This window comes from Motacilla alba, chromosome 1 (assembly GCF_015832195.1).
Source record: "Motacilla alba alba isolate MOTALB_02 chromosome 1, Motacilla_alba_V1.0_pri, whole genome shotgun sequence".
In the NCBI taxonomy this organism is placed as follows: domain Eukaryota; kingdom Metazoa; phylum Chordata; class Aves; order Passeriformes; family Motacillidae; genus Motacilla; species Motacilla alba.
The window spans coordinates 89,797,040-90,085,397 of NC_052016.1; the positions used below are offsets into that span (position 1 = coordinate 89,797,040).

The window sequence follows — 288,358 nt, forward strand, 5'->3', positions numbered from 1 at the left end:
GTCTCAACGTAAATAAACAGACTGACAAAGCTATGGAACAGGGAAGAAGAGCAGATACAGAATTTAAGAGCAATTTATAAAAATCAGAACATTCTAGCAAGTTATTGACCAGTCATGATAGAAGTTCACTGACATTAATGGTGCAGGATTCAGCTGAAAATGTTGCCATGCAAATGCAAGGGCATAATTCAAACAAAAATGGCAAAGTATTTGCTACATGATTTTCTGCCAATTTCCCATTCTAGTTTCTACTTTTGTTTTGATGTCACACTTAACATTTTTGAAAAGTTTTGGACAAGCTATCCCAATTCCTACACAAGGGGAAGGATGACAATTATCCTGTTTAAAACACTGTATGAGCAAAGGACAGAATGCTGGATGCATATTTTCAAGACTATTGGCTCTTATACTACTTGCTTGTTATGTGCAGTAAGTTAGAAATGTCAATACTTTTGCCAAATAAATTCCTGCTGTTGACAAAATTGGAAAAATGTAAACAATATTATAAAGAATATTATCTGAATTAACAGAAATTAGCAGAGATTGTCCAGAAGTATACGGAAGGAAAGAGTCCAAACTGTTTCTTATTAGATTCTACACCTTAGTTAAGAGAAATGATTAACTTAATTTAATCAATTTAACTGTAATCGAATCTTGCTAGTTTTATCTTTCATGAAGGCAAACAGGACACATTTGTAACTGACAATTTCAGTAAAGCTTAGCCTATCTCCTAAATTTATCTTTGATACAAAAATATGATCCCTTAATGATTTCTGAGATATTAAGCTGGAAGGTGGTTGGTATTTTGTGTTTGAATGTCATGTCTGGTTCCAGATTTTGCAGCAAAATATTCTGTGGATACTTGAACAGTCTGCAAGTCTATTCCATTTTCAGACTTTTTAAAACCTGTATTCTATTGTACCAAAACCACCTTTCAGCACACTGTGCTAAAATAAAAAATATGCAATGCCCATGAGACATGAGAACTTGCACCTTCGTTTCTGTGTTGAAATCAGTTGGCCTCAATATTTGGCAGGCTTTACTTTTACACATTACTCTAGATTTCTTTCACTAACGTAAAAAGAAATCTTCTTTTAGTATTACAGTCTGCTGCAATGTAGGAAGGGTGTCCTCCCCCAGCACTGAAGCTTTCTCCCTCACTTCCATATTCTGCTCTGCACAATTCCTCAGAGGAATGTTTTTCGACAAGAAGCATCTTTTAAGCTTTTAATTTTTCCCATGGGCACCCTTCACTGACATTACAAAGGGGTCACAGATCAGACCTGACCTTTCCATCTTGGCACAGACAACATGGAGCAGGATTGTTCTGGTCATACTGGGCAAAGAACACTGCTTCTGGTGCCTTGGAGCTTCCACAGCTTGTTTTAAATGCAGAAGGCACAAAACCCCAAAGCATCAGGAGCACATCTAATTTTGCCCTTGTCTGCCTTCAGGATGGCTTTAATGACTACAGCATGGGTAGGCAGTTTTCAAGCTCTTGTCTCTGAATCTGTTCCCCTTTCTGACAATACATATCTGTGCTTTGATATGCTCCATTTTTGGTCATATAGGGCTACTCATAGCCTCTACCATACTTATCCTGAGACCCTTACCTCTAATGGAGGGAATTTTATTATTATCCCTCTTTTATGTCTTCAGGCTCCTTGATTTCTTTAGCATTTTCTGTGGAGCCCAGGGCAGAGTAGGAAACTGAACCCAATTCTGATGCATTCCAGCTCTGGCCACTGAACTACACTGCAAGATAAGGTGTTACACAAAGAGGTGAGTGTAGATCTGATTTAAACTTTAAGTGTGGGAATGTAGGTTATGGCAGTCTTACCCCACTTGCCTAGATTCCAGAGAGAAGTAAGCAGGAGAAGGGCCAAGATGGTGCAGAACTGAAGCATTTTGGTGCCTCACAGTGAGCCTCTGATAAAGTCCTGTAGGCAGAGAGCACAGCTGGTAAGATTCATCTGGCTAGGAATGGCAGAGCCAACACTCCCATTTTCCCAGTGTAAACCAAAGCGCTCTTTCCAAATCTGAAATTTTTCTACCAAGAGCTTGTTTTTAGGAGATGAATATTTTTCCTTGGAAATTTTTCCAGCAGAAAATTCTCAACTATCCACTATATGCCCTCTTAATTCCCCTCCTGCTTTCCAGTGACCATGTCCTTGAAGGGGTGAGAATGTTTGCTTTTCCATGATTCAGTATTTCTCTAAAGTACAGCACAGTTAAAAGACAGACAGGCAACTTAACTGCCAGGATTTCCATAAAGTTCAATTAAAAGTGCCAAGCTATTGTGACTAGCTTTGTCAAAATCTGGGTGATAAGTTCTGCTGTGCAGCAAATCGTGCTTCTTTCACAAAACTCTGGTGAGGAATGGCAGGTTGTTACTTCTTAGGAGGCTGCAGGCACACGAACCTTGTGGATGGATCTCCTCAGCTTGCATCTGACCCATGCACCCGAAGCTGAGCTGCCCCTTTGAAAAGGAGAGTCTGAGAAGACAGCCAGGGCACATGCTCTGGGCTTAGAAGGGAGACAGTGTGATCTTGATAGGAAAATAACATTTACACAGCCAAAATCCTCATCTGTTACTGATCATGTTGCATTGCTATCTTTCTTTTCTTCACCCGATAATCAGGCATGATGCTTTGAAGTGAGCATAAATCCACTTTTCTTTGCCTATATTTTTGAAAAGTGCTCAGTGCTTGTACAGTGTATCCCAATATGGTTTCTTTTTGAATATCTGTTTCAGAAAACACACCCCTACTGCAGCACAGTGCAGCCTATAGCAATGAAGAGGAAAAATAATAAAATCCCTAAGGACAAATCTGGCATTCTGAGTGCTATACTTGGGTGAAACTTGAATCTGAAAGGCTTCTTTGGACCATCCAAAAATATTTTCTCCCAGTATCACAATAGGTTATTGGAATGTTGGAAATTTCTGCTAGTGTGAATAAGTAGAATTAGCTGAACTCATGATACTTCTTAAACCAAGTTTTTATTTGCTCTGAATAAATTCAGTCTCCTATTTAGTAGCAGTCTCCTCCTCTTCCTTCTAAACTTCATTAAAGCCTCATCTTGTCAGTGGCTGGGCATCTGCTAAGTAAACATAGGTGCTTTGAGAGGCTCCTGAGATGCCGTGATAAACAAAGCTTCCCAGCTGAGTTACATCTTTCACTCAGGACTGATCTGTTCATAACCTGGTAATCCTGTACATTTGTTTAAACAAGTGGTTCTGTCATGACCAGCCCTGACCTACTTTTCCCAATGCCTTATTTGCTGCACACACATTTCGGCTTTCCAGTGAGTATACTCTAAACACAGGCTGCCTTTTGCTATCCCTTAGAAAAATTGCTCAAAGCAAAGTGGGCCCTGATGAGGGGCCACCAACCCCACTCTGCTACACAGAGAAGAAAGTACAACATATTGCCAGCACCCATCAAGCCAGAGGTATTAACCTCCTCAAGCAAGCTTAGGATTCATTTCTCTTAGCTGGCCAGTTTGACTTAAGGCACGGAAACAGAGGAGCAAGTTGAACATAAACATGCAACTCGTGCAAAAAGAAAAATCTATAGAAGAAAATACAAATTCCATTAAAGGAAAACAGCATTTAACAGTGACCACGTCTAACCTCTCTTTACTACTATCAAGAGACAGATAGAAGACAAAACCAGTTCACTCCCTGCAGAATACATTGTTCCTCATCTTTCAAACAGACCCCGGATGGAGCCTTTTGTTAGGCATATTGATCTCTTTCACACTGCACATGGGCTATCTTTTCTTTTCAGGACATTTTTTTGCTCTTTAAATGACAGCTTGATTGCTGGAGCCAATCTCCATTACAGCAAAACTGTGTATCTAGTGGTTGGGTGAATGGAGCTATTAGTCCCAAAGTACAGCTCTGTAGTCACTGGCTAGAGAAAATGATTTGAAGTTGAAAGGATTCTGTTTTGATGTTCAATATCCAAATCTTTAACTCATTAGGGATTCTCTAAAGGGGCATGCAAAAGCAGGCGAAAGCTTCTCCACCAGCTCTTCTTCCATTGAACTCAATATGATGTCAGGCAATTCCAAGATGTTTTCTAAATAGTTCACCTTGGGCTCGGATTTCAGTAGATATTTTTCATTCCAAATGTATGCTATAAAAGGACAGATTTTATTTAAGTGCTTATTTAAATCTATAACCAATGATATTTTTAAAATGTTCATGTAGAATTGTGCAGGATGAGCTAAGGGGAAGGGAAGGGAAGGGAAGGGAAGGGAAGGGAAGGGAAGGGAAGGGAAGGGAAGGGAAGGGAAGGGAAGGGAAGGGAAGGGAAGGGAAGGGAAGGGAAGGGAAGGGAAGGGAAGGGAAGGGAAGGGAAGGGAAGGGAAGGGAAGGGAAGGGAAGGGAAGGGAAGGGAAGGGAAGGGAAGGGTCTAATTAATTTGTATATTTCTCTCTCCCTGCACTAACTAAAAAAAAAAAAAGACTAGATTAGCATATTTAAAGAGTCAAACAACAACAACAAAATTACAGACTCCTCCACCATTGTACTAGGTAGGGAGGAGAAGGCATTAAAATTTTACCAGATTTCTCTTTTAAAATCTGATGGAAACCTAGCTGAGCCATATTAACTATCTGTTAGGATGAACATGTGCCTAACATAAGCTCTCTTCTGCCTTCTAATCCAAAAGACATGTATCAGAAGTGTTTGTAGACAATTAGGTCAGAGATAACTCCTTTAAACCTCCTTTTTCTTAACTTGCTTGCTGAGTTTATTCCAGGTTTTCAAATTCCTCTTGATAAAATTGAAGAACAAAAGTGCATCTGGGGTTTGTGCAAGTGGCAATTTTAGGAGTACCTTCATTCTCTAAACACCTTGACTCCTCTTGTCAGGGAAGTGTATCTGTCAAATCACATGTTCCTCTCCCTAAGCCCCAGTAACAGTTGGCTGATATCTGAAAAAGGATGATAGTCAAGAACGTGCAGTATTTCAGTTACATTCACAACAACACAGCAATGCAATCACATCCACTTTCTACTCCTCCTGGACAGAAGAATTAAGTAAATCACCCAAACCTGGTTAGCGAAGCAGTGCCACAGGTAGGAATACAACTGAGCTTTCCCAAGTCTCAACCCCACTGCAAACCCTCAGGGACATATAACATGCTGTCATGGTATCTTAGAAACCCCAAGTCACTCTAGCAGACAATGATATCAAGAATAAATCCAGCTGGCATCAAACACAGCCTCAGCTAGGTACAGGATGAAATGCAGCCTGGGGAATACAGTGAATATGGTCCCTATGGCCAGGCCGTGCCAGTTCCTGCATCATCACACAAACCATCTTCCCTCTTTTTCTTGGATGAGGTGTCAGGTTTGGATCAGGAGCAGCACAAGGACAGGCGCAGCAGTGTGTGAGGCAATAGCACAAAGACTACCCCAAATGTAATTGCCTGTGCCATAAGCCAGATGCCCTGAGAGAGGCCCAGAAGGCCTCTAAGTTAAATCCAAAGGCAAACAGATCTGTCCATCCTCTGCTGTTATCTCCCATGAAAACATAGGAGGGATTATATCTGTAGCTTCAAGAGAGTCCGGGAAAGTAGACCTACCTGATTTTCTGCCCCAGTTTGAAGCTTTGATTTGATAAAGATTCAATTCTTACAGCCTTGAGTAATTTTAGTTACTTTTTCTTGCCTTTCTTTTCCCAAACACTCTAACCTGGTAAGTGGAACTCCAGTACCCCAGGAGGGTATTACTGATGTGATGCAGCCTGACAATGTGTAACTCCTGTCTCCATCCTGCATTTCTACTCTTAAGGTAGTAATTCTATAAAGAACCCTTTTTTTCAAAGCTGCATTGTGCCTAAAACTCAGTTAATCTGTTCTTTTCTGTAGCCAATAGGAGCTTTTTTTACTCCCCTTAAATTTTATACCTCTACTTGCTGTGAATTTCTCCAAAATGTAAACTTTTACACCCCCTTACATTAAACTGCATCTTCTGAATATTGCATATGGATTATGAACTGCTACGGTTTTTCTCATTACTTTGGTTCATCCAAATAGCTGCCCAAAGGGAGCTCCATTAATTAACGTATCTGATAATTCAGATCTTGTTTTCTGGCTCACTCTTTTGAAAGGGAGATAGGTGCTGTTTGTTTGATTGCTCTTCATGCTGTGTGTTCATGTCCAGGCTTTCATGTTGTGTCCATCATCGTGAAGTGTGAGATGGTTGATAATTCTCTTCTGATTCACAGAACAGATACTGTCTCGGCAACAGTGCATTTTGGCCCAAAAAGCGGTACTTGAAGCCTGACATGTAATCTATGGATTTGTCCAATCTAATTACTGCCACTTCCATCAGTGTTTTTATGATATAGACATGCATCCATTCAGAAAAATCACTAAAGCTACAGAGGTAGCTGCCAGGCAGTCATTCCATCACTTTTGGCTTGGAAATGATTTGAAAGATGCTATAGAGTTGGAGGGCTCTGATAAGCACCATCAGTCTCTTAAAAAATGTGTTTTCTGTTGTTTCTGCTCACATTCAAGTATTATTTTAGTAGATTAGACTCATTTTTTCACTAATTAACTGTACTTTCTTGTAATTAGGTAAAATGCTGGTTTTGTTGAAGTCAGTGAGTAATAAAACTTCTACTACTATGGAATATATCAATTTTTAAGATAATAGACTGAGAGATGGGGTAAATTAACATGCATTGAGCACTGTGCAGCAATCCCAGACAAACTGCTGCACTCGAGCTTGTTTGTTCACAATTGCCTTTACTGTTTCTACATGTGTGATCCTCTTCAATGCAGACACATTCCAGGAAAAGTTGGCCATGTGCACTCACTGGGCATTTTAAACATGTTTCTGACACTCATTCTCCAAGGAATTGTTCTGTAAATTTGAAAATCATTCTCATAAACCAGAAAATGTCTTCTTATATTTTCCTTGGATTTAAAACTCCCACGAAGCCATTAGAAACTGGGCATGCAATGAGAGATCATATTTAGAAATGATCAGTCTGTGTTTGACTATCTGCACCAGAATTGCCTCTAGCTAACACCACTGTAAATCACAAGCCTTTCACTGACACCCCTGAAATTATATGCAAAAGCAACTGCCCTAAAAAAATAAAGGTATTGGGCTGGTTAGATGTTTTCATTGATAAAGGAATTCAAAAATGTGATTTATTTCAACCTCAACTCATCAGTGTCCTGCCCAGTCTGCTGCTGTCTTTACTGCAAGGGGGAAACACATTGGTTTTGCATTGCTGCCAATTTTGGGGTTATGGTGAGAGAATATTAACAGTTGCAACTTCTCTGAGCAGCAATCTCTGTCTGTACAAGCTTTATCCACCAGCACACACCACTGGTTGTTTCCTTGTCAAACACAGCAGCTGATTCCCAGGAATCTGATGGCTTCGGATTCACTCCCAAGCCAGGGACGCACCATGAATCCTCAGGATTTGCTCCCATTAGTGGAATCCAGGATGACATAGACTGTCCAAGCCTGGGGAATTTAAAACTAACCCTGTCTTTCCAATAGATTTTAGCAGTCCTGAATAAACATCCTGGCAGGAGGACTGGAGAGACGATAGGGAGCAAGGATAACTTCATTTTGGCTAGGATTGCCGGTGAAATTAACAAGAAACAGCCCGGTCTCCTTGCGCCATCTACGTCGCACAAGCATCCCTTACATTAGCATGGGATCTAATTTGGCCATTTAAAGCTGCCTGCATTATGTTGTGACTCTGGGTCTTTTTACCCATCTTTTCTGCATGTTCTTCCTTGCAAATGTATATTTGATGCATCACATTTTCAAAGGGAATCAAGAAAGAGAAAACTAAAAGCTACATGTATTAGTATTCCTGTTTAATTTAATATCAGCTTACTAGGGGGAAATTAAAATGATTTTTCTGTCACTGTTATCTCTCTTCACTTGGCAAAGATTGATTTCTTTCTTCCCTGCTGCTTACTAATAAGACATCTGAAAACTAAGATGGTTTTTATGTTTACTTCCTTGTTTAAATCAGCTTTCTTAACTAAGGACAGCTTTGGCAATATATCTGTTGCCTAACTTGTGATTTCTGTGTTGGCTCAGGCTCCACCAGTGACAGAACATCAAACTCAGAGAGACTATATATTTTTAATTACTCAGGAATGCCCTCATGCATAAGTACATGCAAATTAAACAAACGGATTTCAAAACCGGTTCAGAACAGATTGCACATTACACAATCACATTTTGGTTTCAGAAATGATGGTGCATTATTTTGCTTCTCCTGCTGACAAGTACGGAGGTTATCAGCCATGCCTTGCCATTCCTACTGCTGTGTCTGGCACTGCCAGGTTTGGTACCGCTTTATTGAGAGCTGCCAAGCCAAGGAAGGCTGATGGCAATGCACAAACCGTTGAGTGTGAGCTGAACAACTATTCTATGTGGAATGACACCTTCCTACAAAGGAAATACTAATGTCCAGCAAGTGGATTAGAAAACATTTGTCTCAAAGAACAGGACACGAGCACCCAGTCATCTGCCTCCAGAACCTAGCACTCCTTTGAATTAGAAACAATAAACTAATGAGCACAGTTGCTGTTTGAAGTCCAAGTTGTGTTGTATGAACTTGGTACTTGCATCCTAGTGGCAAGACAGCTCTAAACAAGATGCAATCATTTCAAAAGACAGAAAAGGCTCAGTGAAAATTTTGCAGGGCAAGGTGGTCCTACCAAAGGAAGTAGGTGGGAAAAATGGCCATCTGCATACTGCTGATGAGGAACTAAAGCATTAGAGACAGAGGTGGTGTCGTGGGTATCCCTAAAGAGCTAACCATCCCTTCTGCACAAGAAAGCTGAGGTTTTTTGGAAAGCTGTGTAATGTGTCCTGCAACACATTCTCTTGAGATATTATCTCATACCCTTTAGATATTTCACTGCATTGGAGGACTTCTTATTTAAGGGCCTAATATTTCTCTTTCCTAATATTTTTCTAATATTCTTCTTTCCATTCCATCTTAAATCCCCATGCTTGGCATTAATAACAAGAGTATATTCCCTCTAGAGTATTTGTGCCTGGAATACATATATAGCAGTATCTTACCTTCTTCTCCTCAAATTTGATTATCCTCCATTTATCCACTTTTTGTATCTTGAAGTTTAAGTCTTTCTTTCTCCCTGTTGATAAAGTTGCTCTTGTCCTTCTTGGGGGATGATGTCTCAAGGTTTCTTTCAGCCCTTTCTTACACGGTTCAACGATGTTCTTCTGTGTTTCTGTATTTTTGATACAACTGCACTCAGAACTGAAATCCAGCAAGAACCTTCTGTGAAGATGCACCGGGTCAGTCCTCACTAGAGTTCAAAGGTGGCAACATTGTACCAGAAGCAGCTCACACCACATGAGCATCCTGTGTCCCACCGAGGGTGCCCTCAGCAGCCACCTGCTTGGGTGACCTGAGGGAAGGGTGCCTGCATCTCTGGCTGCCTCACAGTGCAGGGCTGGTTCTTGGGGCACCTGGCTCCTCGCCTGGAAGCCTGGTCCTGATCAGCTGTGCCGGGCAGGCAGGCAGGTGTCTGGACACACTTCAGGTGCTGAGTGCCAAGGTTGGTGTGCACGTGATGTGCCGCTACACGGGCACTTCTGGCGCTGCAGAATTCGGGGCTGAGTTGAAAGCTAAACCAGACCTGCTGCTGGGGGTGAATATGCAAGAGATGCTCTTTCATACAATTTCCATCTTCCTGTCCTATTTTCGTGCTATCTGTCCTGGTACACCTTTGGTGCATATGCCAAAGGCTACAGAACCGCTGTGGGAAGCTTGTGTGACCCATCCTGACCTGCCTGAATTAAAAAAAAAAAACAAAACAAACAAAAAAAAAAACCTTTATTTTTTTCGGAGGTGGGGAGGAGTGACCTTTCTGCTTAGAAAACGGAGACAAGCCTCAGCCGTCCTCCCCGCCGCCGGCCCCCTGCTCCAGGTCGGTCTCTGATGGGGAATGTGGGGGATGAAGATGCCAAGTGCAGGCGGAGGGGATGGACAGGGAGAGGAAATCCCGTTCCCTCGCACCCCGCTACAGTTAGACCCCCAGCACAGACCCGGCCGGCGGGGCTCCCCCGCGACGCGGCGGTAGCGGGAGGCGGGGGGACCGCAGGAGGCGGCGGAGGAGGAGAAGGAGGAGGAGGAGGGAGGAGGGGGCGAGCGGCTGGGAGGGGAGGGAACACCTCGGCTGGGCGGAACACGCCGGCCGGCGCGGTCCCAGGCTGCCGCGGCCGGGCTGCCCGCGCTGCCCGCGGCTGCCACTGCCCTCGCACGCTCCCTCTGGGGCCGGGGGCGGCGGCGCCCGCCGCGTCCCGCCCGCAACTTTCCCTCCTCCGTGGATGGCTTTCGTCGGAGACCTGCAGGGCAACCGGGCGCTTGACACCTGTCCCCCATGGGCCGTCCCCGCGCCTAAGTTTGCCGGCGCCCGGCCGCACTCCGCCGCCGCCGCAGGGCGGGCTTGAAGCCGCGGCGGGGCCGCGGTGCCCATGGCCGGGCGCCCCGCCGCGCCGAGGCGTCCGTGCGCGCCGCCCCGTCCCGCCCGCCCGGGAGCCGCCGCGCCCGCCCGAGCGCCGCAGCGGGGGCGCTGAGCGAGGCAGCCCCCGGCACTCCGCCACCGGCTCGGCGCCAGCCGCCGGTGCCCGCCGGGTCGCTGGCGGCGGCGGCGGCGGGGGCGGCGGCGGGGCCGCGGGATCCGTCCGCGCTCGCTGCCCCCGTGTAGTTCTCGAGTCGTCTGTCCTCGGCGGCGGTCCGCGGGTGACATGCAGTCCCTCATCTCTCCGGTGACCAAGGCTATCCTGGTGGCTTTGTTCATCTTCGCCATCCTGCTGATCCTCTACGTGATTCTGTGGTACATCTGCCGCGATGTGGATTGCGACCATGGGATCTGAGCGGCGCCGCGGGGCCAGGGCTTAGGAGCCGGGATTCACCCCGCGGCGCCGGGAGAGGCAGCGGGAGCCCCTCCGGGCGGCAGCCGCCGCCACCGCGGCCGAGCAGGGGAAGAGAAGGGGAAGGAAAGAAAAGAAGAAAAAAAGAGAAAAAAGAAAAAAAAAAAAAAAAAAAAAGGCGAGCGAAAGACCCAGCCGAAAGAGCCCGGAGGACAACTGCGATCAAGAAACCAACCTGAGCTTGACCTTCAGAGACCAGGGTGACCCAGTAAGTCTCCGCTCTCCGCGGCGCGGGGGATGCGCGGGTGCGGCGGGGCTGCCTCCCTCCCTCTCTCCCGCTCCGCTCCCCTCCCCTCGCACACACACACAAACACACACACTCGCACACGCTCGCACATGGATGTGGCACAGGCGCCCCATGCACAAGCCGCGTACACACACACCCGTGGATGTGCGTGCCGGAGCGCCTGCTGCACGCAGGCAAGCGTGTCCCTTGGGGACAAGCAGGACCCGTCCTGCTGGCCGGGATAAATTGTGCCTGCCTCCGTCCCCGTGTCCCCCCGCTTTAAATTTTTCGAGGCGGCAAGGCGCAAAAGGCAGCGCGCCCACGGGAGCGGCCGGGCGCGGGTGCGGGTGCCGGAGGGCGGCCGCCGCGCTGCCTTTGCGGCCCCACATTGGTATGCAGGCGGTGGCTGCGCCGCCAGGCAGACCTAAAAGGTGAGCCCAGGGGATGGGGGAAAGTCAATGCTTCATCAGTCCAGGGGCAAATCGGGAAGTTACAGAAAATGAAGGGAAGATGTCAGGTATCCGGCTAGCGCCAGCAGGCAGACTTAGGGGAGGGGATGTGAAGCAGGATGAGTTTCTCCTTTCTAGGGCCAGGTTGATGGAAGGTAGTGGGGGAGATGACAGAAAAATGTGCATGGGAAGTTCTGGATGCTAGTGCTCCGTGTCTGGTCTCACTGACACTGCATTTCCTACATGGTACTCTCCGTAAAAGGGTTAACACTCAACGGTTTACCACATGCTCAAGCTGGGCAATTTCAGAAAATGTTGATCAAAAGTACACAATTGACGAACACGTACAAGCTGACTTGTTGGGACACAAGAGGGGATGTATCCTGCCCAGCCGTTTTCCCACCTGAGAGAATTTGTTGTTGGCAATTTCTGCTCTTACTGTTCGGTTGCATTGAATACCCTGTGCTGAAGCAGAGAGACAGCAACACATTGTGTTTGAAGTGGAAAAGACCCGCTGAAAGAAAAATGGTCCCAAACACTCTGGCTGTAACTGTTTCTGTCCTTGACAGGCAAGCTGTCAGGAATAGGAGCAAACTCCAGCTGCGTGCGTTATCCCTGGCGGGATGTATTTGGGCGCCGCAGGGTGTGGGTGCGTGTACACAGTGGGGAAGAGGAGAAACATCAAATTCACGTCTCAAGCGGGGGAACAGGGACCCAGCCAACTGTAAAGGGTAATCGTGTGGTTCGGGGTGATTTGACATTGAGTATTGGTGACCAAAAGCTCACCTTTGCAACAGGGGTCTGTACGCAGAGGAAACTGTTCGGAAGACGATTCTCTTGCCATTTTGGTTTGTGCTTCTGTTCAGACTGTATTTTGAAGGGCTTTTGACCTGACTAGTTGATCAAACATGACATTACTGTTAACACGCACTACTAATGTGATTATAACAGCAGTGACATCAGTGTTTCCTTGCCCTGCAACTACAGTAGCAATGCATTTGTTTACTTCCCCCCATGCACGCTCTGAAATGTCTGTTACTCAACAGCTCTGAACAGCAAGGGAAGAGGGAGGAGGAGGGGGAAACTTACAGACATTTAAAAATGGCTATAGCTCTGTTTCCCTTATAATGTGGAAATAAAACAACCTCCAAGTCCTCTTCATCTTTTTTTTTTTTTTCCCTCCAGTCAGTACGCTTTTTTTTACCAAAGTGGCAAAAATCTCTTCACACTTTGACATGTCAGGTTGTGTCACATGTTCCCTTCTGAATTAACAGCAGTGCACACCTTCTGCCCCTCTCCCAGCTGGCAGGAGCTAGCAGGTGAGACAGTTACAGAGGCTTTGCCATTTAGTGTTAATTATTTCACAGTAAACCAAACTGTTATTTATAGATTTGGATGAAGTGTGGCAAATTAATGTCGTTTCAGAAATCTTCCAATATCAAGAGATATGTGTGTGGGTGATTAAATATCTGAAGTGTTGGTATGACCAAACATATTTTGTACTACACATCATAACTGACATTAATCAACTTAATAATTGTAGAAACCATGAAACAGTCCCTTCAGTTATTGTCTGATTGTTAGTGTTCCCAGCTGGCTCATTATTCTTTTAAGCACATTGTCTTTAGGAGATAAGATGTAGAATATTTTTAATGCCTGGTTTTATTTTAAATAAGGTGCATATATATGTGTTTATATATAAATATTCATATAAGATTTGTATACAGTCAAATGGGTATTTTCCAGCCTGACAGAACTGAAAAATAAGTAGAGCAATGATTAACAGTATTGAATTTGATTTGTAGTTGTAGTCACAGATGTGTTGGCTTTAGTTCAATATTCTGTGTGTTCATTATCTTGTATTAGCAAATACAAAACCCTAAAGATATGAAACACACCTTTTCCTATTGCTGCAGTGCCTCATAGAAGGGAATGATATCCTGGCCCTGCTCAGCTGTGTGTGGAATTTTGCAGTTGGTTTTGACAGAGTCATAAATATATTGGCAGATTAGCATGTGAATTTGTGACAGCATGATGTTACTAAAGTTGAGAGAGATATTGAAACAATAGAAAGGGTAGAATTTATTACCATGGAATACCTAGAGACCTTATTTTTGTAATTATTTACTTGTTTGCTCAGAAGTTAGGTGATGATTTTATTTCTATTTGGTATTTGTGCTTGTGCCCCAACTCAGCAATTTTCACCATCTTGCTCTGTCTTAATGTATGGGATTGTTTTAAAGGTGAACTCTGAAATATCACTTGTGACTGAGATGCAGTGCATCAGGTAGATATAGATCACCTGTAAGTTTTTAAGTTTTTTTTTGCAATAAGACGGGTGGTAACATTATGAGAAGTGCTTTTGTTTAAGGCAAAGACAACTTGTTACTGTGTTTCTTCTTAAGCCAAGAGAAATTTTTTACCCTATTGTGAAAAACAGTAATTTCATGGTTTGAAAGTATGTTTTTAGTCCAAAAGCTATTTAATAGGCTGTTCAAAAACTGTGTTAAATGGTATTTCAAATCTTTGCCTTTTTTTTTGTGTGTGTGGAAAAAGACTGTGAAGTTACTACTGCTTCATCAGCAGAAGTGTAATGAATTTTATGGATTAATTCCTACTGCAAGGTAGCATGCTATATCATGGTCTGAGGAATCTTGTCACATCAGACTTAGACATGCAGTATGTTTCTGGATGTCATTCTTTACTCAATTCCTCAGGCAAATTCCCTGCAGATTTATTAAATTTTTTCTGTATGTGGCATGTAAGAAGAGTAACTGAGCAATACAAATCACAAATTTGCTTATTTTCTATTTTCTTCCTTATAAAATGGATTAATGAGAACAATTGCCTTCATGGTATGCCCTCTGTGCATCTTGTACCATTTCCCTAAAACAGGCTTAAAATGAGCATTGAAGATGATTCCAGCATAGGAGGGTCTCTGCAGAGATGAAAGGTTAGCCGAGCTCCAGGGATGGACAGTGCTGCATCCTCGAGATGTCCTTGTGTCATACGAGTGCTCAGCTGTACTTTTTCCTCTCCAGGTGAGTGGAAAGCAGAGAGCCTTCAAGCTGCTGTAAGGCAGCACATGTAGATGTGCCCTGTGCAGCTCCAGCCCATTTGTTGGAGGGCCCAGTCTAGGACTGATTTTCTGCTGTCTGTTCTATGCAAGGTGATTTTGTAGTTGTTCCTCGCAGTCTTAAAATCTGTGAGCCTTAGATTATTGGTAATGTGACAAGCACTTGGCCCAGTTTTTGTGTTTATAAACAGCTTGGAGGTGGGATGGTTGGGATTAATTATACAATTGATGCCGCGATTCTAACACTTGAAACTGGCAGGGCCCTTTAAATGACAAATTTGGAGGCAGTATTAGGGAATACAGTGTCACTGTAACAAGTGTATTAAACCTGCAGCATGAGCAGGCCACATCTTGCTTCTTGCTTGGCTAGAATACCAGTCTTGCATTGGTGATGTTCATACAAACTCTGTGTGTAAGGAGTTACTGAAAAGGTGGTGTAAGGGAGTCATGAAAAACAGGCATATTTGCTGCTCACCTAAAGATCCATCTCTGCTCCGGGTACGATGAGCCTGGCTGCTCCCTCCCTGCTGCATGGCACGTCAGGGCTGCAGATGGGCATTCAAACATACAGGAAAGTTCCACTGCTGTTTCTCAATGGATGACTTTTCCCCCAGTTTTTCTTTGATGCATGAGTGTTTTCTCCTTTCCCGTCTAAGCATTAATCCTCTGAACTGTGACTTTGTGCGTAATGCGGTTTGTAGACAAACTGCACGGATTGATTTTCCTCAAGTGGGCTGACCAAATGATGAGTGTTTTGGGTAGCAGCACACACTTACTTATTTGTTGTTCTATATTAAGCTAGTTTTTTTTTTTAATGAAATATCCTAATATCTATTAAAATAGCTTTTAAAAAATTACTGGTTACTTTATTATGCATTGCTGGTATGGTACATGTAGTTGCATAGCAGCATCTGCTCTTCTTAGAGTCATTCTGATAACTTTTAAAATTTTACCCAAGTGAGAAAAATGTGAGCTCTAGCTTGGAGAGGCTCATAACACTGTCTACTGTTGAGAATTGCATTTTTATTTTGAATGTTTTGATATATTACTTTGGAATACTAAAGATATTTACTGGTGTTTTCACAAGTCATTAAATCATACGTAAAGGATACCAATAAGGTGACATTCAGACATTCTATATTTCATTGTAGAGCATAGTTTGAATGTGGATTACAGTGGCAAAAAAGATGTGGAAAAAATTGCTTGTGACTAATGAAGAAAGACAAAGGTTTGGGAAAAGAAAGAAGAGTGTTATATCAAGACAGTAGAAGAGAGACTCCAGTGTGTTCAAATTTTAAGAAGTGACGCTAATGTGAAGGAAAATAAAAAGCCTAGAGCACAAAAATTTCCACTTTCCTGTACAGAAACTTTCCTGTACAGAAATAAATATACATGCACACATATGCCTGTGTATATGTATATACATTTGCACAATCTGTGTGATCAAATTAGAAATTTGCGACTCTAGAGCAAGCTGAGAATCTTTACATGAATGGTTTTTTTTTCCTTTTTCCTTGAAACTTGACTCTGTTAATGCCCAGTTGGAATCTACTTGAAAACCAGATAGTGTTGCAGATGCTTGCTTGAGGACTCAATGATCAAAGACGAGTGATGTTGAATATTTGGGTTATAAATGAATCATTTTATAAAGAAAATGCTACTGCTCTGTTCACTTTGGAAAAAAAAAATCTGGTGATGTGGGCTGGAAGAAATACATTAATAACAAATAGATTTTATGTCTTGTGTTTTCCATTGAACTCAAAGAGACAAAGTCGCTACTTAACAGGGAAAAATCCTATTAGGTAATTAACCTATTATGACCAAGAAATATATGTAAGAAAAGAACATCTCAGAGAAAAGATAGCAGAACTGTAATATTTTGGCTCAAACCAGTAATAGCCAACATCTTCTTACAAAAGTACAAATGTACAACTTTTTGGTGTAATAAATCTTCTGTATTTATGTTTTTAAGTGCAAACGATGAAAGAATCCTCTTGAAGTTAGGAGTGTTAAAACTTATTCACAATGAAACCTTCTGCAGGATTATGATGCTTTTTGGGTATTATGATACTTTATGTAACACCTGAGTAAGAAAATATTTTGGTTTGCATGAAATACAGCAATGTATTATCAAGGGCTAGGGAAAAGAAGTGCTTTTTGTATGAATAGCCTCTTCTGTATTTATTGCATATTGGGGTAAAGCTGAACTCAGGGAGCAAATTTTGTTTGCTATTCAGTATCCATTGCAGTGGTGTGTTGTGACTGCTGTGAACCCTATTAAATCATCGTGATACCTACAGCAAAAATTAAACAAAGTCTTCATTAAGTTGTGTTCTTCACGGGCACTATATGTGACATAGTTAGGTAACCTGCACTGCAGGTTTCTTATATAGCTCTTATGATTAATGCACTCCTGAACATACTATCATCACCTCCCTTGTGAGATATGTGTATATAAATGGGCTTAAAATGAGTTTGCCGCTAATCTCCATTCTAATGACTTGTTTTTTATTTTCTACTGCAATGCCATTCTGCAATGCTTAAGAGGTATGATAACTGAGTGGGAGTTTAATGAAGTTTTGGTATTGGTGAAGATAAAAGGGAGACACTGAGCACACAGAAGGATATCTGTGTGTGCTTCTAGTGACTGATACAGCACAATTCAGCTTGGCTGCAGTGACCATGAAAGAGTAAAGTTTAAGATCCTTAGGTCAGTGAAGAGGGAACACGGCAAGCTCTCTACCTTGCTTATCAGGAGAGCTGACCTTGGCCTCCTTAGGGACCTTCTAGGTAAAGTCCTGTGGGATAAAGCCCTGGGGGGAAGAAGGACCCAATAAAACTGGTTGAAACTCAAGGACTGACTCTTCCAAGACCAAGAACAATGTATCTCAAAAAAGAAATCAGGCAAAAATGCCATGTGGCCTATGTGGATGAACAAGGAGCCCCTGGACAAACTCAGACACAAAAAGGAAGACTACAGAGGATAGAAGCAAGGATAGATATCTTGAGAGGAATACAGTGAGATTACCCAAGCAGCTGGGGATAGGGTTAGGTAAGGTAAAGCTCTGATAGAATTAAATCTGGACGGGGACATCAAGGGCAACAAAAACCCCCTTCTGTAGGTACATACCTACATACCTGGGTAATAAAAGGAAGACTAAGGAAAATGTGGCTCCTCTCCAGAAGATGGTTTCTCAGCACATGGGAAAACCGAGGAACACTGTAACTTTTTTTTTAGGTAGAGTTGGCAATGTGCTCATGTCCTTGCTTCCTCTGAGGGCTTCCTTTTTGTGTTTGAATGTGTTCAGAAGCTGCTTCCACTAGATCAGATTATACAAAACCCCATCCAGTCTCGCCTTGAATACTTCAAGGAATGGGGTGTCCACAGTTTCTCTGGACAAGCAGTTGCAGTCTTTTCACCATCTTCACAATAAATAATTTATTCCTAAAATCGAATCTAAACCTTTCTAAATCTAAACATCTTTAAGTTTAAAGTTGTTTCCTATCACTGCACGCCCTTGTAAAAAGTCCCTTTCCAGCTTTCTTGTAGCCCTCTTTAGGTACTGGAAAACTGCTATAAACTCTCCCCAGAACCTTCTCTTCTTCAGGCTGAAAAGCCCATCTCTCAGTCTGTAACAGCAGAGGCGATATGCTCCCTGTTCCCCTGGTCATTCCTGTGTCCCCTTCTCTGGCCTGCTCTGCCAGGCCCGTGTCTTTTCCGCAATGAAGTCTCCAGAGTTGCAGTTGAGCAGTCTTCGTCCTTGGGGGTTTTTAAGACCTCTTGAGCGACATGGTCTGACCTCAATGCTGGCCCTACTTTCTGAGACTTTCTGAGGCACCTTCCAACTTGAACTATCCTAGGATTGTATGACCCTATCAAGCATGTATTCTTGAGAGTCTTCTATGGGAATGAGCACTGGCTGGCTTGTTGTTATGCACTCTTTCCTTAACTCCTGATATGTGCTAGATAGGTAAACCAAAAGGATAGGGGCTCAGAACTGGGACTGGAACTGAGTAGGAATCTGTTCCCACTAATCCTAATCATCCTTACATTTTACATCTACAATTCCTATCCTATACAATACTCCTGGGTATGGTGAGGTATGGAGCTGAAGTGGAGCCACTAGAGCAGAATGATCACTGTGCTCATATATGGAGGATGAAGCCTTCACAGATCACAGTGGCCTGAAGGTTGAAGGCAAAAAATTCAACATACTTATAGCCTGCTTAATTCTTACACCTCTGTGGGGACTCCAGCACATTTCTAGGAACTAGAAATTAATTCAGTTACATCACTCTGACTATAGTATAATCATGCTGGTCGTACCCTTGTGTAGTGTAACTTTTTTCTGTAATCTGGTCCAGTTTTTATCTTTATGCTTATCTTCAGCTGTACAAAGCCTGTCACATTAACTGTCATGGCCATACAGGTAGTTGGTACTGTAGGATTTTCAGGTGCTGCCTGGCTTAAATGTGAACTGTGGCTTTGAAGAAAAAAGCAATCTTATGAGAATGGCGTGCTACAACACCAAACCTGTCATCTCATACCTAGGCTACTCACAGCTTATATTTAGGTGGAAAGCAGATTACTAACTAGAGAAAAAGGCACTTAATGCAAAAGCCCATTGTACCTTTTCTTCCCAGGTAGAAAAGCCTTTTCCTCAGTGCTTGGAGCTGTGCTGCAGTATTTACCTGCCTGACTGGATGGTGGGCAGACTCAGGGAAGCTGCAGAAGGTGATAGTGGGTCCCCTTTATTCTGACATTTCATCATACACCTAGGTGTACTCCAAATTTAGAAGATGGAGCTATCAAGAGTAATTATTTTCAGTGCAAATCCAAGATAAATGAGAGCTGCAGTGCATCTGTTGTCAGGGGTTTAAACAGTGATTCTCTCATGTTAGCATACAAGCTCACTGCCACCCCCCACCTTATTAAACACATGAAAAGCCACATTTCTATGCCTCCGTTGTTATTTTTTTGCTTGGAGATGTATCAAAAAATGATGAAAACATTATGGGCCTAGGAAAAAACTTACGTATTTGAATGCATAAACTGCTATTTTTGAGAATTCTGAAGTGACGTTAATTTTCCTCTCATGTGGGCTTACAAGCCTGGAGAGATTTTAAATTGAAAGTGGAAGAAAAAACTTGCTTTTTACTTGAGTTCATGAAAGCTCTCTTAGTTCTAAAACGAAAATATGTATGAAGCAGTAAGGTTCTGTATTGTCTATTAAATTCACATGACAATTCCCTTTTTAAAATTTTACACAGTATTCAGGTGAATAGATAGTATATGCAATCTGTTTATTCCAGACTTCTATGAACCTGCTGCTGACTTTAGGAATTAAATGGTTTGACTGTTCCTGTCCCAGGAACAAGGCATTGACACCAAATTCTTTTAGTTTGAGTCTGCATGTTGGAAGTACTGTGAATTCCTAGGATAAACATGTAATGGTATTATGAAATAGTATTATCTTTATTATCAGCCAAGGGTTCCTTCTCTTACTTTTGGCCACGCAAACAAGGTCAGCTGGAAGGAGGGTAGAGCACAACAGACGAAGGCGGGACTGGCTTGGAAGACACTGCAGCCACTATTGTGAGTCATCCTCTTTTAATCATGCAGGCAAAATCCTATGGGCATGTGGGATGATACATAAAGGAAAGCAGAATTTTGCTTGCTGTGGAGGAGCTGTTCATTTGTTGCAAACATTCAGCTGACTTCAGTGGAGCGGTGCCAATTTTTGTTAGCACAGGCGTTGGTTCTGAGGATACATATAGGCGTTAATAAACAGTTGGAGTCCTTCTTTGGGCTTCAGAAAGTAGCAACCAAGTAAGTGATGCATCTAGGATGACATCCAGCCACCTTTGTCACTCTTCAGCCTGCAGCCAGGTACCTTTTTTAAGCTGATTTGGCAATGATTGATATAATACACAGAACTTAAAACTTGTAGCATCTATTATTGTGTAATGTGTGTTCTATACAAAATGCTGCTAAATTAAAAGGCAAACTGTTATCTCATGAAATAGAAATGTTCATGATATATGGTGGAAAAAATATAGTAATTGTGTGTATGTAATGTGTGCCTTTGGTTCAGCAGATTTCATGAAAGAAAGTGAAAGAATCAGCACTCCTGAGAACCTCTGTGTGAACCAAAATGGAATCTCTCTTGGATAAGCTCATGGATATTCTGCTACTATTTTATGAATGTCAGCTTGGCAATCTAGACTTCTTATACACACTGAGGTCTTCTGGATGACTAGAAAAATGAAATGGCTCTGGTGATAACTGTAAAAATAACTTAAAGCCTTTTGAAATTCAGCAAGGAGGGGGTTCACTGAAAGGCAGCATCCTGGATGGGATGTACCAGTGGTAGCTGTGCCATGTGGGGTGGGAAAATCTTTGCAGAGTACCTTGCTAGCAGCTGGAAGAAAAGATTAATATACAGTACAGCATGGATGGATGGATGGATGGATGGATGGATGGATGGATGGATGGATGGATGGGTGGATGTCAGGCAAATCCTCTGGGGAATGGCATTTCCCAGGTGCATTTCTTATGTGGAGAGGCACTTTGAAGACAGAAGAGTCTACCCTGACAGAGGGTCTCCAGCATCTGGCGAGGATGTGGAACTGCAGAGCTGTGATGTCAGGACATGCTGTATTGTAGCAGTCACTCCTTGGTGCAGTCTGGAAAACAAGCTCAGATGCATAATACAACATTAGAGTGATGTGCCTTATCAAACATGATGTGACCCAGCATGGGCATGTAGCTGTCTGTTTATTGGATATTTAATTAAATAACATTTTGTTCTGTGTAGTAAAATGCATTTCTTAATTTGCCATTTTTAAGATAGCTGTTGTTTGAATTAAGCTTGTGAGTAACCTTTCTTTTATAGTCCTGTGATTTCTGCACTAGAACTGTAACTTCACTTCTTTTTAACCTACATTTGTATGAGTAGAGCAGTTGCTTAAACTGTGAAATACATTTATTTTTCTCTTACCATTTCAGTTAGTAGGTAGTTGCAGAGCTCTTTTGTTGTAAGAGTATAATGTTGCTTTCATAACTGGCTGGATGGTGTCTACTGCTTGATTTCAGTTCCAACACAATCCCCTCATGCTTTTTTATCCTAACATGCAGCCCTCTAGCCACCTATCAGCCTCATCCTCCTCCCACCAGAGCTGTTCTGCTAGAAACCTGTGCTGGATTTCCTTTCTCCTGTGTAGACAGCAGGTTTTGTGCCCTGATAGGGGACAGACTGAAAAATGCAAAATTACCATCACCTCTGAGCGTCACAACAGAGGAGAATAAGCACTTTCAAAGCAGAAAGTGACTACATTTTTCTTTCCCTTGCTGTAATAGTAGCAGATGGTACTTGTGGACCAGAATAATTTGTCCTTTGAACAATGGTCCTTGCTAAGGAAAGCTTAATTTTGTTTTTTCCTATGCGTAGAAAGTCAATTTTTTAAAAATTTAAACCCACATGTAAATCCTTGTACTTACCTGCATTTTGATGGTTTCTTTTTTACCAATTATAATGGTTCTGGTTTTCACAGCATTCTGTTACATTAAGGTTTCCACCAAGAGGATTTATTATCAGGAATTCAAAGAGATGTTATACAAACCCACATCTGTGCACACATTTATTACCAGTGATGCTTGAATTGCAAGTGGTCACTTCATTTGCCTATTGCCACCAAACTAGTTTTGATTTCCTTGTTTTGCTAAACTTCAGGTCACAGTTTATTACGGTTTGTTATGCAGTTTATGAGCCGGTCACTGCCCCAGAAATGAAGGGTGAAACCACTTGGTTAGCAAAAGCAGCTCCTGGGCCCCTGACAGCGTGAAGTTTCTCTGGCCTTTCATTACACTTATGCCAACAGGAGAGAGAATGGAAATAAACCCTTTTGCAAATTGAAGGCACTCCTGAAATAACTTTCTGGATGGGCTTTATCTCTGGTCAAGATGGTGATCCACCCAGGTCTGTCTCCTTTTCTACTCAGCACCTTGGGTAAAGGATTCTGTCTTTCAAGGGAATACTCAGCTTTCATATGTGGAATGCCCTTATTTTGGTGCTGAAGCACTATAGAAACTCTGTGGTGTTAGAACCAGCACTGAGATTTGGAAAATCACTTGATTTTCACTTGACTTGAACTTGCTCAGCTCTTAGTTTTTTGTATGTGTGTATATCTACCTACTATCTATCTATCTATCTATCTATCTATCTATCTATCTATCTATCTATGTTATAATTTGATATAAAATGCAAATGATAAAATCTTAATCTTTGGTTTTTATATTAAAAAGCAATCTAAAGACATATGTGTACAGAAACCTATATCAGGAAATCAGGAGTAATAAGAAGAGGAGAAAGGAAGAGTTAGTTTTAAATTGCTTGTTAGGTACGTCTCTGAAATACAATGTTGCTTTATTACGTAGTTAAGGACAAAATGAATAAACAAAAATAAAGAATAAACAATATTTCTTCCTTTAAGAAAGATTTTTTTGCTCAGGGAGTTAACCAAAGCATAAAAGTATTTCTGTAAACATCTCACAAAAAAAAAAAAAAAATCACTTTTGCGCAGTTAGCACTATTGCAAGTTTTTTTCTGTTTAAATTTGAGGGTGGTTTATGCCTTTTAACTGTGTGAGACCTACTGGAAAAAGCCTAGTCAGTCATAGAGAAAATTATTGATTTTTCTGTACGTTTAAGTGCACTGGTGTGGGAGTGATGGTCTTACACTTCTAAAATATTTTTCAAATGTAAACAGCAGTCGACTTTGACCAGCCTGCATTTGAGTTTGCTCAAGACCCAGCACCCTGGAGGCAGAAAACTGTAGCAGTAGGAATAATACAATATCCCTGCAAAAATAGAACAAAAACTGTAATAACAGAAATAATATCCGGCCTCTATACTGTAAATGCTAAAACTACGTACACCGTGATGTCCAAACACTTTACAGAAAAGATGGGTGTTAGTCCCCGTGCCATAAAGGAGAGGAGACTGAGGCTGAGGAGGCTGGGGGCACTTACTTGAATTTTCTACTTGAACCGTGGAAGAACTAGGCTTATATGGTGACTCTCTGTAATCTCAGTCCAGTGAGTTGCCCTTTAAACTGCTCTGAAAAAAGATAATGATGTTGGTGATTACTGTGTTTTGATCTGAGAATGTAGTGGTAATGGATTGCATATCGTACACTATCATTTTATGTAATTTTCCAAACATTTATAAATAATTCAAACTTCAGGTTGGATGTGGCACATCAGAGTTTATCTTGCCATATCCCCTTGTCTTTTTGCATCAAAGGAACATTGGAGACAGTGCTGACATGTTATAGCCATTAAATAAAAAGTGAGATTTTGTAATGAATGACATTTGAGTACCAGAGTTTGGCTTATAATGGTAAAGTAAGAGCTTTGCTAACAAATCTGGTTAGAGCACTGCCATCCCAAGTAGTAGATTGGCTCTGTAAACCTTTGTCATTTTAAAGGAAGACTAAAGGCTGTTTTTTGACAAGATGAAAGAGGGTTGTTAGGTAGAGAGGGCAGGGCTCTTTACTGTTACCATTCCTCTTAAATATTATGTCATTATTTTTAACAACATAGTATATGTGTTAACTCACACTGAAGTGGGAACTGCTGCTTTCAGCAAAAGGGAGGATCATCCTAGACTCCAACTGAAAAACCAAAGCAACCCCCAAACTGCAGATTTGGTTATATGACAGTGTAAAAATATGTTTGAAGATACCTTTGACCTTCAAGCTCTTTTGTTAAATATGGGAACAACAAATGATGTTGCTAAATGTTTAAAGTTGCATGAACGATCACATTTTGAAGTGGATTGCTAAATGTTTAAAGTTGCATGAGCGAACACATTTTGAAATGGATGTGAAACAGACAAAGTCTAGAAACACTTAGGAAGGATTCAGAAGGTAGAACTGCCTAATAAATTAAGAAAGAACCCAGCATGAGCAATGACTGTCCATGGTACATTGGCTAAAACCAACATGGTGTCTTGTTAGTGACACAGAAATGGAAACAAAACCCATTCCATGAGATGACACTTAAACTACTGTTGTCTGTTTTAAACTTGGAGAGATGTGTTACAGGCAGGAATGCAAACTTCCCTGGAAAGCATGTGGAAGAGATAATGCAAAAGAAACCAACAGGGAGAATCCTGTTAGTGGGTGAAAATGCAATACCTCCTGTGACTGGAGATTTGGAAGTAATGAAATTTCAGTCAATCGATTATAAGGCTCACTGGGAGAGAAATGCCATTTTCAGTGAAAGCAAAAGAGATGTTCTGTTTAAACTGTCTGGATGTTATTAATACAACATGATTGCTTTTTTAGGTATTGTAATAATTTTTGCAGCAAAGAAATGTAGAGAAAAGACGTGCAGGGATCATTAGTTTAATCTGTTGAAATGCACAGTGCTCCACTGCCCTCTTTTGCCATGTACCTGGAAGAGCAGCAGCTGCAGTAACAGGTGCCACCACAGCAATGGGTACCTTTTTCTTCCAGGGCATGTGCCTTTTGAAAGGGCTCACAGACCAGTGACAGCACAGAAGTGATCCTTTGGGAATCTTCTCTTTCATGTTACAAAAGGAAAAATACTTTGAATGTGACCTCTTCATTTACATGCCTAAGGGCCAAATATTCCTTCTTCAGTCCTGTAGATTTTCCAGTGAAGATTTGATCCCAAGCAAATTTGTTCAGAAACTGTTGCTATGCAAAACATCTAACAGGGATGCTGAAGAAATGGAGTTATAAACTGCATCAGGTCTTACCCTCCACATGCATTCTGCTGGGAACCAAATCAATCTGCTTAATTTCTCTTTTGTAAAAGTATTTTGCAAAGGAGGAAACCACCATAATCATTTACTATCTATCTGTCTTGCTTAGCACATTTTAAAAATTCTGTGCTAGCCCTTCAAAATCTTCCTGTTAGTTCAGAGGTGCACTTGAATAATTATGTTTATAGTTGTCTTTCTATTTTTCACAGTTGACAGTACCCTCTAGCAGCTTGAGAATTATTTTGGTTTTCTTGCCATTTTCACTCTGAAATCTGTGTAGAAAAGAAATAGCCTTGGGCTATTGGTGCCTTACTGTCATGCCAGGATATATATTCTTTTTTGATTTTGCACAAGCATCACTGACAGTGAAAATACAGATCTTGGACCAGTTTTTATCAGTCAGGCTTTCTGCAAAGCTTGTAAAGAATAGTAATGAACAAATTAATCCATCCTAAACTAGAGTTATCTCCTGGCTAAACTTGTTTGTCTGCATTTTTACAGCAAGCACTTTCATTTTTGTATTCTGTGGGGAAATGAGCCTCTTATGCATTCATTATTTGCACAAAAATATAGGTGGAAGAATACAGAAGCATATGACATAGAAAATCTTTATGCTTGTACATTGCATGTACATTCTCTTACACCAGTTTCACCAGTTTTTTGGAAATTATTAGACTCTCAATCTAAAATCTGGTTCATAGCATGTAACCAAAGTTTCCTTTTAATGTGAAGAGGTAATAAATATTCTGAGGATTTTTAACTTTTATTTCTGTACTTGTCTATGACAACTCATTTGTTGCTGTTGAAAATAACCACTCAAACATTTTTAATTGATATTTCCACCAGTGAAAAAGTGGTGCAGTAGGGTACCCACTGCAGTATTGAAATCTGGGAGCAGGGGAGATGCATGGAAGAAATGAAGAAGACTGTTGGGAGGGAAAAGAACATTGCACAGAGAGAGCTGTTTCAAGGAGGTAGCAAATCTAGAGATTCAGAGTGCACCTTTAAGAGCATGCAGGAGTGCTAGGACATAAGGAAATGGACACTACTGAGACCCTTTCTCTTCCTGGTCAGATCTACATTTGGCCCCAGTGAATTTTGAGATTATATGGCTTTAGCAACATACCTACCTTCCTCCAGCAGTCTCTAAGGAGACTGAAGAAGGAGCTCTGGCTGCAGCCCAGCTGAGTCCTGGACATGAGCAGGCAGGGCTTGTTACACAGCTGCCTGACAGATCTGTGAAAGTTATCTTGCACATGGCAGCTTTGTGATACCAAACGTGTTGAGATACCAAACATCACAGAATTCATGACAATCTATGATATGCTTTCTCTGCCTTTGCCTTGCCTTGCTTTGCCTTCCATTTTTAGCTTGGCTTAGCTTGGCTTGGCTGGGTTTGGCTTCCTTTCTCTTGCCTTCCCCATCTCTGTTTATTTCCAGGTGGCAATTCCTTACTGACACAGTCTTTCTCAAGGTCTTTGAAATGCTTGAGTTCCATTGCAAAGGCTCCTGCTTTGCTTATTTTAGGAAAAACCTTCTTTTAAACCAAAAGCCCAGAAAGCTGAATTGCACTTTCAGGGTACTCATCTGACCCACTGTCAAGCAATAGTTTTTCTAAGTCTGAATTTTATTTTATTTACTGAAGATAAAATGTGTCAAGAACAAGCACCACGGCACAGCAACAGAAGTGCAAACCTGTAATAGAAGGACTAAACTACCAATGCATGGGATTAATGGAAAGCATCTATATTAGTGTTTTGGTTTGGATCGAGAGCATGTATTTAAAATGAGACTGCTGGTTTTTGCCATTTTGCAGACCTTGGATCACATCACACACAGATCTCCCAGTGAGTGTGAAAGTCCTTCTCTTTGAGCAGCACAGAGTGCAGTCTAGAAGATCTCCTGAAGTGCTCCAGCTGTTGTTTGCTAGTGATACTGATCACACACAGCTGCCAGAAAAATATGAGTGTCTTTTGGAAGCTACAGAACTTTCCAGAAGCTCCAACTTTAAGTGCTTCAGCCTCTATCTACCTCTGAGCTTACTACACAATGTTGGTTAGGATTGAATCCACAAAAGTGATTTTTCCCATGTTTTGTAGGATTTTCAGCTGTATGAAGCAATCATTGGTGGAGTCCAGAAACTGCATCTGTAAACTCAGTCTCATGACATTTGGGCATCTTGTGTACCAGCAACTGAAGCTCTCCATCGTGGGTATTTTGTATTTGATGACTCTTCTTTATCTAGCAACATCATGTACTTGATAATATTTTTTAGTTCTAGAAGTGCATAGCAATAGCTGGAAAATCTAGTTTAATTATGGCTAGCATCAGGAAAATACTAAACTGTTCAAATGTGGTTTTTTAATTTGAGAATTTCTGTCGTTTTGGGTATAGATAATTCTACAGTTCTGTTCTTTATGAGTCCATAGTTCTGATCTATTAAGCAGTTATATTCTTGGCCCTCTGGGTTGCTGTTATTCTGCCAGGTGATTATTTTTATATTGTAAATGCACAGTATTTTGTGAGTGCAACTATGAAAAGATGCCAAAGACAGTAGGTGTTTATATCCTGTTCAACGGAATATACTTCAACTTCAAAGGAAGCTGATTCAAAAAATGTCAGGATTTTTTAGGCATTCCAATAAAATGGATAGTAAAAGGATAGCAATATACACCAAATCATTGAGAATTCAAGTGGGATGCTTACAGAGGCTGTCAAAAAGAATTGGGATAATCGTATACCAGCAGAATTGCATACAAATTCTATCAATTATTAGAAATATATGTAAAAAGACCAGCACATGATCCTTAGGTCAGAATAATGGTCTGATCCTCTATAAAGAATTTTGGACATTTGTAAGCAGTTGAGAAAGAGCTGAAAAAAACACCTGTGTAGCTAGCTAAAGAGACAATAAATCTGTAAATAGACAATAAATGTGTGGGGGAGAAAGGATTCAATTCTTTAATATTTTGAAGCAAGGAATCCCACCATTGCCATTCAGTAAGTTACCTGTTTAGCTATGGTTAATTACTGATACAAAGGGTAGAAAAGGATGTCTTTGAATTTCTGAAGTATGAGTGAATGAGGAGCAGCACATATTAATTTAAAAGTATAAAATCAAAGCGGATAATGCCACATCTTTTTGAGGGGAAAAAATAAAATTACTAGATATTGGAAAATGTCTAGAGGGTAATAAAACATTCTACATTGTGTCTCTCACAGCAGTGTGTTGAAAAAGAGAAGACTGATTTTGGTACAGTAAACACTTGTACTAACATTGACAAACAGCTTACTGGAGGACGGCGTTAAAGGTGGCAGGTGTTAGGAGTTAGGACCATTTGCAGTGAGATAGATGAAAAAAAATTGCAAGGCATAGTTTATTTCACATCTCATGAGCGGTCTGCCTTCACTACAGATTCCTTTGGCCACAAGCATCCTTGGTCTTGTGTTCCCTGATAGTAGACTTCCCTCGGGTTGCAGGGTGGTAATAATAACTGATTAAAAAATCAAGGATGTGTTCTGCAAATTTCACTTTCCCCATTTGCAAGACATATTTTGCTGTGCAGGATTTACTTCAAGTTAATTTCCTATAATGTACAGGGGTCTATTTCACTGGACCTATTTTGTGGGATTCATAAATAATTATTTTTAGGATGGCCACTCTTCCTTGGATCTTCTGTCTTGAGTGGCAGTAAGAGAGGTCTCCATCATCTAATTTAATTACCTTGGATCCCCCTCTCTACAAAGGTCTGTCATTCTCCATCAGATGAACACCATTAATTAAAACTTATTTTTTTTTACTCCTCCTTCTCCCTAGAGGAACACCAATGAATGCCAACTTTTCTTCTTAGATCCATAAAGATCCACTGCCTCTAGTGAGGTCTTAATATCTACCCTTTGATGAGAGAATTTGATCCTAAGATGTGTCCAATTACAGAAGTATCCAAATAAAGATTCACTTCATAAAGGAGCTTTTCTGGGAGTTACTGGTGAGCCGCTGTGATTTTTTTCATCCAGTCACTATTTCATTACTTCTGAAGCCCAGTGGTTTTGCTGAATGTGTGACATTCATTAGAAAGCAATGTACTAATCAGAGTACTCCTGTTTTATGTTAGATGTTCCTTTTTTATTACAGTGCTACCTGACATTTTGCTTGACATTTTAGAAGCTGGATAGAAATTTTTCACTTTCAGTCTTTATCATGCTGAATGCATGTGAGTGTTCTGTCTTTTCCATAAAAAAAAAAAAAAAAAAAAAAAAATCAGGCAGCATATTGCTGTCCCTGTGATGAGGGAGATCCTGGGGCTCTGTGGAGGCTTACTGGAGTCACCAGATTTCTGTGAAAACTCTGGTTCCATCTTTTCAGTTTTCTTAGGATCATCATCGAGTTTTTGAAGGTTGTGATAATCCAAATGTAGCTTCAGAGCAGTATGAGAAACCTCAGTATGTATGAATCCCATCAAAGATCCAATAAACAAGAAATCCAAACAAATAAAAAATGAGACAGTGATATAAAAATATAATTAAAATGGCTTGAATGACTAACCTCTGTGTTGGTGAAAACACATGGATAATTTAACAGAAAAAATGTTGTAAATACTGTGACCGTGATGACAACTGTCATGTTTGTGTTGGATTAGATTCTGTTCTTAGAATCATCAACTTTGACTTTCTAATTTCATCTGATTCTGTTAGCCTCCCCATACATTTAGGAAAAGTTTGTATCTAATGATCAGGATTGGAGAAAAAAGTAGCATTTTACCATCCTGAAAGATTCACAGACTCAGTTACAGGTTAGAAAAACAACTCCTGAAATGCTGATTTTACAGAATGCTCTTTTATTCTGGAGATACTGTTTTGAGCCAGACATTCGTTAAAATGCACCAAGAGAAGTCAGGTTCACCCAAGCCTCACATCCAGGTGGTGGTTTGGGGTGGACTCTCCTGCCCAGCTGGGGCTGGTGATGGGAAGCAGGATCTGGGGAGAGCCTCCAGAGGGAGATGCTGCCCAGCGAACCTGCCACCAGGGCGGAAAGAGGAGCCTGCTCCATGGCTCTGCCTTGGCTTCCCTGGGCTCCTGGGGCTTGGGTGCAAGCCAAGCACTGCTTCAACTCACAGCCCTGAGCGCTTGGCTCTGGAAGTCCTGGTTTACCTGCATAGGTCGCCAGAGAATTTTAGCTCCCGTGCTTGTTCTTGCTACTCTGAGTGCTGCTTGCAAGGAAGTTGACAATTTAATGAGACACTTGGCTTTAAAAAGGTCTCTGTGCTGTATCCAAGTGCTTACTTTTATGAAAACCCATGTTTAGTTGGCACTTTGAAGTCGGTGAGTGTCTGGATCAAACTGTAAGGGTCATGCTAGGGCTTCCCAGAGGAAGGGCACCTCTGGAGCACCTGAGCAGAGCAGGAGCAGGAGATGCCCCAGCACCAGGGGAGGCCCACTGAGGAGCACAACTGAGGGGTTGCATGGTTTGGAACTTTTGCAATTTGTCTGATACTTGTTACTTTTCAGTGCTTGCTCAGGCACAAGCTGTGTGCTGAACTTTGTCTGGAAGTCAGCAATATCACTGAACTGCTCAGCAGTTTGGCAGCATACTGAAAATCCCACCATTAGCTTTTCAGTGTGAGCATGTCCCTGCTCACTACATGGGCTCAGATAAGCTTGTTAAGTAAAGGAAGCTGACATTCGCTCCTGGACAGAGAAGCCTTTATTTGGAAAAGTTATCAGATATTAGGATGATTCATCTGCTACTTGAGGCTCACTGTTTAACTTTCCTTCAAGTCAAATTAAACAGTTGCTGTTGGCATGAAAAACAGGGAAGGCAGGCAGAGTAAGAGAAAGGACAACTTATAATTAAAATCAGGCTTGATCTTATACCATACTTCATTATACCACTGAAGAAAATGGCTGGTTTTACTTCCAAATATTTAGACACTCCAAGCAATATTCATCCATAGCAACGCAGCTTTAGACTAAGCAAGAACTAGTATTACAGTAGGAAGATTAGCTAAGTAGTTTTAAATGCTCTTAAATGGCAACATAATCTTTGAAAAAAATATAGTGTGGGCCTTAAAATTTTGACATTGTCCTAGTCGTGAAGTGGCAGCTGACCTGCGAATGTGGTGTTGCTTAGCAATACTTCACCATCAGGCAAATTGGGAAAGTGGGCTAGAACGATTTACACCAGGGAAGAGATAAATGCTAATTTTCTCTAGAAGATTCAGGTTACTGTGGTTATTAGGAAGGATATTAGATCATAAACACCTCTCCGCCTCTTCTTCCTTTTTTTTTTTTTTTTAAGGTGTTGTAAAGTACTTCTCCTATGAAGACAGGATGATAATGTTGGAGTTGTTCAGCCAGGAGAAGAGAAATCTCTGGGGTGGGGAAGCCTTATAACACCTTCCAATACCTAAAGAAGGCCTACAAAAGAGCTGGGAAGGGACTTTCTGCAAGAGCTTGTAGTGATAGGACAAGGAGGGATGGCTTTAGACTGAAAGAGGACAGGTTTAGATTAGATACCCGGAAAAAATTCTTTGCTATAAGGGTAGTAAGGCACTGCAACAGGTTGCCCAGTGAAGTTGTGAATGCCTCATCCCTGGAAGTGTCCAAGGCTACATAGGACAGTGGCCCTGAACAACCTGGTATAGTGGAAAGTTTTCCTGGCCATGGCAGGAGGGTTGGAACTAAATGATCTTTAAGGTCCTTCCAACTCAAACTATTCTAAGATTCTGTGATTCTATGATTTAAACAAAGATCATCAGTTTAAAAAAACAGTCTGTGAGAATGCAAGTGCATTTGCTTCCAGAACAGTAATTTGAGAAATGGTTGATACAAACAATACAGTTGGAGGGAAAGAATAATTAGTAACACAAATAAAACTTTATTTTAATGCTTCTCTAAACATTTTCATAGCCTTTTAGATTTCTGGATCAATTGCCAGAGTCCTGACCCTGCCAGAGTCCCTGCAGGTGGGATGCTGAACCTGCCTGAACTTCAGCTGCTGCCAGGGGCTGTGCCAGCGCAGCTGAGCTCACTGCAGGACCCAGATATGAGTTAGCTGGTGGTCTGGGTTGGGGCAGATGAGGCAGAAAGTATTTTGAATGTGGAAACTTGGTGGCAAAGTTTGAGATTTTAATAAAGATAAGAAGCTTTTTTCTCTCTCGTCATGTTTTCATGTGCAATCCATTTTCTATGCATCCATAGCAGTAGGTAAGGAAAAGGCAAGCATTTTGCTTCACCTTGATTGCCTAGTCCAGACTGATCTCTTACTTGGTGTGAGAGTAAAGTGAAAGCTTTGTCTGTCAGACTTTCTTGTTATACTGTAGGAGACACAGGATGCAGCGATGCCTTCTACTGTACTGTGTGGCTGACAGGACAGCTTTGCACAATATGTGACAGAGGTGCTGTTCTTTCTCGTGTATTACCTAGAAATTTTTCCTGTGTCTTAAAAACTACAAGAAAGCCAGCTGAGCTTCCATCTACACCTCATGCTCCACCCCCCCACCCCTTAAAACTGTTGGTTTTACTTCTGGTGGTAGACAGGCAGTTTAATTGCAGTTCTAGACCATAGGAGCTATAGGTGTGCCAAATCTTTTTGTATAAAACACATAGATTCTCTTTATACCCTCCCACTATGATCTGCACAAAGCCTGAATCTAGACTGAGCTCCCACTTCCAAAGGTTTCTGTATGAAATTAATGTTGCACTCTAATTGAGCTTGTAGCACCCCAGAAATACATCCACCCAACTGAGAGGTGCAGCATGTTTGCACCATGTGGCCTGTGAGCTGCTCAGTACAAAGATCTCAAAAACTGAAGCATAGTATAGGCTGGAGTAGATGGTATATTCTGAACTTTAATACACATATTGTGTGATGGATTTCCATGCAAAGTATTACCACATTATTATGTGGTAGCTGCCCATAGAAAATAAACACAATAGCTTTTCATTTGCTGGCTCCTTTGGTACATGGTCAAAGGGAGAAAAGGATTTCATACTGCTGTTGCTTAAGCTGGAACTCAGACGTTTCTATAGCAGATGAAAAATTATTTTCTAGGTACATTTCTGAGTTAATCTGAACTGAAAGGTAGCTGTTATCTTTCTGTAATATCAGAATGTTTGTTTGAGAAATAGTTATTCCTCTCCTTAAAGTGACATAAAGTATGTGAGAGCAGGATGCAGAGGGTCAAATACAGACTCTTTTGTGCAATAAATAACTCCCAAGTGATAACTCATCTCTTTATATAAGTATCCAGAAAGTTTTCAGCACATTTTTGTCTTGACCTTTTAGCACAAACAATAGTACTTCTGCTTGCTAGGCAACTGATTTTTGCCCATCACTTGAGAGGTTCAAATGAAATAGCAGTGATTTTTTACCACTGTTTCAGAGTGGTAGACAGAGAAGGTATTTATTCGAAGGCATAGCTTCAGGGAATTATTAACTGCTACTATGAAAATAACAGAAAATATTTCAGAACCTCCAACCATGACAAATGTTTTTTTGCCAGTGTAATATTTTAATTATAATTTCAAGGGGAGACAATCAGAACTGCAATCCAGAGAGCGGTTTCAGGCAAGAAGCAGTGGGAGAGTTTCACAGTTCCTTTCAGATAAGAAATGTAAGCAACATACATATGTGGAAAATGAATTAAAATTCACCATTAAAACTCCTCTCCTAAGTAAGGTAGTGAAAAAAATCCTCCCCAAAATGTATCTAAAACTTACTGTGGATGTATATTTTCCTACTGTCATCACTGCAGCTTTCTTTGACTATGACAATACAAACCAGAACCAGACACTATTAATGTTTTAGTAACACTGAGTGATGTGATTGTGCATGTTTTATAAATATTTACATTTTGTCTTTATTAATACAGATTTTGCTAAGCTGACAAATTACTGATTTCAGTAGGGAACACAGGCTTCTGTTTGTCCCCCAAGTAACAGAGAGAAAATTAATGTCCTTACACATAAGTAATAATAAAACACTTCAATCCAAAGTTAATACAAACTCTAGGGATATTCCCGTCTTCATACAGACTTTGCTTTTGCAGGGTACTGTGCAACTTCACTTTCTTGGATGAACTGTGCAAACCTACATCAGTGTATCTGCCTAACAAATGCTCCCTCAAGAACATGAAGATCCTGAACGTGTTTTCAAGGGTGCCCCGTTAGCTTGCACACATCATCCGTGCCCTCAGTGCCCAATTCACAGCCATACCCTCCTGCTCCCTCCTGCTCTCAGCTCGAGCACTGGGCAGGCTGGGTGAGGCTGCAGGAGCGGGCGTCTGGCTCTGGAGGTCTGTGCCACAGTGTCCCTTCATCAAGACACAGGCCATCACACACGAGCTATAACTGCTTGCTCTTCTCCAGCCTGGAAGAGGCACCTGTGGAGCAAGATGTTCCCTTGAACTGAAGTGAGAAGATGGACAACGAAGTGTAATGTTCCTGAGTTTGCCAAAAATACTTTACTTACCAAACAACACAGCTTTCATGGGCTGAGAGACCTTTAGCAGAGAGGAACTGTGCAGCAGGAAATCTGGGCTCATTTTGCTGTGCATGCCAGGCTGTGGCCAAAACCAAAGTAGCTCTGCTAACATGTGAAAAGTCATCTGATGAAAGGCCACTGCCAAACAGGCCCAACTCGGAGGAGGAATAGCCTTAATACATTTTTTTTCTTGGTTTTGGTTCCAGAAGATGTCTGTGTCTCATGACTGTAATAATACTCAATCATCATGCTATAATGAAGGGCTTTTCATGTAATCATCTGTAGAACTGATTACTTTGGTCTATACCCTTATCATGCTGAGCTTCCTGGCAAAATTCCCACTGACATCAGTAAGAGAAGGATTGGAACTTTCCTCAGCAGTTTACCGTTTTTGTTTGACAATACCATGCTTTTCAGACACTTCACAGTGGAGATGAAGCATTTAGACTCTTAATTCCTGAAATATTAAAAAGGCACTGTAGAGATAACACTCTTATTGTCAGGAGTCTAAGTTTGTTTTTCTAAGAGTATAGCACCAAAGCAAGGCAGGAACAGGTATGAAAAAGCTTCTATCCAAGATGCTGAAAATGGTAGACTCTCAAGGTGTCATGTCAAAAATAGGAAGGAAGATAGGTGATTTTATATTGTGGATGGTATAGAAACATTTGCTTGCTTTTTCTTACCATAAAAAAACCTGATTAATCAATCCAAATCACTAAAAGTTCAAAAGATAATACACTCACAGATTTATTTTAAAAAATATATACTTATCCTTTTCAGCCAAGTTTTGCCATTAACTCTGAAAGCACCAGGATGCCCAGGAGATTAGTAGGATCTGAAAAAGGATTGGACATTTCTAGGGATAGCCAGGACACACATGATATGAACTCTATAAGCTTGTTTGTAGAGGTTAAGAGCTTGTTTTTCAAAATATTGAATGTATGTAATTCATTTTGACTTGAGTGGGAGTTCAGGGCATGCAGCAGTGCCAGAGAAGAGACCTTAATTTCCTGTCACAAGGGCCAAGTGTCTCTATATTTGGATATTCTTGCTTTTCATAATTTGCACTGCAGTAGCAATTAAGGGATAACATTACAGGCAACGATCCCATTGTACTAGAAATAACAGTTGTTCATTACTCCAGAGGCCTTCAGCGCTAAAGCCAAGGCAATTATCGGAGACAGTTTATTGAAAAGAAAAGTGAAGAGCAAATCCCTGCAGTGCCCGTTTTTAGGCACCACGTGCAGGTGCCCGAGTGTAGAGGCTGCTCTGTGCAAATCCTTTTCTTGTCCAACACACAGGAAGGCCACTTGAAGCAGTGGCAGAGGTGCCCCAGAGTTGCACAAGGAGGCACTGTGGCATTCCCTCTGGGGACCATATAGGTCAGGGCTGGGGAGCCCAGCCTGTGCAGGGCAGGGACAGGATGAACTAGGCTGTGGAGCTGCGGCTCTTGCTGTGGGGTGAGACACGCGTCATCGCCAAGCATTATTTCCCCTACTTCCAGCAAAGCTTTTGATGCAGTTGCCTGTCAGAGGTAGTACAGCAGGTTATTGTGTGCTGCAGCTTGGGTTTTCAATGAACTAGGCATTTGTGAGTGTGGTCAGGAGAGCTGGTCCTCTCCCAGTGCAGCTGACACATCTCCTGTGAGGGTATCGCAGGAGACATCCTGCCTGATTACTCAGTTTTCAGACATAGAGAAGCAGGCTAAGGTGCTACAGAGACAGGTCAGGGAATGCAGGAGAACTTCTCTACCTTCCAATAAGCATCACCTTCATGGGTAGGTAACACAGGTGCACCTGTGCTGTGGTTTGCCATAAGACCTGTATGTTTCCATAACATCTTTACCACGTTTCTTAAGGTTTCTTATTCACAAATACTTTCAAAAGGTCCAATCTCAACTAAGGAGTTGCAGGAATATTCTAAATTTGGTGGATGGTATGTGGAATTTTATGGCTACGTCTGCACTAGCTCAGCAGAAACAGACTGGAGGAAAAGGGATCTGGTGCTCCAGGGGTTTTTACTTTGGACCAAGTCCATGGCATGGCCTGAACACCTGCACACCCAGGAGTGTCTCATGAAGGGCCCCTTCTTCTGTAGCCTAGATGCCTCCAGGCTGCAAGGCAGGCAAGCTGCTGGGACAGGCAGGCGCTGCCTCAAGAAGAGTGTGCCTTGATCTGAACTAACAGACTCCTGCAGGTGTACCACCCACTACCTGCACTCCCACAGGCGTCAATTTTGTGGTCAGAAATAGACATAAAAGTTGAGGTTATGCATAGCACTTTAGCTGGCCAATCTCTTCTGTGAACTGATGCACTGAGCTGTTTTTCCAGAAGCCTGACATTCTGAAGCCCAGTCTAAAACCCAGGGCTACGCTGCTTCTAACTCCAGCTCTCTTCTGAAATGCACTTCTCTCTTTGTCCATCATTTTATCTTACTTGTCTTGCCTGGGTTTTATGAGGATTCGGTTTGGCACATTAGTCTTAAGATGTGAAGGCTTCCATATAGGCATTGAAAGAAAAATAAATTGGAAAAAAATTCACATACACTAGTAAAATTGCTTTATCATTATACTAACATAATGAAAAAAAAAAAGAAAAGGAAGTAAAGAAACAAGAAGGAAAGACAGAGTTCAAGATCAGGATATTGTCAGAGAGAAGTGGAGCTGTATTAGCTAGTACGCAGACTTTTCCACAGTGCTTAGAATCTCCTCCACAACATTCTTATTCAACATCAAAATACTCTGTTTTGTGAGTTGAAAGAGTTAAATTTTCCTATTGCTTTCATGTTGACTTTGTAATTGTATTGGAACGATGAATTAAATGCTATGTTTCTACTAAATGCTGCAGATATTAATATATGTAGGGCAGTGTTTTAACAGTATCTATATGGAATACCTAAAAATAATAATTTAGAAGAATTTGAGTTTTTAAGATTCTGATTCAGCATGAAAACAACTGTTGAAATATTAATGTTTCCCCAAGCGTGGAAATTCTTACTGGTTGTAATTATAATTATCCTAAATACTTTTGTTTCTTAAGCCAAATAGAGCAATAGCAGCTAGAATATGCTGGCCTAGATGTTGTAATCTATTGAAATCCATGTCTTATGCTTTTTATTTGAGCAATTTTCCTTAATTTTTATTTCCTTACTGTGTATGCAACTTATGCAAGACACATATATTCTAAAATAGCTGTTAGTCATTTAAATCTTTTGCTCTATTGTTTCTAACATCAGACATTTCAGCAATGGGATCTTAGCAAAGCATAAAATGTCTGACTTTTTATGACAACATTTCTTTGACCTGTTCCCTTATTGCTTAGCTTATGACATTAGAGAAAAAATAGGCTATTGATAACCAAAGAAAAATATGTATGGAAAGCTTAAGATTTTTCCAGTAAACCACTCAAGTATGAGCTCAATTTTTTTTTTTTTTTTTTTTTTTTTTTTTTGTATGCGAGACTTCTTTTCTTAGGTATTGCCTCTTCTTTTATGACTATGTCTAGAGATACTCCTATCCCCAGGTGAGACCTGAGAGGATTTAAGGGGAAGAACACACCATCTGGAAGATTTTTTCACTTTATACATTTACAACATGATTTAGCTGTACCCATCAGCTCTGCAGCTTGGCTTGGGCTGTGCAAGTTGACTGGTGTTTTTCTAGCTGCTGTCCCATAAGATTTATGGTTCTGCAGTCCAAATCCACCTTCCAGATCCCTGCAATCCCACTGACAATTCCTGACGTTGTACGAGGTTAGTTAGGTTAGTTGAGGATATTGTTTGCAGTTTTGTGGAATCATGTGATGCCTTTATTTCCCTTTTTTTTTTTTTTTTTAACCTAGGGTCACTTTCTGGAACAAAATCATGGCTTAAGAACAGGGGCCTTATGGTCAGTAAATAAATAAAGGCAGTGTTGCAGTGGCTAGTGATAAAGCAGAAGAGTCACAGTTTGGATAACAGATTTTCTACAGCATTTACATTTCAGTTATCAGTGTTTTTTTTCCAGTCTTGGGAAACCAATCCCAAAAGCATATCAGCCACTCTTAAGGCTGAAAAAGCCCCCAAGGATTAAGAAGATGAAGGACTGGCTCTTAGTTTGCTCAAAGAGACTACTGGAGGCCTACTACAAGGCCTTTTTGTTAGGCTTGATGGAGTGAAACATTTTGTGTTGGAAGGTCATTCTGGCTGCTGCTTTATTTTCTGTTTGTCATCTGTTTTTACAGACCTGAAAAAGTGCTGGGTATTTCCAGCCAGCCCTCCCTCCCTATGCGCCTTTCTACAGTATTCTTGACTATTCTGTGCAGCTCTGCCCTTTCATTTTGCAGCTGGGTGTCATGTCCAAAGAGAATCAAAGCCTACTGAGATGCAATCCATGGACTTGCTGGACTTTGATTCTTGCCCTTCATGCATTATCAGAGAAAATTCTCAGCCTAAGGAATTTATATAATTGTTGAAAAGATACTAACAGCTGCAAATTGGCTTTTCCTGGCCATAGAAACATAGAACCACATTGCACATTTCCAAGGATCACGACTAGCATTAGGCTTGGAGATAGTTGGCAATATGGACCATGAGACCATGCAGCCTCTCTCTCCTTCCTTGAGCTGGACTGTATCCACTGGGATTTTGTCATTCTGTGACAGAGAAAGTGACAGGTGAAGTTGAAACTTTATTTTAAACCTTTAACTTCTCATGTCACTTGACTATACCCTTGAAGGAAAGTGATTTATGATACTGCCTTTGCCTTCCTTGCTCTACTAGGAGATGAAGTGATGCCTGACAGGGATATCCATCTTCATTGCTGATATTTTGATTGGAATTGGTGGGTGCTAAAGATGCAAGAGACAGTGACTGTGCCTTTCAAAATATTAGGAGGTGAAGAAATATGCTTCAGGAGCTGGCAGATTATCAGAAGGGGAAAAAATTCCAAAAAAAGAAATCTCTGTTAGAAAACCAGTGTTTGTTTGCTGACTCTACTAATTAGTCCATAGGGGTTTTTTCATGTAATTGTTACTGATCTTAACAGATATATTTCTTTCTAGGCACACAACAAGTCCTATTTCTTCGTTTGAATATTTTCAATTGGTTTATTCCATAGGCAAATAAAAAAGGACACTGAAAAATAGGCAAAGCCTAAGATTTTGCAAATCCACTAAGTATCACAAAATACAGGAGGATTTCTTCTGCTTCCAAGACTGCTGGAGCTGGGTGGCTATTGGGAGTGCTTGGTATTCTGGTAGTGACCCTCTTCCCTTAACAGCCAGCTCCTCAGAAGAGTCACAACATTGAGACATGAGAGCGTGGGTTTGGGTTTCTCTGTAGAAAGGTCAGAGGCAGCAGCCTCAAGCTGCAAGTGCAGGTACAAGGCAACAAAGAAAAATAAACAGAAGCTTTGCAGAGAATGGACTGAAGCAAGAGAACAATATAATAAATAAATGTAACACACTTTTTTCTCATTTCCAAACTCTGTCTAGGAGGGCTGGTAAATAAAACTAGTCAATCTGTGGAGGGACTCCTAGACAAGAAAATGAGTAAATGTGCATCAGAGTGTAGAGCTGGCATGCAGCACCTCTACCTGCTCATTTGTTCTCCCCAGACACAAATATTTCCTATCATCACCAGTGATAATTTCTGGAGACACTGGACAGAGGTGATAAAATCACACTTCAAATGCATGTGGCTTTTAGTGACCAATAATTTATGTTAGTTTTTTACTGGTGGCTAAAAGTTATCAAGAAATGTATTTTCTGGGTAGTGAAACCTGCTCTCCTCTCATAAATGCAGAACAAACCTGAGAGAGAACAAACCTGAGTAGTGTGCCACTGATGCATAATAAATGCAATTGAAGGTAATATGATTTCTATTTGCAGGCAAAATGCTAATACTGAAAGAAGAGTAAAGTTCCCCTTTGTGCAGAGGGCCTAAAGGCGCCAAAAATCACCTCCTGAGCACTCAAAATTATGTACTACTTGTCCCTCTCTAAAGGTGTGAATGAATTTCAGTCAAAAGACACAAACCAACCAGATTAAACCACATTCAGTCGTTTTTATTTTCTACTGGAATCATTACAGTTTGTATAAATGTAAACTGGTTGGTCTGGGAGCAAAAAAACCCCAACCAACAACCAAGCTTAAGTATGTGTACTAAGTGGGCCCATCATCCAGTGCAATGATCAGAAAAATGGCTTGAAGTTATTAAGGGAAAATCTTTTAAACTATCACTCTAGTGCATAGTAAAAAGCCCAAAGATAATAGATTGCAGTAGATTAGTCTGTGTAAGCAAGAAAATAACAGGGAACACATCAGATTCTTGATATGGTTTTTTTTCTTGGAAAAATCCTGAAGCATCTATACATACACTCAACAGGTGTGTTTATTTTCACCTATGATATAGTTAGCAGCTTGTGTATCAATGTGTACCTCGAGTGTTTGCTTTTAGAAAATTATATTGACTGGGGTTTTTTGTCTTTTTAGAAAACCCATTGCAATACATACTGTGAGCATAGGGAATGACACAGCAAAAACAAGACAGAAGCAATCAGCATGGTTCCCCCCCCCAGCAGGAATAAATCATTATAACTATAAATCACACAAGTTATTACAGGGCTCAAACAACCCAGAAAATTCCAAGTAGCAGAAGCAGATAATTAAAGAGGAAAAGTTGAGACCAAGCCTTCTATTTAAACTGTTTCGAGAACTCATTGCAAATCCCTTTCTTTTCTTTATTTTCTCACTCTCACTTTTTCTTTTAAGTGGCAAACAAACGTACTTGGAAAAACAAAGTGCACCAAAAATATTACTTACAAATTGTCCTTAGCAGCATAATGGCCTAATTGGTGAAGGGGTGATGCAGTCCCAGAGTGTGGAGAATGGCACAGATGGAGAGCAGTTGTGTGTGCTGATGAGAGGGCAGATGCTCTCAAAGGCATTTTGCAGCATTAGATATCCTGGCTCCTCTCCATCGGCAGTACCGATCTCATCACTCCCAGCATATGAAGAGATTTCACTCTCTAATGCCAGGGCTGCATGGCTGTAATGAGGTGCACCAGTGCTGGAGACAGCATGAGAGCCCAGGAGCAGAATTTTAGGAAAACATCCAGAGCAGTTGTCATTTGTATTTTTATATGACCTTGCAGTTCAGAACAGGGTAGACAGCAGCCTGGCATGACTAGCTGATTCTGTGCAGGCCTTAGCAAGAACATCCCTTGTCGCTGGTTCACTTATTACTCATCTCGTAGTCTCTGCCTAGTTTACACTTGCAGTTTTGTTCTATAAATATATAAAATACTCTTTATATCAACACCTCTTTCCCTGTTGAAGTCTCAGTTACAGTATACACTCCATTTTACAGTTTGAACAGGGAATGCCTAAATAAAAGTTGACAGATTGTGTAGAATTGTGAATTCCCTCTGAAGAGACATAGAAGACCTTTTACAGTAAACAGGAAATGAGTAAGACAAAAAAGCAATTTATGAAATAAATTGTTTAAAGATAGACTGAGAATTTTTCTTTCCTGCCTTGTACAACAGTAAAGGGCTATGCAATGAAATCAGAAGGTGATAAATTATAAAATATTAAAATATTTTGTGACATGATACATATAATCATATAAATAAAATGCAGCAGACCTAGAAGAGACAATAAAATTTAAAAATAATTTTGAGTATCACCTACACATCAAATACATATAAAGAGACAATTAATGGCATCAGGGAAAAAAAAAGGATATAAAATCTTCAGAATCTTAGTATAACAACCATTACTAAATAGCGGTATAATAGGTAGAAAAAGAAAGTAGAGATTCCCATGTAGGAGGTTGTTTGCTGAGAAGATTCTAAACTTCCTCTGAAATACCTGATCTTGGCTGCTGTAACAGATATATACAAATCTGTGATGATTTTCCATCTCATCCAGTGTGGCTCTTCAGTGCCTGATCCTGTCCCTGAACTACAGATCATGCATTCTTCCATATGCATTTCTGAAGCTGAGTAATTTTTTTTTCATAATATCATGATTTAAACTAACTTTTTTGATTAGCAGCAGGAACAGTTAATAATTAAATAGGGAAAAAAATCAACCTGCAGGTAAAAAAGAGGCCATTTCTTTGTGTCTGATTACGGGCAAATTTGTGCACCTTTCTGTAAACAAACTGTATTTTGATGAAGCAGAAAAGTTCTCTTTCACTTCAGACTCTCCATATTAATTCAACAACAAGAAGAACAGAACCAGATCCTTGATTGGTATTAATGACATATTGTAAACAGTTGGTTGCAAGACAATGCAAAACAAGGGCATAATTGATATCGTGACAAACAAAAACCAAGGGAAGCCAGATATGAAATCTTGGCTTCTCCTTGAGAAAAAGACAAAAACAACCCAACAAACCAACTAAAACACAGTGAACTGGCTGTTAATAGTCTCATAATTAAGAAGCAAAACCTCAATAAAAGGCAGGCTGTCCAGAAGTGAAATGGGTGCAAGACCCAACATGCAAGTTGCAGGAAACCCCCTTGTTTTGCAATTAGAAACCCAGCTAGTGAAACTATGAGCATAGAGCCACTCATCCTGTACATAACGTATGGTTTTTGTTGCTTATTCTGCTTTAATCTGAAACAGTAGTAAAGGCTTCTGGAGTTATACTTTTGATGGATAAAAACTTGTTTGTTAGGGCTTGCAACTTGACTCTATGGTAATCAGGAGAATTTGGACTCCATCACTAGTTTTTTTTGTAGCTAGTCAGTGTTATAACCAATATAACTCCTTTATTCAAAGTAGTATCAATGCTGTAATCTGATTTATATTAAAAAATCCCTACTCTTTTGAGTAAAGAAGTTACAGCATAAACCAATACCTTTAAACACTTCTCTATTCACTTCTGGGTGCAGAAAATGCCATTCGCCTTCCACAGGCTTAATACAATTTGAAAATGTTATTTTACTATCTGTACACATAAATGTGCATATACATTTACAATGTATATGTATATACTTTCTTTTTTTATTACTAAAGTAGTCTAAACTCACTTTAGTAATCTAGACTTTAGATAAATCCACTTTGAAGTGAAGTCAGGGGGTAGGAAAACATCTTCTGGCTGGGATTATGGAATAAAATGTTATGTATTGCTAAAGCAGCTTATCCTATACTTATCAATTAACAGTTAGAGTGACAGTTCTGACTGGGTGATGGTATTTTTGCAAGTTTCTAGAAAACAAATAGCCTAGTTTTGAGAAGTAGGTTTAAAGATTGCAAGTCATCTCTTTAATTGTTGGTTGGTTTGGATTAAGGCCTTTTACTTGATGAAAAAATACTTGTTATAAAACTGTTTTAAAAGCTTCTTATGCATGTAAAATACCTATGTCATTTTATAATATAATGCTGGTACTTAAACACGTGCTCTTAGACATACAAACACACACAAAAAATCCCCAATCTCAGACACCAAGAATTTAACATATATACAAGTAGCAATAGCTGAGTCTTTTAGATTAGGCTTGTTGTCATTAAATACTGAATGTAAATGGCTGATGTTACTGAAACAGCAGCAGCAGATTAGAAAGTAATATGAAGCCAAGACTAATCCAGAATCTGAAACGCATCATTTCTAACCACTGCACCTCATGGGAATCTGAATTTCATCTATCAGGCTCGAGCAATTTCAGCTCTCGGGGAAGCCAGAGGACTAAGAATTACCCACTTTGTTACATATTTGAGAATATCTAGCAAGAGATTTTAAAAAATGGCCAGTGTTTCATTCTGTACTGTCTCAGCAGACTGGGATGTGATGATGATGTTGGATTAAACTGCTGTCTTAATAGACTTTAAAATTAAATTATCATAAGTAATGGATTACATATAATCAAAATAGTTTATGACCTCTAAAAAATATGAAGACTAATATCATATATAAAATTGGAATCAGACATAGAATCATAGAATATTTCAAGTTGGAAGGGCTGAAAGTATTATTGATTGCAGGTCCCTGTTCCTTGCAGGACTGCCCAAAAATAAACCATGTGACTAAGAACATTGTCCAGATGCTCCCTGAACTCTGGCAGGCTTGGTGCCATGACTACTTCCCTGGGGAGCATGTTCCAGTGATCAATCAAAACTGAAAGTGTGTTCTTAACAGCTGTCAGGATGAGCCTTTGGCTTTTTCCATCCTTTAAATTATTTTTATAAGCAGAATGAATTTTCTTTGGTAATTTCTAGGGCATACATTCTAGGGGGTCAAACTACAATTCTGGAACATTTTGCACTTCCTCACAGACAAATATTGGAAAAAATGCAAGGTGTGAACCCTGCTGAATCTTCTCTGCAGTCATTCTTAAGGCAATTTGGCATTGATCACACTATGATTTGCTTTTACACTGAGAAAAATGAGGTGAAGAATGAAAAAGAAAGCTCAGTGTTTACCAAGACTTGGATCATCCCAAGGACAAGGAATGAGAAATGTCTCCTCAGTCATCAGATGTCTCCTCTTACCTTGTCAATGCCATATTTGAATTTGTCCTCAAGAACAGCAGGACTTACTTATTCTTTTGTTTAACTTTTCTCTCTAAATTTAAAATGTTGAGTCTGTTAATTTCTTGGCCATGTGAGCTTTTCACGCAGTTCCTTTGTGTTTGGTAAATTAATGAAATGCTATAGAATAGCTGAAGTCCAAACCAGCAGTGCACAAGCCAAACATAAACAAGTTATATAACACTGCAATCATTCATTTATTAAAGTAAGTGGAAAATTCAAGGCATACGTAATCTTTTTGGACAACTGACAGGCAGGTGTGATCAAGAGAACAGAGACTCCAGTGATTGTAGGCAGATAGAGAGACAGGTTTGTCTGGGTGATTAGAAAGTAAAGTGAGATGGAATTGGGAAAAATGGGAGAGAGTATTGGCTGTCCCAGGACAATGAGAAGTAACAGTGCAGAGATTGCTGAAGGGTTAGAGGAACAAGCTGCAGCAGTAATAAGTGTCTAAGGAGATTAAGGAGACAGGACCCATTGACAAAGAGTAGTGTGAAGCATCTGTGCCAGAGGGAAGGGATAAAAAGAAGGGTAAAGTGGGCTTAAAGAACTGCCAGACCATTTCCTACTCTCAATAATCCCCCAGTGTATTTGATATAGAAGGGAGAAAGATAACATTGGGCCCTGCAAATGTCCTAGCTCAGGTCATCCATCACCGTTGCATCCCTCCTGTTTGTGATTCACCTCTTGGCACATCTCTGCCTTGGGTCAGGGAGGGGCAGCAGGCCCTCACCCCAACCCTGCCACAAGATAGATAATTTTACTGCACCAGGCTTTTCAGTTCCACTTGCTTTCAAACATCCTCACTCTACAGACCAGAAAGTTGCCCATCTTCATCCTTCCCACTGCATGGCATGATCTAGGTTAGCAGTGAGCTGGAACATTTTTTAGCAAAGTTAAACCAAAGTGAATCAACCTCTAGGCTTTCTTACAGTTCCTATCTTCTGTCACCTGCATGTCTTCCTTTGCATCATGTTTTGGCCTGATCTTCCCTCTAGCTTGTTTTACACATCTCTTTACCCATCACTGCATTTGCTCTCTCATATGCCACAGTCTTAGAGACAGGCAGCTGGAAACACCCCAGTCAGTCTTTAGAAACATCAACAGAAATAAGAGATGCTTTTCCCATGCTTGGGGGAGCACTGAGGTCAGAACCTGCCCCCAAGGAGCCAAGTGCAAAAGCAGTGTGGGTCCTAAAGACAACATGTAAGAATCCAATCTAAGAAGTCAATTGTTGAAACAGGAATACATGCGGAAAAGTATCTTCATACTGATGTGAGGCACACACAAACTGGGGAACAAAGCCAGGTCACTTCAAGCTGTATGAAAAGCTCACAACAGGTAAGAATTGCCCTCTTCTGGCAGCAGCAGGTGCCTCCACTGACTGTCTAAAATATCATTCACAGTCTCAACCTCACATGCATGTGCATGGGACACAGTGCTTGCCACTTTGGTCAATTCTGTCCAGCTCTGAAGATCTTGGCATTCAAACTCCATCTCTCAGCTTCCTTGGCCTGGTCACCCATCTACCATCAGTGTGAGGACACCCTGCTTGTGGCATGGAGTCACCTGCTTACCTACAGCTGATATGACCAAAAGCAATACTCTCATGTCCTCAAAAGATTCAATCCCACTGCTTCCTGAAGCTGACTGGCTGGCTGCAACAGCAGTGAGTGTAGCCTTCAGAGAAGTGCCCACAAACAGCAGAGATGAGACCAATGCACTCTGCTTTCAAACCTTCAATACCAACAGTAGCAGTGCTGTCATGGTCCCGTTTGGGTAGGGGGATGGGCAGGATTACATGTACCTGAAAGCTGGTCTGCTACGTTTCCCCACAAACCTTGCCTTGAGCAATATTATTTTATGTGGCACTCAAGTATTCCTGCAAGCAGATGCAACAAAAATACAGGTGCAGATCAACTCACAATGCCCAGTTTTTGAGGGGTGATTCTGCTTTATTATTTCCTTCATATTAGAATGGTGCTAGCCACACTTCTGATGAAAGACGTGGTTGTCTTACAGTATTGCTAAGGAAGAGATCAAAGACACATGGTAGACCTGAGTGTCATGGAAAACTCTTGCTTTGGACCATAATAATCTTTCTGTCCATTTGCTGAACCCTAACAAAATACTCTTAGCTATGGGTTGGGCAGTGTTGCAGAGGGAATGCCACAGGTGCTTGCAGACATCCCTATACAACCACTGAAATAATCACATGGCAGTTATTGACACTAGATATTTTTTAACACAAATGAACTTACTGTCAACAAAGGCATTTCTATAGTGGGCATAATTAATCTTTTTTTATTTAATAGCGTTATTTTCTTGGTGTTGGAATATTGCCAGTACACCCTGCTTGTTTAATGTCTGAAATTCCTCTGCTCCTCTCCTGTCCTGACTAACAGAAACACCATGCCATTATAATGCAACAGTTTTCCCTTATCCCATCTGAGGCATTAAGGAATGCATTAGCCAGAGTTGGATGTTCAATGGAACCTTGACACCCTGTTCTTTTGCTGTGATTTTCTGATGAAAATCAACTCCTTTGTTTCACTCTCTGTGGGGTTTTGTTTCTATTCTTCTGTTTCACATATATGCTGGTTCTTATCCCTTGAGTGCTTATCATCTCTTATGCACAGGATTTTGTCAAAGTGCTTTTGAAACTTCATATATGTTAATCAATCAGTTAATCTACTTACAGACATTTTCCAATAAATCCAGGAATTACATAAGAACTGATTTCCACTGCTGAAATAATGCTGGTTACATCTAGAATTTCTATATGACTTGTTCTTCTTTCGGCCAACTCAAGCTGCCATGTACATTGTGAAGACTGTTAATACCCCCACTCAATTCTAAATATATGTAGCATTTTAAAGTGTTTTATTATAGAAGTTTTTAACAAAAGCTTGTGTATTTTTGTTAGCAGCTCACCTGCCTTATGTCTCCATGCAAGTTTTGTGGATAAACACATCTGGAGATTTCTAAAAAAAAATTTTTATTCTTGTAATTGCTTTTTTTCTGCATACCTTCTTCTAACTCTTTGGCCTCTGAGTCTGGACTGAGAGGCAGGGAGGATGCTCAGAACTTTCCTGATATGGAGAAGGCATATGAGGGAAGGGGAATGCAAACCAGATCAAACTACTCATGCTTCAGGCTTTTCAGACCAGATAGATCCTGAAAGTGTGACATACACTGAATACTTAGATATACAAATACAACAGTTGCTGCAGATATGATTGATTAAAAAAAAATTACTCAGCAGGAACAATAGGCACACTATGCTTCTTGCATAATAGCTGAGTAGTTTGAGCATTTCTTGGAAGAGGGGAGTTGTCCCTATTCCAAGACTTATTAGTCCATATTTCATCCTGTTCTTCTCTAGTCTAAAAAGTGTAGATTCTTCAGGGAATGTGGATTTGAACACTGTTGCCTCTTTCCATGAATTTAAACGCTAGGCTAAAAAACTCTCAGATTTCTTTTCTTTACTGTGTTCCTGGGTGTCACCTCCTTATAGCCACACTAGCAAAGGTAATTCTTTTCCCAATGAAACCATTTTCTTGAAAAGTGAAATACCTGAAAAAGGCTGAGAGGGGACCAAAAGCCATTCCCCTTCATGGGAAAATGCTGTAGCACGGTTCTGTTACACAGAAGGTTGATCTTAGAACAATCTACTGTCTATCTTCCCCAGTATGTCCCTTCAGATGATTGATTGCCCACAGCAGAGGAGCCTGCTCAGTCCCCAGAACTTTCTACTGTGTAGCTTGCAGACATCTCTCCCTTTGGCAAAGTTTCTTTCTAGGTAACTGACCCCTCCCCAAGCTACTACGAAGGCTGCCTAAGAGCTTTGTAGCCTGCTCCATACAGGTCTGCTATGCTCAAGTGCCCAGTATTATGCAAGATGACGTCTAGTTTGAGGGAACCTAAAATTACTCCTCTTGCATAGAGGAAGAAAAACAAAAAAGTCATATATAAAAAAAAAAACAAACAAACCCACAAAACAAAACAAAACAAAAAAAAAACAAGGCAGCTTGTCAAAATTGTCTGCAGGTGAAAAAACCCCTACCATGAATTCCAGATGTAATCCCAACTGACTGTTTCCCAGCACTGCCTATTGCTGTGAGCAACTCCCTACTGAACCTGAAAGCTCCTCAGGCATTTAACTATATTCACCCACACATGTCAAGGAGATCCTGTTCTGAGAAGATAGGCACTTATCTCTTGCCTCAAGTCCCAATACAATCCAGCTTAGGAAGACAGGCATTTAAATCCCTTTTAGAAGCCTGAAAAATTAGCAGCAGTTAGAATTATGTCTGGCTTTTTCCGACATGGGCCATCAGCTTCCACATAGGTGCATAAGGCTGAGAGCACGACTTGAGCTAAGCACAGAAGTGTGCATTTTACCATTAGAGAGGGACTGATGTGTCACTGACATCTTACAAGACTATCCCAACTATTACACCATGCTTGGGCAGAAATCATCAACCTCTGCTACTGTGTGTGGATACAAGGAGCTGTTGGCTCCAGTTCTCATATCAAGAGAAGAAAAAACAAGGGGAGCAAACTTACATGTGGAAAAGATGTGTCATAGAGCAGACAAGAAAAGCAAAGCATAACCTTGTAACTCTCCACCCTGTGCCAGAGAGCATCAGGGCTGCTAGGCCAACCTTGGGTTTGCTTTTGTCTTCTCTGCTGTGGCCCTGTGCCTCATGTGTTCCAAGCTGCACAGGCGCTCAGCTGCAACACCTACCATCCACACCACCCGATGGTTGCTGGTTATGCCATTCTGCTGGGAAGTTGGAACTCAGGGCTTAATTAGAGTCTAAAAACATCACCCACTTCCTTTCTTACAAGTTTTTGCGTCTTTATGCAAAATGTGGGTGGAAGCACTGTGATCTCAGTAATGTCAGTTCTGCAGTAGGGATAGAGAGGCTGGATCCTGTGTTGATAGAGCGTTAGGAGTGTTTCAGATGAATCTCCAAGAGGACATCAGTGCTCTAGCTGCAGGCTGGCTTAGCCCACTGGCACTGTGAGTTCAGTTGCAGCCAGTGGAAAGGAGGAGGCACTCTAAGTGCCTCAGAGAAGGCTGTCATTCTCTGCAGGTCTTCAGAAGTGCCTCTCTTTGTGTCCTCTGCCCATGCAGCAGAGCTGAGGAACTAGATTGCTCCTTTTGTCCCTTCCAGGGCTAAGACACCTAAAATTTCATTGAGGTAATAATGTCTCAGTGAGGTATCTAAAGTAGATGGATGCGATTCCAGCCTGAATAATTGGGGCTTTGGAGTAAAAGATTGCAAGAAAAACCAAAGTGTCAATAGTAAGATACAAGCTGCTGAAAACCAAAGAAAAGAAAGTATTGATTAAAATAACGATGTATTAGAAGACTATTTGAAAAGAATCAAAGACTACAGCCTTTTGTAGTTATTTTTGTTCCTCCTCCATGCCCCATTAGCCTTTAGAAAAAAATAATTTAATATATTGTTGGAAAAAAAACTTCTCATCTTTTCTGTGACACTGTACTCGGGAGCCATGGAGGGCTAAAAATCATTTGTAACACGGTGAGAAAAAGTAGTGGGTCCAATAAGACTGCAATGGTAACCCATCAGTTTTCCATCACTTAATCTAATTCCTTGGATAGCATTGTCTGAAAAAAGACAGAAGAGTATTTATTGCAGTAGCTTGAATATGCATCAATTGATTTTATTATACTAGAAAACCTGAGAAAGTATGGTTTATTTATATACAGATTGTGTAAATACACTGTAGGCAAGTTTCACAGTTTAATGTTGAAAGGGCTTTCATTAATGGTGTAGTTGTGAGAAAAGGATGTAAAGCAGCATAAAAGAGTCAGGATTTGATTTTTACTGAGATAAGTTGAAAGAATAATTCACCTTTAGTGAATGTGTTTCTTCTTTCATGTTGTTTTATGTGTTGATTTTTCTAGTACTCCATGCATGGTTGCAAAAAGTATACATTAAGAATGAATCCCTCATTGATGTGACTTAATGATGTCTATAATTTATGTTTGCCTAATTCTCTGTGTTAATAAAAAAAATCACCAGAGATCCATAAAATTAAATGGTTGGTTTTGACCTGGAGCAACTACACACTATGTTTTTACTTTAGGTGTATTTTTGTAGAAGACATGAAGTCAGTTCTGCTAAGCAATGTAATCTGATACTGAAAAAGTATCTTGTTAAATGTAATATTTTTTAGAAAGTATGGAGTGGGGTTTTTTTAAAGGCTAGGAGATTGCATGTCAAATACAGCTCCAGAACTTTGTATGGCTTCCCATCCTTCTCAGAGACAAAAAGTTACCTAAAGATTTGAAACTGAATTTATGGCCCAACGTCTCCTATTGTTCAATGACTGATTTTGGTTTGTATCGATACTGAGGCTCATCGGAATGTTTGAAAACCCACCGGTTTTGTGAATGGAAACCACGGCATCAGGACCAGGCGCTCTATTTCCTGTAGCCGAAACCAGCCACCCACAAGAACTGGTAGATAGCACTCGCTTCCCTGTCCCGAGTACTCAGACTAAGGCTGAGCATTGAGAACTGACAACATGATATGGCATGCGATATACCAGTTATCATTGTAAAGAAGGTATTCGTCAGACAGGTGTAAAATTTCGGCTCCTGAGGTAGGAAAGCTCCGTACACTGAGCTACATTTGGAGAAATCGGTACCTGCAACTGACACCTCGAGAGGAGTGAGCCCGAGGGATACCCGAGGTGAGAGGGGCCGTGCCCAGACCCAGCGACGCCGTGGCAGTCCGCAGCAGCCCCTCATTTCTGCCAGAGTGAAGGGAAACGGTGAGACAACCCGATGAGCGCTTTCAGCCACGGGATCCTGAAGCAACGCCGTGTGCCTCACTCCGCCTAGGCACTGACTGGCTCGTAGCTGTCACAGATGTGGCAGCAAGAGTCCCTGCGCCCCAGCCCCGGCGGCCTCGCCGGGCGGGCTGTCACGCCGCTACCGCCTCCTCCCTCGCTGCAGCGTCGCGCACGCCGCCCCTCTCCGTCTCCCCCTGCCCAGCTGCTCGGGCGGCCCGGCGGGGGCTGAGCCGCCGCCTTGTCGCTGCTGCTGCTGCTGCTGCTGCCGCCGCCGCCGAGGCCGGTCCGCCCGCCGCCGCCCCTTCCCTTCCCTTCCCCCGCCACCGCACATGCCCAGAAGGGCGGGAGCCGCGGCGAGCCCGGGCGCTGCTGTGACAGCGGCGGCGCTTTCCCTTCCGTGGTGGGTGGGGGCCGCGCCGCGCCCCCCGGCCCGGCCCGGCCCGGCGGAAACACTGCGCCGGCCGCCTGCTCGCCCAGTGCCTTCGCCGCCGCGCCCCGAGCCCGCTGCCGCCGCGGGGCGGGAGGCGGCCATGTCGCTATTGTCTGCGCTGGTGCCCTTGCTCCGGGTGTACTGCATCGGCCTCCGCGTCATCCTGCACCAGCTGCGCCGCCGCTTCCAGCCGCGGTGCGCCCCGGCCTCAGGTGAGCACCGCAGCCGGCGCCGCGGGGCGGGGCGGCTCCGGGCCGGGGGGCGGCAGCCCCCGCCGCGACAGGGGAAAGTTTGCCGCGCCTCCCCCCACCCACCACGGGCAGGCGGCAGTTCGGGGCCCTGGGGCCGAGACCGCGCGGCCCAGCCGGGAGCGGCCGGACAGGGAAGGGAAGGAGAGAATAGGGCAGGGCAGCCGCGACCTTGGCTGTAGCGTGGGGCGCTCGGGCCGTGCCGCATCCCCCGAAGCGGGGCAGGGGCTGAGGCACCGCGGCGGCCCCTGCACGGGCGCCGCCGCCGGACTCCTCCCCTGCTCCCCTTCGCCGGCCGAGCAGGACCCGCCGAGCTGCCCCAGAGCAGCGGCCCCGGGGGGGCTGCGACTGGCAGGGCGCCCTCCCCGCCCCCGCCGCACCCCGCCCTCGCTGCCGGCGCCAGGCCCCGGCCCCACAGCCCCGTCCGGCCCCCGGGCCGCGGCCGCCCCGGACGCGGGGCGGGGCGGGGGGCCGGGCCCGGGACGGGCGCCTGGCTCCGCGCCGGCCTGACTTGTGGCCTCGGGAGGCGGTGTGGGGGTTCCGTGGTCCTGGGGTCCCCGCTTCTCTTCTTCCTCTCCTTGGCTCTCTGACAGTGTCTCCTGAGACCTCGGCTCAGAGCCGCGCGGGCGCTCCCTCCCTCAGCCCAGGTAGGTGCTTGGAAGGCGGGTAGCGGCGGGCAGCGTCCCCCGGGCGCTCCCGCCGCCGCTGCCCGCTGTGCCCCCACCCCACCGGGGCGGCCGGGACCGCCGCTTTCGGCTTCCCTGTCCCGGCTGCTCCACGAGGGGAACGTACCCGTGCTCCAAAAGCTTAGTATATGATACCGGCTGCCACTCGCTGACAGTCTTTAAACTGACAAGTGAGTGACACTTGTAGTTTTATTCTAAGGGACTTTAGATTAGTCGTTAAAGACGTTAGGCTTTTGCACTTTTCTGATTTGGATCATCAGTGTGTTAAATGCTGACTTAGTGGAAACTTTGCGTTTATCAAAAAAAAAAAAAACATTTCTGAGTTTATAAACTTAGAGCAAACTATGAGTTCAGGCAGATGTGTAGGTTGTCATCAGAGCTGACCATACATCTGCATTGAAGTCCATGCCTTTAACTTTCTCTTATCAGCGAGTGAGCCTTTGTGGCTCTGTTGATAGTTTTAAACGGAGGAACAGTAAAAAAAAGTAATATTGAGAGGGCTTAGTGTTTCAGTAAGGAATTCAGGCAGATGAGAATATTGGTATAGACAATATCTGAAGTACTGGGAAGGAGATGGAGCAAGTACACTGCACAATAGGAGCTTATTTGTTCATCCTTTCACACGTCGCATCCTTGGGTAGTGTTTTGTGTGCTTTTTATTCATTCCTGATTCTTCTGCTGGGATTCCCTTCCTCATTCTCAAAAGGCAGCAATGAAACCCTTGAACAAATGAGAGGACCCTGGTGACAAAAAGGGCAGATGCGCATATGGTTTGAAGTCATCTGAGCATTTTTCTAGCATTAGCGTTTCTTGGCAGAGGAAATTTGGGTATTTTGCCTAGGGTGTGTAACACTTTCCAAATCTTTTTTTGAACCACAGAGAAACAGCATGACGAAAATGTGACCCAGTGTTTTGTTGCACTCTGCTCTTTGCTGCTAGTGAAAAAAAAAAAAAAAAGTTGAATTTGGAGATGCCAGAGGAAGGCAATGAAGATCCAACTCAGGAAATGTCACTTACCTAAGTGGGACCAAGGCAGATTTGACAGATGTGAAAAGTTTTCTTTGAGCCCTAACTTGTGATGTTTTTTTTCCAAGGACAAGTGGTTTCCTCCTCAGCTAGCTGTTTGCGTGCAGTTCCCTCTTGGCAGTTACCTGCTGCCTTGCTTTCGCTTGCTGTGTCCAGCCATTGCTTAAAGAAGTGATTCACCTTAACAACGGGAACCTTTTTACCCAGATGAACCCTTGTTTCCATAATAACTTCAAAATAGTGATGTCAGTGTAACAAAAAGCAAAAGTGTTGTTAGAACAAGCTTGGATCAGTAAACTACAGTTCCTGTAAGAAAACCCTGAGTACCTTTTTCAGACAGTAATCTAGAAAGGTGTGTATGTTTAAAATCTTCTTCATCTTTTCTAAGGGGTGTCCGTAACTCTCACAAGTACAGGCATTTTATTGTCAGGGTGCTTTCCTTGGGAGGGCTTGGAGTGGCAAAGGGGAGCTGGGAAGGACAGGACCGGGTCGCAGAGATAGCCATTCCTCTGATCCTGTCTTCCTTGGCCCCAGTTTCCATATCCCAGTTCCCACTCTCTGTGCAACTGCACTGCAGATCTTGCTTGGAAGTTTTGAAAGAGAAAGATGTCTGCTGGCTTGTCCTTTAGCTCTGTGGATGAGTGAAAGGTTCTGGTCTCAATGCAGCCCTTCTGCCTCTGAATTTTCCAAGAAAAGCTTGCTTTCTTATCCTTGTTGTGAAGAAGGGCTCAGGATTTTAATCCAAGTAAACAAAAGTAGTTTCTCTTATTTTTCCTTACCCTAACTTAAGAGTTGCGTGCTCTTGGCACATGTGCTTTTAAAAGTGACCCATGTGTTCTTTCACATCTTACTGGAGTTCATCTGATTTTTATAGATGGAATTCAAGACATTTTTTTTGGGGAAAGAGTTTGAGCTCTGAAATCTAGGTTAAGTGCAAAAACCTGGTAAATGTTTTGAATTGCAAAATGAAAAAATAATAACGTTCTCTATTCAAGTGAATGTCCCCCACCTCAACACAGAGTAGGGAAGTCAACCTGAAATTCTGATATTGAAGCTCAGGGAAGGAAAATACAGGGCTGAGACTACAAACAGGGTGTGCAGTCAGCAATTGCTTTGCTAACTAAAATCAACATAGAGGAAAGTGCAGAAATTAAGGGGAACTTAAGTTAAAAATACTTTTCCAAGTACTAATTGCATTAACAGTATAACTGCTAATACGTAATTTTAGTTTTCAATGGTTTAAACTATTAATAGTTTTCTTAAAAATTACTGTTTGGACTTCTTTACAGTGCTTAATCTTAGTTAATTGGAGGGAGGAAAAAAGCCCTGCATGACTAAAGTTCCTGATTAAAACAGCTTTTTAAAAACAAAAATCTAATCAGTGTACTGATAAAAGATAAACCAATATTAATTGTGACACCAGGATATACCAGTGGAAATGTGATCACCAAAAGTTATCCTATTGATAAGAAAAATGGTTCATATAATTAAAAGCTTCTCAAAGAATTTATTTGGCATCTTTCTCCCGCATTCTTTTTCTTCTACTGTACATATTTCATTGAAATTTAGTAGGGGAAACCTAAATCCTGAGTGTTATGTAGTAGTTTTGAAGTCTTTGTAGTTAAGTATGGAACCTGTAATGTGTAGAAAACTGTATCTGAAGAAGGTGGTTATGTGAATTAAGTTAAGGAGATCTTAAAGGTGACTCCTGTTCCTCTTAAAAGTGGTTGAAATTTCATACTTTTTTTTTATTTCCTCCATTTTTAGTTAGTCAGTATCCACATTTGTACCAAGTTTCTTTACAGTTAATTGTGAAATGTTGATTTAGGATCATGTATCTCTTAATTTTGATTCATATTTTGAGATGATTTTTCTCTTACTTTATATGACTAAAGCATAGTGGGAGCCTGAGCACTTCTGCTCAAAGCTGTGTGAGCTCCAGATAGTAAATCATCCAGAGGTGGGTAAGGAAATGACCAGGTATAAAGGATTGATGGCAGGCAAGAATGCAGTTACACCAAGCAGCTAAACCCTCTCCCCACGCATGCCCCTTAAAGAGTCATTAAGTTAGTTTCAGAATGAGGAATCACTTGCTTTATGGTTGCCCCTCTGGTGACTGAGGCAAAGGTTGTGGGACAGGGATACCCACAGGGTGCCATTGCTGTGCATGCACAGGGAGGCAGAACTAAGGTTGCAGGGTGTCTGCACACCCCACGTTTCCTGACATCCCTGTGCTTGGTTTCACAATCCAAGTGACTGTCATGCGGGTTTTGAACCAATTTTCTTTGCCAGTGGGGAGACTCAGCCCTGCCTGCAAAGGTAGCACAGCTGCCTTCCACGACACAAGCCACTACTAGCATTGATATTTTGGCCCAAGGCCTGCCCTGGAGAGGGAAGTCTTGTGTTTGTGTTAGGAGGAGTGTGAGAGGTGTGAGGAGACAGTACAGCCTGCCCCAAACAGTAGGGATGAGGTGCTAGGGCCAGAAAGTCTGGACTCTTCCTCTTCCTCTTCCTGTAGCAGCAGAGTTCGCTGCAAAGCCAGCAGAGGATCCTCTCTGTAGGCTCTTAGAAACCTCTGTCCTGGTACTGGCTGGTGGTGTTGGCCAGCTGTATGAAGGAGGCAAGGGAAAGAAACAGCAGGTTCTCCAAAGGTGCTCTCCTGTGAGTGGGAATTCACGGTTACTGGTTTTTTTTACCAGGACTACAATATGAACACTGTTTTTCTGAAAGTGAAATTTACCTCTTCCTGGAGTAAAACATGAGGTGTGGGGTTTGGGTTTGTGTTCATAATGCTATCTATGCTGTGTAACACTCGATGAGAGGCAGGCATGATGAGCAGTTTATATTTGAGCTCTTACTAAAGGCTGTATTATACTGACATACCCTTAGCTGTGGCAATGCTACTCTGGGCCACTGTTGCCAGGTGCCTGATACATCACAAAATCAAGGCAAAACTGTAACATACATAAGAATGAAGAGTGGAGTGAGTCTGTAACACTCCCATACTTTGAAATAACTTCTACTTTGTCAGTTGATGATGAACTTTTTATGATCCAAGGTGTGTCATACTAATTTTGAACATTAAAAATGCATCAACTGTTTTATTTCAGTGCCTTCCTCCTTACTTTCAGGAATTGCTAGGTAAACTGCAGGGGAAACTGTAAGATTTAATGAAGTGCCATGAACCTCTGTGCTTCCTCAAGACACCATGTCATAGATGGAAAAGGAGGAATCTAAAAGCTATGATACTATCTATCAATATATGTCAGTGCACTATCTGATGGCATGGCAGGGTTACCTCATTACACATTACACCACTTGGTCTTTCAAAATCATCCGTTTTTGTGGGATTGCATACCTTGGTGCTGTTGATATGCACATGTTTGGAATTAGGCAGCATTACCATGTTGAATCAATAGTTTATCCTGGCAACTTAAAGGCACTGAATGAATCACAGTAGAAGGCATGCTAGTAGGCAGAACTTTGCCCCTCCCTCAGGAAAAAATGCAAAGTGTCTACACCCAGAAGTAAATCTTCAGAACAAATCCAATAAAATGTTTGCCCTGCATCTCTCATTCTGCTTCTAAACAAGCAGCTGTGTTTAGATAAGTATGTTTAGTATCGGTTAACCTGTCTTTGGTTTTCCATTCAAGGCATTCAGAAAATGTTGCAAAATATCAGCTGTAGTTCAGAGAGAAAACTATCTCTTCTTGTGAATGTTCTCCAACAGCAGCAGAAAGCACCCCAGAGAAGCTTGTACACATGCTTTTTTTTTTTTTTTTTTTTTTTAATATTCCCTTGTAGCAATATGAAAAAGACTGATTGTTTCTTCCTGCCCTAACCAGCCAGTCTTACCACCTGAGGATTTCTGGGCTTGGGCACAGGTGCAGCTCCCAAACAGCAGAGAAGTAGCAGTGCTGTTGTTTTCAGTCTGATGCTCGTTATGTTCTTCTCCTGTTCTCTTTCTCTGGATTTTTGTGAAGGAAGCTGCATCCGTGTCTAACTAATATCTTCCTTCTCCTTCCCAATGCTGGCCAAGGCACTGGAAAAGGGATTGTTGCTGTCACAGTGGAGTGGAAGAAATAGAGAAGTGTCAGTCCAATCACGCTGTGCTGTGACTTGGCTTTTTGGTGTAGTGAGATCAGCTCTGGTGAGTGCCAGCTGCCAGCACTGTTCACAGAGGCACTGTAGGCCTCAAGTAGCACTTGCATGTGACTGCACAAGAAGTGTTTTCCTGTGCAGATATCAAGGTACAGATTGCCAAGTCTTGCCTTATCATCGCACTGATCTCTAGTGTCATCCCCTCCCAACTTCTGTAGCCTTTTGAAGAAAATGCTGCAAAATTATTTTCCAGCTGATGTGGTTAATAACATTTATTAGTGCTTCCCTGTCTGCTTTTCCTGTAATTATAATGCACTGTTATTCCAGGAACCACAAATGTGAGCTGGTACTTCAGGAGATGACTTTGATTTCAGAAAGAGAAGGACAGGAAAGGTGTCAGACATGTATTGTTGATCTGCATGTAGGTTCAAGCTTCTTTTCCTTTTATTTCAATCAGAAAGCATCTTTACATTTGAGACAAACAGATTATTGCCATAGTTTGCATCACAAATTTTTTATTATGATTTTTTTAAAGCGAAAGCTGGAACAGTTAGATCAAGCTTACAAAACTTCTTTCAAAATAAACAAACAAGAAAACCTTTGTTTCATCAGTATCAGGTTTCAGTTGAAATAAATGTTAACAGCAAAGTTCAGTAATCCTTTGACGAGAGGATGTTGGTCTAATTCTAACTTAAGAGGGAGGAAAATGCTATAGCAGATGACCAATTCTTGTGACATTAATTTATCAAGTCTGTGGTGGTACTTGTGCTTTCTCTACCCAGAATTATGAAATTCCAGAAAAAAAATATTTACTTGGGTCTTTAGCTCAGTTTCACAGCAGAATGGGGTATATTAAAACCGCTTTTAATTTTTGACAATCCAGTGGGCTTCTTATAGGTCTCACTTGCTGCAAATTTCATCTTTAAATTTGCAGATGTAATTAGTGAATAGGTTTCTTGATACATGCACAGAAACGCTGATTTCACGTAGTTGAGTGTGGTCAAACTTGTGCTTTCTCATTGTATCTTTATCTTACTGCCTTTATCAGGTACTCATTAATGAGTGAAGGATCAAAAGGTGGGACGGTGGCCAAGAAGCAATGGAGAATAAAAGTTTAGAAGGTTCCCCATCAGACCTAAAGTTAGTGGCTCACCCGAGAGCAAAGAGTAAAGTGTGGAAGTACTTTGGGTTTGATACCAATGCAGAAGGATGCATATTACAGTGGAAGAAGATCTACTGCCGTATTTGCATGGCACAGATTGCCTATTCAGGAAACACGTCCAACCTTTCCTACCACCTTGAGAAAAATCACCCTGATGAATTCTGTGAGTTTGTGAAAAGCAACACTGAGCAAATGAGGGAAGCCTTTGCCACAGCATTTTCAAAAATCAAGCCAGAGTCATCACAGCAGGTTGTTCAAGATAGCCTCATCATGAAGACCTACCAGAACTATGAAAACAAAAAACATCAGGAACTGACATCTGCAGTCATCAGCTTAATTTGCGAGGGCATGTATCCAGCCTCCATCGTCGATGAACCTACCTTCAAGGCCCTCTTGAGAACAGCGGACCCCAGGTATGAACTTCCGAGCCGGAAGTACTTCTGTACAAAAGCAATTCCTGAAAAGTACAGTGCTATTAGAGAAATTGTGCTAAAAGAGCTCACTGAGGTTCTCTGGTGTGGCATATCCACGGACATGTGGAGGAGTGAAAACCAGAACAGGTCATATGTAACTGTGGCAGTTCACTTTCTCAGCAGCAGTCCTGCCAACTGCCTGGCTGTGAACTCGCGGTGTTTGAAAACGTTCGAAGTACCGGAGGATAACACTGCAGAGACCATTACACGAGTCCTTTATGAAACATTCATTGAGTGGGGGATCAATACAAAAGTCTTTGGTGCTACGACAGATTACAGTAAAGACATTGTAAAAGCTTGCTCTCTCTTAGATATTCCCGTACAGATGCCTTGTTTGGGGCACACTTTTAACGCAGGAATACAACAAGCTTTTCAGCTCCCCAAACTCTGCAACCTTCTTGCCAGGTGCCGAAAGCTGGTGGAATATTTTCAGCAGTCCACTGTCGCGATGTATATGCTGAGCGAAAAGCAGAAGCAGCAGAATATTCTCCACTGCATGCTGGTAAGCGACCGTGTTTCCTGGTGGGGAAGCACGCTCGCAATGCTGCAGCGCCTCAAGGAGCAGCAGTTTGTCATTGCGGCTGTTCTCGTGGAGGACAGCAACAACCACCACCTCATGCTGGAATCCAGTGAGTGGAATACAATCGAAGGGCTGGTGGAGCTGCTCCAGCCTTTCAAGCAGGTTGCAGAGATGATGTCTGCTTCAAAGTACCCGACGATAAGTATGGTAAAGCCACTTCTCCACATGCTTCTGAATACCACTCTGAACATCAAAGAGAATGATTTGAAAGAAATCAGCATGGCAAAGGAGGTGATTGCTAAAGAGTTGTCAACCACCTACCAGCACACACCTGAGATAGACATGTTTCTCAATGTTGCAACTTTCTTGGATCCCCGCTACAAGAAACTGCCTTTTCTTTCAGCCTTTGAGAGGCAGCAGGTGGAAAACAGAGTGGTGGAAGAAGCAAAAAGCCTGCTGGAGAAAGTAAAAGAAAATAGTTTTAGAACTGAGGAGAAATTCTTCACTGTTTCAGAAGAGCCCCCTATGAAAAAAATCATCATCTCCTCTACTCCTCCTCCTACCAGTGTCATCAACAACATGCTCGCAGAGATCTTTTGCCAGACAGGAGGCGTGGAAGACCAGGAGGAATGGCACGCTCAAATTGTTGAGGAGTTGAGCAACTTCAAGTCACAAAAGGTCCTCGGTTTGAATGAAGACCCGTTGAAGTGGTGGTCTGACAGACTAGCACTGTTTCCAGTTTTACCAAAGGTTCTTCAAAAATACTGGTGTATTCTTGCCACAAGGGTCTTCCCTGAACGCCTTTTTGGTTCTTCTGCTAATGTTGTGAGTGCAAAGAGAAACCGGTTAGCCCCAGCTCACGTGGATGAGCAGATCTTTTTGTACGAAAACAGTCGCAATGGGTCTGAGGCAGAACCAGAGGACGAAGATGAAGGAGAGTGGGGTTTGGAACAGGAACAGATTTTTAATTTAAATGACTCGGTAAACATAAACAACAGTTTCTTTAATATTCGAGACAGTGGGTTTGTTTAACAGGACTGCTGCGGTACATTTAATGACAAAGAAAAGAGGTATTTGTCTTAAGTTACCAAAAATTCTTCTGTTGTATGCTATGAATGCTGTAAATATTGAACAGTTGTAACAAACTTGATTTAGCTTCCATTGTCTGTGTTTTTCCCACTGTCTTAAAACATGAATGACTTGTGATCAAACAGCACTGAAATGAATGAGGAAATAAATTCTAGAAAGACCGTGATTTCTGACTGTGGCCCAGATTTCAGAAAGCACTTATCCATGTGCTTCCTTTCCACTTGTTTCAGTGGGAGACAACCACATGCTTATGTGCTTTCTATCATAAAATTATTTTCCTGAGTTAGGACCTTGAGGATATTTTTTTTAAAATTTATGCCTCCATTTGTAAATCCTGTGTGACTCAGGATGCTAGCTTTAAATTTTGGATTTTAAAATGTTTTTAAAATCCATAGATCTGAGCAGTGAATATTTTTAGAATATATTGTTGCTATGGAATGAAAAAAGATCTTGAGCCTGATTTCACTACCTCATGTCTTAGGTCTGGTCTGTGCTAGTAAAGTTCGGGTGGTATAATTATGTTGGTTAGGGGACTGATGTGTTATTATTTTAACTGATACTGTGCTGGTATAGGCTGTAGTGTGGATGCATTTATACCAGGATAATTTATTTTCCTTTCCAGTGCAGTGTAAATGGTATGAACACTTAAACTGGTATTGCTGTGTCCGCGTTAGTCCAGTTTTACCATTTAACTGCAGCTAAATGGCAAAATTGTTTTTTTGTTTGTTTTGTTTTGTGTCTAAGCAAGACCTGTACTTTTGCAAAGTAGGAACCAAGTGTGGGGTCGAGGCAGTGTTGTGTTACCTTCGCCTTGTGCCGATGCCATGGCTGATGCCACATGGTGTGTAGCAGGCAAGGCATCAGCTCTTTGGTAAGGGAGGGAGGGGTAGAGGGCAGGGAGACGTCTGCAGCCTACTGGTCTAATGGTTTGTCTGTGTTATAAAATCCATAACCTCTTCATTTAATGGGGGACTTTGCCCAGGGTAGCTTGAAAATTTTGTTGGCAAGAAAAGCAAAATATAAAGCTTTAATATTATGTAAATATATTTAAAAGAAGGGGACCCCTGAATTTCTTCACATGTATTTAGTGAATCTTTATAATTATTTTTTGTTATGCTAGCACTTGAAAACTTTTTTCACCTGTCTCTTTTTAATTCAGTTTGTAGAGTGGACTTCAGTCCTGTCCAGTCTAATGTTTGAGTACTGTTTCTGATTAGTTGTGTATCGTAACTACTCCCTTTGTGTTACCGAGCATAAGTCTTTTAAGCCCCTTTGAGAACTTGACAAGAAAAAAGAAACCAACCTGAGACCCCCCCCCCCCATCTCTTATGAAATACTGCAGGTCATAAAGAGGATCAGAGTTCACGCTAGACACAAAATAGGATGCACCAGCTTCTTTTCTGAGCTGCAGTGGAGAACTCTTGGCATTTTCCAGTTACAATCAAGGTTTGCTTGGGGTTTTATTTCTGTTACTGGTGTCTCACCCCGCCCTCCACCTCGGTGTTAGTCTACAACTATGTTAAGCAATATCTGTGTGTTACTGTTCTGGAGGAAGAAAGTTGGGTTTTTTTTAATCACAATGACATCTGTGGACATTGGATTGTAAAAAGCACAGGTAGCAGGAACATACAAAAGTGGGAATGGTGATGGAATTGAATCTATTGCCAAATGGTTTGTTTATGGTTTGGCTTAATAATTTTTGGAAGTTTGAGGCCTCTGTTCTTTGTAGGTGGTGGGTAGGGATAGGTGAGTGAGGAGAAAGGGCAAAGAGGTTAGGCTGAAAGAACAATGAAGTAAGTACTTGCAGCTACACAACAAAAATGTTTAAGCCTGGGAAAAATGCAGTTAGCAAGTGGTGCAGCCTGTGTTTGGCTGTTAAAAAGCCTGGGGTTTTACTTTCCAGCACCCTGAAAACTGATTTGCACTTGTACAAAGTACATGCACTGTGCATCCTGTTGAATGTTGCTACTCTCCATGTCCACTGTAGAGGTGTATATGTTTGCCCAAGGCGCAAAACACAGGCTTGGCCTAAAATTCCACAAGTAATTCTGCTATCTGTGAGGGCAACAAAATCAAATTACGGAAGGGAGTGAGATACCTGAGCTCTTGTGGCACCCCGGCAGTCTGCCAGGAAGAGCTCTTGGTTTTTGTGGTCATCACTTGCAGGAGCTGTTACCACCGCTGCAAGCCCTCCCTCCAGGACCTCCACAAATGCTGGTGTGAAGGGTGTGGATCTTGTCTTACATGAGCATAATTTAAAGCTGTGCCCTCACAATCTGGGCAAAGCCCAGAGCACCCTTGGTCTGCACTTGGCCTTCCCCTGTTGGCAGCATTGTATCCATCTTCATCCTCCTAGGGCTGAACATAACAGTGACGCTTACAAGGAGTTTTACTGAGATCAGTGCAATGCACTACTCTCTTCCTTCCAGCTTCTTTTTATTTTTTGGTATCCAAAATAAAATTGTAGTTGGTTCAATTGATGTGTCTCAGCATTCTTTGAAAAAAAGGAGAAGAAAAAGAAAAAAATAGAGCGAAACCATTGTTAGTCTTACCCATTGTCTGTGAGTTTTTTTATTTAATGTTCTAAACCTGAAATATTGTTAAATAAACCAGAAAAATAAGTCAGTTACTAGATTATTTGTCTGATGTGTGGTCATATCTACAGCACTTTATGACTTTGAACTCCTCCACAATAAGGGGAGGTTGTATTCTGAGGATTTAAAGCTATGCATTTATTTTCCTTTTGATCCTGTAAGTTATTTTTTAAAAATGCTGTACAAATCTTTTGGATTAAAAAAAATGAGGATGAAAAATGTTGGAAGTTTAGATGGTTTCTCTCACTGAAATACGTGTGGTGTTTTTCATTTATTGACAAGATTTTCTGTTGTTTAGTTGGGTGGAGAAGGAAAACTGGACAGCTGTTTTAAATATTGCTGCAACTTGAGTTAACCCTCATGTTGCTGCTAAGGGTGGGCCCTGAACAATTTCCTAATAACTGTATTAAGTCAACTTTATGTTTGTGTTTCTTGACAGTTTCTTTGAATCCACAGCCTAACGTTTCCTTTTCTCTTCAGTACAGCTGAGACATCTTTTTGGAGGGACAATAGAGGAGCAAACTTCAGCTTTTGAGTACTTTAATGCTGAAAAAGTGAATTTTTGAACAGGGTCTCAAAGTATGTACTCTGTGTCAGAAGAAGAATTGCCCTTATCACCATCTAGGTATTGCCAATTCAGGATTAAAATTCAATGGGCTAGGTGAGGTTTCTTGGGGTAGCAATATAAAAAAGGGAGTTTTGGGTTTCTGACCAACTATTGCACGAATTTCACCTCCCTCTGCCATCAGGGATTATGAGAAGACAAAGAAAAAATCCTGAACCATACTGAAGTTGAAAAGGTGAATTTCTCCAGCAAGCAATGTTTGAAGTGCTTTGGTTTAAAGGAGGGCAATAAAGTTCTGTATTACTTACGGAAAGGGTGTATGGTTTTAAGTTTCTATTGCAGCAGTCTGTTAGATTAATTTCAAGCATTTTCTTTAACCAATGTCATGGTGTCCTGTTAGTTTTACAGGAGCATTGGTAAGCAGGCAGGAATATTAAAAGCAAAAGAAGCACAAATTGGTTATTTGTAATATTTTAAAGGACTTCTGAAAACTTAAAAGTGACATGTAGTTCTTGCTTTTTGTCCAGCTTAAAAAGAAGGGGCTGCCTGAGGACATAGTTTCTGAAGGAGGGGAAATGCATGTATATGAACACAGAAGTAGTGTATTTTACATACTCCATGACAACTGGGTAAAGGAAACTTCATGCTGGAAAAATTACATTTTAGTGTCTGCACACCATCCTCCTTTTGATAGTCTCCATTTCTGAGTGCCCTCCTGAAGACCTGGTGATCCTGGTTCTGGTGGTGTTATCTAGTCTAGACTGTCTTTTTAGCTCTGCTGAAAGGACTCTTGTGGTCTCTTAAGTTTTGTGGCTTTTTTTTTTTCCCTTTAGACCAGACTATGTGGTCTTTCTTGCCTTATCTCCTCCAAATTAATGTTCTGCTAAATTCAAAACATTTTTAGGGAACGTAGGGAAATTACAGAAATTGGCTTTACTTTTTTAGTAACATTTGGTGCTATAGAGAGAATTTGAAGATACAGCTTCATTTTATGTCTGCTTTAAGAGCACATCAGTAAACCATGTCTTAATACTATTTAAACTGTAATTTCAAAACAACTCTGCAGTTGCAGTTTATAATGCTGTTTTTAAGTACAAAAGAATTTCCTTTAGATTGAACAATAAAAATCAATTAAATATATATTTACTGTTGTTGCAGTGCCCCTTCAGTGGCCCTGCAGTTGGGTTAAAATGCCACAAAGGAGCTGAGTTTAGCATTTAAAAGATGGAAAAAATGAAAAACTAACCACTGCCTTTGACCTTATCATGTGTTTTAAAAACACAATTGGATTTACATGTTTTTAAAAATTCAAAGGCTGTTGCAGCAAATATTTTCAAATAAGAGTCCCTCGGAGCTTGGAATTGTTAAAATATTAAGATTTTTGAGCATTTCTGCTGACATTTCCACATTGAGTGGTATTGATTTCTCTTGCTGCCAGAAGATCACAGAAGTGATGCTGCCATCTGCAGTGCTTTGAAATGATGATCAGATGTAGCTTTTTTTCAGAGGTTTTGGGAAGACTATTACCTGCTGCACATGTGTGCTGGTTTCCTTGCATCACAATTGCTATTTCCAGTGACTTGAGTTTGCCAGATCCTCTGTCCTGTCTTCCCTCCCTGGCCCTGCCTGGGCAGAATGCTGGGTGGAAGCAGTAGGGAGGCAAACTCCAGCTTTTCCTCTTACAGAGAGACTTCTTTGAGAGCAGATAAAATTTAGTTTAAAAAGAGTTTAAACTAGGTTTTTATTCCAGTCCATGGGGGCTACAGCACCTGCGCCATGGTGTGAAAAGGCAAAGCTGGTGCTTCCTCTCCCCCCAGTTTTGTACCCTGGGACACACGGCTCAATTGGGCCAAAATTGCCTGTGTAATGGCAATGTGCTGGGGAATTGAGCTCAGCACAACTAGGAAACTGCGCTCAGAGCCAAAGGCATAATAAGCATATCAGGGTAGAAATAGTATCTGTGCTGCTTTCCTTAGATAAGGCTTTAAGGTAAATACTCTAATAAGATACTGGTTTGTGCTCTGGGCTGAAGCTGTGCCTGGGAAATTTTGTGATAATTCAAATAGGTATGTGTTTAATACTGACATAGAAAAGAGTGTTCTGTGACATTTAAATAAATATTTTATATAGACAGTAAAGCTTCCATTTCTATTTGATAGATAATTTGGGGGTACCATTTACAGTGATTTTCCTGGAATAAATACCATGGTCAGAAATACACCAAGATTCAGCTATCAGAAGCAGTAGGGCAGTCCTGTTTGTAAGTATAAGAGAGAGGAGAGGATACTTTCATTTTAAATAAGTGGGAAATGTTGTCTTTTTTTAACACTCTTAGGTAGGCAATAATTAAAATGCACTATAAAAGTTTGTGATAGCCTCATAATTTAGATATATCTGTAGAGAATGAATCCCTTTGTTTTGCTTAGTTCACTGATAATGTGGCTGTATTTGTCCATAACTGCATGCACATGATGTCATGTTCAACAGTGCTTCCCCAAACAATGCAGAATAAGGTTATTTTTAAAAAGGCAGTTTCTTTGATTACATACAATATTCTGTCTGTTCACTGTCCCCAAATACTTGCAGTTAGGAATGAAAAACTCACTCATTTTTTATTTCTCCAGTGGATATTGCTTTGCTTTTAAATTTGAGACATTTTGTGTATCACTGTGTCTGCAGACACTGCATTTGAAAGGGTTTCATTCTCCGTTTCTTTCTTTTTGCTTTTTTTTATTTGCTTTTTTTCTCATGAGTCATTAGTTAGGTTTACAGTGATAGGAATTTGCAGTCATAACAAGGAACATGTCAAGTCAGCATCAGGAGAGCCCATGCCAGAAACATCCCATCCCATATTGTGAACGCAGTGCTTCAAGGGAAACCTTAATCTTCTCAAAAACGACCTTCTGATGTGTGTGTGTGAGAGAAAAATGAAGTGCTTTTGCAAGCCTTGCACAGTTCTGTGTTATGGGTGTTAGTGCAGTTTGGTGTGAGTTTGTGCTCTGGGATGCACTCAGAGGTTTGGCACCAAGAAAAAGTTTCTTGAGCACACAGCAGAACTTATATAAACAGAAAGAATTTAATAACAAATGTGGAAAATTTACTTAGGGGAACAGAAAATTTACTTAGTGGGTCCATCTAGGGAAAACACTGAAATTTTATCAGGAGTCTCCAATTCCTGTACAAAAATCCTGATAGCATTTAAAAATGCTAAATGGCTAACCTTCCTGTGGTCTGACATTTAAGAACACTGTGAAACAATTGTTTACACACTTTTTGGTGTTCACGTGCTGTTGGCAATGAGCTCGGTTAACTTCAAAAAACTCCTGCACTCCCAAATGGCCTGGGAGGAGTTCTCATTAATGAGGTATTGGAGAAGAAGGGAGATTCAAGCTCTTACTGTGACCTGGCCTCCAGTCTGTGGGAGTGTGGGCTTAAGGGACTGTTTTTGGATGATATTTTGACACATTGATCCACATACATAAACATTCACATGCAGTCCGAGAACTTGCTACTGATCATACATCTGTCTGGTCCCAAGGGAGCGAGCACTGTGGTGAGAAAGCCAGTCTTGTGGATGAGTGGAGCGTGTATCCCTTTTGTCCCTCATTCTAAGCCCCACTTTATTTCCTGCGCAGGCAGCAAGTATGTTGGTGCTGCTCTTTGCCTAGTTATTTGCTGAGTGCCTCTTGTATTCCAAGTGTAAGAATAGGAGAATGTGACTGTCATGTTCAAGCCTTGGTGAAGGCATGCAGAAGTTCACCTGCACTGGTCATGATTTGCTGCCTGGTTTGAATGAGCAGTGGGTTGAGGATAATACAGCATTTACCCTGTGGTCTTGAGAACACGAGGCTGGCGTTGCTGCTCAGAGATTCCTGTGTACCTGCTCAGAGAAGTGAAGTGAGAAAAGCACAAACTTGTGTGTGTTGTATCTGAAGGTGTGACTCAATGCCCAAGTGGGCTTAAAGTGCTCACATGAACAAGTTCTGCTGTAGTCCTGTATACAAACCACCTTGCGCATGCTCTGCCCACACCACCCCACCTCCCCTTCATCAATGTTCACGAAGATGTCACAGTTCTTTTTAGAGAGATTAATTCAGAGATAATATATGAAACTCTTTGTCAGTTGTTAAGACCATTGCAATATGCTTTTTGTGCCTTTTTTGGCCATGCATGCTAGAGCTGATGGAAGATAACATTCTTTTTTTATCCCAGAGACAGCTCTTCCCTGCAGTGAGGGGACCAGCTCAGCCCGCAAAGTTGATCTATTGGCTGCACTTCTGCCTTTTCTCTAGGCTGTTTAGGAAAGTTGCTGTGCTCTGCAGAAGGAAAAACAGATTCCTCCAGAGTGTTTTCCTTGTGTTTTTGTGTTGCTGGGACTGCTTTCTGGTCTGCACATGCCTAAAGGGAGGGGATGGCCACGGCTTCTGCCGTGATTCTGCTTCCAATGAGCTGATTGGCGGTGGCCTAGAAGAAGATTGTGCAGAAGGTGACACTGCTGGGTGATAAATTTGCAAACATCAGGGCTACAAAAGGATTTTTTCATTTTATATTTAGGCTAAGATTAAAATGATACAAAACGTGGCCCTAAAAGCAGCCTGCAGAGTCTATGCACTACCTCCTTGACTTAGGTAGGATTTAGGGACCTTGTCTCCAAATGCAATCCATTTCACATGCTCTGCCTTCAGACCCTCTAAAAATGCCGGCATCACAAGTGTGTCTCTTTTAATAGCTTTCAAATGATATTTTGGGGTGGACTGTGTATGAAATGCAAACCACAGTAATTTTTTTTAATTTTACATGTGTCTTCCATTTTGCTTCCAAGGTTAGTATCCATGGAATTATTCTGTCTAAAAATGCTATCAGAACACTTCAGGTCCCAAATGTAGGTGAGCTTCAGAAGTAAGAGAAATATTCTCCCCCACAATTCATAAGCTGGAAGGCTTAATTATTCTGTTGTTGAAGGAGGCAATTGTAACCACATTTTGTCCAAATATGGGAGAATGTGGAATGTAAATATTTACATTTTTAGGTAGAATTCTGAGTAAAAGGCTTAAATGTAAGCACCTCATTTTCTGCCCTTACCTGCATCATAGATATATAGAACCAGACCCATGATATTACAGTGAGGGTACAAGTGAAAGAACAACACTCATTTACTTAGTCTTTATTCTGCTTGTGAGATGTTTCAGTTTCAATGATTTTGTCATTACAAGCATAAAATCAACACTTCCAGCAGATGTGAATGAGCATTTCTATTGCGTGGGTCTTCCTTCCTCAGTAAACAGGAACTTAGGCTCCTTTGTTAGTGTAGAACAAAGGAAAGGAGGCAAATGGGGGTACACTATTATAGGTGGAAGGTTAGGTGTTTGCTTTTTGCTCATGCAGCTGAAGCAGTGATGGATTTCAGAGCCAAGTGATGGATTCCATCTGTGCATTTGAGTCTAACGGTGGGCAGATGGTATCTTTGCAAAGGATATATGGTCTTTGTCTTCAAGTCAGCACTCTGCCAAGCAATGTCTGGTTGTGCAAATTGAAGCTTCTGCAGTCTTTTAATCTCTGCAGTTTTGGGGGCTATTTGGCCTAAGATCTTCTTGTTTAGGTGATAGAGCAAACTCTGTTAGCTTTAGCATCACTGGTGCTAATGATGAGATGCTGCAACTCAAGGAAATGGGCTAGAAAATGTAATTGTTCCTTTACATCATAAAAAAAGTTGTTTAATCAAATTCCACTCAGCCATGCTTCAACTGAAGGCACTGGAGCTTGTAGAAACTCAGCTTAGGAGTGTAAGAGCTTTACCAAAAGGGTGGTTGGGTGGATTAAGGTCTTGAGTTATGCAGGACCTTGTGTGGACTCCACCGTGAGTCTGCCTGCGTAGGACAAGTTGCACAACCTTGTGCAACAGCCTTGTCTTGTTTGGTTTAGATGTGAATGCTGAAGCAGCCTCCTAACATTTTGCATGGCTGGAAGGCAGGTAGAAGTAGTGGACCCCATGATGTTATTTTTAGAGATATTTTTGTAGTAGTTAGGTAATAAGTCAGTTTTCTTAGACCATGTAGGTACTGTCCCACCACAAATGCTTTACTTTGAGCTCCCTTGCACAGTGCTGGAATAGTGTTGAAGTTCCATGGGCACTCATGTGTGATTCTTGATTCAACTCAGTCGTGGTAAAACTTTTAATGCATTGAACAAATGCATTCTTAGGAAATACTTTGATACCCATGTCACTAAGATTTTGTATGCCTTGCCTTACAGACCGGGCAAGGATCAAGATTTGTGAAGTTAAGAGTAAAGAATGTTATATATCCACACACACACACGCAGGCCTCTCTTGATATTTGCAGAAATTGTCGCCCACCAGTTTCAAGCTTTCTATCATCAAAGTCTCTGAATTACAGATGTCATTACAGACAGTGATTTTGGGTTTGGGGCTTTGTCATACTGTATGAATTACTGCATTAAAGCTGCAGATGTGTTCATTCAAATGGGCATTTTGCCAGCAAGGAAAGAATATATTTGAGAACTGTGGTTCCCAAAGCAGATAACCAAAAAAGCAAGGAAGTTTTGCTTTACATCAGGATTGCTTTTAAGAAAAAAAGAAAGTGGCATAATTTTGTAATAAAATAATGAAATTTGTTTTAATTTCATCATATTTGTGCTCTGCTAGGAGAGCTTTGATACTTCACAGAACATTAACTGGGCACAAAAACTACATCCCCCATCCTACCCAAAACTTCCTCTGAGTTGTGTAAAGCTGAGTTAGAGTGCTTGGCTCTGATACACTTCTGCTTTTTGTTGTGTGCCTGTTTTCTGCCAGAGTATGCTTTTTGCATACTCTGCTTTTTGGGTCATGGACATTTTGCTATCTGAGGCAATGCCTAAGCATAATTGCTAACATTGCTCAATATTTTAAATTATCCTGGAGAGGTAAAGAAGAAAAAAGGAAAGTTGGACCAAAAAAAAATGCACTGAACTTGTTTCTGAAGGAGGGGTTTGAGGGAATAGTTAAATAGTTTTTTTTTTTCTGCTTGTTGACACACTGGTAACACTGGTAACATGGTTGATATAACTAAACACCTGGTAAGCTCTGCACCGAGTTACCCTCTGTCATGAACTTCTCTGGAATGAGGAAACAAAGTCACACCAAATGAAAGCAAAGCTCTGCCACCTCCTGACCTTGCATCTCATGCTGGTGTTTCTCTTGTGTGCAAACCAGGGACTGAAGTTAACAAACCTTATGAGTGTTCAATGAATTTGGGATTAAGCTTTAAATCTGCTATGCTGTGGGCAAAGGTTTGATTGCCAGCTCTGGCTGCCCAGGTGCCGTGTGCTGCAGCAGGAGGCAGGTGATGTGCCATGTTAGCCATTTGTACCAAAACTGCTGATTAGGGCCCCAAAGCCTTGTTATTTACAAAGCCAACCCACAAGGTGTGCTCTGTTCTACGAAGGGTATTTTAAAAACATAAATAGATAGTTCTGTATAACAGTATTTTTAACAAGCATGTCAACCAGTCCCAACTAAGGAAATTACCGAGGAGTTGGAGTCAGACCTCATTCTTTAAAAAAAGTTCAGTGGTACCACTGCAAATGGCTTATAAAATCTGCAACAGCCTAAGAATTACACAGACTGAAAGGACTTTGTAAACAAAACATTACTGGCACTATACTTTTTGCAGACCAGGACTGATTCAGTGATAAAGCTTATAATTTTTTTACTGAATGTATTCCGGTGAACAGAGTGCTTGCAGAGCAGTAACTGTTGTCTTTCTAGCAACTGGATATAACCTAGCACTAACTAGATATCTAACTGGTAACTCAAAATGGGACATTTGTGCTATGAAACACCTCTTATAGCTGAGGTACGAGAACTTTTCTTGGACATATTTTTTCCAAAATAGCATCTTGTTAATGAATAAAGTTATCCAGGTGAATGCAGATATCACCTAGTCTGCCGGCTGGAGTGTTTTCATGCTAATTAATTCCACTACCTATCTATGCCAGTCTTACTTGTGCATTCCTAGCTGGAATCACTGCATTTCACAGTGTATAATTTTAACATTAAATAGTCCGCTGAAAATTAGTAGGGAAAAGGTCAAGAAATGCAGAATCCATGTTCTCTTGATGATGCTGTACTTCCTAATTATATGATACAGGTATTTGAAGAGCAGCTAATTTGAGTCGGAAGCAAGTGTCAAGAGCTGCAAACGCTGCCATTAGTAGTGCTTAGTAGGTGCTAGCAGAGTTCTTTGCACTTCGTTGTAGGCATGTATTCTTCCTGTGGTCCTCATGGGTTCCTTTTTGGAGTCAATCTATTAAAGACATTATGTGTCTTTAATAATCCAGTACTCCAAGGAGGAAAGGGATATTTGAAGATACAAGAAAGGATGTAAAACAGCAAAATAGGGCGGCAATGTTGAAGCCAGGACTTCAGCTTAAGCATGACCCTGTTAGGGTTGTACTATAGTGTCATATGGATTTACTAGTTTATGCTCTAATATAATGACTCTTTATTGGGATTTTTGCTATTAACTGTATCTTCTATCCATCTCTTCCACATCAATTTTCAAAGTGATTTATTTTTTTCTCAATATTTACTCATTAATACTAGTCATAAAGTATTATGGTGAGGCACAAGTAAAAACCATGATTTTTCCCCAGTCTCTTCTAATCCAATAATCAAAGTATTTGTTTTCTTCTCTAAAAAAGAAAAAACATATACATACCCACATATGTATACAGAAAATTATTGCAATTTAGCAATGAAGTCCAGTTTTTTCAGTCCAGATTCTTCCAAGCTGCCAGCCTTGGCTGTAAAGAACAAAGTCATCTTTGCAAGTTTGTTCTGGCTGACAGCTAGCACGTGGTTTTACTGGGGGCTATGGGGACAGGGACCAAGGCTGAGTGGCTCGCTGAGCAGCATGTGTCTGGCTGTTCTGCCAGCAGCCTCTCAGCAGGCATGATCTATTCCTTGCAAAGGCATCAGAGTCTGTGTCAAAGGGGCTTCTCAGTGTGCTCCTCTGGCTTGGCACATGGCAGCTTGGAGGGGGAGATGCTGACACCTCTTCTTCCTGCCCAGTCTCTGACACTTGCAACTACAAAAAGGGCTGAGTAAATAAAGGGCTGCCAAAGTGCCTGTGCTCCCTAGAGAAATGTCACTGCTGTTGCAGGAGTGTAGGTGATGGTCACTGTCCTGGTCACTTGTTCTGGATGTCCCTCTTTGTTCCGACAGTGCTCCTATGTCCCTCACGTTTGACTGCAGCTAGTGGTTTTCAACTTGAACGCTTCTCTCCTCCAGGATAAGCCTGCGTGGGGCTGGCTGTGCTGGTGTACTCCATGCTGGGCAAAGCATTGCCCTGTAAAGTCACCACGAAGATTAGCAGGACAGCACTTGCAGAACAGCTTATTCAGTGAGATAATGTTTTCTGTTTCTCCAGGCAAAAACAGGGAATGCTGGTAACTGCCTGAAGCAGAGTTTGGGCTTTGCTGGGACAGCAGCACTGGTCACAGACCGCATGAGAACACAGACATGTTGGCCAGACGTCTTAGCGTGCCTTGGGAGGGAGGTGGTACTGTGGCCAAAATGAAAGTGTGTGACCCTCATTACTGCTGGATTTTCTGTGTGGATGGTTGCAAAGCTTCAAGTGCAATAACAAAATAAATGCTGATGTAAGGGCTACAGAAGCTGCTGGTGCAGCTTGCGGAGTTGGCAGAGGCTCACTTTTCTCTTCTTGCAAGGAACTATTCACCTTTTACCTTCTGTATCACCAGGATTTTTTTCTGGGAGGGGTGCTAACTGATGGCAAAGCCCCACCAGAGAAGTGAGTGTGAGTGGGCTGGCTGTTTACACCATGTGTTATGGGGGGCTGATGGAGATGTAAGGCTGGAGTCTGGATAGGAATTGCATTATAGGGTCATATCCTTCAAATCATCTAGAAGTCAGTGCACAGTGTAACACATGCATTTCAAATGCCTTGTACATTTATGGAAAAAGGCCTAGAGAGAAAAGTATTGGAAACAGCAGAAAGCTGCTAAACAAGCCAGTGCAAGCTCTTGGGCTTTTATTCCTCAAGTTCTTTTTTTTTTTTTTTTTTTTTTTTTTTTTTTTTTTTTTGTTTTGTTTTTTTTTTGTTGTTGTTGTTGTTGTTGTTTTTTTTGTTTTTGCCTCCCCTTGATATGTTTACATTGCTAAGTTCCTTTATGCTTCTTGAAAAGAAAGCTTCATTCAAATTTTTAAATTTTTTTAACACCCAACAGAAATTAAACACAGCTATAACTTTCTGCTATTGAGTGTGAGGTGAAATGAAAGTGCTGTCTGTTTGCTTAATAGGATCGTTCAAGTTGGAAGAGACCTACAAGATCATGAAGTCCAAACAGAAACCCAGCACCATCATGTTCACCAACAAACCATGTCTCTAAGTGCTGCATCCTAATGTTTTTTGAGCAATTCTCTGGGCATCCTGTTCCGATGCCTTCACCATTCTAGTGAAAAACAACTCCTCCTAATATGTAATCTAAGCCTCCCCTGGCAAAATGTCAGGCCATTTTATTTGGTCCTGTCACTGTAACATGGCTAGACCTACCTTTGAAAGGTAGCTCCAGGTATCAGCTTTACTAGAAACTGATGATCAGCTTGGCATGATGAAAATAGGACTATAAGATCTTTTATAGTAAAGAAAGTGTTTTGGGTTTTTTATTCTCAGAAAACAGAAAGGAATCGTGCCTTGAAAAATATTGCACACCAAATTGGCTGTTGCAGAGCCATAACATTTGAACTAAATCCTCTGGTCAGGTGGAAATAAAAAAGCAGGTGTGAAGCTTGTTTATGCTACCAGGGATGCCTGAAAAGTGCTGGCAGTTCTGGCTGTTGTCCTGAGAAGGACTGACAGGGTGCACTATGATGTATCAGCCTGTTTGAACACCTGGCTGAAGAGTGAAGTTGTGAATTGGCTCTGCAGGAGGGCCAGTAGAATTCCTGTAATTGTCACCTCCCTTCTTAGAAGCAGAATGGTTGGAAGGTGTTCGTCAACACAAATGCATATTTCTATATGAAGGGAGCAATCCCTTAAATTTTTGGCAAGATATTTATAGAAGGTAATTAAATGTAGGAACAAAAATAGGATGTTTGTGTCATACTCCTGGAGCATTATCAATAATGGGACTTGTTTTGTGAGTAGTTGCACATTTCTTCAAAGGAGCATGTGATGCTCTCTAATTGAAATATTAATAGCAGATAATGACACTGTGGAATGATGGCCTCTTAAATGGAGACATACTGTAACAGCTTTTAATCTGTGTGGTAACTGCGTATTAAAAATCTTAGACAATTTTGATGAAGACCAATTATAGAGCATGCACAGTAGCTGTTCTTCTGAGTTAACTACTTCCCTAAGTCTCGTGAATCTGCTCTAGATTAATGGGCTATAAAATTTCATTCAAAATTAAGTTTTTCATTGAAGAATAAAAGCATCTAATTAAAAAAATTCAAAACAATTAGCTGTGTTTATTGCAAAGTAGTTGTTTTCCTGTGAAAACTTCAGTGTATATTTTATGAAGAACAAGAAAGATGAAAATTGAAAGAAAATCCATGAGTGTGAGATCACTCCAGCATGTGTTGAGACAGAGGATTTTGAAAACAAATCAGTTTTTTCCTAGTAAAGGACTGTTAGGAGACAATTAGGAAATTTCATATGTAGTATAGTCTGGACCTTTCTGTACTGGCACGTTCATATTCCATTTGAAACCCCTGACCTGCTTGTGTTATCAAAGACGAGAAAAATGAATGAAATTCCATATTTGGAACACAATTGTTATAGCTGTCTTGAAGACAAAATATGTGCATGCTTTTTGTACTTTCTCATTCCAAGTTAGAACTGATTTTTAAGTAGTTTTGAGTACGAAATTGAGCTCCATCCAGAGGATCAGGGGCTTCAGTAAAACTATCTTTAAAAAAAATAAACTAAGAAAACCCACCAAGTTCTGTTCCATCAGGGATTTTTCCTGCTGCAGGTTGGGTGGTGGCCCTGGGAAGGTGGCAGCAGAGGTTGGGCAGCCTGCTGCATCTGGGGCATCAAACTTGGGCACTGCCCTGCAAAGGCAGCACCTCAGGGGCTGTGCAGCTGTGAGTGTCCCCCTCGCTGGCCTGCTCTGCTTCCACGCAGGCCACTTGAGCCCTGTTTTCCTTGGGGCCACTGCTTTGGGCTGCACACCGAGAGGCACCTCTAGGAGTGACCATCCACAGGCAGCTTCTGCGCCTGCCCCGACTCTTCACCATGTGTTGGCCAGACAAAGACATAAATGTACTGGCCAGGGGTGGGTTTGAAGGATGTGGAAGCAGGGTAGAGAGGGAGAGGAAGGGATGTTGAGACTATTTTCCATGGTTTTATTAAGTCAGTACCATCTGAGATTAATCTCACATTAATGTCAATGCTGCTTCTGATTCGCTTAAAAAAATTTAATAATATGGAAATGTGCTTTTTAGCATTTTTTATTTTAATAAATTGCAGGTATCTCAGGGAAATTTTTAGTACTGATTGGTTTATGTGCTATGTTTCCTGTTAACTAGATTTTTCCCAATATTCTCTAATCACCTTGTACCTCTCTTCCTGATTCTAATTACTAGAGCTTTGTGTATGATAACAAGCACTTCAGTTCACAAGTGATTGCAGTGTTTTGAAGTGAACTACTCCAGAAACTTTCAATTACCTTTTAAATTCTGTATACCAACTCGTGACTTCTTGCTTACTTATTCGATGGAGATACTGTCACCCTGAAGCTGTGGGAAGCAGAGGAGACTGTTTGAGTGGCAGCGGAGCATTTTTGTCAGCTGGAAGAGGCAGATCAGAATGTGACCTTCAGCTGGATGCTCTTAAGCTTGATTGGGATATGGAAATCACATTCTCTGTCTCTGGGAAGAGAGGAGATGCAGTTTAAACTACTCTTAATGATCTTTCCAATGTTTTTTTTTTTTTTTTTCTTCACATACACACACCCCCCTCACATTCCAAGAATAGAATATAATATAATATAGTAAGGGAATATTTAAAGAATCGACTTTCCCAATGAATTAGTTGCCCAACTGTATCTCTCCATCTGTGCTGTGAGCAAGATGGAATGATTAATTGAATCTTTTAATAGCATATGGTCAGAATAAGAGATGTTGGAATTCACAAGCAGTAAAAGTAGAAGCTGTAAAGATGATATTGGGATTTGTGATACAATATATCCTGTACTATCTAGGAATATGATGGTACAGTCAATACTGTCTTGAAAATAAAAATTAAAATATTTTGTCTTTTGAAAGGTATAGATCATAGTGCAAAGTGTAAACTTTTTTCTGTTATCTTTTTAATTCTTCTGATGAGATGCTAAAATGCAGGTGGAAATATTTTGCTTTTGGTTTGGATTTCTAGTTTGGCTATAAGTAGATCAGTCTTTCCAGTTTGACCAGAAGCAATGAGATCACTCTTTGCTTCAGTTTCTGCGTATGAAAGTGCTGATGAATCATAGAATCCTCGAATCATTTAGGTTGGAAAATTCCAACAGTTAACCCATGCTGCCAAGTCCATGACCAAACCATGTTCCTAAGTGCCATATCTACATGTCGTTTAAATACCTCCAGGGGTGGTGATGCAGCCACCTCCCTAGACAGCCTGTCCAAATGTTTGATAACCCTTTCAGGGAAGAAATTTTTTTCCTAGTATCCTGTCTAAACCTCCTCTGGAACAGCTTAAGGCCATTTCCTCTTGTCTTGTTCACTTATTACATGGGAGAAAAGATCTACCCTCTCCTTGCTAAAATGCCTTTCAGTAGTTATAGAAAGCAATAAGGTCACCCCTGAGCCTCCTTTTCTCCAGGCTAAGCACCCCCAGCCCCCTCAGCTGCTCTGCATCCGACTTGTGCTCCAGACTCTTCACCAGCTCCATTGCCCTTATCTGGACATGCTCCAGCCCCTCAATATCTTTCTTGCCATGAGGGGCTCACAACTGAGCACAGGATTCCAGGTGTGGCCTCACCAGCACCGAGCACAGGGATACATTGGTCCTGCTGGCCACACTATTGCTGACACAGGCCAGGATGCTCATTGGCCTTCTTGGCCAGCTGGGCACACACTGGCTCACGTTCAGATGCTGTCAACCAGGACCCCCAGGTCTGCTGGGCAGCTTTCCAGACACTCTGACCCCAGTCTGTAGCAGTGCATGGGATTGTTGTGACCCAAACTCAGGACCTAGAAGCTGGTCTTTTTGAATCTCATAGCCTTCGCCTTGGTCCATCAATCCAGCTGGTCAAGCTCTCCCTATCTAGAGCCTTTCTGCCCTCCATCAGTTTGACACTCCTTGGTGTTTGACACCCCTTGGCCCAACTTGGTGTCATCTGAAAACTGGTTGAAGGTGCATTCAATGTGCACCTGTTTAACAGGACTGATGCCAGTCCTGAGCCTTGGGGAACTTTACTTGTTACTGGCTACCAGCTGGATGTAGCTCCATTCACCGCCACACTCTCTCCATGGCCATCCAGCCAGGATTTTACATAGCAAGCAGGATGTCTGTCCAAGCCATGAGCAGCCAGTTTCTCCAGGAGAGTGCTGAGTTTCAGCATTCTGAGTTTCAGCAGAAGCTGAATATCTGACTTTCCACATTTTCTGAGCTTTGGGTACCTAAAATGTTCTCCAGACTTGAGGGTATATGATGGAACCTTTCTTCCATGCAAGGTGTGGGAACTTGCCTGCTAAAGTTTATTTCTACAGTATTTGGGATTAAATCAAGAATATCAGCTGTTCTTTTCTCCTTCTCCTTCTCCTTCTCCTTCTCCTTCTCCTTCTCCTTCTCCTTCTCCTTCTCCTTCTCCTTCTCCTCTCCTCTTCTCTCCTTCTCCTTTTCTTTTTTTTCCTTTTTCCTTTCCTTAAGTCTCTTTGTTGTGAAACAACCATCATTTACGGTTTTCTGAAATTAGGTTTCTGCTCTGCAGTCAGTTGTGACATTTACTCAGTCTGTAATGGAGTGGCAGCAGCATCATGCTCTACTGATTCATATTTTCTCTAGCATTTCAAACTCACTGCCATTGCCCTGGTTTTTGGTCAAAACTGTTACCCAAATGCTAATTTTTCATAGTTAGACATGAAATTTTAAAATCTTAACAATTCTGTGCCAGATTTCATGCAGATAACTGTCAAGTTTTTTTTAGATATATGGGATGTGGTCTTTCCAAGGCAAGACCTTTTCTGAGATTATTCACATTTCATTTTGGTTGCTATTTATGGCTTCTTCACTGGATTTATGAACATGATTTGGAGAACTCTACATTTATTTGGGACTTTAGTGAGCAGGAAAAGTGTTTTTAAATGTCAAATGTTTAGTTAAAATGAAACTTTCACTGTAGGGAAATAGCACTCGGAAATAGGGAATTGCACTTGAGAAGGCTTTTGTATGCTTGGGGGTATGTCTGAAAGCAAGGACTTGAAACGGTTTCTTACATCCTGAGGGACGTAAAGTATTGTCAGATGCAGCTGCATCTAGTCGTCAGCTGTTTGGGAAATCTTGGAGCCTAGACAATCTTTGGTTCCTGGTAGAGAATGAAAAAATAATTCTAATGTCTCAAACTTTTGCAGGATGGGAAAATGCATTCTGCAGCTACTAGACTATGCAGAGCTATTTCCATTGCCCCTATTTAAATATCCTGGGATAAGCTTCTCTTTTTCATCTCTCATTTCACAACAGGAAAAAAGTATAATTACATGGTGACATGACTTGAAGAGCATTGGAAAGTTTTACATAAAATGACATTGCCCAAGGTATTGCAGAATTACATTTGCCCAGAGGGAGGGAGTATGGGAATAAGCATCAGTAAATCTGTTCAAAAGATAATCAGATGCTTTTTCTTGATTTAAAGATACACCTGTATATAACTTCCCTATCTTTAATGTGACTGGAGTGAAAGAGAAGAAAGCCAAAGAGTAAGACTTAATAGGTAAATATATAAAAGGAATGAAAGATAAGCAGAGAAGAGAATACAAATGGAAAAATCTCCTTCTCTATTCTTGTGATAGTATTTTCCCATGTAAAAAAATGCTATGAGTAAATGGAGCCTTTAAATATATGCATATGTAGGGAAGATTAGTGTTTTCTTGGAGCTAGCATCGTGTTTCTTCTCACGATATTTTTAACAAATCCAGTAATCTTTTATATGCAAGTTGTGCCTGTTCAGTATAGTGTAAGGAATTAGTGGGATTTCTTCATATTATTGCAACAACCGTTTCTGCACTTATTTCACAAAACCCAACATTGTATTTTTGTGAATTTTAGGACTGAGGCTGGGACTGCTCACATATGGATCACTGTCACTGAGCTGAGTTAGTGCTGTGCCTTGTCAGTGACAGTGCTGTCCCCCACACCTCTCCAGTCCAGCCTCATGGCAGCAGAGCCCTCCTTTCCGAGCAAAGGCAATGCTTCATGGCCTCATCCAAGTCCCCAGCTGGCATCTGTCCCAAAACAAAATGATTGCACAGTGAAGCAAAACATGCCATTTGTGGTGTAATGCCAGTGGGTAGTCAGGTGCCAGATATTTTTGCACAAGTTTGTCAAATGTACTATCAGCCATTATCTGAAATAATCCTTAAGACTAGTGTTTCTCCAGAAAAAACAAGCAAACAAACAAACAAACACTGGCTTAAGCCAGGAATAGTAATAATATGTAAGACAGGGACTAGTGTTTGATGGCAGAAGTTGCTTGATGTCTGTTGGGAACTTGCAGCGCCATAATTTCACTAATATAATTTGTACTTGTTGATGTAAGGCAACTTTTCTGTCTCTTGATTCTTTCTCTATCACCCCATGCCCTTCCCAGGGATAAAGTGCTCTGCTTTTCAACACATTTGGTTGGGAATTTTCCTCCCAAGAGCAGATAGTAGGCAAACTTGGATTCCTGATTAAATTTTAGCAGATTTTATTGCTGCACTGTGGTATTTTCCATCTGACTGATTTGTATAATGGTGTTCAATCTATCTATTTGGCACTCGTAAAAAAAAATTAAATTCAAATAGCTTATCTTCAGATGAATTTTGGCACAAGGAACAAAGTACTCAGGAACTCTGGCAAATGTAGCCAGAAGTGAGATTCAGGACTTGGGAACTGTACCCTCTCATCTACTTTTGCTTTCTTTTACCTTAGGGCAGCTTCATATTTGTTAGGATCAAATTTCCTAATATCTCTGTCAAAATCAGCCTGAACTTGTATTGTAACAAGCTCATATATATGCTTCACCAAACCGTTTTTCAATGGACCTTATTTCCCATTGTCTGAGAGAGGCAATTCTGAAATGTCAAGACAAATTCTCAAATTGAATGTCCTCTTTAGTTTTCTCCATTCTCATCCTCCTCTTTCTTGGGGGAGAGGTGGCAATATCCAGCTTTTTTTCTGTGTATGATCAATGATCCTGATGCAGAAGGTCTTCATAGGGTTTCCTGGAGGAAGAGGTTCTTCATGGATAGAGTGAAGACAGTTTGGAAAATTTCCGTCTGTATAATATTTGAAAACTCCAACTAGTATTTTCTCCATGCAGCCCTTCTGCCAAGTCTAACAGCATCACAGGGTCCAAGACTAACATTACTGAGCATCCCATTTGACAAATAAAGCAAAAGCACTCAGGCTCCAGTCGAAAGATGTATGAAAATGCGTCTTCCCTTGGCTCTTGTAACCAGGCAGGACTTCTTCACTTGCAAACACACTAGTCATATGCTCTGAAAAACAGGGCACTGAAAAGACATGTGCAAGTGGAGAGGAAATATTTTTCTGATTAATTTGGCAGTAGCTGTAGCTTACTTTTCTAGCAGTCTGTGGATCAGTGCCTTGACTTACCCCACCAAACCATGATTTATTTGCATCTCTAAGTAGCAGTGCCAGTGTCCATGCTGGGGTCCTTTTTTGGCTTTGAGGACAATATCACCATGCAGAGATTTATGATTCAGGTGTATTAAATTGCTTAGAGCTGTATCTCTTTCACCTGAATACCTAGAGGTGGGGGGAGGGTGAAGAGAGGGGAAAAGGGAAAAAAAGCACTTGAAAATGACCTCATCTTGACCAAAAAACTTTTTCCTGTGTCTTATTTGAAAGTAATCTTTCTGCTTCCCCTTCCACACCTTGCTTTCCACACACGTTTCTCCCTTTATCTGCATTTATGCTGTCTTTCCAAGAATCGCTTGAAGAAATGCAGATAGGTGTGTCATGCAAATGAAATTTTTAGCGTAGCTTTCCAGTCCCCTTCCCACTGTTAGAGAGATGCCTTTCCATAGGCCTTGTATTTTTGAGTGCCAAAAACTCTTGCTCTGAACAGTTGCCTTATTTAGGCTATTTTTATTTTTCTTAAGTAAAAAAATATTTCTTTCAGGACTGTAATGCTAGCATAATAACTTTCATCTTACTATTGCATCAGTTTATCTTACATATTTTTTAATATGTGGAGCTTTTTAAGCTGTAGTTAGGTCTTGCTGTGTATACCCATGCTCCAAACTTGTGATATTGGACTCTAATGATACCTATTGCTCTCTAATTCCCCCCCAAGGCTCCACAGTGTGTTCATGAGTTGGAAAAACAAGAGGCAAATGATCTGTTCTGCTCATTTGTAGTATGACTTCTATATGTGTTAAATGAGTTATATAGGAACAAGTCCTGTAATAGATTTTGGGAGCTTGTATCTCAGCCTTCTGTGAAGGGCTTGTCATCTTGCCTGCAAATGTTATCACTTCATCCCTGTAAGCAAGCTGGCATGCTTATCAAAAAGCTAAACGAATGTTATAAATTTAGAGCAGCCTTAAGTTTTGTTGGGTTTTTTTTAAGTTGTTTTCATTGGCAATTAAAAAAAAAAATCATTAGTCTGGCTCAGCAGATGTTTGCTGCTAACTCTGAAGAAATGTCACTTGTTCCTGTGTTGACAATGTCAGGAAGGGATAAGTAAACACGTTATCTCCTTAGCTGGCTGAGCACTCTGCTTTTCTAGTTGGTGTATCTGCTCCTCTCCTTTTGTGTCATTTGCTGCCTTGCTGCACTTTGGCCGTTTGTCCAAGCATCCTGGATATGTGGTGCCTTGGCTGGAGTTACAGCACTGGTTGGCAGCCCAGGCAGCCCAGACAAATTGCTGCTGCTGTGTGGGAGCTCTGCTGTGTTGTGGAAATGTCCACTTCATGGGGCACAGGCTGAGTGTGCATTCCCCTGAAATACAGGGATAGAACTTCCGTGAGTTTCCAGAATTGGTAAATATGAGTTGTTGTTTGTTGTTTCACTGGCATGCAGCATTTCAGGCTCTGTGTATGTCTTGTGCATTGGTTAAACAAGAAACTTATGTGTGCCAGGGGTTTTGCTGTGGTTTTGTGAGCAGTTGTTACCAGTCCTATTCCCTGTCAGTGGCTGCGTGGGAGCCTTATTAAATTAGGTCTTCCCCTGGCTGCTGAAATTCTTAGAGCCATCTGACTGCTGCTGTTCCATTAATAGCACCTTGAGATACCTATGAGTTTGTAGGGCAAGGGACACATTTCCATGGTTTGGTTCCTCCTGCTGTTCTGGTTCTTCAACACCTTTCTCTTCCCATGAGTGACTCCAGGGCCAGCCTCTCCGATACCTCCATTTCCTCATGATTCTTAACAAAAGCTGGGAGGCTTGTCGCCGGTCTGATGCAGAACTCCAGCTGTGTTTGGATACAGATGCTGTCCCTGGACAGCTAAGTGTCCCTTACACAATGCATCCAGCCATCTGAGGTGTGTTGGACCTGTTGGCCGTGTGCCTGTGGCCCTGCATGTGTGCATGGCAGTCGTTCATCAGCAGAAGGCCCGATGGCCTCAACTGCTGAAACCAGCAGGATGCCTTTTCACAGAAGGACTCGTCGGGCTGGTTGCCACCTACCTGGTTTCCAGCCTTAAAGGCCTTCAATCTTGATTGCATATTGATATTCATTAGGAAAGTGATTGGAAGCAGAAAAGATTTTGGAGTGCAAATTGGAGAAGACAATTTGCATTTGAAAAATCATCTGCACGGGTTGAGGACAGGCTTGAGGCACACACAGTTTGTCTGGCTTATCTGTCAGGATTTGAGTACCTAAATTGTCTTCGGTTAGGATAGTCCTGGAATGACATTTGAATCCAGACCCTGCTTGCCTGGTTTCTGCCAAACCAGAATTTTACGGAGATGTTTCTGTAAGGCACACAAAAAAGGCTGTTGCTGAAAGCTGCATGGGCTCCCCAGCAGTTTACTGATTGTCTCTCAGAGTGGAAGATGAATTATTTTTCTACATCTGCTTAATGGCTATAATCTCAACATCGCCACAGTATAAATCAGAGAAAAAGAGTCAGAATATTTTGCAATAGGAAAAAACACTCAATAATTCTGTGGTACACTGAGCTGTATGATTTCTTTAATCCATCTAGAAGAACTTGATTGTGCCTTGTCCTGTGGTGTTAGATGAGGACTGGAAATTACAGTTTGTCTTCTTTTCTCACTCAGTGTTGCTATACAGGAATTGCTCAAAACTTGGATCTTGTTATTCAGTCATGAAACTAAATATTCATTGTTAGTTCTTATCTTTTTATTTTTTTCCCATCTGTACTTCTGCCAGTTACCTTCAGGCCTAATATTTGCATGTAAATTATTCAGTTATAAGAGGAATGAAAAAAACCAAAAAACTGTTGAGATTTGTCTGTAAGGATCTCTCCAGCACAAATACCACCAAAGTTCCTGCACTGTGTGGCCAGTTCAGGAGGTGTGGGCAGGTTCCAGCATGGCACCTCACAGGTGGACACTGACCAACTTTTTGGATGCCTTCAGCTGGGCCCAGGTCTTGCCTGATAAGTACAGGTGACTGATTCAGACAATCTAAATTCTACCTTTGGCCTTCAGTGTCTTAAAAGGAAGGTTAATGAGGAAATTAATATAAAGAAATTCTATTTCAGTGTCCACATGACCCATAGTGTGCCACAAGGCAGATGCTGGATTAGTAAGGTAGGAGATGGAACTTTGTAAAAATTTGATGCAATTTGCTTTAAATAAACTTCTAGTACTTTTTTCTTCTTTTTTTCCCTTGGCCTCAAGCACTGTGTGCTATAAAAGTTTCAGAATACCAAAGCAAGCTACTCTCAAGGGAAGCTCTTCTTCTGAGGCTTGCATTGTCCATGTTCACATGGTGTGTTTCTGCAAAAAAAGAGAAAGGTCGCTGCTTTTGTTTTGATTTGGCTACTTTAATGACCCTCATCCCTGCACCAGAGCTGAGATTTTGCTGGCAGGAACTGGTCATTGATATGGAATTGGTCATTGATATGGGTCTGCAGACTGTCTTATTTCCGTGTGGTTTTGGCAGTTGCAGGGGCACCCTGAGAGATTTTTAGAGTCCCTTGAAAATTAGTATTTTTTAAATTACAGAATTGCCTTATGTTCTTTGTAGTATTGAATTTGTGCGAGGATGTCTATGTACATGGAATTTATTTCCAATTAAGGACAAGTATATTTAAAAGGAAAATAATTATTTTTAAGTAACCTCATATCAGGACATAATAAATCTGCCTTATTTTTCTGTTTTAGGATAATCGACTTGCAAAGTAAACAGGCTTATGTGGTCTAAATACGTTGCAATGCAGGCAGAACCTGCAGCTTGGGACAAGCTTCTCTCAGCCACTGATAAAGGAGCACCTAAGGACTGTGGGCTGGTTTCTTTGAACACCAAGGGAAATTAACAGCTACTGCTTGGTCAGGGGATTTCATTAGCACAGGGCTGTACCATTCTTATGTCCCACAGAGATATCACTGGCATTATTTCTCTGAACCTGAGATCAGTATCTACCTCCTTACCAGGAGCAGAGGGAGAGAGAGAACTGGGGTGGTTTAAATGAGTTTCAAGAAGTGCCAGAGGGAACCTCTCTGGGCATTGCAAAGCTGGTGGGTCTCCACTGCCTCCTGCCTGGGGGGGGCTGTGAGGCTCCAGCTGCACTCAGCTCAACCTCTCACACAAAATAAACCAGTATCTGCTGAAAACCAGGCTGAGCCCAGGTCTGCTTTGAAAATTTCATGCTGAGTTTCATCACGGAAGTGGTGTTTTAACACTGAAAGTTGAGTGTACTGCAAATTCCACATGAGGTTGGAGTTCTAGAGGGAACAGGGCACTAATAAACTGCCTTTCACTGGATTTGCCTCTGGCTCACACACAGAGCCTGTATTTGGTCTTGGCCACTTTTGTTGAAATGAATACTATTCATTAATATCATTTAAATGGAGATTCATTTTACATTAAGATATCTGACTTCATGGAAACTGTACATATTTTTTTTAATTAATAACAATTAAGAATTAATTGAGGAGTTTATTTTCTTCCTGTCCCATTCCCCTTCCCGTTGTATTTCAGTTTTTCTCTTTGCATTTCCCATTTTGACTGAAGTGAGTGGATAGACTGAGTTGTGACATGCAGTGTTGTGTCTATACAAAACCATGTTATGTGGAAGCTGTACCTCTTGGAAATAAAACAGATAATGACCACTTATCTGTGTGTCTGCAACTCTCATTTCTCCATCCCTTTCTGCTTTCTTAAGTCCTTGGAGCTAGCTGCTACAAGCAGACCTGGTTTAAACCTCTCTGTAATATAGGATCACACAGAATGCATTTTTTCAATAGAGTCCTTAAGTGGCCATTAAGACCAAAAAATTGTCCTTTTCTTTGCAGTCACCATGGACAGGGTAGGCCTGGACATCTTCTTTCATCTGCTAAATCGGGTCCTCTGCTAAGAACCACTTTATCACAGTGAAACCTGTTATTGCTTTACTCTTCTGATTTTCCATTTTCACTTCATGTCATTGCCCTTTCCCCAGTCCTGACTTCTTTTTCTCCTTTTCTTTCCTTAATTTTCTTCTAAGCAAATTTTGCATTAAAATGTCACTTCTTATTCAATAGGTGGTGCAGTAATGGAAATGAGTGACAGCACCTGTATGTAGCATGTGAAAAAATCCAAATGTCAGGTGGCAATGTGGTGGGAGGCCAGGAAGCAAGGGAGGCATGGGGAGGTAGAAGAGGAAGAGAAGGTACTCAGGCCCAAAAGAGTGCATTTTCTCTTGACGAGATTTGGACCTGTGGGCATTTTGTTTAGAGTTTGTGATTAGAAGTATTTTTGGTAGAAATTGCAGGGGTGCTTATAGCTAAATTGAAGCCCCTAAAGAAGGCTCCTGGGGAAGTTTTATTTAGCTTGAATTCTCTATGTCAGGACACCTATGTGCATACATATCACTGTAATTGGAGTTAACCTTTAAAGAACTGCAAACAATTTCTGTTCTTCATGGATGGGAAGAACCAAGTTGTTACTTGAAGAGAAATTCATGTTGAATCATGATGGAAAGAACTATGTGTTTCAGAAAAGGTGAAATGTGGATCCTTTTTGAAGTTGCTGTGAAGAAAGAAGCTTGTATCAGTGCTAGTCCTGTGTTTCATAACTATGTAAAATATGAGCTGGTGCTGTACAACAAAGCAATCCCCTAAAAACCTGGAAATCGAAATAGAAAGTCCTTTGATAGATGAAACTTGGCATCTTTTTTAACATTTTTTATCTATATCATTGCCTACAGACCCTGCACCACGGCAAAATGAAGTATTCAATACTATTTTTCCCATGCAAATACCTCACAGTTTTAACTCCAAAGCAAATTAGAAATTCACCTTGGTCACCTAAGGACCACATGATGCTTCACATGAAACATTCTCCACCTCAAAAAAAAAAAAAAAAATTGTAGTTGATATTAGACCTAATTCATGCCTTTCCCAAGCAGTTAAATGATAATGCCTTTGCTCTGCTTTGGCTGCAGGATTCCCTCCATGGTGGGGGAATGTGCTGTGCAACCTGCACCCAGTGTGAGAGCTTGTAGCTGGAATGGCAGCTGCTCTGCAAGGGCCATCCCAGATGCTTCTTGGCTCACTTGGCAGGCTAAGGGCTGCCTGGGGATGCAGGAGACACAGGATGTGTCTAAGCCACCCCTCTAGCAGAGGGAGTTTGGGAGCATTCCCTGCCTGCCAGGCTGTGTGTGGGTCAAGGAGCACTTGGAGTGGAGGCAGAGTGAGGCTGACAGCGGGTATCGGGGATGCTGGCTTCTGTGGGACAGGGCTGGTGTAGGTGGGAAAAGCAGATGGGGGCTTTCATGCAAGAAAAATTGCTTCCTCCTTTCTTTGGGGCTCAGGGCCTCGTGATTTCAGAAGGGAAATGCTCAGTTAGGCAGGGAAATTGGGTCAGCTGTGTACTTTTGATGGCTCACCTTTGACTGAGATCTTTCCTCCATGTTACTGACAGAGGCTAGTCTTTTGTCTTTCAAGAAATTTCCAGGGTATCATGCTGCCAATTGAATTTTTTCCCCTGTACACACTGAGTAAGCCATCCCTGATCTGGCCTAACTGCCGCCACCTTGCTCAGTAACAAAGTAATGGTGGAAATTTTAAAGGTCAGATGACTGCAGGATGATGAAATGCATGCAAATAGAAATGAGAAAATTTCTGAAGTGGTTGTTTGCTTTTCGTGTTGTCAACCTCAGCCTTTTGTGAACTGTTAACACTGGAAAATTATAGTGCAGTAAATAATGGTGGATGTTCCAAAGTTTTTTTTTTTTTCCATATGGGCTTTGCTCCTGAGATTGTTTACTGTCCTGGCTTGAGTGGTCTGTTAAGTGTACATTCTATAAAATACATCTTAACTTCTTAATTGCATTACTATTGTGAACTAACCTTGTGTTATTTCTTTTTTTCTCATATAGTTTTCCCTACACAAAATGGAAAGGTTGCTATAGTGACTGGAGGCACTAAAGGAATTGGTTACCAAACTGTGAAGCATTTGGCAAGACTTGGCATGCATGTGATAATAGGTAAAGTCATTATTTTCTTAATATATTTTTTGTTTCATAATTTTTTTTTCCTTTTAAGGTGTATTTTCTTTCTGGCATCAGGGGAATGTAGGAGAATATTTTGCTAGTATTTAGCACAAATAAAGATTGATTTATGTTTTTCTTTGCAAGATCTTAAAAAAAATAGCGGATGAGATTTTTTCTGTAGGACTTGGAAGAGTTGTACTACCTTAGATAAGAAGTGAACAATAAGAAACCTTAAAAAGATGAGTATTACAAAAATACTTTAGCTCCCTGTTACTGGAAATGGGCCATGCATCAGCATTAGGGTGTACGTGTTCAATAAGAGGAAAACAAATTAAAGAGTTGAAGGAGTATTACAGTGTTTAGTGGGGGATGATCTGTGTTATGAGGACAGAGGAAGCCCTTATAACTTCATCCATGTAAAAATTGCACATTTACTTCTCAGTGTGTCACTGTAAGAGACCTCCGTAGGCAAGACAAGAAAAGAAACACCCACAAATTCAATCGTGTCAGTCTGAGATGGACTGGGCAATTCACCTTCTGTAGGTGCCTGTTTCTCTCTATTGATAATAAAGAGTTAGTAAGGTGACTGAGTTAGAGTGAGACATTTGAAGTTAGGTGAGTTTCTCTACAAACTCAAAAACTGTCCTGTGTGCACCATTTCTTCTATCTACCACAGACACTATTTAGGAGACTTCCTATTTTTTAAACCTTCCTCTACTACTATATATATATATGCACTAATATATCTACTAAATAAAAATGTAGTATAACGAATATGTTATATGTTATATATAACATATATAACATATACGTTATATATAATATATGTTTAAAATGCTACATTTTCTCACTTCATCTTTCCTTAAATAGATTTTACCTAAATCACTGTAACTTTTATTCCAGACAGTCACTGAAGATTGCTGTTTCATTGTACACTATCAAGCTGGTAATGCCATTTTGTTCAACTTTTATACAGAATTTTCTCACTCCAAGGTTCTGTACAGATACCAAACCCACTCCAAACAATGGATGAGAGCACAGTAGCCCTGTGTTTTCAGTGTAGTGCAGTCAGTAACATAATGGAGTTGTCCTGCAATCATACAGGTGTAACATGGAACACCACTTACTCATACATGTTTTAATAGATGTGTCAAACCCAAGCGTCTGCAAAGTGCAAGTAGATGCTTCTTTATGTAGCTAAATGCTAGATGTTACTAATGTAGCTAGATGTAGCTAATGATGTCAGCATTAATATTTCACTAAAATTGCTTTTCATCTTTGAGGTGGACTGCAAAAATGTACTCAGTGGGAAAACAAAAAGGGTAATTTTCTTCTCTTTGCATAGAGTCTCAAAAGCATAGAACATTCTTTTTTTTTCAAGATTTATTTTGTATTACTTAAAGTTTAGGGTATTCCACGTAACAAAATTCAGTGTAAGAGTTTTGGGAATGGGAGGGTGAGGTTTAGGCGCAGAATCTCTAAATAAGCTGAATTTTTTTCAACTCACAGTCACTCCCTCATCTATCTCATTCACTCAACCTCACACCCATAGTCTCATCAGCGCCAAGATGTGTGAGCTCATGTGATCTTGTGAGTATCACCTGAGTATGGGAAAAGGTCTTGCCAGCTGACAGTTCTTATCCGGTGCCTGTGGTACTTTTTGATCAGAAGTGACAGGCTAGTTTGTGGTCAGATCTGCCACAGAAGTTGTGCAGTCTCCTTCTCTGGAGGTATTAACAATTCATCTGGATGTGCCCTGTGTTACTTGTTCTGGGTGAAATTGCATTAGCAGGGGATTAGACAGAGCTCCCTTCCAACCACTATTTGGTGATCTTTTATATTGCTCAGCAGCTCTCAGCACATTTTTCCTTGTCTGCAATGTATAGGCTCTGTCTATAGCCTATTTTTAGGCTGGACTAACAGGAAAAATAATGGTATGGGTAATAAGCTGTAACCTGGAGATGTTATCCTCCTGATGGCAGAGTGCATGGTCATCTGCTTCCAGTCTTCTGTGATGTGGCCTTGATATGCACAGCACGGGAACAATGTCCTCTAAACATGTCTTTTGTTTGTCAATAAAGGGCATTCTTTTAATGCTTTGCTCTTTTTTTTGGTGCCTACAAACCCACGCACTTTTTTTTCACTTCCATTGACTCCACAATTGTATCAGTCTTACTGTTTTCCTTACGAATCCCTACAAATGTGAATTAATGAAATTAATTATAGGAAGCATTTGATGAGTAAGTCTTCCAGCTGATTCATTTCTTCCGAGCAAACTGACCTAAACACTGAGCCCCATGAGTCACAGCCATCTTCTTTGCCTGTGAAACTCTTCAGACCAAAGCAGCCCTGTCAGTAGAATGGATAGTCCCAGGCGCTTTTCCAGCTGCAAGATCATAACAGTCTCAAAAGCACATTAAATGCAATGACCTTCCATCCTTGCTCATAACTGTTGGGCCCAAGTGTCCAGAGCATGTCTGAAATATCTGCTGGCACATTGGCATGCATTAGCACATTCTGCTTCAGGCCACACAAGGCTCCAATAGGAGAGCAAGTGTGCTCAAGCTTTCTCCTCTAGAAATGTTTTCACTGTATGTTTGTATATAGACATGATCTTCTGTGAAAAAGGTGTGAATGTTAAGTGAATTTGGGCTTGCAAGAGAGACTCACATGTAGCTTGCAGTCAATCATGCTCAATCACTGGATTCTTGTTTCCCATTATAGGAACTGTAGCAATAAAGGATGATATCCCTGCAGCAGGCAGATGAGTCAAGCCTGAATGTCTGATGTGAAAAATGATTCACCATTTGTGATGGATGTGATTTTGATTCAGTTTGACATTTTAGAGGAGTAAATATTTGAAACAACCTACTTTTATATCCAATCTACCAAGGGAATGAGGAAAGCAAATAAGTAGAAAGCATGTTACCTTGTGGAGCGTGAGTAGGCACTGTATGAAAAAGCAGTATGTTCACTCAGAGCCTTTACAGCAAGTGGTTTCATAGCTCTTTTAAACCTCCTTCCTTCCCAGTCCTAGGACTGGTGCACAGGACTCCATCCCCCACTGATGATTTCCCTCTTCAGGTGCTGCTCACCCTGCCCTCAGCTTCTCCCTGAGAAAGAGGTTTTGATGAAAGTAATTTTCTGTATATTTGTATATTTGTTTGATAGATTTCATTGAGGCTTTCTGCCAGCTGCTTTTCTCAGTAGCTTCAGTTGCAGTCAGCAGGGCTTTTACTTCAGGAAAATTTCATGGCAAACACCAAACCCCTGGTAGGAGAAACTGATGGCTGTGATGAATCTTCACAATCAAGCCATACAGGGAGCTCCTGCTCCCTCCCATGCATTTTACTAGTTTATTTATACAAACTTGCAATTTCATTTTCAGAGAGAGAAAGTAAATCACACACTGTATTCAGCTGTGACTGATATCGAAGGTAATGTTTTGTATGCACTTACAAATAAATGTGCTCTTCACAACGAGGACATTGGAAATCAGGATATCCTGGCCATTTCTATGACCTCCCCCAGCCCAGGACATAAAACCCAGTATGTTCGACTCTGGTTCAAGGTGTTTGCCACAGTTTTGTGAGTCTCAATTTAGAGTGATAAAAAAGCATAAACTATTCATATTCCTTCTATGTTCACAGCTGTTTAATTTTATGAGGATTCTGTGTGTGTGTGTTGAAATTGTTGACTCAAAAAAGTAGAGCCTCAATTTGACTTTTTTTTCTTTTTTTTGCCCTCAGTACATTAATAAAAGAAGGCTGAGATAATGTGTGATAATATCTAATGTAGAAGTTTTGATAATTCTATCAAATGTGAATGAAAATCAAAAGATTTGCACCTTTGCAATGTTACACTTATGCTTGGTATAAAACACCAGGTTCAGGGCAGTGTAATCAATCTTTAATGTCTGAGTATATCAGTGTCACAGGTTTCTAAGACAGGCTCACACTTTGAAGGAAGCAATCTCATTATACTTATATATATGTATATATATTCAAGTGACTTATTTGAGCTATGCAGGTTTGGCTTGAGCCCTGCAATTTTGGCATAAATAAATGTACTTCTATCACCAGATTCAGCACTTCTGTGTGACCTCAGTAAGCTCTGCAGGAGACTAGCAAGAGATATTTCTGTCACCTCTTTAATTTCTATTAGTTTCCAATTTTCAGGCTGGATTCTCTGCACCATGAATCAGACAATTCTTATATTGTATAATACTACAAAGTGACTTTTGAGGGATAATTAAATCCTATCACAATGGTGCAATAGTTCATTTTCAAAGACAGTTTGATTTAATTTCAATTACTGAAAATTTCTATGGGTTATTTTAATAGACTTTTTTTTAATATACATAGATCTATGACATGCTTTGGTTATTTTTTTAAAGTATTTATCTTCCTAATTTCAGCCAGGTTTTTTTAGACCTGAATGAGTTCTAGAGTTAGTCAGGATGTGTCAAAATTTTACCAACCTATAAAAAGTGGGTGATGATTTCTGTGTTTCTGTATACACATAAAGGAAATGCATGCAGATCCCTTTATAATTGTAATTCCGTTCAGGTTTTATCATATCAGTGCGCTGTAATCAGGGTTATAAAAATCTCTGTTTACTGTTAATTATGCACCATACATGTGCACACAGCCACACACAGTCTTCCAAATATGTATGAATTTTGTCAAACACTTTAGTCCCTAACTTCTGTTGGAAGACTGTCACGTCTGTGCTTGTTTTAACATATGGAGCTTTCAACAAATAATTGTATAGGAAGAGCACAAAATGGAGTGGCAAGTGCTTCAAATTGTATCAAACTGTTCAGGGTGATAAAGACCAGGGATGTGTGAAGAATTGCAGACAGACTATAAGAAGCTGAGTGTTAAAAGGCATGTACAACTCAATGTAGATCAATGTGGAGTGATGAACATGGGGAAAAATTTTAATGCCAAAAGAAGATGTCATGGATTCTGTGTCGACCATCATCACTTTGGAAGTAGATCTCAGGGTCAAAATAGATTATTCTGTGAAATTCAGTGGTGCTCTGTAGGGTGCAAAAATCAAAACAAATATCAGCAATTGTTAGAAAATGAACAAACTAAACAGATAATATGAGTTGATTCAACTGTATGAATCCTTTGCAGGCCAGAACCATAAATACTATGTTGTGTTCTGGTCTGCCTATTTCAAAATGGTTTTTAAGGTTTTAGAGGAAAACAAGTTTTATCAGGGGGATGGAAAGGCAACTAATGAGGAGCAACCAAATGGGCTTGAAGTCTTTAATCTGTTCACTGTCTCTGAAGTATATAAAAAGAGCAGCTGAAAAGATACAGAGCTTAAAATAGTATCGAGATTGTTACAAACTCAGTATAAACACAGTATTAGACATCAAAATGAGATTAAAACGATCTAAAACAGGCCACTGTGATTAAACCCAAAATCTATCAGAAGCATTAAAGTATTTCTGGACTAGTATCTGCTGCATAAAACCCTAAAATGTCTTTGGTAAAGGAGAAGTGTAAGGTGAACAAATACAGTGCTGGCCAGTTTTTGGAAGAGCATTGTGCATAGGCCAGTAAGTGTGTTTTTTAAATTGAAGGATAAGTCAGGCATTAAAAAAATGTAGAGTTAAATATGTGTTGTTGGAATTTTGGTAGAGTTAGTGCAGTTTTCCTGGTGCTTGTTTAATTTATTCATTAAGCATTTATGCATAATGCTTCGAAATATTCAACAACTGTGTGTATTAATTTAATCCTGGTTTTCAAAAGCTTTTGTTAAGTTTCATGCCAAAAGATTTAAAGTGGCTGGCTTGTCTTGAGATAAGAGAAAGATTTCTTGTAGTTTAGTAATAGATTAGGAGGCAGAAAACAATAGTGAGAAATAATTTATAAGAATTTATAAGAAAGCTTTGAGTTGGAGCAAAGATACTTGTGGTCCCACAGACCAGATGTTCAGTGCATGTATAAAAGATAATGTTTATAAAAGATAGATTCAGAATACAGGGTGAAGAGTGAGATGATGCATTTTGTTTAAATGTGTTTTGGATATTCAGAATTGTTTGACTATTGATGATTAAAGAATTTCTGACATGTAAGGAGAAGCTGAGAGAGCTGTATTCAGCCTGAAAAGGAGAGAAGGGTTAGGAGGATCTTTCCCAGTGTATAAGTACCTAATGGGGAAAAAAAACCCCTCCCTTTTTTTTTTTTTTTTTTTTTCCCCTTTTCTTTTTTTACATTGTGGGTGGTCAAACACTGGCATAGGCTGCCTAGAGAGGTTGAGGAGTCTCTCTCCATCCCTGGAAACTCCTGAGATCTGACTGGACATGGTCCTGGGCCACCACTCGTAGCAGAGGGCGGGACTGGGTGGTGTCCAGAGATGCCTTGTGAAATCTTAACTAGTACGAAGAATAGGAAATAATCTCCCAATAGTGGATGACTGTGTTATAAAGGGATGGATAAATACAGAGTGTTAGTAAATGCAAATACAGAATATGAGAAAAAACAGCCACACCTATGTATTTAAAAGAATAGGACCTAAATTAACTGCTAGTCAAAGAGTTAAATAAATATTGTGATTTACTGTTGAAAGCTCTTTATACAACATCATCGATATTTTGTGCCAGTCATAAAGGCAAATAAAATTATATTACTTGGCAGGAAAGAGGATGAAAACAGGACAGAAAGCGTCCCTCTTCCTTTATAGAAACCATTGGATCATCCCGCTGTGCATACTCAAAAGGATTCTGGTTGAACTGGAAAAAACTAAAGAGTGACGGTTAGGAGTACAGGATGGCTTTGTACAAGGTGGGGCACAGAACAAACATCCTTCTGCTTCCAAACAGCTGACTGAGGTGTGGTATCATACAGTTATGGATGGTGTAGAAAGTGAAGGACAAGTGGTCATTCCCTGTATTATTGTACACAAAGTAGAGAACATGCAATAAAGTAAAAAATACAACAACAAACAAGCTATTGAAGTACAACCTTTTGAATGTAATTAAGTGTGTCATTAAATCACAGAGCCTGCTGTCCCAGAACTCTGGCAGTCAAGCGCTTGAATGATCTGAAAGTGCAATTAGGTGAAGTAGTGCAGGCCATGTTCATTGGGAGGCTATGTGTGACCTTGGATTCAGGAACTCTCTCAAACTTCCTGCTTCTGGGAGGGTGTATTGGAGAAAATCACTCCTAGACTTATTGCTGTCGTGTCTTTTCCTTAAGTATCTGCTACAGGTTATTGTTGGAAAGAGGGCACTTGTCTAGATGTATCTTGGGTTTGATAAACAGGGTCGTTCTTGGCCTCTTGTAGGAACAGGTGGGTAGCTGAAACCTAAGGTAATAATGATGATTCCTTTTCTCTTTGCAAACTGACATTCTCTCCCTTGCTAATTTTTTTGCTTCTTTTCTCAAAGGAACACTTACAACAATATATTCACCTTTCATGTAAGAAAGGCATGTATTTAATTGTGACTGCTGTGTGATGAACTCAATGACAAAAGATGTGTGGTATCTCTAGACACAAGGAAGTTTGTATCATGTTCAAAATTTATTTTATAGCTGGTCACACCCTTATACCTAGCTTTATTGAAATCTATGCCTTAAATATTTTACAGATGAGATCCAAGATCTGTGTTCCTTTTATTGAAGATTTTATAAATTCCTTTAAAAAAACCTTAAAAAATCCTTAAAATCCTGCTCATATTGTATTTCTCATGTTTCTCATCCTTGGAGATTTTGGGGGCAGTTATTCCTCTCTTTTAGACAAATTCTTTTTTTTGTGCGCACTCATAAAATCATAATCTTCCTAACACCAGCTGATAGGATTTTGGTTTCCTCTTGAGGCATTGGGTGCCCTCATAAGCCCTGTCTTCAGGCTGGTGCTTCAAAGAAATCAGTTCCCCTTCGATCATAATGAGGATTATGCTACTCTGAGAAGGCATCTTGATTCAAATTTCCATTTGGAAACTTTTATATTCTGTTGCACAAAGGCATCTAACCATTATCCTTTGCAATTCCTTCACCAGACGGTATACACTTCTACAGAATTGATTACTGTACCACCAAGCTTTTCCCGGTAAACACGCAAGAGTTTACGGGCACCATTTCTGAACTTGGGTTGCTCGAAGTCAGCAGTGGGGAGAGGGAAGGGCCATGCTGCGCACCCTGGAAAGTTATCCATTGTTTCAGGGAGTAGCTGATCTGTAATTATGGCTCCATTGGTCAAGGAAAGAGTGTTATCCCAGGTTCCCCAGGCACTGGTGACTGAGGGGGTCACACCTGCCAGTGGCTGGGGCATGTGGGGAGAGCTGGGAGGCAATGTGCCTGCACGGCTGCCCTGCCACTGGGCAGCTCTCAGTCCTGCCTTCCCCCCTGGGGTTCCCTGCTCGGGGTTTATTGCAGGCTGAGGGGTGTCTTGTGCACGAGGTGGCTCTCAGGCTCCAAGCTGGAGGGGTCAGGTCTTTCTCTGGACTCCACATGCTGGTTGCTTTGAATCTTCTTGAAGTTCATCTCCAAAAGTTTTTATTCATCTTCATTTTGTGCTATCTTACTGAAAGTGAGGAAATTTTTCCCTTGACAAACCTAAGTAAGCGAGGGCTTTTTGGATTTGTAGGCTTATTCTCTCCAGGCAACCTTAAGCTTTAAAGGCTCTATTGTTGATCAAAGACTATTTTAAATATTTTATAATGCCCTGAAGTACATTTCCTTGAAACATCAAGATTGCAAATTCTTAATTTTGCAAAACAACATTTGGAAAAGCTCTTGCTTTCTTTATCAGGATCAGTCTTGTACATAAATTCAGTGTGTGAGTGGCAATTACTCTTTTGAAGAGATAGTCACATTCAAAGAAATTAAAAGTATAGTATAAAAAATACATATAGTTGTATCAGAACCCCTTAATTAGCAATAATGTGTTTTTAGCCCATGCTGGCTTTCTAAGGGCGGTGCTTTTTTCAGCCTTGTTCAGATAGAGCAATGTCTGTGATAATTCTGTTGAAATCCCTGAAATAACTTTCAGAGTTAGGATATACTTAAGTGACTAAGATGACAGAGCCTGACATTTGGGATAAGATCCAAATCCTATGGGTGCTGATAAGAATTTTAGTATGTACTTCTCTGGTGGCTTCATATCAACTTGCTTTGACTTGTGATGTTTGTGTAAGTAAATGTGGAGGAGATGAGTACATTTCTTTGACCAAAAGTTGTATTTAAATATGTTTTCCTTTTTTTCAGTATTATTAAGAATTAAATTTTTTTATGCTGTTGAAATGATATCTGATTTTATATGGTTGCATCTGTTTAGAATGAATTTTTTTTATATTATTAGGGTTTTTTCAGAATTGATTTTAGTGTTGTTATTGAATAAGTCTCACCCAAATTCTTCACTATTCTGTGTGGACTAAGCGGAAAAAACCCATCAGGTAGGGCACTGAACTGCTTGCATAAACAGTTCTTGAGACAACTATATCTATTTTGAGTTCCCAGTAGACATTTTAAATTAGCATGAAAAGCAAGATTATTATGGTTTTGGGTACTTTGATGATCTAAGCTCCCAAGACAATGAATCCCTCATTCTCAAAGCTTTTTCTAAGATTCCCTCACTGCATAAAATACATGATCTCTCTTCCCTTTCTTACCCTTCCCTTCGAACCATTTGAATTCAGAGTGGGCAGATCTTATGCTACAGATGCTATAACACTTAAAATGGATAAATTCTAGTATATGGAACATATGGAAATTATGGTGAATCATTGAAAAAATGTCCAGCCAGAGGATTAGTTTGTGTATCAAAAATTTTTTTAAAGAATCTTGACAAATATGATACTGAGGATTCAAACCAGATGACAGCAGTAAGAATTTAACCCTTGTCTAGTAAACAATCCTCCTCCTGAATTTAGGGTGCTGTACATGTGTTCAGTGCACTTGTACATGTGTTCAGTGCCTTTTAGTGACCCAACTTCATCAAGAAGATGCAGATTAGTTTTGATTTTTCCCAATCCAAAGCTGACTGTGTTAGCTTGATGACTTAAAAAACATTAAAAAAAATTGAATAATTAATATAGCACTTAAAGGATGTTGATCTTTTTGATGATGCCTACCACTCACTTTGCTTAGAAGATCCCAGAAGGACATACTAGAAGGGAAGCAGTGCAAAAGTGCAGTGTCCCTCTCCTCTCCCACCTGGCTTTGGCAAGGGGGTGCTGATGTCCTTAACCTAACTCAGAAGCCTAGATTAGCCTCCCAGATTCATGGTATCCTTCTGATCTAAGTGTCTTTGAACTTTTTGTAAAGATTTTGGTCATTTGTTCAATGCCTTTATTCTTTCTTACAGGATTTTCTTTGAAAGAAGGATTTTGAAAACCTCTATTATTGTGGCAGTTTTCACTGAAGCTATTTCAATTTTGCAATACTCCAGCCTTCAGCATCTGGTTTTCAAACTCTGTTGGATCAGGCTGGAAACAGACATCTGAAGTGACTGTTTAGCAAAATAATAATTTTTTTTCCCAGTGGTCTAGAGCGAAAAATATGCAAATGTGAATAAAATGAGCTCATTTGGAAGGCACTGGGCTTTAATGAATAACCATTTATATAACAGCAAAATAAAGCAAATTAAAATTTGTTGTGAACACAAGCTCTTTTTAAAGAACAAATTAAATGAATATACTGAGAGTTATATCAAGATGCTGGAGGCTTTAATAAGCCAGATCTCTGCACGAGAGGTGCTGAATAAAAGAGGAATCAAATAAGATGTTCACAGAATTGGCACAAAAGTATTTTTATTTCTAGCATAACACAATCCAGCCTAATAAATAACAACACATTGAGTTTGAAATCCTACTCTAGTACATTACTTGAGATGAGACAGTGAGGAAAATTAATCTGTTGCCCATAAACCCTGTGCTCAAATTTCCCCAGAAATGGCAGGGTTTCACTGTAGGGTTTGTTTGTTGATGCTGCATCTATATCTGGGAATTAGCATCAAACTGAATGTTTTTCTTCTATACAAGAGTGGATGGTTTTAAAGGGGGAAAAACAGCAAGAAGAAAACACTGCAAATATCTGCTTTGTTGTTTTGGGTTTTCCTTCCTTCCTTCCTTCCTTCCTTCCTTCCTTCCTTCCTTCCTTCCTTCCTTCCTTCCTTCCTTCCTTCCTTCCTTCCTTCCTTCCTTCCTTCCTTCCTTCCTTCCTTCCTTCCTTCCTTCCTTCCTTCCTTCCTTCCTTCCTTCCTTCCTTCCTTCCTTCCTTCCTTCCTTCCTTCCTTCCTTCCTTCCTTCCTTCCTTCCTTCCTTCCTTCTCTGTCTGAGCAATGTAAGTCCATAGTTAATGGAGTTTATAGACAACAGTTGTACATTGGTATGACTCTAGATTTTATGTGAGAATTATTTTCTTTCCAGTACATGGAATGCTAAATGTATTAATTTTGGCTAATTTTTTTAAATGTTGGGTTTTCTTGCATATCATGAAAACAAAGATATGCTTCAAGCCCTTTTTTACTGCAGAAGCACAGCTAAAACTCCATTCTCAAAAGAATACATCTTAGAGTAAATACAAGCATGTACCAGCAATGTGATCAGGGGGCTTAACCAGATACCTCCTGAGGTCTCTTCCAACTTCATTCTGTGGTGCTGTGAAACCAAGAACAGGATACTTGCAGGCTAGCACAAAAATAAAATCTTTATAGAAACTTTGGCAGAATTTTATATAATGAGGAAAATAGGCAACTTCATGAAGTTCATAAGATATATCAGTATTGTTATCCAATTTAGATAATAAACAATAGGTATTTTGATGTTTCATGCTATGGAAAGTATTAGTGGATGGATAAATTGAATGTTAATTTAAAAAATTCAGCTTGTGTTAACAATTCCTATATCTCTTGTGCTTATGTTTTTTCCTTTGACATGTTATAAAAAGAATGCCAAACAAATTTCAGACAATTAGTAACCACCCACCTAAGCTGAAAGGTACAAGAGACATTCATGTGATGCTTAATCACATTTTATGCTAGCACTAATAAATACTCTCATGAGCACTTGTGACAGGGTAGTCAGGACTTTCCTTCAACTGTGGAAGTCTTCATTTTTGAAAAAAAAGCAAGGGGAAGTTTTCTCTAACCTGTAGTGAAGTTTTTGCAGAATCTGGATGTGATACAATTCACTTGTCTCACAGACTCAAATCTCAAGTCTGCTGGTCCAGTGGATAGTCCTATTTTATATGAATAAATGAGATAAACTGGCAGAACTTGTGGGAATCACAGTGCATTTGTGCAGCCCTCTTTGAAAGCCTCTGCAGCACATCTTTCCACCTAAAACTTCATACTAGTTTTACACTGTGGTTGGCACTTCGTAGGTGCCAATCCTTAAACTGATTGCATTGCTAATTTTTATTTTCTGTCCTTTAACAGCTGGAAACAGTGAAAGTGATGGCCAAGAAGCGGTGAAGAAAATAAACGAAGAAACTTTGACTGGAAAAGGTACCATATTATATCCTTTCCTTTAAAAAACCATTTTTCCTCTCTTTTTGCTGTCATCTCCTTTTATATGAGGTCCCCTTATGTATTGCTAGATTTTTTTTTTTAAATCTGGGGCACTGGAACAGGTTGCCCAGAGAAGTTGTAGATGCCTCCTCCCTGGAAGTGTTCAAGGCCAGATTGGATGGAGCTTGGAGCAAACTGGTGTAGTGGAAGGTGTCCCTGCCCATGGCAGGAGATTTGGAACTAGACGCTCTTTAAGGTCCTTTTTTTCCTAAATGATTCTGTGATTCTGTGAACCGAATTCCTGAAATAAATCTGACTCAGGGGTAAAATGCATAGGCTATTTCTTAAAAAACTTTTTCAGCCTGGTTTGACTTTGCTGTTTGTCATTGAAAAAGGATTGCCTGCAAGTTACAGTCTGCCTGAGTATGTGTGTGTCTATGATTTAATAGATGGGGAAAAAATTCAGAATACCAGTAATTTTTGCTAAGGGGAGGATGATAGCAGGTAAGAGTGTGTGCTCTTTTACTTTGCTTGTTTTAGGAGCTGACAGGTTTTTGAAAGACCAAGGCTTCTTGATTGGGTCATTTGACAATGTTAAGAGCTTATAATACTTTGCAAAGTAAAACCATTTTCTTAAATATAAATAGACCTTTCATATCAAGCCTAAATTCCCACCTTTCTGTGGTTCTTCTCTTATTTCCTTTACCTGATGATTTATCATGTTTGTACAGGTATAGGGACAGCATAGCACGATAACTAAGAGAAAAGGCATGTTCCACATTACCTGCTTTGTGATTACCATTTGCAGTTCATGGTGGGGGTTAGTGCAGCTCATATTTTTGTCCCTGGGTGTCACTGGGTGTAGTTCCTAACAGTGCATGATGATTCATTCCTGCCACTTTGACGCATAATTTCTTGGCAAAATAATAGTGTTTAGGATCTATTTAGGATCTTCATGGCTTCTTCTGAGATCTGATTCTGTTTTTGTGCCTCTAATAATTACTGTTATGATGATCAAAATAAACGTTAATTATTGTGTTAAAAAACCCTTTCATTATGATTTATCTTTTGACTTAAATAAATGTGCATCCATTATAGCCTCGGGACACATGTATGCTAGCGAAAAGCATCACAAATTAAGGCATAGTTAGAAGGATCATGAAAGGAAAAAGGTAATTGTTACATCATTAAAGTTTTTTGCTGGAAGTTTCTGTGCAGAGACCAAAAGTTGGAATTAATAATGTCATGTGACTCGCATGAATCTGAATAAACAGGGTCCCTGTTATTTTCTCCTTCTGTGTGATCACAGGCTTTTCTAGCACTCCAGTCTTTCTTGCTTTTTCTAGGTAAAGTCAGTTATAGCCCTCAGTTATAAGCTGTTAAGACAAAGATGTCAGTTTGAGGAAGCTGAAAGAGTATTTAAAGTCGACCGAAGTTGTTCCTCATTGTAATTATTTTAACTGAGGCTTAAGTAATCTCAGGCCCCGACAGGTTTGGACTAAAAATAAATTGGAAGAATATTGTCTTTTAGGAATTTCTCACTGATTGAGGGAAATTTGTATTTACAAGTGCAACATTTGGTACAAAAGATTTGTTCAGAACTGAGAGCCACTTCTGTGTTACCGTCTATCAATGAATCTGCACTTTGTCTTTAATAGGATGTGTGTGTAGATACTGGACTAAGTGTCCTTGGTTTGCTATATGATGCTTGCATCCAAACCAAAACATCAAGACAGGGCTGGGCAAGAGTATTACCTTTTCAAAAGCTACAGTTCAAGATCAGTTTAGTCACTGCATGAAAACATTATTGGTTGTCTTGACCCTTTCCCCCTGCTTTTTCTTTGAGCATTTTTCATGGCCCATCTGAAAACACTGCTTTACCAAAACCGCTCCCATCAGGAACATCAGACTCTTGAAGGAGAACTACTGAAAATAGTATTTTTGGGCAGCCAGCATGGTCAAGGATTGGGACAATATAGCTATTGTGGACAAACAACATAAGTGGATGCCATTGGTTTGTTATCTAGATCTCAGATTCCTTAGAACGAAGAAAATCTCCTTGCTTTTTTATCAGGTTAGACAGCAAAAGGGAGCAAAAGACCTTGTCCTCTCCTTGTTGCCTGGCTGAGCCATACATAGCACAAACATCCCCAGAGACAGCTCTGGGAAAATGCCAGGCTTATTGAATGGAAGTAATTATAACGTTTTAAGGCCCTGTCATCCTTCTCTGTCTTGGCCTTGTCTGTCTGGGGCTCTGTCTGATATCTAAGGGTAAGTAGTTTTACTTGACATAATCTGTACTTACTTCTGGGACAAGTGAGGCTCAAAGCATGTACATAAGTAATTCCTATGAAGAAGCTGAGGAGCAATAATGTGCTAACAGTTGCAGAGGAGGATAAAGGATAGTAATAAAAAGGCTGTGCATGCAGGTGATGGGTTTTGGTTTTTATTTTTTTGGATTTTTTTGTAAAAACATGGCAAGACATGAAAAGAGGATGGACAAAACTTCTGAATACAGGGAGGCAGGAAGCCTGGTTTTGCCCTCTGGAGGCATGGAAAGTAGAGCCAATGCCAAAAGAGAGTACAGAACTGGAGAGGAAAGCAGTTGCAGCCATTTGCTACAAAGCAGTGATGCTAAAGGACTCAGAAAATCTAAACATTGTCGCACTTCATCTCTTCTTTCCACCCACCCTCTCCCCTGGGGTTGCATCAGAAACCTTCTTGGGTCCTCTCCCTGCTGATTCCAGACTATTTAAGTGTCTTCCTTGGTTTTGGGTCTCTGTTCTGTGTAAGCTATTGCAAAGTGTAAGGAGGGAGGATGCACATGGGCCGTTGAGTGGAAGTAAATAAGCTACAATTCCTTGGGGCATGATAGACCCAGTTAGCTTAATCATCAGACCCTCCTCCATGATAAAGAAATCACAGCCCTCAGATATCCAGAACGGGCCAGAAGTAGTGCTGCATTGTCATTAAAATTCTCACACCAGCACTATTTCCAAAAGACCAAGGGCAACACATTGCTACAGTGTGAATCATAAAGCTGGGAGAAGCCAGGATGATGTGGACGTTTATCTTGCTTCCATTTGTTAAATTGGGAACTTGTGTTGTTAATAGTAGCAATTATATGGCTGGGAAAATCGTTGATGGCTCGGGATTGCCACAGAGATATTCTAATTGGATAAATCTCTGTAATTTGCACATAGGGTGTGTCTCTGTTAGCGTGTTCATTAGTTAGATCAGTTGGGTGCTTTTCAGGCAAGCCTCAGCTCTTGGCTGCTTGCTGAGTGTAGGTTCCTATCAAGAAGGGCACTGCAGGTCTTGGCCTGGATTCTCTTTGGACAGGACTAGCCTGGGAGGTAAGTTGCAGCAGTAACAGAGCATTACTGCATGGCAGCAAACTTCAGAGTTTATCTGAGCCTTCCACAGGCCTGCAGCAAGTGCCTATGTCAGGTGCCCAGCACAAAATGAGCTCCAGAAATGGACTTATGTCCATTATGATCCAAAGTGCTTGTTAGTGCAGCCATAACAATAGTTACCAGCGGTGAACAAACTTCATTGAGCTGTGGAAATGGGAGGTTTCTGAGATAAAGTCAACTCTCAATGGTACTGAAAAAGAATCTCTCAATTTACATAACAGAGTTATATCTCCTGACTCAGTTATCCTCAGCTTATGTCTCTGCAAATGAAAGCTGGTTTTAGCCCGATGATTACAAACATACAAATGTTGGAAACTCATATATAAACATGAATGAAAGCTTCATTTGTGCCAGCAAAGGTTCATGAATGCCGATGGAATCAGCAATTAGCAAGACTTTATGCATAAATGTCACATAGCACAGTACCAGGGGAAAGCTCTTACATCTGGAGTTTAGGAGCTGGAGCTGCAACTAGAGTCAAAGGAGAAAAAAATTATCACTTAGTGAGAAAAGAGGGTGTAAAAGTCATATTAAGCGTAGACCTCTTCAAAAGGAGAAGCTTACGTTTAATCTCACCCAACATTTTTGTGGCAATTTAAATAAAACCACAATTATAAAACTACAAGCTGAATTCACAGTGTTCATGAAACTTCCATTTGAAGTCAGGTGAGAAAGGAAGAAGAGACTTTCTCCCTCAGAGTCAGAGGAATGCAGAGGTTAGCACAGTGGCAGCCAAATTGTGTCTTTTACAGTCTGACCCACATCAAAACAGCGTGGGCCAAATAGTAGAATGAATTGTCTTAAAAAAATTCGCGTGCGTTTAACAAGCCTGGCTTTTTCCCAGACCTTTCTCTAGAGATGCTTATGCTACATGTGGCTCAGCCAGGGAATAAGGAGATGACAAGGTCTCTTGCTCCCTTTTGTAGTATAACTTGCTAATAAATAAGGAATTTTTCCTTTTTGTTTGAGAGCTGAGGTTGAAGAATTGACATGAAAGAAGGTGGGCTAATATAGCCGATTCGTACCATGTTTAATTAGAGAATAACTCCTGGGTGGTTTCTCCACCAACGCTTGCTGTGTCAGGCACCATTTTTAACAGAGCAGTCCAGCTTTTTCTGCTCTCTACCACAGTTTGTTGTTAGCTTTCCGTGCAGGCTAGAGGAACTCCTCTGCTGAGTTCCCAAATTCACAAACTTTTAAACTTGATGGTGGTATTCCCATCATGTTAGCTGGAGTTATCTTCAGCAAAGAGTTCAGTTCAGCAAGGACTGATTCCTTGTTAATATGTGCAAAAATGTCTGCCAGGACTTTTTCTTTTGCATGGCATGCCAAAGACATCGTTATGGAAGTGGTACTCCAACCAGTCAAAGATGGTGGAAAATATTTATGTTGGAGACATATCTTCTACAAGTGTGCATAAGTATATGTGGCATGTGTGAGTTTATGCTTGCTTGTGTCACTTTTTTTTTTTTTGGTGGTGTTTTGAGTTGTAAAAGCGTCACATCCTGGGCTTGTGGCTGGACCTAATGTGGTTACCTTGTGTCTTCTACCACATCCTATTGAAATATCCTTTCTCTACCACTGCTGATGCTGACAGACCTGTAGGGTCGGTTTAAAGAGCTTCCTGACAATGACAGCGCAGTTTCCACCTACCCAGTTTCTTTTCTTGTGCTGGTGCATTATCTCCAGCACTTGGCTTTGGCAGGTGAATGACTGCCCTCAGTTGGAGCTGTACAGCTGAGCACCAGGCTTATGAAGACATCTTGAAGACATTATGAAGACATCACCAAAGTGGTGATATGAATGGGAGCAGAGAAGTCTCAGTCTGACAGTGTTCCACGTTGCAGGACCCTGTGTGGAACTGCAGAGTTTTTCTGCTTTGTCACTTGATGACAGGTATAAGAACCTTGCCTAAACATTAAGATTTATTTTCCTTCCATAGACTCATCTGAGGTTATATTAGGTATATTCCATCCATATGAACATATTTGAATACTGGAAAATATTGGATGTATTAATATAAATTTGTGCCTGGATCCTCCCAATGCACAAGGATGGAAGACTCTTTTCTGGAGACCAAGAAAGTAATGCATGGGCTAATACTCCTTCTCTGTGCTCATAACACTTATGTCCTTTATGCAGTAAAGCTGGCGACTTTTTGCTTGATATTAAGCAGGGAAGATTTTAATCCACAGAAAGATGTCTCCAGAGCCCTCTGATAAAATTACTTAGGTGAAAAGTTTTCAAATTAATTGTCCTGCTTTTCTGTTTGTTTTCCATAATTCTTTGATGCAAAACCATGGTTAGATTTGTTAAGCCTGTTTGCTTATGTCTTTTCTTGCTCTCCTTTTGACTTCCAGTGTAACACGGCACAAGATTTCCCCTCTCAGTTCTTACAGATACCTAAAACAATAGAGAACCCCCTATTTTTTGGGTTTCTTAAAACACTTTGGAAATTGAGTGGCCATGTTAACAGTGTGGCAAATCAGAAATTAAGAGCAGTGTGAATACGGTTCACATAGCTGAAGATGAGCTGCATATCTGGATACTGAGATGGAGATAAAGTCTTTCAAATGTGAAATGTATTCATAATGCAGGCACAAGCTCTGCCTGTTGGTTTCCTGAATTCCCATTTCCATTGGAAATGTGAAACACATTTCATTAACAGGCTCTGCCACTAGGAAATGTGATTTTCTCTTATTTAAATTATCTCTAATTGAAACTTAGAGACAAAGAAGTGCACAGGTGTAGCTGTAGGCAGAATAACAAAGTCCCGTCAGATGTCTTGAAATGATTTTCTGACTATAAATCACCAAAGCTTTGTGTGACTAATGGCACCAAAGCTCTGAGGTTAGGATTTTGCTGATTGTGCTGCCCTACTGAAGGCAATCTGGAGAAAGGGAGTTTCAAATTAAAATTGCCTCTTCAAGGCTGGAAAAAGCTCCCATTTCAAATTTTTGCAGGATTTTGATCCTCTTGTATGCGCTTATAGAGTCATGATGTTGTGCAGTGAATGAATAAAGGTGCCCCTGGGTTTGTCACATCCTTTGGTATGCCATTATTTTTCCATCTCCATCAGTAGTTGCAGGCAGGTTGTGTGAGCTATTTCTAGACCTTGTCTGTTTTCAAGAAAATTGCCAACATATACTGCAAGACAAAGCCAAGAAAAAAGCAATTTGTGCTCTCTCTGGAATGCTTTCATATTTCTCTTTCAAGAACTACATTATATAGACCTATCTTCTGTGAGTTACATGTAGGGCTTTAGAAGTTAATTTGCTTATAACAAGTAGAATGTTTTCTGGGGAAATGCCATTGGCTTCTGCACTGGAGATCCAGCTGCCAAGAGCATGGAGAACTTGTGGGCTGAAGTAAACGTGGAATAAGCAGAGCCTGTATGCTGTGTGAGCAACCTCCCAGGTATGAGCTGCACATCAAACAACAGATGCTGGTCAGCCTGAGTGTGCAGGCAGTGCCAGTATTTCCTTGTCAGCTCCATCCTTGGAGCAGTTTGGCAGAGCTGCAGAGGAAGCACTGCTAGAGAGGAGTCTCTGCACCTCCCAAGGACCAATGCCACTATGCCCATGCTTAATTTGTTCTTCAAGGACTATTTTTCAGTGGCAAAGAATTGAAGCTCTGAATAAATGTCCCAGTTCTTAAATGAGTTATGAGCCAGGCTCTCCTCAGCAGTGCCCAGTGACAAGACTAGAGGCACTGGGCACAACCTAAAATGCAAGAAATTCCATTTAAAATTAGAAAAAAAAAATTTTTAAAAATTAGCATAAGAGCTTTTGGGTATCAGCACATGTTGCCCAAAGAGTTTGTAGATTCTCCATCTTGAGAGATATTCAAAAGCCATCTGAACATAGTCCTGGGCAGCCATCTCCAGGTGGCCCAGCGTGAGAAGGGACAATCTCCTTCCAGCCTCAGCCACCCTGTAACTCTGTATATCTAGCAAATTTTAGCTGCCAAACCCACATGAAACCCTGTCTGCTTTGTGTGCCCAGACCTGAATACAGGTACTGTAACATACACAGGTTCCAGGACTTCAGGGCCTTCCAGAAACTGTATCAGTGATCATACAGTGCCAATGTTAAGACTTAGGTGCATGTAGTGATAGGAATAGCAATAATCTGACCATAATTCAGTCTTGGGAAGCAGATATTTGAAAAGAACTTCATAGCAGTGCAAAAAAACTCATCTGTGCAAGTAAAAAAAAAAATCCTCCTGTGGAAACAAAGAGAAGAAGTGTAGAAATACTGATGTTTAGAGTAAGAATGACTCTGAAGCAGCTTCCATTCTTGTTTCTTTTGGTGTTTTGGATTTTGGTTTGTTTTATTGTTGTTGCTGTTGTTGTTTTTGTTACTGTTGTTTAGGTGTGTTTTGTTTGTTTGGGTGGTGTTTTGCCTGTCTTGTTTGGTTGGTTTTTGTTTTGTTGTTGATTTTTTTTGTTGTTGCTTTATTTTTCATTTCTGGTTTTTTTTTTTTTTTTTTTTTTTTTTTTTTGTGCAGGGCATAGACTAATTTCTGTTTTTTAAGACTTGAGTTTTAAAATATAGGTTTCAAATTTAATGTGTTCAAGATTACATGAGGTATGTAATCTCTGCCACATTTTCATCATCTGACTGTAAATTATCATGCTCATGTACACTTTGAAACCCTTCATAGCCTGAAGTCTTGCAGGGGGTGTGTAATGCCAGCATTTTTAATGGTCTTTTCCGATACTTGGTGCTAGAAAATCTTGCTTGTAAGAAGAAAAAGAAATATTCCTAAAGATACTTATAGGCTCTTCAATTAAGCCAAGCATCTAACATGAGAATCATTACAAGCCTAATAATCATGTCTCAGTTTGGATTTCTCTTCATATATTGAGGCACTTTTCCTGGCCAAGGTGATGTGGACTGTTTCCACCACTGTTTAATTTCCCCAAGATAATGCTTGGCTGTGTTTCATTCCTTATTTGATTTTAACATTATGTCTGCCACTGGCTTCTCTTACCAAGATTTCTGTTGACTTCAGGCTGCTTGGCAGGAGAGGCTCTTCACAACTGATGTGACTTGGGGAGACAAAATAAATCAAATCATCTTTCCAACATTTACTTTGACCTAGTTGAAAAATAATCCTTGCCAATGTTTTAGCTCCCAAGGATAAAAAACGTGGGCCTGTGGTTGGAGAGAGATCTCCATGGCTCTGGGCAAGATTTGCTGTTGTTCTGCCTTTCCTCTCATTTTACTCCAATCTCACTTATGCTCGCTTGTGCTTTTTTAAGAAGTAATTTACAACTAAGCTTCCTGGAACATGGATCTCATATAAATGATATAGTGTCTGTACTTCTGTCTCTTTAAGTATTTGATGGCATATCAGAGGGAAAATAAAAGGGAGGAAAAATAATATAAGGCAAAAAGCAATTTCTCCTTTTCAAAACTTTGTCATGACAGTTGGAGGCTTCTGAACTGGAGGTTTGTAACAAGTTAATTTTCCAACCTAAAATGTTGCAGGGTTTCTTCTAGCTTATACTCAACACTTGAAAGTCAGTACATGAAAAAATTCAGTGGTCCTTGTTGGAACAATTTTTTGTGAAGACAGAATTTTTCCAAGAGATATGTCTGTTTGAATGGGAGTATTTATTGGCAAAAGAGAGAAAGAAACACTTTTACAGTCATATCTACAAAATAACACAGAGAAAGTGCAGAATCTCTGTAGAAGGGATTAACTTGAAAAGTGGCAGTTTGTGTTCAGCTCGATCCAGATCAAAGGATTTTCATCCCAACTGTGTTTCTTATGTCCCAGACTGCTGTACTATAAAAGACAATATTTGTTTTAGAATGTAGACTTTAAATCTTCTTGATTTAATAAACTTCAGTTTATCAATGCTTTGTGTTTGTTTGCAAATGCACACTACAAATTATTTGGGGTTTTTTAACAAGAAAGTTTTTGCAAAAGTTTGTTTAAAAATATTTTGTTTAAAATTTGCCACAAAATGAAAATATCCTGTGGAAAACACTTCTTTTGTGTGAGTCGGAGCCCTCTTTCCATCAGTCTATTTGTTTTATTTTGGGTTTTTTTTTGTTTTTTCTTTGAGCTGATGCAAAAAATAATTGTTCCCTGGCTAAGCAAAGTCTTCAAATGGGATTTCCTTCAAGACTTTGTTTCTGAAAGTAGAAGACAAAGTGCATCTCCAGTGCCATGAAGGCCTATACTTTGAAGCAGTAGCTATGGATAATAGATGGAGATGTCAAAATATGTGCTTATTTGGGACAGAACAAGGCTGATATACTGAGCAGTTCTCCTGAGAAGGTTAGGCTCTTCCTCCAGTTTAGATAATCTCAAGTGGCTGGAAGAAGACTGCTATATTAGAACATACATGAGACAACTTTTTAGTCTGGAATCATAATACTGTAGTTACCTTGACTACCAATGATATGTAACTATATTGTATTTGCTTCTCCAGATGCCCTTTCAGTCAGTCCTACAGACAAGAGAGACGGAATATTGTTTGTCTGTTTGTTTGTTTTTAGTTTGCTTGAGTCATACCTCTAGAAACATGCTAGTCAGAAAGCATTACCCATTTCTGTGTTTCCACCCAGCAGGATAAAATAGTATGTTTGCCTTTGCTTGCAAAAGAGAACAATTTGTTGCAGTATTCCCACATCAAATTAACCTTTTCTTCATCTCAGTGCAATCAGAAATAGAGCACTTAGGGCCACGTTTGCATTGACTGGTGAGCGTTGGGCCCCAGGCTGCTGGCAGTGTGTGTACCTGTGGAGATGCATGTGGACATGTGGACATGTGGCTGCAGCAGCTTTGGGGAGCTGACAAGCTGAGCTGAGAGTCCTTCACCCCGTTAGAGCTCTGGGGTCTGCCTCTGTCTCCTTGTGGGCAGCCTGTCCAGGCAGAAGTCTGGGGCAGAGCCCAGCCTCTCAGCCTTGTGCAGTGGGTGCACAGTCTTTAGGGGAGTCTGAGATAGAGATCTTAGTAGGTTTTTTTGTTTAGATGACAAAGAGCTCATCAGGTAATGTAAATTGCTGGTGCCAAAGGTAATTTTTCAAGGTAGTCCAGAAATACCATTCTTAGGCTGTGTGAAAATTTACCATCTATATCCTTAGTCTCTTAAATGTAGTTTTACCTTATTTTCTAAAGATAATATTTAGAAATAAAGCCATTCTTTTGTGCTTCCAAAGTGTTTCCATGGGTGTTATTTTTCAGAAGCTGGATGCAAAATGGCTAATCCTTCATTTCAGCTGGAAAAGTGCTACCTGCAAGCCCCAGTTTTAGGGATTTGTAAGGCAGTAAAATGAGAACAGAACAGGGGATTTAATTAATTTATTTCAGCCTACAGTAAGAAGATCATGCTCTGGGGAGTTTGGGCCCAGTGCAGTGGTGACTCGTGGGGGACAGGTGTGTGAGGAGTTGGTGGGGGCTGAAAGGAAACTGTGGTTGTGGGTCCCAGCTTTGGTCTGTTCTCTGCAGCTTGAGGAGGAATGGTCCTAGGTGGTGCTTTCCGTGCTGTCTGACTTCATGGACCCTTTCCACAAGCTGCCATTGCAGCAACCTTTTAAAACACATCGTCTTCTGGTGCTAAAAATTAGTGATGTTTTCCTTTCAGTTCCATTTTAGCACCAGGTGAGATTATATGTCATTGATGATATAAGGAGTATTCCATCTCAGAGGGATGGTATAAATTTATGCTACCAGCACTAAATTATTCTTTTATTTAAAAAAATTTTTATGGACATTTTTGTTTTTAAAACATTTTTAAAGAATTTCTCTTTTTTGAAGGTTTATTTCAGGTTTTACAATTCATTTCAGGTAATATTTTTTTAATATGTAGTCTAGCCTTTGAGTTAAATAAAAATCAGCCTTCTACTGCAATGGATGCTATAAAAAGGAATATGTATGAATGTGTTCAAAGAGCAACTGAATCAGACACATAAAATGGGAGAAAATGGGTAAATAAAGGAAAACAGATAAGAGAATGATAGGAGAAAAAAAAACACACAACATGAATTCCACATTTCATGTTCCATTTTCTTTTTGAATGGTTGTATTTTTTAATTTAGTTTTCAATTTAATCCAAAATTGACAGTTAAGACACTAATGTGCATATTAATAAACCAAACAAAATGGAGAGATACTAAAGTATGAGAGGAAAGGGAGACTAAGGAGAACCCAACACAAGGAATAGACAAGGATGAAGAAGCATCTGAAAACAGAGAGAAAGAAGAACCTGGACAGAGGTTGCTGCCACATAAACTTGAAGGAGCATAAGATCATGCCCAGAAAATATTATGTGCAGGGGTTGACTGTTTATTTAGTGTTTATGCTAAGCAGACTTTTGAGTAGATGGTCCCTGAATAAAGAATTGGAGTCAATCCATAGTTCAGGATTTCTTTGTTGGAAGTTGCATTTACTACACTAAGATGTTAGAGAAACTCTCAGAGAGTCATGTCCTGGTCAGCAGTGACACAGCTTTCACAGCCCTACCTGCTTACAGGGATGACCTGGGCTAGCACAGTGCACACAAGGCTTGTTTAACTCCTCAGGCAGGATGTGTGGGGCTACAGGCTTTATTCTAGCCCTCAGCTTGCATATTCCCCCCTAATGCTCCATCAAGGAAAATTGTGTGTTTTCCTTTCCATTTGGTATACTTCACTTTCCTTGTCTTCTCTGAAGATCTTCCAAAGTGTTCAGCATTCCTGACACGTTTGTATTTCCATCTCTGTCTCTGTCACTCTTTTCCCTTTCTCTCTTTCTCACTCTTTCTGTCCTTTCCTTACTCTAGCTCTCTTTTTCCATCTTTCTTAAAATAAAACCATACAGAAGGTAAAATACAACTTTGTAACACATATCTGCCTGTTTCCTATTATGTTTAAGATAGTACTCGTGCACTCATAGGAGTTGCTTTGCTTTCTGTGGTTTGCATACTGCAAACCAGCATTACATGTCAATGAGAACCACCTGTAGTTTTATTGTTCTTTTTGGTTTTTAATTTTAAAAATTATCCCAGATCAATGGTGCTTGTACAGTCAGAAAAATTGCACGTTTTTAAATGGAAAAATGTTATTTGCTGTTCTCCATATTTTATCCACTATGCTAAGATTTTTTAGTTTCTCTTTAGCTGGCTTCTGAGATGGAGACATCCTGCTGCCCAGCCAGGAAAAACAAGGTTATTCATTGATTTTATATAGGATTGGAAGAGTACACATGAATGATATGGATTGTGTGATATCTTTTCTCTGGCAACTATTCTGTTAAATTCTGTTTCAAAGCTGTCAAATTTAAAAAACATGGAGTAAGAGTGACATGTTATGTCCAGTGGCTGTTTTTGTCCTAGGAAGAGGTATCATGCTAGCCTTGGGAAAAGCCTGAAAGATAACTTCCATTATTATTCAGCTGAAAAGCAGAAAAGAGTGACTGAATCATTAAGCTAATTTTCTCTGAAGGGGATGAAATAGCTACTGATGGGTTTTCCTCTCTTCTTGTGTTCCTACCCTTTTCATCTCAATGGCTCCCTGGCATCTCCATTCCCACTGAACCATCCCTCTGTCCTTTTCCCAAACCTACCTTCTCAAGTCCTGTATGTATTTCTAAATATTTCTGGCTTCCTTTTTTTTTTGTATCTTGGAACTACAAATTCTTAGTTTGGCTGCCAAAGACACGGCAGAAATAGGTATCAGTGAGCAGACAGAAATTTAAAGGCAGGACCTTAACCTCTACTTATGCATCAGCATACCTTCATCCTTGCCCCCAACCAGTTCCTTGTCAGTGTTGCTCTCTTTTGCTTTTGACATGGGAGCTTTTTAGTCATTCCTCGCACAGATAAATTCAAACATTTCCTCCTTCTTTAGGTGGAAAGCCCCTGAGTTATGCTATGAGGAAGGACATGCAAAGCCTCCATCCATGGCATGGAGGCACAGAGCTTCCCCCTGCTGCCTAGGGACTGGAGACTCGTACAACAGAGGCTGAAAGGGCTTTACAGATCACCACTACTGAGGTTAGAAGCCCAGGTCATTCTTCCTCCTCTCTTTTGTGGCAGGTGCATTTGAAGTGCTTCTATCAGCATATATTGACCCAATTCTCAAACATTATTAAAATCTGGGAAACTGTTTTAGTGGTTTTATGTTCATTTTGGACATGAACAGCAAGCAGGTAGAAACCTGTGAAACCACACTGGAGCTTTAGGAAGATAGAATGAAAAAAGAAAAAAACCCAACAAAACAATTAATGTTACTTTTCCTTTATTAACTCCTTTTTTGTTTTTGTCTTTCCTTTTAAGTTGACCTGTATCCTTCCTACCTAGGGGCTAAGTAACTCCTTCACTCCTTAAAAAGTGAATATTAAAGGAAAATAGATATAATATTACTTGTCATTTATGCAGGGTTAAGAAGTACTGTCAAGCATTCTGTACCTAACAGTTTGTATGATTACATTCAATAAACATGACTCACAAAGCTACTTGATTGTTGCATTCACATATTTCTAAGCCTTGTGGGGGGAATATTATAGCCTTCTAAATAATGGGGTTTAGGGCTGCAATTCCATGTCTTCTTGAAAACTTACAATTGACTTTAACCTAATCAGGGACTCTACCTCATCATTTCAAACATACTGCCTTAATTAGAAACTTGCCTCAGATTTAATGGGGGGAAGTGACAATTCCAGCAATTCATCTGGACAGTTACTCAGAGGTACTGAAGGTACTGAGGCCAGAATTTTGATCCTAGTTGGATATAAATTTGTTCTGGGAGGCGAGTCTCATGGATCTTCAAATCTGAATCATAAGAAGTGTGCAGGCAGCTGTTATTCCCACCCATGTACGCACTTGCTACTGAAAGACCCACAAACTAAATTTCTGTATTTCTTCAGTCAGTAAGAACTGTAATTCAGCTACATATTTTAAAATGCGTGCCTTGTAATATTTTTGTTTCTGATGAATTTACAGTTAATTGCAAGGATTATTTTGAAGGCTTCTAAACCCTTATTTAGCCTGTACAGTGCTGAATGGTAGTGTGATTTCTGTATATGCCAGAGTTCATATATGCTAATCAGTCTGACTGCTTAGAAAACACTGCATAGCATTGGACTAATTTGCAGGGAGAGTAGCCTGTAAAAGTTGGCTGTTAGCTGGTTTCAGTCACCTTTTGTCTACACATTGCCTAACGAGCAGCTGGATTCTTGTGCGTTCCCAACAGCTTGCAGTTCCAGTGCAATGAGGCTGAACCAGGCTTTTCTTTATTAAGGAAGGAATCAAGCTGAAAATAGTCTCTGTAACTGCTGTTTTCTTTTATTCATGGTAGTTACAGGCAACAAATCAGAGATCTTAGTTGTTTTATACTATACACCCTCTCCCACCATACACACACACTTGCAGGCATTTTGCAGTCCTTCCTTTAATGAGCTTCTTATTCTGAAGAGGTCACACTCTTCCAGAACATTGTTTGTTTTTCTCTGCTCGGGAGCAGCACCTTGCACGGATCTGCAATCATTCCCCTGTTAAGTGTTGCCTAATTGCCCACTTTTCCTCCATCTTTCAGGAAGTTCCTAATGATACTCCCAAGCCTCCGTTAAATATTTCTGTGTTGTCAGCAACTTTCACCACCTGTCTATTCAGCCTGCTTTACAGAAAATTCCTAACACCTGGCACTTAGCACTTGTTTGGGTATGGAGCAAATGAACCACTGCGTTTCTCTGGGGGGTGCTCAGAACTGGCAGCGGGTAGAGGCAATGATTGCTCCTGGTGAACCGGACCATCAGCCAGCCTTAGAGTCAGGTGCATAGGGAAAGGCTCTCCTCGGGGTCCAAACAAACCTGACACTGAAAACCTGGGCTGGGTTTTTTGTTTGGTTCGTTGGTTCTTTTTCCAGTGATGTGTGTACAAAACAGCAAATGCTCAAATAAAGCAAACAAGCATGATTTGGAAATAGCCAGTGCCTTTCCCTCAAACCAACACCACCTTATAATAGCAGTTGTACTAAGCTCTGTGGAACTGAAGAATGGAATGAAGCTTTCAGGTTTGAAAAGCAAGGAGCTGAAGGCACCAAGAAGGTAACACACTAGGATGCACAGCAGCAAGCTGCTGCTGTGTCACATCTTTGGAAAGAGGATATTTTATTCAGGAGTTGTCCTGTAAATTACCTACCTCAGTGTGTGGGTGTCAAGTCTACTGAGAAGATGGAAGAGCAAGTGGTTAGACACAGAGCAATGGGAATGCTGTGTTGACTGATCAGAAACCTTGTCTGGAAAGTGAAGCTAGTTTTAAGTGAATGCAGCAAGGAAATATGTAGGAAAAAGTTGGATAAATTTGGAGGCTTTTTTCACTTTTGTTGGAGTGAGAGAAGGAGTCAGGGAAACGTGAGCTGTCAGCAAGAACATCAGAAGGCTTTGTAAAGTTTTTTGTGAACACTGCGACATGTGCCTTTAACCTAGATAGATTGAACTGAAAGGGATGCAGGTACTAGCATGAAGATAGATAGATAGATAGATGGAAGAGTGTTGAGTTGCTCTTTCATGGCATACAGGATTTTTATCTCACAAGGAGGAGGTTCAAGAAACAGATCCAAGCCTAGGGGTGCAATAATAGTGGTGGAAGAGTTAGCAATATCTGAGGGATGACGATGAAGTCAACTGCAACTGGAGAGCTGCTGGCTATATTGGACACATTTACTGTATACACAAAGATCCTTCACATTTTTAACACAATAAATAAATAGCAGTTGGTATTGAATCTCCATATTCAGTGTCAAGAGTGATATAAATTGCTGACTAAATGGTCGTTTCAGTATCCTGGGTCATTTTGTGAAAGTCTCAGAAAGCAGAGCAGTGTGGATGAGATACAGGAATGGTTTCTAAAGATGAGCAAATGTTAGTCTTTTTAATTACAGTCAGCCTCTGAATTCATGAGTATGCTTTGTTCTTTGGACTTTCTTTTTTAATGTGTTATTTATCATTACAGTGAAGATCTAAAAGCTTCATTTCACTATGTGATTATATGGAAAATTATAAATTTAGACTTATTTTGGCTAGATATTAATCTTTTCTTCTGTAAGCCAAAAGTGAAAACTCATAAAGGAATTAATATTTTGTTTCTTCTGTAACATGTCAATAACAGCTTGTCTTTGGGAATTTTAGCCTTTCCAAATTCAATTTTAGCACTTACATGTTTACGCTACCTGTTTTAATTAAGAATTGGCAGGCATAAAAGAAAAAAAATCTATTCTGTGAGCTGATATGATCTTAATTGAGAATGCCTGACTCTTACTGTCATTGATCACTTATTTTTGTGAGTTATATCAAGGTGCATATGAGTAATATGAAATACTCCCCCATGGCAATATCTAGCAGCAGGAGCTGAGAGAGCCCAGGTGTTTTAACAAAGTGATTTGAAAAAGCTCCAGAAATAGTATGTGATTTTGGAATCCTTGGAGGACACAGGGGACAGCCTTCCAAACACCTGGACTCCTTGATCCACCTGTAGGATAAGCTTTTCTGCTAAGATGTTGCAGCATATTAATCATCTTTGCTGCATTTGAGCAATTCTTTGTGGTGGAGCTTCTGAACAAAGGCGCAATGTTTTTATGCAGATCCCATAGAAACATTGCCCCACAGAAAGTATTCTTCCCTGCCTTGTTTCCTTCGGACTTGCAGAAGGACTTTGACGGGCAGGGGTCTGGAGGAAATGGGAAATAAGAGGCCTTAGAATGCTTTAGAACTTCTATGTTCTTATGTATTGTACCTCTAGTTACAGAGGGAAAAATACAGAAGCTTACCTAAAAAAGGGTTTGGTTTTTAGCTCAAATGCAGTTTCTGAGTAAAGTCTTTCAACGTGTGCAGTTGTGATAGGTCAGAAAGAAGCTAGGAGATGTTAAAATAAACAGAATTGGGGGTTTATTTATTTTTGCTGTGCAGGAAGGAAAACATGGGCACCAGCAAAGCACGAGAAAAAAATGCAGTTTTGCCAGTGAAATAGTTTCATAATAAATGCATGATTTAAACTGTTCATTTCAATTTTCATATATGTTATAAGCAAACTATTAAGTTTCAAGGTTATTTAGGGGAAAAAAAAAGTAATATACTGAAAAAGTTTAATCCAGTGAGATATAGGATAAGACGGTCAGCAGACTTTTTCTTATATCTTAATGGGAAGACAAAGAGGCCCCAAGACTACATCTGATGCAACTTAGGAAGAATATAACACATGCAGTGTGAAGTGCTTATTAGTTACTGTTATTAAAAAAATTGCCTGCTGTTGCCAGGCCTAACTTTAGCTTTTTGAAGTGCCTAACTTATATTTTTGAATCATGTTGTTCTTTCATCTCCCAGATCAAAGAGCTTTGGACCTGTTTGAGAATGTTGAGACTGTAACAGGCTCAGTTAAGCTGCCTGTTATATAGTACCTACCCATGTCATGACTTTGGGTGATATAACCAATGACTTTCTGAGGCTGAGAAATATAATCTGCTCCCAATTGCTCCTGAAGAGCTATGTGTAACTAAATGACCACAAAGGTGCTTCTGACTCGTGGCATCTGCATCCCATATCAGGGTAAGACAGTGGTGCATATCAATGCTGATTGTCACCTTTGTTTTTCCAGAGAAATCTGGAAAATCTGGAAGCTATGGAAATCTACTACTGGATAACTAGGGTACAGTACAACATGCTCTTACTAAATTACATGAATTGAAAGTGGTCATCAATCAAAACCATTAGGGATATTGGTGGTTTTTTTTAATATTCCACAGGGGTTGGGATAGAATATGGTACAAAATTTTGAGATTCTTGAATTTCTGATCAAGGTGATCAGGGGATAAAAGTATATTTCAGCATTATATTTCAGCATTATGAGAGTTGGAGACTTCAAGAGCTAGCAATAGGGGTTTAGAGCGAGATACATATCCTAGAGATTTGTATGAGGCATCTCATCCACCCTGCTGAATCAAAACCTCAGTTTCATCCAGTGTAAAGACCTCATCTGGTACAAACAAGTTCTTCCAGATACGGGTTTTAGGTGTATTTTTCTCAAGATGTCAGGAGACAGCAAGCATGTATTTCTTTCTTCATTCACGTAGCAAGATGCCTTTGTGAGGAAGGAACTCAGGCGTACTTCATGAATTTTTTATTCCATGAAAGAAGCAAGGCCTTTCATTACTCAGCATGATATCCTCTCTAGAAACAGTCCTTCAGCATAGCTAATGTTGGGCATGCTGTGGTCAGTCTGTCTAACCTCATATATGCTGTTGCTTAAGCTCAGTGTCTGAGAAAGCCTTTGTGGACTGTCTTGAGTAACTTGGGGTCTTCTCACTTGCTGAAGTGTCTCTGAGGCATAGCCTGGGCAGTGTGTCTAAACCACCAGTGCCTGGGAGCTGATGGGAAGTGCTGTGGGAAGCAGCAGTAACTTGTGGGCTGCTCAAGCCCTCCTCCCGCTCCGTTTCAGCAGCAACCACTGTGTAAGAAGCAGCTCTGCTGTGCCGCTGTGGCTCGCGCATGTTTGCTGCTGTTTGTAGGACAAAACTCACCTGGACTGGTCCTGGGGAACTGGAGTGCCCTTTGACAGACCCTGAAGAAATAAAGAAACCAACAATTGATGCTGCTGGTGAGGATGATTTTGGGAGTTTGAACTTGGGCTCTTGTGGCCCTATGGAACTCCTCACCAGCCTCAGCCATTTGAGAACTGGTTGAGTCCTTCAAGCTCTTTACCCAAACACCTTCACTACTAAGAGGAGAGAGACTGGCAGACCTAAAAGGTGATTTCCTGAACCTTAGCCAGCTCTTTTAAGGACAGCAGCCTAAGTGGCTAGATGGAGCTGGACAGCTGACATCTAGGCAACTCTAGCTAACTGGTCGCCTCCTTTCTTTCTGAACCTTTGCTGCCATGCATAATTCAATCCTTCACAGGAGGAAAAGGGTGTGTTGGAATGAGTGAAAGAACAGATTAAAGGCTCCCAGGTAGTTACATATATAAGTATTTCAATCTGCTATAAAACAATTTGTGTCTCTTTGCAGGAAAATTTATATACCTTTTTTTTTTTTTCATATGAGATAAGGAAGAGTAATTTAACAAATAATACACCTACCACTTCCAGACAAACTCAAAAGAGATGTATGCTGGGGTAGCTGGCCTCAGTCCAGCAAAGCCATTAGACATGGGCAACCCTTGACAAAAGAAAATCTGCTTAGCTTGTCCTCCTTATTCTTTTGAAAGCATTGATCTAGTGTGATTTATTTAGCCTATTGGGCTGGGGTGTTTGAGGACCTACAAAGGAAAGGCCAGAACCTGGTCCAAGGCTATGTTTACCAGCCACCCTCTCTGCCCTCACCCAAAACCAACCTATCAGATTATTTTTGCACCCCTGAACCCACAGAGTTTTCCTTTTCTAGAGTTTCTATGTGTTGCATGCCAGCCCTCTCCCAGTCCCTTATCCTTCAACCTGGATGAAATTTGCACGGACTCAATATGTGTCAGCCAGATTTGAGCCCAACCTAAACACAGCCAGAGCACAATAATTATTGATCACAGTCGCAGAAGGGAAGGCTTAACCTTTGCAATGCTAAGAGTTTGTTCTTTCTCTAGTTTTAGTTTTACTTTGGGGGCCAGGGGGAACATGGATCACTGAATGAAACAGTGAAGGGCATGAAATAATTTGTCTCATTTATGGAGTAAATAGTTTAGATAAAGACACATCAGAATTTTTCAATAGCCTAGCCAGCTATAAATCCTTGTAACAGGAATACATCACTGTGTTCAGGGATTTTTATTCCTAAATATCCTGGAATCACACAGTGCATTTTTATATACTTCTCTGTGTTTCTGGTGAACAGTTCTAGGTCCCCATGGGTCTTCTGAATTGAACCAATGGTGAAACTTTTCTCTGTGATGTTGATTCGGCTAAATATGCCAGGGTACATGATATGTGAGTTAAAATCTGCATTGAGGCTCCAAAATTTTATTTGACTTATTTGATGGTTGTGCCTTAAGGCCAAGCATGACCAACTGATATTTTTCCCTTTTTCAGTTCCTCTGCCTGTGTTTTGTTGTTTAAGCTAGAGACACAGTAAAATCTCTAGTCATCCAAACTGCCTTCTAATTGTGTCAAATAGTAGCTATTCATCAATGAGATACTTTGCTATGTAAGATTTCAGAGAAAAATAGTTATGCTGAAAGGAAAATACAAAAATATTAGGTGTTACTTTTGTGGTTGATCTATTAATCTAGCTGTTATCTATGAATATGCCTGGTCACACCTTATGCATGTTTGTGCATTTGCTTCGTGCAGTGGGATTTTCCTTACTGCCTCAGGAAGAATCTCTGACCTCTGTGAAAGACTGCTGGTGTGATGGCCACAGCTCCAGCATCCAAGCCTCATACAGAAGCACACTTCTAGTACATGTACTCAGTATTAACATCTATAGATGTTGGATACAGCTCTCAGTTCCATAGCTTCCAAAATTGTAATTTCCAGGCTAGCACAATGCTCCAAGTTGTCTGATGCCAAGAGCCAAGGCCAAGTCTTCAGTGTCTGAAATGTTTTGTCTGTTCTGCAGAGATTTGCACAGTGCTGTGTCTGTACTTGCTGGTGAGGTGCCTGTGAGTAGCATCAGTGTAATGCAGATGTGCCTTACTTTCTCATTCCCTATTTCATGCAGATGCTCCAAGCTCAAAGCAGTGTCATCTGCCCCTTCCATGAGCAGAGGACCCTTGGCAGATATGTTCCTTCCCACGTAAAGGTCACAGGCTGCCACCACCATGAATGCTATGAATAGTTCAGCTGAAGCCATCTTTAAGCCAGACAGAAAAATAAACCTCTCACAGTGGAAAGAGCTCTTCAACATGATCCAGATTGCCTCAGTATAGTCCCTCAGGACTATTTGTGCAGTGGGATACTCTTCACTGTGAATAGGAGTGACAAAATCTGGCCCAGAGTTAGTTCCCTAAAGATGTAAGTACAGAAACATGTGCAGGGGCACAGAAATATTTTTTTTCCACCCATGATCTTTGCCAGCAAGGTCTTTCTCTCAGAGAGTCACTGCGGCAGTTCAAAGCTTCACGAGCATTGGGGGTTGACAGGGGGGAAACACTGCTGATCCAGCTCAGGGAAGCAGGCAATTTGCTTCTATAAAGTTACACTTAGTAAAGCTTTTGGGATTTCGTGTAGGCATATCTGAATCATGTGTGTATCAAGTGCTCTCAGTCATGAGAGGAAGAGGGGGTCATATGAGGATGAGAAGCTCTTCAGACAGTGCTCAGGCCACAGACAGGGAAGCTGTCTGGAGGCTGTGCAGTAATCTGGAAGTACTGATTAACAGTTTTATTGTCATTCATAGAGATTTGCAAAACACTGAAACCCAGAACATGCACATCTGCAGTACCCCATAGATGCTGTGCACCTGGTCCCTGGTGTGGTAGGAGGATCCAGGCAAGGGGTATTTCTTTGGCAGGATGGTTTTTTCTTCCCCAATTCTGCTGATTCTCAGGGAAGTCACTTCACTGACTGAAGCTTCTCTCTATGCCCAGTAAGCAATCTTAAGCAGGCAGAGGAAATAAGGCTGAGGTTTTCTCTGTGTGGAGAATTGGATACCCTCGGCATAATGCTTGAGACCACTGAGTCAGCCTTAACCAGGAACTCTCAGCCCCACGGTAATCTTTGCAAGTGGAGCTGTAAGTAACAAAACTGCTGGTCAGGTATGGGCACACAGTGCTGCTCTTAGCAGTATGAGTGTGTTTCTCTGAAGGTTTCGTTGTGATACACTCGTTTCACTCATTTGCCAGGCATTGTTGACCTTGCATTAGTGTGCTGTATGCATGCAGTGCACGGAGGCTCCATCCCTGACAACAAAATTTATTTATATATTTTTTTAGATATGCCTTTAGTGCTTGAAGAGATAGGGAATTTTGTTTCTGTTTTGTTAACCTCATATAACTCTTCAGTTCTTTCTCCCTCCTTTTTTTTTCTATTTTTTTCTTTTTTTTTTTCTCCTGTTTGCTTTTCAATGCCAGTTACAGATCCCAGATGTCAAATAGCAGCAGCAGCTGGCTGCCTGACAGATCCCTTAGGCTGCAGCTGGGTGAACACTACTGGACTTATTCTAGCTGTGTCATATAGATGGTATGCAGATGATTTCTCTGAGCTGTCATGCTTTTCAAATGCCTCTAGCTTCTTTTTTTATCCCTTCTTTTATTCTGGTAATACACAGAGCCTGGAAATTCAGCCTTGGAGAAATCTTGCATGTATTGTGTACAAGGTCTGTGGATCCAAAGGATGGCCTATCTGTGCAGTATTTCTTTTACATAACTAAATTATTCAACTAATAAATATGCAATATTCCTAATACTCTATTAGATTAGGGTTGACTGTGTCCTTCAACAGTCTGCATTTATGACAATAGCACTCTTGTATGAAGATGAAAGGGGAAACATTAATTCAGGAAGTCTGATCTCTCTTGAAAATGACATACCCAGTGTCCATATTGGTTGAATAGTACTTTTTGGTCCTTTTTTCTTCATTAAGTCAATGTGAGTAAATTGATTTAATGTTAATGACAGAACAGAGCTTCAGATTTTAACAGATGAGAGAAGCAGGAGCAAATTTTCAGTAGAAGTATAACTACACAATATGCTGTATTATCTACAAAGAAAAGTTACCTCACTATATTTTTAAGTTCATCTGTGCTGGTGAATTTTCTTTAGTAGTTTTGCTGTACATTACTTTTAACTAAATCCTTTTTGTAATGTGATGTAACTCTGCCTAACATTAATGCAATCATAACAAATGTATGGTTTTCCTTTAAACTACACCATATGTTTTGTGAAAGTAGTACAGTTTGAAAGAGAAGTACAATTCTGATTAAACTTTAGTATCCTTACTCTGAGTCAGTAATACCTAGAGAGCTGAATTATTTCATCTCAGATTATTGGAACATATGCTTAAAACTTCAAGGTAATATTTCAAATATAATTTTCTAATAATTTTCTAATAATTTCCCTCTCCAGTGCTGTCAAAGATATTAATAAACTCAAAACAGTTTGTTCTAGAAACAGAAGTGCTCATTGACTAAGCCACCTTTTTTTCCCTTTTGGGCAAAATCCTGAAAATATATTTCATCAAGTGGGGCAAATGCACTTCCTCTAAATGATCTAATAACTTCTGTGTTTTTTTGTCTAAACATTACCTGCAGCTAAAATGAAGGTGGTTGTTATAGATACAGGAGAACCCTTCCCATTTCTCCTTTCAGAAATTATTGATTTTCCTTGCAGGCAAAATGCAGAACCCAGATCAGAGCTATGGGACAAGGCAGAAGTGACATGAAAAAGTATCTATAAGCCAATAGAATTTTCAGCACCAATGGAAGTGATTCCACTGCCATTTATTGTAAATCCAAAGATAGTGTATGTGTTTCTTCTTTACAGTCACTGATTTATGTCTTGTGCATTACTTTTGAGTGGGGTATCATACAGCCTACACCTATGTGGTTTCTTGTAGCTACTTCTGCTCAAATCTAGTTCATCTTACTGCTTCCTAGTCACAACTTTCATCTTCCTAGAGACCCCTCATATTTACAGCTCTCCCAAGGACATTGCAAGCTGGGTGTCAATACATGTAATTCTCACTGAAGTTATTCATGCTTTCCCCCCTAGCTCAAAGATACTTTTATTCTCCCTTCCTACAGGAAATGCTATGCATTGGTCAGTGTTGAAGCTTCCTTTTGATGAAACTATGCACAGTAGACCTGTCCTGGGACACTCTAATACGAGATTAGTCTGAGTGCATTCTTGATTTCTGTCCTTGCTAGTCCAGAATAGAATCCTTCTGTTTTTCCTCTGGTCGCTTTTTCCCCAGCAGTATTCCTTCTCCAGTTGCAATTCTGAGCAGACACTCAATGCAATTGTTCATCTCCTTTAATCTTCTGTTGTTGTCAGTAAAGTTCCTGCTGGTCCTTTGTTGTGCTTCCAGTTGGTCAGATTGCTCATTCTCAGCCTCACAGACTGACTGACATGATAGAATGGCAAAGTATCCTGACTTCTCTGAAACAGACTATTGTAAACCTGCAGAAACATTATCTTCAAAGTGTTTTTCTATGTTCTTTTTCACGTCTTTCAGCAGGAGGCTTTATTGCAGAAGCTCTTTCAAATTATCTATTTTTCTGACTTTTTTTTTAATTGCTGTATCAGATTGCTTCTGATTTTGCTACATTCAGTTATGTCTAAAAATTTACAAGTATTCTAGAAGCTTCATGCAACACCTAGAGGAGTAAGAAGTATTCTGCATAGAAGTAGGGTAGTACAGAAACTTCTCTTGGTGTTTTTTTCCCTTTTGTTTCCCCCCCCCCCCCCCCCAAAATCTGGTTTAAGATATCAATTATTTAATCTCCAAGTCTTATGCCTTATCTTGCCTCAAGCTAATCTAAATTGCTGCCGATCATCATCATGGTTTTTTTCCCCAAGTTACTGGTCATATATACCTCTATTTTCAGCTTTTGTGATGTAAATTCTTCAGATAATTCCCTTCAGTTGTCTGTTCTTCCATCTGCCTGCTTGATCTCCTCCTCCTATAAGCCCTTTTCTTACATCATGGTATGTTACCTAGCCTTAGTCTGGGTCAACATGCACAGCTTCCCCTAGGACTTCAACGGTCTTGATCATTATCCTTCCTTTCTTCAGTTTGTTTCTCTAAAGCCTCCCACTGATGTAAATGTATCTGACTTCAGCACAAAGAATTCCAGGCTCCACATGCATCACTGCAGGACTGCTGAAACAGTTTGAGATTTGCTTTGTAAATACTTGTGATCAAGCAGGCTACTTCTCAGCTTATTCATGGATACTCAGTACAAAGAGGGTAGATCACCTGATGTCAGTGAAAATTTATAAAAGAATGAAAATTTATAATGCAGAGCTTTTCAGTTAAGGCTTTTGTTTGGTTGGTTTTGTGTTTCTTTCCACCACAAAGCATCATTGTAACACCATAAATTTTCAGTGAGAGCTTGAATTTTATGTCATGAAAGGAATTCCAGTATGCCTGAGATGAGGTATTTGCAGTTCAGACATACATTAACTGTAGTATATTGAAATAATTATTCTGAAAAAATACAGATAGAATTGTAGAGGAGATCCCACCTTGGAAACACCTTAGACAGACTGTGATGTTGCAGCTTTCATGTTTTCACAGGAGGGAAGATGATGTTTTGCATGAAATATCTGGGAGCAGATGGATTCCTCTGGCCTGTGAACATGTATTTCTTTAATGGTCTATTGCACAGAATCATAAAGGCAATTACATAGAATTCCCTGTCTGAAGAAGAAATGTAAATCAAGATAGGAAAAAAATCCAGCCAAGAGAAACATGTCAAGATGGCATTGAGCTTATTCATGTACACTTCTGTCAGTGAGGAAAAAGCTACTTTTCTGTTCAAATATTGAAGTTGGAGGCCTAGAGGAAAACATATATAAAGGAAAAACGGGGCTCTTCTTGTCAAGTGTTAACAGCTGTGATTAAATCCTGTATTGAAATGCTTGAATTGTAAGTTTTGTGGTGCCATGGTGTGACATGTCTCTGTTTCAATAAAACAGGTTGAACCTGGGTTTGTGCCTTAGCTAATATATGGCATTTCTGCAGCTTGTTGCAGAATTCAATCCTTGTGTATGAAAAGTTCATTTTTCAGGCCCTATGAATGTATTATATGTAGTAGATAATGAGGAAATACTGCTCTAACCACAAAACTACAAGTATCTGCAGCTCATGAGAGTATCTTCTGACTGATGAGGGGAGAAGAAACCAAAAGAAACTATTCAAATATTTATTTTCATGATAGAACCAGATAGTCATGTGGCATAAACCACATTATTCATTCAATGTATATTTTGATTGCCTGGTGGGGTTTGGGACTCCTGTGAGTAATAGTATCTGGGCAGCAACTCAGTGCTCCGTCATAATTCTCCATTAGTATAAAGCCACAAATCAAGGAAAAGCAAGGAGTTAATTTGAATAAAATATAGAGAAAGGCATGTGCTCTGAGCTGCAGTCTGTGATGGAGTCTTAATGGTGTAGAAGAATGTTAATTTTATCTGTTCAGTGATGTTGGTGAACTTTCTAATGCCATTCAACACCACTTATACTGGCATTTTATCAATCTGAATTATCTTCATAAGTAACCATGTATTTTCAGGTTGTTTGGTCAGAGAGGTTATGCAACCAGAGAGAGAATAGAAATGACTGCAAGATGTACTGTGCAAAGTAAATGATGATGTCAGACAGTTTTAAAAATATGATAAACAAGAAAACCTCCAAGCAAACTGGATTTTCTATTTAAAATTCTGAATTAATTCTGCATGAAGTCACAGTGTTGTATATTAATTGTTTTCATTTTCCTATATTTTCCTTTTAAAATTTTTATTAAATTATTAATCTAGTTACCAATTCTGTATTTAATCATTTTCATAGAGATCAAAATCCCTTGGAATATGAAGCACTCCTTAGCATGTATTTTGTAATTAGATGTAAAAATTTACATAATGAACCAATCAGTCAATTTCTGAATGTGATTTGTGTCTGTGTATATGAACCACAGACCCATGCCCAGTGCCTCTGATAAGAGATACTCAGCTAATCAATTCCTGTTATGGAGCTTTTGAGCCTTCCAGTCCTTTTCATTCTAGTCACTCATCTGGAAAAATTCACCATGACTAAGGAGTTGCTAAGTGCTACAAATAAAAATAATAGCCTTTTTTCACACTTCTATTGCCTATGCTGTCCATACTTAAAACTGCCGGGGCAAAATACAAGGAAAATCACACCAACCGTGTCTTCTCAAAGATTTGTAATTTGTAATACTCTGGCTACCTTCCTACCCAAGTGTGGTATAATCTAAGGAGAGTAGAGTTTCTTGGTTTGGAGCTGTTGCCTCCAAATCTGTGTGTCTAAATACCTTTTAAAAAGAATGTTTGTGGTGTGGCATTCATCTCTCACAGGCCCCGAGCGCGGCACTGGCTGCCTCACAGACAAATTAGACCCATTACACTTGTGTCCTAGAACGGACAAGTCAGTGGAAAAAGCTTGTAGCTTCTGAGGTGTCACAGTCCAAGGATGACACAGTTGTTGACCAACTTATATTGACAATTGCTTCAAGTTTTGCTAGGGTTGGAGTAAAATATGTGAAAGGGAGAGTTTTCGTTATAGGAAATGATGCTGGTAGTTTCCACTGACTAAGAATATTACTCTAAATCTTTCTTTAGAGCCAGTATTTGTTTACACCTAACAAGTTTCTGAAGTACTTGGGGATTTTCTAGAAGAGGAAGTGGAAGAAGCTGTCCTGTAATTTGAAAAGCCCAGCTGAATAAGAGGTCACTATAGCCATGACTCCTGCTATCCTGCAAAGGGTGACGTACCCAGTCAGGAGGCATCAGCTAATCAAAACAGCTATGCTAGGTAGCAAAGTAGGGCAACAAACAATGGACAAAGGAGTGAAAAGTCCACAGTAAACTCATTTCAGAATGGACTTGCTTCTCTGAGCACTGAGACATCCTGAAACTGGGGCTATACCCTGCCCTGCCTGGATAGGACAGCCAAGGCCTTATTTCTCTCATTTAGAAGATGGGTGTTCTTAATGTTTGCTCTTCTTAATAAGCTGTGTGAATCTATTAGGTAGGAAGGCTTTACTTGAATTGATTTGCTTTGTTTAAACATGCTCCAGCTTTTGCTCAGGTATATAGCTCATAAAAAGAAACCTGTTTGAGTTTAGCCTAGTATTCCATGGTGATTACTTAGATGTGCTGTCATAGCCAAGAGCTTGAGTCTAGGATTTTGCTGGCAACAGTGCAGCTGCAGTAATTACAATGATATGGAAAACTGAACCACAATTTAAAAACCAAAAGAACTATTGCAACTCTTACAGCAAAGAGATTGCTGAGCAATGTCCATTCAATATATGTAGGTAAAATTCATGATGCTTTATTATTTTTAGTAATTAATGTGGATCAAATCTGTTTTAGAAGCTCTAGTTTAAGCATGCAGGTAGGTTTGTTTGGCTGTTTTGTTTAACCAACCACTTAAGAGTCAAGTAGAAATTTTAGTGAAATTAATTTTCATTAGTTAATACTCACAAAAGTCTTTGAAGATATTTATTGCCATATATTTGCTGGATTTTTGTCTCATAAGCAACTTCTCCTGTGAAAAGTATTTCAACAAGTTTTTGGACCTGTCAGCAGTAATTTTTTCTCTTGATCAGAGCCTGAAAAGGCTTGGATTTTCAATAGCTTCTGCCAGGGCAAGACACTGAATCCTTCTGAATGCTCTGTGCCATGAATTCGGATCCTTCATGTTGACTAAGGCTGTCACACATAATAATAATGAAAACTAATGTGGATTTTGAATGCACAGCTGTGGCCTTGATTCAGTTAGTAAGGATCAGAAACAGTTTTTGAGATGACTTGGACTAGAACACAGGGAGTTGTATTCAGCACCTTCTCCAAGGCTGAATTCAGATTTCTTATTGGGATTTCTTTCAATGAAAAAGCATTTAATTTGCTTAATTAAAATACCTTTAATTTGGTTATTTGCCTAGTTTTGAATAGTTCTTCTTATTCTTCTGATGACAACTAGAGGTTGAATACCAGCCTTTCACTGAAAAATCTGCCTGTGAATACACCAAACTTGCTTTCATTTCTGCAGTTTATACCCCATTCATACTATAAATGTTTGATTAATACTTAATTTGGACAATGTTGACTTTGAGAGAATGATGTGGCAGTCTAGGAGAGATGGATATAATTTGAAATCTGGATCCTTTAGTTATAAGGATTGATCCACTTTGATTGTAATGTATGAACCAAAGAAAACTGATGTGCTGTGGGGAAGGGGTCTGTAGCCTTATGAAAGAAGCAGCTGAAAAATAAAATGAGTGCATCTTTTAGGATAAAAACCATGGGTGATGTGACTGGTATGTTTTCCCTCAATACACAACTGTATGTCTGTGTAACTGGGGAATAAAAAAAAATGAAATTTCTGAATAATTTCTGGTAATCAGTTTAAACAGAGACAGACTTATGGAGGTGCACACTATTTTGAGCAACCAGTGATTGTGTAAGCTACACCTCACAGACAAACTTTGTCTTCTGTATAACAGTAGTTTTGCCATCCTGTCTAACCAGCTTGTTTAGTAATGTTGAAGAGCTGATTTTCTGCTTTTGAGAGATTGTTTGAAAGCTGTGGATATGATTTTTATGTGTTTGGGCAATCAATCAATTTTATTGCTTGGCTGCTTTCCCAGCTTCTGGTTGCTTCTGCTACCTAATTTTGCGACGAACAAGCAAATAAATGTTCTAATTGTATATAAAGAGAACTGTTCTGATTGTCATGTTTTGAATTCTTAACAACAGCTTAAAGTTTTACAGCTGTAGCCTATCAGAATATCATGGCAAGTCTTGCGAATTAATTTCAGTAATGAGTATGGGGAAAATGATACTGAAACCCTGCAGTACAGCTCTGACATATTTTTTGTAGCTGTTTCCATGTATTTTTCATCTAATGAAGATTTTTCTTTCCTAGAAGATGAGTTACTTGCACTGTTTCATCACAGCACAGTGTTTCCAAAATAAGCTGGGCTTGAATTGCGCTACAACTTCTTCGGTCTTCCATGGTTTGGGTATCTCAAGGGCGAAGGAGACTATCAACATGTTTGGTGGCTGCTGACACAAGGAGCAAGGGGCTCTTTGCAGCAGAAGGAGGGTGCTGGCCCCACGGGCACCACGGGACACAGCCCCAATGGGCAGCACAGTGGGGAGCAGAGCCGTGGGTGCTCGAGCCCCAGCGTGCAGCCAGTGTCCTTGGTACAGCTAGGGAACCACCACGGGGAGAAAGCATTTCAGAGGGATTGTTAGCAACCTCAGGAGGCTAGGTGTGAAGGAGGCATCTTCCAGGCATTCCAGACTGAAATTTGCTGCAGATCTCTGAGACACCTGTCCACAGCAGCTACTGCTGCTTCATTTACCATTTGAATATCTGTCACCTCCTCTCTCTTTCAGTTGCTTCGCATCTTCTTTGTGCTTGAACCCATGCTGAGGTCCATTACTTGGAAAAGCTGAATTAAAATCTGCCCAGCTGCTTCTCCGCTGCATGAGCAGTGTTGATGCAAAGTGCTGGCTAGAAAATATTCTCTGCTGATGTTTCACTGGACGTGGTTGATTTCTGGGGGCAGAGTGAGGTGACTCCAATGCCCAGAATTACAGTTTGGATTGGAAAAGAACAAATAAAATCCCACCCCTCAAATGACATACCTGTTAAATTACTTGCTTTGCATTAAAGTAATTGCACTGTTAACCTTAATAAATTGGGATAACCCATAGGCCACACAAAAGTAGGCAAGTCAAGAATTTCCCTTAATTCTTTTTCTGTGTGCTCCTGATAATTGTATGCATCAATCTCTTTTTTCCTTGGGAAAAAGCAAAAAAGGAAAACAACCCTGAACCAACAGTGGGTCAAAAAAATAAGACCCTAAGATTAAGGACATCAAGAATGCTTATTCTGTGAAGTGCTGTGCAAAATCAAAGGAAGGAGAAGCCCTTGAAGTCCCTGAACTCATACTTCAAAAATCAGACTTGTTGCAACAAAATATGTATGTGTGTACACACATACATGTATTACATACATACATTACACACACATAAGGAAATGACTGAAGAACTGTGGAAAGTGCCTTAAAGGGAAAATTAGGTGTTGGATCCAAGTATTGGCCAAGTGTATTTGCCTATGCACAACTCTATATCAAATTCCAGACCAGAGCCAGCTTGCATCCTGCCAGTTTACACCCCAGGCAAAAAATCTGTGTTGAGTTTCTGCCTGACCGTGTAGATTTTCCTTGGAATAGCACAGTCCCTTGTCATAAATTTTAAGGGAAAAAAGGCAAAATGCACTAAAACTAAAGGGCTGGTAGCGGCAGTGGGAAAAATAAAAGGCACAACAAAAAGAACTAAGAATATGTTAGGGGGATCTGAGAAACAGCTAATTGTAATACAACATTTTGGATGGTTATAGCAGTGATTGTGTAATGTGTGGTCTCCTGTGAAGACTAGAATTAGATTGAAGAATTTAAACAGGGAGAGTATCACTGGATGCATGTCCCTGAGTTAAAGGAAGATAAGGTCAAATGAGAAATCAGGTTTAATAACAAAATAAATGAAATAAAAAATTTCCAGAAGAGATGAGTTTTTCATCTTGTCTAGTCTTCGATCAAAATAGCTTTCCTTTAAATTAATGAGCTCACCAACTCTCTGAGAAAACTGTTATGAGGTGAATAACAAAATAGTTATGTGGGTCAATGGATTCTTAGCAAAAGAACAAAAGCTGGAATAGATAAGCAGGTAAATCAGTTTCATTTTTCAGCATCATTGTAGAAGTAGAATGCACAAAGAATGCAGTCTATCATGGATGATTATTATATTTGGACACAGACTTTTGCAGCAAACAGTAACATCACAAAACCTCTCCAGCTACAACTCTTCGAGATACCTTTGACAAATATAACACTGGGGAAGTAATTTGCTTTGTTAGTGCTCATGTCCTATATAACTGCTAAAAATTATCGTCTGAGAAAGTGAAAATATAAACATTTTTGTTTTCTAGTCATAGTTGTTTATTTTTATCCTCTAGGCAGAGAGTCACATTCCTGGATCCCTCTGACTTTCTACCCATTATTAAGCCAAATAAATTATGCTTTTATTCAACTGTTAGAGGGACCAAAAGCATTTATTGGCTGTTTTTAATCATTAAATTTTTAATGATAAACATGTTAAGTACTGTATCAAGTCATTGCATACAAGACTCGTAGTTGATGTATAATTAAATCTAATTTTAAAACAATTTCTGCTTGTTTCCTGTATACATTTCATTAAAATTCTTTCCAACATAATGGAATTTCATTAAGAGAAAAATAGAAAATAAAGATCACATGCAAGCTATTTGCCGTTCATGTGCTTAAACATGCCATGCATTTTCTAATCCGTAAGCATGGGGCCAGAGTAAGAATATCTTCACAAGTGGCAGCACTGGTGTGTAGTGAATCCTGTGAGATGTCAGGGTTAGATTCCCAAGCTTTGAGGGGGTAGGGTTAGAGCAAGCTTGTCTATCCTGACCCCGACTACAGGTCTGATGGAACGAAGATGCACTCTTGAATGTTCCACTGATTGCTGTGGGATCCCCCAGGTCTGGTCTGTGCTGGAGAAGGTCAGGACAGCGAGGTGTATGTTTAAATAACAGGACAGAGACTTGGGCCAAAAGAGGGACATCTGACCCCACAGGGAGCTGCAGGAAGCAGGAGACAAGATAGCGAGTTGTTGGTTTGGATGTAGTGATCCCTCATGAGCAGATGGATTTCAATTACCCACCACAGCTTGCACAGAGCACAAGTGCAAGAGCTATCTGTACACTGGGAAAAAACAATTCTTTCTGTGGCAGGTGCAAAATTGAAGGAATAATGAAAAGAAGTTTTGAATCACCGATTCCCTCTCCCATTATAACTAAGAACGTGGTAAAGAGGGATATGATTTGACGCTAGAAAAAAAAAAGTCATGAATCAAAAGAGATATGATGTACTCATGGAAATTGTGATAGGACATACACATTGGTAAGACTATGTACAATAATGACATCGAGAGTACAAAACATGTGTAAAAAATCAATATTGTTTGTGTTAATATGGTTTATCAAACAGGAGTGAGGGAATAATCAAAAATATTGAAGAAGTTTGCTGTCAGGAACGTAAAGTTTATTCTTATGGCTATGTACTTCCAGAACTGGAGTTTGATTGCCAGGAACTCACCCACGTCAGAGTAGCTGCAGGTCTGCTGATTGTGACTGGGACAGTGTGTCTGGAGCACTTTGATTTCTCTGATTAGAATGTCAGTCAAAAATGGAGACTCAGTCCTCCAAGAGCTAAGTACTGTTGATAAAACTGGAAAAAGGTTTTAAAATAAATTATTAACATTAAAAACATGGAAGAAAAACCGACAAACAAACATCTGTCTCCACAAAACACCCAACCAAAACAACAACAATTACAAGAAAATCAAAAACATCATCAAAGAAAGAAACCTCTATTGCCGCAAGTCCAGTTAAAAAAAAATAATACCCCAAACTCCAACCACCTTCATGCTTATCTTTTCTAACAGTTCCTCATGGTCACCAGACATGTTTGAGAAAAAAAAGTTCTTCAAAACTTTGCTGTTTAATTTATCTCCTTCCAACAAAAAATTCAAGCCAAAGTAACTCCTGTTGTTTTATTATTCACATTGCTACAGATTATTATACGTTGTGGAAACCAGTCTTCATTTTTGTTTGCATTCTTGGCATGTTTTATCTGGTGTTTTTCCATTCAATGAGATCAGAAACTTTTACCTCAAAGCACTGTCCTTTCTTCTGCTCTCCCATTTTTCTTCCCTCACACCCCCAAAGATCAAGCAAAGAAGGTGTAGAGTTAGAGTGTTAAAAAGTTGCTGTGGTATTTGGTGCTGACTTTTTCTATGTGCTCTGTATGGGTATAAAGAGCATTATTTAAATGTGAACTTTCCTGAGCCTGTCATAGTTGATTTTTCCATGGATTGGTGTGATGAAACTTAAACGAGTTTTAATGGCAGATTTTCCAGCATAGCTTAGTTGAACGTCTTGATATTAAATTTTAATCATCTCAAATGAAGCTCTGTGTGGTGCAAGGAAATTCAGCAGAAGAATGCTGTGCTAATAAGCTGCAAAATATTAATACTGAGATCATTTTTTGTCTGTCTGGTATCAAAAGTCTTCTCTGAGCTGTAACATAAAATAAGGTTTTAGCTATAAACTCAAAGCTAATCTGCTAAAAATAGCTGAGGAAAAGGAGGACGTCTGTGTGTTCAGTGTTACTAGGATGACTAAAGGTGACAAAGAGAAGTCATGCCTGTAGCAGTTTAGACTTTCATATACCTCTGGAGAAGACAAATGATCCTAAGATGTATTTGGTGGTGTGTACCCAAAGGAAATTAGGAAATTTTCAACTTACATTGCATTCCATCTAAAATACAAAGTGCTGTCCTGCTCTTCAAGTTCAGTAAAATGAACTCAAACTGAAATGGAGCAGACTTTCTGAGGTAACCAGAGCCTGCTGTAACAAAAGAGTACTAAGTGAACTTGGCTGGTTTTGTCCAAAAATAATTAAATGTGAGAGAAGATGCTCTTGCTGCTCCTGGATATGTCACTAGACAAATAATGAAACCAGTAGAAACACATTCACAGCAAAAGGTAATTTACAAAACCAATGAGGTGTAAACTAGCCATGAAGGTTAGAAGGTTAGAAGTTTTCCCATCAGCTGGATAAGTGAAATTATGACTTCGGCTTTCCATAATACTGCAGGAAAATATGTGTTTCAAGTAGAAGTTGGTGAGTTTTTTATGGGATATGACACAGGACATGTGGATATGCCCATGATTTGAAAAGGTCTGCTCACTCCATGCTCCCTAACTTTAAATTAAAATAGGTGGTTTGCACATAATAAAGTAAGATAAAAATAATAATAATGCTGTCTCTTCCACAAACAAACCCAAACCCATAAGGATCAGATAATATCTTGCATTGTTTATTATTACAGGGATTTCTATAACTCAACCAAGATTGGGGCTCCCATGTGTACATAGAAGGTGATTAAAGAAACTTGCAGTAAACAATTTATCAGTAATCAAAGTAAGTCAACTGTTAAATTAATTTAGAAAATCACCATTTTATTTTTATTCTTAAGAGTTCTTATTAATTATTTTTCTTAGATCAATTTTTGCATTTCAATAGTGAAATAATTAACTACAAGTGTATATAATTATTTTCCTATATTTTACCCTCCCTGATAAACACTGTCACTTTTGCTTACAAAGCTGTTTGGAATCTTGGATTCAAGGAGCTCTCAAACATTCAGATAACATTGAATATCTCCCTAGCTAATGCTACATTTTAACAGATCGATCCCACAGACTGCTGGAATAAATGTGGTAAGTGGCCAGGAAATGGCTCATAGGTTAGGGAGATGTCTTTTGCATGGTCTGATGAATTTTTAACACTTTTTCAGAATTCATTACAGTTTTTCCCACTGCATTCTTTTCAGGTAGATTGGGTAATGTGATATATACGCTAAATTAGTAATTTTTCAGTTCCACGCTTTGTTGTGACTCTGATAATTGTACCATTTGTAACCATCATGGATGAGCATTCATATCTGTCGGGCCATCCCTGTGCACATAGGTATGCTCTCCACATTGCCCTGCAGAAATGCAGAGCTGTGAACAGATAAGGGAAAGCCATAGCATTTGCCACACCAATGTGTCATTATTTGACTGCTTTGATGTTCTCACACAGGGTAGCTCATCCTTTGGCTTCAAAGGGATCTCACTAAACTTTTACTGCAGCAAGGGCCTACAGGATTCTTGCTGTCTGTAGAAAGCAATCTCACCTTTTTCTATTGTTCTTCTAATCTTGTGATGTTTCAAGTATATAAACCATATTACACATTAATCTTTGGTAGCTCACCCCAATACTTAGGTCTAAAGCCACCCATGACTAGTGGCTTTTCTAGAGCCATGTCTTTTAAGGCTCTGCAGTCTGTGCTTCACTTTCTGAGTGTTTGGAAGTCTTCTTAAAATATGAATGTGATAAGTTTGGACAATATTGGTGCTTTACCTGCTGCTTCTGTGAGTAGAGTGGTATTGAGTAAAGTTACCTTTTAAAAACATTTTTCTTCTTAATGTCTTAATTTTTAAAAATCTTTGCTGAGGTACAAATTGCTTTCACAGGTTTTTATACATTTTTGAAAACAGTCTTACATTAAAGTAGTATAAAATAATTGCTTTGAGTCACATCTTAGACAGACACAATGCAACTTCTGCCTATGTTAATAAAATAGATATTAAAGTATCAAAACCGTCTTGACTAGAGCTAAAGAATGTAATAACTGGAACAATGCAAGTAAAGCATCTTAAAGGGGTTGTTTTCTGTTAGAAATTTAGATCTCTTAAAAAGCATTGCCAAGCTGTAACAAGTCTTTTATTCCACAAAAACAGAATTATGTGGAAAGTGAATATTACCCTCCAGCAGAATTTAATTCCACGTTCCCCAAATGTCTTTAAGTTGTTCTCTGTTCTCTCTGGCTCAAGCTTCCCTTTCTTTTTCATTAACTTTGCTGAGGCAACAGCAAAGATGTCTTTAGAGAGCAAGAAAGAGCAAGAATGGAGGTTTTTTTTGAATAGGAAATGCTCATGATCAATTTACCTTTTTTGTCATGACTTTTAGAACAGTTTATCAGAGGATAGGTGTTAGAGAGCCTGACTTTCCACTTCACATATTCTCTTTGGGAAGGTAGCCCTAAAACAGAAATGAAGGCTGAGTATGGTGGGCTGTTGCCCCCACAGGCTGTTTGCATGCGTATTATAGATAGTTGTGCCTATCAACAAGGAGCAAATGAAATTTTCACATTCTCACTGTGGAGTCCAGAAAGTTTAAAGATGCATTATCAGACAGATGCTGAAGTCTTTGGATAGAGACAGTTCAAACACTGCCTGGATAATATCAGGTGGATCTCTGCTTAGGAGATGCCAATAAACCTGCGGTTTGTACATTGAAATATTTTTCCAAGGAGACATAAAGAGAGCCAAAATATTTCTCCAGTGGTGTCATAAGCAACTCTCCACCCTGTTGGTTATCATGCAGGATAGCCACTGTAGTCCCCCTTTCTCATCAGAGGACAGGAAGATGTAACCATGGTCACCTATGCTTTCTACATCTCAGGATAACCAGCTCATGGAGAAGTAGCAGCATCCTTGTTTCTTGCTAGTAGCTCATCAAGCTGTGCCATAGCTCACCGAGAAATTAAAGGTTTGACTCAGGAGTGAGTGAGTGTGGGCTCAGACCCGGTGTCACACAGGAGGGCAGAAAGGTGGACCATACTGGTGCTGATCTGGGCATTCCTGAATTGTCTTCCCACCTCACAGCAGGTGATGTCTTTTTGAGCTTTTTAGAAAGATTTTGAGATAATTTATGCCTATATTATGATTTTGAGATAAATTATGCCGATATTATCCCATTTAAATTCAGGCCAAGGCTAGCATCGTTTTCAGGCTTGCTGGACAGGGGACGATGTCTACTCACTCTTAAGTTCAGCAGCACCTTGTGGCACTATTCCGTGCCTGCCACCTGTGGAGAGCTACTGCCAGCAGCTGGGAACAAGATATATTTCTCAGGAAAGCAGCAGATGATGATTTGCTGTAAGCTCAAATCTCCCTAAAGGAGAGCATGGAGACTGGGAGGAGAGGATCAGGGAGGATGTGGGAAGTGAAGTGAGTGTGTATGAAGGATGACTGGATCGGGATTAGTTCCTCCTTTGACAGTTGTGGAGGCTGAGCAAAAGAAAATACTTAGTTTTCCTCATCCATGAATGCTGTCAGGACAAGCAAAACGCAAAAGTGAGGTACAGAGTGGAGTGATCCCTTGGAAGAGTACCCTAATGTCTTCAAGGGGCTCATATTTGGATTTAGATAGTATTTCAAATTCAAACAGTCGTTTGTATATTTAAACTATTTCAGAGCCCAAGTGGCATCTGGACACTTGCCACTCCACATCCACTAGCTACCACCACTGTTGCAGTGCAGATGGTAGTATGTCTGCCTTGGGGTGTAACTTATAATAGGGAGTGAAGGTCTGCAGTTGCCAGAAATTAAATTACCAACAGCCAAAGGTCTGAAAAAGTGGAAAAATTAAATAGAGATAAATCACAGAGAGCTGATGGCCGCCATCCAAGTTGTCTGAAAGAACCAAACAACAAAGCAGCCAAGCTGCTAACCCAAATATATAATTTACCATTAAATTAGCACTCTACCTACCTATTAGAAATGTGCTGTTCCAGAGCTTTATACATGGCAAACCAAATTTACTTTGGCCCCCCAAAATAAAAGCTGAGGGAATCTGTGTCACTCCTATGAAGTAACCAGAGGAAGCACAAGTGATGCCAGGGCTGGGTGGTTGCTCCAAGTCTCACAGCAGCCCTATTCGCTTTTTTCCCAGGCAGAGCTGGCATGTTTTCCCAGGTGGGCATCAGCTCATCTGCTCTACCCTTCTCTGGATAAGAGAGGGAGGGAAGGAAGGATACCCTTCCTAGCACCAGGGTGGGTTATACAATGCTTTCTGTGGCATTGGAGGCCAAATTCAGTCTTTTACAGATGTAGAGCTGAACCATAAACACAGGCTTATGGAGGCATTTTGGTGGGTGAGAACTTGCTAAAAGCAGGCAGTGTGGGTTTTATGTTATGACTTGCAACACTAAATTTTTGCATCACAGACTTTTGATCTTGCAGCACTATTAATCTGGAGCTCTGCAGCGATTCAAAATGTATTCAAACAGTACCATTCAGATCCAGACCTGCTGTTAAAGATTGTCTGCTAGAATCTCATGCTCGAATGAATAAAAGTTAATACCTGATTTTTTTTCCCCAATATGTGTGTGTGAGGTTATCTTCCCCAAAAATACTAGTTTATTAACATGCTGAAGTCCAAAACCTTTATGTTCTCAGATCCAGTATCCTGCCAGGTGCAGATCTCTAATTCCCTTCTTCATAGTGTCAGGATCACAGTTTTCACTGAATTTGGAATAGTAGTCTATGGTGAGGAGAATTTCTAGCTTTTTCATTAAGTAAATGCCAATAATACATCAGAAAGCATAGGAAGAATAATTTCATACATTATTAATTCCCTACAGAGGATGCAAAATTTAAAAAGAGGTTTGTTTTTCTGTGTTTATTTTTCTTGGGTTAGAGAATGGGGAAAAATCCATTTTAACTGTATTGAGTTATACTTGGCAATGAGCAGACTAATGAGAATCCATTTTCTCCCTCACCTCTCTTAAAGGCTTTGCCCTGAAGGGTGTACACCAAAGGGAAAAAACAGTGCTGTGACTTTGCCTTTTAAAAGACAGACCATTCTAATGCTGATCTCCTCCCCACTAAGGAGAGAGCAGGCGTGCATAGAAATAGATTCATGCACTTCTTATGTGTCTAACTGTGCCATACATCTCTTTTCACCAATTCAGTGAGCTTGGCTGCCTTCACTGTAGTACGACTGACACATTGATCCATACCTTGTGTCCCTCCTGAAGATGAGAAATTTGGACCCGGAGAACTATCTCATCAACATCTTTAAAAAATTAGTTTAGCTAATGAAGTACCTCCATAGAGTCCAGAGACTGAATAGGAATGCAAAGACTTACCTGTACAGGTAGTTCTTTTCCTAAAGCTGGTGTAAAGGGCAGTGGAAAAAGACTGTCATGCACAAGTCGGATTTTTGAATAGGAGAAATGCTTCAGTATCCTCTTTTTATTCACCTGGTATCTCCCCCAAGATGCACCTTTAGAAAAAACAGTTTGTTTTATTTTTTTTTAAAGAAAGGGGGTTATAGGCAGTTAAAAGTATCTGTTTCTTTCCTAAATAGTTCCCAAAAGATTATACCTTTTCCAGCCAGACATAGCCTTCCCAGGGTTATTTTTTCTAACAAAAGGAAGAATTTTCACAACATGTCTAATGAAAGTACTTATCAGCATGAGCTAATACTGAACAATACACAGGATGCATATTTCTAAAGGCAAGAAATATACTGATATCCAAAAGTCAGTTTGCCTTCAAGAAGAATGAAAATACCAGAAGCACTGAGCATTGAGATGCTCAGGAGGAGAAGAACCCTGTGGCTCCTCCCTGTCAGCAGCTCTGGCTGACATTGCCTGAAATTCCAGGTCAGCATTAGCAGTGAAGTGCTATGAAAGATAATTGCTTTAAAGCCCCATTATTGATTAGGGACTCCACATTAGAGTGATCATGTTAAAAGTTCTGGAGGACCAGCAAGGGAAGTGAGATGAGAAGAATAACAAAGCAACAAAACAGGATGGGGTGAGGGGTGAGATCTAAAGTTACCTAAAGATTAATCCATCTAAAAAAAAAAAAAAAAAAAAAAAACAAAAAAAAAAAAAACCCTGAAGATTTTTTTTTATATGAATACATTCATAAAAAAAAAAAGGCTATTTGTATAGAAGTATAAAGAGACAGAGGTGGGATCCAGTGTACAGGGCAGCTTGTAAAGCAGCAATCAAGGGACTGGTTCTATTCTTAGCATTTTATTCTTCTGCACTTCTTTTTCCTGTCACTTTGCTAGCTTGAAAGATCTCTGCAGCAGATTAGTAGCTGTGAGAGGTGTGTGATTTATAGAGTAGCAGCAAAGCTGCCAGTTCTTACCTGGGATGCATAGCTATTGTGTCATTATTGTAAAAATTATGATGTCTTGCAGTTTGCTTAAGCTCAGTCTCAGTTACATGCATGTACATACACAATTTCACCAAAACCAGCCGCTACAATTATCTTTACTGTCTTTGACTCTTGGGATGTGTTTGTCTATTAATGTGTGCAACAGTATCTCAAATTTTCTCTTGTGAAGTCACAGTTATTTCAGAGGCATTCACAAAAAGGGAGGAATTTAAACACACCCTGCAAGACTTCTTATCTTTTTCCAGCATGAATTTTCTTTGTGTTACAGCTATCTATGAGCCTTTGGCAAGATTCTTCTGGAAGTTCTCACTCTCTCTTTTTTTTTCCCCCAAAGCTTGAGTATGGTGAGTAACACTGAGTCATCTGCACACATTCCCTGCTCTCTGATTTTTTCACCTCTTTTCTGTTTGTTCATTAGTAGTTGAAACTGAACATTAGGATTGCAATCAACTAACTTTTGAGGTTTGTAATGCAGAGGTTTTAATCTGAGTCAGTGTCCCCAAGCTTCTTTTGCAGTCTGTGGAGAGGAATAAACAGTTGTAAGACATGATTCATCTCATCTTAAACTAGATTTGTGAAACAGGTCAGATGAATCATATCTTAGAAGCCCTCTACAGACCTAAGCCTGCTTAAGCATGAAAGAGAAACAGTCTCATGTCAGATCTGAAGAAAAAGAAAAGCCTATGTATGTTGATTCTTGGAGGAGTGGGAAAGGACGACAGCATTGCTCTGCAAGGTTACTGATATTCCCTTACCATAGCCCAGGTAACCCCCCAGGTATAGGCTGGCATGAACCAGGAGCAGCAGCTGCACCAGCAGACCTGTGTGGGTGGAATGAAGTGGGGCAGAGGTGTGAGGGGAGAGCAGACACCCCCCGGCTGAAACCAGGTGAGCTGTGATTAACCTGGCCCTAAATCTGAAGGGGTAGCCCTGGCCTTTTGCAGTTCCCTCACCCCTGCTACCTGCTCCTGTTGCTCTCTGATGCATTTGCTACCTCTGCTGCCACAGGGGAGCAGTGGCTTGATTATCCATGCAAAGAATATCTCCAAATAAAGAGAAAAAAAAAGAAAAGGAAATGGATTGAAGCTGGATCTGAGAGCCCCTCAAGCTTGCCTCATGAGCGCTAAGACTGACATGAGAGGGAAAAGCAGAAAACCTCTGGGAAAAAGGAAGGTAGTCTTTGTCAAAGTAGGTTTTATGGGTAGTTCTCATGTCTAGATGTTGTATTTTTGACAACTCCAAGTTGTTCTTGCCTGGAGCTTAGAAATATTATTCCCTTCTTTTCTATTTTCTTGGACCCTGCAAGGTTTCTATGCTTGCAGTACTACAAAGCAGAGACATTATCAGCCTCTCTGTGGTACCTCAGAGGGTGTGAAGCAGAATATGTGCTGAGGTGTTTTTGTGGTAATACCGAAGCTCATTACAAACATGCTTCTTCACACCAGAGGTTTTTATTCTTGTGGTTTTGAAAAGGTAAGCAAATATTCTCAGAAAATTTTCAGGAAATGTAGCCAATAGGAGATCTGTGTTGCCATCACATAATGATTCTCTGGTATTAAAGTCTGGCCAGGAATCAAAATTTGATGTTATCTATGAAATATCTAGACAGACTAACAAACGTCCTACCAGAAGTGATTTATTTCAGATCTCCAAGTATATACTTGATATTGGCTTATGGAAAGAAGCTCCTGCATGACAGAATAGGACATGCGGGTTGCATTCTGAATTTTGACTGAAATATTTGATAGTTAAATCTAGAATAGCGGGTTACGGGATTTAAATTTTTAAATTAAACTTTAAAAAAATTAAATTTAGAAAAAATTTACAGGACTGAAGGTTACGAGTCAGTTCACATCTCTTGACAATTGTGTCCATGACAGAAGCCAGACCTGCACCACCAATGACCAAGTGGCCCAGCTCAGTCCTACTGTGGGAACTGGGGTATCATCAGCACTAAGCCATTGCAGTCCATAAGCAGTCTTATTGGATTTGGAGATTTGTTATTGTAGCAACTAAAACAAAAAGTCAGTTCTACAAATGTTAAGGCTCTATGAGTGTCTGTAATTAGGGCCCTGTTTTAGCAAACCTCTCACTTTCTGAACAGCCTGTTTTTCATTGAAGCTCGTGTTGATTCTCCCTCCAAAAATGTATGCATTGGGAATGTGAGGGCTTCTTTCACACTAAAAGTTAAATTAATTAGGGAGGTTGAAGGAAGCAAGATTTAGGGGTGTACAGATATGAGCAAGATATCTAATTTGAAGCTGGATTGAATTTGGAAGGATTTGGCTAGCTTGGAGAACACATTTTGAATAAATAAATAAATTTAAATTTCTTGTGAAAAGTAAGCTGTTCATGTAGAAAAAAAATTCTGCAAGTTGAGACAGAAACAGCTCAAGATGAGTGCTGGTGCTTGCTTTAGTCAGGATACTCATCTAATAAAATATTCTGAAGGAAAAGACTACCAACAAAACGTCTCTGGACCTATTTTGCCATCTCTCTTTCATATGCTTTTGTGTATCCTTATATGAGTGATGTGATATTTTAACTTTAAAGCTTTGCAACCCAAGATGCATTGGGAATGTGCAAATCCAGAGCTGAGAAACTGGAAACAAATGACAGCTCCATATACTTGGCAAAAGTACACCAGTTTAAATCAGTTGAGGACTCAGCATAATCTCTAGGAAGAATCATGCTCCTAGCTTTCGCTGAAGTACATTCTCTTTTTGTCATCTTGTATAAGCCTTGCTGACTTTTATCTTCATTAACAGCTTGACTCTGTATTACATCCAAAAAGCTCTTCACTTGAGTTTCAGTCCCGACAGAGAGTGTCAATAGAGGACAATGTGTTGTGTGCATCGCATATGTGCCATGTATTTTTAGGTTTTAAATGAGATAGAAGTCACAGTGTAGAGTTAAGCCATTCCAAGCAGTAAATGCCACCTGAGAAGAAAAAAAACCCATATCTACAACTCACAAAATACTGCAATGAAATTTAATATAAAAATCTGTTCACCAGGGAGCAAGAGGAAAGTATGTCTAGAAGTATACAGAATCAGAGAATAGTTTGGGTTGGAAGAGATTCTTAAAGATCATCCAGACCAATCCCCCTGCAATGAGGGTAATAATAGTAAAGAAGGTATTCTAAACCATCTTCTCTTCTATCCATGTATGATGAATCTCAGAACCTGTGAGCTCTTCCGTCCCTGTGAAGCAGAGAGATTTTACCTGGGCATGTCTTTTTGGTTTTGATCTTTCTGGAGGAAAGAAAGCATGCTTAGCTGTCAACAGGAGGAAGGCTGCCTTCCTCAATCCTCAGAAATAGATATGAGAAGCATTTTCACTGCAACACTTTTTTTTTTCCTTCTGAATATCAGGCTCAGACTGAAATTAATGTGGTCATGGCATTTTCCCACCATTTCTTCACAGGGCTCTAAATGGTCCTATGAAGAGCCAAAGTCATATTTCCTTTCAGCTCATGTGAAGGCACACCCACAGATACTCAAAATGGTGACAGAAGGAGCTTCTGAAACAGTTCTTCAGAGGGGTGAAAACAAAGTCTTCTCATAGCAACAGGGGAGGATAACAGAGGACTATCTCTCCCTACAGTCAGAAAGCTGGGTGATGAGCACCTGAACCCATGAGAAGGAAGCATGTGAGGAAACTTTATATGTTTCTACTGTTGTGTATTTGCTATTCTAAAAAAGCTAAGCCTCTCCAGTGAATAATCTGGAGGAAATTTTACCCATGGGAAGCTGAGATAACCTTTCTCACTCTGAGAGGTGGTTGTAGATCTGAGAGGTGGTTGTAGATCCCACTGCTGCCACCACCTCCCTAGGTTACTTTTCTGACAAACTGATGGCAGCTTACTTCTTTTCAAGCTCTGGCCCCACCGAACAGAAAATGTGAGATAATATACAGAAAAGCACTGCTTGCATGTTTGGAAAACCTAGAGCATGCCATGCCTGTATGAACGGTGCTAAAATGATAGCATGTCTAAATTACATCCCACCTGGTGTTGCAACCAGCAGAGTCACACTTGGGCATTTGTGTTGCTTTAGATGGACTGCTTTTGTACTGCTTTTGCATTGCTGTTAGGGCCAAGCACTCTGGCAATGTGCTTTTGTGAGGCTGTTCAGGAGTCTTTCCTGTGATGAGCTGACATTTTAGCAGTAATGGGAGCTGCTGGTAGTGATGGAACTGGAATATTGTTCTTTTCCTTAAATTTTGTCCATTTTGATTAACAGTCCACAAGAGCTACTGGGGTGTTTCTTGAATATAACAAGTTAAAGGATCACTGTACTAGGCCACACACTTCTCTTGTGGAAGCTAGAAGCAGATAAGGAGACTGTTCAGTTTCTGAAAGCCAACTCGTTTCTTTATTTTACTCTTCCACCTCTGAGAAAGAAAACAGCTCCCAGATGAAGATGTTTTCTCCCATTTCTCTTAGTACAATGGGGTAAAACCCTATGGTTAAGAAATGGCACTACAAAGTGCCTTTATTTTGTAGTAGCTCTTTGAGCAGAAAAAGTGCAAACTTTCATAAAGAAACAACAACAATAGAAAAAAAAAAAACCCTCATGAATTTCCAATATTTGCCTAATGTTATTTCTCTTTATGCTGTAAGACTGATACAGAGCTCTTGTTTCCCTGAACTGGCTGGAGGATGACATATGGAGGCTGTTTACAAAGGCTGACATTAGGCACAGGAAGTTCATCTCTTTATACTGCCTTTAAACTTAGAGGTGCTAGAATGGATGAGTCAGAGAAGAAGCAACTGAATTTGGGTGCTCTTGCTTGCCTGCTGAAAGGCTGTAGACAAATTAGGCTGCCTTAAATTGTGAGCTTATCTTTTAATATAAAAAGTACTCAAATGGTATATCTTTAAATATGCTCACTATGCTGATCTGTGCCACTGCACTCACATGCTTTGACAGATGGATGTCTTCCATTTGTCTTCTTCTTCAGTGTTATATCACAAGTGTCAGCTTGAACAGTAAAGCTGCTCTAGAGTTACCCATGCTTTATAATTTCTGTTAACAGTCTGTGAAAGATCAGTGGTCTGATAAAGGGCCACAAAGTTATTCAGGCTAATAAAATACAGAGAATAATACTGGGAAGAACTTATAAAATGGCCAGCATGCGTTGGTCCAAGGTCACATGTACATGTTTATAATAATTTGAAGGATTAGGAGCTAAAATTCTGCAAATTGCCACCATAACCATGACTGGAATTAAGCATCGCCCAGTATCATGGGTAGGATTGCACATACTAGGATTTTCTGTGTGCTAATCAATTTACTGTTTCACCCCTGTGAATCTTGGCTGCTAACACAGAATGGAGGAGATTACATAGTGCTTGTGGTGTAGAGGCCATAGAGGCCACCAAGTGCATGAAGGCAGGAGCATGGCATAATCAGGAGACACTGTTGAATTTATGTTAGCTGCTTCTCATTGTGCTCAATATGCAGTTGGTTGGAGCATGGCTGGTTTACCTGAAGGATTTTGTTTGGTTTTGTTTACTGAGAAGTCCTTTTACAGTAAGCATTTTATGGTCCTGAATAGCATGCAGTGTTCTGTCATCATGCATGTCTGAGCAGAACTTGCATCACAGCCCTTGTGTGAGCCCCAGACAATGTAGGAAAATTCTGTTAACAAGAGTTATGTTTTGTAGATGGGGACTTTGTGTGCTGCTTCACATACCCAGCTGGCAGAATGATAAACCACAAGTTTGTGCTAGCAGTGTAGAACCACTTTTGCATTTTCCACTTGCAGCAAAGACAGAGTGATGAAAAAAGGAAAGTAGACTCCAGTCAATACTACTTTATGTCTTCTTCTCCTCACAGCTCATGCTCTTTATTTCCTGAGGTTTGCTCCACTTCATTTTCACTTGTCACCTTGCTGACAGAGCTTCCCTAGCTCTGAAGTGCAGCATGTAGCAAATGGTAGGTTTTCGACTCGTCAAGGGTCCTTTCTGACAAACATCTCCATGGCACTGTCCAGATTCTCAGAATCATGTTGTTTAAGTTGTTGTTTCAGATTCTCAGTTGTTTATGAGCAGGATAGCATTTCTTCTTGCTGCTGTGCAGATGCCAAAGTATAACCCCTCTGTGGACATACAGAAACCAGAATGCCATGTACCTGTGAGATCCATTTTTGAAGATGAATACCTGACTAAAATGAACACCATTTTTTATTATCTTGTCTAGGAAGCAGTCCTTGTTCCTTGCTGAAGAAGTAACTCTTCCTTCTGCTGTCTTCAGACACTGGATAGATGGGTGGCAAGTAGGAACAGGCAAAGCAATACTTTCTGTAGTCCTCAGCTCCCCATATTTCTGGGCAGACTTGCAGCTTTCCTTAGAATGTATCCCCTGCGTGTTTTTAACACAAAGACATTGAAAGCATAATAGAAAACTGCTGTGGCATAAGTACTAAAACCAAGTAGACTTTGACTTATTATTTCTGCTGAAGCAGAGCTGTAGCTGTCCATAAAAATTTCAACATGGTGAGTTAGAGCTGAACGCATGAAAAATGGTAGTTGGTAGGTGGCCTTATCTCATCTTAATCTGATCTAAACTATGCCTAAGTGGTGTAGTCTTTGAGGGAATCATAACATTGCATTTTCCTGTGTTCAGATGATCAGTAAACATCTCAGAAGTTACAGTCCCTTACTGAAATACCTGTCCATTCTTTTTTACTTCTGAATTTTCTTTCCATACCAAACTGAAATTTACATTTCATGCTTTTTATGCCCTACGATACAGACACAGAGGAAATGTACAGTCACAGTGAACTATGCTGGTGTGGAAAGCAAAGGAGGGAACACTGGATGTGAGGAAAGAGGTGGTAATAGTGTGAAGACGCAAAAGGACAGAAATGGGGAAGTTGACCCTGAAGGGGAAGCTCAGGGGAGTGTGAGCACTCAGGGGCTGTGTCAGGCTCTCGTAACACTGGGCCTCCTCCTGGATTTTGTGGAGCTCAGGGTGTCAGAAAGCTCTCCAGGAGCTTCCAGATGCCACTCATTCAGGCTCTCTCCTTTTAGTTACCATGACCAAGCAAGAAAGAGGAGTAAAACGCCGGAACAAGCACTGCACATGTGCTCCGTGGTGTCACACGTGGCAGCCAGCGCGGTTTTGTGGGGTCTGTATGGGCCTCATGAGGTGCAGCCAGAAAACATTGTGTTGACTTCCCTGTGGCTGAAAAGTTGCTCCATCGGGCAGATACATGTTTGAAAGAAAGGAATTAGAGAAAGCAGCAATTGTAGCACCATCATATACATATCTATTCATATGTGGTTAATAGCACAAGTAATTCTGGCTGTCTTTTGGGAAATTTTGCTCCATCTGTATTTCATTTGCTAATAACCCACTGACAACTGAGTCATAAAATTACAATAAAAGAATAGAAAAATATTTTTAAGACTGAAAATTTTAGCCAGTGTCTGACAATTATGGATGTACTTACTTTCATTGGAAAAAATATTTAGATAAGAACATGGGACACATCCAGCATGTGTGAAGAAAGAAATATGGGCATGTCTGTCACTACAGAAGTACCTGAAAGAAAGCAGTACATGAAAAGGAGAGATAAAATGGGGTAGAGTTAGAAATTTGAGTATTTCAGTAGCATTAGCTGCAGATATTCTGTATGTAGCTTATTCTGTTTGTATCTTCTACTCTCTATTTTTGTACTTAATAGCATATAGAAAATGACAAGAACTAGGTAGTTTTGAAAACTTATTAGATTCTTATACTCTAAAGTAGAAAGGCCACTATTGTCTTAAAAGACAAGAATTTTGGAATGTTTCAGATTTCTTGCTGTTGATGCACATCTTCTTTTTGCTCATACCTATCCTATGTGGAAAAGCATTGGCATTCTTTCTTCCCTGAAGTAAATCTGGTTAAATTCCTAGTTCACAATCCAGTTTGGCCATTTGCTCACGTTATTAAAACACTGGTCTTTATTAAATAAGGCATTGAAAAAATTGTTTGGCTTAGTATATTTGTGCACGCTTCAAAATAGTCTAAAGACTTACCATTGTTCTTAGCTTCTCAATTTGTAATTCTCCAGTACACTGATAGAAAAAAGCCACCATGGGACGAAGAAGAAACTCAGTTTCTGCTCAAGGCCCTGCCTATGAGTCAGTCAGCACACGGCTCGGAGCCACATTTTGGCAGAGTTTCTCGAGGGGAGCGGCACCTCGGTCAGCGCGGTGCTGCGCCAGCGGATCCGCCTCCCTGGCAAAGAGCTGCCACGCACGAATAATCACCAACGAGGGCTCTGGCCCTGAGAGCAGAAAGAAAAGTTTGGGGGTTGGTTTGTTTGTTTTCCTTTCCAAAACATGTTCTGATCTTTTGGTGGCACATGCTTTACAAACACGGAATGTGATGACATGCTTCCCAAGTAAGCAAGTAAATAAGTTTAGTAATGATAGCCTTGGCCTAGTGTGCCATTAGTCTGGGCACTGTACAGTCATAATGGACGACAGCATTTGTTGTGCAGAACTGAAAAATTAAGGGAGGGGAGATCAGACAGCTGCAGCAAAAACTTAATTATCAGGAAGGATCAGACTTTGTTGGTCAAGCTAAAAAGCACTCTTTTGGCACCATTATCTAACCACCATTCTTGTTGGCAATGCAAGGTCAGATAAGGAAAGAGATTAAAATTGAGCTTAGTGGATGTCTTCAGAGGTCGGCTTTTCTTGCATATGTAGTGGCAATAGAGTCAGTAATGTTGTCAGAGTCCATACTAGTGATGGAGAAGTGGCTGGAGCCTGCACTGTGCCGCAAAATACCACAGCTAATGAAGGCCTAATGCCTCCTGTATCAGGATAAATATCTTTGTATTGAAAGTGACTCTTCCTTTGGTAGTGTGACTGCCTCCTAAGAAGCGGGTCATGCTTTCCCTAATCTCTTTCCTTGATGAGCTGCTTAATGAAGTATAACAACAGCAGAGTCAGCATAAATCTTCATCCAGGTCTTCACTCCACTCATTGTTGCACTAATTATTAATAATTTATTATGACCAGGTTTTGGATATCTGAGCAATTACAGTGCCATTCATGTGGTTTTATACAGCAGCTAGGCCACAGGAGGAATGGCCTGAGCAACACTGACAGAAGTTAATAACTTCTCCATTTCCTTACCATCTCCAGTTGCAGGGCTTCAGTGAAATTAAGGAAAATTGCTGAGCACCTAAAGGTCTGCAGAGAGATCAAGAAAATTGTCCACTTCTATTCATGGAACAGTGTTGTTGAAATGGTATTACTTTAGAGCCACTTTGAAAAAAGTGTATTTACACTATCTTATAAGTGGAATCTAAGAATTCTTGTTTGTTTTTTAATGAAAAAAGGCCACTGAATAATTTATATACATTCACTACGACAATTTCAGAGGACTAATACTGTCTAGGTTCCAAACAGATAAGGATTGTTAAAGCTTCATATTAAGGGAACTAAAGAAACTCTTCTCCTGGAAAGAAATTAAATCACAGTTGTGAATATCTTTTTTTATTTATCTTGTTGTTGTGCCTGCAGGCCTTCCTAATCTCTTACTGTAGTGACATGCCATAAAGAGGCATTTTAGCTCAGAGCCTTTGTAGGGACAGGATGAACATCCCTGATGGACCAGGGAAGAGAGTAAAAGGAAAGGTCTCCTATTACAGCCTGCCCTGGAGCCTATTTATCCCATGGTTTAATCCTCCTCTCAGCGAGGCATTTTTGAAGAACTGTATCTCTTTAATTTCCCCTTCTTTCAAAGGCTGATTTTTTCATAAGAAGAGGTGGGGGAACCCATGTGCAAGGAAGGGGGTGGCTGCTCCTTCCTATGGAGCACAGGGTAGCAGCCCTGGAGCCAGGAGGAGGGAGGACAGCAGGGAGGGGGGAAAACGTGGTGAGCCTCTGAAACCCCAATCCTTTGCTGTGGTGGTCAAAACCATCCTGGAGACGGAGCATCTGTGCAGAGGTTGCCACAGCCTGGGAAATCTGGGAGCTCACTGAAACGAAACAGGCCGATAAGAGCTCACCCTGCAAGGACAAAGTGAACAAGGGGAGATGCTTTGTACAGCCTTTGCCTTCCTCTCTGATGGACCTAGTCACGGAAGGTTGCTCAGTATTGTTTGACTTTCTCAATTTGAAACATCTTTTGCTCTTCCTTGGAAAAGTCACTTTATGGAGAGGTTCAAGCAAATTCACCTCAGAGCCCTAGTGTCTTGGCAGGGTGGAGTTGACAACAGTTGGCTCCCACGGTGACAAGTAGGAAACCAGAAGAGAGACTAATATCTGTGGTAGAGCATCATATAGTGTTCCTTAAAACATAGTCAATGCTGAAACAAACCAAAAGCCTGGCATGCAATATATACTTTTTAAAAGGCTAAAACAGTTGGACAAGGTCATAATTTTCTTTCTTTTTCCCTTTGCAGAGCTTCTAAAGAATTTGAATTGTTTGCGTGGGGACAGCTACTGCTGTTGGCAGGGGGCAGTGCTTCTTTTCATTTCATAACTCTGGTTATAGCTTCATGCAAGGCAAGGCAATCAATGAGGCAGTGCTGTGAGAGCCTGGCTTTGAAAACTGAACAACTGCAGTAGGAGAATTTTAAGACCTGATGGGTTTAAAGCCACTGGGGGATTTAAGTAATATTTTTTATTTTGATTAAATAATTTCTTAGCATTCTAGTGCAGGTCAATGGCTGACTAACACTTTGGACAAAAGAACGGATGCCTGTTTGATATGTGGTTTCTTGGCAATAAAGACATACTGGTATCAAATATATTTTGAGACTGACACCCTGCCCCTTGAGCAATCTTGTTGGTGCAGCTGGATTTCCAGCCCCCTGCCACCCTGCCCTTTGACTGGCATCAGCAGCGTACGCAGGATGCCACCCACAATATTTGTGAGAGCTATGTTCCTCTCAAATCACACTGCCACTGCCAAAGCCAAGGGCCAGCACGACTCTTACCCACATTTAAATGGCATTTTCAAGCTAGGTGACCTGGGTACCAAATGTCCCTGAATGCCATAGAAGCCACAGCATTACTTATGATGTTCTATTTGCTTTTAGTGATCAGTGGAGTTGCTGTGTTCGGGGTGTGCTGCTGCTCGTCTCTCTACTGGCAATAAAGCTGTGTTTTATAAACTATTCCAGCCACATCTACTTAGCATGTAATCTTGGGGAAAAACAAAGGACAGCATATTTGCATCAGGAGTACAGGGAAACCTTGCAGTGTCTGATGTGCCTTCTCCTCTCCCCATTTGATTTCCAGCTGCCATATCCGGATCATCTCAGTGCTGCAGCACTGTAGCTCCTCTTCTTAAATGGCAGCAGTAGTAAAAACAGTAGGACTGATGCATATTTGCTTCATTTGATGCTCTCCTTCACCTCCTGACAGCCACTTTTCCCATATTTGCTCTGTGAAGAATCAATAGTTTAAAAATAGAAATGAAGGGAAGAAGGAGAAAGAAAGAACCTGAGACCAGCTTCACCCAGGACTTTGAAAAATCTGTTTTCTTTTTAAAACTTTTACTCTACTAGTGATGTTATCACAGGAGTCCTTGTTGATGTCTGTGTGTTTTTATATCACTGTAACTGACTTAACTCTCTTTCTTTTTATCTCCTCTCCCAGTGGAGTTTTTATACTGTGATTTGGCTTCCATGAAGTCTATACGGCAATTTGTGCAGCAGTTTAGAGCAAAGAATTGTCCACTCCATGTCCTGGTGAATAATGGTGAGTTCTGTTTTTTTCTTCACATATCTGCAGGGGAAGATGTGACAAATGGAGGTCTTATCTACCACTTCAGATTTCAGATAGATTATCTGAACCATACTGCAGGTTACCATATGCATTAAGTGGTACGTCTTTCTAGAGTTAAATTGCATTTTTTTTGAGAGATTGTTAGGTAAGGAGTCTGAACACCTCAATGCCACACCTGCTCATGTTGTAATTGCAAGTCTGGTTCCTGTGCTGTGATTTTTTAGCTCTCCAGCACTAAAAAGAATGCAATTACATAGGAATCTGAGCATCTCTAAGAAAAATAAGAAAGGGAAGAGAAGCTGTACTTTATGCCAGTAGAAAATCTGTCTTTTCACCTTTATTTACTTTCTCTCCCTTTATGTTTTTCCCTGTATAAACACTTGTTTACTGTGGGTGGCTGATGAGCTGGGCTGGGGGTTTAATCCATCTGAAATATAATCTGCCAAATTATCCAGCAACCTCAGAGAAGTCACTGCATAGATCCAGGTGCTATTGGAAAGCTGTTCATAAAAAAACTGCATCCTCAGTGGTCAGAGCACAAATTAAAGCGACAATATTTATCTTGCATTCAAACAATTATCAAATTAATCTAATTATTTTTAGGGATTTCAGCTTTTGTTATTCACATACTTGCTATCTAATTTTGCATTATAGCCACAATATTTTTGGAAGCCAGCCTGTACAATAATTTTCTTCCAGAAACCATGCATGCTCTGCATGCCCTGTCCTAAAGGGGAATTTTCACCTGTCTATTTAAATAGGGGAAAAACCGACCAGCAACAACTTAGGTTTCTTTTAGAAGTTTGCTGCTGTGATATGCTGCTGTTTTGTTTTCCTAACTATTTACATATTTTTTATTAAGACATCCCAGAGAACATTTTCTGTTTTCCTGTGCACACTTCCATCCTAGTGAGAGCAAATATGCTGTACATAAATGAGTTTGTTATATTCATTGGTGCCTTAACGAGCTCTCAGTAACACAAGTAAATACTGCAATAAAAATTCAAGTGTTTTTTATTTGCTGATTGATACAAAACATTTGTGAAATGTTCAGTTAAACATTCATTTTTCTTTGATTAGTCAAAAAAGCCTACCATTATTATTTTAATCATGCAGTAATTAGAGGTAGATATATAAGCCTAGTTATAGTTAATTAGTGACTAGGTACAAAGTCTTTTCAGATTATTTTTAAACATGCATAAAAGAAACTGTTACACAGATGGGAACAACACTATTTGGAAAAACAGCATTTTATAGGAAAAGGGGTTTTTAATTCTATGCACCCATCAGACATCCCCTGCCCTGCACTAGTTTTCAGCATGAGCAAAGCCAGCATTGTCAGCAGGGGCTTGGAGGCCAGTTGGGGGAAAAATTATGAGGCTGAAGCAACTGGGAAGCCCTCTGGAATATAGGATTTTCTTCTGCCCTAGCTGCTGCTGAATTGGGTCGGATGAAAATTAAATGTGTCTTCTTATCCAAGAAACAAAGTTTTATGAAAATGGATCTCTTAATGTTCTTAATATGTTACAAGACCAAAGAGTCTAAGCCCAAAACTTATTTTAAGAAAGAAGTTTGAGACTAAAAGTTGCCTGTTTCAGTCTATGTATTTGTAACTTGCAAGAAATCCATTTGATTTCACTTATGCTTTTTTACCAAATGCAGTTGGCAAGAGAAATCTGGTTTTTTATAAAATCCTTTTAGAGACTACAATGAAATGAATGGTTCAAGCCATTTTTTTGCCTTAACAGAATCATGTCCAAAGCCCAGGTAAAGAGTTCCAGAGAATTAGGTTTGTCTCTGGCCATTGCCTGGCAATGACTCCACTTCTGAATGTTCTTTCCCATGTATTTTTTCTTTTTTTTTTTTTAAGGTCCTTTTTATTTGCTTTTGTAAATAATCTGTAGCATTTAGTTTTGTTACTAGTGAAGGCGCACTTTTGTTTCATAGTGAAAGCCCAAATGTTTCCTTGCTACATAAGAGGAAAATGGACGTACCCAATAGAAGAGAAGTGGCCTGATGTAAAAACCACCAGTACTGAGCACAATCAAGACAAGTGCTGACATTTGGGCTATCTGGTTGGCTTTTCTTTTTCCATTTCCCTTCCTCTTTCCTCTTTTTTTCTCTTCTTTTTTTTTTTTTTGGTTTTTTTTTGTTTGTTTGTTTTTTTTGTTTTTGTTTCAATGCACTAAGGAGGATGATTCAGTCCACATGGACTGCAGAGCTGGAAGCACTACTCTCTCAAAAGCTTCATCACAGTTGCCTATTCCACTGCCTTTCCCACAGGTTTTGAAAATCAGACTTTGTATGTATCCCATGACTTCTGAATCAAACTATCAGCAAGCTAGTAAAATTTTTTGTTTCTGTCTTCTTAGGTCCAAGCATTTTATTAACAGGGCTTTACTCTTCTGTCACATTTAGTGTAAAAGTGCAAGAACTGTTACACTGAAATTGTTGCACTGCATACTAGCATTATTTAATTGCTTAAAATAAATATTTTAAATAAATTGATATAATCATGTGCATATGTTAGTGAACTTTCCACCTATTATCTCCGTGGATATGTATCCTGTATGTATGTATGTGAAGGTGTATGATATTCATTGAGGACTTGTGCAAACCTGTCAAAAAGCCAAACATTTGAAGATGACTTGATATAAGTTCCAACATTTTACAAGAATGCAAGCTATGAAATTAACATTAAAATATTATTGAAGACAAGGGATTTCATGTAAATTACTGCGAATTCATGTGAATTTCATGTGTAAATTACACATTTACATGTGAATTGCTAAATAAATAATCAAGACTACATGACTGACCTAAGATTGCTATGAAATTCAGCAGTTTTTAAGGTCACTGGAGAGTTTTTAAAAAAATATCTCTTCATCACTTGCTCTCTATCCCTTACCTAATTCAAAGATTCAGTTGGAAATTAAATTACTGCTAAATCCTGAGTTTCTAAGTATTCTTCTAGAGCTAAACAATAACAATGTGAAGGTTTAGGCATCCAGCTAAATGGAGATTAGTGCACTGGTCACCTCCTCTTTTTGTTTTAGCTTATTTTAGCATGTACATTTAACTTTCTAATTTCTAATTTAAAAGGAAAACTTTGGTTGAATGCATGCATTATTTCAGCTGACAAATAAGGGCTTGTTTTTCCATTGCTATGCTTTCTGCATCAGTAATGTGCAGGCTCAGCTCTTTTTCAAAATAAACGAAACATATTAAAAATGCAAATAGAGTATTATATAAACTTTTTAAAAAATATAATGTGCTAGTGCTAGAAAGAGAAAAATGCTATGACATAGAAAACAAATTCATTTTCTGTAGAAAACAAGAGGTAAGCTAAATGGTTGAACTGTCAGCCACAGAAAGAGGGAAGCAGCACAAGCAGTGAAGAAAGCTTTATCTGACAGAAGGTCAGAAGAATGTGTCTTCTAGCCTGCTAATTAGCATTTGGGTGCTAATTTTTAGTTTTGTTTTGGAAAGAACTGTGTCTCTGTACAGCTGAAAAGCATTTAGCAAATTACAGCATGTACACTAGTGTTAATTATTTAATACATTCCTAAAAATGGCATTGCTGTTAAATGCATTAGAAAGTCTGCTCTCTTCTTGTGGTTGAAAAAGGGACAGATACTAAAACACTTTGTAAAATTCCATGACCAGCAGTCACTGTTCCATGCCAGAGATGGTTTTTTCTAGCCTTGAAGGCAGTCATTTTCTCTGTGTGCTAGAACTGTTTCTTAGCACATTGTAGTTAATGTGTTTGCTTGTATGTTGTTTACAGTACCTAATGATCTTAAAACCAACAGAGCCAACACAAAAATCACAAGATATTTAGGAACACCAGGATACTTCTGGATGCCAAACATGCACTGTCTAGCTCATTAACAATGAAATGCCAACTTAGGGATTTCAGGTTATTAGTAGCCTATTGCAGGCAGATTACAGTTAATGTATTTCAGGTTGAAGCCTATCTAGGCCAATTTAAAATCAATATTCCTGAACTGCTAGCTAATTCAGATGATCATATTTGGTACTTTGTGGATCATCTGAGAAATTATCAGTCTATTGAAAGAATGAGAAGTCTGTATAAGCTTACCTCTTCAGTTCCTAGAGCACATTAAAAGCTGTATCAGTAGCTGAGTATGTGAAATGTATATATTTCTTTGTGTTACCTACACACAATCCAACCATGTGCAGGTCAGCCATAATCCTTTGCCAGGCATCCTTTGAAAAGTCCCATAGATTCTGTCATGGTTGATCATATATTAAATTATTCTTGCATTTGAGTATTTGCAGGATCAGACCTTCAGAAGAAAAGTGAAATTCGAGGTCTGGGAACAAGGGCATGTATCAAATGCAAATAATTCTATACATACTTACCTACTCTCAGGTCATATTTATAAGTTGAATTTACTAATAGTTTAACTGTTTGAAATTATCACAGTGAGATCTATGAAAAGGTCCTGTCCCACTGGATTAGGTAAGAGCCAGCTCCCTTGCCTGTAGCAGCTGCAGGGTACACTGACTGTTCTGATGAAAAGGAAAGAAACCTCAGAGATGTGGAAATTCACTGGAGAAGGCCTTGAGGGAAAGTTAGTGAGTAGGGGTTGCTGTTACTCCAGTAAAATTTGGATTTCATTGAAATTAATGCCTCTCTTCCAGCCACACAGGAAAGCTGTGGTGAATTCAGGCTATGATATGTCATTAAAGTTCTTCCAGTGTCTTCCCTACAACATCATGTTTCATCTTTATCTGTCCTAGAAGACAAATTAGAGCAATACCCAAGCAAAGCCGTGATGGAAAAGGCGTAGAGGAATAGAGACAAAGACAGAAGGGGACGAGCAGAAGAGCAAATAGCTGTTCCCTGTATGTAATGGATGATAAGTACTAGACATCATGGGAGAGTTGGGGACTTTGAGAATGGTTTTACCTGGAAAAGCTAATTTGAGGTGGTGGGGAGATTGGCTTACAATGGATCTTCCATGTATGGTGGGAAAAACTGGAAGATTCATAAGGACCTTAACATGCAGCGTTAACAAGTTCTAAGAAGAAACTCCCAGAGCCATATTTTTTTAAGAAGTTCAGTGCATGACAAATGCAATCTTATATTTTTCAGAAGAGATCATCTTTTTGGAGAGCTGGCTGCAGGTAGGCTAGCTGGCTGCTCACACACTGCTCTTCACAGGTATTAGATGCCTTGGGTACTGTGAGGAACTTGCCTGGGCACATGTGTTAGGGCACCATGACACTGCTGGCAGTATCCAGCCCGGCTCATTCCTAGTAAATGAGGGTTGTGCAATGCCCATGTTTATCTGGTGTGTGGACTTTCAACAGCAGTCATCAGCTAGAGATTTTATTATACTTGGATAACACTTTTGTCTGCCAAAATTATATGTATCTTATAAAAAGATGTCAGATTTCCTAGAAAAGGTTTATTATTTATTGGAGGAACTAATAAGTTAGAGAGGTAACCTTAGACTCTTCTGGCTTTCAAAGAGTAAGGATTTCATTCATGAAAATTCTGACTTTTGTTTGATATTATCTTTCTGATTATTTCCAAAGCTTTTTTTTTTTTTTTTTTTTTTTTTCTGTCAGTGATAACCTTTTTGAAAGGGAAAATATCTCAGACTCCACATGCTGCAGGTTTTTGACCCATTTGCTTTTTTAAAATGTGAACATTTTATCAGTGGAAGACAGATACAAAATTCAGCTATTGATGCATTAGGAAACCCAACCAGTTCTACTTAAGTGTGTGGAACATTTGCCATTGGCTTTTGTGAAAGTCAGGATGAGCCATGTTTTATTTTTACTTAATCCTTTCATAGCTTTTAAATATAAAAATATTTTTATACAAATTGCAAACTGAAATATTTTATTCCTGAGAGAATATCCTATTGAATTAGAAAGCTGTGAGTGACTTTCCTATTTTCTGATTGTGAGTGAACTAACTCACCATTGTGCCAGCACAAATAACCAAACAGTTACTGAGCATATTTTTAGGAAACACAGGGGTTATTTGAACCAGACCTAATTAGGAATGCTCTGATTTATTTTAGTGTAAAATCAAAATCTTGGTTATGAAATATATTTAGTTTTTTTAACTGACACATTTTCCAAGGAACTAGCTTGTGCTGTGTTCTCGTGTAGCAGTGTGACCTCGATTCAGAATGTGAATCTGTTCTTATGGAGGTATTACAGCTGGTTTGGTCGTGTTCTGAATCTACCAAGATTTGGTTGTTGTTCTCACAGTCCCTGAATGTGGATTGTCTGCATTTTTTCCTTTTCTTTTCTTTAACCTACAGGGAAACCAAGAATTCATTTTTTCTGGAAAGACACATTGTTTTATCTTCTTTGGCACAGCTAATACAGTGCACAACTCCCTTGTGAACATTGTAGGTGGGTCTGGGAGCACCAGCAGCAGATATTACTCAGTTTTCAATTCCTTACTACTTTGCCAAACTTTTAGTGTTTGGGCTAAGAGTTTCCATGCCAATTATTTGCCTTAGGCTGACTTTTTTTTTCTTTATTTTATTTTGTAATGCCAGATAAAACAGTTTATCTATTTCCAGGAATGATAAGGCAAACATCTTAGTTTTTTAGTTTTTATTTAGGAGTTTTTTTTTAATGTCAGAAATGATGGCAAGGCTTTTCATAAAGGCTGTGGTGTTATCACAGTGTGGAATTGAATGCAGACAAGATCTTGCCTTTGTGTCAGTAGTGGCTGCATCTTTTGCTACATATGGAATATTCCCCTGATGGGTCAAGGCAGAAGCCTGCACTGCACTTTGTGAGCCACCTTTCATGTGTTCCTCTCTGAGTATTTTGCCTATACCAAGCATGTCCCAGGTTGAGCCTGAGCAGGTCTTTCTGCCCAAATCACAACCCTGAGCTGTGGTGGGAGGTGCTGCGTGCAGGCAAGTGCACCAGCACTGAGACTGGGCACCAGCATCCCATCTACTCTTCCTGGCTGTCTCTGAGCTTGGTGGAGATGGGCACTGGGTCTCATTTCAGGCTCCTCCAGTCTCTTCACTGTCCAGACTGGTGGCCTCAGTCTTCCATGATCCCTGTGACAAGTTTCTGTCCCATGAAAAATAGACTGTGAAGAGTTGATGGGTGGGAGGAACAGGTCACTTAGCTGGGAACCATCAGGATGACAGAAACCTTGATTGCAAAACATTTGAATTTTCTGATTAAAAGTCTTTTATAGAGAATTGAACTAAGAACATAGCATATATTCTTGTTAAATATCAGAAAATTAGTAAGAGAGCAAGTATTGAGGAAGAGCTTGGGTGGGTAGTGAGGATGAAGAGAATCATTAGGCATGTCTGAACTGTAGGAGATGTCTCAGTCAGAGGTTGGAAATGCTTAGACACCATATAATTCACAAGGATTGAGTCCTTAACCTTGAGGACTGGAGTCTGTATTGGGTACTAAGTGATTGAATTTTTTCTCTACAAAGCCATTCGTGACTGATCTCTTACTTGCAAGTTTACTGGTGTTTAACAGAGATGAGAATTACCGCTCCTGGTGGAGGAGTTGGAACCTCTCTCCTGCTTGATCACCCACTTAGATGGGGTGGACACTTGTAACTTAGTCACATCTGGTTGATACTGAAGCAGGGGTGGAAAAGCTGGGAGGAGCCTCAAAGGCACCGATCATGGCTCCAGGAGGAAACAAGCCTCAGCAGCAAGGGTAGGGTGAGCCAGGTGTGTGACAGGTAGATGCTTGCAGGGTGCAGAGTAATGTGGGACTGAGAGACAAAGGAGCTACAGTGGCTGGGTAAGAGAATAGGGAGAAGGAACTTACCATTTGCAGGGAAGCAGAGAGGTAGGTGGAGTTGATATGCATTTCTGGAGCTGAGCCTCTCCCCTCCTTCCTGAGCACATGCAGTTCCTTGATAAGATCAGCATGGGATCACTGGATTGTGGTGGTAAGGGAGGAGGGGAGGCTGGGAAGCAGAACACTGTCATTGGTTCATCATGGCCATGCATTTTGCCTGGCACAGGGAACTGGGGAAGCTGTCAGGAGAGGTAATCAAAAAAGGCAATGGGTGGTGCAGAGCATCTGAGGAGTAGGGAGCTGGAGGTGAGAGCTCATGGGCTTGTTCAGTGCTGGAGCAGAGGCTCAGGCAAACTCCTGTGGAGAAGTTGTCCTGGGATGAAGCAGGAGAGACCTAATCCTCTGGAGATGGTTCTTCTCCACAACCCCGGGCTTGGTCCCTTTCCTTTATCAAACCTGTTTTCACAGTGGCAGGTACCTTCCAGGAAAGGTCCATGAACAGGGCATTGTTCCAGCACTGATACCAGTGACTTTGCATCTCCCCAGTGGCCAAATGCATTGGTGTGGTATCCAGGTGTCATCCAGGTGTCATTGTTATGCCCTGGGGTAAAAGTTCTTGCTTTGCTTCATTTTCCTCCCATTTGGCTTTGGAAAATTGTATACACACTTATAAAAACTCCAAAAGACATTAGGAAATGCAAGAGTCTAAGCTCCCTCTGGGGAGACGGAATAAGATAATAACATTTGAAAGCTGCACCAAGTGTCATCCATGTTTTTGTGTTTTTCTTCTAAACTGTTAGGATTTTTATCTTTTCAGTTCTCATGCACTGTTAATCTGGCTTCTGTGTGTGGTCCTGTTGAGACTCAGAACATATTCCTGGGATACCAAGAGGCATGTGGCCTACCTGTAGCGCTGGACTCTGAGCTGGGATGTGGCTTAGTAAGCAGCTGTGTCACAGCTTTTAGAGCAGTGCTGTAAATTTACTGCTCTTCAGCCCAGACGAGGCAGGAAGAAGCAGTATCTGTAAGAAGCAGTCATGTGGGCACAGCTGTGCCTCCAGTAAGCACTTCTGGGGGCAATTCTTACATTTCTGGGGGCAATTCTTACAGTAAGGCATTGCATGTTCTCGTTGTTCACTAGCCAGGAGAGACTCACAGGGCAGGCATGCTCTGGGATTGCACAGCCCAATGGAACAAGGTGGAACAAGCAATCTGGTACAGACAGCCTAGCCAGGGCATGCTGCTCTATGGTTCTCCTGTTCAGGGGAGAAGTGGGCCATGCTGTTTTACACGTGGATACACCCAGAGGTGTTTTGTTGCATGGGTGTGCAGAACAGAGCAGTTTTGGTGTTCTGTGAAGTGGCTGCACTGGTGGGATTGGAAATGCTGCTAAAAGCAACAGCTAAAACAGTGCAAAGCCTGTATGGAGGAAGGGCTTTGTGCTTTTACTGGAAGTAACTGTCTCCTAATTTTTCCCCCTGGGAACATTTTTGGTACAGTATGTATCTCTTCCTTGTAAATAGCAAGAATTGGGTGAATGTGATTATAAAGGTTCCCCTCCTGCTGTGAAGGTGTTATGTGTGTTTGTGGCTGACCTACTGCTTTATCTGCCCAGCCTTAGGCTGTCTGGAGATAAAAAAACTTGTGTGAGGGGGATCTGCCTCCAAACCCTCTTCTGTGAGCCTAGCTGGGAAGGCAGACATTTTGTTCTGTATGTGAAAAAGAGATTTTGAATTTTTCTTTTGTAGTGAGTTTGAGAGAACTGACTTTAAAAACCTCCAAGCAGCTCACTGTAAATAAATCCAGATGAGTGAAATACTTGTATTTTTACAGCTCTTAAAACACATTTTATAATGGAGATGGAGGACGTCTTGGCAGTGGGAGGTATGGGAGTTAGAGCAATATTTGTCATCATCTGCAGCACAAGCAGGCATAGTGCAAATTCTCCTGTATAATTCAATAAAAATGGGGTTCGTCTGGCCTATAATATTTATAACTATCATAAAAAATTTTTGTTATGCTGCATGCAGTGTCAGATCCATTTTGTTCCTTAAATTACATAAGATGGATCAGAAACCAAGAGTTTCATTACAAACTTTTATAGAAAATCATCATAAATTCCTGCTTACAAAGACAGCTCTCTTGAAGTGTATTCATTCTTTGAGTGAGAAACACGATAATTGATTGCCTAGTCACAGAATTTAAAAAGAATATATTTTTTGTTATTCATTAAAGCTAAGTAAAATTGTTTATAATTCAAACATATTACAATAAATACAGAACTGCAGCACACTGGAATGCATTGCTATATCTATAAGAACAGTTGTTCAGCATAGTTTTGCAGAAAAATATTTTCCTTATTGTAATTTATTATTACCTCTGCAAAATCACACATTCATGTTTTGTTTAGTCAGTTTTTTATTCCCATACTATCAGTCTTTTGCCAGACTATTTCAGCAACAGCTAATCAATTACAAAATAGAAGCTTGTGTTCAGTTTACTTATTAATTAATTTTCTTATGTCATGATGCTATCAGTGGTATTTTAAAACTGAATCTTCTGGAGACAATCCAGCTAAATCAAGGGGAAAAACATATACAGTTATATCAGAACATATACAGTTATATCAGGTGCTTGGCATTAATGGTTTGTGTGCTGCCACTTCAAATTTCACATACACTCTGAAAAAGTTATAAGGCAGACTACTGATAATTAAAACCAGAAAGATACTGAGTTGTTTGGATTCCATATTGGAAGAAAAAGCACAGTCATTCTTCGTTCACAATGAAAAGATAACGCATTTTTAAATGTTTCCAGTAGTATTGGATTAATTCAAAGAATTAAAACTAGAACCAGCTTTTATTTTTGAGTTAACATTTGGGACCCTTAAGTAAAGCTGATAATGTTTCTGGACAAGAGAAAATCAATAGCATGCCACTTTTAGTATCTACTGAATGTTAGGTAGTTAATAATTTAAGAAAGAGAGCTTGCTGCTACACTTACAAGGTTTTCCCTTTTGTTAAGGAAGGAGACTGGTTCAGTTGCCTGTTGGGTATTCCTTTGTATGCTCACTTTTATTAAATTAAAGATGGCTTTTCCCCACATGAGAGAAACTGCCCTCAGACTACAGGGCAAGATTTTTTTGACAGCCTTGATATGAACTACCTGAAAGATGGGGGCCTTTAAAAAAAACAGAAAAAGTCTTTGAAAGGTGTTTTGGCTTAACATTATTTGAGCAGCTCTTGAAGTCAGAAAGGGAATTGTAATAGCATCAGATGCAGGCAGAGGTGATTGTGCCTGCTCAAGGACTTGACCAGAATTTCTACTCAGGGGATGCTCTTGAAGAATGAGCAAAAGAATACTGGGGAGCGTGTATCTTTACAGCTGTACATTGTGTAAATGAAATTTTTTTTGTCTCCTGACCCGAGCTCAGATCTAGTTTTTTTGCTTCCAGGATGTACAGCACAGATGGTGGAGACTAATTGGGGTGGAGGGCAAAGGTTCTATGTGTTCTTGAAATCCTGTGCCTCTCCGGAGGTCGAGGGTGAAGTTGCAGTGGCACAGACATCCTGGGGGCTAACGTGAGCGATGGCAGCCTCCCTGGGTTTGCCTGCTGTTCATGATGCAAAGCTGAACGGCTGTAGCAGCTGTCTAATACACTTCCGTCTCATACACAGGACAAATTTCTCCATCCCTCCATCTGACTCAACCAACAGAAGTGTGTCTGTGCATGGAGAGGTCCTGTATCGAGTCCTGCAGCAATCCCAGCAGATGCAGAAACAGCATTTGGCATGCAGATCAGCCTTGCTGTGCCGGGGCTCTTTTATATTGGCTGCCTTTCTTGGGCTTGTATTTTACCGGTGTTGCTGCAAACAGAACTCTGGCAAATTGCTTCCTTTCACCTTTTCCAAGTGTCAGAGCTTTGGAGGGCAGGATGGCCTCAGAGATATGCAAATAATTTCCTTGTACTAGGCCTGGTGCTCAGAGATGCAGCAATGTTTCCATGTGCCCTCCAACAGCTCATGCTGAGCTCTGTCTGTGCTGGAACCTGCACTGTAGCAGGCTGAGACTTATTCTGGGAGCGTGGGGTTTGTTCCATCCCCAAGCCATTCCCATCCTTTCCTTCTTCCCAGAAAACAAGAAAAAGTCACAGCTGTGCTTGTTCTCATTTGCATCTGTCCATAACCTTCATGGCAGTTCTCAGTCCCAGCCACTGTTACAGATGTGATTATACAGTTTCAGCAGTAAGGGAGATGCTAATCAAAGCTTTTGTGGAGCCTCATCATGTAATTTGTGTTGTGTTTCTTTCACTGTGCCACCAGTCAGCATCACTCATGTTCAGTCTTAAGTTCTCCATTTGCAGGTATGCTGTGTTCCACCCACAGTTTTTGTTTTCTTTGTGGTCTTCTTGAGTTTCTTCCCATCCCACTGCTTCTCCAGTTGCTCCATTAAACAGCATAAAGCCACAGGTGAATCCCTATTGGCGTTTTCCATACTAAAAAAATCACAAAAATATCATAAATCTCCTTTGGCCCAAGAGGAAGCAACAAAGCAGGACTGTCAGGTGGTAGGAACCCTCAAAGCAGTGATGTAGATGTACAGCACAGGCAATTTAAAATGGCCATTTAATGTGCAATCATCAGGTCAGGCTGACATCAGGAAATGGGATGCTAAGGGCTTTTTAGTGGGCACATGAAGTAGCATGAGGATTAAGCTGACACTCTGTCATGTCTTGTGTGCAGGAGTGGCCTTCCTGCGGTATCATATTTATGGGTGTTAGAGAGAAGCATCCTATAACAGGATTCTCCATGAGTAATGTCCATGCACATTTAAATGACAAAGGTTATGTCCACTTGTAAAGTAATTAAATTTTAATAAAATAAGAAAAAAATTCATAGGATTCAAGTTAATGCTATAACTGAGCAGGGTAACCATCCCTCACACAGCCTCAATACATGCTATAATTTATGCATGAGCTCAGAATTCTGTGCAAGATGCTGAAATCAACATCGCATGATGGGGATGTGGATACTTATTTTAGACACTGAGTTTGAAAATTGTGGTTTGTGGAAATTTATGCAAAAATATTGCCAAAATAAGCATTGAAAACCTAATTTCAATATGCAGCTGCTTGTAAGCATGGTAATTAAGATATATTGGGTAAATTTACTACATCTGTTCTCACCCGCATCAGTGAGAGAGAAGTTGCAGATTTCGGATGTAGACTCACCAGAGCTTTCAACTCCAGCCAGGACTCAGGAGAAAGCTGTCTGGGAGAGCAGGTCTGCTGCTTAGCCTGGTCTTGTCTCCACTGCTCAGAGCTTTGATGGAGGAAATGTTGTTGGGATCGCCCAGCTCCCACCTCTTGAAAACACTTTTCACAAATGGACTCACAGTCCTGCAGGGAGGGAGAGAGAGAGTCAATCAGCACGCTATCTGGATAAAGAAACCAAAGCGAGGGTTTAGACATTTTTCTTGTCAGGAATCAATCAGTGTCGACTTTTCATGCCATCACCAGTCACTCACTGCTCTGAAGGCTGTATTTACCCTCTGCAGGAGGAGATCCGTACTCCTTCTAGATTGCTGCTCCTCTGAAATAAATCAACAGGTTTTACCTCTACTTTTTCCTCCAGCTGGGGTGATGCTGGTCCCTGAAAAGAAGACGGAGGATGGGTTTGAGGAACACTTCGGCTTGAACTACTTGGGACACTTCCTGTTGACTAACCTCCTCTTGGATACGCTGAAGCAATCAGGAACGCACAGTCACAACGCTAGGATCGTCACTGTCTCATCAGCCACCCATTATGTAGGCAAATTGCACCTAAACGACTTACAAAGCAGGTACCTATCCCTTTTTGGTATTCACTGATCTGTAGTAATCCTGTGCAGATTAAAAAATACAAGAGAGTTGTTACTGACTATGAGATGGGGTTTTGTTGCCTTTTTTTTTTTTTAGTACAATTTATGATGCTTCTCAAGCGCTTGCTTATTGTATTTAACATTTGATCAAAGCTTGCAGCCTTGAGCCAAAGGTACGAATAATTTATAAATTCTGAACGGCGTCTTTTATTCTGGACTTCGAAAACCTCACTTTGCTTTCTGGTGCTTATTCTGCGGTGATGCTTGTGACGCGTGCGGCGCCTGGACTCGCCACTCCCTAATCAGGGAGAGATGCTCCGTAAGCGCGATGTTTCGAAATGGCTTGGGTGGATGCTAATAGACCTCGTCCCCGAGAGGATGCGCGCCCGGAGCCCGCAGATGAGCTCAGACAGCCGCCTGCGGCTGCTCGCTGCCTGCCGGCCGAGCAGAGATGCTGACTGGGCTCCGGGGGCAGCTCGCCCTCCCTGCCCAGCTGCCTGGCACACAGCTGCTGTGCCGGCCCTCTGCTGCTCCTTGCCGCCCCGCAGCTCTGCCCGCCGGCCCGCAGCTCCCTCCGCCTTGTCCTGCTCTGCTCTGACATCCCACTCTCCGCCCGTGGCTCCCCTCGCAGCTCCGCTCCAGCTTCCCCCGCCCACCCCCCGGCCCCAGGCTGTCATCCTGCCGGTCCCTGCCCGACCCCTGGCCTCTCACACATCAGCCTGGCCATTCACTGCCAACGCTGGACCCCGGCCCGTGTCGGTGTCACCCCCTGTGCTTCCCCAAGAGCTCACAGAGATCCAGACTGTGGCCACCCTAGGTTTTTAATCCAGTAAAATGGGCTTCAATGCATGGATGAATTCTGACCGCCTGCTTTCATTTAGGAAAACTGTGGATGAATGTCTGTGGGATATTTCTAACATTAGGAAGACATCAAATGATGTGGTAAATGTCTCTGATGTCATACAGGAACCGCGTGGAGTGGTTTAGTTAGCAGAGAAACAGGCAGGATAACTGAGATGAATGTGAAAATTCCCCCATGCAGTCATGCGTGGCAATTAAGTGCTTACTAACAGGCTCAAGCAGAGCCTGCCTTCTCATGGGCTCCAGAGAGCTTCTGCCTGCCTGCGTGGAGCCAGTCTGACTTCTGTGTCATTTCCATGAAAATCTGTCTCCATCCTTTGACAGGGACTTCGGCAGGTGATCAGAGGTACCTGGCCCAAGGTTTCATTTCTTAACGAAGACTGAAATTATAGGGTTGGGCTGTTTCCACTGCAGACATTTTACATATGAATGCTGCATTAGGCATGTCAAACTTCTGATTACATATTATGGCATCAGTTTTATTACAAGCCATTGTTTAAACCTCTGCAGGGTACTCACAATTTAATCTCTTGCTTGTAAAACAACCACAGGAAATTACCCTTACTCTTCACTTGATGTGTGTAGTCATTGTTTCTGATGGCTATGTGCTGGATAGCACCATGCGAGGGGGCTAAGGGGATTAGTATTTCTTTGGGCTAAAGTGTAGAATGCAGAATTAAATGTGACTGTCCTGTGTCTCTAGATAACAATAGTTTCCTTTACTATAGCAAGACCTTGTACTGTGCCTCTTTAATTTAGGATCATGCCTATCTTTGATTTGTCATTATTAACTCATATTTTAAAGAAACCAGAAATGTTTTGGTTTGGCAAGTCACGGTTGAGCAAGAACACGACCAGTCTGACATAAAGAATAATAATATACCAGTGAGATTTACGTGCAGCTTTTGTGTCCTTTACCTTTCAACATTATTGATGTAAGAAGGGCCATAAAGGATGACAGACTCTTGACTGATTTTGCCTGCTCATTCCCACCCAGATGCTCTGAATCATTCAGAGGTAGCAGTGGTGCCCGCACATATGCACCCTGGTGAAACCCAGAGTGGGCTATAAATTCAGGTCCAAACCTTTCCTTGGTTCAGGTGTAAAAAGGTGCTCCTGGGTATTTTTTTTTCAGCCCAACTGCCAATAAGCCTCCACTCAGGCAAATAGTTTGACATCAGCATAAGCAGTGCTGCAAAAACCAGTGAGATCACTTGTGTGTTTGAGTGTGTTCCTACAGCATGAGCAGGGGGTTTAGCAGGCGGACTGCTGGGGGTTGTCAGAGCCAAGCATTGCCTACTCCATGGGGCCCTGGAGATGCCTTGTGATTCAGGGCAACATTCAAGAGATTTAATGGATGTAGTAAAGACACCCATGGTGAACAGTTTCCTGGTGATGCCATATCTCATTTTTACTGCTTGTGTGAATAGGAAATAATTCTAAAATTTTCTACTCTTTTTTTTTTCTTTTCTTTATTTTGAGTTGCTCCAGTTGGCCATAATTCATTTTACAACTTGGGTGTATGTTCCCAGGTTGGCTGGTAGTCCTAACCTAGCAGGAAAGCAGCAAAAACCATCTGGAGTCCTTATTGGAGAAAGGGGGATGTACTCTCTGCTGGGAAAATTACTGCTGGCAGCAGGCTGAATTGTTTCCCATCCTCTTGTCCCATTATTCCTAGATGCTAGTAGGGCTAGTGTCCTGACTAGAGGTATGTGACAGTACTGGAGAAGGGATTTATCCATCAAGCATGGCAGAGAAGGATGGGCAGAAGTCTTGTCTTGACTTAAAAGAGACAGTAAACTGAGGTTCAGTTCTCTGCTTTACGACAGACTTTTCTGTGGAATCCTTCTCCCACTCAGGAGACTCTGGCTTGGCAGTCACATCTGTGGCCATTTCTCCTTATTGCTTGTACTTGCCGTTGAGAGATCTGATCTGAAACCAGCCATCATCATATCAGAGACCACAGGGCAACTGCATAACAAATTATTATTGGAAGGCCTGTCCCATGAACAGTGTTAAATGAAGCTGGTGTTACTGTCCATCATCTTTCCTCTTTAGCTTGTTTCCTGCCCTTTTACCAACCTAATTTATCCCATATTGCTCTGGTTAGCTCTTTTCAGTGGGATGGTTAATTTAATTTTGTCTTTTTGCATTTTACATTATTTTCCTTCCTTTGTTGTCTCTTTCTTCATGCTTGCCTGCTTCTTCATCTGTGTCTTTTGAGCTTTTTTTGTTTAAATTGCCTTTTCCCTCCCTATTTAATTTTTTTTTCTCTGAGGCTGTCTTATTTCTACCCACCAGTTTATCTCCTCCTCTCCATTTATCTTCCTCTCATCTTTTCCCCCTAGCCCCTCTCCTATCTCTTCCCTATGAATGCCATTTCTGTTCTTGCCCCTCCTCTTCACACACACGCAGCAGTGGAAGAGACATGGCATGGGTACACCAAGGCAGGATAGAGCTTGTTCCAAACAGGCAGGGCACAGCTTGTTTCATGTGTGTTATTGAAAATGCAAACGCACACGCACAAGAGCACTGACTGTTCTCCCAGTTCTTTTGCTGAAGGATATATGTGAGGAACATCAAACGCCTTTGTGGTCTTTTAGATCCAGACCATTTTCAACAGCAATCACATGAGTCGACAAGGGGATCCCTAAGGCAAATCATTCCCCTTCATCCCTACTTTGAACACAACTGTTTTCAGGGAGGTGAAAGTTTAAGAGAAACACAACCTATCTGCAAGCATTTCCACAGTGGTGATTTCAGCAATTCCATGCAGAGGGTAGTACACTGTGTGCTCCAGCAGCACAGCTAGCATGGCCTTCTTTCCTCTTTTGCCTGCCTTTAATAATACTTTCTAAATTGAGAGGAGAAAAAAAGTATGGTCTTGAGAGAATATGTCTGTGTGGTTTTAGCAAAAGCTTGAAGTGTGAAGAAAAGTGTCTACTAGGGTAGAGGTAGGCTTGAGCAGTGCACTGGAGTTCATGGTGCTCTTTGAAGGCTGAGGTGTAGAACACTCCTTTGAGTGCTCAACCTACCAAAGTAAGAAGGTATTTTTAGGAAAATAAAGAAAAAAAGACCGCATTCTCTTTCCCAGGCTGTGGATCACACTTGAATATGCTCCTTTCCCAGGGGTTAGCATCTTTGTGTGTTCTGTCTAGCTTTTTCTCCATAACTAACTATTCCTTTCATCATCCTCTCTTTTTGCATACCAAATGGGCCCTGTAATGCTGTGAATCACAGATCTATGAACTCCCCAGCCACAGCAACACAGCTCCTTTTCTGCTTCACATCTCCTGTATATTCAAGAACAGTTAGTCACACTTTTCTGCTCCCTTTCCTCTGCTCTTCAACTGCAGAAGGAGCTGATTTTTTTTTAAAGTCTCCAAGCTGAATATAATATATTAGATATAATTTCTGTATTTTTCCCTGTAGCCTTAGTGCATGAATCATGTTAGAGACAATAGAAGTTAAATGAAAAGAATTGCAAAATTCCCAGCTGCCACATGCATGTCCTAGCTAGTGTAAAACAGCTCTAGAATCTTCTTGCCCTAGATCTAGAAAGATTCTGGAGAGACCAGACAGCTCCAGTTCATCTCCTCTGTTAGGCAGTTCACAAAGAACTGTAACAGGAAGTGTTAGGTACTGATGGGAAAATCTGTCTAGCAATCTGTGTGCAGATCTCCTGTCCCTGGATGAGGGGTTTCCTTCATCTTATCTTCTTCCATGTATGTGATGTTTGTTAGTTGAAAATTTTGTAATAAGTTTGGGTAGAAATTTGAGAATTTTTTTCCATCAGCATTACTGAAATTTTGGAAACTATTTTCCATGGACAGCAACTAAAAGTTAAGCGATTAAATTACTTTTGAAAATGTTTATCCATTTTTGAAACCAAAGCATTTGATTTCAGTGTTCAGAAATAATTTTTAAAATTTATTTGTAATTATCCCTATGAGTATATTGGTATTCAGATTTTGAAGTATGACAATCAAACTGAAACTCCCAACCTTTAATTTCTAAACCATCCTTTTCAAGTGTCTTCATCAGTTTCAAATTACTTATTCTTTTTTCTCTTTTTAAAATTTTTTTTAGCTGGTCATTTGTGTAAAATCTATTGGTTTTTTACTAAGAATGGTTTGATGAGTCAACATTTGTTTCCAATGAAAAGCTTCTATTTTTTAAACATTCCAATTAGTTCCTTCAGTGCTTTTTCATTATTGATCTGTCACTTAAAGTTTCCTAATTCTCTCTGATTGGAAGAACTGGAATTATAACATCTTAAATTCAAGCAAAAACAAACATGAAGCTGGTGTAGCATAGTAGTAGCATAGTGCTATTGGGCATATTTCTATTTTTTTATATAATAAAGGAAAATTTGTAAAAGAAAGTAGGAGACATTTTCATTATTACCCCTTTTTTGTAAATCAAATTTAGCTAGTAAAGAAGTCTTTCATAATAACATACAAAGAGCAGTGTCACTGGACTGTCATTCAGTAAAATGCTGGGAAAAATACAGAAATAGTGATCATAAAAGATAGTTCTAGATCATTAGATAGATACATATTATTGTAGGTTTTATTTAACTCATGGAATATATGGTTCTGTTTGAGCTCTGCTGTTTAAGCAGCTTCTGCATGATGTCTTCTGTTTCATATTCTGGTTCTATTTGCAAGATAAATCATGTTGCCTTCACAGGACCAAATGCCAACTGCAGTACAGTGCTTTATTCATTTAGACATGTCCTCCCGGCAGCAGGTTACCAAGTTTTCCTGTATAGAGTTAGATGATAAGTATTTAAATGCTCTCTCCATGCCCATAAGTCCTGCTTTGCCAAATACTTTCTGTATAAATGCAAAAGGATTTGCTGCTTTGCAAAATGATCCCTTGTGTTTGCAGTGATTAGCATTAATTGCAAAAATTGACTGGCCTGGAAAATGAGTGTACTGAGGAAGGCACAGATCTCAAATTCTATAAGTTAATTTGAAAACTAAATGGGCTACTGTATCAGCTGACCAATTCATCAATTCAAAAGACAGAGTTCTAGCTCAAATGCATCAAGTGTTTTATCCATTCTTATCTGTTCCTGCAATCAATGACAAAGAAATATTTAAGTTAGGATGCCAACTTCAGAAAGCTTTCATTTTATGTTCATCAATTTCATTTTCATTCTGTCTAATCAAAATGCTTTTAGGGTTGATTGACTTCTGGAGAACAATAACAGACTGTAACACTGATACCACAAAGATAATGTCAGACTTACATGTATTTGTGGATATTAAGTGTAGCTACTTTGTTGTCACAATGTTAAATTCCTTTTTGTCTAAAAGAATCAATGTTCTTCACAAAGGATTGTTAATAATGGTTATTGGTTTAATGGGACATGGTGTTTCTGAACTAGTTCAAAAGTGCAGCACGCTGGGAAGTATGTGAGATATGGGTGCTCCTGCTGCCCAGCCTCTCCCTGCGCCATGGGTTGGGTGGGGAAGCCTGCTCTGTGTGGCTTTCAGGACTGTGACTGTCACAGATGTGCTGTTTTCCAGAGAGGCAAGGCATCTCTGTAATAATTTGTAAGTTAATATATTGCATATATAATAATATGAGATAGAGAGGGCAAAAGGGACTTGGAGAACTGGTAGTGGAGAGAGAGCTTGTTGCCCTTGAGAGGGGAAGGTTAGTTTAACATCTTTCTGTCAGCAAAAAGACTCATTAAGGCTGAATGAACCTTAAAAGTTTGGAGTTCTGGTCCTGGGTGATTATTCCAATGTTTTAAGAATTTCTCTCAATAACCTTAACTACCATCATCCTCCCTGTATCTTGTCCGTGGAGTTGCCCTTTGGGCTGCCTAGCAGCAGGAAGGCTGGTGCACATGCCTGTAAATTCCTGGAATAATGTGTTAAGAAAAATGGTCAAAAATTATCAGCTCACCTTCCAGAAACCCCCTCCAGGTTCAGCCCTGTTTTGCTCCTGGTTCTTCATAGCCATACATTCCATGTCTTGCCACAAGCATTAAGGATTATGAGGTATTGTGCAAGGAGCTGAAGGCAGATTTCTGCCTCTGTGATTTGTTAACTCTTAACCTTTTCCCCAGTCCTCATCCTAAACCTCTTTGTTTAGAGAAGGAGAACTTTATCTGTTCAAAAGCAGACCAAGCAGTTGAAACCCACACCTGTGAAGAAAAATTGGTCTTTTGATTAAATCAAGCTCTTGATAAAAATGTGTTGTGAAAACTGTGCTTTCTAAGTAAAATGAATCTCTGTAAACATAAAATATTTCATCCCCCAGGAATTTTAATACTGCCAGAATGTCTGATACAGTTGTAGCTTTGTTGCTCCATTTCTTCTTTTCTCATTACGTGTTGGGTGCTGTGGTAGCCCAGCCTTTCTCGCCATGAGAAGTGGAGAGGGGCTGTAAACAGCAAAATCTCAGCTTCTCAAGAGGGACAGAAACTGAGGAGCACTGTGGCTCACAATAGCTTTAGGGGAAGCTCAAGAGCTTTTAACAGTGATGTTAAAGGAGTAGTGGGCATGTTCAGTGCCTGAATTGCCACAAAAAAATCAATCAATCAATCAATCTTTCAAACCAGCAATTTCTTTTTTCAGTGCGGGCTGGGGCAGGGCAGCTCTGTGACTGTGCTGGTTTTTCAGGACATGAAACTTCTCGTCATTTCCTGGAAAGCTAAACCTGCCAGATTTCACTAGGTTCTGGCATGTCTGCAAGTGTAAGAGGTCTTAAGCATTCTGGTCCCAGGCCATGCCATGCCCCTTCTTATGAAATGCTTGGTTTTCTATTACATATCTCTGTTTACAGTATTCCAGGGTCACACGGTGTTGGGAAATTTATAAAGCAAACCCCAAAACTCAGCTCTAAGGCCAAATGGTACAGAGAGTGGTTGCTGACACTGTCCTTTACGGCGCTAAGAAATAACCATTTTGCAATGCTGGCTGTGGACTGCTTGTATCTTAGTCCTTTCTTATTGGTTTTTGTGTTTTGCTCAAGTTGGCATTTTTGTGTTCTCAGATAAGAACCTCCCTCTTCACAGGCCCCTTTCATATTTAAATCTTATTGAAATCGCACCTGATTTCTGACAGTGGATGAGTGATGCTGTTGATGTACAGTCTCAGAAGAACAAAAGTCTTTTATGCTGTGTCTGGACTGTGAGTCATTTCGTGGATGCAGAATACTTCCACATTTTAATTCCTCTGGTACCTGCTGGCATTCAGCTCTATTTCTTCTTGAACCTAGGAAGATCTTCCATCTGAGGAGAAGGCTTCTTGTGATGGCTTTTAAGAAATAGCTGTCTTTTTTATGAGTTTGTTTCTTGTCTTAACTCATATACTGGGAGTTAGTCACTTTTATCACTCACATTGAAACCGAGATGTTCATATTCTCATTACATCTTCTAAAAAGCAGAAGTTGTTAAATTGTTACAACAAGCAGAAACTGATTTTCAAAAGTATGTTGTGCCAGACTTGCTAATTTTTTGTTATTTCTGTAAACAAAGATGGATGGCATAGGATTTTCTGCACAGTAGTTATAGATATCTCAAAGGAAAAATGATTTTGCTGGCACATTTCCTCTGGTAAGACAGACCAGTCCTTCAATGTGGTTAATATTTGCTCTCGCAGAACACATTCAGCTCCTCCTTAAATCCAAGGGTGTGCAGTGGGTTGAGCCCACTACAATTAAACATTAAATTATCTTTGCACATACACCAACATAGCCTACTGTAAATCTGCCAACCACAGTAGGTGCACAGTGCTGGATCTGAAATGGCAGCACCTCATTATGCTTATTCAGACCTTACAGGCCCTTTTGAGTCCCAGAATGAAAAGCTCAGAACTTGCAGCTAATCTGCAAAAGTCTACGCCAGTTTCAAGATGCTTCTTAAGAATATCTTGGATTATTCAAGTTATTGCTGGGGATTTTGTGGTCTTATGTGCATTCTGGTGGAAGCAAAGAAACCATAAAACTCCCCCATTACTTCCTTCAACTTAAAAGCTCTATTGCAGGAGTGGTAGATAGGAAGCTCTCCACAAGTGGGTTGAGAGTACCTCCCCCCATTTATAATCCTACAGATGATCTTCCAAGATGTGTGACAATCTTCAGTAACCTGAGATCCAGATTACCCAAGAGATAATATGAAAAGATACGTGTCCTTGTTGTTTCTACATCCCCCAAAAAGGGTCATGAAGACACAGAATGTAGGTCTTGAAGCCGTGATCTTTTTCTTGGGTAATGCAATGCAAACCCTTGCTTCCTTTTATGTATTTACTCATTCATTTGTTTAATGGAGATTTTTAATTGAATGAAGGGATACTATTATGGTCAAATACCACTTCAACTGTTAGCATGTACTTTACACTGCATCAAATGCCCTGACTGTAGAAAACTGACAATTTCTATCATTCTAAATAATGACATATATTTCCTGGAAGAATGGAGGTACAGTAATTATAACTTGAATTTGACATTGATATTTAAAATATTCCAAAACATTTGAAATTAACACTAACTGTACACAAACAGAAAAATTTGACTTCTTTAAAAGTACTAATTCTGGTGAGACTTTGAGAAGACCAGCCTTTGAGCTCATGTTATATGCATTTGAGAGCTATGCTGAGCACACAGCAACTGAGCTGCACACAGCCAATCTCAGTAGATCAGAATAGCTCTCGGCATCTCACCTCCTGCCATTAGGAATAGGGATCAGCCAAATGAAAAATGATGCTCTGATTCCATCTGGATGACAGTAACACCCTGGATGACAAGCCCTGGCTTATTTTGCTTTTCATAAATGATTTTAAAGTAAAGACATTCTATGTTTCTTTACTAAATGTAGTCCTCAAGAGACAGTAAGTTAATTTTTGTTCCCTCTGCTTTTCCTAAAGGCTATTAGTCACTGAATGCTATGTATTTATACAGTGAAGTGTTGGAAGCTGGGAAGCATGGCTTTAAAGAAGAAACAAAAACCAAAACACCACCCAGCTTCCAGCTTGTGGCTTCTACTGCACTGAGGGTTAAGCACAAGGCAGGAGTCACTGATCTGCTGAGATATCAGTTAGTGAGACCATTACCAACATTTTACCAATTAGAGAGAGAGCATTTCCCAGCTCTGGGCTTTTACCCTTATATTCTAATTTTAGGAAGAAAAATGTTATTTTTCTACACTTGAAAGATGCCAGACAAAGCCTGGATTTGTCCGGAGCTGTGTGTGAACAACATGTTGAACTGAAGAACTCGCTGCAGGAAGAGGAATGAAAGGCAAGATGGATTGCTCTGCCACTGGCCTATGACTGCTTAAGTAACCCCCATGCCACAAATTAGGACATGAAGGATTTCCTTTTTACCTCGTGTAGAACCACTAATTTCATGTATTGTTCTGGTAGCCTTCCTTTCAAACAAGTTCATCACAGGGTCATGAGAGCTCTTCAGGAGTCCCTAACACTTCATTCCTTCTTCACTCAAGGTTTATGCTTCAGCCACCTTAACTGTTACATGTATACTGTCACAATTGATTTTTTAAGGTTATACATCACATATATTGAAGAAATGTACACGAAGAGGTACATGAGGAATTGCTCAGGAGCACACAAAATGCCCAGTCATACATGAGATGAGTGACTGTGCAATAACCTATAGGATAGCTGCTGTATAAAACATAACTGCAGCAACATCTCAAAAGTAGATAAGTTAATACCTTAGATTTGAGATTTGTTTTACTAATGTATATGCTTCTTTCTTTCAATTTGTAAAATACTGGTTGTCATTTGTGATATATTTATTCTTGTTTCTCCAGCTTGGTCTTTTCTCCTTGTCTGTATTTCTGTTTGGTGGTTTTGGGTTTTTTGATGTTTTTGGGGTTTTTTTGTGTGTTTGTGTTTCTTTTGTTTGTTTATTTGGTTGGTTCATTTTTATTGAGAGAAAAATCACAATTAATGAGACTCAGAAAATGTGTTCACAGGATAAATATATGTAGTATTGCCAGGCAGCCTGCTTTAATCTAATAAACATTTAGGACTCAAGCTTTTTCATAAAAGAAAAGAAAAAAACTGTTTATGATAACAGTAAAGACATGTTTATTTTCCAATATATCTCTCTAGCTGCTTCAAAATAAGCTGCAAAATCTATCAAAACTTGAAAAATCTTGTGCTGCATTCCCTGAAGAAAGAAAATTTAAGACTGTGAAAGCTTCATGAGTGTTTAATAATAGACTTTTATAGTCTTGACTAAGCAATGGTGATGATGTATTGCAAGACTAATACATAAATCATTAGGAAGCTTTAGTCATTTTAATACAGCAAGCCTATGTTTTGCTTAATTCCCTGATTCATCCTGAGGCATATATTGAAATTTTGTGTGGCCTTCATTAAAAAGCCCAGCATGTCAGCCACGTTTTGCATCACTTGTCTTTTAATGGAGCACACAGCAGCTGGGCTCTCTGCAGTTTGATCTTGGTGCACTCTGCCCTCCAGGTAAATTAACACCCTGGGAATTGGGGAGCGGTGATGGGTGAAAGGAGAATGAAGTGCAAGACAATTGGGAAAGGTTCACACCAGGAAAGCTTCCGTGCTAGCACTGGCTGGGTTAAGCTGATCTGTGTGCCATCAGGATGGTCACAGGTCCTCTGAGCTTTTGGGTACAGGGTGCTGTCAGTGAGTCCATGATGTGTGTTAGGTGTGTGCACAATGCGAAAGGAGCCCTCAGTGAGGGTGGCAAAGCTGAGAGCAGCAAGAGAGCCTGGTGCACGGGAGGGTGAAGGGAGTGATCTGTGCTGAGCAGCACAGCTTCCCCTGTTGCTCAGTGGGTACTCTGACCTCACTTAATGCTCTTTACTAAACATGGGATCATCTGACTTAAGTGGGAGACCACTGTAGAAAACAGGCCAACTAAAGCCAGCCTGAGGAGAAACAAGTAAGAATGCCAAGAGATGTGCTAAACATTATTTCAGTTTTCAAACTGGGATAGCAGCTGAGTCCATATATAAAACACCTAATTAGCCACTGCAGGCTTCAGTTTGAAATTTGGCTTCTCATTACTTTTTGAAAATACATTCCATAGGGAGACTGCTGCTGGAGACAGCACCATGGAGATAAGTGGCAAAATCAGCTAATCAGCTTCTGGTGGAAGAAAGGGAAAAAAGAAAAAAAAGAAGAGGAAGAAAAAAAAATCAGCAAACCTCAAGGCACTCCCTCCAGAATGGAATACCTACTTATTTTCTTCTTGCAAAAATTCAAAACAATCCCTTTCTTTTCTCCTCCCGAATTTTTGTAGTAGTAAGTCAAACCTGTAGCTTATATTGCAAAAAATCTTAAGCCAGAAGTAAGAACTTCTGCTAAAAAAAATATTTGGACACAAATGCAGAACCTGCTTTAGCCTGACCCTTTATTCATCAGTATAGAATCCATAAAATGTTATTTTTAAAGGAAGAAGAATGTTTTGTTTATTGGTGATCTCTTGGAGAGATTTCAAAGCAGCGAATCAAACTCTGCCTGCCTTAACTCTTCCTGCACTTTTCAGTTAGTGAGTTGTGCATTGCCCTGTTTTATCAGCATTGACTCAGCAAAATGCTATGGAGGGGCATCCTCTGGGGCATGCCACTGTTTTCTGTGGTAGGAAGAGTGGTCTACAGCGAGCCCACTGAAACAAGGGAGTGAGCATGACCTCCTCCAAGCTACTGATGCCAGGCATGCTGTGCTTTCCCACTGAACTTCTTCCCACCAAGTCCTTGCTCCACTTTTCCTAGCTGCTGACTGTGTACAGGCTTGCCATACCTCAGCAAATGCTGTCTGGCATGGCCCAAGCTGGCTGGGCAGTATTTATTAGGATGTATCCCTGGGCATTGAGCTCCAGTGCCTCCTTATCTCTCTAGCTGACTGACCAGCACCCACATGTGCACTGGGAGCTGGGAGCTGGCTGGTTGCCTAGTTAGAAGGCAGAGTTTCTCTGCTGAAGAGTCTACCTGCCTGGCTGTGAAGCACTGATGTCCTGTGTCCTCAAAGCAGCAAAAAGTCCCACCGTCACAGGCACCTCATGTGCTCTGCTCTGCTAGCACAGTTTGCTGGTAAGCTGTGTTCTGCTTGGATGGTTTGCCTCTTGTATGCACTTTGATTTCAGAAAGATTTTAGAACCTTCAGAAAATGTGGAAACGCATAATGTCAATATTATTTTACTTATTATGCAATTATACTTTTATTCATTGTAAAAAAATGTGCATACAGAGCATAAAGTGCCAAGAGAGGCTAGATTTAGATGCATAAGGTTTAAAGCCAGATAATTCCATGTGTAAGAGGAATACGTTTCATGGTTTTAAACTAAAAGAGGGTAGATTTAGATTGGACAAATGAAAGAAATTTTTATGATGGGGATGGTGAGGCACAGAAATGGGTTGTCCAGAGACAGTGTGGATGCCACATCCATTCAAAGCCAAGTTTTTTTTGAAAAATCTTGTCAAGTGGAAAGATGTCTCTTCTTATGGTAGGGTAGAGGAATTAGGTGATCTTTAAAGTTCCAGCCCAGGCCCTTCTGTGATTCTACATGTGTGTGCATAGGAGACAGAATCGTGGTGTAAGTTCAGGTGCCTATTTTTCTGATACATAAAGTCAGCACTGGATGTAATGAAGTCGAATAACCAGTGTCAATTTATTTTTTCAGTATGGCATTTAAACAACGTGATTCTAATAAAATGGGGTCTGACAAAAAACAGTTGTTCAACAGAAATCCTCATCAGTTCTGTGTCGTGTTATTCCTCTGCCTTATGTAGTCCATTCCTGGAAAGCAAAAAACACACACGCAGAAATTGGGAAGAGAGAAGCTAATCATTGCAGGGCCTCTGCCAAAAGTTTTTGCTCTGTGTATCTAATTTTATATTCTTCATATCTATATTATTATATTGAAGCCTGATTCCTGGCTGCCTTGCAGATCATTTGCATCTCTGCACTGTGATATAAAAGGCTTCCTCATTGATTGGGTAGCTTTTATATCTTCTCATCACTCGTGTTTCTCTGACATACATACCTATGCAAAATACAAGGCTTTGGAGAATCCAGCCCTTGTAGTTCACGCTTCATTGCCACAAAGGTAAGTCAGAACAGCACTCACGCAAAATGTGAGAAAGGGGAGTCATGGGGGGCATTCAGCATCCTCCTGCCTGGCATCTGAAGATTACTGAAGGCCCGACTAGACCCAGGCAGAACAAGTCAGAGTAGTCCCCAGCTCTGCTTCCCTGCGAGCCACTTGCCAGACAAGATCACTCCGGTTCAACTCGGGAGGCCTGTCCCGTGCCCCAGCTTGCGTTCAGTGCGGGAATGGTGGCGCTGATGGAGCAGTGCCAGGGGGAGCTGCCAGCTGGCTGCCGGAGGCGGCTTGGGAGGAATGCTGCTTCCCATGGGTAGTGTGAGCTCTGCCCCGCACGGCTGTGCACAGGAGAAGCTTGTAGCAGCTGAGGATCTGGTCCTTCAAGTTAAAGGGGTTGGAATATGCATGAAGCATAAGGTGACATTTTGAGCATCTCAGATCAGAGCATGGAGGTTACTGAATTTAAAATGGAACTGCAATTTCCTGACTAATACCAAGTCACTTTTATAATCATGGAGTGATTGTTCTTTACTCTTTAAATAGCCCATTTTGCCCAAAGGTGCAGGTGACATCCTTATGATAATGAAGGTATGTTATCCAGCACGGTACTGCTGAGGCCGTTGGTTGGTGCAAGGGCCACCTGTGATCAGCTGTCCTTTTTGGTCCTCAATTCATATAATGGTTTTTTAGACTGCTTGTGATTTGCTTGTACAAAATAGAGACAGGAAAAAAATAAAGAGATGCACTGGAAGTTCAGTGTTGTTGTCTGTTGTTGTCTTTTACTTTCTGTGGCTAAGCTGTATTATTTACTGTGGTGTCTCCAGGTTTCTGAGTCCTTGCAGATAACATGGACAGTTAAATTTCTACAGTAGCCTTATACCTCTGTAGAGAGTCAGCCTGATTCTTAACATCCAGGGCTTTCTGTGATGAAGTGCACAGGATATTATAAATAAGATATTCAAGAATGAGATAACAAAATGAATTCATATGTTTACTATTCATTCAAAATAAAAAGCTTGCACATAGTAACAGCCACAGAAATCACAGGCAGGCTTTCCTGCAAGGTAAGAGCATCCCTAGTCAGAACATTTCTTGCACTTAGGGTGAAGGTGTAGAGGATGGAGCTGTAGCTGCTGCCATCACAGAGATAGAACAACATCTAGGAGAAAGGAAGGAACAATGAAAGAGGGTTCTGTTCCTGGGTGGGTGCCTCTCTATCACCTTTCACCAACAGGTTAAGGTTCTGCTGCTTCATGGACCTGAACCCCTGACTGCACATGGGGAGCAGCTGCAGCATCACTGCCCCAGGCTGTAGCAGAGGCAGAGCGGGTGGGGGCTGGAGCGGTTCCACTCTGCCCAGGAGCCTGCTGCTTTAGGCTCCTGCCTGCTTTGCCTAAGAGCTGTCTGTAATGCCACCATTTCCCTTTGGTTCTGCTTAGCACAAAAAAAAAGGTTAGATGAGAGGCTGGGGTAATTACAGGAGTAAATTGTTATGGCATAGGAATTTGTGGAAGTGGAGCTGAGGCCTCAGTCAGGAAGAGTATTTTAAGTGACATACCTGCTAATTTGCCTGTAAATAGCCTGCTTATTTTAAAAAAGAAAAAGTAAAACAAAACAAAAAAAAAAAAACCAAACCAAAACTGCTGCCTGCATGCAATGAAACTCAACTCAGCAGTTCCTAGAAAGCTTGACTTGAAAGAAAGGCACATTTGACATCCAAATGAGAGAGGTGCACAGGAGTCTCAACAGGTAATGTTTTGCTGTAACTCCTGGAATTTGTGTGCCTTTGTCAAACCTCATTGGCCAGACCCTGCCAGCCATCTGTGCTTTAAAGGCTGTATAGGGCCTGTAAACTGTGGTTACACTTGCAGCTGATCTCATTGCCCTATATTTTTATCCATCCCTTAGCTGTGCACAATCTGATGAGTGACCAGGGCAGTTGCAATGAGTACCTTACTCATCTGTACTGTTCCCAACACAGGAGTCTTCAACTAGTAGGTTCTGATGCAGTAAATAATAGCAACAAGAAATATTATGATCAGTCATGGATTTAACAGGGAATGGAGTGTGTATGTTGGGAAAGAGCAGAGTGAAAGAGGGGAGAGAAGTTTAAGGGCCCCCAGGTGATGATAGCCTAGAGATTGATGCCTCAGCATTTCGGGTTTAAAGAGTTTTACAGAGAGATTCTGGCAGGTATTGTGTAATTTTACTTTAATATTTTTCCCTGCTATAAATAAGACTTGGTGTCTGATGGAATAATCACCAGAACTTGAGTAAACAACACTCCTGCCAGTGATAAGCTGTTTCTTCTGACGACTCAGTGTAGATCTGGATATTGCAAAACGTGGTACATTTGATGTATGTGCAATTCTGTTCTCCTTCTGGTTATTTTTACATGCATTTCCCTCTCTTTTTCTCTCCTGTGTACAGATGTTCGTATTCGCCCCATGGAGCCTATGCCCAAAGCAAACTTGCCCTTGTGTTATTTACCTATCGACTACAGCATCTTCTGACTGCAAATGGAAGCCATGTGACTGCTAATGTAGTAGACCCTGGAGTAGTGAATACTGAGCTCTACAAGCATGTCTTTTGGGTTGTGAAAGTGGTCAAATGGATGACAGCCTGGCTATTTTTCAAGGTATTCTATTTTTAAAATATTTTTTTTGCTGTGCCCCTGCATTGTGAAATCTGCAGCTGGCCTGGAGCTGAAGGTGTTTCAGACTTTATAATAGTGTATGGTATTTATTGCATTTCTCTGTGCTGATGAGATGTACAAAATCAATAAAGACAGGCTTTCCAGCGAACAAACATTTATTTTAAATGGAGGGAGCAAGCTGTCACAGTAGGGAAGGGGAATGCCTTTCACAGTCTTTGCCCATGCACTGGTAATCTCTGCCCTGATCTATCCACGTGCTTCTGTGCGTGCATGGGGGCAGGACATCACCCTAACATGGAGCCAGAATATGCAAAGTGTTCCACAGAAATGACTTGCTCATTCCCTTAAAGAGAAGCAGACATGATCTGGCATGGTCTACATGTACACAACATGTTACAGAGAGGACGGCAAAGGGAAGAAGAAAGTTGTGCAAAAGTGGCAGTGGGAGGTGGCTGTGCTCCAGGATATGGGGTCCAGACACTTGTGCTCAGTGAGGTGGGACAGTTTTTAATTAGGTTTTTCATTCTAACACATACTTGTAATGGTACTTGATTTTTTATTATCCAATCCTGGTCTGCACTAGGAAACAAAAAGTTGTTTAATGAAACTGATCCAGAAGTGGGGCAGACTCAGTTATGGGTAATGTTTTATAAGGGTGTAAGTAGATTAAGCTGAAATCAGTTTAGCTGTGTAGGTGAAATCTCCTCATGCACACAGGCCTTTGAAGGGCTTGTGCTAAGAAAATGTACTGCTTATAGCTCTTTCAGAAAGTAGTTCTGGATTAAGTAAATGGAACCTGATTCCATTAGAGAAAATTAAATGTCCTAATTAAAATGAAGTATTTTACATCAAGGAGCATGTCCCACAAAGCAAATTAATTTTAAACTTTGATATGGAAATATCAGTTGCTTTCATTTTAGAAATGAACTGGAGGCTGGAAGAGTGACTGTAAAATAAGATGCAAACAAATAAAACCATATTTTAAAAAAATAGATTCTTCTGAGTGCGCCTTGAATATTGCAATAAAATTGTAATAAGAGTGCTCATAATCTGTAATGCATTCTTAAAGAAGCAGACTGCAGCTTTGGCAAACCATGTACCTGAAACCTGTTTTCCCTCTTGTGATTGCCATTTTAAATATCAATCTTGGGTGGCAGTGTTTTTTCATTGGACTTACTTCACCTTCCTAATATAAAAGTTTCATGTAAATTTTTAGGTTGTGCTTAGAATTTCCTCTGGAGAGACAAAATTCTGACTAAATTCTTGCATCTGAGAGCGAGTTTCAAGTCTCTTCTTGTTTACGGCACTCAATCCCTCCCAGTTTTATTGATGTGCCCAGGAGACATTTTTGTTTTACACAGGTGATGTTTAGACACTGAATTGGATGTTATTGAGCATTTAAAATGATTTATCACAAGAGGGATTCCCATTCTTACAACTCTAACAATCCTACCCCTGACAGTTCCTGATCATTTCTTTCTTCTTTGGATGTGATACTGCTTAAAAGAAATTCTGCCTTGAAATAGGTGGCAGACATACTGATCTGTTTGGAAGAGCGATGCCTGTACTGCCTGAAAAGCAAATGTATCAATTGCTTTCTGAGTCAGCAAAACCTCAGGTTTGGAGGTTATATCTGAATGCTTCAGTTATTGAGGTTGAGATTTTCACATTTTTGTCTAGCACTCAATGTATTTTTCCCAAAAGCCAGAGGAGAGGGAAATTCTTACTTTCTCTCTTCACATCCTCCCTTAGACCTCTGAGCTACAGCTCCAACTTCTACTCTTTGCTTATTGCTTAGGACATATCTATGTGTTCGGGAGTGCTTCATTCCAGAGGAGCGCCCCGTTTGGCATCACAAGGAGATGTTTAGCTCCACAGCAAGCTCACATGGAAAGCCTGCCTGGCAATTTTAATAGTGCTCTACTGAGGGCTGTAGTATTCAACATTCAAGCCTGTGTGAGTCTTGTGTTGGTCTCGCGCATTAGGGTAAATTTCCCCCGAGAAAAGTAAGAAAGAAAATACAAGAAAATTCAGTTGTCTGGTAATATTAGCTGATAGTTGGTAGTATGGATTTTTTTCTCCCCTGGAATTTTGTTCCATAGCACTTATATGAATCTTCCTTCTAGGATTATGGAAGTAATGCAGTGAAAATGAGGTGATAGCTCTCTAATCATATTGACTTAACTAACTATTGTCACCCTGAAGTATTCCAGAGTGGGTTCTATATATGTGCTGGAAATTGCTTCACTCACTGCAGCATGGCACTCTTGAGAGCCAGTACAGCCCAGAGAGCTTCAGTGAGGAACTCCATCACATTGCATTCCCTCAGGAGAGAGTCAACTTCTTGTTTGATTTAATTCCAAATAAACTGGCAGAGCCCCTAATACATTTCAATGCATTTCTGCCAGCACTGGTGCCACTCATGTTCAGGTCAAATACCTCTTAGGGATTGCAGCCTGGCCCCCACCTTTGCTGAGCTGCTCATGTTTGAGGCAGCTCAGTGTGGCAGACAAGGCTGTCGGCTCAACATCCGCCTTGGAGCTGCCTCAAGATATTTAGGTACTTAAATGAACAGTCTTGTAAATAGGCCATGATACGTATGCATAAGTTACTCAAAGTATTAACAGCTTGATTTTCTGAATATTGCAAAATATTTTGTTCTAGACTTTATACATGGCTCAGAAAAGTCTTGGCCAAATCAGTTTGGTGTTTTTCCCCCCACAAGTTGCAGTGAAAGGCATTTCTGTAGAAATAAGATAGGCCAAACTAAAGGTTCTAGTGACAGCCATAAAATTTGTGAAATTGGTGCCTGCCCTTTAGAAGTGAGGTTTTCATTCTTTCTCAGCTCAGTTCTTTCTCAGAAAAGTTACTGTCGGCTGTGGTACTCTAAATCTGCCCTTTGCAAATGTTTTCTCTGTATTTTTCATAAACATGGACTGCACCTGTCACACAAGAGACAAATTTTGTTTCTTACTAAAAAAAAAAAAAAAATTATCCCTGTGCCTTTTTGGTGAATTAAGCCTGATGAGCTGACACAGTCCTCTACAGAATGCAATGAAGTATGTTATCCTTTAGTAATTTTTAACATAAATTCATCTTCCTTTTGAAGAGATAAAGTCCAAACTAATAAGCACTAACTAATTAATGAGATAGTAATAACTTGAAAAGTTATTCATTGAGCATCAAATTGCAATTTAGCTAAGTGTGTGACACACCAGCTTTAGCATTGGGTACTGTGCAGGCTGGAAACCAGGAAGTACCATTTCCTTCCCAAGTATTTCTGCATCTGCAGCAGATACTGAATATTCATTTTTAACCAGATGGTCTCTGCTTGTGATACAATTAAAATGCCTAGAGCAAAACAAAAAAGTTGACTCTCATTAATGTCCAATAACAGGGAGTGTTCTGCTTCGTATGACTTCATTATGGCATCAAAGTAGAGACATTTGACAGCTAGCAGTGTTGTAAAGTTCCCCAAAACCTTGTTTATGACAAGCTTGGTGAACATGTCATTACTAGATATAGAGTATTTGGTCCTTTCAGCCAGCTCAGATTGGTATTTAGGAAGGCATTGTGGAAGGAAGGCTTTGCATCAGATCCTGTCTCAGCTGTCATTTCCAAAGACATAGTGCCAGATAAGTGATTATTGACTGACAAACTGAAAATGAGTAGGATTAGTGACCCTGCCATCCTGTAAAAATGAAGGGAAAGGCTTCAGGAACACAGGCTAGATAGATATCAGTCCATATAAACTAATTCATTTCCTTCCTCCTTGTCAAAATAGGCTTAACATTAGTGTAATTTTCCTATAACATTTTTTTAAAAATGCTTTCAGTATGCACGTCTAGAAAACAAGATCTAAAGGACCTGGATTCATCATTCATGCCAGAGGACATAGTCATGCAGGTCTTATAGCAGCATTTCTTATTCAAACTGTCCCTTTGGCACTGTGAATATAGTAAATTTATTTCATCCTACCTCCCAGGTGTCAGAAGACAAACACATCACCACACAATAGCACCAGCTGTAAGAGAATGAGAGTAATTAAATCCCACAGCTGAAAGCAGCAATTCATCAGCATCAACATTTTCTGTACATGAGAGTGTGTGGTCCTCACATAAAGCTAATCTGGGCCTTTCTCACAAAAATGAAAACTTGCAGAAACGTATAATTTGCAGTTAATTTTTACAAAAGGTTTTTCTGATCAAAAACATAGAGAAGAAAACAGTCTGCTTGAATCCAGTAGCTGGTTTTTCAGCAGATACCATTTTTGTACACATTGGTACAGGGATTAAAGCTTTCAGAGACATAGGTATCTTTTTTTTCCATCTATTAAGTATCTTATTATTTGTACAGCCATAGAATGATTCTAGAGGGAAAGATGAGGGAACCAGCCTGAGAAGGCTTGTAAATAATCTACTATTTAATTCCCAAATCCTGATGATCTGGCTTTTTTTCTTGCATATGAACTCCTGGACTTGGTTAAGTATCCAGGTCCTGCCTGTTATGGGGTACGTGGATGGAGCTTGGCTGCTTTATTTATTGTAACTGCTGAGCACAGAGCCTTCTGAACACACAGCCCTGTGTGTCTGCTCCGAGTCAGATCAGACCCCTCTAAGGTAGGCTGACCCTCAGTGCACACATAAATAGCATTGGACCCTGGTCTCCACTGAACCTGTGACCCCCTGCATCCCAAGATATCACTATTTTTCTGCATGTTTTCTCAGGTCTAAGTGGTTAAAATATTTATTTGAAGGGACGCGTTGAGAGTTGTGACAGGGTGCTTTGATGACAGGAAAATGAAGGATTTGTGTTGCTTGCCTCAGTGTATGGCACACAGAGGAATGTATCGTTGCTGTAGAGAACAGCACAAAATGGGTGGGATTATGTCACAGTGCATCACAGGGAGTCAAGGATGTTGAAGTTCTTGTTTATAACTTATTTGGAGCAGCTGCTGCTGTGATTTATCCCCCAAACCACACCCAAGCCTCCTCTTGAAGGGTGCCAGTTGGAACAGGCTGAAACACAGGCATGGGGCAAGCAAAAAATGAAGTAGTGTGCACAGAGATACATCTCACGTCCTGTTCTGCAGAAAATGAGCATCCTTTTTTTTTTTTTTTTTTTAATTCCCTTCTCACAGTGTGAAATAGGAAGATTGTCTTCTCTCTTTCAAAATTGTTCACAGGACAGGAAAACTGTCTCTATGTCTAATATTGCCCATAGGATTCCCCCTTTTTAGCCCAGGAAATGGTCTAAAGGAAAACAGGTTAAAACTACACTGTGCACTATGTGAAAACCCATGCTTGCACTGTGTTAAATTGTTTTGGACATTTCAGTAAGCAACTGAAACGTCAGAAGCTCTGTGTCTCACTGTGTAAGAGAGGGTTTATCTTTAGCTCTGGTGTGTTAGAAGATTGCTGATTTAACCTGACAGCCCAGGAAGATTATTTATGTGAAAACATTTAAATTTGTATTCAAAAGAGTGGGAAAAATAGTCCCTCCATTGCTTTACTGGGATGAGAGTAAGTAAACAGTTAAGAAATTGTGAAAATATATGAGCCTAACTGCTGTTAGCACATCAGCACCTATCATCCTGTAATCTGTAACTGGTTTCATATTCAGAAACCACAGTTAGTTAGGAAAGACATTTTCCATCCATCAATCTATTCCTTGCAGTACTTTCCTAAGTATTTGATTAATGCCTTTGTGTGGTAATCTATTCCCAGTCAGACTTGTTGAAAATGGAGAAAACACAAAAAAGGAGGATGATTTTGCTGTGGATCAAACACATCTCAGGGACTCTGGGCCAATTCCTCTCCATTTAAAAGAAAGTCTCCTCAATGTCTTTAAAGTAAAGGTCTCAAAACAGAGCCTGAAAGATTGGGAAATTAGAGATTCTTGAAATTTCCATTGGAACATTAGCACAATCTTTTAAATTATGGGTTTATAGCATCACACTACTGTAATTCTTCCTCATGCATCAGAAAAGTACTAAGTCAATCACTATGTGCTTAAAATGGTCATGTAGTATAACTCTACTTGGAAACTTGAACCCACTGGCAGCAGGATACAGAGCAGCCACTAATGTTTCTCATCAGCATATCTCTCAGAGAAAGAACAAAAGAGAGAAGAAACAACCCCAGCCCCAGTGAAATGACCCATTCAGCAAGGGTAGGGACAGGAGTTGCAGGCAGTTTCTGTCTTCCATGTGAATGAGTTGGAAAATAGAGTTAAGGAGAAAGATCACTGCCTTCCCTTGGAAAATCCTCCAAATTAGCTTATGAGTGAGCAGCAGTTTGGAATTAAAATAAAAAGATGCAGAAGAGTAAGTTGTGGGGTGTGCATATTCAGGTATATTTTATATATATGCATTCATATATTTGCATAATCATATATATTTATATGGTCTATCTAAATTCCTCATTGCTTTGCTATTTGTGAATTATGTGTCACTAAAAAAAAATCTGTGTTGCAGAGCCCCATTACCTAAAGACCCTATCCACTACGGTAAAATATAATTTTAGGAGATGTTGGAGATCTCCTAAAGGCCCTCCTTTCCCCCTCTGAATATGACAGTCTGTAAGTTACCAGTCATTGGAGGAGGCTGAAAAACCTTTCAGTGTGAAGTAAGGAAATTCTTCCATGAACAACACAGACACAATTTTTGGTGGCTTTCCTGAATTTTCAAAGGTTGACATAAAATGTCAGGTTCTACCAAGAAGTGGAAAACATCCCCTTTTCTAGAGGTCTATGGCATTTATGCCTGGAAGTCACCTCGGACAGGTCTCCTGTTTCATAAATCTCTCTGCAAAATAAATGCTAGCATCAGAAGTGCAGTTTCCTCATGGTCACTGCTACAACAGGACCTGTCTTATCCTAAGACAAATATCTACAGCTGGACAGCTGAATTAAGTCCTTCAAGTGGCAGTTTATCCCTGTGAATGACAAAAGGGTGGGATCCTCTGGTGACTAGTTCAGCTGGAGATGTCTGTGCTGCATGAAGTTGGTTAAGATGAATCTTTTCCAAAGATACACAATGGTAATTTTCTAGGTTTTTAGAAATGAAATGAAGGTGGTAGGATTTTGGATGTGCACAGGAGAGAATAGGAACTGTAAAGGTTTGTTCTTAGATCTGGGGCATAAGTAATCTGCTATCAGTCTGCAAATGGCAGCTCTCAGCTGTTAGACCATTTCCTGTATGAGTGGGAAATGTGCTCGTGGGCAGCTAGAGATGAGGAAATCCCAGTTACTTATGAAATGTATTTCTCATATATGTTTATAAATCTATTATGTGCCTTCACTACAGCAGCCCTGGGTGAGGAAATCCCAGTTACTTATGAAATGCATTTCTCATAAGTGTTTACATTTCATGGTGTGCCTGCACAGTTTATCACACAGATATTGCCATGCATTTACATGGGTAGTTATGTGTACTCCCTGCCTGTATTTATAATAGCCTAATGTTTGTAACAAGGGAGAACCATGAGAAGCAAGCACCATCTCCTCTTTGAGGATGAACTGCAAACAGTAAACACACTTTAAAAAATATAACAGGATCATCTGCCACCCAATTTGTGAGCTATGAAAACTTTTAGTTCAGAAGTCACATGAGTAGCTCTGGCTTTAGTAATGACTATAATGATTATGATTGCAAGCCACAAACTTCTGTGTTGCATTTTAGAAAGACTACTGAGGTACTACATGATGTAGAGGTTCTCTTTGTTCCCATTATGTTCTGAGCTAAATACTTGGGATTTGGTGGATTTTAATAGGTAAACACAAGAAGGGACTTTGGTTTAGTGCCTCTAGTCCCCATTGTTTCTAAAAGGAACCTGATCTTAGATGTGGCACAAGCACGTCAATAATACAATCTCTCAAGAGCTAGTGGTTTGTGTACATTACTACATGTTTAAACATTCTGTTTAAATTGTGTCTGTGAGTCTCTTCAGGGCAAATGGCTACTACATCTGTGGGGTGCCATCTCAGTGCTGGAGAAAGGGGAAGTAACCACAAGGGTTACGTTGCCACAGACTAGGGACTCTGCAGGAAATACAGGACATATGCAGAAGAGGATTTGGATGAAACCAGAGCAATGTGCAATAAAACAAGAACGAACTTGGACAGCTTATCAGAGATGGGATTTATAGAGGTATTTATTTGGCCCATCGTGCTGACCTACTTTTCTGTCGCTGAAATGGGAAGGAGGTGCTGCTGCTGGTCCTAGGCTCAGGCACAGTCTGAAAAATTGAGTAGCTTCCCATGTCTCCTAATTGTTCATCAAAGTCTTGGAGCTAGCCACCACCAATTTACAAGCTTAACTTGCTTACAATATTTTACTCAATTCAGTATATCTATTACTTTTTGAAAGAATAGCAGGGGCCAGAGTTGGTGCCGTGTGCCTGGCAGGCCTGTTTTCCCAGGGCTTTGCTGAGAGAGGCACTGTGAGCCCCAGCCCAGCTGTGTCACATCCCTGCAGCCAGCAGCAGTATGCTGAGGCTGGCTGTGTCTCAGGAAGAGACTTACTCAGTATTGTTGCCTGCCAAGCTTAAGATGCAAAATTCAGTCTTCTACAGTCTGTCACTTGTCATATACTATCCTGAGATGATTAAAAGTGTAGAAAGAGAAAAGCTGTCTTGTTGTTTTTGGAGCTCAGTGTTGAAAATAAGCTTATACAGACTGTGAGTATATTTGGGTTCCTCCCACCTGGAGTGCTGCATCCAGCTCTGGGCTCCCCAGCACAGGAAGTGCATTGAGCTGTTGGAGCGAGTTCAGAGGAGGGACACCAGGAAGATTAAATGGATGAAGCATGTCTCCTAAAGGAAAGGCAAAGACAATTAGGATAGTTCAGCCTGGAAAAGAGAAAACTTTGTGGTGACCTAACTGTGGCATTCCAGTATCAGAGGTGAGCTTACAAGAAAGACAGAGACTTTTTTTTACAAGGACATGTAGTGACAGGACAAGGGGAAATGGCTTCAAACTGAAAGAGTACATTTAGATCACATATTTGGAAAAAATTCTTTGCTGTGAGGGTGGTGATGTGCTGGAACAGGTTGCCCAGAGAGGCTGTGGATGCCTCATCACTGGAAGTGTTCAAGGCCAGGCTGAATGGTACTCTGAGCAGCCTGGGATAGTGGAAGGTGTCCTGGCCCATGGAAATTTTGTTGGAACTAGGTGATCTTTAAGATCCCTTCCAACCCAAACTGGTTTTTGATTCTAAAAATTATATAGGAAGGACATTATGGGGCAGTATACTTGTTTTTCTGTCAGGGCTGTACGTTGTCCAGTTACAAAGGCTATTTTTATGACTGCCCAAGCTGTGAATGGAGCCTGGTAATTTTTCCGAGCGGAGTTCAGTTATCACAATTCTCATGCATCACAACCAGTAACAAGAACTTAGGTCCCCAAAGGTTTCCTTTGCACATGAAATTATGACTTCCATCCTTGTGAAGTTTGTGGTACTTCATTAGTGGCTTTATACAAGTGTAGCTGATCAAAACCTGCTAAAGAAATAAATAAGATCTGAACACAAAAGCATCCAAGTCCAAATCTTACCGCATATTCTTCTAACAAGGATTATCTGATTTGATTTCATATCCTCTGTGTGGAGTACTGTTCTTTTGTAAAGCATGTAAGACATGTCTGATCCTGCTCCTTAGAGGTTCTCCTTGATCTGGGGCTGGCCTTTTATTTTTCTTGCCTGGTTCAGTTTTGTGGCACATGTGTCCTATTTTATATGCCTGTTATCTCGGGAAGTGGATTAAGGCTGGCACAGATACACTGAACCCTAATCTCTTTAGAGGGCCTGCAAATCTCCAGAGGTAGTAAGTACTTCAAATGTTTATATTACTATGTTCAGTTGATGTTGCTTGAAATCCATTCAAGAAGATCTGGAAGAAAGGAAGCAGGGCATTTTGCAAAGTTTTTGGTTTTTGTTTTTTTTTTAATTACCCTGTTAATATTATTTTTTATACACATAATGCTCAATTTTCATTTTAGTGGGCTTTTTTTCTCCTTATTGTAAGGAAAGCCTCAAGCACTATTTTCACTGCAAAATATATCTATATCCCAATATCTTGGCTGTACAAGTTCTCCCATGAGAGCTTTGACCCACTTGTTATAGTTCTAGGTTAAAGGCAGATTGCTGGTGTCATTATTTCCAGCTTTTTGAAAAAGTGATAAAATATGAAATGTGTTTGTACTGAGTTACCTGGATTTGTCATCTCCAGGTCACTACACAGTGGTTTATGCAGAGGAGCCAAGGGAATTATAAAGTACCTCCAGTGCTCAGAAGCAGCTCTTGTACACTTGATGTACAATCTGTCACACGCTCTCCTGGTTGGAAAGAAATAATTTGCAGTCATTAGGCTTTATAGATGTGAGCAGGTACCATCCTGCTCAAGGTTGGCACCAGTGCTGTCACTCTTACCATAGAGACAACACACATTTGGTGAGCTGATTTCAGTTTTACTCTGTAGAAACTCTTGGAATTTTTTTTCCTTCTTTTTATTGTCAATTTATATCATGATATATAGTAATAGTCTCTAATCAAACAGGAGTAAGAATGCTTTGAGGGAAACAATTTACTCAAGACAAAAATGAACTAAAATGAAGTGACTGGATATGTATATACTTTGAGAAACTGAGAAAGAAATAAGGAAGAAAAAAAGAAATTTGTTTCTATTCTTTGGAATCATACTCTGGGAACGGCTTCCACAGTGTGGCAGCTATAAGAAGAGTGTTGTTTTTATGATGGAGGATAAATAGGTTTTGGAGAAAAAGATCAGCTGATAAGTTATCTGCAAAATTAGATCAGAGATGTCCCAAGCTGGATTGTTGCTTCTGAATCCTTTTTGTATTTAGAATCCTGGGGTTTTTTGCCCCAGGTTTACCTGATTTGCTCCCATGCTGAGAAGAAAAAATGAATCCAGAATAAGAGTACAAAAAGTGAAGATTTTCCAAGAAATGTACATTTTTATTTTGAACTTGTTGAGTACCTAGCAAATTCCTCTTTAGGAAAACCTTTGGTGAATATGTGCCATTTCTTGCACTCACCTCCATCCTTGCCTTTCTTGACAGTAGTTCTTCCAGTTTGCTTGTGAGCTGTGTTGAACTGTCCAACAGTCTAGGCCTTGCATTTGGTTAGAGAAGAAATAGGGAAGATGACAGCTATAGATCAGCCTGGAGAGCCTTCAGTGAAAATGAGAACTTTTATTGTCCTGGTCATAATATCTGGGCATGGTCTTAAAAAAAAGTAGCCAAGATAAATTGCAAATGGAGCTGTAGCGGTGACTGACATAGCAAAATTACATGTTTTAAAATGTTAAAAAAAATCATTTTTTAAAAATTTGTTTTCTGATTTTGTGTCCCTTTTAATTTAAACCATGATGTGATATTATAGGGAGGTCAAAACTGAGAGCTTGATCTTTCTTGAGTGGGTCTTTCAAATCAGAGCAATAGACTTGCTGCAGACTACTGGTTATGGAGATGTTGGAGAGCTAAAATGTGTCACTGCTCCAAAAGACTGAGTAAAAGTTTGCCCCCTGATAAAAATGACTGTCTAGATTTCAAAATAAATCCTTTGGCTTATACAGAAAATTTGAACTGTCAAGAAATAAATGGTGTGGTGAACTGAAACATAGGTCTCAAGATACTCACAATTTAGCTGTATTTCAGTAATCTCTCATTCACCTTTCATTGCTGTCAGCGGCCTGTAGGGTTTCTGTTATATTTATGATGGAAATATCTGTCAATGAATCATGTCACTGAGATGCATGTGGTTTTTCCACTTCAAGGAATTATTAAGCACTCCATAGTTTCTGTGGTAAACACCACATTGCTGGGTCATTTGTACTACCAGACATTTCTTCACATAAGTAGAATTCTTTCAATTCTTTCTTGCATAAAAATTTCTTTATTTTTATGTGTGGTAGGTGGAAGCTATTTTTGTTAAGCAAGTGCATATAATTTTATTTTGTGTTTTTACATGTTTTCACTATCAGCTAATATTTCTGTAAAACTTTGGATGAAGTAGGTATTTATTAACAGAATTTTGCAAGTATTAATACAGTTTCTTAGTGCCTTTATCACAGAAAAACAGATGTACCTAAAATTCAGCAGACTGAGTACTTCTCATGTTTTGGAGTCCCTTTGCTTAAATTTGTGGAGATTAGATAATTTTCATGTTAAAATATTACTTACTTTCGAGTATAGAACTTTTTAATATACAAAATTATGTTAATAAAATGTATTTTCCTTTTTAATCATATACTAACCAAAAATGTAACCTACTGTAGGTTTACAAGTTAAACAGATATTACTAAGTAGTTTTCAATGATCTTCCACTCTTAACCTTACTCATCTGTAGTAGCTAAGAATTTTTAGGAAGGATAGATAATAATCCTAACAAAATGCAACGAGCTGAATATTTTGGGAGACTGCAAGATTGATCTGCTGTTTGTTATTGCCACTGTAGATTATGGATGAGAACATCTGCAATTGTCCTTCAGTTAATATGCTTTTGAATTAGAAGAAAGGGCAGAGCTACCGAGCAGCTGGCAAGTGCTCAGTTAACCTCTATTGCAAATGTTTAAAACACCTCATCAGTGGGACCTCTAAGTGATGCAATACTGGGGCTGGCTCTTCTGACAACTTGTGGAATGAGATCGATGATTGTAACCTTTTCTCTAAATTAAACTGGAAAACCAGGAGCCAGCAGGGCTGTACGCTCAGAGCTTTGGAAGAGCAGCTCCTTTCCTGCTCATCACCCCATAAATACATTTTTAATGTTTATTTTTCAATTATGTGACTGTATTCTGGGCTATGCTCTCATCTCCATTTCATTGAGCCTACTTCATCATTTATAGTTTTGAAATAGTTATATTTGCACTTTTTTAATGTAGCAGCAGTTAGCTCCAGTCAGAGTACTTTCTAGATTTTATTTCCTTTTCAATACAAAAGTAAGCTTTACGAGGTTGAGCAGCTGTCTACTACTTGCAAATGAGGTGTATGCTGAGACAACTTTCAATCTTATTTTATGATTTCTCACACTTGCCTAAATAAAAGGAAAAAAATACCCTTGGTTAGCTCTTTAGAAATGAGTTTATATTTTCAGAGAAGGAGTTAAAGAACATACTTGGCTCAGGTATCTATTTTCCCTTAGAGAAACATGTTATGTAAAGATGTGTACCTTAGCACTATTTGCTCTCTGGATTTCTCTTTGTGGTTATGTTTGTTGTTTGGCGTGCTTTTTTTCTGCTGTAACCATCTGAAAACATTTGTAAATTCTTCTTAATATTAATTTAGACTAGGATAGCAATCTCCCTGATTTTTCAAGAGCCAAAATGCTTTTCCTCATTTCATTACATTAGTAATTAAAAATGATTGCTGTTTTCTTATGCAGAACTGTAGCAAGACACCCAGATATGCTTCTAGTCACAGCTGGGCATTTGTTCTTTCGAAAATCTGTCCCTCCTCTCAGGTGCCGCTGGTAACTGTTGTCAGATGTTTGAGTAGCTGTGCTCTGATGGCAGGCATGATGTTGTTTCAATTCATTTTCTAAGCAAGGACCAGATGTTTGTTCTGGGCTGAGCAGAATTGATTTGCAGTTAAAACCTCAAGTAAAGGAGTATTACATCAGGCTGTAAACCAGCCATGTCTCAAGCCACATGTGAATCAAAAAAGAAAAATATGAAAGACAGTGGTAATCATCTTCTTCACTTCCCTGTACATCTCAGATATTTGTTTAGTGAAGAACAGATATGTTGTTCTCTCTCCTGTGCTAACAAATAAGAATTCAGATTTTTACCTTGGACTGTTTCATGATTTTCCGTTGCTCTACACAGAGATAACAATAAAAACAAGGTAAATGGCTATAATTAGAGAATTAGGCCAATAGGAATTCATTGGTTCCCTGTGAGAGCCAGTGATAAATCTGTCTCCTTGGGACACTTCAATAAGCCTGAGGCACACCATCTCCAGTTCTGGCCACCTCATGTCCTTCCACTTGCTCTCAGCTGTAAACCATTGCAGGGAGAAAAAGCAACAGGGAAGACTTAAAAAAGATTGAATTCCAGCAGAGTTGTACTGGACCTTTAAGAAGTGAGGACTTGATCATTCTGTGACAAAAAATGTCTTATGCAAGAAAGAGCTTTGCATGGAATCCCATGGCTACAGTGCTCTGGTAACAGTCACGCCACTGCTAATAGCTGGATTTATCCATCAGGAGTCTAGCTTTTACATTTTATTCTAGTTGCCATCAATATATTCACACTAACCTTTAATATATCCACAGTATACCAGGCAGGAAAAATTACACTGGGACTAAGGAACAAAGACAAATATTGCTGAAGAAATTTTAAATAACATGCAGATCTGTAGTGGGCATTGATTCATGTGCTTCATGGTGTCAATAACTGTTTGTGAATTGCAGTACTTTTTTTCCTCTGAACAGAGCATTACTCGTGAAATGCAGCCATTACCTATAGATTGGGTCTGTAGTTATTTTCATGCGTCAGTAGTGCCAGTAAAAAAATGAGTAACATTTACTTTACACCAGTGTGTAAGATCTGTACATTATTCATCAACAAGTGAAATGAGTCTTTAATATATAAATATTTTTGTATTGCAGAGACCACATCGGCCTTTTCAGTAGTCATAAGTCTCAGGATAAATGGGAAAATATAATGGGCTCATTTGGATTTTTAAGTTTTTGTTTGTTTGGTTTTTTTTAATCAGGACACTGCAAATGTTCTGCTGTATCGGGACAAGAGTGCAATAAGAAGGATATATTTGTCACTGTTTAGTGCTAATGTAATTTCCTATTTTCCCTACTGTATGTCTTACTATTTAATCTCAATTGTTGGTAATGTGCTACTTTTTGATTAAATGATGAGAGCTGAAATTCACCAAGGAGCAAATAATTAAAACTATTTGTTTCACAGACTGTCAGCAGCTATTAGGGAAATTAAATGTATTTTTCCCTGAACCATGTTACAGACATTGCAAAGTTCACAATCAGTTCAAAATCAATCAATCTTTTATTGAACACAGATTTAAAAGCTAAGGTCAGTTATGCTTCGGAAACTAAGGAATTGATGCAATTGATAAAAGCCAGCCATTTAGATTATTTTTATATAAAAATTTCACTGATTGGAAACCCTTGCTTTTTGACTGTGGCACTCTTATAGCCATATCAGCTCAGCAGATGTGCACAGTAAAAGAGAGCTTTGCAGCTTGTCCCCCCAGCTGCAGTAGTGTCCCATGCCCTGGCAAAGGCCAAGCAGCAGAAGGGATTGTGGTGGTGGCTGGGGACCAGCCTCACTTGTCATCCTTTACTGCAGCCCCACATATCCAGCAGTGTAACATCCTGTCTCACCACTCTTTTGCTTCAAAGAGGAGCCTTGTTGTCTGATGTGCTCTAGGGGTTTGGCCCTGCTTGTGGACCCACCCATTTCTCCTGAATTGTAAGATTTGGCTGGGTCAATGTATTGACAAGGTTTCACCTAGTATTTTCCTCTCCTTTTTCTACTGCAGTAAGGCTTGGGCTCGCTCCTTTCTTTGCACCACAGATTGTAAATACCATCTACCCCAAGAGCTCATGCCTTGAAGTCTGCTTTTTACCTCTTTTTTGGTTTCTGAAGGGGCTCGGTGACACGGGTGGATGACCTGAGGAGGGCGAGTGCTGGTGCTGCACTGGGAAACCCTCCTACCCTGAGCCCCTTCCTCCTCCACATGGCATATGGGCTGCAGAAAGGGATCTGAGCCAGTGGGGCGAGTGGCACACTGATGTAGCAGCCGCAGTCAGTGAGCTTGGAGTGAGGGCCTGGCAAGAGGCATTTAGGAATTCATGAAGAAAAGAGAGTGAAAAAGCACGGGGACTGTCAGTGAGATTGTTGTGGGGCACAATGAAAAGGCAGGTGGAGAAATGGATAAAAGTTTTGTCTGCAGACATGCTTTGCATACCACATAGAGAAACAGAACCTAATCTTGATTGGAACAATTCAATTCCACTGTGAAGTACATGTTAAATAACAATAGGCGGCTGCAGAGCTGTGCAGACTTGCAGGTGAAGAGCAGAATTTTAAGTGGCTGTGCAGGCAGGAGAGGCAGAGGGGAGGGCTGGGATAGCACCCAGCACAGTTGTTTGAGCTCTGCTCAGACCTCAACCTGTGCTTTTATGAGTTAAAAGCAGTTGCTTAAACCTTAGCACAGTTCTGCATTAATTCAGCTGGAATTTTTCCTGGGAAGCAGAAGTTTAATCATCTGGAGCTTTGTTGCTTGCAGTGAATCACCTCTAGTGAGAGAGTGAGCAGGGGTAGGGGGGCTCATTGATTGAACTATCAGGGCCAAAGGGTGTGTGTAGCAAAGTGACACCACCAAATAGTTCAATATTGAGCTTCCTAAATAAAGTAAATTATTTCAACAGCAGATGAATCAGTAAAATGCATTCATCAAAACACAAAACCTCACAGTATTTGTTTCCCATTCTAAACAACTGCTCTAACCTTTATGTCAAAAAGCCCTATGAATTCCAGTGCAACAGGAGCTCTCCTGGAGCTTAATGAAAAGAAAAGGTTAAATCTCACTATTTTATTTTGGTTATCAATAGTTCTGCTACAGCAAGCCTCTGGGCCATGGCTATGTGAGCCCTGAATTACTCTGGTATCAAAACCCCAGTCAGAAACTCTGCAGAGACAGGAGCTACCTGAAGATGAAATAAAAGGAATAAGAAAACTTTCAGAAATATTGTTGTGATTTTTAGCATTCATGCCTCACAACTCCTTTTTTGTTTGGATTTTTTTCTTCTTATTTTTTTCTTTTATTTTTAATAGGTTATTGGGGAAAGATGTTTGATGTGAGAGGGATAAAATGGTTTTCTCCTTTCCAGTGTTTCATTGTCCTGTTTCAGTTAACAAGACTTGATCATTCATTACAGATCTCATTTTTGGAATTTTAACCAATTCTTCCTCCAACAAATGCCAGGACAGTCAGTGTAGTCATTCCCACAGGAATGGGGTATGCCACATCACCTGTACAGCAATGTGACACCTCTGCTGTGGCTTCTGCCATCTCAAAAAGGAAACAAGAACAAGGCAAGGACCGCATTTGTCACCAAATTCAATCCTGGCTTTTGCAATAGAGTCACTTTTTTTTTTTTTTTTTTTTTTTTTTTTTACTCCATCTGCTACCTTAATGAAGGTTTACAAAAAACCTTTAGAAAGAAGCCTAGGTATTAAACTTGACAGCTTCAGTGGATAGTAGTTCTGGCTCTTCCTACTTACCAGCAGTTAACAATTACATGTAACAAGTACATGCCATTTCATGCTTTCTTTTATCTGTTCCGCTGGCAAGAACTGACACTTGTTTTTCCTTTAGAGCCCCTGCAAATGAATAGCTGTATCACCTCTCCATAGGCTTATAGTCCCCTCTGCATTATGAGTACCAGCCTGCCCTTCTTTCAGACCATTTAGCTAATTAAATGTGATGAGCTTAAACTCTTGAGTAATTGTTTACAAGATGAAAGTTTTTTGCTTCCATTTCAAACCTTGGGAATAATTTGTGTGGCTGAGGGTCTGTGTGTTTTCTCTCTGTCTAATGAGCTCTACAGTTAAAGATATGATGCGTCAAATCTTGTCTGATATAGTTTTGGAGACTAATCTCATTGAAATCAATGGCACTCTTTGCCTGTCTAAAATTATACATGTTCTTTGAGTCTTTTCTGAGTTTAAGCCATCAATAGATTCCTTTGCAGATAGTGAAGAGCCCTGGGGTTGATTGACTTAAACAAAAGGATTCAAGTTACAGAGCCTAAATTCACTTTCAGTCCACACAACAAAAACCTGATTTGAATAATCAGATTCAGCCATCCTTTACATTTGCATTTTTAGTTATTTTCTTAAAAAACAAGTTGATTCTGGTGGGTTAATAAGCATTCTGATATGTCAATTTGCAACTGAATGTTGCCTTTGCCTCTGAACTTAGAACTTCTCTTGGGTAACAAAGAATAAGCTATATAGACAGCTCCATAATGGTATAGTTTCTGAATCTATCCACTATTTCATGACTTTAGCAATCTGATAGCATTGTGATAGAAAATGGGAAATGGTAGTTCTGTTTACAAGATTACTTTTTTATTATTATTTATTTTTACAAGCTGCTTCCTGATAGAGTTTAATTAAAATGAAGAAAACTGTAATTTTTCAAGGGTTTTATTGCTTAAATAGAAAAGCCCTGAACTTACTGGGCAAAATCAAGGACATAAAATCTGAAATTACTTATTTGAACTAGCTCTTAAAAAGATATAATTAGAAAATCTGAGCCACTCTCACTAATTCGAGTCTTCCACTAAAATAACTATAGAAAATATGTCTGGTGTTGTTGTTTTCATCTTTATGTTATGTTACTAGGGACAGATGTAAATTAACCCTCTTGTTTATATCTTTTTGGTTTATCATTCAAGATTAAATGATGAAATTGCCAGTAACTGGAATTATGTAAAACAAATTTCCAGAAAAAAAATTCCCTCCCTCTCCATCACTTTTATCTTTCTTCCAGTTCAGACTTTCTCCTCTCAGTCAGGGGAATACTGTGAAACTATAATTTAAGCACAATAACTCTATAAAAACCAGAAACTCAGAGAAGCTGGGACATGGATGTTGCTAAATGTTGTCTGGTTTGGGGTGAGATAGAATTAATTTTCTTCTTAGCAGCTGGTACAGTTTTGGATTCAGTGTGAGAATAGTGCTGATAACACACTGATGATGTAGCAGTCACTAAGTGGTGCTTACGTGAAGCCAAGGCCTTCTCAGTTTCTATGCTCTGCCAGTGGCAAGATGCACAAGAAGCCTTGAGGTAACATGGGCAGAACAGCTGACCCAAAGTGGCCTAAGAGATATTCCATACCACAGAGCATCATGCTCAGTGTTTAAACTGAGGAGAGTTGGCCAGGAGCCATGGATTGCTGCTGAGGGGCACTGAGGGGGCCTCAGTCAGTTGGTAGTGAGCAATCATGGATTTGATCTTTTTCTGACTCTCTTCCCCACCCCACTGGGGGATGGGAGGGGAGTAAGTGGCTTAATTGCCAGCTAGGATTGAACTGCAACAATGGTATTTGGTGACCTACTTTAAACTCCTTTCTTCCTGGCAGCTCAGGGACAAGGAGACAAAGGCTGAGACCCAAGGTGAGGATGAGCACTGCAAGGTGAAGGTCTTTTTCCATGCAGGAGCTTTGTGTGGAGCAGACCCATCAGCAGGACGCACTACAGCCCAGCTAGCATGCCACTGCAATGTAGAGCTAAGAAAATTGGGGAAAAGTGTACTTTTGCTTTCATCTCTCCCATCTTCCCAGACATATTTTCATCTTGCTTGCTATTAATGCGTAGATGTAGCACCCTATAGTCATTTTGAGTTAGTTTCTGCACCTCACTAGTTCTGGTCCTCGTCTTTGGCAGTGCAGAGTTATGGCCTGCCTGAGTCCCGGAGAAGAAGTGTTCTCTGCTGAGCTTACTTGGTGATCCAGGAAAGGATTTGCACTTTCACATCTTCACTGTCTGTTTTCAGGAGGTGTTTCCAACAGGAAAGGTAGAAAACTGAGGCTGGCAGCCACCCCCTTCCAGCCCTCTTCCACCTGGCTGAGCCCACAGCTGGAAATAGTCCTGCTGCTGTTTGGGGTGCAAAATGGGGGTTGTAGCAATTTAGAACAGAAGAGGCTGTGAAATAGCTGCTGGCTTATGTAATTTTGGGTTATTTCATTTTGTCTGTGCTCTGTACAGTCTTCTTGCTTTTTGATCTCATCATAGTTCCTAAAGGCTTTCTATATTGTGGTTTTCTTTTAAATATTTAGGAGTTCCATGCCCATCCTGAGTTTTTATAATAATTTAAAAAAATAAATAACAGTCATTATGAGAAAGTTATGAAGTGGGAGATGTTTCAGTTTCTATTTTCTAACAAGGGAAAAAAAGATACGTGGCTTCTCAAATAGTAAACAGTAAGTAAAAAAAAGTAGAGACAAACAAGTCAGAAGTTCCTGTATATAATATTTCAGAAGTCTTATGTTTTCACCAAAAGCCAGCAAATATGTTTTACTTTGCATGAGCAGGCAGGTAATAAATTGTTCAGAGGTATATGCACTCAGGAGCATCGTCTTCAGCACCTTGAACCTTGCTGTGTCTCCTATTCTCTGAGGCTGCTAAAAATGCAGCTGCCACCTCAGACACAAATACTTCTTTGTGTGCTTTGCTGTGTTGTTTTGATTGCCAAGATCTTTCTTCTTTAAAAGAATTCAAGAATCTAAGGCTGGCCTATGTACTCGTGTAAGATAAGGCATTGAAATTTTAAGCTGGAAGTAAACAAATAAATGATGTGTTTTCCTGTACAAACACAGGAGTTACAGCCTAGTGCACGAGGCATCAGGATTAGGATTTCAGAGACTCATTCTTTCCTCATCTCTTCTAACCTGTACATTTGCTTCAATAAATATCTTGTGGGTCTCTGAATGGAAGTGTTGCAGAAAATTCCAGATTAAGTGAGGATCCAGGACAATTCTCAGTGATTTAACTCAGGCATCCTCAGCAATAGGTAGCTGCAGGACATCACCTGGTTTCCAGAGAGCTCATTAACCAGACAGAGTGTTATGCTCACAGAACAGGCTTCAGGATTTTGTGAAGTACATGTACTTTTTCATCTCTCTCTGCCTATTATTGCCTGTCTTATTTCCTAGAGACTGGAGTTTCAGCAAGTGAGTGTCTCTGGTTGGATGTTTATGCAATGTCTGGGGCAGCAGGCTCCTATCTGTCAAATTTTGCATACATTTACTGAGCTGAGCGAGGTAACAAGTGCAAAGTGATTTCAGTGGCTGCAGCGATATCTCTGTTCTGACTTTGAAGACATTGCTGCCTGCTGCAGAGCAAGCTTAGGGATCAGCCTCCAGGCAAAGTAATATTCCTCAATGCACTTGACATAATGAATAAAGGACTCAGTCATGATTAATGACTTTGACCCAAAGTTTCAAGTCCCCGCTCAAATTCACTCATGTAAAGTTGGGTTCTTGTTTCTATTCAAAATTGCTTAAAAGTGAACATTGTTCTTTTAGTGCTCTATCCACTATCTTAGAAAATGCAAAGTGTGAATCCACAAACAGTCCTGCTCACATAACCAACATTATATTGCATTTCTAACCGGAGAGACATTCAGTTTGAAATTAAGATACAAATATAATTTTATTTTTTATATATTATTATTTATAATATAAATACTTATTATTATTTATAATGCCTACAAGTGAGTTCACTGTTGGAGCTGTTCCTTGAAAACAATGGAGATTTCTTCAACACAGCTTCATTCAGCTGCCTGAGAACTCGAGTATCTCATGTTATTTGACATGACCCATGATGTCCTGTTGTGATTTAACACCAGCCAGCAACCAGGCCCCATGCAGCAGCTCACTCACTCCTAAGCAGTGGGACTGAGGAGAGAATACAAGGGGTAAGAGACCCCTTAATAACTTGTGGGTTGAGATAAAAACAATTTAATAAGGAAAACAAAAACCATGCACACAGGCAAAGGAAAACAAGGAATTAATTCTCTGTTTCCTGTGAGCAGACAGCCATCTCTGGGAGAGCAGGGCCTCATCACACACGATGGTGACTTGGGAAGATAAACGCTATCGCTCCAAATATCCCCCATCATTTTCCCCCCACTTTTTATCCTGAACATGATGTCATATTGTTTGGAATACCTCTTTGGTCACTTGGGATCACCTGTCCCATCTGTGACTCCTCCCAGCCTCCCACACACCCCCAAATTCCTTGCCAGCATGGCAATAAAAAGCAGAAAAGGCCTTGGCTCTTTGTAAGCCCAGCTCAGCAATAACAGAAATATCTCTACATTATCAACTCTGTGTTCAGCACAAATCCAAAATACAGCCCTATACCAGCCACTGTGAAGAAAATTAACTCTGCTAGCCAAAAGCAACACACCTTAGCCTGAAGTAGCTGCTTTAGAAGAAGAGGGCTCAGAGTTATGGCAGCTGCCTTCCTCAGTGAAACTTTGCTCATGTTCTGAATCCGCAACCAGACTCACCCCATAGAGCTATTTGGCCATTTTTCAACAAAACAGATTTCTCAGAAGGCATATCTCTGACACAAAACCAATTAAAACCTTCTACTGCCAACTCCATCAAAAGATTCATGGGAAATGAGGCATTTGGATCTGGGCACGTGCCTGCTTCTTGTGTTCCCTGAGCATCAGGCTGACCCTGACGGTCTTTTCAGGACAGTTCCTTTCTTCCATAGCTTGCCTTATCTACAGGCATCCCAGCCACCAATGCAGGGGCTGATGTGAAGATAAGATGGGACTTCCCAGTCTCTCTGTGTACCTGATATTTTTTTTAAAGGTCGTTCCAGAAAAGTTGCTTTCAAAAGAAAAGGAGATTTGGGATTTGATACTCTCTGTGTCTGTTTGCCAGCTGCCTCTGCTTCTGTACTTTCAGTATCTTTGTGCTCAGGGAAAACTTCCCTTTTTCCCTGAATAGTCATGAATTATTCAGATTGTAAAAGCTCCTTTCTTTCCAAATTTTGATTCATTTTTAGTGTGAAAATTGCTTTGTGTTCCTAATTCATCAGAGTTTCATCTTTTATTATATATTTATAACTTTGATTGAGAAATTATTTCTCTGTGGCTACAACATTGTCAGGAGAAAGGCTTCATGCTTTAACTGAACCATTTCTGCTATTTCTTTCAAAGACAAAATCTGAATAATTTTATTATGGAGTGAATTTATTAAAGAATTCTCATTGTCACAAGTTGGGGATTGAAGAGAAATTAATTTGGTTGTGCTGACTGGGTATCTAGGGAGAACTATATTCAATAAAATATCTCTTTCTAGTCTATTATCAAGGCAGAAATTGGATAGAAATAGCATAATAGCAAGCTACATATGAAAGAATAGAAGGAAAGAGAGACTGCAGATGGAAACCAGGGATTTTGAGTGAAGGCAGAGATTGCTGAAAAGCTGTGCTGCCACACTTGTCTGGCAGCTTTGGCTTCCCAGGGACCTGACAATTGGTCCTGGCCACTGGTCTCACCAGGACATAAAGTCAGCTGCTGCAGCCCTATTGATCAAAGGTGGCTGAACACGTCCATACACTTGTGTCGTGGTTTCCTTTCTAGCCTTTGTTTTCATACTCAGTATTTCAATAGATTACTTTTTGTCTGGAATTTTCAAAGCAACAATCGCATTAGGAGGTCTAGACAGTGCAAGGTACACAATGCACACTGAACGCACACAGCCCCTGTGTTCACCTGGAGGCCGTGGCTCTACAGCAGCTGTTGTTATTTCACCCTGGACTCTTGCACCAGAAAGTAACCTGGTGTCTTCCCAAGACACCTGGCTTTGAAATGATTCAGTGGCTCACAGATCATAGTAGTCAGTGCACCCTAGAACACAGGTAATTTTCTTCTCACAAGCTTATTTGCTTTAATATTCATGGGATCACAATCCCAGCTCCTCTGTTTCTGAAATTTTTCAATCTATTTCATGTTCTGCGTTTGCCTTTGTTCTTGAGAGTCTAGCAGTGCATTGAGGGTGACTGGGTGTCACCCCTCCATTAGTTGCCACCGAGTAGATGAAAGACTTTGCTGTACCAAGTAAGAGCAATTTCATGTTCTCATTGTTGCTGATCGCTACAGTGTATCTGCATAGTACTGCTCAGGTATCACAGATGATACAAGATGATCATTGTCATTCCTGAAGGAAGACAGAAAAAGAAGGACACTCTGCATATATGGAATTTTTCAGTACAGAAGCAAGTCAGTAATATACCAGCATTTAAGAAAATATTACCAGAATAATTATGATTGAGAAAGGTGAAGGAACATAGGCAAAGGTGCCCAGTACTGATGCCTAGAAGACGGCCTGTTTGTTCAGTGCTTTCTGTGTTTTCCTACCTGGACCAGGGAATTTGTTACCCACTCCAGGAAAGGCCTGATGGAACTCACTCTTTTAAAAAAGTGAAGCCACAGAGCAAACACCATGAACACCTGTGGCAAAACCAAAATCAAACCAAAAAAACATCTGCAAGCTCATTTAACTCATCAGTTTATGAGTAGATTTCTCACGTGAACTGAAAAGTGCATGACTTAATGAATGGTACATGAGCTAGGACCAGTGTTATAAGCCCACTTTTGATGAAAGTTCCTAATGTCTACCTAATGTTGCTGATGTGGGTTATTCCATCAATACTTGATGTATTCTGCAGCACAAATTATAGGGATAAAGGTGTTTTAACAGTTTTTTTTTCTCATCATTAAGTGATCTTCCAGCTTACCAGGCAGTCCTGTGTGCATATCTCTCTGACCCCCTTGTTCAGGTCTCTCAGCACTCAGCTGTGATGTCAGTGACTGATTGTTCCAGCAGCTGTGTCCTCTGCACCCAACCTTCTCTCCTATAATCTCTTGAGATGGCAGAATCCTGAATTCATGAAATACAAATCAAGTACAATTTTCTGATTGAGTGGGATGAGGGGAAGCTATCCCGAAATCATAAGTCCCCTGATACCATGGCTTGTATCACTGCTGCTCTTTCAATCCTGTGTCCAACTCTGTTAGCCAGTACAAATCCAAGAATATGCAGGCTGTCCATTCAGGCTATTTGTCACAGTGTTTGAGACACATAGAACAGTTGTCACTGTTAGTTGGTAGATGCTGCAAATGGTACTGAGAAAATGAAGGGATTACAGAGGAGGAATTATAGGAGCTTATTAAACTTTTTCCTGTCTAGTTTTCTGTGGTTTCTGATGAGCCTAACACACTGTCTAGCCAGGACTCTGAGTTATGAATTCAGGTGAAGATGGAAGTGAATGAGTACATGGATTATGATGGAAAGCACCACAAAGCCATCACGTATTACTGATGCAGACACATGATTTCTAAAGAGTTAAGCTGTTGCTCCTGCTTTTAGACAAATGGAAAGGATTTAGCATTTAATGGTGTCATGGCTGTAGGAACTAACTGACTGTTGTCAGCTAGCACATTTTGCAAGAATTAGCATGTAGTATTGACAAAATTATATGTCCTTAAAAATTGCATTAATCAAAATGCATGAACTAGCAAGTCCTAAAAAAGCAAAACTGAAATACAAACCCTCTTAGCACTTGTCCCAGTTTTCCTAGAGCAGAATATTCCATTTCATACTGAGGGACGATTATTCTTTGTCGATGAGTTATAATTGATGAATATTTAAGGAAAAAAAAAAGAAATATCAGAGCTTCTGTAAAAAGAAAAAGGCTTTTTCTTTGGGAATAGATAGTGCCAAAATAATGTCATTTTATGTATGTAGGCTACATTTTGCTTAAGTAAGCCGGTCACAGGCTATCTTATCTCTTCTTCCACAGCTGATACATCTAAGGAGCAAAGATGTGTACATTCAATCAGATATTTATTTACTGTTGAAGACAAACATAAAGTTAATTGAAAAAGAAAATAAAAATTGTGATCAATACTATAACAAGCAAAGGGAAATACAGGTTCAGAATTTCATTAGGAAGAAGTTAAGCAGAAATCAGTTTTATTTGTATATTACAGAGGCATTAATTACAATTCCTTGGATACTAATAACAGTTTCTAAACAAAAATCCAATTAAAAAAATTAAACACCAATAAGTTGGCCACTGAAAAGTGAAGAATCATTGTGCAATTTATAGGCACACCCTTTCTCTTAGGACAAGTCCAGTCAATTAATAAACAAGATGTTACTGATTCTGCATATACAAATACTATTTTTTATTGTTTTTAAGGCTTTTTTACACTGACAATGTGTAGAGAATCCTTCCCTGTGATTAGAATTATACTTGCTGTTACTTCCTGTCTACCTGTAACTCTTGGTATAGTATTTCATGAAGAGACTTTATAGTCCATCTAGTTCACCCCCCTGCCATGGAAAGAGATGTCTTCCACTAGACCAGGTTGCTCGGAGCTGCACCCAACCTGGCCTTGAAAACTTCAAGTGATGGCTAATTCCTTAGTGTAGTTCAGTTGGAGTTTTTTCATTGTATGTTTGTATAGAGCATCATGACAAACATCCTGGGGTTTTATAGGTCAACATATTTGTCCATTGGCCGGTGATTTCTCTGGTCCTTTATCAGGTGCTCTCCTTCCTAGAGAGCCACTGGCATCAAAGGGTGGGTCAGATGTGTTTCTTTGACAGTAGTCTCCTGTTTGTTGCCATTTTCTTTTCCAAGGGCTTTGTGGTTTCTCCTCATCTTTTGATGGCCTATCATGCAGTAAAAGAAAATCTATGGAAAAGCTCTTCAAAGGAAAGTTGGCAACCAGGAGTGAGTCTGCCACTGCTGGAACAATTCATCCTGATCCTTGTCCAGACACACATTAATTGCCCCAGTGGCTGCAGCCTGTTGCCAGCTTCGTCCTTCCCAAGAGGTCCTCAGGCACTGGGGCACAGACAAGATGTGTGTCTGTGTGTCCTTGTTTGTTGCGGTTGATTTTGGGGTGTGTAGTAGACCCAACGCTTTCCCAGAAAGAATCTCGACTGTGTGTGTGGATGTGCAGTTGCTGCCGTAGTAGGCATGGACCAGGCAGCCTCTCAAAACAAATAGGTCAAACTCCCAGCAGGAAAGTCAGGGCACTCCTGGTGCAGGGTTTCATTTTTACTTTCACTAAAACAGAAAACCTGGCAAAACAATGAAGAGATTGTAAAGAAAGGGAAAATAAAACTTTAATCATTAATTAAGCACTCAGAAGATAGAATAAGACAATTCATTAGTCATACAGAAGCATCTCACTCTCTGTGGCACTAAAAAACTTGTTTTCCTTATTACATTTCCATAATATCTAGAATCATAGAAAGGCTTGGTTTGGAAGACACTTTGAAGTCCAACTAGTTCCAACCCTCCTTCCACGGAGAGAGAGGTCTTCCACTAGGCCAGGCTGCTAGAGCTTCATCCAACCTGGCCTTGGATGCTTCAAATGATGGCTAATTCCTTAATATAGTCTAGTTGGGTTTTTTCCTTGTATGTTTAGATAATTGCTTCTAGCATCAGGTGGTAGAGCTAAATAGGAATTTAGCACATTTCAATTCAGCATATTGCATATGGTGGATGGGAGGAGCAAAATAAATCATATGAAAAGTTCCACAAGCTGACTTTAATGCATGGTCAGTGTTGCTGTGCTTATAAGTTACAGTGTGGGCATATAAGCACTTACAACCAGCGCATAACCTTTATTTGAAATATTTGATATAATTTTGAATAGAAGATAATAGAATAGACTATTTCAGTTGAAAGGGACCTAAAACAGCAGTGATCAGCTCATGACTGACCAAATGATAAAGCATGATCTTAAAGGCATTGTTGAAATGCCTGTTCAAATGCCATTGACAAGCGTGGCATGTACCAACCACCTCTCTAGAAAGGCGGCTCCAGTATTTGACCACCCTCTTGGTATAGATCTCCTCTGGTTGGGAACTTAACTGGCATATCATCAAAACTAAAAATCTTGAAAAATTCGGCATATCCCCGGAGAACCATACCATTGAATCAGCAGAGGCAGCCTGGTATTTCTGATGCTGTAACAACATCCATAAAGAACAGTCTCTGAGGTGGTAGAGAGCCCTACTCATAAGAACATAATCACACAAATTCCGCCCACAGACAATTTTTCTAAAGCATTTTAGTCTTGAGCTGTTGTCATTAAGATTTGGGAGTCATGATATTGACATTTATGCCTGTTTGTGCTGGAGAGCTGTTAAATGCAGGAACATAAAGTCCAGTGAACCATCGCATGAAGTAATGGTTTGTCTGTGTCACTACTTTTTTTTAAGTAGAGCACAAGAGTACGTAAAAAAAACTTTCAGTTATTCTCTGTCATCCAGAAAAAGTTGTATAAAAATAGGAATGCTCATGTTCATCATTGTTCTGCTACTTTACAATATCAAGATATTTTATACTGCTGTTCATAGTTGATCATTATGTTAGCCTCTCTATGAGCAAAGAATTGTGCAGACCCGTTGTGTTATTTACATAATATACTGGGTATGAATAGCACTATTTTCCATAGGATAAAGAAGGGTGAAATAGCAATAAAGTACTAAGCCAAGGTAAATGAGCATTTTTAAGTGATTTTAGACAGAACAGCATAGTACAATAGCTTTCTTAAAAAAAAAACAAACATAACAAAAAGCTTCCAATTACTTAGATTTATTAGTTTTTATAAGGCAATGAGTAACCTATTCACTATTGTCTCATTCATCAAGTGAGTTCTTCAGGAAAAGGCATCCTGTCAGGGGCTGCAGACAAAGCTCTGAGCAGCATCAGTACTGTTAATGCCTCAGATTATGACTGTAAGGATTGCAAAATTATTATTAGCATTATTATCTAGCAGGCATTGATCATAATTATATCACTGATAAAGGCAAAGCATATCAAATGTTGTGTTTTAAATATGTCCTTTAATTAGAATAAAAATGTCATGGAAATAATTTCAGGGATAGCTGTGTGATCCTTCTGAATGCAGAATGTAAAATTTTTGCATATTCTCAGGATGAAAGGAGTTATCATTCTAAGCTATTGATTTAATCATTTTCATTTAATACTCATGGTATATCAGACATTATAAATCGTTCACCATTTTGCTTTATGACAGAGCAGAACCCTGATAACTATGCTGTGTCTAAAATGTAGTTCCCTCATTTACCTGCCTGCTTGGACTGAACTGCAGAATCTTAATTTGCTGTCATGGTTTCCATGATCCTTTGCTCATGTCACAATTGTTGTTACAATGAACACATTGCATGTACAGCATAGCCTTCATCTTCTTAAGGCAAAGCACAGACCCTTTCATCCTTGCAAAATGAATAATTAAACTAGGATTTTAATATTTGTGCTTGCTTTTGGGTTTATTAGCTCTAACTGTGAAAGCTAAATCAATTATTTTGTATGCTCCATCTGACTAACTCTTGAAAAAATAGACTGGAGTTTTCCATATATCTGTTCTGGCTTTAAGCTATCTTAAAATAGCACCATTGAAGAAATGGAGTCTGCCAGTTGAATAAATCATTTTTTTATTATTACAAGCTTCGGGTTTGCATAAGGACCAGAAGTGTAAAGCAAAATTAGGGAAGATTGCCAGTGATAAGTTCCTATGGTGGTAATATAATTCTTCTGCTGTACCTGCCTCACTTGGATTTGGGCTTTTTTTGTTTCTGCAGACCCCAGAGGAAGGAGCCTCTACAACCATCTATGCAGCAGTATCGCCTGAGATGGAAGGAGCTGGTGGCTGCTACCTTTACAATGAGGAAAGGACAAAATCGGCTGACGTAGCATATGATGAGGAGCTGCAGAGAAGGCTCTGGACAGAAAGCTGCAAGATGGTTGGGATTTCTGATGAAGCCAGCAGGCTTCCCTAGAAGAAGCCACTTTCAGCTGGGTAAATTAAATGCATTGAAAAGCATCTTACGTGAATTCTTGCAGCATCAGCCATCATCCTGGAAGTCACTCTTCAGTCCCAAAGGCAAACGTGAACAGCTCTGTTCTTCACTTGAATCCCTAATCTGCTAGGGTGTGGGGGGAATATTCCCACAGAAAGGTGTAGTGGTTGGTTTTAAATCTAACCATCAGTTTTGTAAATCATTCTGTTTCAGTCTGTGATTAAAATACAATCTTTAAACATGTGCAGAGATGAGTTTTCATTGTTTTGTTCAACAAAAATAATGCTTGAGCATGTTGTGCTGGGAGGTTTTTGAATTTAAACCACCTTTGTACATATAAGTTACTCTTTTAAATCAGTTTTAAAAGTTGCAGCTTTATTTCCTTAAGCTTCATTAACCTTTAAGACACTTTCATCAGCTTGTTCTAATGCAGAAATTTGGCATTCATGATCACGATGTTGTTTCTGTCTTAAGGTTAGTTTTATATGTCAGCTTTTATCCAAAGGTATTAACTGAAGGTCAGAACAACAAGAAAGAGTAAATAAATAAGGTCTTCTTCAAACAGGATACTGAAATCACTTGTTTCCAGTTTAAACTCATCTCTCCTATAAAGGTGAGGAAGGGATCAAACATCATAATGGCAACACTGGCTTTGGCAGAGGATGCAAGCCGGCCTATTGTCAGTGGGCTAAGATTTACTTGTCCCCTTTTCTCCTGAACCCCTGTAATGTTGCATCTGCAGTTTCATTCATTTTCTTTGACAAGGAGAGTCACTCATGTACTGTTTCATGAAGAATCACCTCTTTTTGTTGGTTTTGATCCTAGTTCATATTAATTTCAGATATAGACTTCATGGTTTGGAAGAGACAGCAAGTAATGCCAGCCCACTTTTTCCTGTTTCTGGAGACGTACAATGCATCCTCCCGAAACTGTCTTTGCCATTTTTAGGAGTAGCCCCTGCCTACTCATCCAACCCATCCCATAGGAGCAAGAGGGTATTTTTCCTTTAGTTGTGTATGTCTTTCCTAAAATTTCCTAGCAGCTGTTTTATTTTAAATTTTATTTGACTGTCTCTGAGTGTGGAGCTGATGTATTTTATTAAGCCATTTTTAGCAAACGCTAGGGTTTCCCTCCTCAGTGGGATAGCAGTTGGTTCAGATGCTATCAGTTTTGAACACACTTCAGTTGTATACAGTTCAGGGAAGTCCACCTATGTCTACCAAAGAGAATTTTTAGGAATGATGTTCACCTTCATGGAGTAAAAAACTAAACAGACAGTGGGCCATAGAAAGACAGCTTGATTTTATACAAGCTCAAAAAACTAGAAGAAAGAAAACTGGATTGAAGATAGAAATATTTTAATGGGAATGGTGGTAAACCATGAGAATAATTTGCAGAGAAACTTCCCTGGACAGTTTCAGTCAAGATTTTAAGTCTCACAAAAACATCTGGAAGTGTCTGGGGAGACCTTACAGCAGCCTTAGGGCATACAGGAAAGATGGGGATGGGCTTGGGCAGTGCAGTGATAGAATGAGGGGTAATGGTTCTAAACTGAAAGAGAGAAGATTTAGGTTAGACATTAGGAAAAAACACTTCACTGTTAGGGTGTTAGGGTGCTGAAGCACTGGAACAGGTTGCCCACACTAACTGTGGGTGTCCCATCCATGGAAGTTTTCAAGATCAGGTTGGATGGGGCTTTGTCTAGTGAAAGATAGCCTTGCCCACAGCAGGGGAGTTGGAAACAGATATCTTTAGGGTCCATTCTGATCCAAATATCTTTAGGGTCCATTCTGATCCAAATATCTTTAGGGTTCATTCTGATCCAAACCATTCTTTAATTCTTTGGTCTCTTCTTAGTAAGTCTTTCCAAGTATGGGATCTGTGTCTAGGGAGCTTGAGGTCTTAATGGAGTAAGGTCTACCCTACTCCATCTTGTTGATTGTAGGTGCCATCTAAAAAAGCTGCATAATCCTATAATGTCCTTGCATTTCCTTTTTTCAAGATACATGGGGAAAGAGAGTAATAGGTGGGCATAAAGCTTATATTTATTTTGAGGAGCTGGAGATCACTGCATGACAGAACCGAGTGCAAACACAGCGTTGTGCTCTCATTTGCAGCAGACTAGAAACAGTAGGAACATGTTCCTATGCACTGAACCCTGGACTAATATCCCTTTTGGGCTTTTTAGATCAAACTTAGTACTTCACTCCAAGTGACCTTATCTCCAGCCTTTGGTTCAGAGGAAGATCACATCTAAGTGAAAGTAAGCATGCTTATATGTCCAGAGTCTAGGAAGAAGATGCACTGACCAAAAAAAAAAAAAAATAGTATGAGCAAAGAGCATCTGGGAACAAAAATAATAAACAAATTGAGGGAGAGCATATTTCCTGTTGGAATTAAGCCATGGATGATCTATTTTTACCTTCTTAGAGTTGGTATATACAAGGGTTAGCAGCAGGAGATTTATCACTCAGTCACTATAGCACTTTCTCTGTATGACTGGCTGACTTTTTTTTGGTAAGTGAATGTAGTGCTTGTGAAATGTGCCAGACTGACACTCCAGGAACTAAATTCCTCTGTTTATTCACGGATCATGCACAGGATGCAGTAAGCCTGCTAGACAGCCAACATTTTGATGTTGCCATAGCATTCCCATGGAACATCATTGCTGCTAACAGCGTGTCCAGGATTACTCAAACTAGATGGGATGAGATTATCATCAGTTTTAACTCTCTTGAAGCTCCATAATATTTGCCCAACCAGTTTCAAGTGGCATAGGGATTAGTGAATTAACAAATAGTAAAGAGAGCTAGTCATACTTTCAGTGTAATCTGAACCATTTTATTAACTGTCTCAGTCCAACGAAATCTGTTTTAAACCCTGAAAACATGGTTCATGAGAACCGAGAACACAGATGTGGCTGGATGAGGGGGAAAAAGTGTCCCAAGGCCAGGGATTTCTAGAGCATTGCAGTTCATGAAAATACAGTTGAGCTAGTTGCAAAACTGTTATCTCAGGAACTAAAAGCAGAAAACTGTGTCAGCTTTGCAATGTCACACAAGTGCACGTGAGCTTATCTGGAGCAAAACCCAGTGTTGTTATAAAAGTACTTCCAGTGTGAATGAGAATAATCACTCGTGATACTGCTGCAAAATCCAAAATAGTTCTTAACATATCTATCTAGGGAAAAAATACATGAAACGTGTAAAAAGACAAAAATGATTTTACTTTTGCACAGATAAATGGTTAGAGCTGATTTAATTTCACATTTTAAGGTCATAGGTTTTCCAGAGATCTGGACAAGGCTGTATTTCACCACTGAATATGTGGCTGAGTAGTAGGTACATAGGTATAGAAAAAATACCTGAGAGCTCTTTAACCTTGCAAAGAAAGGCTAAACAAGCCCCAGTAACAATACATGGAAAGTAAACAAATTAACCTTCCAAGATGAAAGCAGATCTTCTCTGAGAGTGATATCATATCAGAACCTGTAGATCTGATATCTGAAGATAGTTAAAAGATGCTTCTGAAATAACACCTGGCAAATAGGCCAGATAGGCTCCTAAAAAATGTAGGTCAGTCACAGTGAAGCCATACTTAGATTCTCCCTCACGTCCACAATGACAGCACTTATTTTGATTAGTATGAAAGTGACCCATTGCTCGCAACTTCTACAATGGATATTTCCTTGCCAGTACTCCTCCCTGGCTAATATTTAGTTCAGAAATCCAAGTCCCTCTGCCTTGGCACAAAAAGTCACACAAAATCTATTGTCCAGTTCCAGTCTGAGATAAACAGAAGCATCCACTAAGTACCAAGGGGATCTGAGCCTATAGCCTTTGGTAGCAGAGTGAAACAATATCAATCCAATTTTTTTTTTCTCTTAAAAAAGGATAATAAATTTAAAAGTAAAAAAAAAATCTAAAAAAGGACCAAAAAAAGATGACTGCTGTTATGAAGGATAGTTAAAATAAATATAGATCTTACAGGAATGAATGGATCTTACGAGAATGAATGCAGTTGTTAGGAATTCAATAAGGCAATGTTATTTAAACAATGAAGTTGTACAGGACATAAATAACTTGCTGACAAAAGTGCTCTAAGGTTCTTAGAAAAAAAATGTAATTTCCTCAATAATTAAATAATTTATTTGTCAACTGTGGGGAAATTATTTATAAACTGAAAAGGTAAGTGCTATAACTTGTGTGTGAATACATTGTTATTTGCACATAATGAAGTAGCTACATTCTTGTTTCCAGTTCTGTACTGACTTTAGGAGCTAGATATGGAGCCACCAGCCACATTTCCAAAATGATATTTTATAAATATTTAAACTTCATAGTTGATGCTTTACACAACTATCAGTTACTTTAGTACACAGTGAGAATTGTTATTGCAGAAACAAAGGGCTTTGTTATTTAGCATCAGGTTTGCTGCCTCCTCTTCCAAATGCACAGTAGTGTTAACTCTAAATATAAAAACACATGGCAGATATTTAAATGCTCATCCTAAATAAATTTTCTTCACACAGGCTCTTGTTCCGTTCTGGTGTTTGGCTGCCCTTGCTCGTTCTATGACACAGTTTCCACTTCAGCTGCCTCCATGGAAAGACAAAAATCAGATTCCAGTGAAGTTAACATGAAATCTGACACAGATAAAATAGAACACCCATGATTTTAAGAGGTTGAGGCTGGGTACACTGACCCATCTGCAGTAACTGAGGAAGTCAGTGCAAAACATATATTGTACAACATTAGGCCAGGCAAGATGGGTAAGTCACAAACAATTCTTTGAAGGTAATTTTATTCCTTTTTAAAACAAGTGTTCTGTGCTTTCTATTGTGGCAACACTGAAGGAAGGTAACAGGAAGAAAACAGACCAGTGGCCAAGAGTGCTGTTTCCAAATACATATAGTTATTGGCTTCCATACTGTACCAACCCTTGTTGGCTTCCCTCCCTTTGGAAATGGACCTTAGGCAAGAATTCCTTTCACATAGGCAATCAAGAAGAGTCAAAAGGCAGCACTGACTCATTTATTTAGACAAACTGACTAGATTGAAACCAATCACTTTAAAGTAAAAGATTTCCTAATTTCAGAAAGGAAAAATTAAAAAAATAAAAAGTGCCAAAAACCAGGCTATGGCACTTTTTGAGTGGTATTAGATCTGGTCACCTCCTCGTGGTCAGAATGCAAGACACATTAAGATGGTAAGCTGCCTTATGTCCTTTCCAAAGAGTACAGATCAACAAACATTTCTTTCCCTCTATCTTGGCATTGCCTGAACTCTCAAAATTAGCTCTAGTAATGTTGTTTGCAAACAAGCAGATCAATTTAATTTATCACTTCCCTGGTTTGAAAATAGAAACAAAATTTATTTCAGCTTTCCCACATTTATGGAACTGATTATTTAGTCCACATTGACCTGCATATATTGAAGATGTTTTCTGTATCTCAGGCTTTTTTAACAATACTGAAGGGAAAGAATAAATTCCTTTTAAGATGCACAGGATAGCTAAGGGCCAAATCCTGCTTCTTTTTTTTTTTTTCTCAGGGAAAGCTTTCATTGAAGACAATGTCAGTTCTTTACAAGGAAAGTAAGACCATGCTCAAGAAAGTTAAGGCAAAACAGTTGCACAGAACTTTTGTCTTAACTACATTGCACACCTCTGCTGAAGTTAATGAGACATCCCAGAATCACTGCACAAAGAAATGTAACTTAATAGCACAAGAAGCTATAAAAACCTTGTATCATTTAAATTTGATAATGCCTCAGAACATTATCCCTGGAGTGAAGGATAATTCATGTTTCTACTATATTATTTTAATATATTGAAACCCTCTCTTTGTCTTAAAGAAATTAGTCTAAAAAAAGTGCAACCTAAAAATTCCACTGATATGGTGTATTGAGAAGAGAGAGTAGCATTTATCTCACTTAAAGTCATCCAAAAGCAGGATAGATGGTCTAAGCCTATGAGTTAGGCTCCATCTGTGGTCAGTGAGTATAATACTCCTATGGGACAATTCCTCTGTCTGCTATTGGAGTAGGAAATGAGCCATGATTCTGTATCTCTGGCTGTCCATAGAGGGAAAACAGACTAGTTGCCTAAGGTAAATGTCCAGTGCCTGTACATTGTAGAATCATAGAATCACAGAATCAATTAGGTTGGAAAAGACCTTTGAGATCATCGAATCCAACCTATAACCCAACACCACCCTGTCAACCAGACCACGGCACTGAGTGCCATGCCCAATCTTTTCTTTAACACCTCCAGGGACAGTGACTGCATCTCCTCTCTGGGCAGCCCATTCCAATATCTAATCACCCTTTCTGTGAAGAACTTGCTCCCAGTGTTCAACCTAACCCCTGCCCTGGCACAGCCTCAGACTGTGTCCTCTTCTCCTGTTGCTGGTTGCCTGGGAGAAGAGACCAACTCTCACCTGACTACAGCCTCCTTTCAGGTGGTTCCAGATAGTGCTAAAGTCACCCCTAAACCTCCTTTTCTCCAGGTTAAACAATTCCAGCTCCCTCAGCCACTCTTCACAGGACTTGTGTGAGCTCTTGTTGACTCAGCCAGCTCTCCATGCCCTAAAACTACCTGAGACTAAAGTTTTTTCTTTTTTTTTCTTTTTTCCTTTTTTTTTTGTCTTTCCTCAACTTTCTCCCTCCACAGTTTCTTATCTCAAAATGCACCATAGCTAATTTACAGTAAGATTGATCTTCTTCACAACAAAGATCATCTAACCCTGATTTGAACTGGATGGATTATCTCTTCTAGATAGTTGTCAGCCCAAGTTTAAAATTTTCCAGTGAAACAGAGCACCTTAAATATATTTCCAGCCACAAAATTTTTTCAGCTAAAAAATGAGCTTTATTTTACTTTTGAATCAGAGTAGTTTTTCAGCTCCCAGCTATTTCATGTAGTTACACTTTTATCTGCTAAGCTGAAGAACCCGTGTTTTGATCCTGGTGGAGATGGACAGGCATTGAAGAAGGCATCTCTTGGCATATTTTTGATAAACTAGCTTGACCTTTGAATCTTTCATTGGAAGTCATGTTTTACATCTTGTAACCATCTTCTTATCTCTCTGAATCTTATCAGATGTTTTAACTTTCCTCCTGCTTTTGAGATTTTAGCAGCTCATTTTGATATACACTGGTAATATAGCCTCACTAGTCAGCTTATTTTTTCTGTTCCTATGCCCCAAGGTCTTATGGACTTCCTTCCCTGAAGCATCATAGTGGAGCTCAGATTTGGAGATTCTATAAGCCTTTTTTCAGACACATAAAGCCTTATTCCTGTAAATACAGCCCACTTGATTTGTTTCAAGATGCATGATCTAATAGAACTCTAAATGCTTTTTTTATTGTGATTAATTTCCACCATTAAAGCCCTAAATCTGCACTAAAGAGTGCTTGAGAAAATTGTGGAGCTGTTGAGTCGGGAGATGCAACAGGGACTGAGTCAGAGCACTGACATCATGAAACCATGTCCTAGTTCAGCAGCTGAAGTCATAGATAAAATAGTGCACAGTGACTTGCTTTATCTGGAACATAACAAATTTCAGTAATTTCCTTTGTTTTAGAAATTATTTCTGTTATTTATCACTCTGGCAGAATCTCCCAGAAGATGTTTCTCTCTCATCCCAGACAGAACTAGCAGGATAAATGCATATTGCTCTGCAGCTATGAAGCAAAGAGATCCCCCAGCAATTACACAGTACTTCAGCACAGTGCTGGAGCTTCAGCAACTTGGCTACAAACATTGGCTCTAACAGGGATTTAGAAAAGCAGATTAGGCTCTCAGAAATTTTTTTTTTTGATAATTTAGTATTGATCTATTTTTATCTAACCTCTGTTTTCCTCTCATATGTGATTTCTCTTTATGGCCCACTGTGAAGGTGGGGGGCTTCTCCCAGAGTTGATGGAAACAAGTTTTGTTCTACACAGTCACTTGGCAGAGCGGTTGTGATTGCAGCATTGTAACTCCCTCTTGCCCTGCTGGGTCTTATTCCTGGACACTGAATTCAAGCTGCAAATTCACAGCTTCTCTGCTTATTATGAGAAGAAGCATTACCATCTGTTTCATGGAACTCTAAACCACATTTCATACCACATTTACTTGATGTGCAATTGCTGCTGCATTTATTACCTATCCTCTTGCAGAGCAGAAACCATTTTACTACCAGCTCATTGTCTGAAATACTGAAAAGTACAATTCTCATCCTGTGTCAGAATAAAAACCCTAGATGCAGGTATTTCCTGCAGATAACATTGAAAAGGCAACAGTATTATTAAAATCTCAAAATACTCAATCATCCAAATTTTACTAAAGTTTGAGGAGATCAACATGATCATGTTCCTCATATTTTTTTTAGATGGTGCAGCATTTTGCAATGAAGTCGTTTCTTAAACAAGCTCATGGAAAAGGCCTTTAGTGAAAGGTATGTATTTCACTCTGCTCTGAAAATTCAAGTCTGTATCTTTAGCAATTGTACTTAGAAGAGATTTTCCTTTTGACAATGATTTTCCTTTTGACAATGATGACTTGATAACTTAAACTATAGGAGAGGATTCAAGTTTTTCTTCCACATCACACTGCTGGGGTCCATGAAGATCCAGAAAGGAGGACACAATATATGCTTGATTTTTCATCTCCTCTCTCTCCATTTGTTTCATGTTTGAAGGCTGCATGAAAACAGGAGAAGGAAATTAGCAACATTTTGCTTCCATTGGAAAAGAGCAAAAATAAAAGAGCAGTTATCCAAATCATAATCAGACTAAGTACTTCATATAACTGATGTGTTCACTGGGATTTTTCCAGGATGGATATCAGAAAATAAATCTTTGTGGAAAGAATTGTCAAATATTGGAACAGGCTACCCAGGCTGTGTCTGCATTCCTGGAGATATTTAAAAGACTTGCAGATGTGGCACACAGGAACATGTTTTAGTGGTGGACTTGGCAGTGTTAGGTTTCTGGTTGGATAAACTTGGAGGTCTTATCCAACCTAAGTGATTCTGTGATTCTGTATCTCAGGTTTGATTATGTTCTTGAAGAGTAGCTCTCAGAGTCAGAGGAATTAGAAAGTTTGGTCCCATCTGTCAAGGGTATGACTTACCTTCACTTAAAATGAGTCTTAGGTTCTGTGCTTCTTCACTTTTGTTTCACCATAGATGGTAGTATGAAGTGGCTGCTGTTTTCAGCACAGCTGAAAAGGTAAAATGCTGGGTGTTGCTGTTTTTTGAAATAGTAACCTCTTAATTCAGTGACAAATTCATGCAAAATCATTCAATTCTTTTTTTTTAAAGGCTTTGAGGTCTGGAGACAGCAACACAGTTATCTAAAAAACAGCTTTTGAACCGTAATATCTGCAAAATAGTTTTATCAAGCTTTGATCCTACAAATACCCTTCTTTCCTTCATTCTTGTGAAGGCAATGAAAAGATCAGGGGAATAGGTTAGACTGAATTTGTAATTTTTTCCTTTCCATGAAATTCCATAAACCTACATGACCTAATTGCCCTGAGAGTAGATGTTTTGGGACATTGCACTTATAAAGCACATTAGTATAAAAGTATGTGCTTGAGCATATTCTAATAAGTAAATTCCATTTAAGCATATGCTAAAATTTTTGCATGTGCTTTACTGACTTGGTGCTACAGTGTGTTGAGGTACAAATGTGGGACAGGTGACAAAAAGGGTTTGCAATCACACCTCAGTAGGTAGAATGCACAGTACAAGTTAGAAGGCTAATTTTTCTCTGAAATAAAGACCAAGACAAATGGTCTCCATCTTTAAAATTTTTTCATAAACTGCAATGCTAAACAAAAGATAAGTTTAAACTTTAAGCCTTTTAGCAATCTGTCTCAATCAGAAAATCATTGTCTGCATAATCTCCCAAGAAAAACAATGCAGACATTAAAATACATTTTAAAAATAGAAAACCAAAACTAGTGCTCTATTGCTGAACAAATAGTCATATACCATAAGTTCAAACCACATATCAAAGCTTACTAAAGACAAGAGGCACAGAATTATTATGTACAGTACTACAAAACAACTCAAAACCCTGCACTTCTTTACAGGGACTTAAACTGGAGTGGTAACCATATTATGCCAGCGTGAAATGGTTTATTTCATGAATGGAAAATAAATTCAGAACCACTTGGTTTTCATATGTTCAAAGCAGTTGATTTGCTGAATACAAATGAACAGTTGTACTTCCTCCTATTTTTCTTGTGTCCTCTTTCATTTTTAATAAGTCTTTTGTTAGTCAGATGGGATAAAAAGCTTTAGACCAAATCTCATGAGGTAAAATCCAGAACTCTGGAGAAAACTAAGAAAGATTGATTTGTTTAGTTTCTAAAAACATAACCACATTGCCAAGAGCCTCCAGCTGGCAGGACAGAAAAATGTCTCTCCCGATTGCAAATTGCCAATTCTAAAATGGCACAGCAGCAGCTTTCCACCCTGACTACCTGCAGCTGGCCTGCTTTCCACCTGCTCTCTGCCAGGCAAAATAATAGCTGCCTCTTGCCATCTCTTCCATCCACCTCCCCAAAAATGCACATCAAGTTATGAAACACAGTTAAAAATTGTGTATTTGAGATGAGCTGTACTATAGCTGTCGGGATCACAAACAGGAGTGAGATGAAGTACACATCGTTCTCCAGACCAGCTGGTATGGCTGTGGGCAGAAGCAATCAGGCTTGCAGCTCATAAAGCCCTCTATGGGTCTAAAAAAAAATACAATTACCAATCTTGGGACTAATTGCTCTTAGTTTAACTTCATTATGTTAATCAATGAAAAAGTTTTACTGACAGCTATGGGCCTGAAGAAATCTTCTTGGCAAAAAGGAAACAAGAGCTTCCAACCCCAGGGAATGGAGACAGTTGTGTGGAGGTAACCAAGAAGCAGGACTAGTTTTTATGGGATTTAAGTGGCCTGAATGTTGCTGGAGATGAAACAAAATTTAAGAAAACTGCTCTGTAGATGTTAGGAAAAAATTGGTGGCTATGGTGTGGGGAGATGTGGGTAAGGTAGCGTGGGAATTCTCTTAGTAACAATGAAAGTAAGCACAAGCTGAAAATAAATGTGGGCTGAGATGATGTTCTAGACAACAGGATGCAGCAGGGCTGGCACCTCCCTGCTGCCAGTGAGTGCATGTTCAGAGGCTGCAGAGCTTCTGACTTATTGCATTGCTTTTCTCCTCTTTCTGTGTTGTTCTGCAGCCTGGCAGAACTTCAGCACTGGCTGTGAAAGAGGAGCTCACCTGCCCAGAGCACCTAATCCTTTGTTGTTTGTGCTGTGCTCCTGGAAAGAGGGAGATTAATTGGAAGCACAGGGAAAGAGGGGGAGCTCACTCCCCTAGCACTGAGGAGGTGTTGAGCTGGGTAACTTATGAACAAAGCAGTCCCAGTGCTTGCTGTGGGCATCCAAACCTTACAAGAGAAACTTAGAAGAGCTCAGAATATAGTCCAGACTGCAGAAGATTTAAGCGTGGCTGTGCCTAATTCCTGGGTAAAAGAGTTCATATAGGATCATCAGCTATCAAGATGGAGAAGGTCCTTGTCATGCACATTAGCAGATTTCTGGGTGCCTGAGGGCATCCCAGGCAAGACCGGGAGGCTTCTAATGAGTTAGACTACTCCTAAATTTAGGCAAGTCCTGGGCAGGAATATTTTTGGTGGGTTATTTTGATATTATGGTGTTCACCCCGTCTTATTTTAGAGGTTTTAGTTGGTTGGTTGGTTTGTTTCCACTGGAGCATAGTGCTAGAGCAGCCAGATCCTTTTGCTTGCCGGCAGGAAAGTAGTGCAGGGTTGGCAGGAGGCTGGATGCCTGCCCTGGGCATCCAAAATCCTGTTCAGAACATGAAAAGGAACTGCAGGAGACACAAGGAACAATCAAACCCAAAAGAAACATCCCTGGCAAAAAATATGAAATTAATACAAAAGCCAGACTGTTGCAAGGGATGGCGATCACACTCTTTCTCTCTGTGTTCTCCTTCCCTCTTTCCTCCAAAATACAGGTAATTAAAAACAGCATCTGTGTCACGTGAGACTCAGATGGTAGGTGTCTAAACACATCCCAGCTTCACTGGGTACAGGAGTGTCCCTTGGGAACAGCCCAGTGCCTGTTTCTCTGCAGAGAAACTCTAGCTCTCATCTGTAAACACCATGGGCAAAAGGAATATTTAACTAAAAGACAGGGGTATTGGCACTAAGAGCAATAACTCAGTGACAGATAAATAAGGCTAAACAGCAGTAGAAATTTTCTTATGATCTTTTTATTTTTGGAGTTTTGTCCCAGGAATAGTTTTAACAGGATTAGGGGAACTAAAGAAGTTTAAGTATTTTTAAAGCTGGAGTCCCATTAGAGCAGAGGTGGCTAAATACACTGCAGTGGACCTGAGCTTGGTGATATATGTGGGTTTTTGCAAACCTAAATTCTTTGACATACTTAACATCACACTTTCTGGAGTGCAGCTTTCATTCTAGTGAATGCTGGTTACTCGTGAAAACTGTTGAAGGATTTTTAGGAATGACAGCCCTGGGCAAGCTTTCCACTAGCAAAGATTTCTTGCACTGACTAGAATTGCAACATAAAGGAGAAATTACCAAGCCCCCTGTTAGAAATTCAGAAAGCAATAAGACTCTGGCTTTAAACCACATTAGAGGCTTGTGCTGTAGCTCAGCATCCAAGAACGGTGAAGGAACAGAGGAATCCCTTACTTTTAATTTGGAGATTCCTCTCTTTCCAAAGGAATTTGGTCTCTAGCACATTACAAGGTTGCTCTTGACCAGAGTGTCTAGTCTTTCTCTGTGGTGGTTTTTCAGTCCTCATACCTGTAAGCAGCCCATAAAGAGTTATGTTGTGTCTGAATCAGGCTTCTCAGGGCAGGAGGAGATGGAGGGAATGGGGGTGGGAGTAGAGTCTGGTAAAATTCTGAGTTTTTGAGTACTTCAAATCCATGTCTACAGAATACAGGTTTTTACACATTCTGATCACATCATGGGTGATTCTTTTGGGACTAGAAGGTCCCCAGAAGCCCTATGGGATGTTGTGCAAGCCTGGTGCTCTCTATTCCAAGAAATTGGGAAACCTCCTATGGTTAAACTCCTTCAGCTTTCCTACTGACTTCAGTCATACAGTTCAGAGAATTTTTTGTTGGCTAATTTTATATAGAAATGCCTCTTCCCCTCCCACACTTCCCAAGTAGGTTATTTTCTTGGTATTATGTTCTCAGATATGACTGATGAGGTGCAGATAGCATCGAGCACACTGTGCTGCCAGCAGGGACTCTGCAAAGCAGGGGCTGGCAGGGTGCACTGGCATCCCTGCTCATCTTCTGTAGGTGTACAAAGATGAGGGCAGTGAGTGATGGTTGTTTGTCAGCATAGATCATACAAGTTCAGATGAGATTATAATTTTTGGAAGAGCCTTTGCCTTTTTAACTTTTGCTATGAGTGGAAGTAGGACAAAAAGACATTCTGTGGGCATAAAGGGCAGAGATTTGCAGCTCAAAAATGCTCTAACACATGGGAGTTTGGGTCATTCCTAACAGTAGGCAAAATAGATGGCATTTGAGGGAAGGAAAAATAGAGTAACATTTTTACTTAAAGGCTTTACTTATGTATCTGAATTATATGTGAACGCAGAAAGACCAGGAGATGTTCTTACTGCATCCAAGTCACTTTTCCAGTGTGGGAACTGCAGCAGAGTTCAGAGGCTTTGCTCTCCTGTGGTGCCCCAGTATTGCTGCAGGGGCAGACATGAAGCTCTGAAACAGAAATGCTTCAAAGAAAGAAAGTATTATGTTCAGATGTGAGGTGTTCAAACCAATCCAAGTTTGAGACGGGCTTTGCTGTCCATGCAGGCAGTTTTTAAAGGGATATAGGAACTGTTGGAGAAAAAAAATCTGGAGAAAGCCGGAGGATACAAGTGAAAAATAGTAGAATGAAGGCATTAAACTTCAAAAAGTCTGTATGACAAGAAATATTAGTTCCCTTCATCCAGCTCGCTTCTAAATTCCAGGGTCTCAGTGAAACCAGGCTCTGAACTCCAGTAACTCCATTGCTCACCACAGAGTCAGTGGAGACTGAGAGGAGTCTGCAGTTCCCCAGAGGGAGATCTTGTCTGGCTGTGTTAGGTAACTGGAGCTCACCAAGGGTAAATTGCAATAGGAAAGTGGGGAAAGACAGAGCAGAAAACAAAAGCAAAACATAAGTATGCTGGCTGAGGAACAAAACAAGAGGTTGGACAGCAATTTCTAAGAAAGGGTGAGATAAAGGAATATGAATGATGCAATCTATGAAGGAAAAAGTAACCTGCCAGGGATAAAAGAGACTGTGGAGAAGGCAGCTGAAGAAGAAAAGAGAATATATTCCCAGCTAAGCACTTTGAAGAAAACAGAGTAAACAAATAGAAATTTTCTGTTTGTCTTGAAAGGCTGCTTCAGACATTGCTGCCTGGAGAGCAACACCTTTTGCTTATCACTATTTTATTGCAAGAGAATGAGAAGCTCTAGTTATTCCAGATGTCCTGTTTGTTTTGGAAGAAAATCTTCACATGTTCTGTTTTCTTGATGCACTTTTAAATTACTGCCCTGATCTCAGCATAAAATCTGAAAACCAGAACTGAAACCAACATTCTCTTAATCTGTGCTTCTGAAACTGAAAGAAAAAGTGACGCTTCAGTTACTAACAGATATTTAATTAAAAATGGTGAACAAACTACAGCTCAGCGCTGTAGTTGGGTCTTTTTCCCAAATTTCAATTCTAGTTCAAAATGGTAATCCTGACATCCTCTCCTCCAATTTGCTACCACATTACTTCACCAAAATATCTTAAAAGTTCCTCAGCTAGCTTTAATTATGTCTCTGCCCACATTCTGCTCTCAAGCCAGCTTGGTGTTTTCTTCTCGTTTGGCTTAGGTTGAAACCCCTGAGCCTGAGAAAAGAGCTTTTCTCTGAGGAGTTAAATAGGCTGCAAGCTCTATAATAAGAGGAGAAAAGTGGCACACAATTCACTTTTAAAAGCACCTATTTCTTTGAGGCAGACTGAAGCCTTCTGAGGTCCAGGTCAGATACCCAGCTTTTAGGCTGGATCAATCTCCCTCTGGGAGCTCCTGCCAAGGAGGCAGGCTCAGAGCAGAACTGGGGTAACTCAACAGAGCCAGGAAGTGTGGGGCTTTCTGAGAGGTATCAGACAGCTCAGAGTGACTTGGAGATACCTTAGCTTGGGACTGACAAAGCCAAGCAAGGTTTCCTTGAGCCAGAATTCACTCTACTTTGAGCAGAGAGTTGGACCAGGTGGTTTGTAGAGATCCTTTCCCCTTGGAAGGGGTCACCAAGACAATGAGGTCCACATGTCTCTGCAGAGCTCCTTGTTCACCGCCCCCCCCCAGGGAGGGGAGGAGTTCTGTGGGTCACAAAAAACATTGCTTGGGGTCCAGTCATCTTCAATTGGCCATTAAGTCTGGAGCAAGGAGGGGAAAAGTATGAGAAAACCAATCAAAATATAGTCCATGTTTCTTAAACTTTGTGTTAATCATATGACAGGAGATCTGTCCTGCCTAACCTCTAGTCTAGGTGAGACAGTAATGTCCAGGATCTAAAACAAAAAAAAAAGATTTGCCTTGCACTTCAACCACCACAGAAATCTAGCAGTGTGCCTTTTGCATCCTATTTATGTGAAGGGTAAGATCATTTAACATTTATGACAGTCTTCTGGGCTGCATATCTGTAGCAGAGTCATCTCAATGCAGAGCTGAATAAGGTATCTGGAAAATGAGGCCCAAAGTTTCATTAATGCAAACTATTAGCCAGCTCCTGTCTCAAAACCCCCTCCCTTTTAATTCCCTTTGTAAGGGAACAAATTTAGACCATAACAGAGACTTATTCAGAGGCCTGGGTTCAGCTTTGGAGGACCAAGAGCCTCCAAATTGACCATGAGACACCAGGGTCTTTGATCAGACTGGGGCCTGGGAGTCTGACTTCCATGTTTTTCATCCAAAAACAGAGCAAAATCTAAGAGATTTTTGTTATTTTTTTCCTCATGGAAGGTGCTTCAGTGCCAGTTGATCCCATCCTGCTCCTTTCTTCCCTATGTGACCTTTCTGTAATATCACAATGCAATCCATAGGGTGTGTGTGTCTGACCATAAGTTCACATTTGAGTCTTGTGCTGCAGGATGGAAAAATTGTAAGAAAAAAGAAAAAAAATTAATGACATAGAGTCCTATCAATTTTATGAACAGAATCAGATCCTTCCTCTTCTGCAACAAGGGCAAAAACCAATTTCTTCACAAAGAATCTCTGATGATTAAAAGGTTGCTGGCAAGAGAGCCACAGAGGCTAATTATGAATTCTCTCTTGCAGTTTTCACTGCTGTCTCAGATAGTTGGCTGGCATAATGGAAAAACTGTTTCATTCTAGATGAGGAAGTGGAAAAAAAAGGTTTAAGGCTTGAATCAGACTTGTCTTATCAATTTATAGCAGTAAATCCTATCAGGGAAGGAGATGGAAGTGGATGAAGATATACCAGTTCATAATCTGTTACTGTGACACTATTTTATGTTTTTGTGGTATGTAAAAGATGGGGAAGATACCTAAAAAATAACACAAAACACGTAATGGTTCTTTAATAGTAAATGTCTGTGATTGCCCCACAGGGGCTTCTAGATATCTGCATGCTTATCCTTTTATTCCCTTCTCAAAGCCATGAGAAGTGTTTGTATATGTAAATGGCATAAAAATATTCAGTTATCTTCCCTATGGACATACTGACTTTGGAGGAAGATAACTATGGCACGTTCCAGGCTGTGTGTTAACTATTCTTTGCATAAAAGACAATGGTTCCTTCTTTCCCCACAGAAAGATCAATGCTCAAAAGGGCTTTTTGTTCTATCACAGCCATGTGTGGCAGTAAAGCATTCTATTCTGAAGCTCTTTGAAAAGGTGTGTTGCTATATTGCCTCTCAATTATGAACTCATAGCACAGACATAAGGGATGAGGAGACTGGATAAAATACGTGTCCACAATGAGAGCATTCTGGCATAGCAACAATAGGTTTGTGAAAGAGCTGAGCTGCCTTGAAGGTCTGATCTCATGAGAATAACAACCTTCACAATAACAACTTTGAGAAACAGTGGTCTATTCAGGGTTTCTTCACTAAACTTTTTCCTCTTTATGCATGTTCCCAAACACACTGATTTTTCCCTCCAAAATAAAACACTTGGAGGGCACAGGGGGTTCTTTCATTGTTGGAAAAAAAAAGTTGAACACCTGTCTCTGTGTGGATGCCAAACAAGGACAGCCATGTTTGTATTTCAGTCATATTTCCTTATTGTTTTTGCTGTCCTGCCCATTACCAGAGAGAAGGAAACTGCTTAGGGGGATGTAATTCTGTTTAAAAGTCTGTCACTATGAATTACCAAGGGGAAAAGGCAAATCACAGGGTAGCATAGCAGTACTTTGGTGCCAAAAAAATCCTAGACCTTCGCAGTGTCATGAAATAATTTGCAGTGAATACCCAAGTTCTCTTTTATAATTTTCTTGAGGCTAGAAATATGCTAAAGTATTCTATTTAGAGAATACTGCACATTAAAGGCAGATTTGAAGAGAGAAGATGGCACTTCCAATTTCTACCACTGCCAAATTATAGTCCTTATAACATGCATGTAAATAAGTGCCTGGCATTTGACATGATCAGATCTACCTGTTCTGTGTAAGGTTTCCTCCTGTGACACAAGAGCTCTATTTGCAGTTTGTTTGCCTCAACCTTTTTTTTCATCCTTGTTCAAAAGTTGCATAACCACGTTGTCTTCAAGAAACAGGATGTTTATAATATAAAAGCAGATGAGCCTGGGGTACTTTGGGATACTGTAGGTCACATTTAAAATAGCTTTCATATAAAATTATTCAGCAGAAAGTGGTAGCCTGGAGTGAGTCTGTGGTTCAGATATGCTCTAGTGCAGTTAAGCAACCTAAAAGAATTTATTATTGGTCTTTTTAGAATTGTCATTAATCCCTGAAATGAAACCAATTCTGCTTGTATTTTATAAAGTTTTATTCAGGAAGGTTGTCCCTATGGGAAAGATCAGCAGAAAGCCAACACATCAATGAAGTGTTATGCTGATCCTCAGAAGAGGGTAGGAGAGAGATAGAGGTCAAGAATACAAAGTAAGGAATATACCTCATGATGGTCTATGCACAACAGCAGATTTCATTTCTACAGAAGCCTCAGCAGGGGAAAAAGACCCAAACAACAACCTCCCTCTTTCATTAACTGAATAATGATTGGAACTAAAATTCAATTCAATTCCAGCCAGTATGCAGAATGTCCAGAAAATGCCAATGTCAACAGTCTATTCAGACAGACAAACTTGGCTGAGAACCACACGTTTTTTATGGCCATTAGATTCCTTTTTTTTTTTTTTTTAATAAGATGCAAACCCATTCCAGAGAAGTTTGGGATTTTTTGGTTAGATAAGGTCAGTAATGGTGATGGAGCCATCACCCATTTGCATGTGTCACAATGTCACTTAAAACCAGAATCTCCCATTTCAAGCAAACTGCTGCAACATCATGTGAATGAATTTTTAGAAACAGACAGGATGGGCAATATTTTACTTTTTGTTTTTAAGTGTAAATGTTTAATATGAAGGCATTTCTTTGCCTAGAAGTGACTGCTTGCTCTTAATATTCAACAGAACCTAAATTGGTTTGATGTTAAATGATTAGATTTGCCAGTGAAAGGATTACCCTTGAACTGCCTACCAGGATTCAGTCCAAAGACTTATGTTTTGTCCTTCTTATGTCATTTCTGCCCAATCTGAAAAAACCCAACTTATTAACTGTCAGATTTACAAATTAAGCAACATTGTCCCAGTGAATGCAGGGCCTGACTGAATAGGGCTCTGATTAGCTGGCCAGGGCTTACTATTACAGCACAAAGTAATGAAACTATGTCATGAAACTAGTTTAAAAAAATCAGCTTCTTACACTATTTGAATAGGAAAAGAGAAAAAAAAAGTAAAAAATGGTCTTAATAAAAGTTGTAAAATATAAAATTTAAATCCCTGAAATGAACATTTTTAGCTGCCTTAATTCCTATTTAAACCATTTCAATTTTTTCTGTTCAAAAAGTGATTTTTTTTTTCTCCACGCTTAGTTCAGTGAAAGAAGGTGGGGATTTGGTGTGTGATAGTCTTTTTTTAAATAGTTTTTCTATTAGCCTTCTTGTGATTTTCCCTGCTTTTACATGTTTCAGACTTTAAATTTTGCATTCTTGAAGAATCATGGCATATGCTGAGCTGAAGAATCCACATGCATCATCAAAGTGCAACTCCTATTCTATTAAAGAGAGTAAAGAATGAATGAAGAAAAAAGGAAAAAACTTGAAGACAAACATGTTTTAATATTTGAGTTTTAAAAAACATAAATAAATTACTTTTTTTTTCTTTAAATGATCTTTTTAAAATTACCTGTGTTTCAAATGCACTTACAGGAGTGAAATATCCTTTGGTATTCCCTCTGAATTAACATTTGCTATACCTGACATGATCTGGGGAATGTTCTTTCACTCTTCAGGTGTTTACCTGCAAGAAATCACTTGATTCCATAACTATGATTTTTCAATGTAAATTCAGTTTTCCATTTTAGTTGCTCTACTAATTTTATATAAATCTGCAACTTCATAGTTTTCAGTGAAATCAGTATTATGTACAACAGCTAAACATGTTATGTATATGCACATAAACATAAACATATCAGCTCTTTGATGGGCACTTCTAATAGTGTTTTATGTTTTTATATGCTTTAATATATCCAATATCCAAAATGCTTTTGCAGGGCTGGTTCAAACTAAGAAGCTTTATAAATTATTTTTTAAGAATGCTGAGTAAAATTCAAAAACATAAGGCACAAGAAAGGCTGAAAGAGAAAATTATTTTGATTTGTGTCTTGAAAAATGATTTCAGGCCTCTGAAAGCAGAAATTATTCAGCATCTCAGAAACAGGCTGCAGCACTTGTAGAAAAGCACAAGATTGCAGTCTAATTATGAAGTACCGTTGTACTCTTTCCTGCATGTGTTGCTATCAAAATCATTAAAATAAATTAATTTAGCATGAGTTAAGAGAATAAGCTGGATAATTAAGTAAATTGCTCCCATACCTCAGATATGTTGTTATGGTATTTCACGTGATGCAGAAGTCTCTGGCTGACCAGTGAGAGACTGCAGTGTTCTGGGAGGCTGCAAACTGCAGAGTGCCCTTTGCCTTCTGGGATCTATTCTGTGGGGCAAGGATGTGTTTCTGCTCTCTATCGCATCACACAGTCAGGAAAAGAAAGCGCCTCTGTCCAGGTGCGCAGGGAAGCTCATCCATTGTGGATCTGCTGCTGGCCATCCCTTTGGGTTTGGGGCTCTCAGCAGAGCAGGGAGGGCACAGCACAGTGGCTGCATTCCAGTGGGGAAGGTGTTGCTGCACACTCCTTGTGAGCCATGAAAGCAAGCTGAAATGTCTGCCAGGAACACAGAGGGGAAAGCATGTAACAGGTGCTGATGGAAACTGAAGGCAATGGAATATTTAACTTCTGCACCTTTCCCCCATCACTTAAGTACAATCCCATGGCTGCCCAAAAATATGGAAAAGCAGCTGCCTTGACCCTCTGAATACCTTTTCCTTTGGGTTATGGGAAGCTGGAGAGCAGTGTGTCCTGGTCACACACTGTCATTACTAGGCTCCTGAGTGAGAGGCAGCCATTGTCATTGTCCTTATCCAGCTTTTCACAGAGTCAGCTAGATATCAACCAGTGCCCCTTCTTATCTCTAGACCCTTCTCTCATACCCCCAGCATTCCAAGAGATTGATGAGCAGTAGAGGTCACAAACACACAGTTCCTCAAAAATGCCCACCTCAGCATGGCAGGGAAGCACCAATGTCCAGGAGAGAATCCTGTCCCTTCCCTCTGCTCCTGGTGAGCAATTACAAATCTGTTTCTTCAGACCCTGTTGGAAGCTGCGATATTATCATGGGCAGGCAAGGGCTTCTGGACCTCCTTCCTGGCCTAGCAGAACAGGCATTTATTTCTTGTTTCCCTGCTGGGCACAGAAAGGCTAAGTCATCTTTTCTATTTACACCATTCCCCAGGTTTGATACTCAGTTGCCTGTACAATCCTGGGTTGCCTGCTCAAACTTCCCTCAGTTGTCTGCACAACCAGCTACAACTGCAGTTAAGGAAGCAGCCTGGTTGCTCTGGAATTTTTACAAGACTAAATATGTCCACCGAGACAGACTCCTAAACTACAGTCATTTTACATTTACTCATCATGTTTAAATATCTTTAAGCCACCCATGTGCACAGATTTTTCATTACATTTTCAATGGGCTAATAACCACTCTGAGCCTGTGCCCTACTTGTGCACATTTTGCCAACCTAAAATGCCAACTGGCACTACTTGGTCATTTTCAAATGCAAAGGCAGATGTCTGCTCTTGTAAGCAACATGGCCTGGAAGGTTTTTTTTGTTGTTTTTGTCTTTTTTCCTTTTTAATTTTTTCCTGCCAGGGTATGTGGGCATAATCATCCTTTTCACTGATACAGGAGCACTTTTCTGAAATGACGTTTGGCTTCCTGGCTCTCATGAGCTCTCTTTCATAAGAGAGCAAAGGGGGATTCCTCATTAAAGAAATAAGCCTGTGCAGCTATAGAAGAAAGATTCTGGCGTTTAATTTTCACTTTTTCATTTGGTTTGCCAGAAAAATATTTTTTGTTAATTTTTCAGTCAAAGGAGATTGTACTGAGTGCTCTGTGTGTGACTTGATTATTATTATATTATTTAATTGACATTTTATTGATAGATACAGAATATATTTATTCTCTCTGTCTGAAAGAACCTTTAACAATTGCTCCAAGAGATACTTTTCTGTAAAACACCTCAGCACATCTGAGCTCAGCATCACCAGTTTGTTGCAATGTCAACATTAGAAGGCTCTGGGCTCTTGGGGAGCACGAGGAATGTGAGACCATTCCCCACAACAGCATGAAGGGGACCATCATTGGGGAATTCAGGCCTGCTGGCACAGCCCATGGATCTTCCTCCAGCTAAATTGCATGACAGGAATGAAGCTTCCCTGTCCTGTGATGCCAGCTCCTGGGGTGCATTCCTGTTCCCACCTACCTCCTCCTCCTCCTCCCCATCAACTCTGTGCTTTTTTTCCACTGGCTTTTTATTGCCACTCCTTCTATGGCTTCTCCCCTGTGACTGTGAGTCCTTTGCCCACAAACAGAGGGTGCATCTTCTCACAGCCTTAGTCAGACCATAATGAGGATTTCATGCTATGTATACTTCATACAACATACAAACACAGATGGATGCTTATTTGTCATATTACCTTGACATATGCAAAATAAACCAAAGGGCCCACAGGGACCTTTTTCCGTAGCCATTATTCTTCCATTTTACTTATCCCTCTCCTATCCATTAAATGCAAACATGAATTATAAATTTTTTGGGACAGAGTGTTTAATTTTATTTGCCTATTGGCAACAACAATCTTCTGCCTGAGCAATGAATAAATAATAATTTCATTTTTTAATATAAGAGTGAGCAATGGAGGAGTTTTATTTTTATTCAGAATACAAATAATCAGGTAAAAAACTCCATCCTTTGCTTCCTGTAATGGCTCTGGAGAACTCCTTCAGGGTTAATTTCAATTTGTGGGAACCTCTATTAGAGGGTGCTTTTCTTTACCACTTCAAGGTAAAAAGATTATTGTCATAAAAGGATCACTCCTCTGCAATTAGAAAAACATATTTTAAAGAATAGACATCTATTTTTAAAAAATTGTGTTGTTAGTGAAATTGAAGATAAGTTAATCATCTTGTATTTTCTGTCTTTCCTGCTCTGTTCTAAGAACTTCATCTCCCTCTAGATTACTAACAAGACAAGAGTTAGACATGAGATAATTTACCACATCATTTATTTATACATTTTAATGAAGGGAAGATCACAGAAGCATAACAGGGCTGAAGTTTGTTGTCAGTTGGGTTGGGAAATGTATATAAATTCCAGGAACGACTTAGTCAGTACCGACACTATTTTAATTTTAAATGGAGATTATGCATCTAACAAGTCGTATCCTGTGTTCTTGCTGCTGTTGATCTGCAAAGCAAGAATCCTAGAGGGCATAATGGAGATCTCACAAAAAGTACTTCTCAGACCTCAAATCTGATGTGTTATTCTCATTTAGTTTTAACTGCACTGCTGCACTAGAGCAAAAAAAAAAAAAAAAAAAAAATAAACCCAGGTATTTTAACATGCCTTTGATACTTAATTTTCTTATTTTGCAATCAATTAGCACAGACCATTATCTTGATTCATATCAGATTATTGGTAGTGTCATGGATGGATTGATTTAAACCTAGTGGCAACTAAACACCCTGCAGCTCCTCACTCACGCCCACATTGTGCCATGCCCCCATGGTGGGATGGAAAGAAGAATTGGAGAAAAAGGTACACCCATGGATCGAGAAAAGGACAGTTAAATCATTGAGATAAAATGAAAATGTTACTTCTACTAGTAGTAGTAATATAATTGTAACAAAACAGGCAACAAAAAGAGAGAGGAATGGAACCTGCCAAAACCAGTGCTGGCTACCTGCTGACCAATGCCAAGCCTGTCTGTGAGCAGTGATTGGCAGCTCCCAGCCAGCTCTCCCCAGTTTGTATTTTGAGCATGACATTCTATGGTGTGGAATATCCCTTTGGGTAGTTCGGGTCAGCAGACATGGCCTTGCACACCTGGGCAATGAAAAACCCACAGATGGGAGCAGGTGAGAAAGCTTTAGAGAGTTTATAGCTAGTTGGTTTGGTGCTTCTGCTCTCCTGTGCATAGCACTAAAAAAAGGTGCATTTAATGAGGGCAGTTTTTAAGTCCCTGGTACAAAGTAGCTCCCTTAAGTCTTTTGTCCCATCCTTTTGATTCCCTCAGGGACCTTCTTCTGTGACAAGTTACTGTTCATGGTGAGATAAGACATAAATTAAACCTTAGAATTATTCTATACTTACAAATAAGATGACAGGTAATTCTGCCTATTCTGTTTCCTCTATAAGGGGACAAGGATCAATTAACCTTCTTTTCAATTTTTGCAGTTAGAATTTCTATTTTCTTATTAGCAGCCAAATAAAAATGTCAGCATTTTATAGTTATTCACTTGGCAAAGGAAGATAGAAAGATAAGGAAAACATGTGTCATTAAGTTAAATTCTATTAAATCAGCAGAAATACTGAGGCTTGCTCTTTCATTTCTGCAGTGGTAACATTCAAATTTAAAAAGAATAACTGTAGGTCTTTCACGATACTTGTGATTTATTATTTCATACATGCCCTGAAGTTACCTGTCTGAATCGTCATAGCCTTGCCAATAAATCCTTTCCATAATCTGGGTTTACTTTCCCATATTCATCATCTTCATTTCATTACATATTTCTTTGTTAAACCTCCAAGAAAATTCTCCTCCTTCCCTTGCCCCATTTATAGTAACAACATTTGGAGCCCAGATCATGGGGGGTCTGAAATCTTCATTATCTATCCTATCCAATATTTTTCCAAAACCAAGGCCATAATTCTGAAAATTACATCTCAGGAAATGCATCACATGTTTTTGGTTTTTTTTTTCCATGTTTCTCCCTTTCCATGGCAGAAAACTCTGCAAAGTGGCTCCACTGTCCGTATGCAAGTTTCCTCTCAAAACTTACCTCAATTGAAATGGCAAAAGTCGGACAGTCGGACAGCTGGCATGCTGTAAGTGCTGTTTTTCATTATCTACCAAACTGAATCATATAACAGAATCATAAAATGGTGCGAGTTTTGAAAGGGTCCTTAAAGCTCATCTAGTTCCAAGACCCCTGCCATGGGCAGGGATACCTTTCAGTGGCCTAGGTTGCTCAAAGCTACATCCAGCCATTGCTTCTTTTATGAAGTTATTTACCTCTGTTGAAGCAGGTGACATTGAACCCTCTTTCAAAGCATTGTTCAATCTCTAAAATGTTAGTATTATTAAATGTAGCACCATCATCTGAAAGACATTATATACTTCTAAAATATTCTCATGTTTTGATTATTGCAGATACTGTAGTTTTCTTTTAGTAGTCCACATGAGGGGAAGAGGAGGGGCAAGCAGTAATCTCTTCTCTGTGGTGACCAGTGGCAGGACCCAAGGGAATGACCTGAAGTTGTGTCAGGAGAGGTTTAGGTTACATTTTAGGAAAAGTTTCGTCACCCAGAGGGTGGTTGGGCACTGGAACAGCTTCCCAGGGAAGTGCTCATGACACCACCCTGACAGAGTTCAGGAAGCACATGGACAATGCTCTCAGGCACACGATGGGACTCTTGGGGATGGTGCTGTGCAGGGCCAGCTGGAGTTGGACTCAGTGATCCTTGAGGGTCTCTTTCAACTAGGCCTATTCTGTGATTCTGTGCTTATTTCTTCTACAAGCATCAGATATTTTATTAGTCAAGTATCATTTGACAAAAGTTTCCCTTATTGGTGTTGCAAGCAGATAATGATTAATGCAGAGTGAAAATTCTGTGGTTACAGACAAAAACAATGCACAGCTTTCATGAGGTTTAGTAGATTATTAAGATGTGACAGTTTTAAAGTCTGAGAAATGAATTAAGCAGATGGAAGTACAGCCTGAAAGCACAGCTATGGCCAGGGGCCTTCATAAGGGTACTTATCTCAAGTGTACGTGGCTTTGAAAAGCAGGTACCATTAGTGGTCAGAAATGAGGTTAAAGAATCATTTAGTATTTTTTATTTCAGTTATTATAAGCATAATATTAGATCATTCAGGACAAATCTAATGAACAGTAAAAAACATGTTCATCTGCTTTCTGTAGAAATTAAACAAATTTGGGTAAAGAAATAGTTGTAGTAGGAGCTGGGGAACAAAATAACCTCACCATTTGAAGTTAGTGTTCTGAGCAGAAGCAGAAATTCCTTCATAGCAAATAAGCATTCCTGTGCATCTTGTTCCCAAACCTTCATCTGTCACTGTCCTCAACATTCTCTAAGGCTGGCTCTGTGATGTTTTCTAGCTCTGTCCTCACAACAGCTCATCAGGCAGCTCTCCTCGAGCTGCAAGCTGAAACTCTGCTGTTTCAGTAATTTGTCAGAAAAATTTTTGCTACCTTTTTGCCTTAGTTCAACTTTTCTAAAGAAACAACAAATGTGAATGACATGCCTTGGGCAAAAAAGTACAGTCACTCCCTAGGCACATGCCCTGTGTTACTTTGCTTTTCCAGGTGGCTTCCCCCACTTCCGCCCAACCCCTGACCACACCAGAGCCTGCCTATCAGCCTTGCTTTGAGGAGAAAGGACTCACAGCAGCTTTGGCCACAGCAATCAAACCTGCAATCAGTTTTAAAGCAAAGGTTTAATTGCCAATGAGCAATACACTCCTTTAGTTGTCTCTACAGCCCCTTCTGATAGATTTGGCAATTAGAGCTGGCTGATAAAGCTTTGATGTCAAGCAAAGGAAATGCTGACTTGTTCAAGCTTCTGATGGGAACATATGGTTGCAATTAAATGTTTTCAGAAGGATTCCTCAGGACAGAATGGACTTCTGGTAACTGTGACAAATGGTTAGGGCACTTACTTGAGGTAAGGAAACTGGTGGGTGCAAGGTGCTGATGGCACCACACAGAGAGCAGCGGAATCGCATTCTGTCCAAGACTCCCAGAACTTTTAAGGGCACGTTAATTTGTCAGGGGTTTCTATCAATGCCTTTCTAATGCATGAGCTGGTTTCTGGAGGTCTATCTTTCTGTGTCAGTTTGCCAAAGTTTTTTGTTATTAAGAGTTATTTTGTCTTTGATCCTTCCTTATTTCTCAGAAGAGACCGTTTTAAGCATGCCCCTTTCAGCTTCCACCGCTCTAATACATTGTGAAGAGTAGCTTTTATTTCAGCAGCTCAGAAATGTTCTTCTCTGCATAATCACTTCTATGCTAAATAATCCCCACCAAACCAAGAGGCAGAGAATTATGTGGAATAACTAGCTCCTAAGCAGCTTCTTCCCCACTGGAATGCCAGCTGCCGCATCCAAATTAAAACAAATGCTGCAAATATTCACAGCAAAGGGAGGCAATAACAGGCAGTGGGCAGAGAGGGGTAGGAAGCACTGTCTGTCATTAAACAAGCACAATATCCAACTCCAAAATCACCATCTCTTTACCATGTCAAGATCAATGAACAGAAATTTATGAGTGACATGGCCATGACCCCTTGCCCATTTCTCTTGTCTCTTTGATTGCTGATGTATGTGCAAACTTGATTGTGCTGAGCTTAACCATCAACAAAGGCAAGCTGAGCACAACAGGTAGCACAACAATAGCCTCAAGAAGTGTGCAACTGCTTTTTTTCTGCACTGTAATATCACTATGCATGTTTGAGAGGTAGTGCCTTACTTCCAAGATGTCAACCCCTAGCAGAGCCAGAACAGATGATTAATCAGAAAAGGGGGCTAATTCTGCAAATTCTAGAAACCATTTCAATATGTTATGAATGGATTGATGCTGCTGGATGTTTGAGACTTTCATTTACAATCATACTTCACCACATACTCTTTTTGCCTGTTGATCCAGGACTTTTGAGGTCACAAAGTAACAGTCTTACTTTATAACTGTATTTTACTTGTCTCAGTATCAGTGTTTTTTATAGTCCTGCTCTGTCACTGTCCTTTGATGTGTAATGCCCCATTGAAGTGTATATTCTATAGCTATGCCTTGAGCTATTGTGTTTTATAGGCTTTCTGCTGGCTTTTTAAAAACATTAAACATATATAAGGTTTAAGAAGATTCAAAGGCCAGAAAGACAGTATGCACATCCACCCCCTACAAGGCTCTGCATGAGAGGATGAAACAACTTCAAAGCTTCCAAACACAGAATTCAAAAGGCTCAAAAAGCTTTTGCCCAAAAACAAACTTGTGATCAAGCACTCTTCCTGAATTTTCCAATGTAGAGTGACATCCACAAGTGTGCTTATTGTGATGCTTTTTGTCATATTTCTCTGTTCTATTTCTCTGGATTTTGTTTGTGGTTTTTTTTTATCCCTGACTGCATGTACATTACTGCTTCTTTGCACTTAAAAGCTAACTCACATTTAAACAAATTATGAATTCAAAGCACAGTTATTGCATCTGAATTATGCCATAGGTGGATGCTGCTGTTCCATAATGGCTGAGTTGCTCCTGCTCAGCTGGGAGCTGGACCAAGCCCAGATTAGTGTAAGTCGCTGGAAGATATGAATACTTTCATGGGAGCAACAATTCCCATTTTTTTGCATAGAAATACACTTGAATGTGTACTGCCAGGCAAAGAGAAGTTGTATTCTTTTATCTTAGAGAAACCAACAGAACAGTGAGAAGAGCTATGAAAAATCAGTGAATGGGAGAGAATTCTGCCCCGTTGTTTAGGTCTCTAACTGAGGTCCCTTATCAGTCACAGTCACACAATTAATGAGGTGTGGAAGACACATTTGCATTTCTCCAGAGACAGCTCAAGCCTGTGTCATTTAGTGTTCCTCTACTGCACAGAGAACTCAGTCACCTCTAGAGGCTGTTCTGGTCTATTGGACTTGAGTGATGTCCTCAGAGAGTTTCTGAGAAACTGTAGAAAATATTGACTGCATCCGTATTCCAGCATTTGTTCTGCCATGGTCTGAGACATAGGGGAAAAAGTAATGTGACACAAGAATAAGAGGGAGAGTGTGTGTGTGTGTGTGTGTAATTGTGTTGGTTTTTCTTGTTTCCTTTCTTCTTTGCTTGTGGAGTTTTTCTTGAACAATCCATGGGTGTCACAGCACATCTCCTGAGGTGACACTGAACTGTACTGCTGTGACATTGGCATATTGGGTGCTCTGCTCCTTCTCCTGAGAGCTGCTAGTAGTCAATCCTTTATGGTCACATATATGCACCTTCAAATGTGTTTGGTCTGAGAGCACATCCTGTATCCAGCCTTAACCACTCAGCAAGGATCTCTAATTAATTTCTTCATTTTTCCTCTGTGACTCCAAGGATGCTTTGTGAAGGTGAAACTCCATGTTCATGGTGGATTGGTTTCTGCTGGTCTGAGCAGCTGCTAGCAAAAAAAGGCAAGTATTAATTGAATTAAGCTTTTCTATCATTTAGCAATCCTGGAAAGGTTGACTTTTTTGAAACTCACACAGGAACACAAATATGTAAGCCCTACAAAGGCACTGTGGAGCTTGACAGGATCCTACTGGAGTAACTACAATATCAGAGTTACTACAATATCAGAGTTACTACAATAATCAGAGATAAACTTTCAAAAATCAAGAAGTGAAAGGAAGATTAAATTTTCTCTATAACATTTCTGTCAAAAAATAGAATTTATTGATATTTTCCTAATTTCTTCTTATTATTACAGGTGATACTTGATCAAAATATATCTTTTTTGTGATTTTTAAGTTTTAGGAGTCACAACTGCATCTTGCAGGTATCTCAGCTGAGAAAAAGAAAAACACTGCAAGATTGTGAGGAACAGGCATTTGGATGAAAATCACACAAAAAATTGTGTTTGAATGATTTCATCCTTCAAGTATGTTTGTACTGGATGATTCCATGGTGGTTTTCCATTTGGTTTGTTTCAGAGTTATGTTGTTTGGTTGGTTTTTTGCAAATAAGGGCCAAAAATCTGGGAGATGCAAAGTCCAACTAAATAGTGTTTGCAAATTTATAGATATGAAAATAATCTGCCATCAAGAGGAACACATTTGTAACTGGTGGCTGAGCATTTCAATTTACATTTCTGTGCCCTTCTCAAATGATTTCCACTGAGTAATGAAGACCATCTCAGTGTTATTGATCTCTAACTTAAAAAAACTCCAACAAAAAAAAACACAAACCCCAACAGACCCTTATACCACTCTGCTGTTTTCTTTCCTTTTTGTTTCTCTTTCCATTCAATTTCTCATCAGCCATTCTACATTCTAATGTGCTGAGATTAAACAATGAAGTACCTGAGTCTCTTGGCCAAACATTTTCTTACAGAAACCCAAGTATTTGTAAAATGGGCTGATATGTCAAAACAAATGTACTGGTAGAAGCATGTTGTTTGTGATGTGTTTTGAGTACAGCTGAGGTACAATTTTGATGGGCCGGCCTTGTTTCTCAAAATGCAGAGCATTGGGGAGGCCAAGATGTTGCTGTGATACTGGGGAAGCCTTGCCTACAGGTCACAGCCAGTTGGCAGCAGCTGGAGTTTGCAAGCTTTCCAAAGCTTCCATCTGCTGAAGGCCATGAAATGTTTTCTCCGTTTCTAAATTAGGAAAGTTTTTTTCAGATTTTTTTTTTCCAAAGTAAGGGCGCAACACTTAAATAGTCTCCATTTCAGACGCTATAATCTCCTTTTCCTCCACCACCATTCATATATGGATGTTCCTATGCTAAAACTGATACCCACTTTACTGAGTAAGCTGGAAAAAAAAAGTTGAGGAAATGCTGATTGCTACTAGAATTTTTTTATGTTTAGAAATCATATTTTAACATGAAGTCAATATCTCTTAGATTCTTGTAAAATAAACATAAGGAAAAATAAAACAATACATCTTTATTCTAATGTTCCCTAAAACTGTCAAACTAAATTGCAACACTGATTACCAAGATTTTTAAAAATCTGTTGAGCATGACATATAGGATCAAAAGGAGATTCAGTTGTCTTGAATAGAAAGTCTACTCCTCTCCTAACATGCACTGGATCAAGATTAAACAAAAAAACCCAAAACATTGAGAAAACTTCAGACCATCTCTTTTAGGTGTTTTCTTCCCTCTTTTTGATAAGATAATGTTAAGTCACTTTTTAAAATCTTTATTCCAAAGCGCTGCTTACTCCTAGAAAATATTTGTTTATAACTTTTTGTCCTAATATGATAACCATGATTTGTTCCCGTCTTCCCCCCATCTCAAATGAATTGCGACTGCTGGAGTAATGAAATAAAAGGGGAAGTAATATCCAAAATAAGGGATTTTTATCAAATTATGACTTTGTTAGTTGACAGGATATTTAATGTATTAATAAATAATGCATTGTTCCTCACTCTAGTCCCAGAATTTGTGCTGCTATGCCTTGAAAAGTAATAAAACATTTATTTTTTCCAAACTGGTTTAAAGAAAAACCCCAAAATAATGTTTATTCTCCATAACCCTAAGAAATATTGCTCTGGTTAGGAAGAAAATATTGGCAGTATATAGTTTTAGGGGTTTTTTTTCATAATTGTCTGCTGTGAAAAACAAAACAACCAAGCACACCCTCTGATTTCAAGTGTCCACAGGAATCTGGGTTGCACACTGCTCTCCGGTTGGGTAGACATTCCACATCTTTTAGAATCATACAATGTCCTGAGTTGGAAGGGACTCATAAAGTTCATTGAACCTAGCACCTGGCCCTGCTTAGGACAGCCCCAAGAGTCACACAATGTGCCCAAGAGCATCGTTCAAATGCTTCTTGAGCTCTGTCAGGCTGGTGCTGTGACCACTTCCCTGGGGAGCTGTTCCAGTGCCCAAGTGGGGGAAGAACCTTTTTCTAATATCAAACCTAAGCCTCCCCTGGCACAGCTTCAGTAGAAATGCACCTACCCACCCTAGACACAGTTGAGTCACCACAGTGGTGGAAACCACCCTCAGTTTAGAGAGTGCCACACTGATCCCTCCAGTGATTGCAAACCCTTTCACACTCCTTTCTAACCACCCGGGCCTTTCCCTGCCTCCCTAACAAAAATGTTTTGCTAATCTGTGTGATAAGGGAGAGAGAGAGGGGGTAAAGCCCACACTCTAATCCCTTCCTGCAGTCAAACATAACCTGTTGGTGGCAAAAGCAGAGGTGCCCTGCTGTGCTGCTCTCTCCTCCATGGGCAGAAGCAGGGAGAGAAGTGCCCTCAGCCAGTAAAAAATAAAAGCTGCCCACAGAAACAACAAAGTGTCAGGTTCACTCAGCATCATCTGATAACCCCGTGGAACAGGTGATCAATATTCATCAGCATCACAGTTCTCCTGCTAGTGATAGTTAATGGGCTGATAATGCCATCCTCCTTGTAGCCAAATCCCATCAGGGACCAGACAGCTGGAGCTAAAGCAGAAAACTTATCAGATCTGGCAGGAGACAGTTTAGGAGGCTAAAATTAACCTTGAACCATTCACAGAAAGAACTAATTGTTTGTGACTGCTAGATTCCTGCCAGTGGCAAAGGTTTATAGCTGCACAGATCTTAATGTGATACTAGCTTTTCTGCAGCATTAAAAAAAAAAAAAAGAAAACAGGGGAAAAGATATATATATACCAGTGTTCTTTTTACCCCCCCTCCCATAAAGAAATGTAAATTACCCTACACAATTTAAAGCTAAAGGCTTATGCATTTGTGCTATAATCATTCAAACATTCAAAGTGTTTCAAGACTCCAGCACATACTGTGAGTTCATGAGCTTGACAAAGCCTTTGTTATGAAAAAAAAAAGTCTTTCAGTGAAGACCAAGTCTGCTGAATTACATTATTAAAACCTTTGGTAATATAATTTCGTCCCCTTTTCCTGCCAGCAATATACAAGTAGACATGTTGGTTTTGGCTGTAGAATTATCATCTGGAATTCAGTAAAATGAAGAGAAATAAGTGGCATAACCAAAGGTGGTGACCGACTTCAGGATCTGAGGATGACCAACAGAGGGAAGATATATTACTTGGCAATATGCTTGAGCGGTAGGTCCCTTGAATTTTGGGCATATTTACTTTCAGCAAATGTGCTTCATAGAAGAACTACTGGGCAAACTCCAGAACAAGAAAAAGAATCTGGAAACAGAGGAAAAGAGAGAACTCAGAGCTGAAGAAGAGATCTGCTTCATGGAAGAAAAAAAAGAAGAGGCAGGAGCACAGGATAACTTGGAAAATGACAATGTGTACATTTAGTGCACCAAAGAAAGTGCAACGGAGAGCCAAGGAGTCCTTGGTAGCCGATATAAAGAAAACCAGAACTTGTACCAGGAAAAGGCCTTAATTATGAGAAGTAAAATAAATCCTATCACAGAAGCTGATGTAAAGAAAACAGTAACTGAAAAGCAGGATTGGGTTCGGGTTCTTGAAAATATCAGAGAGCACTCAGTAGAGTGTTCTTGGCATCAGGACAACAACTTACACTGGAGTGGGTCAGGACTTTCTACACTAGGGTAAAATGTGCAAAGAAGAGAAGGTTTAAGTTATATCTCTGGAATTCATCCATTCCCAAGAAAGGAATCTAAGTGCATAGCAACAAGAACTAAAAACAAACAACGAGTTGGTTATGATGAAAAAATCTAACTTCCAGTAACAGCTATGCAATCAGGTAAAAAGAGTTTAGCTTGAAGGATTGACACCATGCAGGTGTCAGGGATACTGGGCTGTGACGTGGATGACTTAAAAATGAGAAATGGAAGAGAAGAAAAGTGAAGTGACACTTCTGAATCACTGTAGTATTAAAACCTGGCTGAAGAGGGCTCAGATGAATGAAGGTTCAGTAGCAAATTAGAAGTTAAAGAGTATGTAGGAAAGGATGTTAAAATACTTCGTCTGACACAATTTGATGAATCACTGGAAACCCTTGAGGGTTAAATACATCCATGGATCAAGGATCTCTATATTATGATATGATATGTATAAATACTGAAATTTATGCCCTCAATGACAGATTCAATTACTAGATGTTTATCACCTGAGTTTGAAGAAGGTGAGAACTGCCAGAAATCAGCTCAATTACACATCTGAAAGATATTCACAAAAGTCAATGAGTTCTTTACCCATAAGAAGCAAGGAATATGATGGAAATTATTGTCATTTGTTTCAACCTACCACAGTGGTTAAAGAGAACAAGGAAACTGTTAAGTGTCTTTACTGGTCTTGTCCAGGGAGTCATGTATGATACCTGATTTCTTTGGTTTTTTACTCAGAAATATCACTTAGCTTTAGAAAGATTAAATTGATGACAAAATAAGTTAGCAATACAACTTTCAATGTTAAGCTAAACCACTTCTAAGAGCAGTGTTGTCTCCCCATCAGGAGCAGTTTGGGCAGGCATACAACAAACCAAAATTTCAAACAAATATCTAAGTCTGTGTTTCAATGCAACAGGCTGTGCAAGGCAGGTGGACATCTATTTCATCTCTATCTCTCACATGGAAAGCACACTGAAAATAAGCAGAAGAGCTAAACCTCTGGATTCTGGCTCTTGGGATAAGCATGCATTTGAGGTTACTCCATTTCAGTTTCTTTCAGCTAAGATGTTTATGCATGGCAGAGGAACAATTTCTTCTATGTCCCAATCAGCACCACCAAGATTACCTGATAAAGAAAGGTAATAATGAATTTATTTTCCTTGGCATGCATCAAAGAACCAAGCATTTTGGCCCTTTCCTGCACTGTTATTGCTTCTTTCCATTACAAACCAAGATCATACTAGAAAGTGTTGCAGTAATAAGAATAATCCTCTGTCCAGAAGGAAATATGGCTGTCATTAATATTATATAATAATGGTAGCAGATGTATTAGATAATAATTAGGCAAACTTAAATAGCTATATTATGGAAACACTTCAAGCTAACTCTTTCACTCTGGTGTGCAAAACAAAGAGACAGCAAAAGTAAGATGTGAAGCTAATTAATGTATTGATAACCCAGAAGCAGAGATAATATATAAATACCACCTTATATTCAGGCAATGGGTATGAAATATTTAATTTATAGATTAAGAAATGGTGCTTTTTTTAGTGAAACAGAAGAGAGAGACCAAGCCATACAGAAACACCTTCTTCAGTATTGGCATGCAAATGAGATGCAGAGAATTAAAAAGGTCCAAGATACTACAGACAGCATTGAGAAGGCAGACAGAAAACACAGCAGGAAGGCATGGACATCAGTCAGACTTTGATGACAAACATGAATAGACACAAAAGTAAATTGAAGGCCCCCCCTACCAACCCTCCAAGCTAATAGAAACAATATTTTCACCTGAAGAAATGGCAATCAATTAACCACTCCTCCCCAAAAACACATCATGCAAGTAAAGCAAAGTTAATTGGAAATATTGTCTAAAACTGTCTAATTAAAATTATTTCAAATCCATATGATTCTGATGATAAAGATTAATTCTGATTAATTAATAATTTAGAATGGCTATGAGGAAAAACCTCCAAGACAATATGACAAAGTCCAGTGTTAATAAACCCAACCAACCACACACACCCACACCCCCAAGCCTACATTGAAAAGTGGCGCAATAAAGGAGTGAATCCTGTCTAGTGCTATGCCTGTGAACTTATATAGAACAATGTAAAATATATGCCCTGGCTTTTTTTCATGCTCAAGAACTTGCAGAAAACCAAAGAAATCCAATTTTCATTGGTTCTGGCAGACAGCAATAGATGGCAGACACCTGGATGTAAAACAATATCCTGTTTCTTCTAACAGTTAGCTCTGCTTCTTTCTTGGTGGGAGTAAAAAGAATTCCTTTCCTATTAAGAATATTTGACATTTACAAGCTATGGCTATGACCACAATGGGCTTTTGGTTGGTACTCAAAAAGAATTTCTAAATATTTTTCCCAAGTTGAATTCAAACAGTTTTGTCAATGAAGTTATCAAATCAAAACAGTGTGGATAGGCAAAATATTTAGCTAAGAACACTTTTAAAAAACCAAAAAGCTAGTTTTATAATACATCCATCATTGGACACCCTCATTGCTGGACAACATGCAATTCTGTGATAAAGTTTTTTCATTCTCTTCTTCTGCAGCTTTAAAATTTCTCATTAAACATTTAATAGCAAAGGAAGCATGAACTGAAACTAAAACCTCCCACTTCTCATTGAAGAATTCTAACATTTTAGATGACTTTTCAGTTCCTTCTTTGACAAATAAATATTTATTATTTCTTCTTCCATTCTGCCTCCAGGTTTATTGAAATAGCATTGAATTTTTTTTTGAGATACTTCTTTCAGAACATATCAGGATGGTTTCTTTCAAAGTTTCTTGTATATCAGTTTATTTCTTCAAAGCTATTTTGAGAATCTGACTAGAATTTTAAAATAAGTTTGAATCGACCTAAACAGTATTTTTATATCAAACTTTAAAATCACTAGGTTCTGCTCATGACAACTCACTTTTGTTAGTTATGTTATTTTCCATACTGCATCCAAAAATATCACAGCTCTTCCTGAAGGGGAACAGAACAAAAATAACCCTGACAAGTTCATTTTGAAGTGCTCCTCCCACAAGTCTATCAGCTTAAATAGTCAAAACAGACAATTTAGCTAAATAACATTATCAGGAAGAAAAAAATCTGCTAAACCAGTGTAGAACAGACGTTTTCAAAGTATGCAATGGCTTGCATATTGAAATAACTTTCCTCCCTTTTACTGCAGATTTCTGCTGGCTGTGCTGTACCTGTGCTAAATGTCAGAACTAATAGCAGGCAACTTCAGACATTCAAAGGCCAAAGTGCTAACAACAGGTTGCCTTCATGTTCTTTATCATTCATTATTCAAGTGGCTGCTTGTAATATTTAACCTCAGCCAAGTCATAACATTCACTGCAAACTCATTAGTGCTCATTATCTTATGACCACTAACCTGCCAGGCAGGGCAAGTGGCAGGGGCAGTGTACCAAGGAGAAAGGGTTAAGTGACAGAGACAGCCAAAAAGAGGAAGAAGCTTTTTACCACTCAGAGAAAATTGCTCTTTTCATCCTACCAACAGCTTCACACTTGCCTGTAGGTCTTTTGCTACTAAAATCATATAGGGCTCCTTCTAGGAAATAAACACATAATTTTGGATTTTGCCCTGGTTTTAGAATCCTGAGCTGAAAAAAAACAGGCATTGGCCAGAAGTAGCAATGTCCAGGTGTGTGCCCATATTTATACTGCAGAACCCAGGGATGTTAATTTTGTGATATTAGTTCACATTTCAAGTCCAGTTCTTAATTGTAGAATTTAAAGAGAAAGCATTCCAGGAATACCTAAACAAAATACCTCAGAGGCATTTGTTTTCTTTATACTGTGCATCCACTCACATTTCTCCTGTGAGGGATCATAAAGCTGCTGAGCATTATTGGCAATTCAGACCTACACTACACCAGCCAAACACTATATGAGATTTTGGTCACTCACAACTTTTTCCTTTTCTGCCCCCAGGTCCCCCAGCTTTTTGAAAAAGCACAGACTGGCAGCTGGCAGCCATGGATGGGCACAGGGCTCATCACAGCCACCAGGTGCCACCTGATTCCTGGCCTTTAGCCTCTAATTGCAGTTTGGCACCTGAACTTGCAAATATTGACTGGTGAAACATTTTATTATAATCATGTTCAAACATTTAGCTGATCACTCCTTAACTATATCATTGGAAATGTTCTGTAACTCATTTTGTACCTCCTTATCTTGGCACTTAGAAGCTTCACCTTCTTACAAAGAAGGCCACACTCCTCAGAGGATTTCACACCAGGGCTGACAGATGCCAGCCATTTACACAAATGTCTGCTGTTTTGAATAGAGCTCATTTTGTTGCAGCAAACAGGATGATTTAAGAATGTGGAGAGATAACTATGCTTAAACACATATATACATATAACTGGGCTCATAACTAGGCATAAGAAATTGAACGAGGATTATGAATACAAAGAGGAGGAAATGACAGCAAAATATAAAACTGAAAAATAAGGATATTATAATTTTATTACATTGTCACTTAAAATCACACATGCTTTTCTAATTTTTTATGAGTAAGAGTAACTGTTATTCAAGTGTTCATCATACTGAAAACATTAACATTTGTTAGTACAATTACCACTGTTACTTCTACAGAAGTCTCATGCATGCTGGTTTGAAATCATTCTGGGGTATTTGGAATCCCACAACAACATGCTGCAGAATTAACAGTATTTCTTTGAGATTTAAACTCTGGTAACAGCAAGGGAACAGGAGGAGAAAGGTTCTATTGTGCTGGGAGCCCTAGCAATAGCATCCCATTCTCAAAAAGGTTAATCCCCTGTTTCAACACATCCTGATGTTTGCTGATAGTTCCCACTGAAACTGTTCAGGTGTAGCCTTCTGCAAATTCCTAAAGACAGAATGTGTCTGGTTTCACAAACAGGGAATGTTTCCTTATTTCAAATGACAAAAAATGAAATTAATTTTTTTCAGTATGAAGTCAAAAGAATTCTACAGGGCAAATCCCCTTTTGTTGTATGCGTGAAATGGATTTCAGTAGAACAATGCACAGAGCCATACAGGAAGCTGATGAAGACAACTGGAATTAAAGAAAGTCTTGAAGCTGTTCACATGAAATTATCTAAGCAAAGACTAGGGAATAGTGTATTTAAATGATATATTAAAGAAGTAGATAAGCTTTGAGACAGATGCTTTATTTCCAATCTTTTATAATATGTCTTCATTTTCTCTGCTCTATATTATATTACCAATAAAAAAGAGCAGGTTGTTCTTTAATTGCACATAAGCTGCAGAGCATCAGGAAAACATGCCTTGTGTTCCACGTGACTCAAGCATGATATATGAGTTTTCTCTGCAATTTTGCTTTAATGCTAAGCACCTAGAGAAAATTCCTTGAATGTTAGGAGCCGGGGTCACAGATGGAAAATGGCTGCAAAGAACTGACTGGATCTTCACTGAAAAGGGATGGAAGCCATGTAGGTGTTTCTGCTTGGTATTTTTGTAGGTAGGAAGCATACTTAGCTCCCTATTTTAGGCATCTAAACCACCCTCCCCTCTTAGCTACAGAGAGCAGTTGTATGGAGATTCAGGCCATCCAACTGTAATGGCTGAGGGAAGGTTTTGAAGAAGCCTCTTTTCCTCACTATCTAGCAAGGAAAACCTAACCTAACCCCGGATGTTTGCAGTATGATGTGTAAGCTGTTGACATTGTGCACTACATCACATCAGTCTGTATTCTAGTGATTCTGCATGCAAAGTCTCAAGGGCTGTATCTAAGGGGTACATTTCCATATAGTTGATGTTGCATACTACCAAGACTACAGACAAATTCAGGAGAGGAGTCAGTGATGCACATCCACTTATCTAGGATGTGAGCTTGAAAACCTTGTCCTCAGAGTCCTGCTCTGCTGCTGCTGCAAATGGGCGTTCTGCCAATGAAGCCTGGCAAGCCTGCCTTTTGTGTCCTTATCCTTAGACAGTTCACTGTTGAATGACAAAACAGGCAGCTCAGAAAAGTCACCCCACACACGTTTCATTGGTGCAGTAGAAAGCTGAGGATTTTTTCTGTGGGTTCTGCCTGTACAACCAGCAAATGGGCTCTGGCAGCTGATGATATCTCTGTGCTGTCTTGGATGGCTTTGGAGGAGAAGAAAGGCAAAGAATGCCAGAGTGGACTGGAGGTTTTTACCTGAGCTAATTTACTCCCTTGAGGTTCATAACAATTTCAGCACAATTGACACAGAAAGCTGTAGCAACTTTTTACTAATGTATGCTTTGATTTGACTTTAAGCTTTACAAATCTTAAACAGCCCTTATAAGGTTAGCTATAGACAGAAAACATTCCCTATAGTATATATACAAATTGCTACTTGCATGTTCAAATATCCAAAGAAATTTTGTGCCAACATTTAGATAACTGTTCAGATTCTTTTCTGCATAGCATGGAAAAAAAAAAGCCTGATTTGTAGAGCAGGACCATAATCGAGTTATTTTTTTGTCATGGTTTGTGCCAACAGTATCCTTTGAATTAGACTAAATTAGACCTGTGTTGTTTTTTTTTCTGAAGCAAATCTGCTGTCTTAAGAAAAACAAAGTTCTGTGAAACTTGCAGTATATAGAACTATTCCCTTCATTGCCTATAAATCAAAATAAGTTTTAAAATTTAGATGTGAGTCATGCCAGAATTGAAGATGTTGTTGTTAGTTCCAAAAGGAGCTGACAAGAAACAAAACAGATTTGAAAGATACCTTCATTAGAATACCTCTTGCAGAAAGAAATACAAAAATAAGTCTCCTTCACCTGCAGAAGAAAAAAAAAAAAGAATAAAAGAGAACAAGATGTTCTTCATTCATTATTATTTTATTTTACCTTTAACACTGAAATGTATGTGTTTTTGTTTCAGGTATCTGAAGTCCAGTTCTCCCTCAGAAACATCTAAGATTCTGCGTACTGCCTGGCCCAAATCCCTGCTAGGCAAGACTCAGGTCAGGGGAGCAATTTTTTTTCTTCATGTCCGTCCCTGATGTACTGTGGTGGGCCTGGGAAAATCAGGGTCTTCTATGTGATTTGTTATGTTGCAGACTAATGTTAATGTGAATATGACACACAGAGAAGACATCTAGCCTATTGCATGTAGTCTAAATTAACCTGTTAATTCTGCTGGATCTATCTGGGGGTATGTACCAGGGGATGCCTGGTATGTCCACTGATCACAAAAGGAGCCTGATCGACTCTTCCAGAGAAGATGTCCAGCTGTTTCAGCAGCATAGGCTAGTGGAAATTAAAGTTTGTATTAGCAGTGGAATTTGATGGGCACCCCTTAGAACTAAATATGCAATGAGCATGTGGGTTTCCTGCACCACTGATGGCTGCTCTAGCATGCATGTTCTGGATTAAAAGTCTTTTAGTGAACTCAATAAAATGAAATTATTGTCGTTGTAACAACCTAATGCAGTGCCTGTTCTGTTTGGGAAAATTCTCAGAAATAGTTATTGAAAAAAACTGAAAAGTTAGTTGGGTTCTCTGGACCTTTGATGTTGGATTTCAGAACAGGATCTATTGTAAGTACACTCTTTTGCCTGTTGAACCACATATTTATATATCTTACCATTCCTGTTCTGCTAGATTTCAAGGTTTTAGAGACATCCATTGAGTACAACATCTTGAAAGTGTCTTCTTAGATCCTCTATGCTCCTGGATTTTTCCTAGATAAAACTCCAAACACCTTGATTATCTATATACCTCAGATAATAATTTTTCCAGTCATATAGAACTTATTTCTGTAACATCTAGCCATGATTTCAGCCTCCCATGCAGAAGAACTATGACAGGGAATCAACTAGAATGGCTTTTTTATTTTCTACAGTACAAAAAAAACCTACTACACTTAAATACTTTGAGTTGTAAAGATACTTGTGTTAGTTTGATACAGATTGCATAAATATTTACTTCGGGTCTTGATACATCCTATAGTCTGTCCTTAGCCTCTGGATGTCTTGGCCTCATTGTTGTCAAGACCCAAGTTGGCAAGTTTAAGAGTTTCTGTGAGCTGCAATTTATCTGCTGTCATAAACATAGCCTTAAAAAGCAGAGGCTGCCTGTGCCTCTTTTCAGAGGAGGCTCCGTTTCTATCTGCTGCAGTTGTGACCTCTGTGATGTGCCTGACAACTGGAATGGCAGAGACAATGTGAGAGGTAATCTGTTATTCGAAAAACACATACAACACCACGTGGTGAAAAAGAAATTCAAGCCTAGGGAAATAACAGCTAGCATAGGAGCTTAACTGATCAATACAAGTGGAGGCAATCAAACACTTTCTCTCGACATTGCAATCTGACTTTATATTGTTTTGAATGCTTCAACCTGTGAAAGGCAAATAGTGGCTGAAAACCTAAAGAAATATGGGTGTGACTCAGGTATTAATTTAGGCAAGTGGCTGGAATGGAGCTAACTTTCTTCTTGGTAGCTCGTGTAGTGCTCTTCTGAATTTGGGACCAAGGCAGTGTTGATGGAACAGGGATGTTTTAGCTGTTTCTGTTCAATGCTTACTCACTTTCTCTAGGGTCTCTCTGTTTCTCACTCTGTCCTGCCAGCAAGCAGTCTGGGCTTTGGCAAGAATCTGGAGTGGGGTGCATCTGGGACACCTGACCCAAACTGACTAAAGGGACATTCCATGCTGTGTGGGATCTGTAAAAACGGGGTTCAACTCAGTAAAAACTGAGGAGAGGGACTAGATTTTCCAAGGCAGCTGCTGCTCAGAGCCTGACTGAGCACAGGTCTGGTACTAGGAGGCAGTGAGTGATGGTCTTTGCATCATTTGGGTTTTCTTTCCCCTGTTTACTTCACTTCAACTGTGTTTATCTCAGGCTTTAAGGGTTTTTGCTTTTGCTTTTCTAATTGTGTCCCCAATCCCTCTAGGGGAGAGTGAGTGAGTTGCTGGTCGGTGTTTAGTTGTTGGCCAAGGTTGACATTAAACCTCTACACCTGCCAGTTCTTTTTTTTTTATAGAGAACTATAAAATAGGAAACAACAGCCTTATTATACATCCAGTCCTTTCTCATAGTTGTTGTTGTGGAATCATGTCACCCTAATTGCTGAGTGTAAAAGTAAAATATATTTAAGAATAAAGGGTTTTCAGCCTTCTACTAAAAAAACCCAAAAACTGTGGAACTGTACAACTATAGTGGCAATTGATATTATATAAAAAAGGTCATTTTATCAGAGGATAAATTATGTGAAGACCATGTGTGTGAATAAAATTTATTCACAGATTCAGTTTATGTTCCATATAGTATATTACTGAAATAATGAACCCTGTGCACTCAATTTAATACCTTTGACACTTTCTACTTCCTTGGCATTTTTCAAATTGGAAATCTTTTTATAGGGAGTCCTTCCCTTAAACTGCAGAAAGTTGACAATCCCATGTCAAAGAAACCAAGACTTTCTGCCAAAGGCAGAGACCAAGAACAGCAGCAAACCCTATTTCACAGTGCATCTCCTCCCATTATTTCAGGGATGGGCACAATTTTCAAGAGAGTGAAAAAACCCCATCAAATACATGAATGTGTCTTCAAAATTCTTCCTGCTTTCAGATTTCCCTCCCTTTACTTCAGCTTCTTCTCTTCCCACAGCTTTCACAATATTAAGGGCAAACTGCAGAATAAAAACCGCAGAATAATCTGATAAGTAGTCCTATATTTGTAGATGCATTCTTATCCAGGTGAGGACTTCCCACAGCATGAAGGTCTAAAAATACACTTCCCACAGAATCATACTACCTGAAGTAAAAAACTTCACAGAACTAAAAAAATCCATCTGAAGCAAAGACTTTTTATACTTAAATTTCTGAATTAGGCAATCTGAAATATAATGAAAATTTTTGCATATTTTTATTCTATCCAAGCAGTTGGGCATCCCTAATTTATATGACAGTGGCTGAAACTGATGGGGAAAGGACAGCTGGGTGGATTACTTTTCTTCATTCATTATGCAGTTCTCTCCTCCTCCCAACATGTGAAACATCTCAGTGATTTTATGTTCTCCCTCTCTTTCTCAAAAAGTACCAATGAAAATATCTTTCCCCTGACTGAGCAGATAGTTAATTTTAAATTAAACAGCTGTGTCCAGGCACAATGAGCATATTGCTCTCCTGCACAGTGAATGACTTGTAACTGGAATTACCAACGTTTGGGGGTTTGACCTCCAAAAAGTGAATTAACATTCGTCTTAAGTGAGTAGTATGAGACTGATCCTGCCAGTGATAATGCAAAAAGGTTTTGCAGTTTGAATCCAGTTCTCAGCGTGCTAGGATGGCAATACTGGTAGCTGTGTAAATGAGCTGAAAATCTACTGGAGGTTACAGCAGAGACATCTCGGGAAGTATGGAGTACTTGAGTCCTTTGCTTTCACACTGGATAAAAAGACTTTTGGAAGGTGAGAATAGTTGCTTTACTGGAAGAATAATTGTACAAAATTTTCAAAAAAGGAAAGTTTAAAAGTATTTCATAGGACAGAACAAGACTTCGAATTTGTGATCCACTCCATGATGATAAAGCATCAATAAATCATTATGTTGCTTAGGCACATAGCAAGGGCAGAAATTCTGAGCTGAGATGGAAGGAACCCCCTGAAATGCTTCAGTTTCTTTGGCACAAGGTGGGAATAAGCATCTCTGAAAGTCTCAGCTCCTCAGTAGAGGCACCTAAGACAGTCCAGTAATCCCTCTGGAAGCTTCCAGTTGCCTTTTCACACGCAGGTAAGGACTGGAGCAGATTGCAACACTGGACTGGAAAATGCTAGATGCAAGTTAGATACCTGAGGTGCGCAGGCTGGTTCCTTGCCCATTTTTATTCCTGCAAGCCTGTTGTATTTATTAGTGTACTTATTTTCTGTAAATTGCTCAAGAAGTTAGTTGGTCAAGTATGTCATCAATATTTCTTCTTGTCATGTGTGAGTTAAGTTCACCTTCAATTCACCTGTGTATAGTACACTATATATATATATGTATAGTTTCACAATGACTGGCCACTAAGCAGTGTTTAATTCAGCCGTACAGAACTGCAAATCACAAAACAATGAATCATTGTTTATGTAAACCAGAAAATCCAGCTCTGTGCTAAGAATAATTCAATCAGTCTATAAAAAGGGCTGTCCAAAAATAGCTTCTACTCTCTAAAATGCTTCACATTTGTTGTAGTTTTCCAAGGACTGGTTCTTTCCTTTCATCTTCTGAAAGTTCTGTTATGAAAGAGCAGTCAAAATTGCGACTAGCAGACCAATTGAGAAAAGCTTGTGGCTCCTCTCACCCCTCCATTTGTACATTTTTCAAAAAAAAAGAAAGGTATTTCTCTGAAAATAATTATAGGAACATGCTTAAACATTTGGTTAGTCTCTGATCTCATTTCTGTGTTTTCAAAGTCTAACTTTAGAGTAAATTTAAATCAACTTTAGGTTCAGTCAAGCACTTGAAACCAAGCAGTGCATTTCCTCTGTGTGTGGCATGTCTCTGGGCCTCTACATGAGTGCTAATTCCTTTAATACCATTGTGGCTCTTCATTCTACTCACTCCAGTATGTCCACATCTCCCCACTACAGCTGCATTGAGCTGCCCAGAACTGGACCTTCCAGATGTATCTCTCCAGTGATGAGAGCTGTTGGTAACCCTCCTCCTGGTGCAGACCAAAAAGCTGTTGACCTTGTTTGCACTGAGGGGACATTACTGGCATAGAGTGACTTGCTGTCCACCAGAATCCTCAGCACATTTTCTGCAAAGCCACTTTTCTGCTGCTGGGTCCCCAGCCTGGTACACAAGGCTATTCCTCTCTATTCGAAGGGCTTTGCTTTTCTCTTTGTTGAACATCTTGAGATGCTGCTAGACCCATTTCTTCCTCATCTCAAGGTCACTATCAACTTGAACCCAGGTCTATAATTTGCTTTTCTTGCAATGTATAGTGAAGCAAGTTCATGAACTCAGATTAAAAACCCAATCCACATCCATCATGAGGACCAAAACTTAAATTTTGTTTGAACTAGAGCTGCTATTTTAGGGAAGTCTTCAAATGTAATTGCCACTTTCCAGTGGTAAGTGAAAACTGACAAACTCTTTGTCTCCTCCCCAGACTATAACCCTTGACACTTTTGTGAAAAATCCCATTTCATTTTTTGCTAAGAATGCATCTGTCTTTCAGTGGCAGTTAGCAGAATTTCATCTTTTACATTGGAAACCTGTGTATTCTCAGAGTTAATTTTCCCATTAGGAAACTCTAGCCTATAGTCAGTTGTATTTTTCATTAAGTCTCAAAATATTTGCTGAGTTTCCTGTAGCCATCACGATAAGATACTGAAAGTAGAGCACAGTACCGTGTCCTGGTAATAGTTACACTGACACTAAAATTCAGTATCAACAGAGGTAGGGCTTGTTTGCCTAATTGTATGTGTCTAGTGAAAATTTAGATGGTCTCTTGCTTAATTTTTATTTGCCAATCCAGATGTGTATTCATCTCCGGTAGGTCCTTTGCCATATTTTTAAAGCCTGGTCTTGGGATTTGGGTACTGAACAGCCCTTCATGCAGCACCAGACACCTGTTCAGGCAGCTGAGTTCTGCTAACAGTGTCCCCACACAGTTCATCAGTTGATTTAAACATCACTTTATCATGTTAATCTCTTGATCATAAAATTCCATGAGAAATTATGTTAATCTAATATTTACCTCTGGGTTTTTTTCAGAGCAGGTTTTTTTTTTTTTTTCCCAGGCTGGCAGCTGTTATTCTTCTTGTCCTACAGTCTCATTCTTTTTCTTGTGTTTGGTAGTACACTTCAGTTGGTGCTGAAATTTCCACTTTGCTGAGCAAATTCGAATATCCCCTAACCATGTTCTCTTTATGATTCCAATTTTCTCAGTCTTTGAATATCAGAAAGTTGTATAATAATATAAGAAAATTATTTTAAACTTGTATTCCAAAGGCTAGAAGAATCTAATTTTTTTAAATGTCCCTTTAAAGTGATTTACTCCTTATGATTATAGGTAGAGACATACCAATCATCCTTTGAATGAAAAGCATACTTCTTTTGTATCATTCAGTCTCCTAAATTATTTACTGCAGTAACATTTTAGGTGCCTTACAGAAGTCTAAATATGTCAACACCTTGTATAATCTCACTCTGTCTCATTTTCTTTTCTTCAGATAAAAGAATTACAGAGTTCCCTGTTTACTGGACATTTTGTCTCTTGGCTTTGGTTTGGTACATACTCAAAAGAAGGTACATCAACATTAAGACTGTCAGACTGATGGAGTCATACAGACACAAGAAATTTATTTAAATGAAAGGAAAAGTGGATTTTATTCTTGCTGATGCTAATGGGCCAGTACACTTTCATGAATCATAAAAGAACAAAGCACCCTCATCTACACAAATATTTAGCTAAAGTCTCAAAGGATGGCACCCTAAGGGTACCTTAAGGACAAGGAGGACATAGAAGCTGAAGAAGAAAGACCAGCAAAATGCAATTTGAGATGCACCATCCCACTGCTTCTTGTCCCAGGCTAGGAACTTAAAGAGGATTCTAAAATCACATAGAATATTATAAAGATAAGATATCCATGTTTGAGATCAATGTCAAAGATTCCTGCTAGGAGAAAGTGGGGCAGAACTATGTCTTACTGCTTAGTGGCACTAACTTTTGGATTCTGTGGGCTAAGCAGAAGATGCAGAATAGTTCTGAGCTGAGGGAATATTTATCCATCTGTCCATAGTGTACTCTTTGTGTTTCAGTGGGAACATGTCAGGGAAGGAAACTTGGGAATATTGTCAAGTGGAACTTTGTGCTCCACTCATGTGGAAGATGACTCATTACTGTTTGATTCACCCATCTCTCAACTTTTTTTTCCTAGCAAAAGTTAAATGTTAAACTCCTGAATTTGTTTTAGTATTAGTACTGCTATGTCATCACTGATATTCCTCAAAGGTGTTTCCTTGTTCATGAAATTACTGAACTCTAAGAAAAACTAAAACCAACCCACCAGAAAAAAACTAAAAAAATGAAACGAACCAACCAAAAAACTCCAAATCAAACAAAACCACAAAACACAAAAAACTCCACAAAAACAAACAAACAAACAAAAATCAAAACAAAAAAATCAAAACAAAAAAGAAAGAAAAAGAGAAAAAACAAGAAAAACCCACCATCAAAAGCAAACTCCAAAACCAATACGAGCATAAACAATATCTGTTGTATGTAAAATGTTTACTGTAGACTTTATTTTCAAAAATACTGCCATGTTTGGTTATCTTTGCATAACTAAAAAGCCCACCTAGATGTCCCATAACAGGCACTTAAAACTGAAGAGAAACAGAAATATTTCCATTAGAGCTATAAGCATGTAAGTGATAACTAATTCTATTTTAAATTTTATAGGAAAATTTGATGGTAAAATGAAATGTGACAGTAATTCCACATAAAACTATAAGTTCATTTTTTACACATATAAATTCAAATCAATCTATTTCTAGATACTTTAAATGGAATAATTCACTACATTTCTCCCATTAATTTCACTTGTGCAGAAATGGAATGATAGTGCTATTTTACCCCAGCATCTAGGTACAAATATCTGGTTGGAGTGTGGATAAGATAGAGATAACTTAAGCTACAGTACTGTTGGATGGTGGAAGCATGAACAGGACTGATGTACAGCCCCTCCAAGAGTACCCAGCTGTTCTTTTCCTTTCAGTGCTAAAATTGCAGCTGTTCTTCTAGCCTTTGCTTCTGGCCTCTTCTTCTAGCCTCTTACTACTTTAAAAATATTTCCAGAATATCTTATTTAGCTAATTTGGTGTTTTTCTTTAGTCCTACTGTACAATCAACCTGCATGAGTAACTGTCTGAGAATGTTTACAGGGCATTTAATCAGCAGGAGATACTTACATTTATGAAGGTAATAGGAAATCCCCTGTGGATTTGTATCTAATTTAGTCATCTTTAAAGCTCAGTGTATTTACTGTTGCAGCTGGGGATTAGTACTGTCAAAAGATTCTCAGCAGAGAAAGAAAATCCAGCACCTCATCTGTCTAAAGCAAAATTTCTCAGGCTTCAGGAAAGTCTAACCCATCTACTAGATCAGGGAATTATAGTCATTGTGCCCTGAAAAATTTGAAGACGATTTTTCTTTATGGATAGAAAGTAATGAAAAGGTAGGTCTTTAATACTTGATATTGAAAATGGAACCTACTTTCTCAGCACAGAGAGAAAGAAATTGCCCCAAAATATTAGAAACAAGCATCAACAGTGTAAAAAGACTGAAAAGGCCTCCTTGCCGTATCCTTCAAATCATAACAGATTTGAGCTGCTGGCATGGCTAGCTGCCAGCCATTAGTACCACATACTATGTTTAGTCCCTGGACCTTTTATCTCTTAGGCTCAAACTCTGCTTATTTCACCCTTACAGAGATGAGAAACATGTATCTGAAAACATTAACAAATTGAAAAAAAAAAAAAAAAAAGCTCTCTGGGATTAGCCAGAATGTTGTGCCTACTCGTTTTTTCCAGCTCATGTTGGAAAATGGGAGCTAAAATGTTGTTCTAACCTTTTGATTAAAATGTGAAATATCATATGAGGATTTGTGCTTAATTAAGTTAGGAAAGATGCTGTAGCATTACATAATACCACAGATACTGATACAGCATTCTAAAGCACAATCTAAACTTACATTTAAGAAGATCTTGTCTTATTGTTCTTTTAATTTTTGCAATACTAAGCCCAGATGCTTTGGACTCAACCTTTCTCTTGATGCTCTGGGGGAGCACTGTAGCTTTCATTGCTATTTTTGCTTGCAGGCAGATTCCATCTCTGGTATTACACCACATTTTGTTTGACAGAATGAGGAATAGACCAGATTGCTTCGTAAAACTAAGAAATGGAGAAAATGTGGTTTGCAGTACCTATTTCACCAATTTTAAACAATCAGCTAGGTACTTAAGCACATGCTCAAGGAGTACTTTTGAGGAACTTAATTGCAAATACTTAATTCTCTGTCAAGTAAAACCTCCTGTATCATCAGTAGTAGCATCAATGGGGAAAGGGAGGCAATAACAGTGCAGCTGTTTACAACCTAAAGTACAAATTGCAGAATCATCTGCGGGAGTGGAGAATGGTCATGGAGTATTTTTTGTATTGAAAGTCAGATTGCATCCCTGAAAGCAGGGACAGTTCTGTATAGTTCTCTTGCCTGGATTTAGTATCTAAGAAAAGAAATATTTGTGACCAAGACTGATCTTCAATAAATACTAATACAGGGCTCACGAATGTAGGGTTACTAAATTTCAGCTCATCACACAAAATAACCCAACAAACTTTGAAATAGTCAGCCAAAGCAGAAACTTATCAGAAAACCAGCTCTGACATATGATGCCTTCATTTCCAAAAACAACTAGAAAGTTATCCAGTATAAATTATCTCTCTCACAGATGTCTTAAAGGAAAAAGCTATAATGATCATGATGCTTAAAAATAACAAATTCTTTTTTCAAGCTCCTGGCTTCTGGATGCAAGCCTCCCTTCCTATTCCCTGGCCCTCAGGCTGACTTCAAAACAAGTTCTGGCCAAAATTTGGAGCATCCTAATAGGTGGTTTAAAAGATGCCAGTGCAGAGGACAGGAATGTTTGCCATAACTTAACATCTACAGTGTAGGTAACTTGCCTGTAAGTTAGTTAAGCTCTCTATCCTGAGATCCAAATGTCTTATCCACCCCTAACCAGCTGCTATGTTGCACATATCTGGTGTTTTTCATGAATACTTGCACTTGGCAGTGGATGTCCTAGGCTGCAGACATGTATGTCAAAAAGCTGCTGCAAGTGGGCACTGGCTCATGATCTCTTCTTTGTGACCTGCACAGCATTGTCAGGACCACACTGTCCTGGTTATTCTTCTCCAGCTGCAGGGCTTCCTAATGTAGCATCCACTTGGGCAGGAGATGCTCAAGTCTGCTGGCAAAACACCCTCTGCGTTCTCTCCCTGACTCTAAAAAGGCTGCCTAAGCTGAGCCATGGTGCAAACTGCAGCAGAGAGCCAAGGATATTCCTTTCTTACACAGGGGAAGCAATAAAGGGTGAAATTGTTACTTCTCCTTTGAACAGCTGAACAGCATTCCTAATAAAGCAAATACAGTCCTGTTTCCTGTGAAGCACAGAAAGAGTGGAGCAGAGCACAGACAGGGAGCACTAAAAGTCACCCTACAGCCAGCTTTGCATTACGCAATGCTGCAGTGCCTGTGCTGTGAGGGTGACTGAGCAATCTTCTAGATGAAAATCAGCTGTGAAGAATAAAATGCCAGCACAATTTTCTGATGGTTGGTTTTCACTTCTTCCTCTGTTCTTATTTTTGCCTTTATTAATATTTCATGCTTAATTGGTTTATTACCGGGCTTATTGTTTGAGTGAACATGAGGCTAGAGAGGCAGGGAAGAATTTTAACTGCTGTCCTGCTACTGGACTTGGTTGCAGGTTTCCTAACCAAGAGTTTTCTTGCATTGATTTAACTGATGTGATAAGACACACCTGTCAAACCTTTGAAAGGTGACTGGTGACTTTGTGTACTGCCTGAAAAGGCAGCAATTAAGAGTGATGAGGACTGAGAAACAAAATTCTTTCAAGGTCTCCAACTGCGCATGCAAAAGACCAAGGTACCCATTTGAATTTCTTTGAAAATAAATATACATAATATTAGAGCTATGATTTAATCATGATATGACTGATTTCTAGGTGCTGCACAGATTTGCTTACCTCTGAACCACTGTTTTTCTCTTTCCAGTATGTACCTCTGTATAATAAATGTTGTCTGACTTCCTTTACCTTGGTCTGTACTATATTATCCTGCCTGAATGCACTGGGAACCAGAATGTGAAAACTCCTGGGATAAAAAATAGCATCAGAGGCAAGATCCCAGGGCAACTATCCTTCAAAGAACTGCTGCAACTATCGCTGAAACCAAATGGATTCCTTTTACCTGGAGTTATGAAGGTTGGGATGGATAAGTGACTTTTTCTAGGGTTGAGATTAGAATGGAAAAAGACAAGGCCAAGGCAGGTTCTCGATGGGATTTTTCTGGGCATGGTCCTCTGAACTGCTTGGCAGTGTCATTGGAGGGTAGTGGATGCATACAGCTGCATTCCTGCTCATATTAAAATTTCTTCAATCAAATTTTTTGCAGGTAATTTCCTGGAAAAAGCCAAGTCTAGGTGTTTGGAGTCAAAAAGACATTGGATTTTCCTTCCTCATAATATCAAAAAGTAGAGTTATATTTCTAGTTCAATATCTCTGAATTTGTTGGAATGGTCAGTGGGCAAGGGCCCAGCAGTTTTTAGAGGATCTGTGACTCAGAATCACTTTCCAGTGCTGTGGAAGCACATGGTCTTTCCCTGCTTCCCCCTCACCCATTATGCATCCAGATGTGCCACAGGCATAGGCCATTAAAGATCCCACAGTTGTCCCTGAAAAGGTTTCAGGAGCAGAATGCAGCCCTTCCCATCTTCCAGCCCAAGGTAACAAGGAAAGTCTATTCTGAAATGTTCAGAGACTGTGGCTTATTTGGTTCTTTAGTGGGGCTTTGGTTCCGTTTTGTTCCTGGTTTGTTTAACACTATATTATAAAAATCTGATGTGCCTTGATGAAAAGTCAACTCTGGTAAAAGATTAGGTATAAAAAAAAAAATCACCTCTTGAAAACTTTATTTTTTTTTTTAAATTAAAATAGCGCCATTATTAAACATTTGCCAGCTGTAAAGAATGGAGCAGTGCATGCAGTGTGTTTGCCTAAGTCAAGGTGTGCTTGGCATCAGATGTGATTCCTGCCTTCTCTGGGCCAGGAGAGTGAAGGTTCCGTGCTGACCCGAGGGCGCTCGTGCCTGTCTAGATATGCCCACCTGGAAACAGGCAGGACATGGTCTCTTGGAGGTAACACTGGCACTCCACAGCTGGGCATGGCCTCCTTAGTGGCTGCCAGCCAAGGGGAACAGAGCGCAGGCACACGCTGGGACTAGAGTTTCAAACCAAACACTGAGGTCTCTGGATGCTTTACTAGGGGGGTGATAGCTGGTGTAAGGAGTGAATGGATCCCAGGGGTGGTGAGACAGAGAAGGGAGAAGGGAGTTTGGATGTGTGTACATATTTTACTTTCTGCATTTGAAGTTGAAAATACTCTTAATCACTAATGATTTATTTTTAAGGGCTGTTGTAGACTAGAGCAGTGTCCTGGTTGCACAAGATGTCAGGCTGTACTGCAGCTTTTGAAGTAGCTGCTCTGAGACCTACAGGAGCCTGCAGTAGGAGTCGCATTTAGGAGAGAAGTCAGGGTTAAGCAACAAAGAGACACACCCTGGAAAAAGCCAGTGGTGATCTTTCTCCCTGGACCTGGTGAGAAACTGAAACGTTTTGTTTTCACTTCTCAAAATGATGTGTTGTTTACCAGCTCAGAAATAATTGTAGAATTTACAGAAGATTTTTTTTTTCCATTCTGAAGTGGAAGAAATTTTGAAACAATAGGAATGAATCAGTTCCACCCCATCCTTCATCAACAAAAGTTTCATTCTGCATAGGCACCTTGGGTGACCATCTTTCACCTTCTGAAAGAGTAGCTCATAATAACAGCCTTGATATGATCTGTTAAAACATTGTTGCCTGGTTCCATTCTTGCGCCATGTTAGATCAAAACAGTGAAATGTCAGAAGGTTAAGAATCAATTTTAAGCAGTAAAATACATCAAAATGTGTAGTCTGCTAAAATGTTCAGATACAGATGAATGCTTTTTTAAGCAGCTATCAAATGCACAGCATGCAGGATAAATCTTCTTATTTTCTGTGTGTTTTGATGAACATGTCTGCAACACTAACTTCTGCTATTACATTTTTGTACTTGCATGGTATTTTGCAGACAGGACACAGGAATATTTTTGAATATATAATCATAATTCAAAATACACAATAATAGAGGAAAGGTAGGTACACGTTAAAACCAAAAAGTATTTATTTTCCTTATTTTCCTTTTTGTTTGTTTTCAAAAGTGAAAAGGGAGAAAAAATCTTGCGTTTATACTACAGACTTCTTTACCTACTCTTAAGACCAGGCCTCTAAGAGCTTCATGTAACTTTTCATTTTTTCTTGTTAAGAAAATCCTAGCTAAGCAGAATTGTTTAGGTGTTGCCTGGAAGATAATGGTCATGCTATGCCAGTAAAAGTAAATGTGCAGATGGATGTTTGCTGAGTAACACTACTAAAGACACAGAAAGGAAGACAAAAAATCATGAAGTCTCTTCCATTTGAGCATGCATCCAGCTCTGACTGTTGTCAATAGTGCACAGCTATAAACACAGCCAAAGGAATTTTACATCAACCTGCACCTTTCTATGCCTGTCACCAAGTCAAAGTTAGTTTCTAGGCTCCCTCTACAGTCGATGGAGAAAAATCGTTACCTCTGGAGGGCAGGTTCCCCTATTTTCTCTAGGGCATGTCCTTTCCAGGCTTCAAGGTGACTTGGCAAAGAACAAAGTGAATTGTCTGAAAACCTGAGCACCTTAACAGTAAAGGCTGGAGCATGGAAATGGCCATCTTGGCTTCTACCTTTCATTTATCACTTAACTATTATACATATTCATTCAATAGAAAAAAGATGCCTCAGTATTTTTCAATATCTTCAAAGATGCCTTCTATTCTCTTTGACCACTTTCAGCAATGTGTAGTAGGTAATATTTCTTCTTTTACATTGATACTGAGGTTTAATAAAAACTCATGTATAGTTTTTGAATTATTTCGCTCAATGTCATTAAGTGAAGCTAAGTTCCTTCTCATCCACAACCTCAACAGATCTGTCCCTTGAGGATTTGTTTTTGTTAGCTGCCATTAATATGGGACAGCCTACAGCCTTTATGGTGCTATTTTCTACTCTGCACTAGCCATCACATTTGGAAAATACACCAGGATTCCATGAATTTTATTCATCATAACCCTCTGCAGATTCAGCAAGGCTTGTTCAGTCACTTTCTTAAGCTATTCCTGGCTCTGTGACCTCATCTCCATTGAATGATAAGGATTTGTTCTGTTTTTCTTTTTTTTAACCTTTTTTTTTTGGGGGGGGGGGGGGGGGGGGTGTAATTATATTTTTTTAAGGAACACTACTGAAATAATTATTTTCTCATGTTAAGGACTATGTTGTAGAAGGAGATCTTCAAGGAGATCTGAGTGCTATATTCATACAATAGACAAGAACAAGTTGTTCCAGTGACAAATACAAAAGATGAAAGTTAGGATAACCTTTGTGATAAAGACTCTGTGTGAATTTAAATAAGCACTAAAATAAAAGCAGGGTCAGACAAAAGGCAATGAGATAAATTTCCTCATGTCAAAACATGCAAAATTGATCCTCCTTTGGAGATCTAAATTAATATGGATCTTGCAAATGTGGTAGCCAACTGCAAAAAGAGGGAGAAAAAGGCTGTTTCTGCCCCCTAAAATGGACACTGTCAAAGTCGAAGTGCAAACAGCTGTAAGTGGCTCCTGAATTAGTATTCACTGCTCCTAATTCCAAGTGCCTAGCTCTGCCAGCAAACACTACAAACAGTGACAGAAAATGGACCTTATTAACACTTACAGACAGTCTCAAAAGCAAAGTTAATAAGTTACAGCACTCCAGAATGTTTTTTTTTTTTTGGTAAATAGGAGAGAACTACTCTTGCAACATACTAGTTCTTAGCACTACATACTGAATAAAAGTCAATAAGTAGTTGTGAAACAAAGCTTTGTTTTCACAGGGTGCATGATTGATTCTCTGTTGCAATGTCCCACCACAGCCACTGTGGTTTATGTAAAAATGTCATGCTACAGTGCTATTGAAAACATACAGGTTTAAGCCGCTCTGGTCTGTTCCGTACTTTGTCCTTAAATTAAACAAACAAAAAAAAACACCTCCATAATCAGGCTGTAAGGACTGTCATATTTCTGAACTCAGCTTTGAAAAGGCAATTTTTCTTAACATTGTGTACATTAGATTCCAGTTTCATTGTTGGTGCCAAATACTCTAACAGAGCAAAGGCAGGAAGGGAGCTCATACATCAAGAGCACTGCAGTTCCCTGGTTAGATCCCCAAATTGTGACATATACAAGAAAGCAGTAATTGGGTTCCGCCCCCCCCCCCCCGCCCAGCCCACCTCCTATTTAAGGTTTGTTTTTACCTTGTAGAATATATAAATGCTGAAATACAAAGTTCTTTGAATATTGTATAGAGTAAAGACTAAACATAGCAAGCTCTTTATACCTACAACAGAAATGTACAAAGGTATCAACATATATATAGATAGATAGATAGATAGATAGATAGATAGATATAATATATTAATCTCCCTTTCCCCAAAGCTACCAGGTGTGCTTTGGGTGCTTTGCTCTGCTACTGAATAATCTTCCACACTCTTTTCCATTATATTTCTAAGGTGAAAAAGCTTTTTATTCCCAAAGTGGCCCTCTCCACTCAGGCAGTTGAATAAATAGCCATATCCCCTGCCTGGCTGATGAACAGCACAGCACTACATACAGAGTTCAAACTGTATATTTGTTGAGGACTCCCATAACAGTTCAGATTTCTAATAAATTAGGGGTGCATACACTTTACTTATGCAGATTCCCTCAGATCCCTTTGCACACACTAGAGAAAAGGCTACTACAGGCTATTTTGCATCTGTTCCTCAGAAGTAGCTATATTTTATTCCCCCTGCCTCCCTGGGACCCTATTTCCACAGACACTCTGTCATAGCTCAGGTGGGTTTTAGCCCCACTGCCTTGTCCATGTCCTGGGTCAAGCAGGATGTCTTTGCTCAGGATGAGCTCCATCATGCAGCCATTGTGCTCCTCAAGCTGGAGTCCTTCAGCCTGGTGGCTGCAGCATGAGTCTGTCTGATGGGGCTGCCCCATGGCTCGTCTTGTGCAGCTCCTGGTGCAGCTGGGATGAGAAACTTCAATGGTGACCTGGTCTACACACAGGAATGTGCCCAGGCATCACTGAGATGATCCTCAGAAATTCCGCATGAAGATGTGACTTGTTCATGGAGCTGTCCAGAGAAGGACTGAACGGTGAGAGGGGTCAGCGGAAGAGCTCCTTGATCCAGCCCTGCTGCTGAGGCGTGTCATGAGATTGTGGTTCCAATGGTGAAGAGGCTGCCATGCTGTCTCAGGTGGCACAGATTCAGATCTTCTCATTCAGAAGTGGCCACACTGCCATTTGCAGATGTCTGTAGGCTTTCTGCCCATGTGCTTATGGAAGCACCCAAGTTGTGTGTGCAGACAGACTGAATGCAAATGCGTACATACTAACTCTCCAAATTCCATTTCTATTTCACAGGAATAGTTTTAGCTTTATAAAAATGAGATTCATTTAGGTTGTCTATCTGCTTTTAACATTATTATTTTCAGTATAAATCTTTGGTAAGGTTACCAGGTGCCCCAGTTTCCTAAGTGCCCCATTTTCATAATGAAAGTCATGGAGAAATTAAGGTGCTCTAGTTTTTAAAACTGTTGGAAAATCTTCTGCTTCCTTGGATGGATAATTATTAAATCTTTTTGAAGGAGAAAAAGGATTGTCACAGGAAAGAGAGACATTTTAAGGTGACAGCAAAGTAAAATAGTAATTTTGGTTTCCTGTTGAAAGTGCTTCACACTCTCCCTGATCATTTACTGTTATGTTTTCCTGCTATGCCAGGTTGCTCATAGTCATATACATTTCAATCAAAATTCAGATTTAAATGAACACTAATTTTATTCACTGTCAAGATAGATGGTTATGGCTGTCAAGAAAGCTATCAGGTTTTATTCCACCTGAATTTTTCCCAAAAGCTACTGTAGAAACTTAAACCTGAACAGTAATCCAATGTGTCTTTTGATTTGCAATGAAAATACTTTTGCATTTTTTTTTCAAATTAGTACTTAATTTATTTCACACCTACACACTGAGCCAAATTCTTGCTTGTTCTTCCATGGTTTCATCTAACAGGTGAGAGAACTTGAAGCAGTGAGTGAATGGTTCCAAGTAATTGATGGTGTCAGAGCCATTTTCCATAGCTAGTTCTGGGTCTGACTGCTGAAGGTCCCACACCCCGAAGTGGACTTTCAGTACCTTCCTGCCCATGGTCAGATTCGTAGAAATTAAAGCCAAAGGCATGTGAAGAAGAAAAAAATAGAAATATGAAAGCCTGAGAAAGGCTGTCTGTCTTGGAAACAGCAACAAGTTCTACTTTGTCATGGATGGATTTTCATACCTTTTTAGAACACTGCCATGCTTCTGTTCAAATGTCTTTATCAGAGGCAAAGCATTTGAGCCAAGCAAAGAGCTTAATATCTGGCATTCAAAAAACTCAAGTATTCTTGAAACTATAAACAACAGCAAACCTCATTCCTCTCTTTGCCCTTTTTTTTTCTTTTGTATTTCTTTAACACTTTCCCTAACAGTCAACAAAAATAATTATTACTTTTGTGGTTTTGTCGTTGGATCCCTTAAGTCAGTTCTTTCAAGTTGGTATCCTCTCTACATCTCCAATTATATCAAGGTAATAAAATTCAGTCTCATTCTGACAAACCCACGCTTTCATACCACTCTTGATCAAGGCAAAGCCCAATGGCAAAAGCAAAATGGACCAAAATCTGCCACTCCTTTTTTAATTTAATCAGCTGTCAACTGGTTCCTCGTGTCTGTCCTTCAGAACTTTAAATGCTTTCTAAATGGAATTTGATTAGATCTTCACATTGCAAGACAGTACTTTGTGCATGTCTAGGAGTCCTACAAACAGATTATAATCTCTATATTTGTGTTTCCTCAACTGAAATAGAAAAATCCTAAACAACCAGATTGCCTCATAGCTCCTGCTCTGAAAGGGAGCAGCAGCATGCTGCTAGCTGCCAGTGCTCTCTGCACAGATTGCTTCATTAAAACCTTTCACCCTCCTAAAGGGGGTGGGAAAACTTAACCTAAGAGATAAAAAGTGCACAATAACTGCACACAATTTACTTCTCTAATGGGGTTTAATACGATTAAAATAATGAGCATCACACTGTGCTCAACAGCACTTCAACTAGTATAACTATGGTATAGAACATGAAACATATCTCCAATTAAAAATATTTAAATTTAAAACTGCAACAGCAAGTCTGGGACAGCACTGCCAGATAGGTTACACTGCTGTTAGACTAAGCATGCTAGTAAAGATAGGGACAGTTTACTGGCATGGCCAAAGTCTGTCCAGAAATACAGTTCATACCTTCCTCCAAAGAAAACCATATGATGTAAAGCTCAGTCCTACCAGTGAACATGAGTCTTCAAGTGACTTCTAAATGCTGAGTTTTTCATGATGCAACTCCCTTGATCCTTGCCCAGATACCAACACGGTCATAGCCTCTGGCTCCTATAAGGCAGCAGCTGTCCCCCAGGCCAAAGGTCTGTGGCTGCTGGGAGAGGCTCACAACAACCAGGTCAGCAGGGAGCAATTTACAGAAGGTGCACCAAGTACTGGGAATTATGATGAAAGGAAAAGCAGCAAAACAGCAGCAGTCTCATGGCTCAGTATAAACACACTCTATATGGTGTTTGCATCTTGAACACTTACTAGAGACCTTAGGTCACCATCCAGTACAGCAGAAGTAGGAAAGATCCACTGAAGGCAATGACAAGGGCCAAAGAAGGGAAATGGTGTTACAAATAAAGAATCACTAGGTCTAAGAGCTCACCAGGAGGGAAATGGGGAGGAACACAGCACAGTTAATATGCTGGCTGAAATCATTGTCAACAGGGAATGGATTTTTCCTGTCTTTTTCAGTGCAAGGGGGATCTAGTGAAAGCAGTAAATGGCATATTTGAAACATCAACAACAAAAAAAGAGACTATTTTTCACATCTTGCGCAATAAATTTTACAAATGGATACAGTGGAGTTAAAAGTTTGCATGATGGCAAGAGAAAGCTGGACTAATCAAGGGGCAAAAACTGCATCAGTGACTCCCAAAGGCAAAGACTCTGTCCCTGCCGAGGAGGTTTCTGAGCCACAGCTTGTAGAGACTGGAAGAGCATTATGAGGAAGTATTTCTGAGTGTGTCAATATGGTTAGATAATTATTGTTAATATTGTTTTATACTGCTGATATGTTCCTAGCCCTTCCAGGCACGCTGAAGGACACAGGACTGGACAGACTTTTCTTGGCCTAACCCTTCTTCATATTTTATTTTGAGTACATTAGAAATGGAACTGGAAAAAATGTAGAAGGGAAACTGATATTTTAAAATATGTGAAAGATACAAGGGCAGATTTTTGTGGTGTTGATGTTGTTTTAACTACAGCCCACCACAGCTCTTGTGAAACTGATTTTCCATGGTCTCAATCATCTTCAGGGCAGCAAAAATATACAACTCTTTTTCATCCAGTAAGTGCTGTACATAATTTTCCTTGGATGATTGGCTCTCTGGAACATCCACGATTGCTTTTGACAATTCACTGGTCTCTTTGGGAACAGAAACAATCTCTGACATACTAAGCTGTGTCTAATAAAAGGACTCCCATGATTTTCTATCATATGTCAATTCTGACTTCTCTGGCAACCAGAGAATCTTTTGATTAACAGCAAAACCATCCATAATGCATGGAATGCACTGTGGTACATGCCATGAAATACTTCTTCTATAAAGTCACCATTAATAATACTATTTCATCAGATGACTTTGGTCTCTCTGGTTACAGAAAAATAATATATGTCATGTTAAAAAAGCAAATGTGCCCACTGTTGTCAGGATATCATTGTGTTATAAAGAGAGTGGGGTTTGCAGCCCACACATCAGACCTGTACTGACAACTAAATTCCAACTATCTTTTGTTTGTCACTTTGAGAATGAAGGAATACATTTTAAATGTCTGAGTTTTACTTGAACTTAAGCAGAAATCTATTTTCTGTACCAGAATTTATTCCTCTGATTTATGGCATTGATTCAGGCCTCTGAACCTTTCAAAACACCGGAATGTACTCTACGTTGCACTTCCAATTATAGAACTACATTGCCGGTAGCTGCAAGCTTGAAGTTGATTTTTATAAATTTTCTTGCTTTCTATAATAGGAATGGGAATGTTAATGGCATCTGAAACAGTTCAAGTTACTGCATTTCTGAAGTGAAGTAATCTCTACCTGGCCACAATATGGTCTTTACACAGTCAATAACTTTTTTGACAGCAGCTGTCTGTTGAATCTGGAGGAAGGGAGCAGAGTATACTTGTCTGTAATTATCATTGAGCAGTACATTAAATAGAATCTCTGGTTTCTATTGTTCCACCCTCATTCATCTGAGTCTCCATTTTTACGTGAAAACATTGCTGGAAAAATGATATGCACCAAACACTGTGGCCTTGATGTGATGTGAATTGACTTTCTTCCATTTATAAAAAATGAAGTCTAATATAGAAAAGTGAACTATACCAATTTCATCAGTTGATGAACATTTTAGGGTGTTTTTTCATTTGAAAAATTATGCTTATTTCTACAGAAAGGAAGAGATATGCAGAAAGCAACTAATAGTCTGAAAGAAATGCATGTGAGTTTTTTTTCAGAGACAAGTTCTATATCTTTGTTGGTGGATACTTTTTTACTACTCTTATAAGTAAAACCTTCTGGAGAAGAAGCAATAAGTAATTTATTTGTCCCCAGGTTAAAGAAAACACTAGTGTGAAAAAAATAAACAGAACTTACAACTCCTTGAGTTGCAAAGTGCATTTTGTTTTTGCTGATCATACTTCAGGAAAACACATTTTCACTGGCTGTAGTAAACTCCCTCGTTTCTAAAGTACTTTTTATTTTAATCATTAACTGTATTGATATCAGAAATAAAGTAGAGGAGAAGAGGAAGGGACATTATGATACTACTTTTAAAGTAATTTTTCAGATTAGAGGTATTTGAGCTGCTGACTTCTGAAACACTGTGCACACTTTCAAAAAATAATTTTCCACTCTCTAAAAATATACTTGAGTACAACTATCTAGAACAAAGATTGCCTGAACTTCTGCTGAAGCATAAACAAAATAGCCGTCTTCAAAAATTAAATCAGCTTTTGCTTCGGTGAATTGGAACTCATTGTTAATCTCAGTGGGATCTGGACAGCAAACATAACCTTTGTGAATCTGATATCGTACTTCTTGAAGACAGGGATGTTTGGCATACTTGGTAATTTTTCTGACATGCACCTATTTGTCTGTTTTTATTTATCTTACTCCTGATGTCTGTTTCCATTCTTCTTGCTCATGATTTTTTGGTACGTGGTGTGATCTGTACTTGACAATTCCCAGCAAATCATAATGTCTCACATTTTAATGAAGTACAAAATGTATAGAAGGAGATGGACAGAGCCACAAGGAAGAAGAAGGCTGTGTGGAGAGCAGACTGGCTGGTGTGACTGTACAACTGTCACAAACCAATCAAGGCACACAGGAGCAGACAACCTTTGGAGCTCAGACGATGAGTGGAATTGTGCTGGATGTGGATCTGGGCTGTGAGTGGACAGGGAATGACATTCAGCAAGTCATCAGTCACCAGACAGCAGAGGCTGTGTGGCAAGTCTGTATGATCCAGCATCTTCCATTGCTAAGAAAGAAATAAGGGTCTTTCAAGGTCTTGTTCTAAACTGTCATCAAAATGTGACGTTTTCCCCATGGTACAACTCTGAAAAGTTGAGGTGTCTGCCTCGGCCCCCACAGTATCTTTTTGCTTCTTCAAACATAATCCTTGGGAGTGTCTCACTTCTGCAGTGGAATCACAGCATTCATACTACAGTGGTGGTCAACAAAAGATTTTCACACCAAGACCATGCTTTAAAACCCCAGAGAGAAACACTGCTTGAGCTCTGAATACAAAATGCTTAAAATTCATGACCCTAAGGAGTGAATCTCAGAGTGAGGGAAGAGCTATTTTAGTGCTTCAAAAACACCATACATATTCTAAAGGTATTTAAAACCCCTCAAAATGTTAGCTTTTTCCAAGGAAAGGTCCATGTTTCCTGCTTGAAGTTTGGCTGGAAGAAACTGCCCTTCAAACAGCTTTCAGGACATGCTGTTTCAATGTTACTCACCATGGCTTCAGAAGGATTGCACCTGGCAGGTGTCCTAGGAAAGGTCTCAGGTCTAACATGAATGACCCTGTAAGAGATCCCCAAGTTTTCAATACTGTAAGAAAAGCATAACCTGAATTTTAGCCTTAATGTTGAATTTTATGTAAGTAAACTTTGAATTAAAACATAGCTCTTTAGCACTCACTCTTTAAAGAAAATTACACTGAATTAAACACAGATGTGAAGAAATAAATATTATAATAAATTTCCATTTAAATGTGTATTTATCTAGAGAGAGAAAGAAAGATGGCTTTCACATATGTGCATAGCAAACCTGTAAAATCTTTACCTGTGAATATGCACATGGGCACATACCCATACATACACATAAGTGTGTCTATATATCTGAAACAATTTATTTCTAGTTCTTTTCAAGCAGAAGGGTTAACTTAAGTACATTGTCCTAGTATCAGCTGAGACAAGTTGACAGCAGCTTCCACTTTGCTGGAAGTTGAGAGATGCCTGATGAACCTTTGTGGCCTCTGATGGGACGAGGCATTAGCAGTTCTTTGTGTTGTCAGCTTTCCTCTCATGGTTGAAAGTGGTTCTGGTTCTTAGCAAACAAGTTCTGTGCAGCAGCTATGACAGGGATGTAATGAGGAGGTCTTGTTTATCATTGCACAGACAGCTGAAGACAGAGGGCTGAACTCCTGCTGTAAAGGAGTTCATCCTCATCATCTGGCCACCTCAGTGGTAAAGACACATGGATTACTGAGAAATACTGCAGGGACACAATGAAGTTTGTTTTACCATTAAATTAAGTTTTGGTGGATGATTTGAGTTACAGCCCACTTCAGTGAGACTTTATAGGCATGCTATCTGTTTTGGTTTGAAGTATGTAAAGTGAGTAAGTAGGTAGCTGTTGGAATTTAGACATAACAGATTGTTTTCTGCCTTCTTTGATGTTGATGTCCTGTGGACACCTCTAACTAGCTACCAAACATTTGCCTATTTGCCCAGTGGATTCTGCATAAAACTCTAAATGCTTCTTAATTATGCACTTGTGTACCTGTTTATCATATTTCTAAAGCCTCTGTCATTCCCATGAGGTACAGTTTTAAACATTAAGATTGAAGAACAAGAGAATTTAAAATAACTGGGTGGCAAGGCTGTCTTCCTGACATGCTTCACTGCCAGCAAGAATGCACTGTCTTAGGGAAAATAGTAGTAGTATGCTATGGTCAATAATGATACCTGAAAAGCAATAGCGTATCAGTGCCCATTCATTTTAGACATGTTTCATCACAGAGGTTGCTAGTTATTGCTTTCAGCAGCAAAACCACAGACATTTGGTCATATAGTATATTTTTAACACTGCATGTTGCAGATAAACCTATAAAGCCTGCAATCTGCTAATGGAGTTTATATCCTGATTTTCCTTGATATTGTGGCTCAGTGAGAACATAACTAGTTGCTATTCTTTTGCTTTGAATTTTTTTTTCTGCTTTTTTTACTACAGGAGCAAAACAAATGCAACAGCTGGAAGAATAACTATACCTCAAATAAAATTGTGCATTTAATAAAGGCAAAGAGGTGGAATTAGCTTCTGGAGAAGACATATTTAAATCATGGCAATAGCAAGAACTGAAGGATTTCCCATCTCTGTCTCTCTGACAATTTCAGATATGAATCAGGTGGTGAACTGAGATACTGACCTGTAAACCACCATCCCAGGTAAATGTAGTAAAGCAGAATGCTCAGGACCCAACTACCCTAAACACCTCCTGAGGCCCCTTCCAGCCTGAATTATCCCACAGGGAGATGAATGCCATGCCAGTGCCTTGCTGGCATGCAAACAAACATGGGTTATGCACATGTGCAGCAAGGACAGGGATGACAGTCATGGAGCACAGCTCTGTACTGCAGTCTGAATACTTTGACTAAAGAAGAAAAAAAAAAAACAACTAATAATCAAATATCCATGAGGTAGCTGTTATCTTTGTCTTAAAATCATATTACAATGCCACTCACTATTGTAATTATAATTACTTTGACATTCTCTAGACACAAATTTCTGTATTTTGAAATGAACACAGCATCCTGAATAATGCTTGCAAATATCATTCCTACAGGAGTTTTTAAAGTGTCTGTTACTTGGTTTCTAAATGGAAAAAAAAACATAAAAATAGAAATTGTAAGAGTCTATCTTTAGTGTCTTGGCAATGTTCCTTTTAATACCTCTACACCCTCTATAAAAATGGAAACGACACTGTTGGCATTAAAGTTGCTTCTTTATCTCAGAGTAGTGTAGGGAAAGAGAGACCAATAAGCCTTGGAAAGAGTTTTGCAATTGTTTGTAAAAAATGCAGGAAATATGAGGAGAATGCAAGTTCTTCTGCTATGTGCCTTAATAGCAAAGTCCTCTTTATCCAGAACCTTTTCCTTGCAGTTAGTAATTAGCAGTTTATTATGCTGAGAATGAATTTCTTCTTTCTGACTTTTAACCAGCCTAATTAAACACAGTCATTAATGTAAATACTCTGTATGAAAGAGACACTTCATGCCTGAACAAACAATTATTTTGGAAGGTGTTGATCCTCTTATAACTATTCAGTATATTTTCTGGTTGATTGGAGATGTGGCAATGGCAGAGCATATTAACAAAATAATGGAGATGAATGGCTATGAAATTTAAAATTATATTTCTGCTCTATTGCTTCAAAGAAAACTATGTAAAAACTGTCTTGCAGTGATGACAGGAAATATTTGTAATATTAGCATGCAATTTTCATTGCTTGCAATGAAGGTCTTAAGTTTTTCAATGGAAAAAGTGTTCTTTTGAAATTTCACAGTGCATCAGTAAACATTGCAAGGTGTGTTACAACTGTATACACTGTATCACTCATGACTGTGGTACTCATTTTTCTGAAAAGATTAAAACTAATAGACCCTTTTGTTTTCTGCCCGTCCCTATGTGGCTGGACATCTCCCTCCCCCCTCCTCTCTACCACAGATAGTTGCTGCATAAAGAGATAACCCAGGCTGAAAGGCCCAGCAAGGGGTCATCTGTGGTGCCAAAAGGGCTCAGACCTCAGCTAAGAATCAGCATCTTAGTCTGGAGAGCAGATATGGGAAGAGATAAAGGAAATATTCTTGACTAAGAGACACCATTTTACAAACTATAAAAGACACACAAGTTATCACAGAGGCAGAAGCCTTCTGCATGCACACCCCAAAAGTGTGGGAGACCTCTCCCTGGAGACCTCCCACAGAACCACCCAGGTTCTGTGGTTACTTCCCAGGGGATTGAGGGAAAGGATCTCAATGTGTGCCCCACCAACAACTGGATGGCAAGATACCTTGAAGCCTAAGTTATATTATTTCTTCACTAGCTGTAACATTAATAGGTACCTTTAACCTCGTGCTGTATATATCTATTGGTAGTCTCTTTTTGTCCTAATTCCTCTGTAGTATAAGTCTTATGTCTGTTAGTTTTATGTCTATTGAACAAATAAGTCATTCTATAGCAGACCAAATCAGAATTAAAGCACTTGTGAATGGGAGTGGGTTTTGGGGTGCTGGCTGCCTCAGTAAAGCTCTGGCTGCTGCCTGAGGCCTGGGCAAAATCCAAGGACTTATCTAAACCCCCACTTCCATTTGTAACACCCTATGGACTGATTTAACCAGATTGTTCATTGTGGTATTTACTATGCATCCAAATTGGTTTGCTGCCAGGAGAGAGGACTGGGCAGTGAGGAGATTCCCCATGTCAGTAAGGCTGCCAGAGATGGAGCCCAGGAGAGCTACAGCAGGCTGAAAGTGGGCAAGAATTAACACTTTGTCTGGGCCTTGACCTTGGTGAGGTCACATAATTCTGACTGAATTAGAAAGACTTAACATCTGGTTAAATTGGATGAAAACATAATTGTCCAAAGAGGGTGATACTGGCCATGGTCTGTGTATAGGAAAGGACTACCACTTCTTTCAGAGCTTCTGCCCAAAATAAGCCTGACCCTCCATACAGCCCCAGGGATTTCTCCAGGCATCTTCTTGGGTGAATACTATCCAGAAAAGGAGGAGAATAGGAGAAAAAAGGCAGGATCTATATATTCAGAGAGAAGCGTCCTATGAACAACTAGTCTGAAGTACCTTTTAGGTCTTATTCTTAGTATGTACCTGCAGCAAATTGCCTTATTTTATATCTCTCAGCTTCCAGACATGAAAGGTTGTGCCAGTTGCATGCATCCTGCCTTTAGAATAAGATTCCAGTGGCTAAAATGTTGCCATACATTTTTATATGTAAGTTTTTTGGTCTTTCAAACTAATTAAAAAACTCACACAAGCAAAGAGAATGATACATAGATTGAGACACTGTGTGTATCTTTGATAGGGAATAAAAGCTGAATGCTCAAGCATATTGAAAACCAAACCAAAAACTGAAAGAAGGAGGTTATCTTTATGCTTCAGGCATTGACAAATACCAGAGAGTAGGAACTGGGAAAGTATTTTCCCTCTGAGCAAGTAAAACATCTATTTTGTGGACTTTATTATTAGCCTGTCACATTATACATCCGTTACTGATCGCTGTCACACCTGATGGTACCAGATGGAAAGGCTGTGGGGTTAGATCCTGAATGCTTACACCTGGTTCCATATTTTCTGATAAAAGAAAAACAATTGCATTGCATGAAATAATGTAAGAAAAATAATCCCTTGACTTTATTTTTGACAAATGTTTGGTTATTTTTATTCAGTAAAGTAACAGGAAGCAAAGTTGTGAGGATTTTCTTCAGCTTTCTGCCCATTGCTCATCTCAAGGGTAACACAACAGCAGTACATTGTCAGCTGTGCATATGTGTTATTTCCAGGTTCTGAGTCCAGTCTAGAATAATCCTTTTCAGTGTGGGAAAGAATCACAATAAGTATTGCTTAGGGAGGGCATATGAAATACACAAAAGGTGAGTCCTTACCAAAAGTAAAGATAACAAATCTGTGTTTTGTTTGAAGCATCTCCAGCACTACTGAAAGTGAGGAAAGAGTGACTGGAAGAGCATGAAGAGCAGGCTGTAACCTGCTCAGCATTCCCGAAAACACGGGACCTTAGGACAGCCACTTCTTGTATGAGGAGTCCACATCTGCATGTGTCCCATCCCACCACACAGGTTTCATATTAATGCCAACTCAGGGACCGTTTGCTACTCTGTGATTAGATCTGTACCTCTGCAAAAGTTTCTGTTCTGCGCATGAAAAATATTAATTTTTTTTTTGAGGAGTAAGACAACACTATATTTATAAATAAAATCAGAAAAGTTAATAGAATCATAAAATTGATAAAGTTGGAAAAGACCTCTAAGATCATTGCTTTTGACCCTTAAACCAGTACCACCATGTTCTCCACTAAACCGTATCGCCAAATGCCACAACCACCTGGTTTTTGTACACTTCCAAGGATGGTGACTCCATGACTTCCATGGGAAGCCTTTTCCAATGCCTAACCACTGTTCCAGCGAAGAAATTTTTCCTATATCAAATCTAAGTCTCTCCTGGCACAACTTAAGGCCATTTCTTCTCACCCTGTCACTTATTACCTTGGAAAAATGACCTGCCACACCTAATTTCAACCTTCTTTCGGGTATTTGTAGAGAGTAATACTTTCCCCCTGAACCTTTTTTTCTTCAGGCTAACCAGCTCCAGCTCCCTCAATCCCTTCTCATAAGACTTGTTCTCTAACGCTATTCCATTCTATTCTGTTCTTCACAAAACTTTCAGTTTTGATAGCATTTTCATAGCATTTATTTTGAAAAAATGAATGATCTATTAGAAAATTCCCTATGTAAATGGGTACTTATGCCACAAATCATGAAAATTTAAGTGGAAAAGTAGATGAAATTCTGTTGAAGATTCATGCTGAAACAATTCATGTGGGGCCAAGGATATCGCTGTGAATGGCTTATGGGGGTGTTGCCATGTTTACAGATCAAACATTCCTAGAAGAGAGCACCTAATCAAGTAAATGTTAAGTTTCTGCTCATTTAAATAGTAAATGTTCCCAAAGAAAAACCTTAAAAAGCATTTTGCTTTCACGTTGACCCAGTCCATTCTACTTACAATCGAACAACAGTTGATAGTTCCCACCAAGATTGATATGAAATAAGCAGTGAGAAATGATATTTGGGGTGAAAATGAGCAGTTTTGCGGTCTTATTTTCATCAGCTATACCCTATGTGTGTTTGTACACTTTAAGATAGGAATGTACCTTCTTTGTAGAATGAGCACCTTCACCCTCTCTGAGGTTCATGTGACTAAATGGTATTATTTAAACAATTTGTGAGGCTATTCCCATTGTTCACGATCCCCAGTGCCTTACTTTATAATTTTATTATAATCTTCTCTGCCTCTTGTATTGTGCTTTCCATAATCTGTGGATGAGATCAGATCCCCTGCTGGAGCTGTTTGTTACTGCCTTTCATCATTAGCAGATTCCTGCTTTCAGGACTCATAGGCGTGCACTGCTGGAAGTTACCCACTGGTCACACCTTCACTTAGGTTTCCAAAATTTCTGCATGTGAACCAGTCAGTGCAGCCTCTGTCTAGAAAGCTCACCCTCTTCTCATGCAGATGTCTACAGCAGCGGGGAGTTGCCCTCTAGAGCTGTTACTCCTCCACACTGACCAGCACAACTGAGGAGAGCCCTCTTGATCTGACTTACACATCTGCATTTTCAGTGGTCACAGACGAGGGAGATGAACTTTGCCTCAAAGACTATTTGGTTTGAAATATGCTTTTTGGCTCCAATGATCATGTAACACATTTATGTTCATAATTAAATACCCCTCATAGGCTTGGATTTCTAGAATGTTAGTTAAAATATGATAGTAAATTTCTTCCATATTTTGCTATTTATTTTCAATCTGCTTTCCTGGGTTTTGCAATGTTCATATACAAAACATGAAAGTAGAGTAAGATGGTCAAAGCTAATTAATTTGAAAATTAAGAGCAGAATTTCCTGGATCAACCATAAATTATTATTTTCTCATCTCTAGTCACACTTCCTCTTAGATAATATTGCCTAGAGACAATCAAGTGCATAGATATTAAGAGGAAGCAGCTGCATGAGGTACTTCTAGCAGTGCAGATCCTATTTGAAGTCCACTGCTTATGTCATAAGGCTGAAGTAGAAACTAAGAATGTGTCCCAGAAGACATCCTCTGCTAAACGAAACCAGGGAAAAGTAATTAGAAAGTGAAGCTTCTTACGAGCTCAATTAAAAGACTACTTCAAATTTGCAAACCTATCTCCCTGGCCAGCAGAGCTGCTGGAGAGAAACAGGTTCATCCAGGAGGCAATTCAGAGCATGAAAATCTAGATTCTCAGTAAGCAGGGGTTTCTCAGGTTAAAAGATAGCTAGTAATTTTTAGTAACAAAAATAATCTAGAATAACCTGTCCTCATAAGAAAAAAAGTTTCAGCACTTGGACTTACTCCATAGAGCAAGGTCTCAGGAGTATGCAGCGTCACAGTGGTTAAAAGCTGCAGAGTTGAATGCAAATATTCACGTCCTTCATCACTCTTAATCACGTTCTCATTTCCAACTCTGCTGAGTAACACAGCGAACATTTCCAGCTTCATGTGTCTGCTGGAGCTTTCCAGTCTCCAGCAGATCAGCTAAGAGTGTTTGGATTCTGGGATTTATAAAACTAATTGGAGATATTTCCATGAATTATGTGATTTTAAATATTTTTTAGGCTTAGATTTTGGAACTTTAGACTGCTGATGCAGATAATATGTTTTATACCTCTTTGTAATGAGAGAAATACCACCAATAACTTAGTCTTCAAATATGCTGAAAATCTAGTCGGCATTTTCGTCTGTTCATATTAAAATACATCTATACATGACAACAACATTTTTTTTACATGGGATAATTATAGTAACATTTATGTGTCCCTTCTGGCAGACTTCTTAGCCTCCATTATTAAAGATCACCTTCAAAGACCATGCTTTCTAATTTGCTGAAGGGCTGTTAGATGAAGATTTTACCATGGCTAGATTAAGAAACAGTTGTTTTGCAGGGTAGGCCAAATGAAAGGGTATGATGCATCTCTGCATCTGCATACATGATTGAATGCCCCAAATTCTGTTCCTCCTCCTTCTCATGATCTGAAAATTTGTGTGGCTTCAGTCCAGGCATGAAAACCTTTTTTTTTTTTTTTTTTTCCTGTTCTAATAATTCATTCCCTACTAATTTGGTTGCCTAAAAATAATCCAGAAAGAGAGCAAAAAAGCAGTGTTGGTAGGTGCATACAACCATGATAGAATTAGATTACACACACAACCATTACTCCAAAAAAAAAAAAAAAAGGATTAGATGCAGATCACTTATTTTTATTGATAAGTCTAAAATAAACTGTGAATTTGTGTAAGAAGGAGGTATAAATAAGCTTACTATGATGAAGTAGTTTTCAGCATTCTCAAGCAAGTTTGATCAATATCGCAAAATATTAGAACAAAATAAATCTGTGGTGTAAAAGCAGTGCATTAAAATTCTACCTGTACATTCCTTATTAAGGAACAAAACAGCTGTATGATGCATGTTTCTGTGAGTAAATTTTACTGAGATATAGTACACCATTAGCAGACATTTCTCAAAGGCATGTTCTAAAGCCTTGAACTTGGCTGCATATAATGCATTTGAAAATGTGCATTTGGAGAAGAAAGTTTGCAAAATGTACATTATAGTTAAAATTGAATATTTATTATTTCTTTTCCACAATGTCCTTGGGTTTTACTGTCACTTTTCAGACAAATGCAGGGAGACATTTCCCTGCTCAAAGCACTGGTAGAAAGCCTATGGCCATGATCCTGCCACTGATAGCACACAGGAGGAAAGTTGCCTCTAAATGGAGTGTCCTTGAAGACGAAGGGTGGTTTGAGGATGAATCAATCAGTTCACGAGCTATCATTTGAAGTGCTCTAAGCCTTAGACCTTAGCTTTGCTCCTCCTGATCTCTTACAGTTACCTTCAAAGGCTGCAGGATGAACCTACATTCATACTGGGTACAGATAAAGAAATAGAGGTGAGATGTAGATAAAACACAGAGGAAGGATTCTGCACACTCTGTTAGCTCTCACCAGAGCCAGCCATAATAGAGCATTATTGGTAAGGAAGAGAAGAGTGAAGAATTACGGCCTAGAAACTGAGAAGGCAATTTTGTTCTCACGGGAAATCTGTTTGGAACTGTGCTTCCTTTCTAAATTTAAACAAAATTGAAATTCTAAATTTTTCATGGACCAACAGGAAATTCCATAGGATCTCAGTTCAGAAAAGTGAAATTTCCTTCTCTCAATAGGATAAAAAATCATTATGTAGAACAAAAAACTGTATGTAAATGACTTTTAATATACACGAATACGTATTATGATTATCTAAATAAGATTGACTAAGCTTAATGCAATTCTTATTTTCAGTTTTGTCAAGAAAACATTGTAAACCAGGATATTGATCCTGATACATTTATGTTTCAATGAACAGCTGTTTTTTCTCATCAGTAGAGTTACAATAGTTCTAGGTCCTGAATCAGTCAGGGGGGATCTTCTGAGTGCATAAGGAAAAGAATGTAAGACATCTTCATCTCCTTCACCTGCTCTATATTTAAGCATAAGATCTGAATCCTTACAGACTGGCCAAAGGTGGGCTGCCCTCTGCTGGGAACCAGCCCAACCTGGACACCTGCCCAGCCTGGAAATCTCTGGGATGCAGTGCAGAGGTGCCTCCTGTGAGCACAAGAGAAACTGGGATGTGCCATGCTCTTTCATGCAGCACACGGCTTTGGAAAGTCCTTTATTAGCAGCTATGATAATGCAACCAAAATTGATTCAGCAAAACAGCCAAATGCTGATTTATTTTTAACTCTGCTGTTACTCCTGTATGTCTCGATGCCAGTTCTGCACTCTCCCTGTAGCCACTACTCCTATAGAGGAGGCACTACTGCTGGTACAGCCAGAATTAATGCTCAAGAGCACTTCCAGCTTACTCAATTTATTGTAGAGGGAGTCTGGGGAGCCCTACTGTTAGCTCTAGAGCGTAGTGCTTACTGGGTGCACCTGCATTAGTGTTTCCATTCAGGCTGGAATGGAAGTTTGGAAGCCAATCTTATAACTTCCCTGCCTATTGCACCTTGGTTCTTGTCCAGAAATTATTCGTAGTACTTAGGCTCTGATTCTCAGGTGAAACTAAAACAAAACAGGAGCCCAAAGCACTCTTCAGTCAGTATCCAGACACCAGGACCAAACTGGTCTTTATTAGTGTTAATCCAAAGAAAAGAGCTCCTGAAATGCAGATAGTTTGGATGTCAGGTCTCCAGCAGCAACTGATGCTCTGGAAATTGGTTCCTATTACACCTCAATACTTTCTGCTGGATGCAAGGCTCCCCAGGCAGATCTAGCCAGGCAGGGGATAAGACCTACTCACATAACAAATCTACAAGGTTTGTGATGGAAATACACACCAAATAATTTGTGCCTCTTAATTGTTAAGATGTGATTAGTGAAAGATGCCTGTGTCAGAATTAAGGTTCAAGCAAGATCATATGCCAAAGTCAATAATACAGATTTTATTTAACAATGAATGTGAGGTAGAGACATAGAGAGAAATAGACAAGATAAATTAATTGACAAGAAATAGACAAGAGAGGAAAGACAGAGAGAGGGGGCAAGAAGATGGTCACCACACATGGATCCAGAGGCATCCCCTAGCTCCTTCTTTACACTGGGCTTCTTAGTTGTTGGGGGCTGCATTTTTCAAAACTTTTCACTATTTATACATCTTAGCAAACATAGGAATTAAGGCTCATTGGATACACAGTTCTCTTATACTATTGGTTAAATGACTGCCTCAAGTGAAATATTCATTAGTCTGTATGTTCAGTCTTTCTCTTCTTTTGAATCTGTGGGTTTCTTGGGTTGATAGGCTGTGAGTCCATCCTCACGATCTCCTCCTGCCAGAATTACTTTTTTCTCATTGGAGCTGATTCCAGCATAGTTTCAGAGTTGGCTTTCCTGGTGGTCCATAAATTCTGCATTCTTTGTGTCCATGATCAGTGATAGATTCTTCTCCCCAAGCTTGGTTAGTCTCTCCCAAGGTCTGACACCTGGACAATAGTACCACCTATTCTTATCTCAAGTTCACACAGTGCTGACTTCTCTTACACTCCAAGTTCCATGTGTCCACAGAGACACATTCAGGGGGGCTTTACGGCCATTGGTGGTCACAGATGCCATCTGTCCCATAACTTGGGGGGGGTGCATGAT

At 39.9% G+C, this 288,358-nt stretch overlaps 2 protein-coding genes and 1 long non-coding RNA gene across 6 annotated transcripts; 2 read left to right on the plus strand and 1 right to left on the minus strand.

Annotated features, from left to right (window-relative positions):
- Positions 1-14,562: 14,562 nt before the first annotated feature.
- ZBED1 (zinc finger BED-type containing 1) lies at positions 14,563-64,712 on the plus strand. 4 transcript variants are annotated; one of them, XM_038156166.1, is made up of 2 exons: positions 14,563-14,681; positions 59,883-64,712. In XM_038156166.1, exon 2 carries the CDS (start codon positions 59,934-59,936, stop codon positions 62,019-62,021), a length of 2,088 nt encoding a protein of 695 aa, XP_038012094.1. In that variant the 5' UTR covers positions 14,563-14,681; positions 59,883-59,933; the 3' UTR covers positions 62,022-64,712. The 4 variants fall into 4 exon arrangements, with proteins under 4 accessions (XP_038012094.1, XP_038012068.1, XP_038012077.1 ...); XM_038156140.1 differs by lacking the exon at positions 14,563-14,681 and adding an exon at positions 52,849-52,985; XM_038156149.1 differs by lacking the exon at positions 14,563-14,681 and adding an exon at positions 53,540-53,668.
- On the plus strand, positions 50,547-214,930 carry DHRSX (dehydrogenase/reductase X-linked). The gene is made up of 7 exons (XM_038156179.1): positions 50,547-52,985; positions 89,986-90,093; positions 102,499-102,567; positions 154,893-154,994; positions 168,440-168,647; positions 185,028-185,235; positions 214,469-214,930. Exons 1-7 carry the CDS (start codon positions 52,673-52,675, stop codon positions 214,664-214,666), a joined length of 1,206 nt encoding a protein of 401 aa, XP_038012107.1. The 5' UTR covers positions 50,547-52,672; the 3' UTR covers positions 214,667-214,930.
- LOC119709015 lies at positions 161,587-184,138 on the minus strand. Its single transcript, XR_005259271.1, has 3 exons — positions 175,449-184,138; positions 168,037-168,204; positions 161,587-167,301 (listed from the first exon to the last, which is right to left on the minus strand). It is a non-coding gene; the product is annotated as an uncharacterized LOC119709015 (long non-coding RNA).
- Positions 214,931-288,358: the final 73,428 nt, after the last annotated feature.

Coding starts and splice junctions, on each gene's coding strand:
- DHRSX (XM_038156179.1), top strand. CDS start 52,673: ATGCCCAGAAGGGCGGGAGCCGCGGCGAGCCCGGGCGCTGCTGTGACA. Junction 168,648..185,027: donor CTAAACGACTTACAAAGCAG/GTACCTATCCCT, acceptor TCCTGTGTACAG/ATGTTCGTATTCGCCCCATG. Junction 185,236..214,468: donor CAGCCTGGCTATTTTTCAAG/GTATTCTATTTT, acceptor TTGTTTCTGCAG/ACCCCAGAGGAAGGAGCCTC.
- ZBED1 (XM_038156166.1), top strand. CDS start 59,934: ATGGAGAATAAAAGTTTAGAAGGTTCCCCATCAGACCTAAAGTTAGTG.